This window comes from Grampus griseus (genome assembly GCF_964374135.1).
Source record: "Grampus griseus genome assembly, chromosome: 5".
Taxonomy (NCBI): Eukaryota; Metazoa; Chordata; class Mammalia; order Artiodactyla; family Delphinidae; genus Grampus; species Grampus griseus.
In genome coordinates this window covers 115973825-116262182 of record NC_138998.1, presented here as the reverse complement: position 1 = coordinate 116262182, position 288358 = coordinate 115973825, and the positions used below count along the sequence as shown (strand labels likewise).

The following is a 288358-nucleotide window of genomic DNA, read 5'->3' as shown; positions in this document are numbered from 1 at the left end:
GTCATTTGCACTCAGTCAAAAGTAAGTTGAGGTGAAAGTCTTTTTGCAATAGAAATTTCTCTTCACATTCAAAATAGTCATCATTACTTATGACATAGAATTTTATGTTTTTAATCACAACTGGGGAAGGATGAAATCAAATACCTTTAAAAATGTTTTCTCTAAGCTGAACAACACTATGCTTTCATTGGAGGATTTGATTATCTGTATTACTCAAATCAATATTTTCTAAATTTTCCAAAATGATGAATTGCTATCATATAATGGCTTTCCTTTAAATATGTCAATCATTTTACTAGTAAGAGCAGAGGACTCTGAGAATCACCTTGAGTTTCTAACCCAATCCCTGTCAGACACTCAAACATCCCATAATCCTTTATCAAGCAATTTCTACAATTATGTATCAAGTACTGTGCTAGGTACACAGGTTTTAAAGATCAAAGTCCTTGTTTCCTTCATAAAGGACTAACAGACGGAAAGCAAAATTAAAATAAAGTAAATGCTTACTAGAATGTGAAGTATTCTATGCAGGATGATTCAAGTTTTGTAGGGCCCGAAATTTGAGGGAATATTTTTTATTTTATTGAGGTATAGTTGATTTACAATGTTGTGTTGAATTTCTGCTGTACAGCAAAGTGATTGTTATACATATATATATATATATATTCTTTTTCATATTCTTTTCCATTGGTTTGTTATAGGATATTATAGTTCCCTTTGCTATACAGTAGGACCTTGTTGTTTATCCATTCTATATATAATAATTTGCATCTGCTAATCCCAAACTCCCAATTCATCCCCCTCCCATATCCCCTCACCCTTGGAAACCATAAGTGTGTTCTCTATATCTGTGAGTCCACTTCTGTTTCATAGATAAGTTCATTTTGTCATATTTTAGATTCCACATATAAGTGATAGCATATGGTATTTGTCTTTCTCTTTCTGATTTACTTCACTTAGTAAAATAATCTCTAGGTCCATCCATGTTGCTGCAAATGGCATTATTTCATTCTTTTTTATGGATGAGTAGTATTCCATTGTGTGTATATATATATATATATATATATATACTACATCTTCATCCATTCATCTGTCAATGAACATTAAGTTTGTTTCCACATCTTGGCTATTGTAAATAGTGCTGCTATGAACATAGGGGTGCAAGTATCTTTTCAAATTAGAGTTTAATCTGGATATATGCCCAGGAGTAAGATTGCTGGATCATACAGCAACTCTATTTTTAGTTTTTTGAGGAACCTGCATACTGTTTTCCATAGTGGCTGTACCAATTTACATTCTTGAGGGAACTTCTTAATGAAAAAGAATATAAACTTACAAATGTAAAATTAGGCAAGTATGTGAATATTTAGAATGAGAAAATAAATCATGAAAAAATTGCAAAATTTAAAAAGCTGAAAATACTATAAACCTCACAAGATTGGCAAATTCAGTCTTTTCTCTAGTACAATTTAATAAAGTTATTTTAGTATTGATATTTTAGAAAATTTTATCTTCACAACTTGTTATTGGTAATGTTATAAAAATGTTTAGATTGTTATCCAATTTGAGAAAACTTATCAAGTTTCTTTCATATAAATAAGATTCCAGGCATTTAGAATATTCCTGCATATTGACTATCTCACATACTCTGAGTTGACAACATTTATTAACCAGTTTGTTGCAGATATCTTCATTACTTTGATGTCATTAGGAGTTTCATGTTATCTTCATCAAAGTCAATAATCTTGTCCAAATGGCAAAAAATTTAAGTCATTTTCCACTGTGTTCATATGACTCATTTCTTCACTAATTTGATCATCTAACAATTTATAGCTATTAATTTCCTTGCCCTGGAAAAACATCTCTCTCTCTTAGCAAGGTACTATTTTAGATATGTTTTGAACATGTTTTGTTACAATTTGCTTCTCATTGTCAAAGTAATTTTGATTAATTTTCCTTCTCACCTTTCTCTTTTGCTTTTGTTTGCATATTTCATTAATTTTTATGTAAATTTTCTCCCATTTAAAAAAAATAAATGTCCCAAAGAGGAGTCTATAATTTCTTACTTGCTATATGAAAAACTTTCCGAAAGGTATTTCCTTGTTACAGCTAACATGGCTTCACCTTAGCCTTATCCTGAAAATGCTTTAGTGACTGCAATGAGTGGAACAAGACTCAAATCATAACTAACTGCGGTTGAACTATGTTTTGCTTCACAGTAAATATGCATTTATGTTACAGAAATATGGAAAGGAAAACTAACTGTGCCTGGTAAGTTGAAGGAAGGCATCACAATATACATGAATACTGGAGTTAACTCTTGCAAAGTAAGTCAGTGTTCACAAGATAGGGAAGACTGTGGGCAAGAATTTGTGCTCAAGTTCAAAGCCCCACAACACTAACCATGAACCCAAGATTCTGACCCTGAAATCACTGTCCTTCTCTTCCAGTTGGCTATCCAGTGTCCTTGTTGCCCAATTTCCACCTTTCATGTACAGTAGCAATTGTGGCTTTCGTAACTCAAGGGCAATTAAGCCATGTGACATACAAATTTCCAGATGAAAATAGAATAAAGACAACTTAAGATTTTTGGTTTGAAAAGATAAAGACCAGGAAAAGGATATATGTGAAAAATATGAAACCATGAAGGGCATGCTTCTTTTCAAGTCTAGGGTGTACCAGTAAGGGACCATGTTCATGAAACTTGAAGGAGGCATTTTTGGAAAATGAAGGCACACTTTCACTCAGTGGGCTTCATCAACCTGAAAGATGGTAAGGATTAAAATTAGGAGCTTCAAGAAAGCTTAAATGACATCATGGATAAAAGATCTTTATCAAGAGGAAATTATACTTCAGAGCCTCCAGTCTCTACTCTTTGTGATACAGATCATCCTCTCCACATAAGGGGTCTTATTAAAGTCAAATGCTCTGGAGTCAGGTGAGCTTTTAGGGTGACCCCTATGATTCTGATGTTCTTAGTTTCTCAAACATCTTTAAAGCCTTTTAGAAAATAGATAATCCAATAGATAATCCCAAAGATTAGAGACAAATGCATACTACCTATATGGTTTCCTTTTTCACTAATGTGATGGTTAATTTTGTGTCAACTTGACCAGGCCATGGGGTCCCCAGATATTTAGTCAAACATTATTCTAGGTGTGTCTGTGGCAGTGTTTTGGATGAGACTAACATTTGAGTCAGTAGACTGAGTAAAGCAGATTACTCTCCCCTATGTGAGTGGGCCTCATCCAAGGGGTTGAAGAACCCTTAATAGAATAAAAAGGCTGACCCTCCTGTGAGTAAGAGGGAACTCCTCCTGCTTGATGGCTTGAGCTGGAATATTGGTTTTTTTCTGCCTTCAGACTCAGACTGAAATATTGTCTCTTCTTGAGTCTTGAGTCTATCTTCTCAGGCCTTCAGTCTTAGACTTGAACTACACCAGAGACCCTCCCACGTCTACAGCCTTCAGACTGCAGATCTTAGGACTTCTCAGCCTCCATTATCATTCATGGGCCACTTTCATATAATAAATATCTTCATATATATATACATGAAGATAGATAGATAGATTCCATTGGTTCTGTTTTCTTGGAGCACCTTGACTAATACAACTGATATAAATAAGATGAAGAATTCCATATGATAGCTAAGAAGAGAATGTCTAAGTTAATATTTATACATATTTAATCCAGTCTGTACATTTGGTATTTGCCATTTGAGGTATGGCATAAGGGAACAAAGACATATTTCACCTACAAACATACAGCTGTGGATGTTAAAGTTGGTCCACTTTACAGATAAGGAAAATGAAACACGGTGAGATTAAATATTTTCCCAAAGATACACAGCAAAGCAGTGGCAGAACTATCAGTAGCACACCTTTTCTGAATTCTAGTCTACTGTTCTATCCGTCACTCCAGGCTTCAATTTCACATTTGATTCTTTCCACACTTCAGTGGTTTAACATGTGAAACGATCTCTGAAGCTAACTCCCACTCCGCACTTCACTTACTGTGCACTAATTCTTTCTTTAAAATGAGCATGTTCAGCTGAATAAACCAGGTCCTTGGGTTGGGCAAGGAACATACTTATGCTTTAGAAAAGGTGTGGCAGTGAAGGGCTGGGAGAGATGAGTAGAATGCCTCTGGCTCATGAGGATCAGTCAGAGAACCCTGTGTAGTCCGTCCCAAGATGGGGAGAGAGTAAATATTGAGCCAGTGCCAACATGCTCAACTACAAGGAGGGTTGGGGGGGCGGAATGCCGAGGTCTACAGGGAAGCATTATCCCGGTAGCCTCCTTAGACCACCTCATCCCCAGAGAAGGCTCTGGTAACCTGAACATGCCGTAAACAAAGATGACACTAAGAAGCACAAAAATTTGCTTCAAGGAACTTTCCCTGAATATTTTTTTTCCCTGAATATTTTTGTATGAGGCATTCACTGTCCATCAACTAAGTGTCTTTGGTAAACTTCACCACTATCCTTATTCAATTTTCACACCCTTGGAAGTCTCACTCAATATTTAATGATACACTGGCTTGGCAAAATAAAAGGAACTCTAGATTATTTTTGCAAAACACATCTGCTTGCTACAGAAAAAAAAAAGTGAGGAAAGGAAAATAAGGCATTCAGATTTCCCTGGACAGCTTTTAAAGCTAGCTGAAAAAAATCATATCAAAGAATACTTTCTAATTTCTAAGCAAGCAAATAAAAGTCACTTAGAGAATGTTTATCACAACTAGCTATGTGTTTTTAGTCAAATCTATAATGATAGTTTTTTTTATATAACTGATGTGTTCAGTATATTTTTCCCTATTATTTCAAGAAAGATTTTGATAGTTTGCATTATTGTAGATTTTTATAGTTGTTAGATGTTTTGCTCTGATTAGTTTTATGTTGGGTCCTTGATCAGAAATATGACACCTACCACCCATTACAGTTGTTCCTATGAGAAAAATCAATCTTTTTGGCAATGAAACAAGTCATGAAAATTTTCATGAACATCCTCTAGTGAAAAGCAAGAGTAGCTTGTTATATCCCTTCCCTACATTGTAAGGACCAGAGGGGGCAATATCCTAGTGTTTGCTTTGGATAAATCATTCAGATTTTATGAGACCTTGCATAGATCCATTCCCTATGTCGGAACCAGCCACGTGTCCCTAAAGTGGTTTCATAGACCTCCGGGTGCTGCTGAGCTGCAGTGCTGCCTGTCCTTAAACAGGAAGGTCAATATCCAGGGCTACTTATATGAAGTATTTGACATATTCTATGGTCAGTAAGCTGTGAACCCTAGGATATATTCAAGAGCTAGTTATTGGTGGCCCTAACTGTGTACTTCTGATGCCTCTCTCTTTGGGGATGGATGAGGGATAAATTTAGATGGGCTCACAAATGGAAATGAGTGCTTAATCTGGATGGTGGTGAGATATCTAAGGAGAGAAGCAGTTTTATTAGGAATAAAATATTCACATATAAAGAATAAACTATTTTACATACACAAAAGTTATTTTTTAGAAGGATCTGTGGTTTAAAAGGTGTCTGTGATATCTGGATCTTTCTTTTCTGACCCACCACTTTCATAAAGTCACATAGCATAATTAAATATATCATAAAATTATAACTTAAAAATTAGACTCTAGGGCTTCCCTGGTGGCGCAGTGGTTGAGAGTCCGCCTGCCGATGCAGGGGACACGGGTTCGTGCCCTGGTCTGGGAAGATCCCACATGCCGCGGAGCGGCTGGGCCCGTGAGGTACCACAAAAAAAAAAAAAAAAAAAAAATTAGACTCTAATGAAAACTTTCCTTCCTTCCCGATGCTAACTTCTATTCCTGCCCATCATACTAACCATTTAATGAAACCAGTCTATCAGTTCTTTGTCAGGAGTCATGAAATGACAGTGGACATTGATAGCTAAGCAAAATTACACATTTTGCAAAAGATGTGGGATTCCATGAAGTCCATGAAAGTGGTTTTGGAGGACTGCTTTTACTTATATGCATGGAAACAATTGAAGAAAAGACATTGACCCCAAAACAGATGACTAAGCATCAAAAGATTAAGAGAGGCTTTGGGGAAAAGTTATGATGCTACCACTTTTTTCCCAAAGATAATTCTGTTAATAACCATAAAAGTCAAACGTGGGCTTTTTTAAAGCCCACTGGTCTTCAAAAGATGTTTGAAACCTGTTATAATTTTGTAGGAGGTGTACATGTTGAAAGAATTAAATCTTTTGAGCATTTCCCCCATTCCTATGTTGATCCAGTTAGCCTACAACGACCTGATTTACCAAATCCCTCTCCTCTATGCAGACTCTCTGTTTTCAGTTTCTCATCTAAAAATGGAGAGGAGTCTTATGAAAATGAAATGAGAACAGAAATTTACTTTCTACCCTGGAAAGGGGTGTTTTACAGTATAGAACAAGGTTGAGGGAAGATACTGGAATATCAGGGTGAAGGGTGAGGGAAAGGGGGGCACATGATTTGAAAAACATATTCAGTATGATACTTATTTTAAATTTTACAAAGCAAACAAAAAGTACTTTGTCATATCGTAACAGTTATTAATACAAACCATAGAAAATAAAGCTTATAAAATCTTCATAAGTGGTAATATGCTACTGTGATTTAAAGAAGCTTTATTATAATTAGAAGGAAGGGAAATTTGAGAATTTTTTCTGCAATGCATGTGTGTAGAAAAAGGGAGAGAAACACTGGTCTTTGTAAACAGGCAAAAAATAATTTAAGGGTGAGAAAAAAAAAATTCCATTTGGTCATTTGAGGCTTGACCAAATCTATTTACTCTAATCTTTTCCTCTAATAAAATAACAAATGAGCTGATTTAAAGGTGGTGAATCTATTTTGCCATTCTCTCCTCTCTCACCTGGATACAGACCTCCTCAGCTCCAGAACTGACACCTTTATTTGATGAACAAGGATGGCCAGGGGAAGGCAAACACACACATACCCTCAATCTATGTCTAAGACACCCTAGTGTTAAAGGCAAGTCATATATTTACATTGGTCTTAACTATATTTATAAAAGCAGGGCAGAGTTCCTCCCTTGATTCTATAACTCATTCTGAGTTCTGGGAGGTTTGTATAAATGTCAGCTGTCATAATTGCTCATTTATTTGAGAGTGTATTTTAACATTTATATTGAGATCTTGGGATTCCTGATGTAGGGATATAAAATTTCCTTTTTACTAAATCTTTAGACAGGCTAGGAAATAGTACAGGATTTAAGCAACAGATTTCAAAGCTAGGACAGAACTTAGAGATCATCAATCTCTTCATTATCATAAATATGAAAACCAAGGCCCAGGAAACCAGAGTCTAAAGCTCATGTTTAGACAGTGATGCTGCAGAGTAAAAAAGGCTGCAGGATGTGGAAGCCCAGACTTCTGAATTCAAATCACTACTCTGCCTTTTATAATTATGATATATTGGGCAAATCATTTAATCCCAGAAGAAGATATTTTGATGTGACTAAAGTTAAATAATTTAACCATGAACTTCAGTTTATCCATCTATAAAATTAGGGCAATAATACCTAGCTTTCAGGGTTATTGATAGAAATACAGATAATATATAAAAATGTTTTTAAAATGTTAACTCTTATTTTTCTTTACTAGAAGAAATTCCAGAAATCCTAAATCCCAGCTCTTTGCTCTTTCTAACTAAGCGTAGGATGTCAGCATAAGCTTTAAAAATCCGATTCATTTTTTTAAAATTCCCTTAGTAAAAACCTCCTATTTCTTAAAAAAAAAAAAAAAAAAAAAAGAAAAACCCTCCTATTTCTTGTTACTCTCCTCTAACAATATCACAATTAGACATAGATTACTGTTTGACAAAGAGTGGTTCTCAACAGTAGACTCAGAACGCTCCAGGAAAAATGAGGCACATAATTCAGGTAATGCTGTATACTATTGCTCTAGACTAAAGAGAAGCAGAGTTTATTAATAAGCAAAAGGTTTCTAAAAAATCCTGCAGGAAGGAAATCTATGTATACTAACTTAACCAGGTTCTTTGGCATCCTAAACAAACATCTGTTAATACTCCCACAGACTTGTGTCACCTGGACAAACTCCATTCCCCCAAATAACTTACAAAAGTGCTGCTCAGGGCTTCCCTGGTGGCGCAGTGGTTGAGAGGGGACACGGGTTCGTGCCCCGGTCCGGGAAGATCCCACATGCCACGGAGCGGCTGGGCCGGTGAGCCATGGCCGCTGAGCCTGCGCGTCCGGAGCCTGTGCTCCGCAACGGGAGAGGCCACAGCAGTGAGAGGCTCGCGTACCGCAAAAAAAAAAAAAAAAAAAAAAGTGCTGCTCAAGGCACAAGTTAACTGAAATGATATGGATTCCAAAATAATGGCTTAAATTCCTTCTGAGTGTTAAGCAAATAAAATGTCAATTCATTTCTTTTTCGTTAAAAATTTTTATACATAAAGCTGGGGAAAGTGGGGAGAAACTGCTGAATAGGTATGGAGTTTTACCTTGGGTGATAGAAGTGTTTTGAACTAGATAGATGTGGTGGTGACACAGTACTATCAATGCACTAAATGTCATTGAATTATTTACGTCAAAATGGTTCCATTTATTAGGTGAATTTCAACCTCAATAAATTATCTTTTAAAATTTCATACGTGTATAAAAAGTTCAATTTCAAATTATCAAAACCTGACTATTTCAAGTGTTGTATGACAAACCTACAAAAAGTTTCAGAGTTAAAACATATATTACTACAAATATCGAATCATTATGTTGTACACCTGAAACTAATATAACATTATGTCAATCATACTACGATTAAAAAAAAAACCACATATATCACCAAAACAAAGAGCAAGTTTTTTTAATGGCCTGTAAAATGTCTGTATGTACTTGTAAAAATAAAAATCAATATTTCTTTTAAGCTCTGAAATTGCAGAAGCTGTGTAATAAAGTCAATACTAGAAGGAAAAAAAAGGTATTTTTCTACAGGTAGCTAATATCTTACAGGCAGATTACAAACCATCACAAAACACATATTGACAGAGATTGACTATGGCTGCTGTAACTTAATCTCTGCATTCGTGATCTCAAACCTCCTGAGTCTCACTTCATGGTTTATGATACAGTTACATCACAACCCCTCAATAGAATTACAGCTTTGTCACTAATCTCTCCCTATCAGTTATCCTGTAAGGAAGGAAGCTGGAAGGCACCACTAGAAAGACGCAACAGCATGAATGATTGCATTCAGTCCCTTTCCACAATAATATCTGTAAGTCTGGGAGTGATAAATGGCACCCAAGTTATAAACGAGCAACAAGGTCAGTAGCACCAAGCAGCCAAGAGTTCAAAGAAAAGTCACAATTCTGATGGGTTCAAGAAAAGGCCACATACTGCTGGCATGCATCAGTAGAGATAAATCCTCAAAGATGCCTTACTGCAATTACAAAACAGAATTAGAAAAGCCTGTTATCGAAGAGCTAAGAGTTCTGTCCAGGAAATGAACAAAGAACATTGATTAACATAAAAGTCATTCTTTTTCCAGAAGAATGATGAATTTTTATAACATTCCATGACCAGTCAAGAATTCTGGTAGAAAATGTCTTCAAAATGTTAAATAATTCTTTGATACTGAAAGATGTATCACTGAACAACACTGGTTTTCTGCTTGGTCTTCTCTCTTTAATCTCTTAAATACATCTATAAAGAATCCAGAAGAGACATGGAGGGAAACAGCCTAACTCTCTAGAATTATTTCAGGCTGTGTCTTCATCCCTTTATCAATTGCCTTAGGTGAATTGCATAAAATAAAAATGTGATCTTTTCTTATAAACTAAAATACACAAATCTTCTAACAATATAACGAATAAAAACCACTCAGAATGTTATCATGAAAGTGGCCTGAGAAATCCCCTTGTTTGTCCCTTTATGTAATAGAAACCTGAAAATGTTGAGGGTCTTTCCCGAAGTTATATCATTGGTAATAGGCAAATTGGGATTAAAACCACCAGGCTCCTGAAACTCACTCCTATCTCCTTTCTCCTTAAAAAAAGGTCCCCTCAAATAGATAGCTACTGAAGGCCCCGTAGCATCTAGCGCTCTCGTTGAAGGGACTATAGTCCTCAAGTTTTCAGGCTCTGTAGATTTGTAATAGATTTCAGTAATCTTTGCTATTGCTCATTTATTTGTTCATGAGGGTCAAGACGAATTGTACCATACTGGAGAATTTGCTAGCCATTCTGATGCAAAGCTAGAGAATACAAAAAGGGACAATCATTGAAATCTCCACTACTCCTCGGAGAAAGAAGCCTTAAAACAAAGGACTCCTGAAGATATTGAAAGAGCTTCTTTCCACTTTCACTCCACTTTCTCATAAGGAGCCTCACATTCCTCCTGTGACAGCCATGGGAATTTTCTTCCTTATTTTAAACAGCCATGTTGGAGTATAAAAAATATTGCACCATGTTTCCCGTGAGTAATTAACGTTAAGGTTATGATTTTCACAATGCTTTTGCCTTAAACAACAGAATATGAAATGTTAAAAAGCTGCTCATTGCATCCAATAATGGAAATGTAAGGCACATTTTGTATATGGATGTTTTTAAGATTCAAAATGATGTTACAAAATTGTAAGGTTAGGACACTAACCATTGAGAAAAAAATATGTTTTCAACAGTGGCCTAAAACTGTAAATAGTGCTCATCAAAGGACACAGGAGCTCTTATTGTCCAAATTGGTGGACAACCCAACCATGACTTACTTGTCTTTTCAGACCATTCTTATATGTAGTTACTTTGTGCATGTATAATTTTCTGGAAATACTTCAAACTAGGTATTGAAATTTTACCATAAAGCTTTATTTTCTCCATCGTGTCCCACAAATGCCTCTACAACACTTTCTAACTTATCATGAGAACACTTGACTGGCATTGTGATCAGGCCCAAAGAATTGCTGCAACCTTGCTGACTCACACGTCTTTTGAATATGTATAATAATGGTTTTGCTTCAAAAGCATCTCTCTTCTTGCTATGCTAAACTTGAAAAGCATAAGATGACTATTTCAATCAAGTACATCATTAAGAAGTCTAGACCATGAACGTGAAATTTTTTTTAATGGATAATGAAAAGAGGAGGTGATCAATAGAAAGCCACACAGCTCCAAATACATGTGAGTTATGAAGAGTTGGGCTCTGATGGGAGAGTAAGATCAATAGAAAATATAATCACTGAAGTGTTCTGTGTACTCTAGACTCTAGAAAAATTATAGTGCAGGGCAGAGCCTTCTACAGCCACTTCAAAGTGTCTAAATTCTTTCCTTGTGCTGGAATGTTCTAATTACTATGGCTAGAAAAACCAAGTTGCAGGATAATTAACCACCTCCTCCATCAGAATCGGACTGAAATAAAACAGACCTCAAATGCCCCCGGACATCTTTTGGCACCTTTTCTTTAATTTGGGTAGGTTTACTTCATGAATATGCAAAATGCAGAATTAATCATCCTCTCTTTATTCCATGAAATAAATTGCTCATGCAGATTTATCCTGTAAGCAATGCTATGTGCACTGCTTTGCTTTCCTCTTTTGCTGTGGGCTTCCAGAGAAGCTGTTTACCTCTCTTCACAGAAAGCACTTCCTTTAGTCCTTACTGAGCTAGAAAATCTGCCTTCGTTATCACGGGGGCAGATCACAAATAGAGATATAACCTGGACAATAAGCACGTTTTAACTTAATTAAGACCAGTATTGTAATTAGACCATTAAAGCACAAATATTATTGGCAATCGGCTGGAGCTGAGAGACTTTTTTTAAACCTGTGGTGGATTTTATTGTTGCTATAATGGTTTTTACCATAATGAAATTTAATGCATTACCAGGAAAAAGCCATACCCTGTGGTAGGGCGCTGCTTATATTTCGAAACACGTTAGCATGAAGCTACAGTGAGATCTAATAATAGAAATGAACTTACCTAAAGATGCATTGATTTTTATATCAGGTCATGTTGAGAATTTACAAAGAACATCCAGTCCATGAAACAAAAATCCTCTTGAGAATAGCATTGATTGCAAGAAGGGTAATATTAGAAAAATGGAAATCCTCTCCTCCCGGAATAGTGTACATTCGTATAATGGATTAAGTGCACGAGGCAGTTTAGAAAAGGTCATCTTTCAGATAAATGATAAATTTGATAAATTTCAGTAGATTTAATCACCCCTGAGATTTGATCAAAACAGCAATAAAGTAACAAATAACATCCATCTCACACATATAATTTGCTTATTTATTCTAACTTCTGAAATTATAAACATTATTTCTATTAGCACGATCTATTCAATAAAATTCCTCACAAAATAAATTCTTACCATTTTAATACATACCCCAATCGTTGGATGGCTTCAAAGAAGATAAGAAGATTGTCTGAAAGAGAAGGAACAGAGAATTAAGGCAGTATTAAATTATATCTTTCATAAAACCAGAGACCCCTCCTAAGGTATAAGGTACTAGAGAGGGAGGTTACTGTTATGCCCACATTATTAGACTTGAAATCATCATTCAACAGTTTACATATATATTCAAAAACACTTTACTAACAGTTTTCTTCAGAGTAGTGTATTTCTTTATTTTCATCATTCAAGTTTATGTTGTTTATCCATATTCTCTATTATGTTTTTAATGTATTTTGTTTTGAAATATTAGGTTACAGTTTTCATATCTCTGAGGGCACATCTCTTGAGAATTCTCCTAATCTGTATGGAGGTTCTTGTGCTCCTTACTCTCCCTTTTCCTATTTTAAATGGATATGACGTTCAACTCACCTTTTTCTATTGCTCAATTTTAAGTAAAATGAGTGTTCGGGTCTTTTTTGAAAGGAGGAATGAGCCCTGCTATCTTTTCTAACTTCATGGCTCTAGAGCTCCCTCTTTTGTTGTTTTCTCAAAGTGATTGAAATAATACAGAGTCCTGCTTTCTGAGATGGGCTTCCTTTGCTTCCCTTTCTCATTTTCACCTAGATCAAGGGAGACAAATGACCGCCTATGGACCTCTGGCTTGTTTTTGTACTGCCTTCAAGCTAAGAATGTTTTCCACATTTTTAAAACATTTAAAAGAAAAGAAAAGGAAGGAAGGAAGGAAAGAATGAAAGAAGATGATGCGCAGAGACGCAGGTGCCCCAAAATAAAGCTAGCCCTTTAAAGAAAAAGTTTGCCATCCCAAGTCCTAGGTCAATATTTTCTTTTGAACTTGTCATCGTTCCGTTCAGTTAGGATTCTACTCCCAGACTTTTCTCCTGGTTCAAGCAAGACTGACCCGAAAGAGAGCTTCTATTTCTTAGCATCAAAAGTTTTTAGGGTCCAGACCTTACAGAAGTCTCCACGCACTAACCAGTAAATTTGATCCTGAGAACCCCTCCGGCTATACCTGCTCTTTTCAGATTGCCATCCTTTCCAGCTGGCTTTCTTTCTCTGCATTTGTGGATTCACGAAGAACTGAAATTTAGGCCACTGCCTCCATCTTCCCAAAAATCGAGTTAATTTTTTTAAACTGAATAATGAAGAGAACCTGGAAAGATTAGGAACATTTCTGCTTTCTCTTTATGAACTGGAATGTGATTTTTTTAAGGACCAAGGATGTGTTCAGTAAATGCTTATTAAATTGATTTACTGCTTCTTTCTTCCTTATCTTTAATAAAATATTCAATTATTTTTTACATATGTTAATAAAATTGATCAAATAAATAATTAAATTTCAATTTATATACCATTATACAATAAAATTAAATTCCCCTCAGAGAAAGCAGACTCTTTCTCCTGGGTTAATTCTATATCTCCCCTGATAACAAAGCCACTCTCAGAGTTGAATCTATTTTACTCTCTTTGTTTCAGATTTCTCTTTCAAGGATGTAGCACAATATGAACCTTCATAATTATATTTATTCTATGAGAATGATGGAGTCACTTATATTGAACCTATAACTATTCAAAATGCCAAACAAAATATAAAAAGTAACTCTGAGGAAATCCTGGAGAGTGAGCAAAAGCAGAAAGAAACTGGAGGGCATTTGACTCTTTCAGGAAAGAAAGGAGCTGCACCAGGTGAAATCCTTGTTTCCAAGGCTTTTCACTGAGGACACCCACCAGGTAACACCTGGGGAGGGGATGAAGGGGGCTGACGCTCAAGCAAAGGCTCAGACTTGCTGGCTTCAAAAGTCATAGAAGGAAGTTTGGGATGCTAAATGGCTGAAAATTGAGAGGAGAAAATCAAATTAAAAAGACCACAGTGAGGGCAGTCCTCAAAACTGCATACAGTATGCAGGTTCGCAGAGCAAGTTAGAGGGAGCACTGTCTACCCAGAGAGGGAGGGAGAAGGCAGACCCCAGCTCAGAGAAGCTGTCTGGACACCTTGGGTTTGGGAGTGGGTGTGCCCCAGCTACTGTGAACTTGGACCCCGTTGCAGGAGCCTTTCTCAGGATGCTCTTCTTTTCTCTGCCCAGACTTGGAGTACATTAGCAGCAGGGAATATTTGATATTGTTTTTCAGAGCTACTGAATACCTTTTAAAAACTGAATTATTGGGATTCACTTCAAGATGATGGAGGAGTGAGACATGGAGATCACCTTCCTCCCCACAAATACATAAAAAATACATCTACATGTAGAACAACTCCTAAAGAACACCTACTGAACACTCGCAGAAGAGCTCAGACTTCCCAAGAGGAAGGGCAACCTACACTCAGAGGTGGGGCCAAAACCAAAGCTGAACCCCGGGAGTTATGCAAACAAAGAGAAAAGGAAATTTCTCCCAGCAGCCTCAGGAGCAGCGATTAAATCACCACAATCAACTTGATGTACACTGCATTGTGGAATACCTGAATACACAAGAAATCATCCCAAAATTGAGGCAGTGGACTTTGGGAGCAACTGTAGACTTGGGGTTTGCTGTCTGCAACTGTTTTGTTTCTGATTTTTATATTTATCTTAGTATAGTTTTTAGTGCTTGTTATCACTGGTAGATTTGTTTCTTGGCTTGGTTGCTCTCTTTTTTTTTAATTCTTATTATTTTTTTATTTTAATAATTTTTTTTCATTTGTTCCTTTATTTTTTCTTTCTTTTTTTCTCCCTTTTCTTCTTGCTGTGTGGCTGACAGGGTCTTGGTGCTCCGCCCTGGTGTCAGCTGTGAGCCTCTGAGGTGGGAGTGCTGAGTTCAGGACATTGGACCACCAGAGAGCTCCCAGCTTCATGTAATATTAATAAGTGAGAGCTCTCCCAGAGATCTTTCTCTCAACATTAAGACCCAGCTCCACCCAAAGGCTAGCAAGCTCCAGTGCTGGATGCCCCATGTCAAACAACTAGCAACACAGGAACATAACACAACCCATTAGCAGAGAGGCTGCCTAAAATCATACTAAGTTCACAGACACCCCAAAACATACCACCGGACGTGGCCATGCCCACCAGAAAGACAAGATCCAGCCCCACCCACAGGAAGACAGGCACCAGTCCCCTCCAACAGGAAGCCTACACAAGGCACTGAACCAACCTCACCCACTGGGGGGAAACACCAAAAACAATGGGCACTAGGAACCTGCAGCCTGTGAAAAGGAGACCCCAAACACAGTAAGTTAAATGAAATGAGAACGCAGAGAAATATACATTAGATGATGGAGCAAGGTAAAAACCCACCAGACCAAATAAATGAAGAGGAAATAGGCAGTCTACCTGAAAAAGAATTCAGAGTAATGATAGTGAAGATGATCCAAAATAATAGAAATAGAATGGAGAAAATAAAAGATACGTTTAACAAGGACCAAGAAGAACTACAAAGCAAACAAACAATGATGAACAACACAATAAATGAAATTAAAAATTCTCTAGAAGGAACCAATAGCAGAATAACTGAGACAGAAGAATGGATAAGTGACCTGGAAGTTAAAATACTGGAAATAACTACCATGATCAGAATAAAGAAAAAAGAATGAAAAGAATTGAGGTCAGGCTCAGAGACCTCTGGGACAACATTAAACACATCAACATTCAAATTATAGGAGTCCCAGAAGAAGAAGAGAAAAAGAAAGGGTCTGAGAAAATATTTGAAGAGATTATAGTTGAAAACTTCCCTAACAAGGGAAAGGAAATAGTCAACTCCAGGAAGCACAGAGAATCCCATACAAGATAAATAGAATGAGAAACACACCAAGACACATATTAATCAAACTATCAAAAATTAAATAAAATGAAAAAATATTAAAAGCAGCAAGGGAAAAGCAACAAATAACATACAAGGGAATCCCCACAAGGTTAACAGCTGATCTTTCATTAAAAACTCTGCAAGCCAGAAGGGAGTAGCAGGACATATTTAAAGTGATGAAAGTGGAAAAACCTACAACCAAGATTACTGAGCAAGGATCTCATTCAGATTCGACAGAGAAATTAAAACCTTTACAGACAAGCAAAAGCTAAGAGAATTCAGCACCACCAAACCAGCTTTAAAACAAATGCTAAAGGAACTTCTCTAGGCAGGAAACGCAAAAGAAGGAAAAGACCCTCAAAAACAAACACAAAACAATTTAAAAAATGATAACAGGAACGTACATACCAATAATTACATTAAAATGTAAATGGATTAAAGGCTTCAACCAAAAGACATAGATCGGCTGAATGGATACAGAAACAAGACCTGTATATATGCTGTCTACAAGACACCCACTTCAGACCTAGGGACACATACAGACTGAAAGTGAGGGGATGGAAAAAGATATTCCATGCAAATGGAAATCAAAATAAAGCTGGAGTAGCAATTCTCATATCAGACAAAATAGACTTTAAAAATAAAGACTATTACAAGAGACCAAGAAGGACACTACATAATGATCAAGGGATCAATCCAAGAAGAAGACATAGCAATTATAAAATTTTATGCACCCAACATAGGAGCACCTCAATACATAAGGCAAATGCTAACAGCCGTAAAAGGGGAAATCGACACTAACACAATAATAGTAGGGGACTTTAACACGCCACTTTCACCAATGGACAGATCATCCAAAATGAAAATAAATAAGGAAACACAAGCTTTAAATGACACATTAAACAAGATGAACTTAATTGATATTTATAGGACATTCTATACAAAAACAACAGAGTACACTTTCTTCTCAAATGCTCGTGGAACATTCTCCAGGATACATAATATTTGGGTCACAAATCAAGCCTTGGTAAATTTAAGAAAATTGAAATCATATCAACTATCTTTTCCAACCACAGCGCTATGAGACTAGATATCAATTACAGGAAAAAAAACGGTATAAAATACAAACTCATGGAGGCTAAACAATACACTACTAAATAATCAAGAGATCACTGAAGAAATCAAAGAGGAAATCAAAAAGTACCTAGAAACAAATGACAATGAAAACACAATGGCCCAAAACCTATGGGATGCAGCAAAAGAAGTTCTAAGCAGGAATTTTATAGCAATACAATCCTACCTCAAGAAACAAGAAAAATCTCAAATAAACAACCTAACCTTACACCTAAAGCAATTAGAGAAAGAAGAACAAAAATAACTGAAAGTTAGAAGAAGGAAAGAAATAAAAAAATCAGATCTGAAATCAATGAAAAAGAAAAGAAGGAAACAATGGCAAAGATCAATAAAACTAAGCTGGTTCTTTGTGAAGATAAACAAAATTGATAAACCATTAGCCAGACTCATCAAGAAAAAAAGGGAGAAGACTTAAATCAACAGGATTCGAAATGAAAAAGGAGAAGTAACAACTGACACTGCAGAAATACAAAGGATCACGAGAGATTACTACAAGCAACTATATGCCAATAAAATGGACAACCTGGAAGAAATGCACAAATTCTTAAAAAAGCACAACCTTCTGAGACTGAACCAGGAAGAAATAGGAAATATAAACAGACCAATCACAAGCATTGAAATTGAAACTGTGATTAAAATGTACCAACAAACAAAAGCCCAGGACCAGATGGCTTCACAGGTGAATTCTATCAAACATTTAGAGAAGAGCTAACACCTATCCTTCCCAAACTCTTCCAAAATATAGCAGACGCAGGAACACTCCCAAACTCATTCTACAAGGCCACCATCACCCTGACACCAAAACCAGACAAAGATGTCACAAAAAAAGAAAACTACAGGCCAATATCACTGATGAACATAGATGCAAATATCCTCAACAAAATAGTAACAAACAGCATCCAACAGCACATTAAAAGGATCATACACCAGGATCAAGTGGGGTTTATCCCAGGAATGCAAGGATTCTTCAGAATATGCAGATCAATCAATGTGATACACCATATTAACAAACTGAAGGATAAAAACCATATGATAATCTCAATAGATGCAGAAAAAGCTTTTGACAAAATTCAACACCCATTTATGATAAAAAGCTCTCCAGTAAGTAGGCATAGAGGGAACCTAGCTCAACATAATTAGGGCCATATATGACAAACCAACAGCCAACGTCATTCTCAATGGTGAAAAACTGACACCATTTCCACTAAGATCAGGAAGAAGACAAGGTTGCCCAGTCTCACCGCTATTATTCAACATAGTATTGGAAGTTTTAGCCACAGTAATCAGAGAAGAAAAAGAAATAAAAGGAATCCAAATCAGAAAAAAAGGGTAAAACTGTCACTGTTTGCAGATGACATGATACTATACATAGAGAATCCTAAGGATGGTACCAGAAAACTACTAGAGCTAGTCAACGAATTTGGTAAAGTAGCAGGATACAAAATTAATCAGAAATCTCTAGCATTCCTATACACTAATGATGAAAAATCTGAAAGTGAAATTAAGATAACACTCCCATTTACCATTGCAACAAAAAGAATAAAATACCTGGGAATAAATCTATCTAAGGAGACAAAAGACCTGTATGCAGAAAACTATAAGACACTGATGAAAGAAATTGAAGATGACACAAACAGATGGAGAGATATACCATTTTCTTGGATTGGAAGAATCAACATTGTGAAAATGACTATACTACCCAAAGCAATCTACAGATTCAATGCAATCCCGATCAATCTACCACTGGCATTTTTCACAGAACAAGAACAAAAAAATTTCACAATTTGTATGGAAACACAAAAGACTCCAAATAGCCAAAGCAATCTTGAGAAAAAAAAATGGAGCTGGAGGAATCAGGCTCCTGGACTTCAGACTATACTACAAAGCTACAGTAATCAAGACAGTATGGTACTGGCACAAAAATAGAAATGTAGATCAATAGAACAGGCTAGAAAGCCTAGAGATAAACTCACTCACCTATGGTCACCTTATTTTTGATAAAGGAGGCAAGAATATACAATGGAGAAAGGATAGGCTCTTCAATAAGTGGTGCTGGGAAAACTGGACAGCTGCATTTAAAAGAATGAAATTGGGACACTCCCTAACACCGTATACAAAAATAAACTCAAAATGGATTAAAGACCTAAATGTAAGGCCAGACACTATCAAACTCTTAGAGGAAAACATAGGCAGAACACTCTATGACATAAATCACAGCAAGATCCTTTTTGACCCACCTCCTAGAGAAATGGAAATAAAAACAAAAATAAACAAATGGGACCTAATGAAACTTCCAAGCTTTTGCACAGCAAAGGAAACCATAAAGAAGACAAAAAGACAACCCTCAGAATGGGAGAAAATATTCGCCATCGAAGAAACTGACAAAGGATTAATCTCCAAAATATACACTCAGCTTGTGCAGCTCAATATGAAAAAAACAAACAACTCAATTCAAAAATGGGAAGAAGACCTAAATAGACATTTCTCCAAAGTTGATATACAGATTGCCAACAAACACATGAAAGGATGCTCAACATCACTAATCATTAGAGAAATGCAAATCAAAACTACAATGAGGTATCACCTCACACCAGTCAGAATGGCCATCATCAAAAAATCTACAAACAATAAATGCTGGAGAGGGTGTGGAGAAAAGCGAACCCTGCTGCACTGTTGGTAGGAATATAAATTGATACAGCCACTATGGAGAATAGTATGGAAGTTCCTTAAAAAACTACAAATAGAACTACCATATGACCCAGCAATCCCACTACTGGGCATATAGCCTGAGAAAACCTTAAATCAAAAAGAGTCAAGTACCACAATGTTCACTGCAGCACTATTTACAGTAGCCAGGACATGGAAGCAACCTAAGTGTTCATCAACACATGAATGGATAAAGAAGATGTGGCACATATATGCAATGGAATATTAGCCATAAAAAGAAACAAAATTGAGTTATTTGTAGTGAGGTGGATGGACCTAGAGTCTGTCATACAGAGTGAAGTAAGTCAGAAAGAGAAAACCAATACTGTATGCTAACACATATATATGGAATCTAAAAAAAAAAAAAAAAGATTCTGACAAACCTAGGCGCAGGAGAGGAATAAAGACGTAGATGTAGAGAATGTACTTGAGGACATGGGGAGAGGGAATGGTAAGCTGGGACAAAGTGAAAGAGTATCATTGACATGTATACACTACCAAATGTAAAATAGCTAGTGGGGAAGCAGCTGCATTGCACAGGGAGATCAGCTCAGCGCTTTGTGACCACCTAGAGGGGTGGGATAGAGAGCATGGGAGGGAGACGAAAGAGGGAGGGGATATGGGGATATATGTATACAGATTCACTCTGTTATACAGCAGAAACTAACACAACATTGTAAAGCAATTATACTCCGATAAAGATGTTAAAAAAAAAACCTGAATTATTTACATCTGCCTATTTTGAAAGGCATTAGACCTATGTAGTATGTTCCTTCAAAATATCATACTTGTTTTTCCCAGTTCGAGTTCTATGGCGTAAGATTAAAATCTATGTGCTAAGAAAAATTATACACAACTTGTAAATACTGTAAAAATGAACACAACATTGTAAATCAATTATACTCCAATATAAAAAAAAATTTTTTAAAGAGGTTTTTATAGTTTGACCTTTTGACATTATTCAGGAACATTGTTTAATAGGCCCACATGATTGTTTAATTATCTAGAAGTATGAACCCATTTACTATTTGATTAGAGTTTAGACCCTGAAATTGATGATTTCTTTTTACTTCAGGTACATATGGTAACTACAAAGGTTTTATTGCCCTGTAGGAAATTGATCAGTTTTTACATAACCTAGCAATCTCATTCTAACATTCTTCTATAAATGCCTGTAAATTCCTAGTTTCTCAAAATGCTCTTTTACTGGATCAGTCATTAATGGGTTTATAAATCTTTGGCATGCATTTGTTCTATATTTGTATTATTGTGTTTTTAACTTTTTGAAAATAATGCTTTGACATAGAGATTGTGCATATCTGGTAGGTATACACATAACATTGTGTGATAATAAATGTGCTTAGTTTTGTTGTTGCTTTACAATTAAAAAAACCCCACAAAACTGTGTATAACCCTCACCAAAAATCTCAGCTGATTCCTGGATGTGCCCAGGGTGGGATATGGAGAACTTCTGGTTTGCAAGCTTGGGAGATGATCTGGTGAAATCTGAAACCAGCCCCTGGACACGGAAAGGAAGGAGAGACCCAAGAAAGAGGCTCATTGGAGCTTCATATATGGAATTTTACCTAAGGAAATCCCCCAATATCTCATCCTTTATTTACTCGGTACCTTTGGTGAAGACCTATAACATGCCCTGAGATGGGCACCACAGGAGATACAAAGTGAATGAGACACCTTTTAGCTTTACAAAGAATTTACAATCTAGGTTAGACACTAGTGGTACGTACAAATATACAAATAAGCAAAATAAATATAAGTAATTCAAGCACAGAATAATCAGGGAATTGTGGTGGTTCACATAAAGAAACATTTACTTCTAGGGTGATTGTCTAGAGAAAATAGTATTGTAGGCAGCTTTTGAAAATGAAAAGCATAGTCAGAGTTTTGACAGGTGAATGTGTTTCTATACGGCATTCTAGTGGATAAGGCCATATTAATTAATGTTCACGAATCTGATAAAAGAACAGGTTGCAGTTTCAGACACTATTTTATACTATCATTATTCTGCCAAGGCTTATGCAATTTGAATTTTATGTAAGTTAAAAACAATCTACTTTTAGATTCAATACCAAACAAATCTCACTACATTATTAATAGTGTCGTCCCTCAGTATTCATGGGGGATTGGTTCCAGAACCCTATGGATACCAACATCTAACCAATGCACATCCTCCTGTATATGTTAAATCATCTCTAGATTACTTATAATACCTAGCATAATGTAAATGCTATGTAAATAGTTACCATCACTCAGCAAATTCAAGTTTTGCTTTTTGGAACTTTCTGGAGTTTTTTTCCCCCCAAATGTTTTTGATCTGCTGTTGGTTGGTTGAATCCAAGGATGCAGAATCCACAAATACAAAGGGCTCACTGTATTATTAAAACCAAAGAATCAGGTTTTAATCCCAGCAAGTACAAGAAATTCCTCATGATTTACTCTTTTTAGAAATAAACAAAACAAAGAAATAAAATCATACAAAGACATGAAATTATGCATGCTAAAATTTATACACCACTTCTCAAGTGAAAAGAAACTGAACTATTATTGACCATCTTCCATATATCAGGCGTAATGGGAAAGCAATATATGTGTATCATTATTTTGTGTATATGTTTACTCTGTGCAAAGCACTGTGCTAGATTCTATAGAAGAAAACAGGTCTTCATTCTAAGGAGTTTGCACATTAATAAGGGAAACACACATGGGCTCGGGTACCATGAGTGAGATCTATGCATTTATCTGTCCTAAGTCATAAATATCCCTGGCTATTCAGAAAGAGGAAACATTTTTATCGTACCTCTGTCTGGCATACAACTGTTTCTTCAGAATCTTCATTATAGTACTGCTCTGTATTACAGCACTTAGACTGTATTTTAACTGTGCACTTGACTTGCTCTTTTTTTTTTTTCCTGTCATCACCTCACATTCAGTGTGTCTAAAATAGACTTCATTTTTCCCCCAAAGTGGCTGCCTCTCATGATTTTGTTTCTGTTCCTGGTAGTAACATTCTTTGTAATGGCAGAGCCTTAATATACAGCAAGTCCCTTTGATTCAAGTCCTTACTTTCAGCCCTGATCAGACCTTGGATCATATTGGTCCTTTCTTCATATTTTTGAATCACTGACTTGCTTTTTTGACACAATAAGATATTAAGGGCAAAGACTGAGTCATCACCTCTTTTTGCCTCAGAATCTGGGAAGTCCTGGAATATTCCATTATTCAATAAACACTTCATTAAAGTCCTGGAATATTCCATTATTCAATTAAACACTTCATTAAAGGGATTAAAGTCCTGGAATATTCCATTATTCAATAAAACACTTCATATTTTAAAAATGACTTTAAAATAAGTCATTTTTTTATTACAAAACCTTATTTAACCAAAGACTACCCTCATAACCATAGAAAGTATGGAGCGATAGAGTAGGATGTGACATAAAATGATCCATCAATTCTTTTATTTTCTCAGCCTGACTTCTACAGTCTTCTCCCAAAGCACTTTAAGCATCTAAATTATTTTAAATATATATGCTGCAAAGGGTAACCTGTAACGTATTTTGTTATTATGCCAAAGTTCAATTAAACATTTGGATTCATATTTAATCTAAATTCTACTCATAGAAAAGTTCTCATCTTTTCTCCACAATAGAAATAGAAATCTATCATGTGATGGAAACTATTTAATAAAGATTTCATGTCCTCCTTAGAATTTAAAATAATAACAAAGCTTATGAGTTTTTTCCTACTTTTCTCTGCTTTTGAAAAAAAAAATAGACATATTTAGAGCAATTTACAGTAACATTGAGCAGAAGGTACAGAGATTTCCTATATACCTCCCGCCTCACATACACGCAAGCCTCCCCACTATCAGAATCCTGCACCAGATGATACGTCTATTGCAGTTGATGGACCTACATTGACACATCATTACCACACAAAGTCCATAGTTTACCTTAGGGCTTACCCTTGGTGTGGTACTTTCTATAGGTTTTAACAAAAAGGTGATGACTCATATCCACAATTATAGGATCGTATAGAATAGTTTCACTGCTCAAATAATCCTTTGTGTTCTGCCTATTCATTCTCCCTCTTCCCTAACCTTTGGCAATGACTGATTTTTTTCTCTTTAATAGACTTTATTTTTTAAATCAGTTTGTTTCACAGCAAAATTGAGTGAAGGTACAAAGATATTCCCTATCTATAACCCCTGGTCCCACACGTGCATGTTTTAATCATTTCTACTGCACACAGAGAGGTGAATGCAGAACCAGAAGCCAGATATCCTATTTCTAAATCCTGTGTTCTTTCCACTTCACAGCAAATACATTTCTCTAAACACAGTCCCTGCTGTAACAGACTGGGCCTACAGGCCCACTCTATACAAAGTTCATTCAGGGGCGATTATGGCCCTAATTCCTTTATTAAAATTCCTCCTAAGAGGATCATAAAATTTACCCTTTAAATATTAACCAAATTTTAGTGACTACAAATAATTAGCATTTGATTATTTGTGAAGTCTGACCTCTCGGAAAGAGTTTTGTGTCTTCCGTCTGTGCTTTCCTTCAAAATTGCATTTCCTGTTAATAGTTTCATTAATAAATAAGGAGTCAGTCACCTAAGTCCCTCCATCTGTAATAAAGGGCTTTTGGGACTAAATGGACTTAGTTTGTTTCCAGCAATAGAATTTAGTGATGACACGATCATTCTTTTCCCTCATAAAATTAGAATCTCTCAGAAAATGTTTATTAATTTAAAAAATGTGACTATATTAATAAAATGTTTTTCTATTCCCGAAGTGACATTTTCTTATAAGATTTAACATATGGAATAAAATTATATTGAAACAATTTAGCCATGTGTTGGATAACATTAAATTATTAATAATCAAAGTTAGTATTTAGAGAACTATAGTTATATAGGTAATTATAATCATTTTTATAAAGCTGATTATTAATAATAATTATTAATATTGTTATTAAAATGAATTGATGCCAATTCAGAGAATAAATAAAAATATATCAATGAATGGCATTTATATATTTATAGAGAATGTAAAGGTGTGATTGGAATCTGCTAAGGGATAAGATGTCTGAAGGAAATGTTTATCAGTACTTCTCATCAAATAACAGTCTTCCAGAAATAGAGTGGCTTGCTCAGATCTCAGCCTCTAGAGAATTATAAATCTGGGGAGGAACTTTGAACATCTTTGAGAGTAATTTTCCCTGTAAGCTGTAGATAAGACACCTTACTAAGCATCACACCTTCCAAAACAGTACATGTGACTGAGGCACATCATCACCTACAAGAGAGACTTGTAAACTCCCTCTGTATTATGAAGAGAAGGTGCTTAAAGGCCAGAACCTCTCAGCAGCATTCTGTTGGCACCATACCCAAGGCTGACACTCCCTTTCATGTGGATTGTAGAGTCCTCTTTGTTGAACTAACCCCAAACTAAATGAGAAACCAGGAGTGGCAAGGGAAGATATCTGGAATTGGGGATGAATAAACCTCTTTAAATTGTAATTTTGTGTCCAGAGGTGCCTTTCTTAAACTTTGTCCTCTGAGATTACACACTGTGAAAAAGAAAATAATAATGTAGGTTTTTATCTTTAATTAGACATACTCCTTCATATATCATTAATGATGCTGATTTTTTTCAAGATGCTTATATTTGGTAAAATTGGATTCTATCTGTAGTTTTGCTCTGTTTCCATCTGAAAAAAAGCTAACAATGATAAAGGACTTTACAGGTTAAATTATGCAATGAAAGATCACATTCAAGTTACCACTGCAAATGTGAAAATGAAGATGGAACCCTCTTAAAATGTAGATAAATATTATCTATTATTTATATGACTTTTCCAATTTTTATTCAAACTATCAAGTGAAGAGATTAGTTTCATAGAAACTAACTTTTGACTTATGAGTAAGATGATCCAGTAGTTCACAGTTTTATCCCTGGAGAGTAAGATTTAGAAATCAGGCCCTCCTCTGAAATACCAGAATCACAGTGATCCCAGGAGACAAGGAAGAGACAAGGGCAGCCACTGACTGTACTTTCAGAGGGAAACCTGACTTCTCATTTTCTTTACAGAACAACTCCTGAAAGATTACAGTATGATGATTTATACCTCCTTTAATTTGAAGCTAGTGAGGTTGATTAAGTGATTGAAGCAATTACTTTTGCTAAAAAAAGTACTATGCTTGAATGCTGGTAAATGTCAAAGGACACTGAGTGACGATCATAATTTTCTGATTCTAAAAATGCAACCTGGGCTTCCCTCGTGGTACAGTGGTTAAGAATCCGCCTGCCAATGCAGGGGACACGTGTTCTAGCCCTGGTCCAAGAAGATCCCACATGCCGAGGAGTAACTAAGCCCGTGCACCACTAATACTGAGCCTGTGTGCCACAACTACTGAAGCCCACGCACCTAGAGCCTGTGCTCCGCAACAAGGGAAGCCACTGCAATGAAAAGCCCATGCATCACAACGAAGAGTAGCCCCCACTCACCGCAAGTAGAGAAAGCCCGCATGCAGCAACGAAGACAAAATGCAGCCAAAAATAAATAAATAAGGTTAATATAAATTATTTTTTAAAAAGACAGAACTTTAAAATAAACTAATAAATAAATAAATAAATATGCAACCTAAGTAAAGGTTGCTTCAGCCTTTGCTTCAGTTAACTATCTACACTGCTCACACATCACAGTCAGACGTTCTGTCCATTAATGATGAAAAAGAGGAAGTTCAACTAAGTTCAAATGAGGAATGTAAACAGAAAGGAAGTTCAGGGTATGCATGTATGACAGAGTAGATTCAGCTAAATGACTTATATTTTCTATATCTAAAAAAGGGCAATAACATTATAAAGATTGCATAAAACTAGTAATTAAAAGTTACATTGTTTTGTGAACATGTATATAGAGAGATTTTTAAACATTTAGGGGGAAAAGTTTATCCACCAAAGAAATCTAAATGATGCTAATATTTATAGGGTCAGCTAGGAAATAATAGAATTTTTAGAGCTGGAATGTGCCCTTACTAATCAAATCTTCTCTTGAAATTTTAATTATTCATTATATCTCATTTCTCCACTGAATGAAGTTATTTTGAGTAAAACACAAATTCTAATGTGAAGAAAAATACAAATTTGAAATTGAATAGAAATAAACTCCTTTAGCACAGTGACCTAAATTTTTTTAAAAATTAAGAACTCACGAAAGCAGAATTTTAAATCACTTGCCCCAACTTTGAACTTGTTAAAATACAGACACTATACAGACCATCCCCAAATTCTGATGGATTGACCTGTGATTTTACGACTTTACAGCGGTTCAAAAGAGATAACACATTCAGTAGCAACTGTACTTCAAATGTTGAATTTTGGTCTTTTCCCTGGGCTAGTGGTAAAAGGTACAATACTCTCATATCCATAGCTGCAACTCCCAGTCAGTCACGCAATCACAAGGGTAATGTACTTAATGTACTTAAAACCATTTAATGTACTTAAAACCATTCTGTATCCAGACAACCTCCTTTTTTTTCACTTTCAGTACAGTAGTCAATAAAGTACATGAGATATTCAACACTTTGTTATAAAATAGGCTTTGTGTTAGATGATTTTGCCCAAGTGTAGGCTAATGTAATTGTTCTGAGCATGTTTAAGGTAGGCTAGGCTACGCTATGCTGTTCAGTAGGTTAGGTGTATTAAGTGCCTTTTCGACTTAATGATATTTTCATCTTATGATAAGTTTATTGGGACATAACCCCGTCATCAGTAGAGGAAGATCTGTGCTAAAAACACCCCTTTTCTGCTGTTGCTTGTCAAATTATTGTACATGTCACCATTTACTTAACAATGTGAGAGATATCAAGCAAAATGTTTAACACTCAAATTATATTGTAGCATGCCAGGGCCACCCAAATATACTGTTTATTCCTGAGTCCTGCATCATTCAATGGAATACAACCTTCTTCAGCTATGCCTACTCCATTTTATCCTATCCTGCTGTCCCACATCCATCATGTCCTATTTCTGTCTCACCCATCATCAGAGGTGCCCTCACTTACAACTGCACTTCCTTACCCTTCACTTCTGAAATCAAGTTCTCCTACATGTTTAAGCAGTTTACATAAACTCTCTCTTCTTACCCTAATTAAAACCTGGATCTCCCCCGAGTATACGATTTTTTCTATAAAATTTCTATAATTATAAAAGCTACTGTAATCCAGGTTACCTAGGGCTGTATCCTATCCCTACATAAGGAGTCTATACACACTTGGACAGGAAACAATAAAAGGGATTGATCTTGTGATTTCTCAAACTATAGGCATATACTCATTACCACACTCACAATGTGGGTGTTTGATGATGATGATGATGATGATGATGTTAGCTGACCAGGAAGGAAAGGAGATACTTCTCCTCTGCATGTTCTTAATACCTCCTCATCCATCTTTCCTAAAGAGAATTCACATTATATCCCAAGGACAGATTAAGCTATTCTTTATGCAAAGCTATACAGAGTCCAAGAATGGGAATTTTATTAGCAAAAACAATTTGATGCAGATACCTGGGTATCGCGTACCACACATTCTCCTGGAATGCCCAATTGCATCCTGAAACAGTGACTAAATTCCTATTCCCTTTGTGTATCTTGTAAATTTCACAGCCCCCTGTCATTCATTTTCAAAGGTTTTTCTTCTCCATTAGGTGTCTGCCAGTATGCAGTGGAGATGGAGGAGTCTTGGTCTCACTGTTGGTTGGGGATATGAGGCCTTCCACTTCAGGGTGCCGCTTTCAACAAAATCTTTCGCAAATCCACCAGTGGGTTTTCCTTTTATCTCATTTGCTGAAATTTGGTCACAGGGTCTCTTTTAGGTACAATACAGCCTAAAAACCCAGTATACTGCAAAGAGGATCAGGACTCCACGTGTGGTTTAGAGCAATGATATTTTACCACATGAGAACATTTTATCACATGAAAACATTGCCATCCTCCACAAGTGGGGGGGTTCTAGTAGCAAGGAAGAAGGTAGAAATAGATACTCCATAAACCACTATGTTTCCTAGTCAGTGACTACAAATTACTCATTGTGAAAAAACTTAACGTTAAAACTCATAGAAAAGAAGAAAAAATAGAAAGTTATATATTGTTCTTTATGGATGAATACCAGTGTTCTCACATTTTATTTCTTCAGTGTATTATGTAATACTTTCATGAAATTTATGAAACGTGGTAAAATTTTTCTAACAAGATGAAACCCTAAGGAACAGTGATAGAGTAGAAAGTTCTTATTAAACAAATGTTCATCAATTTCATCAAAGAAATTGCCAAGCCTTTGGTGACTATCTACCAAGGCCATCTATTCCATATTTGGAATATGAACAGCAGTTATTTCTTATACTTAACCAAGTGAAAACATGGTAATGGATATATAGCTATGCATAAAATACAATGTATATATATTCTGTTGGAAGGTAGGAGGACCTCTTAGTAACAGTGATGAGATTGAATTATAAGCACTGTAAAAAATAACTCTCATTTTTTTACTCTGAAAGAATAAGAAGGGGAGGGCTTCCCTGGTGGCGCAGTGGTTGAGAGTCCGCCTGCCGATGCAGGGGACACGGGTTCGTGCTCTGGTCCGGGAAGATCCCACATGCCGCGGAGCAGCTGGGCCCGTGAGCCATAGCTGCTGAGCCTGCGCGTCCGGAGCCTGTGCTCCGCAACGGGAGAGGCCACAACAGTGAGAGGCCCGCGTACCGCAAAAAAAAAAAAAAAAAAAAAAAGAATAAGAAGGGGGAAAAAAATGTGCTATTGTAAGATTAAGGTGAGTCTCACAAATGGCAGAAAGGCACTGACATTGATTTTTGATAAGGAATCAAGAGACCACAGAAATACCACCTCTCCCACATTCACCAGGAAATCTCAGTATGACAGCCACCAGATGAAGCAAGTATACTAAGAAATAGGAAATAGGATGTTATGCTCTCTTCACATCTTCAAAAAGTCATTCCATAGGAAAAAAAAAATCATTATATAAAGTTACAGGAATCACATGGAAAAACAAATTAAATGAGAAACCTCATATTTTACAATCTCATGATTATGTTTATTTAGTTAAATCCCTTTAACTCTCAGTTAACTCCATGATTTGATATATTCCATTTCTTTGGGAGCTATTACAGCTAATGGAAAGATAATTTTCTAGTACTAAACAATTGTACTAGAAAACAGCAAATGAATAAGTTTTTATCACTATTTATAGAGTTTTTTAATATGCTAAAAATCTTTGAAAACAATAAAGGCTTCTCTGCCTAGTATTATTATTGCTGGGAGCAATTAGGTAAAGCATGGGAGGCCATATTCTCTTTTTAAAGTCTCTACACAGCTCTAAAGGTGAAAAGCATGTTCACAGAGAAACTACATAAAGTTTTTTAAGGTAAGATCTTTCATTCACTTAGAGCCTTAAGTATATGGGTGATAGTAATGTATCTCACCACTCTGAATTAATCTAATCTAATCAACATATAATGACTAAAGTTGGCCATATGTTAATTAATTAAACTAAGCAACAATTTACAAATGGATGACTGAGGAATTCACCGAACAACAATGTTCTAATCAAGAGATGAGTCCTACTACCAAATTTGAGTTGAAAATAGACAATATTATTAACATAATTTTAAAGTTATGAATAAAGGAATTTCTCAAAATAGAAAAGAAAATTTTTGAAGACTTGGGTAAGAGACATTGGGCCTGACCGAGAGTTACCCCACACTCCTTAGTAGAATCTGTCCTTCAGACACAACATTAGGGGCATATATCAGCAAGACCTTGTCTACAGGGGAGAGGAGTACTCAAAGTTCTCTTGTCCAGGATAAATCACTTATTCTGACTATATACTCACTCAGAAAAATTCCAATTTTATTATTTGCCTTGAGGTGCCAATCGGTAGAGAACATTATAGCCTACAAACATCATAGCTAGTCTATATGGAAATAACATTTATCTTTTAAAAACAAACAAAAATGGCATTCCTGTCTATGCCTTAGACTCCTGTGAACTTGGTGTAGTTTAGATAACTGACAGTATGTATGTATTCTGGTCCTACGAACCAGAACATGGTGACCCTATCAGAAAACTTCCAGAGGGCTGGCTGCCTTGTGCTGGCTGTACACCTCTTCCCTGCTCTTTCAAGCCCATTATCCTACACTGTCCTCTGACTATGAAAATTGTGTCACTAATCTACTCTTAATGAAAGGTATCTAGTAATAGCTCCAGAATTTGAGGTAGATTCTGCTGAATCACTGATACATAGCTTTTACCAATAGAATATAAGTGAAACTCAATTTTGGGAGTAAAGATTAAATCTACGATTCTCCTACAGGAGAACGAATCTCTAGCTTTCTTAGTACCTACGGCCAACTCATTGGGTTACCGTCCCAGACATTATCCAGTAAGGAAGCCTCACTTGGCTGCCAGGGAAGACCTAGATTTCTGCAAAATGCTAGCAACATATCAATGAGACAATACCCCTTCTTATTCCCCCATGTATTCTTAAAATTTAATTATTGGCTTCTTCCTGTTGTTTTTCTTCTACTTTGACTATCAGCTACACTAATCATAATCATTGTTACATCGATTCGTATATGTCTTAGCAGAAATTCCAATAATCTACAGCAAAACACACAGCATTTTATGTCTGTACGATTACCTAAAAGTTTAGTTAACACTAATTAAGGCATTTGTTTTCCCTGTGCCTGGTACAGATATACAGATTCGAATACACGTCATTAAGTAACTTACAGAGACCATTTAGTGAATGGATAAAGGGAAGGGTTTCTGATGTTCCTGAAACTTAACTCGCATTATGGCCTGTCCATATCACAATCAAAGCAATATTTGGGATAGTGAGCCAGCTGGAGGAGAACCAGACTTGAAATATAATAAACCCAGGAGGGGAGGCCCAGGACAGGAAGCTGGAAGCAGTATGGTGTTGGCTAATGCCACACTCAATCATCTGCTAGATTAAGTTTTGGCCAGGTTAGCTAGCTGCAGAAAAAATGTGAAGCAGAAACTTGCTCATTATAGAGGAGCAAGTTGACTAAAAACAGAGTAATACTATTTTGTAATTATCACCTTTTCCCCCAGCTGCTCCACGCCCCCAGCACACACATCTAATAATGAATGGATATGTGGTATGAAAGTCTTTGGTCACAAGACAGAGTCCAGGAAATGTGGCCCAGGAAAGAGTTCTAAAAGCAGATGCTTTGAAAATCTTCACTTTGCTTCTAAGGTGTATCGATGATGTCTTCCCCAAAGGACAAATTAAGATTCTCCTCCCAAATCCAAGAATCCTACTAGTTTACCAGAGATATTCTCTTTTTTCAGACAAAAAGAAATGTTTTAAAGTAATTACAGCTAAGAGGGGGAAAAAGTTCCAAGTTCTTCTATTCTGTCTCTGCAAATGTCTGTTTGCATTTATATTTTGTCTTCTAAAACTCTTGAAAATGCATGGTAAAATAAACAACCAGGCATAAAACATTTTAAAGTCAATACAATAAAAGCTGGTTGAGAGATGCTGCCCTCCTATACCTCTAAAACACAGTAGGATATCTACCTTGTTATATATTAAATCAAATATGTCACTGCATTTACAAGAGGAGAAAATGTATATTTCCTAGAGACAGAAGGATTTAGACTGGACATTTGTATTCATAGGGCACCATTGAAGAAGCATTGGGCTTTTTTGGGAAAATGACTTACTTAAAGTAAGAGTCAGAAATTGGTGCTGTCTAAGGTTGCACACAGCCAGCTCTCTGTCCCTAAATTGCTGGAATTACATCTCTGCTTCCTCTGTCTTCTCATTCTGTAATTGGCCCTATAATTTAGTTTTGACCTGTTCCCTGCCTAGTACTCCATGCCTACTCTAGTAGTCTTCCACCATCTAAGGAACAAAGCCCTGTCCTGAACCCTACCCAGGGGGACCTCTGCCTACAGACAGGTCAGTTGTGCAATGATGACCACTGTCTCCTTGGCTCACAATATTCCCTGTTTTCTGATTTACTCACTACTGATGTAACTAGAAAATGATCTTTTTCTGCATTGCAAATTAGACTGCAACATTCCTCAAAAATTGAGCCCCCCAATTTATCACCCATTTCCCATCAGCATCTATATTGAGTTACTTCCTCTGTGTCAGTTCTTCACCACAGAGCAGGTTTTGTGGTACCACCTAAACCTGTGCGGGCAGGTTTTTGGCTGTGTCCTGCTCTAGAAAGACAGTCAGTACTTGGCATGAATCAACCCAGAATGTGATATTGTGGTAGGCAGGATTCTAAAGATGCACCAACCCCCCAACAAGATTCTCATTTCCTGAATATTCAATCATTTATCTAGGCACTGTTAGCATATGTAAAAAAGCTTATTAATCAGTTGACCTTCAAGCAAGAAGATTATCCTGGTTTATCAGGGTGGACTCCATATAACCCTATGAAGGAAAAGGTTAAAGGGTAAGTTTGAAAAATACATTAGAAGAGGAAGAAGAAAGATACAGCAGAAAGAGGAAGTCAGAGAAATTCTAAGCAGGAGAAGGGTTCAACTGCACATTGTTCCTGGCTCAGATGTAGGGCCCATGTGCAAGGACTGAGAAGAGTCTCTAGGAGCTATAGGCAAACCCCAGCTGACAGCTGGCAAGAGAGCGGAGACCTCGGATCTATAACCACAGGAACTGGAGTCTGCCAACAACCTAAAAGATCTTAGAAGTGGATTCTTTCCCAGAAGTTCCAGATAAGATCCCAGATCACTGACATCTTGATTTCAGTTTTGTGAGACAAGACACAGAGCAAAGAAACCAATTAAGCCATCTGTAGAACTGTGAGACCATAAATTTGTATTGTTTTAATCCATTGACTTTATGGTAATTTGTTTTGACAGCAATAGGAAACTACTTACAGATGTTCAATTCACTCATATAATTTATTTTGTGAAAAAGAAAAACAATTCTTAGGAAAAAGACACCTCTGGTTAAGGTTAACATCAATATTCTTTTTCATACACACAGTTGTGAGCTTATATTTCTTATAGTTCTCCCACGACTTTACTTGTAGAAGCGTTTTGTCACCAAACACGTCTTCATTCATTAGACATTTATTGAGTGTCTCCTCTGTCCAAAGGTCTTTGGCAGATATAAAGAATCCCTGCCTACGGTCTCATCCTTGTATGGAAGATGGGCTGACCCCTACAGGACAAAGCCTAACCAGCTCAACACAGCATACAGTGTTCAATCGTCTACCTTCTACCTATAATTCTCTCCTTCCCCTTATGATCCAGCCAGACATGACACCAGCCTTTTTCTAAACCTCTGATTTCTTTTCATTCCTTTGAAACTTGGAATTTACAGTTCCATTACCTCAGGGTGGCTTTTCCCTCTGTCTGGAAGACTCCTCCCCCAGATAGCCAGATGTCTCTCTCACTCACCTTCTTCAAGTCTTTGCCGCATCTTATTATTTAAAATACCCCTATCCTGACCACTCTATTGAACATTGCAAACTACCATCACCTCCACAATCTGAATTGGCCTTATCCCTGCACAATTTCTATTCCATAACACTTAGCAACCTCCAACGTACTATATTATTCATTTGTTAGATTCATTGGGTGTTCTCTCTCTCTTTCCCTAATAAAATATAATGTCCACAAGAAAGTGACTTTTTAGCTGTCATGTTCACTGAGTTATCCCTAGCACCCAGAACACTGCCTCACTCACGATAAACAGACCCTTTATAAATAGTGATAGATCATTGAATGAATCTTTTCTTTTTTTTTCCAGTAGTTACATAGGAAATTTATTATCCCCAAGAAGTGGTAAAAACTGAACATACAAACAGATTTTTTTTCCTTTGTGTACGCATTTAGTTTTATCGTAACAAAGCAACCTGTACACTTCTAACGCTTAAAGTGAGCATCATGTTTCCTTTCCAGCGAAACAAAAAGAAAAAATTTTAAATAAACAGGAATAAAATTACAACAGAGAATGTCAATTGCAAATAAGATCCTACAGGTTCTGCTGCTTCTCCCATCGAATGGCAGGGCTCAAGTCATCATTAGGAGAGAATTTTATTTTAAAATTGTCATCTGAAACTGCAAGGATGTCCATTAAACATCACAATTAAATATGCCAAAGGAGAAGCCATGTTGTCAAGATGCCCACTTAACCCACCCAAACATCTCAGACCCAACCTTTACTGACCTTCTATAACCCCATTTTTTAAAGTTTTTTCTTTCTTTTTTTAAACAAGAGAAAGTAGACAGATACATGCTGGTAAATGCTAACTGTCCATATTCACATAGAGACACAGTGTAATCTCTGAGCCCAAAATACAGAGAAAGGAGGAAAAAGCTAGAATTCTATGCACTACTACACAGGGGCCTAGCACCCTCCAGCTTCCAGCAGACCTAAGGGAGCAGAAGGGTCTTCTGTTTTCCCACAGAGCATGGTGGTGTTGATTCCACAAAGTTTTTGTTGAGACAGGAAGGGGTAAAAGAGAATTTGGAACAGAAAAGGATAGAGATTCTTTTCCCACTGAATTCTGCTCAAGGTATTTCCCCCCAAAATAAGTTGTGAGCCATGGTATAAAAGAGAAAAGAGACCTCAAAAACAGGGTGACTGAGCACAAGAGGAGGAGAAAAAAAAAAAAAAAGACTGTAACTTGCTCCCAGGGACGGGAGAAAATTTAAAAAAGAAGGTCAGAATCCATCAGTGTTCCATGAGTCATCTTCTCCTTCATCTTCCTCTCCTCCCTCCCCCTCATCATCATCTTCATCTTCTTCACCTTCATCCATATCCCCTTCTTTATCAATATCTTCCAATCCTTCTTCCTTTTCATTGTCATCTTCTTCTTTCCCTTCCTCATCAACCACGTCTGGAACCAGTAGTACTGTAATGGATTTGGCCACATAGCATCTTTGATGACCTCTCGTAACTCATCTGCACCTGCATCAGGATGCTCAGTAAGCCAGGTGAAGAAGCTTTCTGGTTCCTCATGCTGTCTCTTCCTGCTGGCTTTATTCTGCGTTTTGTCAGATCCTTTCTGGATTTCCATTTGATTTCAGTGGACTTCGAAGATGGATCACCACTCTCATTCAGATGAAATTCTTTGGAGAGAACTTTATCTTCGAAGTGAGGGTTTTCATCAAAAGAAAAATCTATTCTGTAACCTGATTTAATATCTTCAAACTCTGTCACTTCGACTCTTGTCAAATAATGCAGCGCCTCTTCATTCTCCTCCCCAAGCAGTGCAGACACTTGTGGATGGTTAACAAATGTTGTTACCCCAAAATCTGGGCTTTGGGCGATCAATTCTGACCTCTTCTGAAAAAATGGTTGGCGGAGTTTGTTATATTTCTGTTCTACTTTCAAAATCTCACTAGCTTGTTCGTTAAGTCTGTCTGTTTCATTTTGTACTTCATCAATATGTTCAATTGCTTCTTGCTGTTCTTTTTCTTCCTTCGGCAACTTCAGAGAAGCAGACGTTTCCCCTGGCCTGGAGGCAAGAGCCAGTCTCGGTTTCTTCAGTTTCTTTGCTTGGGGTGGAAGTGAAGACTGGTTTTGGGGGCCAAAACCAGTCTGGGAGAAAAGCCAAAAATCCACCCAAGGGAAGAGGCTTGTACCAGGAGCTCTGAGAACTAAGGCTGCCCCAGGTGACAGAGGTTTAATTATCACAAACAGATTTGAGAAGTAAAGCATTTGCATCACCAGCCTTGCTTTGATATGTCTACTGTAGTCTTGAAATTTTCCTGAGAAGGCAATTCTATGATCGATCTTTCTGGTTATTTCTCATTTTAAATCCTGATAGAGAAAAGCTGATCCACCTCTGACTTCCTTGCCCTTGCACGGTTCCATCAGAACCAATGCTTTTAAAATTCGAGGTCATCTGCCAGGTTTTGAGCTGTCTCCGACTCCTTTCCCACCCTTCTAAACTCTGTGATGCTGGAGCGGAGACTCTCACCGCATCTCTGCTTTGCCACCTGGCGCCTGTACAGACTCTGCCAATAGGAGGTTCCAGAGGGGAAGGGGAATGCTGAAAACCAAGAGCACATATTTTCAATAGTTATTTGTAGGGTGCACTTTGGGAGAGCCCGGTTGATGTCCACGAAAAGTGGAGAACTGACAGGTTCACAGGTCACCTTGCTAAGATCAGGAAGTGATCAGGGACTAGGACTTCACAATAGTCAAGTGTCTGGTATGCCCAACATTCTTCTAGGACTGATCCGGAAGTAAGGGAAGCATTGTTAGATAGGTTTTGGTGAAATAAAGGTCCACCTTACATATATAGGATGCTACCAAGAATGAATATCTTTCAAATTCTTGAAAGAGAATAGGATAGTTTATGAGTCTCACTCACAGATTCCTTTTCCTGACTGTCCTTTTATGTTTCAATAAAGACATAAAAATTAATGCTTAATTAAATGCAATATTTATTACTTCTCTACTGCCACTCTTATTGGCTGTCAGTCTCCTTTTCGATAAACCTTTCAATCCATGATTGACATTTTTCCCCTTGTCTTTTTTTTAAAACTGTTTTAACCTCAGTATTCATATACCAGAAATGTAAGGATGAAAATTGTAAAGATTAGAGAAAACATTTTCTCTCTCATTACAAATACAAGTTGCTCCCTTTGAGGTTATTCTTTAACATTTTATAATTGCTGACTCATTTTTTGAAGTCCTATAAGACAAAAAGTTTGCAAACAGCTACAAGCACCTATGAAGCCACATATGTCTCCCAACACATAAACCAAAGCCACAAATTGATATTTATAAAACTTCAAAAGTTTAAGAAGGTTCTTCTGGGACATGTGACTTAAAAGTACTGACACCATGAGTGACAAGGAACCAGTGTGCTCCCTGGTAAAGAAATTCTAGCTCATGCTGGCACTGAACACGGTGCTTGAACTCACCCACCATTTAGTAGGTTACAGCATGCCAACTTTACAGAGGAAAGGTTTACGAAGGAAAAGTTTCAGTCTCTCCTTCTTTAGCCTTCTGTATCTTGCCCAAAGCAGTTTTACCAAAGCCAAAGTCTTAAGGGCTGGGCTCAATTTCTCCATTTTAAATAGGGATCACAAATAAAACTGTCAACCAGTAAGAATAAATGTAGTGAGTAAGAATAAATGTAGTGAGCTTCTTGGCCAAAGTGGTAGACTTAGTTTGGCTAGCAATGCCAGAGCAAATACATCCATGGGGCTCATTCAAACTGGACAGATACTGACTTGGTCCCAACAACAGCAAGTGGAAAAACTCAGTCCTCAATTCACCTCATTGTGGGTTTGCCTGTTTTAAGTTATGCCTCCTGCAACCTAAATAGCAGCTATTTCAAAAATGTTTTCGTCTCCCAAATCCTAAAATGGATCTAATCACATAGTTTCATACTTAAAAACACAACAAGCAAACATGACCAATTTTCCTTTAAAACTGGAGGCATAGCAGATAAACAAAGATAATTTGAAACCCAACATGTTTAGGTACGAGGGATGAAGAAAACAGCAATTTATTTTTTGAAAAACGATGAAAATCGTTTTTTTAAAGAACTTCCAATATGCCTGAGAAATTTCAACTTTAAAGGCAATCTCCACAGTCTAAAAAATCTATATTAGATATTTCAAAGAACACTCACAGTAGAACGATTGCTATGGCTACAAAGCATCTGACATTTGCATTTCCTAAGGTAATGGTTGGCAATACTCACTATTAGAATCACATGAAGAATTTTTTTAAAAAATTCAATGACCAGGTCCGACTTTTGAACAATTAAACGAGAATATCTGGGAGCAAGGTCTAGGTGATTTTAAAATCCAGCCAGGGCTGTAAACTGAGGAGGTCTACAAACACAAGGTAAGTAATAAGAATTGTGAGAAAAATGTTTTACACACTTGCCTGATGATCCGTGTCTCCTGGAATGCTTCTTAACATCTGTTGCATGCCAATCTCTGGGGAAAATCTTGGGAAACGTATTTTTAAACAGGAACACAATAATCTTTATCATCAGGAACCTGGTCTCCTGGAAGGAGAAATGCGAGTAACTATATACAGGTTTTAGCAGATATCCATGGAAGGCACTTAAGAACAAAATGTTATTTAAGCGGGCCTCCAAATCACCACTTGAGCCTTTCCCAGGTAAGGTCTAAGGTCTACATTAACTGAGGCACACTCTAGAGGAAGCTCAAGTTCCCCCTAATATTCTCATCGAACCCCCAAGGAAAAGGCCACGTGAAGAAGGTCAAGAGCAAGACGACATCCTCAGACATCTGGGCTACAGTGTTGGAGGACAGGGGGAGATTTTATAGGAAGAACTGAATTGAGGCAAATCCTCCTGTGTCATCTTCTTGTCTTCACATACAGTCACTCTCTTCACATCACACAGTGTGGTCTGTTCACAATCTTTTGTTGTGTTGAGCCAGGGCCTCGAGCACCTTGGAGCAGCAGGTGCCTCCAACTCCACAAGGCCTGATGATACATGTGATTGGTATCATGTACCATTTAATAGTACATTAAAACATAGTCGTTTTAAGTATCTGCTTGCATTTTACTCTTTTACTATTTGTTTTATTATTTTTACTATTTTATTTTTAGTAGTTTGTTTTACTATTTCCCTCTTGCACCACTGGGGTATTGCAGTATTCATTTAATATCCTCTAACAGACCATAACATAAAGAGGGCAAAGGCAGGTTTTCATGCTGCACCATTGAATTTCCCATATAATTTGCCCCGTGAGACCCCATGACATCAGTGGCGATGCCCAGTGGAACAACAGAGAAGCCTGTTGGGCACAGTAATTTCTCCAACAGGTTGGTGGGATACGACGATAGTACAAGCAGGACATGGTGATACAAGGAACCATGTGGCAAGGAATGCAGAAGATCATCTTAGGAACAAAGGGAGTCACCAATAGAATATACAGACATAACAATTTGACCTAGACTTAAGGTTCTATGAAGAAAGTGAAGGTAAAAGCCAGAAAGATTGGAGAGGTTACCATACCCACATCTCTACCCAAAGACCAAGGAGGTGCAGAGATACTTAAACTTAATCAAATTTTTTAAAAAGTAGGATGTAATAACATTTACACAACAATTCCAGTTGTGTTAGAGAAGTTTGGGTGCATATTTTAAAACTTTAATGACATAGAAGACAAAGTTAACAGTGTTTATCTCTGGGTAGTAGGATTATGAGTGATTTCAGGGATTTTTTTTTTTGCTTAATTTTTTTCTAAATATTCTACAATGAATATTTTTGTGATAAGACAAAGTATTCAAGTTATAAAATATTATGATTGTTCAAAATTTATTGTATACTATATATTTGTGGTTTAAGGAAGTCAAGTTCTCAAGCCTCATCATTTATTGGTTTAACCCATTCTCATAGCAACAAGTTGCTAAATAAATAAATATGTATATAATGGAACTCAAATTATACCTCAATCCTACGTGGTAGAGGAATAACTGTGTTCGTGATTAAAATGCAAAAATACTGCAGTATAATTTTTGTGGTCAAATACAAATATTCTTCAATAATTATTCATTGTATTGACTAATATTATACTTTTTCACTCTAACTTTATTCTGCTACTCTAGACTGTGTCATGAGGCATCAGTACTGTCAACATCATCGACTGTGAATAAATGCAAGACTCAGGCTGTTTAGTTCTAGGACGCAAATCCCAGCACTAGTTCAACTGTCCAGCATTCTCACCAACATAAGGGAGGGGGTCTCGTGAGACTAATTGTTTTAACTAAAATCAGACTTTTTAAACAGAGTAGAAAATCCATGGTTCTATTTGGTATCCCTTTAATAAAAAACAGAATTTTATAATATACTTGAGTACAATCCATCTCTGTTTATATTAAATTTAATGTATGACTTTTGATCTTAGTTAAAAACAATGTATCCTACTATTAATAAGGGTTCAAAATATCCAACTAGGAGGAGCAGAGGGCGACTGCCCCACCCACTCGAGCATGGAGAGCCTGCTGAGCTCTCAGGCCTGTCCTCTGCCCTTCAAACCCCCCTCCAGGCCAAGTGGGTCCTTGGGGGCATAGGAAGGAGGCTGGGGAGATCAGAAGAGGCAGGCAGGAGGGGCCCTCCCAGACCCCAGACCGGAGGAGCGGGAGAGGAGAGGAAGATGTTTGCACTGCTCAGTCAAGCCCAGGAAGCCTGCTGGGCTCCCAGGTGAGGTCCCCTACCCTCTGAGAACAGGGTGGGGAGCATGCCTGGGCCCCTTCTGTTCCTTGAGCCTAAATCCCACCCCCACACCCCCCAGGGCCTATTCCAGCCTTGTGGGTCCTGAGCATTGGCCCCGCCTACCACCCAAACCTTGTCCTTGCTTAGGCCTCACCCTCCACAGCCACAGCCTTCTGCCCCCTTTTCTTTTTTCTATTTTTCTTTTCTCTCCTCTTTTTCACTACTGTGGTACTGATGTACCTCCTGGTTGTTGATTCACCTATATATATTTTTTACATTCTTTCTAACATATCTGTTGGTTGCCTAGTCTAATTGTATTTTTTACTTTGTTATTGTTCTTTTCTTTTTTTTGCCACCCCATGTGGGTTGTGGGATTTTGGTTCATAAGTCCAGGGTCGGGCCAAAGCTCCTGCAATGGGAGCTCCGAGTCTGAACCACTGGACAAACAGAGAACCTCAGACCCCAGGGAATATTCATCAGAGTGGGGTCTCATGGAGGTCCTCATCTCAGCTCCAAGACCCAGCTCTACCCAATAGCCTACAAACTCCAGTGTTGGAAGCCTCAGGCCAAACAACCAGTAAGACAGAAACACAATTCCACTAAAAAAAAAATAAAAAGAGAGACAGCAAAAAAATATGTCACAGATGAAGGAGCAGGGTAAAAACCTACAAGACCAAATAAAGGAAGAGGAAATAGGCAATCTACCTCAAAAAGAATTCACAGCAATAATAGTAAAGATGATCCAGAACCTCAGAAATAGAATGGAAGAATGGATTAAGAAAACACAAGAAATGTTTAACAAAGATCTAGAAGAAGTAAAGAACAAACAAACAGAGAGGAACAACACAATAACTGAAATGAAAACTACACTAGAGGGAATCAATAACAGAATAACTGAGGCAGAAGAACGAATAAGTGAGCTGGAAGACAATATGGTGGAAATAACAGCCAAGGAGCAGAATAAAGAAAAAAGAATGAAAAGACTTGAAGACAATATCAGAGACCTCTGGGAAAACACTAAATGCACCAACATTCGAATTATAGGGGTCTCAGAAGAAGAGAACAAGAAAGGGTCTGAGAAAATATTTGAAGAGATTATAGTTGAAAACTTCCTTAACATGGGAAACGAAGTAGTCACCAAAGTCCAGGAAGCACAGAGGGTCCCATACAGGATAAACCCTAGGAAAAACACACCAAGACACATATTACTCAAACTAACAAAAATTAAATTCAAAGAAAAAATATTAAAAGCAGCAAGGGAAAAGCAAAAAATAACATACAAAGGAATCCCCATAAGGTTACCAGCAGATTTTTCAGTGGAAACTCTGTAGGCTAGAAGGGAGTGGCAGGACATACTTAAAGTGATGAAAGAGAAAAACATACAACCAAGATTACTCTACTCAGCAAGGATATCATTCAGATTCTATGGAGAAGTCAAAAGCTTTTCAGACAAACAAAAGCTAAGAGAATTCAGCACCACCAAAGCAGCTTCACAACAAAGGCTGAAGAAACTTCTCTAAGTGGAAAACACAAGAAAAGAAAAAGACCCACAAAAACAAACCCAAAACAATTAAGAAAATGGTAATAGGAACATACATATCGATAATAACCTTGAATGTAAATGGATTAAATGCCCAACCAAAGGACACAGACTGGCTGAATGGATACAAAAACAAGACCCATATATATGATGTGTGCAAGAGACCTACTTCAGACCTAGGCACACATACAGACTGAAAGTGAAGGGATGGAAAAAGATATCCCATGCAAATGGAAATCAAAAGAAAGTCAGAGTAGCAATACTCATATCAGATAAAATAGACTTTAAAATAAAGACAGTTACAAGAGAGAAGGAGGGGCACTACATAATGATCAAAGGATCAATCCAAGAAGAACATATAACAATTATAAATGTTTACGCACCCAACATATGAGCACCTCAATACATAAGGAAAATGCTAACAACCATGAAAGGAGAAATCGACAGTAACACAATAATAGTAGGAGACTTTAACACAACACTTACACCAATATCATTCTTCACAGAATTATAACAAAAAATCTTACAATTAGTATGGAAACACAAAAGACCCTGAATAGCCAAAGCAATCTTGAGAAAGAAAAGTGGAGTTGGAGGAATCAGGCTCCCCGACTTCAAACTATACCACAAAGCTACAGTAATCAAGACAGTATGGGGCTGGCATGAAAATACAAATATAGATTAATGGTACAGGATAAAATGCCCAGAGATAAACCCATGCACATATGGGCACCTCGTTTATGACAAAGGAGGTAAGAACATACAATGGAGAAAAGACAGCCTCCTCAATAAGTGGTGCAGGGGAAACTGGACAGCTACAGGTAAAAGAATGAAATTAGAACACTACCTAACACCATACACAAAAATAAACTCCAGATGGATTAAAGACCTAAATGTAAGACCAGACACTATAAAATTTTAGGGAAAACGTATGTCAAACAATTTGACATAAAACACAGCAAGACCTTTTGTGAACCACTTCCTAGAGTAATAGAAATAAAAAGAAAAATAAACAAATGGGACTTAATTAAACTTAAAAGCCTTTGCACAGCAAAGGAAACCATAAACAAGATGAAAAGACAGCCGTCAGAATGGGAGAAAATATTTGCAAATGAAACAACAGACAAAGGATTAATCTCCAAAATATACAAACAGCTCATGCAGCTCAATATCAAATAAACAAACAATCCAGTTAAAATATGGGTGGAAGACGTAAATAGACATTTCACCAAGGAAAACATCCAGATGGACAAGAGACACACGAAAAGATGCTCAACATCACTAATTATTAGAGAAATGAAAATCAAAACTACAGTGAGGTATCACCTCACTCCGGTCAGAATGGCCATTATCAAAAAAGCTAGAAAAAATAAATGCTGGAAATGGTGTGGTGAAAAGGGAAGCCTCCTCTACTGTTGGTGGGAATGTAAATTTATACAACCACTATGGAAAACAGTATGGAGGTTCCTTAAAAAGCTAAAAATAGTTACCATATGACCCAGCAATCTCACTACTGGGCATATACCCCGAGAAAACCATAATTCAAAAAGACACATGTACCACAATGTTCACTGCAGCACTATTTACAATAGCCAGGACATGGAACCAACATAAATGTCCATTGACAGATGAATGGATAAAGAAGATGTGGCCCATATATACAGTGGAATATTATCAGCCATAAAGAGAAACGAAATTGCTTTATTTTAGTGAGGTGGATGGACATAGAGTCTGTCATACAGAGTGAAGTAAGTCAGGAGAGAAATAAATACTGTATGCTAACGCATATATATGAATCTTAAAAAAAAAAATGGTACTGATGAATCTAGTTACAGGGCAGGAATAAAGAGGTAGACAGAGAAAGGACTTGATGACATGGGGTGGGAGGGCAAAGCTGGGGTGAAGTGAAAGTAGCATTGACATATATAAACTACTGAATGTAAAACAGTTGGCTGGTGGGAAACAGCAGCATAGCACAGCGAGATCGGCTCGGTGCTCTGCAATGACCTAGAGGGGTGGGATAGGGAGGGTGGGAGGGAGGCTCAAGAGGAAGGGGATATGGGGACATGTGTCTGCATATGGCTGATTTGCTTTTTTGTGCAACAGAAACCAGTACGGTATTGTGAAGCAATTATACTCCAATAAAGTTCTATTTAAAATAATAATAATAAAAAAAGAAATATCCAACTATTTGTTACATGTAAGGGTTCCATACAAAAAAATGCCATATCATAAGGATTTTCTTTTTACTTCATATTTTCTTTTTGTTGAGCAAACACTGAAGTTTTTGTAGTCACTACCAAGATACGTTCTAAGAGAGATGTAACAATACAGTGGTTGGATGACAGTACAGCCAGTAGAAAAAACCACCCATAACCCTCAGACCCCAGAATGGTGCACAGCAAAATGGGGAGATAAAGTTAGCATTTACCAGCATAGTATCATAAACTAATAATGACTAAATTTACAACTCTCCTCTCTTTCTGATGAGGTACACACTGTAATGAAATGCCCTCATATCAGACCTGGTAGGATGGAATTGTCTATTGATTTAAGAAAAGTAGCTGATGAAAATTTAATTTAGCTAACTTTAGTAAATAGAGAGGTATATAAAAGCATACCCAAAATGTTGTCATCTGAAACTTTAAACTTTTAATATACAGCATGCACTTAATTATTCTGGTGATTGGCGATGCCTATTTTATAGATGTGTTTCCAGAATATTGTTTTAACCTCTGTAATTCTGAAAAAGAGTTTCCAGGTTGGCATTCAAGAACAACATGTTCACAATCACCCCACAACAAAGTCATCATCATCATCAACATTATTGACATCATCCTAGCTGTAACAAATAAATTATAACCAGGAGCCACCATTTTTAATCTCACCTTTACCTTAAGTCATGGCTATGGTGTCCTCCTGCCATGTAAGGTTGGCCTCTTAAGAAATAATATCCAAAATTAGATATAACTGACAGTAAAATTCAGCTAAGACTTTAAAAATTATGTCATAAAAGTAACTTAAACTTTAAGAGTATAAGAATACAATGAAAGAAACAATTTATATATTTTTTATTTTATATTGCTTATTGAAAAGAAAAATGTTATATTGAAGCCTCTTCCTCTATGACTTATTCAGTATCCTTGAACACTATCATTACTAGTCTACTATTGTAAAATGTCTTCCATTAGAAAATAAGCAACTACTATGGATTTGAACATATAAAAATACCAGCAGTAGAGTAAATTTACTTGTAGTACTGAGGAAAAAATGGAATGGTGTAACTAAAGAGGAAAAATACATATAGAGATTCACTTAAACTCAGTCATAAGCAATACATAATAGGTGGAAAATCACCGTTGCCAAAAGAACTGAATGTCCTGTGGCCATAAGAAATTTTATTGAGCTGCAATTTTAAGCAAAGCCTTCAGGCAAAATACGTACCCAGGAGGCATGTTCCAATTGTGATGGATACTTGGGTGGTGACTATAATGACAGGTGTTTGGAGAAAGACTACAGTTATAATCCAAAGCATAACAGACACCTGGTCTTATTAATCCTATATGAATATACAGATCACACTTCCCACTCAAACCATGCCCATCATTACAAAAATAAGATGATAACAGAATATATTTATTATAAGGGGCTAGAATATAGCTGTGTTGAACATAGTTTAAACATTAATAAGAATTAATCTGTGTTAAGGGAACTGATGGGCAAGAAAGAGTCAACCAAGAATATATAGATGCAGGATGAACTGAAGCATAGCAATGACTAAAACACAGAATAATGAAAGAGTTAAAAAACAGGCACCACAAAGGAACCAGTATTCTGTTGACTCAGAGATATACATGGAAAAGTAGCATCTATTCGAGAAAACAGATAAAAAGTCAGTATCTATATACATAGAGAATCCTAAAGATGCTACCAGAAAACTGCTAGGGCTAATCATTAATTAGGTAAAGTAGCAGGATACAAAATTAATGCACAGAAATCTCTTGCAGTCCAATACACTAATGATGAAAAATCGGAAAGTCAAATTAAGAAAACACTCACATTTCCCATTGCAAGAAAAAGAATAAAATACCTAGGAATAAACCTACCTAAGGAGAAAAAAGACCTGTATGCAGAAAATTATAAGACACTGATGAAATAAATTTAAAATGCTACAAACAAATGAAGAGATATACCATGTTCTTTGATTGGAAGAATCAACATTGTGAAAATGACTATACTACCCAAAGCAATCTACAGATTCAATGCAATAGCTATCAAACTACCAGTGGCATTTTTCACAGAAATAGAACAAAAAAATTTCACAATTTGTATGGAAACACAAAAAACCCCGAAAAGCCAAAGCAATCTTGAGAAAGACAAATGGAGCTGGAGGAATCAGGCTCCCTGACTTCAGACTATACTACAAAGCTACAGTAATCAAGACAGTATGGTACTGGCACAAAAACAGAAATATAGATCAATGGAACAGGATAGAAAGGCCAGAGATAAACCCACACACATATGGTCACCTTATCTTTGATGAAGGAGGCAAGAATATACAGTGGAGAAAAGACAGCCTCTTCAATAAGTGGTGCTGGGAAAACTGGACAGCTACATGTAAAAGAATGAAATTAGAACACTTCTTAACACCATACACAAAAATAAACTCAAAATGGATTAAAGACCTAAATGTAAGGCCAGACACTATAAAACTCTTTGAGGAAAACATAAGCAGAACACTCTATGACGTAAATCACAGCAAGATCCTTTTTGACCCACCTCTTAGAGAAATGGAAATAAAAACAAAAATAAACAAACAGAACCTAATGAAACTTCAAAGTTTTTCCACAGCAAAGGAAACCATAAACAAGACCAAAAGACAACCCTCAGAATGGGAGAAAATATTTGCAAAGGAAGCAACTGACAAAGGATTAATCTCCAAAATTTACAAGCAGCTCATGCAGCTCAATATCCAAAACACAAAAAACCCAATCCAACAATGGGCAGAAGACCTAAATAGACATTTCTCCAAAGAAGATATACTGATTGCCAACAAACACATGAAAGAATGCTCAACGGCATTAATCATTAGAGAAATGCAAATCAAAACTACAATGAGATATCATCTCACACCAGTCAGAATGGCCATCATCAAAAAATCTACAAACAATGAATGCTGGAGAGGGTGTGGAGAAAAGGAACCCTCTTGTACTGTTGGTGGGAATGTAAATTGATACAACCACTATGGAGAACAGTACAGAGGTTCCTTTAAAACCTAAAAATATAATTACCATATGACCCAGCAATCCCACTACTGGGCATATACCCTGAGAAAACCATAATTCAAAAAGAGTCATGTACCACAATGTTCATTGCAGCTCTATTTACAATAGCCAGGAAATGGAAGCAACTTAAGTGTCCATCAACAGATGAATGGATAAAGAAGATGTGGCACATATATACAATGGAATATTACTCAGCCATAAAAAGAAACGAAATTGAGTTATTTGTAGTGAGGTGGATGGACCTAGAGTCTGTTATACAGAGTGAAGTAAGTCAGAAAGAGAAAAACAAATACCGTATGCTAACAGATATACATGGAATCTAAACAAACAAACAAACAAAAAAGTGGTCATGAAGAACCTAGGGGCAAGACGGCAATAAAGACGCAGACCTACTAGAGAGTGGACTTGAGGACACGGGGAGGGGGAAGGGTAAGCTGTGACAAAGTGAGAGAGTGGCATGGACATATATACACTACCAAATGTAAAATAGATAGCTAGTGGGAATCAGCCACATAGCACAAGGAGATCAGCTCTGTGCTTTGTGACCACCTAGAAGGGTGGGATAGGGAGGGCAGGAGGGAGGGAGATGCAAGAGGGAAGAGATAGAGATATGGGGATATATGTATATGTATAACTGATTCACCTTGTTATAAAGCAGAAACTAACACCACTGTAAAGCAATTATACTCCAATAAAGATGTTAAAAAGAAAAAAGTCCATGTAGTATTCCCTATGTGTAGGTCTTTTCAACTTCTTAATGGTGTCATTTAAAGGTCGATTAATTTTTTCAAGTCCAAGTTACAAATTATGCTTTTGATATAATATTTAGTAAATATTTGCTTAACCTAATGTAATGAAGATTTTCTCTTGTGTTTTATTCTAGAAGTGTCATTGTTTTCCCTATTGCATTTAGTTCTATGGTCCAGCACTACTTATTGAGAAGACCAGACTTTCCTAGATGGATTACCTTGGCACATTTGTCAAAAATCAATTGGTGGGCTTCCCTAGTGGTTCAGTGGTTGAGAATCCACCTGCTAATGCGGGGGACATAGGTTCGAGTCCTGGTCCAGGAAGATCCCACATGCCACGGAGCAAGTAAGCCCATGCACCACAGCTACTGAGTCTGCGCTCTAGAGCCCGTGAGCCACAACTACTGAGCCTGCATGTCACAACTACTGAAGCCCGCACGCCTAGAGCCTGCGCAACAAGACAAACCACTGCAATGAGAAGCCCGCACACCACAACAAAGAGTAGCCCCCACTCACCACAACCAGAGAAAGCCCGCATGCAGTGACAAAGACCCAATGCAGGAAAACAATTAATTAATTAATTAATTAATTTAAAAAATTCAATTGGCAAAGACTTAATATTGTTAAGAAGACAATACTCCAAAAATTGATATACATATTCAACACAATCTTTATCAACGTCCCAGTTGTTTTATTCTTTTTTTTGAAATTTGACAAGCGGATCATAAAATTACATATAACTGAAAGGAATCCAGAATATCCAAAACAATTCTGAGAACGGAGAACAAAGTTGGAGGAATCACACTTCCCAATTCTAATACTTACTACAAAACTGCTGCAATCAACAGTGTGGTACTGGCTTAAGGATAGACACTTAGATCAATGGAATAGAATTGAGAGCCCAGAAATAAACCCTTACATTTATGGTCCATTGATTTTCAAAAATGGTGCCAAGACATTCAATGGAGAAAAAAGAGTCTTTACAATAAATGGTTCTGAAAAATCTGGATAGCCACATGCAAAAAAAAAAAAAAGAGAAAAAAAAGGGAATTTGGAACCCTTTCTTATGCCATAAATAAAAATTAACTCAAAATGATTATGGACCTAAATGTTAGAGCTAAACTATAAAGCTCTTTGAAAAAAAATACAGAGTAAATTTTCATGACCTTGATAATGCAAAGACTTCAGAGATATGACACCAAAGCACAAGAGATAGAAGAAGTATTAGATAAATTGAGCTTCATCAAAAATAAAAACTATTTCTGCTGTGAACTATATCATTAAGAGCACAAAAAGATAATCCACAAATGGGAGAAAATAATTGGAAATAATATATCTGATAAAGGAAATGGATACAAAATATGTAAAGAACTGTTACAACTCAATAATAAAAGGACAAATAACCCAAGTTTTAAAAATGGGCAAAGGGTTTGTCATATATGGCTTTTATTATGTTGAGGTAGAATCCCTCTATGCCCACTTTCTGGAGAGTTGTTATCATAAATCGGTGTTGAATTTTGTCAAAAACTTTTTTTGCATCTATTGAGATGATCATATGGTTTTTCTCCTTCAGTTTATTAATATGGTGTATCACGTTGACTGATTTGCATATATTGAGAATCCTTGCATTCCTTGGATAAACCCTGAACCTTTTAATGTGCTGTTGTATTCTGTTTGCTCGTATTTTGCTGAGGATTTTTGCATCTATGTTCATCAGTGATATTGGTCTGTAGTTTTCTTTTTTTGTGACATCTTTGTCTGGTTTTGGTATCAGGGTGATGGTGGTCTCATAGAATGAGTTTGGAAGTATTCCTCCTTCTGCTATATTTTGGAAGAGTTTGAGAAGGATAGGTGTTAGCTCTTCTCTAAAAGTTTGATAGAATTCTCCTGTGAATCCATCTGGCCCTGGGTTTTGTTTGTTGGAAGTTTTTTTTTTTTTTTTTTTTTTTTTTTTTTACGGTACACGGGCCTCTCACTGTTGTGGCCTCTCCCGTTGTGGAGCACAGGCTCCGGAAGCGCAGGCTCAGCAGCCATGGCTCATGGGCCTAGCAGCTCAGCGGCACGTGGGATCTTCCCGGACCAGGGCACAAACCAGTGTCCCCTGCATCGGCAGGTGGACTCTCAACCACTGCGCCACCAGGGAAGCCCTGTTGGAAGATTTTTAATCACTGTTTCAATTTCATTGCTTGTGATTGGTTTGTTCCTATTTTCTATTTCTTCCTGGATCAGTCTTGGAAGGTTGTACTTTTCTAAAAATTTGTCCATTTCCTCCAGGTAGTCCATTTTATTGGCCTATAGTTGCTTGTAGTAATCTCTCATGATCCTTTGTATTTCCGTGGCATCAGTTGTTACTTCTCCTTTTTCATTTCTAATTCTGTTGATTTGAGTCTTCTCCCCTTTTTTTTCCTGATGAGTCTGGCTACATCATTCTCAATGGTGAAAAACTGAAAGCATTTCCTCGAAGATCAGGAAGAAGACAAGAGTGCCCAACCATAGCACTATTATTCAACATACTTTTGGAAGTTTTAGCCATGGCAATCAGAGAAGAAAAAGAAATAAAAGGTATCCAAATTGGAATAGAAGTAAAGCTGTCACTGTTTGGAGATGACATGGTACTATACATAGAAAATCCTAAAGATGCTACCAGAAAACTACTAGAGCTAATCAATGAATTTGGGAAAGTAGCAGGACACAAAATTAATGCACAGAAATCCCTTGCATTCCTATACACTAATGATGAAAAATCTGAAAGTGAAATTAAGGAAACACTCCCATTTACCACTGCAACAAAAAGAATAAAATACCTAGGAATAAACCTACCTAAAGAGACAAAAGACCGGTATGCAGAAAATTATAAGACACTGATGAAAGAAATTAAAGATGATACAAATACAGGGAGAGATATACCATGTTCTTGGATTGGAAGAATCAACATTGTGAAAATGACTCTACTACCCAAAGCAATCTACAGATTCAATGCAATCCCTATGAAATTACCAATGACATTTTTCACAGAACTGGAACAAAAAATTTTACAATTTGTATGAAAACACAAAAGACCCCGAATAACCAAAGCAAACTTGAGAAAGAAAAATGGAGCTGGAGGAATCAGGCTCCTGGACTTTAGATTATACTACAAAGCTACAGTAATCAAGACAGTATGGTGCTGGCACAAAAAGAGAAATATAGATCAATGGAACAGGATAGAAAGCCCAGAGATAAACCCACACACATATGGTCACCTTATCTTTGATGAAGGAGGCAAGAATATACAATGGAGAAAAGACAGCATCTTCAATAAGTGGTGCTGGGAAAACTGGACAGCTACATGTAAAAGAAAGAAATTAGAGCACTTCCTAACACCATACACAATAATAAACTCCAAATGGATTAAAGACCTAAATGTAAGGCCAGACACTATAAAATTCTTAGAGGAAAACATAGGGAGAACACTCTATTACACAAATCACAGCAAGATCCTTTTTGACCCACCTCCTAGAGAAATGGAAATAAAAACAAAAATAAACAAAGGGGACCTAATGAAACTTCAAAGCTTTTGCACAGCAAAGGAAACCATGAACAAGACGAAAGGACAACCCTCAGAATGGGAGAAAATATTTGCAAACGAAGCAACTGACAGAGGGTTAATCCCCAAAATATACAAGCAGATCATGCAGCTCAATATGAAAAAAGCAAACAACCTAATCGAAAATTGGGCAGAAGGCCTAAATAGACATTTCTCCAAAGAAGACATACAGATTGCCAACAAACACATGAAAAGATGCTCAACATCATTAATCATTCGAGAAAAGCATGTCAAAACCACAGTGAGGTATCACCTCACACCGGTCAGAATGGCCATCATGAAAAAGCTACAAATAATAAATGCTGGAGAGGGTGTGGAGAAAAGGGAACTCTCCTGCAGTGTTGGTAGGAATGTAAATTGATACAGCCACTATGGAGAACAGTATGGAGGTTCCTTAAAAAAATAAAAATAGAACTACCATATGACCTAGCAATCCCACTACTGAGCATATACCATAAGATAACCATAATTCAAAAAGATAAATGTACCACAATATTCATAGCAGCACTATTTACAATAGCCAGGACATGGAAGCAACCTAAATGTCCATTGACAGATGAATGGATAAAGAAGATGTGGCACATATATACAATGGAATATTACTCAGCCATAAAAAGGAATGAAATTGAGTTATTTGTAATGAGGTGGATGGACCTAGAGTCTGTCATACAGAGTGAAGTAAGTCAGAAAGTGAAAAACAAATACTGTATGCTAATACACCAATATGGAATCTAAAAAAACGATACTGATGAGCCTAGGGGCAGGCAGTAATAAAGACACAGATGTAAAGAATGGACTTGAGGACATGGGCAGGGGGAAGGGAAAGCTGGGATGAAGTGAGAGAGTAGCATTGACAGATACACTGCCAAATGTAAAATGGATGGCTAGTGGTAAGCAGCCACATAGCACAGGGAGATCAGCTCAATGCTTTGTGATGACCTAGAGGAGTGGGATAAGGAGAGTGGGAGGGAGGTTCAAGAGGGAGAGAATATGGGGATATATGTATACATATAGTTGATTCACTTTGTTATACAGCAGAAACTAAGACACCATTGTAAAGCAAAATACTCCAATAAAAATATTTTAAAAAATAATAATAAAATAAAAAATAAATTTTAAGAAATAAACCAGAACAATGAATAGAAGAAAAAGAATGGGCGAAGGATCTGAAGACATTTCTTCAAAGAAGATACACAAATGACCAGTAAGCACATGAAAAGATGCTCATTAGGAACATGCAAATAAAAACCATAATGAGATATTACTTCACATCCATTAGGATAGCTGTTATGAAAAAAGACAGATAACAAGCATTGGTAAAGATGTGGAGAAATTGGCATCCTCATACATTGCTCATCAAAATGTAAAATGGTACAGCTACTTTGGAAAACTGTTTGGCAGTTCCTCAAAATATTAAACATAGAGGTACCATGAGACCCATTAATTCCACTCCTAAGAATATATCCAAGAGAAATGAAAAGATATGTCCACACAAACAGTTGCACACCGATGTTCATAGCAGAATCATTACTGGTAACCAAAATGTAGAAACAACTCAAGTTTCCATCAAATGATGAATAGATAAATAAATACGATATATCCATACCATGGAATATTATTCTGCCAACTGATTTTTTGCAAAGATGCAAAAACAATTCAATGGAGGAGGACTTTTCAACAAATAGTTCTAGAACAATAAGACATCCAAGGTAAAATAATTCGAACCTCAAACCTGAACTTTATGTCTTGTACCAAAATTAAGTTAGAATGGCTCACAAACTTAAATGTAAAATTATAAAACTTTTGGGAAAAGAACACAGGAGAAAATCTTTAGAATCTAGGGGTAGACAAAGAATTCTAAGACATGATACCGAAAGCATGATGCATAAATATAGAAACTGATAAATTAGACCACATCAAAATTAAACATTTTTTATGTGTTCAAACACCTTTATGAAAAGGCATGCTACAGATTGAGCCCAAATATGTGCAAAACACATATCCAGCGAAGGATTAATAGGTAGGATCTATAAAGAACTCTCAAACAACAGTAATAAAACAATCCAATTAGAATATGGACAAAAGACCTGAACAGACATTTCACTGAAGAGCATATACAGACAGCAAATAAGACATAAAGATGTTCAGCATCATTAGCAATTAGGGAAATGCAAATTCAAACCAAAATGAGATATGACTACTTACCTATCAGAATGGCTAAAGTTAAAAATATTGGCAACATCAAATGCTCATAAGGATCTGGGAAACAATCACCCAGACATTGCTGGTAGGCATATAAATAATACAGCCACTCATTAAAACAATTTGGCAGTGTTCTTATGAAACTAACCATGTAACTACCATACAACTTAGAAATTGCACCTTTGGGCATTTATCTGAATGAAGTGTAGAGCACAAAGTTCAATGTGAGGAATGATGCCGAGACAGAGGCTGCTTGTTGTCAGCCCTCCCCAATCTACATTTCTTGTTTAACTTCAGTTCAGCCTGAATATTTTTATTTGAATGAGTTGGACAAAAATATAGATATGGGGGAGTGGGCAGGAAGAAAAGTGAGTTTTACTTTGGATTGTGCAGTGAATTTAATAAATGTCTGTTTTCCACAGCACTTATATTCTAATACTTTGGTAAAATATTATATAAGAAATAAGTCCGACAGAGAAAGACAAATAGTGTATTTTTCACTTACATGTGGAATCTAAAAAATAAAACAAAGGAATAAATATAAAAAAACAGAAACAGCCTCACAGATACAGAGAACAAACTAGTGGTTACCAAAGGGGAGAGGTGGGGAAGAGGAAAGACAAGGGTAGGAGATTAGGAGATACAAGTGACTAGACAAAATAAGTGAGGTATAAGGATGTAATGTACAAAACAGGGAATATGGTTAATATTTTAAAATAACTTTATATGGAGTATAATCTATAAAAATATCAATTCCCTGTGTTATATATCTAAAATTACTATAATATTGTAAGTCAACTATACTTCGATAATTAAATATTACGCATGGAAAAAATTAAATTGCAAAGTACCATGAATGTGTACAGAGATGTTGTTCTCTGTAAAAGCAATACTTTTTGCTTGAATTGTATTAAACATGCCTAAGTTCAAAGTTACAGGACTTCAATTGTAAAGGATACCTCACATGAGTGTTTAGTTATGGAGATTTTCTAGCGTGTTAGTAAAACATAATTTTATTAAATACTACAATGGTATGGTATATTATACTCTTATCAGCAGTGATTTTATTAGGCAAACATATTTGAATTGTATTTTTCTGGAAAAGAAATCACTTGGGACAAAATTGCTGCTTTCTATATTGCCACCCAAAAGTGAGAGACCCCCCCGCCCCAGTTCTAAAATCCAATAGACAAGTTTATGGGAAGTGACTCATTTTTGGTTGAGACAACATTTTTTTCCCTTTGATGATTCTTAGTTTATCCTTTGTCAAAGCTTCAGTTTCAGAATAACATACATTTCTTTCACAAGTCCTTGTAGTGTTCATTCTAAATAAGTCAATTCTGTCAACTCATTCTGATTTTTATTGGTTTTCTAAAACAATTCCCTAACAATACAGTTTTAGAGTTGAAAGGGATTGTGGAGGAATTTTAATACACTCTCACATTGTATTTATGGAGACACCATTTTTAGCAATAGTTCAGACAGTGGAAAATGGGGTAACAACTAATCACCCGCTTATCCATTAGTTAACTCCCTCACCTATGTAGCTATTTATTAATTACGTGTGATCATTTCATGGACTGTCACCACATCCTGAGTGCCCGTAAGAGACACATTAATTCACATTCTTTTCTCTCACTACCCTTTGCAAACTGCTCATATGAAGCTGATGATCCTTTTATGTTTGATAAAAATCCACAAGATTTGCCCACCTTTGAACACTTGAAATAGAAGGAGTTACTTTCAAGAAGTGTGTTTTCAAAGGCAGCAGGAAGGGAAGGGCTGAGCAGCAGCCTGGTGAGCAAACGGTAAGAGTTCCGCTGTCATCTCGACCCCGGTGACCCCTTCACTTCACTTCCCTCAGCTGCAATAACACAGAGAGCCGCATTACCCTTGCTTACTTGAGGACATGAAAAGGAAACCATGCAACTAAAATGAGTGAAGGTCAGAACTGGCAGTGAAGTCTTGTGGAAAAAGGCGAGTTGAGAATCAGAAGACCTGGACAGTTTTCCACTAATCGAGACTATGTGACCACAAACAACTCAACACTTTCATTTCTTTATCACAAAATGGCCATAATCACAACAACAAAAAAGGGAGTGTGCAAACTTTTTAAAAATGGAATATTTCCAAAAATACATTAAAATCCAAATAAAGGGTGCATTCATTTGATGTATTATTATTATTGCCAAATAAATAACAGAATTAGGTCTGACCTCATAATTAATTTTCTTAGGTTTGAATAGGAACCAAATAGTTTTTTAGTCTATGGCAAATGTCCTTTAGTCAAGAGTTTCAATGTTTTATCCAATAGGAAAACAATTGCCAAAAAATAAATAAAAGAGCTTCTTAAGGGACATTAATTCTTGGACATCAACCTCTAATAACAAGGTTGTGATAATACATTGAAGTGAATCAGAACTCAGTGGATTGCATTCCATCAAATGATTTTAGAAAAAGAGAAAGTGTTTATTCAGATGTGATTGGAATTTCAAGACAGACAAACATAGAACATATTTTATGCTGTGTTTCTGGTATTTAAAGTTTGTAGTAATACATTGAAAACTGTATTAAATAAACAAGAGAAGGCTTTTAAAACATGCCACTAAAACATGTAGCAATTACGTTTAAACCAAAACTACCTGTTAACTAATATTAGATAATTTCCTTTGTCATTTTTCAAACTCTAGATATTAAATGACTCTAGCAAATCAGCAGCTTAAAACACTTATCTTTATATGTGCTGGCAATTCCAACACTTAAAATCAGTAGGAGTTAAGAACACTATCTAAGGAAGCTTAGAAATGCAACGCAAATACTTTCAACCCATCTGCCTCTTTTCTTTATCAAAGACTACAAAATGCCATCTACCTATTGGCTATTCTTTATGAATATTTTTTTGAATATTAATAATAAATGAGCAGAAACATTATCTTGTTTTATTCTCCTAACTACTTAAGGAGTTTTATTCTCCTAACTACATTAGGCTTCAACATTTTCAATATAGATGGTGCTCACGTTATACGGGTATGTTGAAAAAAATTATTTTCAGGAAGAATTTAAGTGATTTGAAGTCAAAGCACAGCTGAAAAGAAAGTGCCTGTTGGTTTTGCCCACACCATCTGAAGGCTGATATTGCAGCTCTCTTTTCCTTCCTGAGCCGTTTGCTCTTTCATAGAAAATAAAATTATGTAAAATTGCATGAAAAAGTTTGTATTGTGACTTTAAAAGGCAGGAGGGGACTGAAAACTGCTTATGGGAAGTAGAAACGATAACAGAGAATCGAAACATAGAAATCCAGAAAAAGCAATTGCCATTCTTAACTCACACATCATAATATTTCCTTTACCACAGTAATTATATCAACTGAAATCATAAGCTAATTTTTGCCTAATTACACCTTATGATATAAGACACAATAATAATTGAATTTATGCCGTAGTTAAATGATTACTATTCTGTCTTACACTACCTCATCCAAACTATCTGAAGCACTTATTCCCAATCAATGTTAACTATATGAAAGGAAGAAAAACCCACAGCAGGCTATTCATGCAATCTACCTCCACTGAGTGAGTTAAATGGTACTTTGGAAAGTGTTTGATACAGTACCAAAGGGTTGAATACCAACAACAGAGCTTATATCTGTGAGATGTTTCTATCATGCCATTAAATTAATAAAGACTTTAAAATAATATTTTTAAATGAAACTTTAAAGTGCATCCATTTATGAATCTGTAGAGACAAAATCATGATTATTTCTAATCAAAATTAGCTAAAGCATCTTTTCTATTACTCACTGGTGTCAAGGAAGGAAGGAAACTAATATTTCTGGCATCTTCTACTTACAGAAATTTTCAAATGCTTTCTCCTTTAGTCCTTACAAAAATCTTTTGAGCCAAGTTTATTATTTTTATTTTACGAATAAGGAAACAGAGACACACAAGCAATTTTCTAAGTAAGTGATAGGGTAGTGATTCAAATTCATTGAGTTCATAGAAATTTTATGGCAAATACTGAGAAAGTGTGATAAAAAATTATAAAGTGGTATTATTTTTTCTGTATTTTTTTCAAATTTGTGAATGATTTTCATACTACATGTCAGACCATCTAATAAGGGTGAGCAGAAGATTTACAAAGCAATTAGCATATTGCAGAATCAGATCAGTGCAAGGAAGGACTAACCATTCCATATGGATAACTACCTTTTGAAATGATGTTCTATTGATACTAGTGTAATCTAAATCTGTTTTCAAGAACAGAGGCCCTTTGAGTTCTCTAGAATATTTTAAAAATTCTTTTATTTGTTGTTTTATCATATTGATAGTAACCTAAAGAAACATTAATTAATTGCTTGAGCACAAATACTGCCTTCTGGTCTTGATGCTTGTATTTCTTTATATGTAAGCTCTAGTGATATCACCTTCCTTGTACAGAATAATGAGAAAACAGAAACCAATATAATACTTAATTTATGTGATGTTTAAACTACCTGATTTTAGGACTCACTAGAAAGCCACAGTAATTAAGACAGTGTTGGTGCTGAGAGTAAAAACAGATAAAGAGATCAATGTAGTAGACTAGAAAGTGTACAAATAGACCTACATATATATGATGAATTGATTTTTCAAGAAAGATAACCAAGGTATTTCAATAAGAAAAAAATAGTCTTTTCAACAGACAATGCTGAAACAACTGAGTATCATTTTATGACAAACTATCATCAATGCTCACATCATACTGTCCAGAAAAATGGACTTAAAATGAATCATAGATATAAACATAAAAAGATCTCAACAAATTTAAAAGCATTTGCTCTGGGCTTCCCTGGTGGTGCAGTGGTTAAGAATCTGCCTGCCAATGCAGGGCACACAGGTTCAAGCCCTGGTCCAGAAAGTTCCCACATGCCATGGAGTAACAAAGCCCGTGCACCGCAACTACTGAGCCTGCGCTCTAGAGCCCATGAGCCACAACTACTGAAGCCTGCATGCTTGGAGCCCGTGTTCTGCAACAAGAGAAGCCACTGCAGTGAGAAGCCTATGCACCACAACGAATACTAGCCCCTGCTCATCGCAGCTAGAGAAAGCCTGTGCACAGCAACAAAGACCCAATGCAGCCAAAAAAAAAAAAAAAAGCATTTGCTTTTAGAAAAACACCACTATGTTTTTTTTGTTTTTTGTGGTACACGGGTTTCTCACTGTTGTGGCCTCTGCCGTTGCGGAGCACAGGCTCCGGACGCAGGCTCAGCAGCCATGGCTCACGGGCCCAGCCGCTCCACGGCATGTGGGATCTTCCCAGACCGGGGCACAAACCCATGTCCCCTGCATCAGCAGGTGAACTCTCAACCACTGTGCCACCAGGGAGGCCCAAAAAACACCACTATGAAAAGGAAAATACAAGTCACAGCCTAGGAGGAAATATCTGCAATTTACATATATAGAAAAGCACATGTATTCTGAATATATAAAGAGCTCTTACAAATCAAAAGTAAAATAAAATATTTTAAAAGGCGAGATTTTTTCATAAATACTTCATAAATAAAGATATGAGTAGCTGAATAAACACATGAAAAGATGCTAAAAATGATTAATTATCAAAGAAGTACAAATGGAAACTCCAATATCCCTACACATCCTATAAAATACAGTAAGTCCCCTACATATGAACCTTCAAGTTGTGAACTTTCAAAGATGCAAATGTGCATCTGGTTCTAGCAAGGAACCAGAACCTGTGCCATCAATGTCAGGTGTGAGTGAAGTTGCAGCTTGTCCTCTGTCTCCTATTGCTGAGGATACTTCAGCTCTACCATTTCCCACCTCCTCTCCCTCCTCTGGTCAGTAACTCTTCTTGCCTGTTCACTCGATGCCAGTCCCTGTATGCCAGCTTTTGCACTGTACTGCTGTACTTTTCAAGGTACTGTACTGTAAGACTAAAAACTTTTACTTTATTTTTTGTGTTTGTTTGTTTATATGTATTATTTGTGTGAAAAGTATTATAAACCTATTACAGTACAGTACTATATAGCCTATTGTGTTAGTTGGGTACCTAGGCTAACTTTGTTGGACTTACAAACAAATTGGACCTAAGAATGCGCTCTCAGAACAAAACTCGTTCATATGTAGGGGACTTACTGTAGGTGAAATTTAAAAGGCAGACAATATCAAGTGTTGTCAAGGAGGTAGAACAATGGAAGTCTCAAACATTGCTGGTAAAAGTGTAAAGTTGTACAGTTTTGAACTGTTTGGCAACTTCTCATAAAGTTAAAATTCACTTACCATGTTAGTCAATAATAAACACAAAAAAACAGATGTTCAAAAAAGACTTCTAAATGAAAGTTTATAAGTTTTATCGAAAATAATAGCTTGGGGGGGACCTTCAAGATGGCAGAGGAGTAAGATGAGGAGATTACCTTCCTTCCCACAAATACATCAAAAATACATCTACATGTGGAACAACTCTTACAAAACACCTACTGAATGCTGGCAGAAGACCACAGACTTCCCAAATGCAAGAAAACCCCCACGTACCTGGGTAGGGCAAAAGAAGAAAACAAAAAACAGAGACAAAAGAATAGGGATGGGACCTGTCCCTCTGGGAGGGATCTGTGAAGGAGGAAAAGTTTCCTCCTTTGGTGGGCATGGGGGGAGCTTCAGAGCCATGGAGGACAGCACAGCAACAGGGGTGCAGAGGGCAAAGCGGAGAGATTCCTCACAGAGGATCGGTGCGGACCAACACTCACCAGCCTGAGAGGCTTGTCTGCTTACCTGCCAGGGCAGGTCGGGTCTGGGAGCTGAGGCTTGGGCTTCGGAGATCAGACCCCAGGGAGAGGGCTGGGGTTGGCCGCGTGAAGACAGCCTGAAGGGGGCTAGTGCACCACAACTAGCCAGGAGGAAGTCAGGGGAAAAGTATGGACCTGCCTAAGGGGCAAGAGACCATTGTTTTGGGGTGCAGGAGAAGAGGAGATTCCTTCCCCATGTGCCCACAGAAGGCAGAGCACCGACTAAGAAAGCTCTATAGACAGGCATGAGCTGTGACTATCAGCTAGGACCCCAGAGATGGGCATGAAATGCTAATGCTGTTGCCACTGCCACCAAAAATCCTGTGTGCAAGCTCAGGTCACTACCCACACCCCTCACAGGACCCTATGCAGCACACCAGTTGTCCAGGGACAACTTCCCCAGGAGAACACATGGCATGCCTCAGGCTGTTGCAATGTCACGCCAGCCAATGCAACCGCAGGCTCAACCCACATTCCAATTATGACTACTGTACCCCTCCTTCTCCCTGGCCTGAGAAAGAAAGACAGACCTAATCAGCCGCTGCTTTAACCCACTCCTGTCTGGGCTGGGAACAGATTCCTGAGGGTGACCTACACACAGAGGCAGGGCCAAAACCAAATCTGAACCCCAGGAGCTGTGCAAACAAAGAAGAGAAAGGGAAATTTCTCTGTGCACCCTCAGGAGCAGCGGATTAAATCCCCACAATCAACTTGATGAACCCTGTGTCTGTGGAATACCTGAACAGACAATGAATGTTCCCAAAATTAAAGCCGTGGACTTTGGGAGCAACTGTAGACTTGGGATTTCTGTCTGTGACTGATTTGTTTTTGTTTCTGATTTTTATATTTATCTTAGTTTAGTTTTAAGTACTTATTATCTTTGGTGGATTTGTTTATTGATTTGGTTGCTCCTTTCTTTTTTTTTCTTCTTATTGTTTTTGTACTCTATTTTATTTTTTCTCTTCCTTTTCTTCTGAGCTGTGTGGCCGACAGGGTCTCGGTAGTCCGCCCTGGTATCAGGCCTGAGCCTCTGTGGTGGGAGAGCCAAGTCCAGAACACTGGACCACCAGAGACCTTCTGGCCCCATGTAATGTCAATTGGTGAGAGCTCCCCCAGAGATCTCCATCTCAACACTAAGACCCAGCTACACCCAACGGCAAACAAGTTCCAGTGGTGGACACCCCATGTCAAACAACTAGCAAGAGAGGAACACAACCACACCCATTAGCAGAGAGCCTGCCTAAAATCATACTAAGTTCACAGACAGCCCAAAACACACCACTGGACACAGCCCTGCCTACCAGAATGACAAGATCCAGCCCCACCCACCAGAACATAGGCACCAGTCCCCTCCAGCAGGAAACCTACAAGAGCCACTGAAGCAACCTCACACACTGTGGGCAGACACCAAAAACAACAGGCACTAAGAACCTGCAGCTTGTGAAAAGGAGACCCCAAATACAGTAAGTTAAGCAAAATAAGAAGACAGAGAAATACACAGCAGATGAAGGAGCAAAGTGAAAACCAACCAGACGAAACAAATGAAGAGGAAATAGGCAGTCTACCTGAAAAAGAATTCAGAGTAATGATAGGAAATATGATCCAAAATCTTGGAAATAGAATGGAGAAAATACAAGAAACATTTAACAAGGACCTAGAAGAACTAAAGAGCAAACAAACAATGGTGAACAACACAATAAATTAAATTAAAAATTCTCTAGGAGGATTCAATAGCAGAATAACTGAGGCAGAAGAACGGATAAGTGACCTGCAAGTTAAAAGAGTGGAAATAACTGCCACAGAGCAGAATAAAGAGAAAAGAATGAAAAGAATTAAGGACAGTCTCAGAGACATCTGAGACAACATTAAACACACAAACATTTAAATTATAGAGGGGGGGGGTGGGTCCCAGAAGAAGAAGAGAAAAAGAAAGGGTCTGAGACAATATTTGAAGAGATTATAGTTGAAAACTTCCCTAACATGGGAAAAGAAATTGTCAATCAACTCCAGAAAGCACAGAGACTCCTATACAGGATAAATCCAAGGAGAAACATGCCAAGACACATATTAATTAAATTATCAACAATTAAATATAATGAAAAATATTAAAAGCAGCAAGGGAAAAGCAAGAAATAACATGCAAGGGGATCTCCATAAGGTAAACAGTTGACCTTTCAGCAGAAACTCTGCAAGCCAGAAGGGAGTGGCAGGACATATTTAAAGTGATGAAAGTGAAAAACCTACCACCAAGATTACTCTACAAAGCAAGGATCTCATTCAGATTTGACTGAGAAATTAAAACGTTTAAGACAAGCAAAAGTAAAGAGAATTCAGCACCACCAAACCAGCTTTACAACAAATGCTAAAGGAACTTCTCTAGGCAGGAAACACAAAAGAAGGAAAAAATCTACAAAAACAAACCCAAAACACTTAAGAAAATGGTAACAGGAACATACATATTGATAATTACCTTAAATGTAAATGGATTAAATATTCCAACCAAAAGACATAGACTGGTTGAATGGAAACAGAAAGAAGACCTGTATACATGCTGTCTACAAGAGACCCACTTCAGACCTAGGGATACATACAGACTGAAAGTGAAGGGATGGAAAAAGATATTCCATGCAAATGGAAATCAAAAGAAAGCTGGAGTAGCAATTCTCATATCAGACAAAATAGACTTTAAAATAAAGACTATTACAAGAGACAAGAAGGACACTACATAATGATCAAGAGATCGATCCAAGAAGAAGATATAACAAGTGTAAATATTTATACACACAACATAGGAGCACCTCAATACATAAGGCAAATGCTAACAGCCATAAAAAGGGATATCGACACTAACACGATCATAGTAGGGGACTTTGACACCCCACTTTCACCAATGGAAAGATCATCCAAAATGAAAATAAATAAGAAAACACAAGTTTTAAATGACACATTAAACAAGATGGACTTAATTGATATTTATACAACATTCTATCCAAAACCAACAGAATACACTTTCTTCTCAAGTGGTCATGGAACATTCTCCAGGATAGATCATATCTTGGGTCACAAATCAAGCCTTGGTACATTTAAGAAAATTGAAATCATATCAAGTATCTTTTCCGACCACAATGCTATGAGACTAGATACCAATTACAAGAAAAACTCTGTAAAAAAAATACAAACACATGGAGGCTAAAGAATATGCTATTAAATAACCAAGAGATCACTGAAAAAATCAAAGAGGAAATCAAAAAATACCTAGAAACAAATGACAATGAGAACACAGTGACCAAAATCTATGGGATGCAGCAAAAGAAGTTCTAAGAGCCAAGTTAGTTCTAAGAGCCAAGCAACACAATCCTATCTTAAGAAACAAGAAAAATCTCAAATAAACAACTTAACCTTACACCAAAGCGATTACAGAAAGATGAACAAACACAACCCAAAATTAGCCGAAAGAAAGAAATCATAAAGATCAGATCAGAAATCAATGAAAAAGAAATGAAGGAAATAATAACAAAGATCAATAAAACTAAATGCTGGTTCTTTGAGAAGATAAACAAAATTGATAAACCATTAGCCAGACTCATCAAGATAAAAAGGGAGAAGACTCAAATCAACAGAATTAGAAATGAAAAAGGAGAAGTAAAAACTGACACTGTAGAATTACAAAGGATTATGAGAGATTACTACAAGCAACTATATGCCAATAAAATGGAAAATCTGGAAGAAATGGACAAATTCTTAGAAATGCACAACATTCCAAGACTGAACCAGGAAGAAATAGAAAATATGAACAAACAAATCACAAGCACTGAAATTGAAACTGTGATTAAAAATCTTCCAACAAGCAAAAGCCCAGGGCCAGATGGCTTCACAGGTGAATTCTATCAAACATTTCGAGAAGAGCTAACACCTATCCTTCTCAAACTCTTCCAAAATATAGCAGAGGCAGGAACACTCCCAAACTCATTCTATGAGGCTGCCATCACCCTCTTACCAAAACCAGAGAAACATGTCACAAAAAGGGAAAACTACAGGCCAATATCACTGATGAACATAGACGTAAAAATTCTCAACAAAATACTACCAAACAGAATCCAACAGCACATTGAAAGGGTCATACACCATTGTCAAGTGCAGTTTATCCCAGGAAAACAAGGATTCTTCAATATATGCAAAGCATTCATGTGATACACCATATTAACAAACTGAGGAATAAAAACCATATGATCATATCAATAGATGCAGAAAAAGCTTTTGACAAATTCAGCACCGATTTATGATAAACACTCTCCAGAAAGTAGGCATTGAGAGAACCTACCTCAACATAATAAAGGCCATATATGACAAACCCACAGCCAACATCATTCTCAATGGTGAAAAACTGAAACCATTTCCTCTAAGATCAGGAACAAGACAAGGTTGCCCACTCTCACCACTATTATTCAACATAGTTTTGGAAGTTTTAGTCACGGCAGTCAGAGAAGAAAAAGAAATAAAAGGAATCCAAATTGGAAAAGAAGAAGTAAAATTGTCACTGTCTGCAGATGACATGATACTATACACAGAGAATCCTAAAGATGCTACCAGAAAACTACTAGAGCTAATCAATGAATTTGCTAAAGTAGCAGGACACAAAATTAATGCACAGAAATCTCTTGCATTACTATACACTAACGACAAAAAATCTGGAAGAGAAATTAAGGAAACATTCCCATTTACCATTGCAACAAAAATAATAAAATACCTGGGAATAAACCTACCTAAGGAGGTAAAGGAACTGTATGCAGAAAACTATAAGACACTGATGAAAGAAATCCAAGACAACACAAACAGAAGGAGAGATATACCACGTTCTTGGATTGGAAGAATCAACATTATGAAAATGACTATACTACCCAAAGCAATCTACAGATTCAATGTAATCTCTATCAAACTACCAAAGGCATTTTTCACAGAACTAGAACAAAAAATTTCACAATTTTATGAAAACAGAAAAGACCCCAAATTACCAAAGCAATTTTGAGAATGCAAAACGGAGCTGGAAAAATCAAGCTCACTGACTTCAGACTATACTACAAAGCTACAGTAATCAAGACAGTATGGTGCAGGCACAAAAACAGAAATATAGATCAATGGAACAGGATACAAAGCACGGAGATAAAGCCATGCACGTATGGTCATCTTATCTTTGACAAAGGAGGGAAGAATAAACAATGGAGAAAAGACGGCCTCTTCAATAAGTGGTGCTGGGAAAACTAGACAGCTACATGTAAAAGCATGAAATTAGAGCACTTCCTAACACCATACACAATAATGAACTCAAAATAGATTAAAGACCTAAATGAAGGCCAGACACTATGAAACTCTTAGAGGAAAACGTAGGTAGAACACTCTATGACACAAATCACAGCAAGATCTTTTTTGACTCATCTCCTAGAGAAATGGAAATAAAAACAAAAATAAAGGGGCCTAATGAAACTTCAAAGCTTTTGCACAGCAAAGGAAACCATAAACAAGATGAAAAGACGACCCTCAGAATGGGAGAAAATATTTGCAAATGAAATAACTGGCCAAGGATTAATCTACCAAATATACAAGCAGCTCATGCAGCTCAATATCAAAAAAAAAAAAAAAACACAAACAACACAATCAAAAATGGGCAGAAGTCTTAAATAGACATTTCTCCAGAGAAGATATACTGATTGCCAACAAACACATGAAAGGATGCTCAACATCACTAATCATTAGAGAAATGTAAATCAAAACCACAATAAGTTGTCACCTCACACCTGTCAGAATGGCCATCATTAAAAAAACCTACAAACAATAAATGCTGGAGAGGGTGTGGAGAAAAGGGAACCCTCTTGCACTGTTGGTGGGAATGTAAATTGATACAGCCACTACGGAGAACAGTATGGAGGTTCCTTAAAAATCTAAAAGTAGAATTACCATATGACCCAGCAATCCCACTACTGGGCAAATACCCTGAGAAAACCATAATTCAAAAAGAGACATGTACCACAATGTTCATTGCAGCTCTATTTACAATAGCCAGGACATGGAAGCAACCTAAATGTCCATCGACAGATGAATGGATAAAGAAGATGTGGCACATATACACAATAGAATATTACTCAGCCATAAAAAGAAATGAAATCGAGGTATTTATAGTGAGGTGGATGGACCTAGAGTCTGTCATACAGAGTGAAGTAAGTCAGAAAGAGAAAAACAAATACTGTACACTAACACATATATATGGAATCTAAAAATATTTTTTTCTGATGAACCTAGGCAGGACAGAAATAGAGACGCAGACATAGAGAATGGACTTGAGGACACAGGGAGAGGGAAGGGTAAGCTGGGACAAAGTGAGAGAGTAAAATTGACACATATACACTACCAAATGTAAAATAGATAGCTAGTGGGAAGCAGCTGCATCACACAGGGAGATCAGCTCAGTGCTTTGTGACCACCTAGACGGGTGGGATAGGGAGGGTGGGAGGGAGACGCAAGAGGGAGGGGATATCGGGTTATATGTATACGTATAGGTGATTCATTTTGTTATAAAGCAGAAAGTAACACAACATTATAAAGCAATTATACTCCAATAAAGATGTTAAAAAATATTTAAAAACAGAAAATAATAGCTTGAAAAATTCAAATGGTCATCAATTGCTGAATGGATAAACAAATAATGGTATATGCATATAACAGAATACCACTCGGAAATGAAAAGAATCAGATTACTTATATGCACAACAAAATGGATGAATCTCAAAAATACCATGTTCTCAAAAGTATCCAGATACAAAAGTATATGTACTGTTTGATTTTATTCATATGAACAGGCAAAACTAATCTAGAGTGGCAGAGAGCAGATCTGTGATTGCCGGTGATTGGGGGTGGTCAGGAGGGAATTAACTGCAAAGGGACAGAAGGGAACTTTTTTGAATAATGAAAATGTTTTATATCTTTATTGGATTGCTGTTTGCATTGGTATATGTTTCTCAAAAGTCACAAAACCATATGCTTTATATAAGTGCATTTTATTGTATGTAGATTATTCCTCAATAAAGTCTATTTAAAAAACTGAAACAGCTTTTAAAAGAAATTCAGCTACCTGAATAAATTTCCATAGTGCCTTTCAGTCCCCTCATATAGAACGTTTCATTATAATTGTTTTATCACCAGTTTTCCAGAGCCTAAATATTTTTATACCCCACCTTCAAGGCAAATCAACAATAATGGTGAGGACCTGTTGAACTCTACATACGAGCGTTTTCTTCTGCAGCTTTGGCTTAGGAAGAACAAAAAGAGGGTTTGAGGATAAAAAGCCTGAAACTCCAAAGGAAATCCGGATTATCCCACAGTCATAGGAACATATAACTACCAGAACTGGTTTTAAATCTGTCTAAAGTATCAATGACAGATATTTGGCAATGGTAACAGCAGAAGTGATTTTAAATCTGTCTACTTGTTCAGGGACACTTGTTCAGTGTACGTACCTCTGCAACTAAGACAAAACATCACCCTACTTCTGTTTCTATTTGCAACACAAAACATGCTTCTAAGATTGACTTCAATACACTCCTTCCTCTATAACTAGCATGACCCCAAACGAAGTCTTCCTAAAGCCATAAAAACGAAATAGTGTCATTTGCAGAGATGTGGATAGACCTAGAGACTGTCATACAGAGTGAAGTAAGTCAGAAAGAGAAAAACCAATTTCTTATAATATCACTTATATGTAGAATCTAGAAAAATGGTACAGATGAACTTATTTGCAAAGCAGAAATAAAGACACAGATGTAGAGAACAAACTTATGGATACCAAGGGTGGAAGCAGGGGGTGTGGGATGAATTGGGAGATTGGGATTGACATATATAAACTACTATGTATAAAATAGATAACTAATGAGAACCTACTGTATAGCACAGGGAACTCTACTCAATGATCTGTGGTGACCTAAATGGGAAGGAAATCTAAAACAGAGGGGATATATATATATATGTATAACTGATTTACTTTTCTGTACAGCAGAAACTAACACAACATTGTAAAGCAACTATGCTCCAATAATTTTTTTAAAAAAAAAGACTGTCAATATGCTTTGCTCTACAAGATTAAGCTTAGTCATCAGAGTTCTCCCTTGCTTATGCTGTAATTTTGGCATTTACATTGCAGATACTGAGTAGTGGTCTTATTTTTTGGCAATTCCTAGATCTCATTTTACAGACGGAGAAAATGTGACATGAAAAAATTAAAGGTTTTGTTTTTAATATAACTAATGATCATATAACTAATATAATCCACTGGGAACTAAATACCAGTCTACTAATAACAGGTCTGGTACTCTTTTTCTTCCAGCATTCACATAGAAACACATACACATATGCATATACATCACTGACATAAAATTCTTCAAGATAATAAATGTCATATAAATTAGTTTCATAGTCACTCAATCTTTTTTGACTTATACTTTAGGGATTTAAAGATGACTATATTCCTCCTAATATCAAGGGGATCATGGTTTACTAAAGGAGACATTCAGGTAAGAAATAATAGTAATGCAATAAATAGAAATCAAATAAACTAGACTTGTATTTTAGATTCATTGCTTACTTGCAATATAATTCTGGATAAATTACTTACCCTCTCAGAGTTTCAGTTTTTTTGTCCATAAAATGCAAACAATAAAATATACTCTGAAAGAGTACTGGGGAGTTTGAAGATTCATGAAAACAGAGTAAAAATCACAATGATTGAAACAAAAATTATTGTCATTTTCATTTCACCAACATCATTATTCCCAATAAAATAAGTAGTTCTATGAATAGACATGAGAGAATGGTTGTCATTTTGAGAAGAAAGTGATATTGGTATGGGTTTGCAAGAAGAGGAATAAGTTCAGGGGAAAGGAACCCTGAGGTGGGAGTGGAGGTGGGAGTGGAAGCATTCCAGGCAGTAGCTAGAGCACACATAAATCTCTAGAAGTACAAGTAAGTATAAGTAATATTTACAGGATGCATACTCTCTACTAGGCACTGTCATTAATATACCACCTCATTCCATTCTCACAGCAATCCTAAGATTTAGATACTTCAATATTGCCATTTTACAGATGAGAAGATAGGAGCAGATGTTGTAACTTGCCCAAAGTCACAAAGCTATATATTCCATAGTAGGCCTAGGAATTGAACCTGAGTAGAACATGGTAGCCTACACTCTAACCCATTACACAATAAAGAGTGTACTTTAATGTACATCACTACTTTATATAATTTTCAGGGCTATTTATGTCAGTTAAGTTTTTCAGAAGCCAATGAAGACATCTGGAAGACTAGTGTATTCAGAGAAGGTTTATCAGATCCTTAATTTCTTTTGCAATATGATTTAAATAATTAATTATGTAGAGTAGGCACAAAATGCAGTATAAAAATTAGGTGTTCACAGAATACAATTTCATTTTTCTATTACTCAGTTTATTTTCTGTCACAAGCTTCCAAATAGATCATAAAAATTTAATATCCTTTAAATATCCGTTTGTCTTATCACTGGGTTCTAAATGCTGGGTGGGTGGGAGTTGATGGGCATCTGGCTCTTGTCTTACAATCTGTATATTCTGGCATCTCCTGAGATCAGCTGAGGAATTCATAATTCATTTCCGTCCATGAATTTCTGTCGAAACAGGTCACTGCTAAGTCATCCGAAAGGTTCCTGCGGGCATGTTCTGTCTAGGCTATGTCCCATGTTCTTTTAGAGTATGTAGGATTATTCTGCTGTTCTTAATCACACAAGTCCACAGAGATTTACAGGATGAGAGGCTGCCTATGATCTCTCATTACTTCCTTGCTCCTCTTAGTTTCAGGCGATATTTATACTTATCAGGTATCAACCTGGCATAGGAGAAAAATGTTACCATAAGTTGATCAGAGATGTTTGTCCACCTAAATCCATTTTGTCTTTTTCCTGAGCCAGTATTCCATCCTCCCTTGCTGGGAGGTGTGGCCACGTAACTGGGTTTTAACCAATAGGATATGAGCAGAAATAATATGAGTCACTTGCAGCCTGGCCCCCAAGCCTTTCACACATGCTCCTTTATGTTCATTCCTCCTCTGTTGTCATGACACAGACAAGTGAATCTCTAAAGGCTGAAAAGATACAAGCTGTACAAGCTGCAAAGGACCTTGCTTCCTGAATGATAGAGCAGAGAGTTGTAATCTGAAACACCCACCAGGACTGTTATTGATCAATAAATAAACTCCTGTTTTTGTCTGGCCATTACCAGATTGTGTTTCTTACCACAGGCTGGCTTATCCTAACTAATACACAGACCCATATGATTAGATATCTTAAACAGTGGTTTCTGTTCTGTAATATTGATGTGCCTCCATGGCTGTACTTTCAGAAGGGAAAAGAGGCACCACTTTCACTCCAATCTCCCCAATTTATCTGGAGTGTCTGAATGACCCCTAGCTCATCCAAGAGAAGGGTCATCTCCCTTTTATAAAGTATGTTCTCCATCTTACTCTCCTCTTTGCTTCTCCATCTTACTCTCCTCTTACCCCAGCTCTAAGAATCTATTATTTCAGTGGGAGGCAGCAAGTTTTGTGTTACTCATCAATTACCCCTTTTTTAACCATGTTGAAGAGATTAAAATATCATTAATCGAGTATTTTGCAAATAAGAAGGGAAATGAATAAGTAATGTTCTAGCTGATTAATTGAGAGACATCAAAGAGTACAAAGAAAAGCAAAGGTGGGGGAATCACTGTTAATATGCCTAAATATTATGCTACAATATTTGTAATCCTCTGTCAAATGGATCACATACCCAAGAACTGCATTCTCTCTCAGGGTCTCAGTCATTAGCTTGAGCCCTAACCAGAATCTGGGGAACTGTGACACTTGAAAATGATGAATATTTTTTGATAGTGAGGAATTTGGTCAAAGCAGAAGTGTTTATTGAGTACTTACTACATATGCTGGTTACTGTTCTGCGTACTGAAATCTCTAGAAGTACAAATCCTTGTAATGAAGGACCAAGGATTTTCTCTCAAGATACAAGTACCCAACAGAGGGACCCCCCTCCCCCACCTTTGCCTGCTTCGAGCATGACCCATACTGAGATGGTAGAGCGAGACAGAGGCCACATCAAGGTTTTGTAATAATCCACAAATGTTTTCATGTAGTTGCTCATGTGACCCTGGAAACATCTAGGAGTGCTGATATATGAGTAAATGAGTGTAGTTCCCCTTGCATTGCTTCTAGAAAGCAGTTAGTGCCATGAACCCCTTGAGTCCAGTTCTTGACTTGAGATACTTTTCCTTATCTCCCTACCCTCTGCAGAAAGTACTCACAGGATTTTGTGATGTAAAACTCAGAAATCTAAGAAAATTGCCAACTGCCTCAAATTCTTCTAGGGACAGCCTCACTCCATAATCTAGAGTAAAGGAGCACATATTCAAACTTTATCCTTGACACACGCTTGGATAAACTGCAGTTTCCTGATTAAATATGCAGAGTAAATTCCAACATGGGTCCCAGGTGATATGCTGGGTGTTAAGTTTCCTAAAATAATTTTTTTTTTTACCAGTTCTCAATTGTGATTCTATCTTATTCTATCTCAGTCATGAGTCAATCCATATTGTACAAGGTCTCACCCCAGCTGGCTAAACTGAGAGCAAGAAATGAAAATCAGATATGATTCTCACGTAATAAATATGGGAATTGTGACTTCAATGATGGAACACTGGAGAACTGAAGGACAGGGGATTTTTAGGTTTCTGGAGAAATTTCTTCTTCTAAAAACGACATGCATGGGTTGGGATATTTTGAGGTTACAAACTGTGGGTTAAAATAAAGTGTCAGGGCTCACAAGTCTGGTAAAACCACAAAATTCTGTCTTGAATGGAATTTCTGGTGCCAAGCTTTGCATTGCTTTCACCTGAAACCACAATGAGAGGAGTCAAGTTTTCATATGGGTAGAGAAAAGAGAAAGTAAACAAAGGACACTCACATCACCAAGCAAACAGGCAGTCACACTGGTGCCCGATCTGCCCAGCACTTAAGCAAGAATCCTGGAGAAAGGTTCACAGAGCCACTACTATTGCTTCATCCAGTTTCTCCCCAAAGATTTGGGTATTTACGTCCCATCATCCTGGGGGAGGGCATAGGGGTAAATCTGCATATTTGTGGATAGTATGACCATGGTTGGGAAATACCTTTGTGGGAACACGCTGGTTACAAACAGCTGAAGTGTTTTTCGCCATATTCAGTTAAATTAATCCCTGTCTCCTCTCTCCCACTTCTTTTGGCTTTTTTAGTAACTTCCTTCCATCCCACTCCCATGTAGTTCATGCCCTTTTTTTTTTTTTTTTCAGTACCTTTACTATTGATCACTCAAAAAGTCATTCTTAGTTTGGAAAGACTGACGGGAGGCACATTTGCCCATTTCTGTCACTAAGTACAGCTGGATATCCTGAACACTATATATAAAACAAAAGAAGGCTCTGAATGGTGGAGACAAGAGGACAGGCTGGCTACACAGACTGGCTAAACTGTGGACCCAAGGAATGACACCACGGTGAAATACCTGGGTTTTCTTTTTATCTCATATACCTCAGACTTAGAGCCGAAGAAACCAGCAAGCAGAAAATACTAATGGGCATAGACAATTAAGCCTCAATGAAAGTCTATTTTTCTCTACCCAGAGGACTAGGAAAGAGTCGGCCTAGACAATAACAACTCAGCTCCAAACGAATACCACAGAGAAAACTGCTGTCTCATGACCCTGCTCCTGCCTCCACTTCTGCTGGTATGGTGTCAGAGAAGGCTGAGTGAGGGCTTGGGAAGTCCATCTCCATCAAGCTGTAATGCATCCCACCCTACCCTGGTGTCAGCAGATACCACATGGGGAATCTGGATTTGTACCCCTGCACTGTGGTAATAAAGTTCCCCTCCCTCCTCTCCCCCCATGTTTCAGCAGTATCAGATGAAAACTGGCAGAGGGTCAGAACTTCTACCACTGCCACCCTATCCCTGCCCCACATATCAGTGGAGGACACCTGTGTGCAATAAGCAGCCATTCTAGCCAGGGAGGTATCCGTGAAGGTCTAGACTGAAGCCTGAATTCTCACCCCCAACCCAGAAGTAATGAGGTACCCCTCAACAACCCCCTGCCCGCACTGTGGGGTTAACAGAGGTGGGGAAACCTAGACTTCCACCATGTCCTAGCAGTAATGAAGAGATGCTCCCAATCCTTTGCCAGCTTCAGAGGAGGCCTGCTAAAATATGATTTAGATGAAATCCAGTCTCATGACATAATATTCAAAATGTCCAGGATACAATCACACATCACTCCTCATACCAAGAACCAGGAAAATCTCAACTCGAACCAGAAAAGACAATCAACAGAGCCACCACCAAGATGACACAGATGTTGACATTATCTGACAAGGAATTTAACAGAATTCTTCTTTAGCAGATTCACTGTAGTTTCTCAATGAAGTGGTCAGCCCGATTAAAATAGACGTAATGAATTATAATTCACATTTAATGAAATGTATTTGTGCAAATGGTCACTCAGCACCAACAACCATAAAGAAGTAATGACAGCTTGTTATTACTGATGTAATTAATGGTGGCTTGTTAAAAAATGAGATTGGAATATAGATTAAGAGATTAAGAATCAAGATAAAAAGTACCCACATTCTATTTAATCCATGCAGATTATAATTGAAACCATTAAAACTGAGTTACGGATTGAGGTTCATTTGTCTACAAACATTTATCTCCATGTCTCCTTCACCATCCTTCCCAATCTCTACATATACATGCCACAATCACTTAGGAGTGCCTGCATACCTGATTGCTTACAAATTAGAATTACTCAAATATAGTCAAACATAATTATAAATATTATTTGAAATAATGGAAACTAGTGAAGATGTATTAGTCAAGGTTCACCAGAGAAACAGAACCAATTATATATATATATATATATACATCTACCTACCTATCTATAGATGTATATATCTATCTGTGTAGATATCTATATATACATCTATAGTTAGGTAGGTAGATAGTATGTCTATACTTGTATCTACATCTATATCTACCTATATCTATATATTGAGAGAGAGAGATTGATTTATTATGAAGAATTAGCTCACACCATTACAGAGGTTGAGAAGTCCCACCATCTGCCGTCTGCAAGCTGGAGACCCAGGAAAGCTGATGATGTAGTTTAGTGGGAGTCTAAAGGCCAGAGGACCAGGGGAGTCTGTGCTCTAAGTCTCAGTCTAGGGGCAGGAGAAATGGGTGTCCCAGTTCTACAGTCAGGCAGAAAGGGCAAATTCCCTTCTCAGCCCACTTTGTTCTACCCAGCAGATTGGATGATGCTTATCAACATGGAGGGCGGGGGGCAATCCGCTTTACTGAGTCCACTGATTCGAATGATGATGTCATCCAGAACCATTCTCACAGACACACCCAGAAATAACATTTAGCCAAATATCTGGTCACCCCATATTCCAGTCAAGTGGATATATATCACAAAAGGCAAGTGGCACATCAAACTTTAAATTAAATAATTAATTTCCTATTTGCTCTGAACTACTTTCCTTCCTTAAAGAGTTCTCAGTGCCTAGTTCCTTGAAAAAACAAACCCAAAATTATTTTACTGAATCTGATAAGTCTTTAAGATATCATTTCATTGCAAATACTTTCTTCTCTCTCTTTATAGTCAAATTTTATTAAGTCTTTATTTATGAGATAATGTCATGATCCAGAATCAATACAAGGCTTTTTGTAGAACTTTTTTCCCTCTGAGATAAGACTCTAAAAGTTCTCATAAACCTCTTCACTCTTAAAAGCAAGAGTTGGCAGACTCCGCTAGGATTTCAAAACTATGAGACATCTTTAATTGCATGGTCATTTGTCTTTATATGATATCTTTCACCTGGTTTTAATGTCAAGAGAAAAAAATTGTGGAGGACTAACTTTTCCATTTAAACAAATACAAATGAAAATATAAAAAGATAAAAGATAAAAAAGATAAATTTATCATTTTCCACTTTTACTAGTTTTATCTGGAGGTTTGTGAATCTCAGGGATGGGTCCTGTTACGGGGAAAAAAAGAGATGGTATTCAATTTGAATATAAAATAAAAGAAGGATGGAAGGAAGGGAAGGAGGGAGAGAGTCCTTCTTTTATGCAACTTCTCTAACATGTGATCATATTTGTAGGGGATTTTTCCTTATTCTAAAAATCCATTTGACTGTGCTGTGAATGAGTCCTTGAAAATTCCCCAAGACACAGAAAATGGAACTTTTCACCGAGGACTCTGTAGTATTGCAGAGTTATCTGAAGTAGAGCACACTGGCTATAATTCTTTCCAAATTTGTAAACCACAAAAATGTAGGAAGCAGAAAATTACTTCCAAGCAAAATGAAACCAGTATTTATAATAATTAAGAGATGTGGAGTTTGGGGGGAATTAATTTAAGGAGGGGGAGAATCTACACTACTTAATTAGACAAAGATGCTGTTATAGAAACTTTACAAACACAGTATGTGGTAAGCAGCCCATGCCCCACTCTCTAGTATCCGAGACACCCACCTTTCAGCTCTACAGTTTAGATGGAAATATGAGATGCAAACACTTTAGCTTTACCCATGCTGTATTTTTTTTTTTTTTTTTTTTTTTTTTTTTTTTCGGTACGCGGGCCTCTCACTGTTGTGGCCTCTCCCGTTGCGGAGCACAGGCTCCGGACGCGCAGGCTCAGCGGCCATGGCTCACGGGCCCAGCCGCTCCGCGGCATGCGGGATCTTCCCGGACCGGGGCACGAACCTGTGTCCCCTGCATCGGCAGGCGGACTCTCAACCACTGCGCCACCAGGGAAGCCCCCCATGCTGTATTTTACTTTTTGCTTAGATTACAATTGATTGTGCATGATTGGAGAACATGTTAATGATATTTGGAAACTCTTAAACCTTTTTTGGGGGGGGTGAAGTAGAAAGGAATAGCTTTATTGCTTTGCCAGGCAAAGGGGGTCACAGCAGGCTAATGCCCTCAAAACTGTGTATCTCAGACTTCCCTCGTGGCGCAGTGGTTAAGAATCCACCTTCCAGTTCAGGGGACACAGGTTCGATCCCTGGTCCAGGAAGATCCCACATGCTGCGGAGCAACAAAGCCCGTGCGCCGCAACTACTGAGCCCACACGCTGCAACTATGGAAGCCCATGTGCTCTAGGGCCTGTGAGCCGCAACTACTGAAGCCCGCACACCTAGAGCCAGTGCTTCACAACAAGGGAAGCCACTGCAATGAGAAGCCCGCACATCACAATGAAGAGTATCCCCAGCCCGCCACAACTAGAGAAAGCCCGCGCCCAGCAACGAAGACCTAATGCAGCCAAATAAATAAATAAATACAATTATAAACAAACAACCAAACAAAAAATAACAACAACAACAAAAAAAACTGTGTGTCCCAACTTGGAGGGGTTATTGAGGAGTTTTATAGTAATGGTTCAAAGAGGGCGTCATCAGCTCGTGGACATTCTTCTGATTGGTTGATGGTGAGTCAGCATCATCGACCTTCTGGTTCCAACCAGTCTGTGGTCCACGTGCTTGTGGGCAAATCAACTTTGAGATATGGTTAATCCTTATGTTAGTAGGTAAACTCTAGAAATCTGAGCACAAATTTTAGCTCAACTCTATAAAACATTCTTCCTGATTTTCAGGATTTGGTCACATTTCTGTGTCCTATCCTGGGAAATAGCAAATTCTTGCTCCAATTTAGTTCTTCTCTGCTTGGTTCTGCAGCCATCCCAAAACAAACTCTAGACAATAAGAATTTAGAACATTACAAGGATAGTATGAAATGTCAGAATTTCTGGAGAAAAGCTTAGGGGGTGGGTAGCAGTTGTCTGAAGTTCTAATAATGTTCAGACCCACTTGGGAAGGAGTTAGTTTTTCTATAGATGATATTTAGAATCTGTTATTTTATAGTAAACTCCAATAGTCACAGAGCATTACAAAGAGTAAATTGTAAATCTGGCCCACCTGTTGAGCTCTGCCTTGTCACTTCAACAGTTTTTAAGAATTTTTTCTGGGGCTTCCCTGGTGGCGCAGTGGTTGAGAGTCCGCCTGCTGATGCAGGGAACTCGGGTTCGTGCCCCGGTCCGGGAAGATCCCACATGCCGCGGAGCAGCTGGGCCCGTGAGCCATGGCCGCTGAGCCTGTGCGTCCAGAGCCTGTCCTCCGCAACGGGAGAGGCCACAACAGTGAGAGGCCCGCGTACCGAAAAAAAAAAAAAAAAAAGAATTTTTTCTGCAAGTATTTGGAAAAATTTTATGGGAGTTAAATGACATTAGAAAGAGCAGACTCAAAACAGAAATCCTTCTGGAACAGCTTTTACATACAACTTTATAGTTTACAGTGTGTTGTACATGCAACCTCAGCCGATGGCCTATTTATTCCCATCCAATTATGTTGGATGGAATACAGTTCCATGTCTTAGATGATTCATCAGTACATAAAAATCAGCTTGGCCCTAACCATGCAAACACAATCTGAGCTCAATTTTTAAGAAACCACAGATTTTCCCCTTAGGGAATAGACTGTTTGTGGGCAGTCTGTCTCTTTATAAGAAAATTATTTTCTAACGGAGCATTTTCACAGGCTAAAACTGAGAATTCCAGTATTTTCACTGCATAAGTGTACCTAGATATTTCAAAGAAATACTCCAAAAACAAAACATGAGCTATTTTCTTGTTTTTGCAGTTTAAATACCTATATGGAACCCTATGTAAAATTCTACTCAAGGACTGATTTTCCTTATCAGATTAAACCAATGGAACACCAAGTCTTGCAAAATCCCTTGCTTTCACTTAGGAAAAAAGATCAATTTCACTTACCTTGTGTCAGTTACCAAGTGATTACCTCTCATCTCCAAATCCACTCACCATTGCCCTGCTGATGATCCTGGAGCTGGACCCTGAAAACATTTCTCTTTCCTCAGAGGACAAAATGGTAAGTATTGTCAGCAGATGGCGCTAGAGAACACTACTGGAAAACGAGGCTTTGTTTCAGTGTGTTTTTCTCCACTTGCTACTGTGGTGCACAGCATCCAGCAGTGCATAGGACAACAGTGTGTTCTGCTGAATGGCACCTCCACAATGGCATGTTCCTCTGGCACTTCAGAGGGCAGCTCCCCAGCAAATTCCATGAAGCAACACTCTCCTATGGACAGTTTTCCAAGCACCCAGAAGGCAGCTTCCTGGCAATCTCAGCTGGCAATATACCTCAGAGGACACCATCCAATGGGCCATGGTCATGGCTACACCCTCTCCATTGGTGGGGAAGAGTACCTCTTCCAGATTTGGTCTTTCTCTTGGTGCTCTGACTCAGCCCTAGAGATAGTGGCTTCTCCCTAGATGTGTTCTTCAATTCAATTATTTTTTAGAGTTTTTCTGTTGCTAAGTAATTGGTTATAGTTATTAATTCTTTGAATTAAACTTTCTTTGTTAAAATTGTAATGTGACTTCCATCTCCCGATTGGATCCTGAGTGACATGTACATTCAAACAGTTTTAAATAGTAACTGACGATACGAGTACAAATTTGTTTCCAAAAAATCATGGTATAATAACATAGGAAATCTAAAACACTATCTTAAAAACATATGATCCCACAATTTTTCTTTCAGTAGACATTATATTTAAAGTATCCACTTACTGTCAACATAAATAAACCACCTAATAGAATAAATATTATCAAACCAATCTGCTTATTATTGATGTTTGAAAGGAAATTTCCTTTAGTGGAAAAGCTGCTGAAATATTTACACAGGCATGCATCAGTAAAAATGCCAAATGAAATGAGATCAACTACGTACTTTTAAAGAGAAGTTGATTTGTATACAGATCTTGATTTCTGATGGGGTTATGTCCCAATAAACCTATCGTAAGATATTCAAAATATCTTGTCAAAAATGCATTTAATACACCTAACCTACCAAACATCCTAGCTTAGCCTAGCCTGCCTTAAATGTGCTCAGAACACTTACATTAGACTACAGGTGGGCAAACTTATTTAGCACAAAGCCGAAATTGTTGAATATCTCATGTAAGTTTTTGAAAACTGTACTAAGAGTGAAGAACAATGGTTGTATTGGGTACAGAATGGTTGTAAGCATATTAGTTGTTCACCCTCGTGATCACGTGGCTGAATGGTAGCTGCAGCTCACTGCCACTGCCCAGCATCATGAGAAAGTATCGTATCACATATCACTAGCCTTGGAAAAGATCAAAATTAAAAAATGTGAAGTTTACTTTCTATTGAATTCTTATCGCTGTGGCACCATCATAAAGTCGAAAAATAGTAAGTCGAAGCATCTAAGTTGGGGACCGTCTGTACATGTTAGATGACATAATTTATAGTACCTCTGAACTTACCTGAATGGAAGGCTACTCCCTATCACTAATGTTAGCATTTTACAGCACATGGATCAAAGAGAGAGCACAGTGATTTTCAGTCTCACCAAAATCGCACAAACTGGGAGAGTTAATTAACTCTGTGGAAGTCAGGATGATATTAGCTAAAGTAGGGTGAAAGAATACTGGAAAGTCCAAACACTTTTTTCACTACACAGACCATTGAGATCAAGTCTCTCGTTCCTTAAACACCACAGATAACAGGTAAGTGACAGATGAAATACAATCAAACAGTGATTGTAATAGTTGAAAATCTGGTAAATTTAGTCTCCTGTGGGCTGTCTGCGTATTAAAAGAGGAGCAAGATCACTCCAAAGAACACTGAAGAGGCAGGTCTACTTTGCATGCTCCCCAAAACATTTCTCCTGGTGAACTGCTATCAAACTTTATCCCATCAAACCAAAAATATCAGAGATGATAATGTAGTATCCACAGCTAAAATGTTCTTCTTTCTCCAAGAAGGAAAATAAAGTTCTGGTGACTACTTAACCTCCTTCCCTGTCCTTAGGACCCACTCAAAAAATGTTGTTCACATGATTACGAGGAGTCCTCATCCGAGTATATCAGTTTCCTGTGGTTACTGTAAAAATTACCATGAACTTGGCAGCTTCAAACAACAGAAATTCTCTCACAGTTCTGGAGGCCAGTACAATATTAGTTTCCCTGGGCCAAAATCGAGGTGTCAGCAAGGCTGTGCTCCCTCTGGAGTCTCTAGGGGAGAATTCACTCCTTGCTTCTTCCAGCTGTGGGTGCTTGCTGGTATTCCCTTGCTGTGACCACATCACTCCAATCTCTGCATCCATCTTTACATAGCCTTCTCCTTTTCTGTTTTCTTCTCTTCTATCTATCTCAAATTTCCTTTTGCCTCCCTCTTATAAAGACACTTGCTAGTGCATCTAAAGCTCATTCACACAATCCAGGATAATCTCCAATAGCAAGATCCTTAATTTAATCACATATGCAAAGACCTTGTTTCTTTACAAGATAGCATTTGTAGCTTGAAGGGATGCTTCCAGGATTTGTGGCTTTCTCTGGGTGGCCATTATTCAGCCTAGTACGTTGAGCACCAAAGTGCTTCGACTTTTGTCTGGATGTAATAGCCAAATGACTTTGGGCTATCTTTCTTGGAGAGAAGGTAAATGTGTTCTATGCTTGGAAAGAAAAAGGTGGATTGTGAAGCAGCTGCCCTACTAGCTTCTAGACGTAGCCATGTGAATAGTGACTGTCCAATGAAAAGTGAGTGGAAGAAATTGATGTTTGTCATTCCAGGCCAATGACATTAAGAAGCTAGTGTCCCTCCACAATAGTCTCTTTTCCCTTCTTCTGGCTGGATAAGACTATGAAAAGTAAATTATTGAGACACAGGAAGGAAAAATCGGAGTCCCTCAATGATTGTGTGGAAGAAAAGTATCTGCCAATATATCTGAAACAGGATAAATACAAAGAAACATCCACATAGAAACATCGTGGTGAAAATGCAAGCATCTGACAAATAAAGAAGATCTTAAAATAGCAGAGAGAAAAGGCAAACCACCTACAAAGGCATGATAGATTGATTGATGATAGAAAGACTTTTGATAGAATTTTCAACGGTAACAAGGGAAGCCAGAAGACTGTGGGAAGACCTCAAAGTGTTGAGAGGAAATACATATCAACCAAGAATAGTGTATCCAGCCAAACTTTATTACTAGAACAAGGGTGAAATAAAGGCATTTTAGAAAACTAAACCTTTGAATGTTTATCACCTTAACTAAAGGAACCTCAGATGGACCCCCATAAGAAGAAAACCGATTATAGGATGACAGCTGGAACATAAGAAATATTGAACAAACGAAATGATTAACGGGTCTGTAAATATAAAACAACTTGTCTGTATAAGTTATTAATGACAATATATAATTTTGAAAGTTAAAAAAAAAGAATAAAACTTAATTTCTGGGTAGCTAGAGCATGTGAGTCGCAAGGCTGTTGTATCTGAACCAACTGTTAAATTTGAGTGTATACTCTGACTTTAGATTCTACCTCAGGTTAAAGCAAAGACCTGGCTGAAAATGCTAAGAGAAATAACCAAGTAAACTACTTATTATTACAAAATACATTTATTTTCATTCAACAACCTAATTAAGCAATCAATCAATTAAGCAAACAAGCCATAACAGATGATAGAGCAGGAAGGGATGTACTAACTTATGCCTATTACTTAGCCAAAACTCTATTTCCTTTGGCTGTTATTTATTCCCAGCTGATCCTTTGTTCATAAGTGTTCTCCATCCAAGCAGCACTAAGTGGTCATAGTAACCTCATGTAACTGCTGCAAGATCAGAGTACTCCAGAGAGAGGGAGAGAGTACAGTGTTGTTCTTTTCTGTTGAGTGGCAGGCTAGTCACTTTATGCTAACTAGGGACCTGGGCATATTTGATATGTCTTACATTCTATTGGTTCAAATTAACATCAACCTTATCTGTCCCTTTAGACTCAGAGTAAATAGAGTGTATACAACCGATGTTACTTGTTTACAAGTTAAGTGTTTATTAGGTATTTATTAGTATCAACTTTTCAGAACTATGGAGATTAACCAATCAGAAAGTTTCCATTAATAGTGGAATAATGTCCTATCAGAGGACTCACCTCCTAGGAAACAACTGTAAACCTTGCACTAAGGCACTGAAGAGGAAACTAAGGCAGACTTAGATGTGGCATATACCCTCAAGGGAAGGCAGTGGAGCAGTAAGCACCTATTTCTATGACTTTTAGCCTAAAGTTAATTGGAATCTTTGAGGCCACCCAGTGTGTGTGTGTGGGGGGGGCACTTGTGAAAAATCACACTGTGTTTCTGGGTTGGGGAGCCAGAAAACTGATGCCAGAAAAATACCACTGAAGTGAAGAAAGACCCTGGAAGGGAAAGAGCCAGAGAAAAAACATAAAATCCACATCTTGAACCTCAGAACAGACTCAGAATGACCTTCTTTCAAGTATCCTGCTACATAAATTCCAGACATAGCCTCTGTGTACCCTAATCTCTGTCTTCTCAACTTAGCAAAACCACCATACTCTTCTTGGTCTACTTTCTGTGAGAGAGAAGTATTTCTTAGGTCCTTCCTGGCCTAGACACATCACAGCCCTTTCAGTGTGTGCGACCTTCTAGATTCAGGAATATATCAGAGCTTTAAAAAACCCTATATGGACATTTTATTCTCCAAATATTTCTTTTATGATTTTGGGCCAGCCTCTTGTTTGCCCCAACTGATATTGCTACCTCAGCTACCTGCATGTTAAAAAATTGCTGCTGATTGTATTTCACAAATGCTCTGGGTGTAGTATCTTTCCCACTGAGCAAGTTCTGAGTCAGTTTAAATACAGCAAGCCCTTTGAAGTGGACTTTTCCATGAAGCTGCCAGACAGGTGAGGTAGTAACCACTATCTGGGGATGGAGATTTTTGGAGAGTCCAAAATCCATTCTGTCCCCTTTAGTGGTTATTAAGTTGCTGGTTTGAAAGGCTATCATGGAGCTGGGGGAGGAGATGGGAAGAAGGAAAGTTAAAATGAGACAGAGCTCATTCTTCTTACCAAGATTGTCGTTTTTGGAGGAGCTTCAAGATGGCAGAAGAGTAAGACGCGGAGATCACCTTCCTCCCCACAGATACATCAGAAATACATCTACATGTGGAACAACTCCTACAGAACACCTACTGAACGCTGGCAGAAGACCTCAGACCTCCCAAAAGGCAAGAAAGTCCCCACGTACCTGGGTAGGGAAAAAGAAAAAAGAATAAACAGAGACAAAAGAATAGGGACGGGACCTGCACCAATGGGAGAGAGCTGTGAAGGAGGAAAGGTTTCCACACACTAGGAATCCCCTTCGTGGGTGGAGACTCTGGGTGGCGGAGGCAGGGAGAAGCTTCGGGGCCGCGGAGGAGAGCACAGCCACAGGGCTGCAGAGGGCAAAGCAGAGAGATTCCCGCACAGAGGATGGGTGCCGACCGGCACTCACCAGCCCGAAAGGTTTGTCTGCTCACCTGCGGGGGCGGGCGGGGCTGGGAGCTGAGGCTCGGGCTTTGGTCGGAGCGCCAGGAGAGGACTGGGGTTGGCGGCGTGAACACAGCCTGAAGGAGGCTAGTGCGCCACGGCTAGCTGGGAGGGAGTCGGGGGAAAAGTCTGGCCCTGCCGAAGAGGCAAGAGACTTTTTCTTGCCTCTGTTTCCTGGTGCACGAGGAGAGGGGGTTGAGAGCGCCGCTTAAAGGAGCTCCAGAGATCGACACGAGCCGCGGCTAAAAGCATGGACCCCAGAGACGGGCATGAGACGCTAAGGCTGCTGCTGCCGCCACCAAGAAGCCTGTGTGCGAGCACAGCTCACTATCCACACCTCCCCTCCCGGAGCCTGTGCAGCCCGCCACTGCCAGGGTCCCGTGACCCAGGGACAACTTCCCCGGGAGAACGCACGAAGCACCTCAGGCTGTTGCAACGTCACGCTGGTCTCTGCCGCCGCAGGCTCACTCCGCATCCTCACCCCTCCCTCCCCCCCCCCCCCCCGGCCTGAGTGAGCCAGAGCCACCCAATCAGCAGCTCCTTTAACCCCGTCCTGTCTGAGCGGAGAACAGACGCCCTCTGGCGAACTACACACAGAGGGGGCCAAATCCAAAGCTGAACCCTGGGAGCTGTGCCAACAAAGAAGAGAAAGGGAAATTTCTCCCAGCAGCCTCAGGAGCAGCGGATTAAATCTCCACAATCAACTTGATGTACCCTGCATCTGTGGAATACCTGAATAGACAACAAATCATCCTAAATTGAGGAGGTGGACATTGGGAGCAAAGATATATTTTTTTCCCCCTTTTCCTCTTTTTGTGAGTGTGTATGTGTATGCTTCTGTGTGTGATTTTGTCTGTATAGCTTTGTTTTTACCGTTTGCCCTAGGGTTCTGTCCGTCCGCCTTTTTTTTTACTTTTTAAAAATTTTTTCTTAATAATTATTTTTTTTATTTTAATAACTATTTTATTTTATTTTATCTTCTTTCTTTCTATTTTTTTCTCCCTTTTATTCTGAGCGCTGTGGATGAAAGGCTCTTGGAGCTCCAGCCAGGAGTCAGTGCTGTGCCTCTGAGGTGGGAGAGCCAACTTCAGGACACTGGTCCACAAGAGACCTCCCAGCTCCAAATAATATCAAACAGCGAAAATCTCCCAGAGATCTCCATCTCAACACCAGCACCCAGCTTCACTCAATGACCAGCAAGCTACAGTGCTGGACACCCTATGCCAGACAACTAGCAAGAGAGGAACACAACCCCATCCATTAGCAGAGAGGCTGCCAAAAATCATAATAAGGCCACAGACACCCCAAAACACACCACCAGACGTGAACCTGCCCACCAGAAAGACAAGATACAGCCTCATCCACCAGAACACAGGAACTAGTCCCCTCCACCAGGAAGCCTACACAACTCACTGAACCAACCTTAGCCACTGGAGACACACACCAAAACAACGGAAACTAGGAACGTGCAGCCTGCGAAAAGGATACCCAAAACACAGTAAGCTAAGCAAAATGAGAAGACAGAAAAGCACACAGCAGATAAAGGAGCAAGGTAAAAACCTACCAGATGTAACAAATGAAGACGAAATAGGCAGTCTACCTGAAAAAGAATTCAGAATAATGATAGTAAAGGTGATCCAAAATCTTGGAAATAGAATAGAGAAAATACAATAAAAGTTTCACAAGGACGTAGAAGAACTAAAGAGCAAACAAACAATGATGAACAACACAATAAATGAAATTAAAAATTCTCTAGAAGGGATCAATAGCAGAATAACTGAGGCAGAAGAACGGATAAGTGACCTGGAAGATAAAATAGTGGAAATAACTACTGCAGAGCAGAATAAAGAAAAAAGAATGAAAAGAACTGAGGACAGTCTCAGAACCTCTGGGACAACATTAAATGCACCAACATTTGAATTATAGGGATCCCAGAAGAAGAAGAGAAAAAGAAAGGGACTGAGAAAATATTTGAAGAGATTATAGTTGAAAACTTCCCTAATATGGGAAAGGAAATAGTTAATGAAGTCCAGGAAGCACAGAGAGTCCCATACAGGATAAATCCAAGGAGAAACACGCCAAGACATACTAATGAAACTATAAAAATTAAATACAAAGAAAGCATATTAAAAGCAGCAAGGGAAAAACAACAAATAACACACAAGGGAATCCCCATAATGTTAACAGCTGATCTTTCAGCAGAAACTCTGCAAGCCAGAAGGGAATGGCAGGACATATTTAAAGTGATGAAGGAGAAAAACCTACAACCAGATACTCTACCCAGCAAGGATCTCATTCAGATTTGACTGAGAAATTAAAACCTTTACAGACAAGCAAAAGCTAAGAGAATTCAGCACCACCAAACCAGCTTTACCATAACGCTAAAGGAACTTCTCTAGGCAGGAAACACAAGAGAAGGAAAAGACCTACAATAACACACCCAAAACAATTAAGAAAATGGGAATAGGAACATACATATCGATAACTACCTTAAATGTAAATGGATTAAATATTCCAACCAAAAGACATAGACTGGCTGAATGGATACAAAAAAAGGACCCGTATACATGCTGTCTACAAGAGACTCACTTCAGACCTAGGGACATATACAGACTGAAAGTGAGGGGATGGAAAAAGATACTCCATGCAAATGGAAATCAAAAGAAAGCTAGAGTAGCAATTCTCATATCAGACAAAATAGACCTTAAAATAAAGACTCGTGCAAGAGACAAAGAAGACACTAAATAATGATTAAGGGATCAATCCAAGAAGAAGATATAACAATTATAAATACTTATGCACCCAACATAGGAGCACCTCAATACATAAGGCAAATGCTAACAGCCATAAAAGGGGAAATTGACAGTAACACAATCATAGTAGGGGACTTTAACACCCCACTTTCATCAATGGAAAGATCATCCAAAATGAAAATAAATAAGGAAACACAAGCTTTAAATGATACATTAAACAAGATGGACTTAACTGATATTTATACGACATTCCATCCAAAAATAACAGAATACACATTCTTCTCAAGTGCTCATGGAACATCCTCCAAGATAGATCCTATCTTGGGTAACAAATCAAGCCTTGGTAAATTTAAGAAAACTGAAATCATATCAAGTATCTTTTCCGACCACAATGCTGTGAGACTAGATATCAATTACAGGAAAAAAAATCTGTAAAATATACAAGCACATGGAGGCTAAACAATACACTACTTAATAACTAAGAGATCACTGAAGAAATCAAAGAGGAAATCAAAAATACCTAGGAACAAATGACAATGAAAACACAGTGACCCAAAACCTATGGGATGCAGCAAAAGTAGTTCTAAGAGGGAAGTTTATAGCAATACAATCCTACCTTAAGAAACAAGAAACATCTCAAATAAACAACCTAACCTTACAACTAAAGCAATTAGAGAAAGAAGAACAAAAAACCCCAAAGTTAGCAGAAGGAAAGAAATCATAAAGATCAGATCAGAAATAAATGAAAAAGAAATGAAGGAAACGATAGCAAAGATCAATAAAAGTAAAAGCTTGTTCTTTGAGAAGATAAAAAAAATTGATAAACCATTAGCCTGACTCATCAAGAAAAAAAGGGAGAAGACTCAAATCAATAGGATTAGAAATGAAAAAGGAGAAGTAACAGCTGACACTGCAGAAATACAAAGGATCATGAGAGATTACTACAAGCAACATTATGCCAATAAAATGGAAAACCTGGAAGAAATGGACAAATTCTTAGAAATGCACAACTTCTGAGAGTGAACCAGGAAGAAATAGAAAATATGAACAGACCAATCACAAGCACTGAAATTGAAACTGTGATTAAAAATCTTCCAACAAACAAAAGCCCAGGACCAGATGGCTTCACAGGCAAATTCTATCAAACATTTAGAGAAGAGCTAACACCTATCCTTCTCAAACTCTTCCAAAATATAGCAGAGGGAGGTACACTCCCAAACTCATTCTACGAAGCCACCATCACCTTGATACCAAAACCAGACAAAGATGTCACAAAGAAAACTACAGGCCAATATCACTGATGAACATAGATGCAAAAATCCTCAACAAAATACTAGCAAACAGAATCCAACAGCACATTAAAAGGATCATACACCATGATAAGTGGGGTTTATCCCAGGAATGCAAGGATTCTTCAATATACACAAATCAATCAACGTGATATACCATATTAACAAATTGAAGGAGAAAATCCATATGATCATCTCAATCGATGCAGAGAAAGATTCTGACAAAATTCAACACCGATTTATGATAAAAACCCTGCAGAAAGTAGGCATAGAGGGAACTTTCCTCAACATAATAAAAGCCATATATGACAAACCCACAGCCAACATTGCCCACAATGGTGAAAAACTGAAACCATTTCCACTAAGATCAGGAAAAAGACAAGGTTACCCACTCTCATCACTATTATTCAACATAGTTTTGGACGTTTTAGCCACAGCAATCAGAGAAGAAAAAGAAATAAAAGGAATCCAAATCGGAAAAGAAAAAGTAAAGCTGTCACTGTTTGCAGATGACATGATACTATACATAGAGAATCCTAAAGATGCTACCAGAAAACTACTAGAACTAATCAATGAATTTGGTAAAGTAGCAAGATACAAAGTTAATGCACAGAAATCTCTTGCATACCTATACATTAATGATGAAAGATCTGAAAGTCAAATTAAGAAAACACTCCCATTTACCACTGCAACAAAAAGAATGAAATATCTAGGAATAAACCTACCTAAGGAGACAAAAGACCTGTATGCAGGAAATTATAAGACACTGATGAAAGAAATTAAAGATGATACAAATAGATGGAGAGATATACCATGTTCTTGGATTGGAAGAATCAACATTGTGAAACATTGTGAAAATGACTCTACTACTCATAGCATTCTACAGATTCAATGCAATCCCTATCAAACTACCACTGGCATTTTTCACAGAACTAGTACAAAAAATTTCACAGTTTGTATTGAAACGCAAAAGACCCCGAGTAGCCAAAGTAATCTTGAGAAAGAAAATCGCAGCCAGAGGAATCAGGCTCCCTGACTTCAGACTATACTACAAAGCTGCAATAATCAAGACAGTATGGTACTGGCACAAAAACAGAAAGATAGATCAATGGAACAGGATAGAAAGCCCAGAGATAAACCCACGCACATATGGTCACCTTATCTTTGATAAAGGAGGCAAGAATATAGAGTGGAGAAAAGACAGCCTCTTCAATAAGTGGTGCTGGGAAAACTGGACAGCTACATGGAAAAGAAAGAAATTAGAACACTTCTTAACACCATACACAAAAATAAACTCAAAATGGATTAAAGACCTAAATGTAAGGCCAGACACTATCAATCTCTTAGAGGAAAACATCTGCAGAACACTATGACATAAATCACAGCAAGATCCTTTCTGACCCACCTCCTAGAGAAATGAAAATAAAAACAAAAATAAACAAACGGGACCTAATGAAACTTCAAAGCTTTTGTGCAGCAAAGGAAACCATAAACAAGACGAAAAGACAACCCTCAGAATGGGAGAAAATATTTGCAAAGGAAGCAACTGACAAAGGATTAATCTCCAAAATTTACAAGCAGCTCATGCAACTCAATATCAAAAAACAAACAACCCAATCCAAAAATGGGCAGAAGGCCTAAATAGACATTTCTCCAAAGAAGATATACAGATTGCCAACAAACACATGAAAGAATGCTCAACATCATTAATCATTAGAGAAATGCAAATCAAAACTACAATGAGATATCATCTCACACCAGTCAGAATGGCCATCATCAAAAAGTCTACAAACAATAAATGCTGGAGAGGGTGTGGAGAAAAGGGACCCCTCTTGCACTGTTGGTAGGAATGTAAATTGATACAGCCACTATGGAGAACAGTATGGAGGTTCCTTAAAAATCTAAAAAGAGAACTACCATATGACCCAGCAATCCCACTACTGGGCGTATCCCCTGAGAAAACCATAATTCAAAAAGAGACATGTACCACAATGATCATTGCAGCTCTATTTACAATAGCCAGGACATGGAAACAACCTAAATGTCCATCAACAGATGAATGGATAAAGAAGATGTGGCACATATATACAATGGAATATTACTCAGCCATAAAAAGAAACTAAATTGAGTTATTTGCACTTAGGTGATTGGACCTAGAGTCTGTCATATAGAGTGAAGTAAGTCAGAAAGAGAAAAACAAATACTGTATGCTAACACATATTTATAGAATCTAAGAAAGAAAGAAAATAAAAGGTCATGAAGAACCTAGGGGCAAGATGGGAATAAAGTCACAGGCCTACTAGAGAATGGACTTGAGGATATAAGGAGTGGGAAGGGTAAGCTGTGACAAGGTGAGAGAGTGGAATGGACATATATACACTACCAAACGTAAAATAGATAGCTAGTGGGAAGCAGCCACATAGCACAGGGAGATCAGCCCGGTGCTTTGTGACCACCTAGAGGGGTGGGATGGGAGGGTGGGAGGGAGGGAGATGCAAGAGGGAAGAGATATGAGAACATATGTATATGTATAACTGATTCAATTTGTTATAAAGCAGAAACTAACACACCATTGTAAAGCAATTATACTCCAATAAAGATGTTAAAAAAAAAGGTTTTTGTTTTTCATGAATAACACTCTTCAGATTGTCACAATCCTTTGAAAATTTTCCAGAGTTCTGAAATAAAGTGGCTTTGATAATTTTTCTAATGTTCTCATAGTTTTTATAGAGGAATATATTTTCAGAGGTCCTTACTCCATCATTATATATTTTCCTTCTTCCATATATATACTTTTTCTTTTGCTATTCATTCTTACCTCTCTTACAGCCATTTGAAATTTTCTATTTTAAATTCCTTGAGCTCCTTTAAATTCCTTGAATAAATTCTATTTATGACACTTAATTTAAAGTCCTTGTATGATCATTCTGTGATCTGAATCTTCCATATATTTTTTCCTAATGACTTTTTGCTTGTCATTTAAATTCAGATTCATGTCTTCTCTAGTTTTTGTTGTATATGTTTGCTTCATCTTATTTGATTTGCTTGAGTACAGATTATATATAAAGTTCAAAGGGATCATATCAGGTTCTGGATGATATATATATTTACCTACAGAGGATTTACTTTTATTTCTGTCAGGCAGCTCAGTTAAGGGTGCTAGCAGCTCCAATTGACATTAATTTTATCAGTCACTGAAATGAGTCAAATCTGGGCTTTAGTCCCTCTGAGGGCCTTTTTCTGTTTGCTTTTGTTAGTGTCTTTAGTGTGTAACCATTCTAGGCGCTGGGTTTTTCTTATATATGGGTCCTGAACTCCAATCCCTGCTGCCCCGTGAGTCAGCCTAAGTGCTTCTCAGCCTCCCCACCTCTGAGCTGCCTCGTTAGGAACCGGTAAATATATTGAAGAGAAAAGAAGCATCTGATGCTGGGCTTGTCTATATCTGCTCTCATTCTTTTCTGGATTCAAGTGTGCACAAATCCTCAATCTTCATTACTTAGTTAGTTCTCCAGTGCCTTCACATAGATATATGTACTTTATTTTGTGCAGCTTTTTTTTTTTTTTTTAAACAGGGAAGATTTCTCTGAAGCCATTGATTGTACCATTCTCAGAAATAAAAGCTCTGCTCAAAAGTTTAGTTCTTGACCGTAGGTTTCTGAATCTATTTGTTTTTTTTTTTTTCCCCAAGAAAGAGTCACTTACCAGGATGAATGGAATTCAAAGAGAATGTTGGCCTCCTCATGCTGCTAGAGACCACCTTAATTAGAATCAGACCTACTGACCTCTGTGTGTAGTGCTCAGATTTGCATTCTATGAAGTTTCTCTTTCATTTTTAAGCAAAGGAGAGATTTGAGAGGATTTGTACCAAAGGAAGAAACCAAAAGGATCATACCAACATTGGCTGGTATATTAGTTTGCTAAGGCTGCCATAACAAAATATCACAGATTGAGTGGCTTAAAAAATAGAAATTTATTTTCTCACAATTCTGGAGGCTGTAAGTTCAAGATCAGGGTGCTGACAGGATTGGCTTCTTCTGAGGCCCTTCTCCTTGGCTTGTAGATGGCTATCTTCTCCCTGTGTCTTCACATGGTCTTCTACCTTTACATGTCCATGTACAGACTTCTTATGAAGTCACCCCATCATATTGAATGAGGGTCCACCTCATTTTAACTTAATTACTTTTCTAAAGACACTATCTACAAATACAGTAACATTTTAAGGTACTAGGTTTTAAGATTTCAACATACAAAATTTAAGGGAACACAATTCAGCCCATAACACCTGGGGTGATGGATCTTGGCTCTCAAGGAGAAATTTCATTATTTCTATACTTTAGAGGCCATTACAATTTAGATTCAGACCGAGAGAACTCTTACAGAGCCTTCAGGAAATGGCTCTTCATACCAATACACTCAGTGATAAAGTAAAGACACAACTTGCCCCGGGAACGTCAATGGATTCTTATTAAGTCCCTGAAATGGTCATACTTTCTGCTCTTTCGAAGGCCTGGGTGTTCAACATTTCCTTGAATGTAACGAGATTCTCAGTATTTTTCAAAAACTATTTTTTTAACTTAAAATTATCTTATTTTAATATCTTAATTTTCAGAAAATAGAAAGTTAAAAATGCTTTAACTTCTTTAGCAGACTTTAAAAAGTAAGTGAAATAATTATAACTTTTTCAAAAGAATTTACATTATTCCATCAAACACTAACCCCATGGACAGCATACATCTTCAGATTCCTGACTACTGAAGCGTCACAAGTATGAAATTATCAAAGTAATAGAGCTCACAGTGTAGACACCATATCTCTAGGATGTAGGAAAATTTCAAGGAGAATTGTTTATGTGTAGATAGTAGCACATTTATTTAATAAACACAAACATCTACTATACAGTTTTGCATAGTTCAAAAAGGGCATTGTGGTGGTTATGAAAATCAAAACCAAAAACAAAACCACCCATTAATCCATTGGCCTGATCCTCCAAGGGTATATAATCTGAGGAGACCCTAAAAACATGGATTGTTACATAGCTGTTGAGAGTCATCCTCACACAGAGGCCATACTACCCTCCAAGTTATAATTATCTCACTGCATATATTGCATGGCCAAAGCAAATGTAAGGATTACTGAAATGTAAGGTAGGAAGATTAAGAGTACATTGAATTCAACTAGAAATAGCTAGATTTCCACAAAGTCAATCATTTATGATATTGATAATTCAAAAGAGTATCTAAAAGTAGACAACATTTTGAGGGCAAAATAACGCTTATAATGGTTATAATGACAGGTCCTGCATTCCTGTTTGACTTCCAGGACGAAAACAGTTTCTTTCTTCATATGTCTAAGACAAAAGAGTAAAAAAAGATCCTGGGAAACTTGGGGTAGGACATTTTAACCATCTCATTCTTTTGACTGATTATGTAATATTGTATAGCTATAGAGAATAAAAGAATAAAAAGCCATTACTTAGTACATCCTTTCTTGTAAAAATGAGAATTAAAGAATCATCATAAAGAATTAAGGTGCTTATCATAGTGTCATCTTAGAGGAAAAAGTAAAGAAGCTTTTAAAATGAAAGTACATATGTTTAAGCAAGTATACTAGCATTTTCTTCTTTTTCTACTTTATTAAAAAGAAAAAAACTATTCTCTAAATACAGTATTATGACACCACCTACTGGGAATTTAGAAGACAACAATCAAGTTATTTCAGTGTAACCATCCTGTCATCAAGCATTTTTTAAATTATCAATTCAGCCGTGTTGTTAAATTCTTGAAGCCAATCCAACATGCTTTCTGTCTCCACCACTCCACTGAAAAGACCCTTGTCAAAATCACCTACTCTTCTGTCCTCATTTTACCCAGAAACACTTATCATAGGTGACCATTTCCTACTTTTAGAAAAATTCTTCTGTCTTGGAGTAAGAGACACCAGATCTTCCTACTTCATTGGAGAGTCTCTATTTCCTTAGCTGGTTTTCCCTCCAACATAACACCTTTTAATGCTCCTCAGAACTCAGTCCTGGGCCCTCCTCTCTTCTCTCTACATCATCTTATCACATAACATGAATTCCCTTGACTAACTGCATCTCAGACGTGATTATTCTCAACTTTATGTCTCTAGAGGATAATCCTCTACCAGGCTCCAGACTTAGAACTCCAATGGCAAACTTGCATAGAAACAGAAAATTAAAACTTACTAAATGCTATGAAATTGGAAGCAAGTCCAGAGGCCTCCCACGTGTCTCTTTCCAATCACACATTTATCCTCCCTCCTGGAGTAACTATTATCTGGACTTACATGGTAATCCTTTCTTGTCTTTTAATTTTTTTTTCAGTTTTGCCATTCATAAATGCATTCCTATATATTTTTATTTTACCTAGGTTTTTTAATGTTAAATAAATGGAATTTTACTGTATATGCTTTTGTCTTCTTTTAGTCAGCCATATCTTTATAAGATTCGCCCATGTTGATATATGCAGCTGTCACCTTCTCCTTTTTATTGCTGTACAGTATTCCATTATATGAACATACTACAATTTGTCAGTTTATCGTTGATGGATATTTGGGTTGTTTCTAGTTTTTGCTAGTATAAACAATGCTTCCAAGAACATTTTTGTATGTGTAAACTGATATACATGTACCTAACTATCTTTAGGAAAAATACTTAGGAATTACTGAACAATGTACTCATAACTTCAGATGTTTTAAAATAATGCTAAACACTTTTCCAAAGAGGTTGCATTAATTTACACACCAACCAGTATAATTTAGGTGTTCCTATTGCTACATACACATCCGCACCAATATTTGTTTGTTTTTTGCCAATCTTGTGGGTGTTTGGTGGTATCTCATTGTGATTTTAATTCCTATTTTCCTGATTATTTATGAGGTTGAACACTTTTCTGGTTATCAGTCATTTGGATTTTTTTTTTTTTGGTAAAGCCTCTATTCAAGTTCAGGTTTTTATTGGATCCTCAGGCATTTTTGTATTATATATACATATAATTCTTTTTCTTTGTGGCTATGTTTTTCTTCTATGTCTTCATCATAGCCTGAACTATGGTAGCCTGAACTGTGTCAACAATGAAAGTTGTAAGTCCCTGTCTAGAATCTCCTTCCTGTATGGTTGCTAGTTAGCATTGGCCAAAAGAATTGCAAGACTGGGAAAGTAGAAGTGAATGAGCCTTGTTTTCTGAAGGTCATTAGTTAGATGTGGTGACTGACAAATGCAGAGGTGCCAGTAGGTTCTAGCTTGAACCTGCTCTCCTCCACTCCACACCCAGCTTTCTTTGGCTGCTAACTCTGTTGACCAACAGTTGCCCCAGGCCCATCATCATTGCAGAGTTGGTAGCTATACAGAGCATACCTTCTCATAGATCTAGGAGCCTTCTCTTCAGAGTCCCACTTTAGCAGCTGGGCATGCTTGGCTCCCCAGGTTTACTGATCAGTGATACCTCCTCTGATTTGCCAACTTCTCTCCTAGAATGTCACTTCCCAGATGCTGCCATAATTGTGTAAGTTTTAATTATTATAAGTATCTTATCTCACAACTCATAGTAGCTCTGCTTCCCTCATTTAACCTCATGAATGTAGATATTGGTATCAGAAGTGGTTCCAGGGTAACTGAATCTTGAGTACATTAATCTATCATGTTTATCTCCAATCCAATTAGATTAAAATGAATTAACGTTGCCTATCATAAAGGCGATGCTGGTAGGCCGTGAATTGCAGTGGCAAAACCGTGACTTAAATTATCACATGAAATCACTTGTAGAAGGAAAGACTTGGAGTGACTAAGTAGCTGCTGCCATTTTTTGTGAAAATTTGTTGTATTAACAGATTGATTGGTTACATCAAAGTGCACTGAAGAATTTGAAGAAAGAAAATGATGAGCTCAGGGGGTTAAATAATTCTCATCTCAAAGTCTGAGTAAAGGACAAGAAAACTGCAACTATCTTAAATGAAACCCTTGTCTCCTATAGCCACAAGGTCTTTTCTAAAACCATACCCAAAGTTGAATTCTGTGCAAGGCTGAATTAAAAAGCAAATTGAGTTCACAGCATTATAGAGGATCTCTTATGTTAAAGTCAGGTCATTGATTGGGAAAGAGTGGGACCCTGAAAATTGGAACAGGGACACAAGGGAAGTCTCCAGTGAAGCTGAGGACCTTAAACCCCAAAGTTCTGTTGAACCTTGTCAATAAGAGCAGCCTTCTTCCCCTGTATTGAGTTTGGATTTCCCTTGCCTGAAAAACTTGTAATGGCCTCACCTGAGGTGGCTGTCTAGCAGGGACCTGCTGATTCTCTTCAATATTCACACCACCTCTCATTGTTTGTAGGCCTATATTCAGATTCAAATTCTAGCAGGCCCCAGGGTTAAACTTAAAGTGTGATCCAAGAGGAGACACTATGTACATTAAAAAAATGCAAAATTCTGCCAATTTATTTTGAGAGGAACCTGAGGACAATGTGTGAGAATGGATGTTTGATAAGAGTGAGGGAATTCGAATATAATGCTAACTTGATTGATATGAAAGCACTAAGCAGAGACCTTGGATTCAATTTTTGGCTTCAATGGCTAGCAGCAGCTCTAAGAGTTTTCTTGGTTGGGTGACTGAAATTGGACTCGAATATGGCAAAAACTGAACAAAGTTGAGATGCCAGAACTTCCTTGGTACACTGCATATGGAATTGCCCAAAAGTTTACAGAAACTGCAATGCTGAAGTAGATTATGTATCCCTGCTGTGTCCACTGGAGAGGCCAGAAGATACTCCCTTCATCAAATCCTTGGGAAATATACTGGTGACGTGATCACCAGCATCCTTTAAAAGAGCTCTTGTAGCTATTCTCTGTGCACTAGAAATGACAATGGGAAGTGCTGCCCTCAAACTTGCGAGAATTCAATGGGAATAATACGATCTCAGAGAGGTAGGGGTCATGTAGCATCACTGAACTAGTAGAGACAAGGTAGATATGGTTACTTTAATGGCAGCACAGCCAAAAATAACTGAGAGTCTTGATTTTTGGCAACGTCTAATTGTCATGGTGTCCTAGGACTAAAATAGATAGGTAGACTATTAAAGAAGAAAAGCTTATAAATCTGTTGAAGAGAAATTTCACTTGAATCAGCAAATGAAGAGTCGTGGCCCCTCAACCAATTCCAAGACAAGCCAGTGTGCAGCCGCAGAGCCACTTGAATGAAGAGGAGACTCAGTCTCCTCGAGAAAGTCCCCAGTTATTAAGGTGACTGTGCACTGGGGAAAAGGATATAATCAAGCATTTCAGGTATGATGGACATAATTCCTGGGGCTGCAGGAATGTCATTATGGTACACCAGCAAGAGCAGGAGTTCATGCAGGTCAGATATTAAGAGTTTTGGGTTAGGTCTACCTCAACTAGGTTCTATTCCCAGCATTTTCTCCAGGATGATGTCTACCCTTCTGAAGCAATTTTGATTTTGAGCATTTTTTATTTCCTTGAGGATTAGACTGCCTCAGACCCCTCCGATATTTTTGTCCACATCCTTTTGTACTCAACCACAAACTGAAGCCAGTGGAGTCTTCTCCCTGTTTTGCTTATCGTTCTCAGAATTATTTGCAGAAGATTCCGATTGAGGTCTCCTCACTTTATGGTATTTATTGGCAATTTCTGTTTTCTGAGGGTCTTAGGACATACAGAATTTCCTTGTTTTTTTTTTTTTGTTGTTGTTGTTTGCTTGCTTTTTACTGATAACTCCTCACATCTGCTAAACCTGTCAAACTCTTGCCAAAATATTGTAGTTGCGTGTAGTTTGGCTCCATCCACTTGTATTTTGTAGCTTATAAGAATTCCCGTCACTTCATTTTGTTGAAAAATCCTATGTTTTTCTTTAACTATCCTTTTCTTAATGAAAAAAGGATCTGGGAACATTTTAGAAAGTATGTTATCATGATTATCTCACCCAAGCCGTAAGTCCATTCTTTATTTTTCTTACTGCACTGCCATCTTGCAAATTGCTAATATCCTCTCACTATATTGCCTTGTCTTTTCACTCTCTTCAGGGAATCTTTTGATGGACAGAATTCTTAATTTCATGTGGTTAAATTTATCAAAAATTTCCTTCATGTTTAATTCTTTTTCTGTGTTAAGAAATCCTTTGCTATTCCAAGATCTTAAAGACACTTCCCATACACTATCTTCTAAAAGATTTATAGACTTCTGTGATTTAGCCATCATGGAACAGTTTAAAAAATATGAAGCAACTCTTTTCAGTGTTTGGAAAATGGACACGCAAGGTTGCAATACTCGAGGGCAGTGTAGAACACCAGATAAGCTTTCTTCCTGGAGACATTTTCAAAATATGGGGTATGGAAAATGCAAACCAAGCAAAGAGCAGGTGTCTTATTCGGTGAAATTTCCAGGACTATGGAAGGCACACTGAAGTTTGAAACTGTTAGATGATTTTTATTTTTCTAAGAAATTACATGACTACTTTGAAAAATGATTCCTATCTATCTTTAAAATAATTGTCCTTGCTAGTCCAAATTTTAAGCTAATTCTATGTGTCATGTGGAAGTGTGAGAACAGCGTAATTTTCATAATTAATATAAGGGATGCAGCAGTTATAATCAGCACTTAATTTCCTTTCAAGCCTCAGGTTTGTGATTTAAGCACAACAAACTCCAAAAGAAAAAGAAGGCAGAAAATTTAACTATTTTTCACTTAAAATATATTATTTTGGTTAACATGTTATGCTGGTATTTTTATCATTTTAAATATTATATTGTTTTACTCAATTTCTAAAGTGGTAAAATATCAATAGATATAACCTGCTCAAACAAAAGCTCTTTTAGGTCCTCAAAAATTTTTGTGTGAAGAGGTTCTGAGACCAAAAAGTTGGAGACCTGCTGTTCTCTACCACTAATATTCAATTAGAATTCAATTCATAAACACCACAAAAACATTAAAACACATTAAGATACTTAAAGAAAAATTAAAAAAAATTAAACTCTTCTGAAAGACATGAATCTAATGAAAGGATAGACAATATTGTTTTTGGATAGGAAGACTCATCATTGTAAAGGCTCAATGATTTCTCTATATGCCAATCTATGTAAGCCAATGTAAGTACAGTCAAAATGCCAGTAGGATTTTTATTTGAAAGAAGATTGAATAATTCTAAGTTTATCTGTAAAAGAGTACAGAAAATTATGGAAAAAAATGAGTATTAAGCGCATCTCTGTTGGGTAGTAACACAACATATTAGCTACTAGGAAAATGTGTATTAGTTATAAAACAAATATTTTAAATCAATGTTAAAAAAAGTCATTAAATTAGTAATGGTAGCTGAATAGACAAAAACATTAAGTGGAACTGAAGAGAGTGTTCATAAATTTCAAATATAAAAATTTATTACCTAGTGCAGATTACATTTTAGATCAGTAAGGAAAAATAATATTTTATAGACAACTAGATAATCTTGGCAAAATTTTGTGAATTTTTACCTCACCCTTTAATATAATTTCCAACTGCACTAAAGACTGACATAAAAAACAAAATCATAAAAATATCAGAAGAAAATATGGGTATTTTTATAATCTTGAACAGGGAAAATCCTTTCTAAACATGGTATCAAAGGTGAAAATTATAAAGCAGGTCAACAGATTTGATTACATAAAAATAAAGTCATAAGACACTAATATTATAAGCAAGCTTAAAGTAAATGACAGAAGGTAAAAATCTGCAGTGTGTGTAGTAGTAAAGAACTAATGATTCCTAATGTGAGCTATTGCAAATTTATAGACGTGAACACCCAACAGAAAAAGTGCAAAGGTCATAAGCAAGTACAAGCGGCCATTAACATATTGAAACATATTCACTCTCATTAAAAATTTTAAAAATACAATAAATTTTCGGCTGTCCCTGAAAAATATTTACGACTGTTAATATTCTATGTTGTTGAACCTGTGAAGAAACACTCTCTCATGCACTAGTGGTGGCAGTATAAACAGGAAGTTTGGTAAAGTTTGACAATTTAGCTCAAAATTTTTTATCTGTATACTCCGTAACTCAGACAAAAGTTATACATCTACAAATTTAGCAGAAAGACAAAAGAGATAAAAAGTAGTACACAGAGAGACATAAGTAGCAGCCTACATTGTATATCCATGAATAAATATTGTACATCTTCCTTATAATAAAGTGCTGTAGAGCAGTGGGATATATATACACACTTCCTTGGAAATATGTCTACATCTATTATATTTCATTTAGATATAGTTGTATGTGTGCATGTATATGTGCACATGCACAGAAAGATGTCCAGGGGGATCAATGCAAAAATGTTAAGTGTCTAACTCTGGGTAGATAGATGAATTTGGGGGGATTATTACTTTTGTCTAATCATTGTTTGTTTTATAAACATACTACCTGGCAGATACTGTGGCATATGGCACACAAGCAAAACGTGTCAATGGGCATGAATTCATATTATATATACATCCTTCCACTGCTGACTTTAAAAATAAAGCATTAAATAGCATCATTAAAAAGTTTCATTTGATAAAAAAAGAGCAACAGGATTTCAATCAGAACTAGTGCATTTACTCTTGAGGTCCCAGAGATACTCCATAGATACATTTCTGAATATTTAGTGTTTTAGTGATTAACATATTTGGATAAAAATGAAATCTTGGAGCGGAAACTATTGTGTAGGTTCTATACATATTGTCTCTCAGCTCCAGTTCCATCCACCCTTTTATCCCCAGCTCTGTGATGCTGCGGCTGGGACTCTGCAAAGTGCATTTTCCTGACCTCTTCTCTGCACTCCATTTAGGTTCTGTCAATATGAAGTATTAGAGAAAAGTTGGAAAGTAGAAAGAGGAAAACAAGACTTACTTCTTTGTCTTTGCTTGCCAATCCTACCGGTGACCTAATAATTTCAATTGATTCTTCAACTGGAACTTAGAGCTTCAACTTTAGAACTTCTAGAGCTATCTTCATTGCATCCCTCAGAAGTAGCAAGAGCACTTAGGTGGTGAACCTTCTCAGAGGTTTGAGCACCAACTCCATGGGGACCCTTATTTTGGAGCTCCAAGGTTCTGGTAACCCCAACTTTTCCTTTTGTTTCCCTACCCCTAGGAATAGTAGCTGCATCCTGCAGTTAGGCTCTCTGGGTTACTCTCTAATGCCTCTACCACATCTCCTCTGTTGAAATACCTTGTGTGGGCGCTCCTGACTGGATATATGATGGTAGAGATGCTCTCTGAAGAGCAGATGTAGTAAAGTGGTTAATGGCAGGATCAAGATAAGGAGATGTAAATGCTGATGGCCAATTTGCTCAGGTTAGCACTTTGGAGGGTGTTTGAATGTTCCAGGGGTGTTAATAGAGGAAGATGTCCATATCAGCAAGGGTCTGAGGTAGCTCTGTCCAATGAAACTTTCTGCAATAATAGAAATGTTCTAAAATGTATTGTCCGATACGGCAGCCAACAGTCACATGTGGCTATTGAGAATCTGAAATATGGCTAGGATGACTAATATTTGGTTTAAGTTTAAATAGCCACAGGTGACTAGTGGCCATCATACTAGACCACGCAGGTCTAAGGTGATTGGAGGACCAGACAACCTGCAAGACTGCACCTTTATTAAATTGCCAGATATTTTAACAGGTACTAGGGTTACAAAACCAGGAGATACTATTTCCCTCTAAAGGAGTTCAGTCCAGCAATGGAAGACAGATATGCAAAACCTCTTCGAAAGATTATTCTGCCAACAGTATATAAGATGGATTAAAGGGGCAAGGGCAAAGATAGGCCACTCAAGGCCAAATCCAATTGTCCAAATTAAAAGATGAGAAACCTCATCAACAGTAGTAAAGGGATGCATGAGCAAGGTATTAAAACTCTGACCTGTCAACACCTAGTAATCAATGGGAAATAAATGCGAAATTGAGAATAATTCCTTATTTCTGAATCATTATATCATTCACCAAAAGAATGTAAGAGAATCAGGTTTGGGAAGAAGTAGTGAATTCAGTTTTGGATATACAGAGTTTAAAGTGCCTGTGAAGCATCCAAGTCTCTATGTTGAACAGATAATTGGACATACGTACAGATCTAAAATGCACAAGGGAGGTTTGGTTAGGAACACAAACTTGTGAATCATAAGTATGTAGGCAGCAGAGGAAGACAAACTAGCAGACACGACCATCCAGGAAGGGTGAAGAGCTAGAAGAGGGTCAAGTACAGACCTTGCCAACACTGATATTTAAGGAGTAGAAAGAAAAGAAAACAAAGAATGCAGACAGGAATGAGAGTAGTCCAAAGCAGCTCGTCTCAGGAAGGCAGAGATTCTGAAAATCATGAGCAGAAGCCAATAGTGACAAACTATAAAATGGCTGATGATTACTGAACACTTACATTGTTGCAGACATTTTCTAAGAGTTTTTTTAAATACAGAAACACATTTAATCTTTTAAAAAAATGATATAAGGCAGTTTTTACTGTAATCCTATTTTATAGATGAAGAAATGTAGGCACAGAAGAGTTAAAGAGTGCACTCAAGATCAACACGACAGTGAGGAGCTGAGCCAAGATCTGGACACAGGCAGTGTGGTTCTAGAGCCTGCACTCTTACCGCTCAGAAGAGAGAAAGAAGTCCAGCAAGTTAAGGACTGAAGAACATTTGAGTGCAGCTTCAGCTGGAGCGCAGACTAAAATGCGCATGCAGTATGGCTGAGGGGGGCATCAGCAAATTTATACCCCTTGCCTTTTCACGTGACATACAATAATGCAAAAAGCACATTTCTCCACCCTACTAGTCAGGCTCAATTAGTCTCTGAGGGGAGGGCCAGAGGTAATCCTTAGAAAAATTAAAGTTGGACAAGCACCTACCAAATGTTCTCAAAATAGTTCTCACTTTAAAAGGCTTTTAAGAATCCACATGATAGATAGGACCTAGACACCTTTTACAAAGAAAGCTCACCCTTTTGATGCACACCTAAGGTTAAGGATACTAATCTAGTTCCAGATTATTGAAAAAGAACCATTTGCTAAAGGACAAACTGATATTGTACAGGCTTTGGGCTAATACAAAGCAAAACAGTGAGCTACTTTTGTAGTAGAGCAAATATGTCTTCCAAATAATGAACGTATTTTTTAACTAAGTTTATAAATTCATTTTATACTGAATTTGATTTTATTTGTATCATCCTCATAACACTGGGTTATCAAAAATGTCTATCCCTTGTCACATCCTGGTTAATAATTAACTGTAAATTTACAAGTGTGGAGGTGAAAAGTTGAAGGGGTTCATATCCAAGCTCCCCAACTTTCTTGGTAAAGGTGAGATCATCCTATTTTACTGGAGCTGCACTGAATAGGAGGTTGAGAATGGTAGTGAAGGTGTGAAAGAACTTTGCATGGAGTAAGTAAGGATATTTGAAATTCTGGTGTGTATGTCTGTGTGCATTCAATTGCGTATGTAGTTCTCTCAATCATGACTCATTTACTTTTATTAGTAGTATTATAGTACTTATTATTTGATTACTGTAAGTCACCTCTATCAAATGGCTAATTAGAAAAAGAAGGAATTGGAGGCTAGAAAGTACAGGAGGGGGTAGGGGAAAGCATATGTAAAATAGATTGTTTTTTCATTTTTTAAAAGCAACGACCCTCTCCCTTTCCACCCTCCAACCCCCTGCAAAAAAACCCCACCAATGCTTATATGTACGCACCGCATAACATTATCCAAACATGGAAAAATATGTGTCCACAATGGTTAACACCAGTGCCTCCAGTACTAGCTGGGGAATAGGGATATAAAGTAGGTAAGAATAAAAACACCAGCAAAACAGAAACAGACCTATGGTATAATGTTAAGTGAAACTAATAAAATAAACATGAACAAGGGCAAGTCAACATGAATTATTTCATTCATTCAGCAAAAATTTGTTCAATGAAAACATACTGAAATGATTAGGTGGATGCACTGTGAGCAATTTCTAACTTGGTTTGCTATAACTTTGACATGGTTTTTAGAATAAAGTGAGAGTAAAAGAAAAGCAGATGAAAGAATAGAACTACAGATATTTGCACAGTGATCTTGTAACAACAATACTTTTGTGTCTGCAAAGGAGGTATATAAACTGGGCCATCACATACTGTGGACTGAATTGTTGTCTCCCACCCCCAAATTCATTTGTTGAAGCCCTTACCCCCAAATGTGACTGTATTTGGAGACAGGACCTTTAAAGAGATAATTAAGATTAAATGAGGTCATAAGGGTGGGGCCCTAATCCAGTATGACTGGTGTCCTTATAAGAAGAGGAGAGGAAGAGACAGATGCACACATGCACAGAGAAAAGGTCATGTGAGGACAAAGTGAGAAGGCTACTTTCTGCAAGCCAAAGAGAGAGGCCTCAGGAGAAACTAAACCTGCCAACATCTTGATCTTGGACTTCCAGCCTCTAGAACTGTGAGAAAATAAACTTATGTTTTTAAAGCCGTCCAGTCTGTGGTATTTATTATGGCAGTCCTAGCAGCAAAATACACATGCTTTGGATGAGGTTATCATTGGCACAACAAATAATATTTAATCTGCTTAACAATGTAAAGTAAATTTAAAAAAAATGATTACACAACTGTATCCCTACTTACTCTTCCCAAGTATGCTGTGTGATTGTACTTCAGAGGGAGGACAATAGGACTCAGAAGCCAAAGTCAACAATTCTGAATCATAAAACAAAGACACTGAACTTCTGGAGAATTAGATATAGGAGGAGAGAATCCACCTTAGTCTCAATAAATCTAAAACTAAGAAAAATAATTTTTAGTCACTTCTTTGAAATTGCCAGTGAGGGAAATAATGAAAAGTTTCCAAGAAATGGGGGTTCAAAAGTAAACAGAATTTAAACATCAATTTAAGGTGCATAAAATGCTACTGACAGTTTTATTTAGTGCTGTAGTTCTCAACCTTCAGCAGATATCAGAATCTTCTGAAGGACTTGATGAAACTTGTTAACTCTTCAAGTTTTAACATGTGTTAGTCAGTAGTTCTGATATGGGGCTCAAGAATTTTCAGTTCTAACATGTCCCCAGATGATGCTGAAAAGCTGCTTGTCTGGAGACCACACTTTGAGAACTACTTATTTAATGTATTTAGTGTATTGTATTTTAACGAATCTGCAAAGTATTATGGGATCTCACAGGTTCACTCATGGCTACAGTCTCCTTATACAAGGTGTTTGTAACAAGTTCCTAAAAATCTTCTCTATCTATTTGAATTCTACCCTAAATTATTTCAAAATGTAATTGTGGGGGAGTGGGAAGGGAGTACTATAGTAATCAAAATGAGAGTCATTAAATCAAAGTGAAATCTGCCATGGACAACAGTTCTATGAGGTTTCAATTTTTAAATTACTAGCCATAAGTTATATTTAATCCAGTAAATAATGTTAAGAAAATTTCACTAACCTAAATCTTAAGAGTAGATTAAAAGCTGATATAAAAACAAGTTGTTTCCCTAGGTCTTGAAAAAGGTCCCTTTTTTAAATAAGAACTTCAGATTCATAACTAGGAATGAATAAACTGGCTTTTAAGTACAGAGTAAATATGATAATAATACTTACCTGGATGTGCCTTGTAAAAGGAGTAATTTCCATATGGTGTTTAGCAGTTTGTGTCTCAGTGGTCAATTATACACATAAACACAAACAACTTTACCATTATGGTAGAATATCATAAAATACTGAAGATACTTTATAAATGCCTTGATGATACATATGAAGTTTCTAAACTTGCAATAGGACTTGAAAACCGATGCAGAGCACTAGTTCTGCTCAGTAGAGAACTTGAAATCTAAACCAAAACACATTCTGATGGCTATAATATGCAAAATCTAACTTTACAACAGAAATAGTACCAATTCTTTGTCATTAATACCTTAGCAGTATATTGATACCTTTATAAGGAGTATTATATAACAGTTTAATATTTTCTTGTTCCTCTTCCACCCAGCATCTTTTATGAGAGGCACTTATGAAGAGCACTAGCTTTGGCGACGCTATAAGAAACATACACATAGTATAATGATATATTTTACTACACTAGCAAAGTATCACTTATAAAGAATTTTTATAAATTCAAAAATAGGTTGTTGGTAACAATGATTACCTTTAAAGCATTGAATTTCATTCACAATATTACTTCATTAATCTTAAACAGCAGTTCCATCTACAAAATGTTCTACAGCTTTTTCCTTTTTGAAAAGGAGGTAAATAAATGCAGGTAAGATACTCATAACTTCTAGTTCAACAATATCAACTTCATTTCACAGCACTGATTAGTAGAGAACATTTTCAAATAAAGTAGTATACAATTTACAAAAATAGAATGATTATATAATGCAAACACTGTCCTCCATTATGAAGAATATGTGTGTGTATACATGTGTGTATGTATGTATATATACATATACATACTTTTTATAAGTTTCACTATTAAATAGCCCTTATTCAAGTACTTTTTTTCTGGTATCTCTTGAAATAATCACCTTGCTATATTATATGTAAATACATAAAAAAATAAAAGGTTAATCTAAGAAAAGGTTAAAAGTTTCAGTGTGGTTGACTTAAATATCAGCCGCTCACTTCAGTGAAAACCTGATTTGAATTCAAAACAGGTTTAGGTGCCATACTAAGTTTAACAACTTAGTCAAAAATACAGATATATTTAAGTGTCAAGTACTCAGTAAATTTCTAATGTGCTAACATTAGAGCAAAATTAAAAGTGTGTATTAATCTATTTATCACCCAATCTTAAACAATCCCCAGACAAAATTCATTTATATAACTAAAAAAATACACTAATATATAATATACCTGCTTACAAACACATAGGTAGCCATAAATAAAACTTTATTCTTTAATTTCATTTACAAGCTACCAAATATTATGTATTGTACACAGTGCTGAACACTTAAATGGCTGCAGTCATGGAGGATCCAGACTGAATGGAAAGCTGTAGATAAAGAAAAGATAAAAGCAAAGTAATACTGTAAAGACAAGTGGCAAAAGCATGGTTTTGCCATAATAAAATCAACTGGATTTGTAATTATACATCAGTTCTGGTTAAAACAAAGTCTGAGCGCCATGCGATTCTCAGCTTTGTTTGCAGTCTGGCTAAAGTCTGTAGAGTCCTTTCGTCTTCTGCGGTGATTAAAATAAAAAGTTAAAAACTATAGCAGCAACAAGCAAACCCTGTAACAGGAAGGCAAGGGTTAAGAACTAAAATAAAGTTTATACAGTGTGTTTAGGGAAAGTATGTGCAGTTTATCTTCCATCAGCAGGAGTCCGACTGAGGGACAACATGATTCGGGCAAATCGCTCACAGAGTTCATGCGTGGAGTACGGAGGTAACTTCGGCGGCTCATGGAAACCTTTAATCTCCGTAGAACAATCAAGCAGTTTTGGCAGAAAATCTGTCAGCTTCTCTTGGAGGTTTGCTGCAAATATAAACAATTAGACGTAACTAAAGATCGACAGGGAGAGAAATTATCTTCAACAAGATTTATTAATTTGGAGTGGTCAGTTGATGTTTCATTTCAAAACATGTAAAATCATTACCATTTGGGGGGAAGAAGTAAAACATAAATGGCAACAGTAGTGTGCACAGCTTAGTTTGTAAATAAGAAAAAAAACTGATGCGAATATAAACATGTTACAGAATATAAAAAATGATAATAACTAACATCTAATTCTAACTGCTTTTAATCCCAACACCCCAGGTGTCCACCTGCATTGTTTAAACTTACATTCCATTTCTTGTCCAAGATAGGAACACCATCGATTTCTCATATCTTCCACAGCAAGTATATCTTTCTCTTCCATTTCATCCACCAATAACAAGGGCAAAAATGGGACAATAAACTCATTCATGATAATCAGACCATTGTTTACTTCTCGATCCTCTCCAGATTCAAACAGTTCTGCAGCCTGCTCATTTAATTTCTTAACGCAATGAAAAAAAGAACAACAAGTTTGTTTCCTTTTTTAATTAAATAAAAATGTAAGTGTTAATACTGAAGGCAACATAACAAGCATGTTCGCAGACAGTATTAGAACAAATGGAAGTCACAAAACGCAACCTCAACCTATTGAGCAAGAAAAGTCTCTTAGAAAAGGCTATGCATATAACAACAGAAACAAAAGCAAAAAAGAAGTGGGAGAAATAATGTTGCCATGTTTTTAAAGCTTAAGTTCAGTTTATTTTACTTTGATCATCACTATAGGGACCATTTTAAAATTTGTTCTCCAGAGGTGAATTTCCCCCAATTCTAAAATTTGACAAGCACTCAAAGTAATTTTAAAAAGGAAGAAATTTTTGAAAAACTCATCATCTTTTCCATAAATGTCAACTCAACAGGGACTGTTATACTTCTTGATACAAAAATATAAAGGTAATCCATTAGTTCATTTACTCCTTCAAAAAATTCTTACTCAGTACATGCCATGTGCCAGAAACTGTTCTAGATGCAGGGGTACCCAAGTGATTAATACAGAAAACTCTCATGGAGCTTACAATCCCTTACAATACAGGGATCAGTAAACTTTTTCTGTAAAGGACAAGATAGGAAATATCTTAGGCTTCGAGGGCTATATCGTTTTCGTTGCAATGACTGATCTCTGCCGTTGCTGTACAAAGGCAGCCATATGTAAATGAATGAGCACGCCTATGTTTCAATAAAACTTTATTTATAAAAACAAGTGGTAGGCTGTAGCACAGGCCAAGTGTGCTGACATCTAATTGAGTAGAAGAGAGAAATCCATGTGATAAGAAACAGAGACATAGGAGACAGATAAAAAGGTACAGGTATAATAAGACGTTTATGTCTGAAGTCTTACGTTTACAGAATGATAAATATGATTTTTAAATAGTTTTAAGCTGAACTTCAAATACAAAAATTTTATTATTTCTTACGGTTATGTTATGTCATTCTTGTGCAATTTATCTTGATTTTGTAGAGAGGCTTATGCTGAAAGTCCAATTCAGCCACTAAGCAAATTATTTAACCTTCAGCAAACAAGTACCTTCCTAGCTTCAGCGTCTTTATATGAAAAATGAGATACTATTACCTTCCTTACACAGTGGTTAAGACGATTAAATGAGGTAAGCCTTTAAGTATCTAGTGTAATTTTTATAATTTGCTTTCAAAGACATGTAATTATTCTGAAATTCGATGTTAAGTTCACTAAATCAAAACATATCCTAGAAACAAACATAGTATGTCCAAAGCCAACCTTATTCATTCTCTTAAGAGTCCCGAAAGCCAAAGACAGAACTAGTAAGTCAGGCAGCCTTAATGCTTCTATTTCCTTCTTCCCACTCATCTAATAGTTACCAAGTCCTTGATTTCATTTCCTTTACCATCTTATATACCCTCTCTTTCATATTCATCGTACTTCTGCCTTAGTTGAGGCTCTCGCCCTCTCTTCCCTGTCTATCTCCTCTAGCGTTCTTCATTTCAATCTTTACTCCTTTCCAGTTCATCTTCTAGTATACGACTGCCAGAATGATTTTCCAAAACCTGATCAAGCCAAACTTACACCAACTTTACAATGGTACCAATGCATTAGAATGGTGCATAAGCTTCTTCACAGTCTAACAACAAATCCTGTTGGCTTCATCACTTCCACCTAACCCTGTTCCTCATAACTTAGCCACAATGGATTTATCTTCATTTTCTGTTGTATACTTCCCATGCCTTTTCATATGATATTCCTTTGTCTGGAATGTTTTTCTCTCTTCTCTACAAGGCTTTAAACTCTTATTTATCCATCAAGATCCAGATCAGTGTTTATCTTATCTCTTAAGCTTCTCCCCAACAATTCCAGGTATATTATTTTGCATATTTCTCATAATAATACTTATTCTGAAATATAAAAATTATCTGTGTACATCACTCACCAGATTGAATTCTCTTAGGATAAATAATAGGTCTTATTTATCTTTGCATCCCTCAGAATCTGACACTCAGTAAATACTCAATGTAAAAAAAAAGAAAAACCTTAAAGGAACACTAAAATAATCCTCCTGAGGTTTTATTTAAATCCCTATGTGAAACAACAAAGTGTGGCTGGTTTACTAACCTAAAATGATAAAAGAAACACATTCTACCATTTTATAAATGTCTTAGAATAACCATCAAGTTTTTTTGGTTGTATTTATGTTTAAAACAGTTTTACCAAAATATTTCAATATCCCAACACTGTAACGTTTTTACATTAAAAATTGCTTTAACTCATTCAATGCAAAATTTTATATAATTATATAAAACTGTACTTTTTTAAACTGAAATATATATAATTCAGGTCTTCCTTCTCAGGGGTTGATTAAAAACCTTTTGAAACTGACCAAATTAAGAATACCATCCTTAATGGATACAAACCATCAACAATTCAAGTCTTAAAATACACTCAAATGCAGCAAAATCAGCTAAGAGAAAAATAACAAGATCACAAGCCTCTAATATTCACATTCAAAAATTCCGAAAACATATCGCAGACTACAATTAACATATACTATGTAGTTCTACTGAAAGAAAACATTTCACCAGTACACCTACTTAAAGTTTTTTAAAGTACACATAAACCAAGTAACCTATATAGATTCAAAAATCATACTCTTGAATACCTTTATATATTTTATAGAAAAAAACTGCAACTTAGAAGTTCACAATCTATAGTCATGTTAATAGCTAAATAAAATCTAATCAGAAAAAAGTATAAAGATGGAATTTGTAATTTTATACATAACGGTTAGCTGACTCAAGAAACATTAACAAAGTACTCCAGATATCTAGAGAGTAAACTGGTGGGGGAAAAAAAAAACTTGCTAAAAAGATTTCTTAAAGTTTATAACAACAATAATATTTCAGCACATAGATAGTAAAAATATTTGAGGAAAAAAATTCCATTGACTAGGTGAAAAAAAATGATATTATACTACAATGAATCCTTTAACATTATGTACACCAAATATACTATTTATAAAAACTCAGAAAAATCTATTCTTTTTCTGGAATAATAATGATGATAATTCATCATTTAGGCCCTCTTCTGTCATCAAAAGAGGGAATGGCAGAATGAGAAGAAATCTAAATATAAAAATGTAATTATTCTGACCTCATTTTAAGAACATTTCTGGTTCATCATCTGTAAAACTTAAGATCCTTAAAGAAGAAGGGATAAAGAATTGAGTGTATTTTCCCACCTCAAGGGAATAGACCCAGATTATAGACATCATCATGACACCCCATCAGAATTAATAGTCAATCACTTATATATGAGTCTAGATAACTGCCCCAATGTAAGACAAAATGATAAAGTAAACACATACTATGTACATTCAACTTACTAGTAAACATTCTCTTCTATAATGCGATATCAATTCTTCATCATGTCCTCTGTATGGGCCTTTGGACAAGAGTTCTTTGTTATTCTGATAAGCACAGATAAGGAACAGCAAGGAATCTATATAACTTTAAAAAAAAAAAGTACAGCATTACTATTTTATCTTTGTAAAAAAAGGTCAATTACAATTTTAAAGCATTTTAAGTATACATTTAAATTTTGATTATCCAGAACAACATTAAAATAAAAAGTATCATCTGATGATACACTGTATGCCTGAAGGCATCTTTTGAGTAACAGCCACATCTGAAACCAGCAGATAGTTGTCTTAAAAGTAAAACAAACAAAAAACAGAACTAGGAATTAAGAAAAAACTGAGAAAAAGGCCATAATTGATGAATTCAGAGTTCCTTCTGTCTTCCTTGGTATTTATTTCCATTTAGACTCAAAATTAACACTGATGTGAAAGTCAACGATCTGCTTTTTTTTTTTTTTTTTTTTTTTCGCTACACGGGTCTCTCACTGTTGTTGTGGCCTCTCCCATTGCGGAGCACAGGCTCCAGACGCGCAGGCCCAGCGGCCATGGCTCACGGGCCCAGCCGCTCCGCAGCATGTGGGATCTTCCCGGACTGGGGCACGAACCCGCGTCCCCTGCATCAGCAGGCGGACTCTCAGCCACTGTGCCACCAGGGAAGTCCAACGATCTACTTTTTAAACAACATAATGTCATTTTTGTTTGAGGGAAGGATCAGATTACTTTGTTCCTTTATAACGAACAGCACTCGATTCATTCAGTGACTCTTTTTTAGTCAGGTTTTTTTCTATGTGAGGGCACAGTTCTACTCATTGAGAAAAATGTAAGAGGGGAGAATATCCAAAGGAGATGGGTGAAGTAGAAGGGAAAAAATGCTTCTAAATCTGGGAAATCTAGTGGGATACAGACAAAAGAAAACACTAACATAAAAGGCAGGCAGGGTTAGGCCTTTGTTTTATAGTTAATATTAATATGTTATTTATATAAGTCTAGACCTTAAGAAGTTCAAACTAGGGGCTTCCCTGGTGGCGCAGTGGTTGAGAGTCTGCCTGCTGATGCAGGGGACACGGGTTCGTGCCCCGGTCTGGGAAGATCCCACATGCCGCAGAGCCTGCGCGTCCGGAGCCTGTGCTCCGCAACGGGAGAGGCCACAACAGTGAGAGGCCCACGTACAGCAAAAAAAAAAACAAAAAGAAGTTCAAACTAGGTTTTAAAAAGGGAATATGGGAAAAATGTTTGAGTACTATATTTGTCTCTAAAACGATTATTCTTCTCCTAACATGCTGTAGGAAAAAATATATACAGCTATATATTTGTATAACTGAAATATGAAAGATATTTTAAGATATTTCCTATGTGTCAGATTTTCCAATCATAACGTATCTTCTCACAAATTCAGAAAAATGCAACATCCTAAAAAGTGAAATACTGTACAGAAACAATGTTTACTGCCAATCAGTGTTACTGTTTATTAATTTCAGGTGCTCAGAAACAAGTCTATAGTCCAAATGTTAAATGTAGAATTATGTGGAAATTAATGTACACATTCATAACAAATCAAATTACACACCTGAAACTACTTCATAAAAAATAAGTTCTTTTAAGTTATGTTTTGGAAACAGCTTTTCCCAGGAATTTGTTTTTGAGAAAACTTAGGGTATGAAATCTTATTTTGAAATAATATGGGTATAGTCTCAGCTAAAGCTTTTTTTGTTTAAAGAGTGATAATAATATTAAATGTTGTTTTACGTCACTAAGTTGAATTAGTTTGCTGGCACATCTACCTTCCCTTTTATAGCTATTAAGTTTCCTGTTGAAAGGTCTCCCCTGAATGACATCCATATCTGGCTTTCTAGACCTGAGTCATCGCTCTGAGAATAGCTCTGAAACTATGAACATGTTCCAATTTTCTAGTGAAGTACACAAAACGTTCTACATTTTATCAACGTTTAAAGTGCTTACACTTCAAGTAATCAGAATAAAATTCAGCAGTCCAGTTACCAAATTCTTATTTAAGATAAAATAAGACTATGTAGCCTGATAGATTCTCTTTATCTTCCAGTTTTATTGCTGTAAAATTATGGTTCCTAAAAACATGATTTCATTTCATTACTCAGAGAAGTAATAATGACCCATCAATAAATAATTCAATTTATGGTTTTCAAGTGCTAAGTTTTCATTAAAAACAAGTTTGACAAAACCTTTTGGCAATGTTTTATACACTGCTAGTAACGGTAACCGCTATATTTAAAGTGGTAAAATTAACATTTCTTTTTACAATATTCCATAAATATTATTTGTCACCACTACTAATTTTCTAGCTGACCTTTCACATTTGCTATGCTAAGAATATTCACTTTACCAACAAGAACATATTTAAGAATAAGCAAATTATGAAATTTAAACATAATTCCAAGTTATACTTAAAGTCCTTTAACAAATGTTAACTCAGAAAAGCTAATGTAGAAGCTATGCAGAGAGCAAGAAAATGACAGGTTCATCTTGTTAATTCTTATTGCGATAATGAATACATTTTGTCCTTTTCTGATTTCATTAAATTATACAAGAATACAGAGGTCTCTATTTCAATTTTTCTCTCCCTAGTTAGTCGTGTGACCTTGACAAAGTTATTGCAGCACTGTGGAGCCCAGTTTCTTTACCTATAAAATGGAAATACCTTTTAGATACTCTGTTCAATTGTAAGACCATATTAATATTTTTCTCAGAAAACTTAATCTCCAAAATCCTAAAGCTAATTAGAATATCCCTATTAAATAAAACTTTGACCAAAATATTAATAAAATAGAGCTACTGATCAAAACAGTTTTCTATTTCAGTAACCAAAGTAAATTATCTTAAAAGTACACAATCACTAGGACTTTAATAATTTGTATCCAAGTATTAACATTACTTTTTACTTTTGTGTGATAACTTTTAAGATTTTGATAAGTGTAAGAATGATGGCATTGTGTACTGTCCAACGAACAGAACCGCACTGTCCAACAGAACTTCCTGCAATAATGGAAGTGGTGTATCTGTGCTGGCCAAAACAGTAGCCACTAGTCACGCGTAACTACTGAACATTCAAAATGTGGCTAGTATGATTGAGAAACCGAATTCTTAGCTTTAAAAATTTTAATTAATTTATATTTAAATTTTTGCATGTGGCTGGTGGCCACCATGTTGGACAGCATAGCTCTAGAAGTAATGTTGCATGTTGGCATTTAAAAAAAACAACATTATTACCTCAAGTGGAGGTTTCTTATACTTTACACAATAAAAAAGAAAAGGAAAAAAAAGAAAGAAATCAATATCCCTTTTACTTGGCGGCAGTATTACAGTGTATTTTAAATATAGCACATAAAAAAATCCTTAGTCAAGTAAATTAATGTTAAAGGATACGAATTGAGAAATACATGTATAATAAGTAAATACACATTAATGAATAATCTATAATGGTCAATAAATCAATATGTATCCTTTTCTTCTCGGTAACAATGATTGCAATTTAAAAAGCAGAAATTCCTTTAAAACCATCTGTAATTTGTATGAGAAGTAATCTAAAATATTTACAGTCGCAGTATTTAGAAGACAAGTGATTAGTTTTCTACAGCTATATTTTTTATAGTACCTCGAAGTTCAGAGAAAGAGACAGATTAGAAACACTATCTCTAATTTGAAGTCAAGATTAAACTCAGAAAGAACAGGAAAAAGGCTAGTGACTGGAAGGTAGATGTTGAAGAATACAAAGAATTCCATTTGCTGGGCTACCAGCTTCTTCGGTCCCCAGCAAACTTCTAGGCTTCAGTCTAATCCTATTCCATTCTAAGTTTCAATTGCAGTGTTTGAGCTGATAAAAACAATGACAATAATGCCAGCTTTACAGATTTAGCTTAAAATGGAAAATATATTGTATGTGGGGTATATGGGAACTCTTTGTACTAATTTTGCAATTTCTCTGTAAATCTAAGACTGTTCTAAAATAAAACATTTATTGAAAATATACACTGTGAAAGAAACCTTTTCTATAGATGAGGTCACATCTGAATAGAATACAAAAATTAAGCTCTCCTTTTCATGTGTGTACATCTTGCCTTACCTTTCTCTTTGAAAATTTTCTAGCCCAATTATGAGATACATGGTTGTTTCCCTGAATTTTCTATAATCCTGATGCCATTCCTGTAGGTGAAAGAAAATAGTAAAAGTATATAGATATTAAAACTACAATGAAAACTGCTTATAAATACATTGTTTTGATAACTGTTTGAATTAACAGAAGCAAAGAGTTCATAATTAAAGATAAACTAGACCTAAATCAAGACTTTACTGTCTTACATACAAAACTATTTATCGGTATAATAATAAATGTAAAAATTATTAGACATTGATGAGAAATTAAACAACAATGACTCACTAGAAGAAAACAGAAATACAAAGGCAAGATAATCAGTCAGGTAGGTCATCTCTCTCTCTCAAAAATTCTTCATTGTAAAATTTTATTATTAAGATATCATTATAGAATATTTGGGGTGCATGTATCTTTTCAAATTAGTGTTTTCATTTTTTCCAGACATATACAGAGGAGTGAATTGCTGGATTATATTGATGGTTCTATTTTCATTTTTTTGAGGAACCTCCATACTGTTACCCATGGGGAGAGGGAAAGGAGGAGTGCGATAGGGGTACAGGATTACAAAATACAAACTACTATGTATAAAATAGATAAGCAGCAAGGATATATTGTATAGCACAGGGAATTATAGCTATTATCTTGTAATAACTTTTAATGGAGTATAATCTGTAAACATACTGAACCTATGCTGTACACCTGAAACTAATATAACGTAAAGCAAATACACTTAAATTTAAAAAGTATTATTATAGATCTACATCACATTGAAGGTAGAAGGTAAATGAAGCTAACTCCTCTAACAGGAAGCAAAGCTTGAAGACTGTTATTTGAAGCACAGTTTTAAGGAACTGAAAGAAAAAAAAAAATGTTACATCATAATAAAATTATTTAACCTTTTAATTTTCCCAAATTTGTGTTAAATTTTAAATGTGGTTGCTGAATACTCTTTTCAGCTGAGCTATGGTGAAAAAGATAGATGCATTTCACATTTCAACAGCCTCTCCCTCCAAAACAACTCACAATTATTGGGCATGTAATGTGACTAAATGATTCAGAACTTACAACTTATAACTCTAGAAAATGACTTAAAAAAATAAAATCAAGATTTTTTTCTTAACTTACTTAATAAAAATTGATTCAAGGAAAATCATAACTAAAATTCAATATAGGACTAACCTAAAGGAGATAGTGATGATAGAAGTGTGAAAGCTTTTATATACATATTATTATAAGTAAATGAAAATAAGAAACATACAGGCCAGTTATTGACCAGCTACATTCTACTTGAATATGAATCATTTTAATTTTTAATTTTAAAAGGCATAATTTCCACACTATAAGTAGACCTTAATAACAAATAAAGGTAAAATTGTCTTGCAAGCATAAAGTTAACTTTTCTGGGGGAAGTATTCAAATTGCCACTCTATTGTCATTAGAATCACCTTAGAAGTTGTTAAGTAGGTAAACTTTTTCTTTAAAGGGTTAGACAATAAATGTTTCAGGCTCTGCAGGCCATGCAGTCTCTGTTGCAGTTACTCATCTCTGCGGTTGTAGTGTGAAAGTGCTGATACGCAATACCTAAACAAATGGCTTGTGTTCCAATAAAACTTTACTTAAAAAAGCAGGTGGTGAGCTGGATTTGGTCTGTGGGCAAGGTCTGCTGATGCGTGACTTAGAGCAAGACAAAGATATGTGGGATATACAGAATCCAAAATCATGTCATGTAAATACCTATAAGACTTAGTGGCTCTGCAGTTAGAAAAAATATGAGAAGTTTTCATAATAAAAATATGCTGAAGCCAATCTGATGAAGCATGCTTGTAGAGAGACTGTAGAATCAAATCACAAATAAAAAATCAAGTCCCGGGGCTCCCCTGGTGGCACAGTGGTTGAGGGTCCGCCTGCCGATGCAGGGGACGCGGGTTCGTGCCCCGGTCCGGGAGGATACCGCATGCCGCGGAGCGGCTGGGCCCCTGGGCCGTGGCCAACGGGCCTGCGCGTCCGGAGCCTGTGCTCCGCGGCGGGAGGGGCGCAGCGGTGAGAGGTCCGCATACCGCAAAGAAAAAAAAAAAATCAAGTCCCATGTTACTTGAATCTTGGAGACAAGGGTAGAGTTAGCAACCAATTTGCCTGCCATCTCTGGCATGTATTGTGTGTCCATTTATTTGTGGCTGTGTTCCTAGATTTTCTATTCTGCTTTATTGCTCGAATTTACCTATTCTTATGCTAATATTATTATAAAGCATAAAGGTTAAGATAATTTGTATCGATTTCAAGTAAAAAAGCCTTCCTACCTCGTTCTTCTTCAAGAATGTCAGGACTAGAGTGAGATCTTTGCATTTCCATAAAAGTTTTGAATCAGCTTATTAAAGCTCCATAAAACAACTTGCTAGAAGTCTGACAGAAACTGCACAGTATCAATAAACCATTTTGGGGAAAACTGACATCTTTATAATACAAAGTTTCCCAAACACGATACGATACATATATCCATTTGTTTAGGTCTTCTTTATAACGTCTCCTAAAGTCATGCACAATTTTTGCTAAATTTGCCTCTAGGTACTCCACAGTTTGGGTACTACTAAAAATGCTGTTATTCTTTAGAATTTCTATCTGATTATTTGTTACTGGTATAAAGGAATAAAACTGATATTTGACATAAGACTTGTATGTTACAGAGCTCTCTTATTATCTTTATTTATCTCCAATAAATTTATCTGTAGATTTTGTATTTTCTAGGTATAAAATCTGCAAATAATGAAAACTTTGTTTCTTCTTTTGCAATCTCTTACTTTTTGCTTTATTTTTTGTTGCCTTACTGTCCTTGAATTACCAGTACAATGCTGAATAGAAGTGGTAATGGCATACATGCCTGTCTTTTTCTTGATCACAAAAGGAAAGCTTTCAATGTTCAGATTTCTTTATATTTGTTTTTGTTTTTCAAGACACTCTTTAGTAGATTAAAGTAGCTACCTTGTTTCTCCAAAGAAGATATACAGATTGCCAAGAAACACATGAAAGGATGTTTAACATCACTAACCCTTAGAGAAATGCAAATCAAAACTACAATGAGATATCACCTCACACCAGTCAGAACGGCCATCATCAAAAAATCTACAAACAATAAATGCTGGAGAGGGTGTGGAGAAAAGGGAACAGTCTTGCACTGCTGGTGGGAATGTAAATTGATACAGTCACTATGGAGAACAGTATGGAGGTTCCTTAAAAAACTAAAAATAGTACTATCATATGACCCAGCAATCCCACTACTGGGCATATACCCTGAGAAAACCGTAATTCAAAAAGAGTCATGTACCACAATGGTCATTGCAGCTCTATTTACAATAGCCAAGACATGGAAGCAACTTAAGTATCCATCGACAGATGAATGGATAAAGAAGATGTGGCACATATATACCATGGAATATTACTCAGCCATAAAAGAAACGAAACTGTTATTCGTAGTGAGGTGGATGGACCTAGAATCTGTCATACAGAGTGAAATAAGTCAGAAAGAGAAAAACAAATACTGTATGCTAATACATCTATACGGAATCTAAAAAAAAAAAAAGGTTCTGAAGAACCTAGGGGCAGGACAGGAATAAAGATGCAGACATAGAGAATGGACTTGAGGACATGGGGAGGGGGAAGGGTAAGCTGGGACGAAGTGAGAGAGTGGCATGGACATATATACACTACCAAATGTAAAACAGATAGCTAGTAGGAAGCAGCTGCATAGCACAGGGAGATCAGCTCGGTGCTTTGTGTCCACCTAGTGGGGTGGGATAGGGAGGGTGGGAGGGAGACACAAGAGGAAGGAGATATGGGGATATATGTATACATATAGCTGATTCACTTTGTGAATAGCAGAAACTAACACAACATTGTAAAGCAATTATACTCCAATAAAAATATTAAAAAAATACAACACAAAACAAAAAATAAGTGGAGAAAAATAAACGACGATTATATTATAAAAAAAATAACTGTTTTCTGTATCCTTCCTTGTATCTGTTAATGTAGTGAATTACACTAATTGTTTAAGGGAATATAAAGTAATTAAGTTTGTAAATGAGAGCAGTCATTAATCAAAGGCACTCATGAAAGCAAGTTAAAATTTACCAAGTTTACAAGTTTTTGAAAAGACAATGTATAAAGTTAAATTTAAAAGCTTGAACAAATACTAGGTGTTTGAATTGGTAACTTAAAAAAATATTAGTTTTAAAGCCAAACTTAACACAAAGAGAATATTTTGCACAAAAATTACCACAGGCATGATACGACTACTCATGTGTGTGCTCGAGATCTCTCACACAACACTGTCCAATAATGACAAATATATATGGCATACAATGATTAAAACGAATTTCTAACTTCCCCCCAAAATATCTGATGAAGCAAAGAAAAAATATAGCATGGCTTCACTGTAGTACAGTATTTAAGAACATAGGTTCTGTTAACAAAGTTGTGACGTGAAGCTATGAGAACTTTAGGCAAGTTACTTCAACACTCTATGTCAAATTTTCTCACGTGCTTAGCTGTACTGAAATGAAAGATTACTGAATTAAACAATTCCTCAATCTACAGTTCAACCTCTCAAAAGGCACATTACCTCATACTCCTCCAAGTTTACTTCTTCAGGTTTTATCATTTCAATTTTGGCTTGAGCAACTTTCATTATGTTGTGACACCTTCAAATAAAAGAAATGTATTTCTAAATCAAAAGCAAACTCCATAAAGACTGAAAAACATGTGTTATATAAAACTAGACTACCCAACACATATGAAAATGAAATCCATTATCATGAGTAATATTTTTTTGAGGAAACAACTTTCAAATACTTAAGTGAAAAATGTGTTTTTTGGACAATACCAGATAGTTACAAAATATATAAAGAAGACAGAAGCAATAATTCTAATTCAAATTTACCATGTTATATTTATTGATACATATGGCTTTTAAATTATATTCTATTAATAAAGATGGAATATGTAAAAAAAATTTAAAAATTTATAATGTTTATATTATTAATGTATATATTATTAAGTAAGCTCCAGAGACATGAAATCTTATTTTCCTCCAAATGGTATTATTCATAAATAGTAAAAAGGAATCCAAAATGTGCCTATCATTTCAGGTAGGAATGGAAACATTTCAATAGATTTTATGATCAGAACCATTGCTAAAGAAATCCGCCCAAAATATATTTCGTTATCACACACATTTTACTCTGGATTTCAAGCACAAGAGAAATCAGATTTCTTAAAACAAACTATTTTTAGTTGCCAGGGCAAATAACTGCAAAAGACTGAAAAATCAACGTGAGTACTCCATAAGTATCTTCCCCAAATTCAATAGCATATACTCATTGGAACATAGTATACTGACAGTCCAGATAATGAGGGTTATAGCTTCTGAGCTCTTCACAGTTATATGTAACAAAATAAGTGATGCCAACCTTACTACTAATAAAAATATTAATAGCCAATACTCACTGAGCATTTACTGTCTACCAGATAATGCTCAAAACCATTCACCTGTATTATTTCACTTAATCCTAAATTTCACAGCAGACACATGGTGAGGCAGAAATTAAACCTGGATGCTTTGTTTTCCCTCATACTCTTCTCTACTCACATATTTTTAATTCACTATTTTTGAGACATTCATGAAAGGATAATCATTTACTTCAGAATTTAAATGTGTTTACAATGAACTCCAAGATAGTGTAAATGTTTCTGTATTCTAAAATAACTTTTCAGTACTTTGGATCTTTACCTAAGGCCTAAATTGTTTTAAATAGTATTCATTCTAATTAGATTAAATTTAAATTTTTAACATTAGTAAATAGTTTTATAGAAGTTTCTAAGAGAAAACAGTTTTTGGTAAACCAAAATTAATTTAACCATTCTAAGCCTTCTCTTTATGTCAGGAGATGTTTAATTACTTTATTTGTACATATAATTACTTTTCTCTAGTGGTTCTCACACAAGGGTGATTTTGCTCCCTCAGGGGATATCTGGCAGTATTTGAAGACCGTATGGGTTGTCACCAGTTGGAGAGTACTACTGGCATTTAGTGGGTAGAGGCCAGGAATATTACTAAATATCCTACAAATTACAGGACAGCCCCCTCAAAAACAAAAAATTATTTGGCCCCAAATATCCATAGTGGAGAGGTTGAGAAATTCAAATATTAAGTCCCCAAAGGGCAGTGATAATTATATTATACTCTTCTGTGTATCTTTACATTGCCTAGCTCAGTACCTTAGTTCACAATTAAAATGTACTAAAGCGATCTAAATTATTTTTACTTCAAACTTTTAAAGGTCATGATTATAAATCTCAAATAAATTACAAAGCAATTGTTCACATTAAGTGAAGTCAAACTTTGTACTGCATTTATTGAAATATGTCTGTGTATGTGTAAAATAAACATTCAAAAATTGCACTGGGAACTATAAAAAAGACAAGGACAATTTGAGCATACGAATAAGATATTAAACATTTTCAAATTACCTTTCATCAAAACTCAAATTTCTATCTCCAAATTGTTCTAGCAATGTTTTCTCAATGATTTTCTTTGGAGCCTGATTCTGGATAAAGTAGACTACTACATGATGTAATCGATAGTCTGTTTCTGGTGGGGTATCTTCTTGGGCCAATTTAACCAACCTTGAATATTCCAACTTAATTGCCTAGAAAATACAAGACAATGTCAATCTTGGTTAATTATAATAATTAAAATCTTTCAATATTATAACTTAATTATCCTTACAGTGAAATATGCTTTTTTCCTTTTAAAATATTACAAATAAGGAGGTAGTACATCTAAGAATATTGTCCCATGTTCCATAGTTTAAATACATCTAAGCTTACCAGGTGAGTAACTTCGTAAAACTTATCAGAGCCTGGTCAAAGTCTATTCAGAGGCATAAGACAGAGATACTAGGTATATCACCTAACCTACGCTCAGTTTGATGTACCCCTCTAATGTTTCAAATTCTAGGGCTGAACTGCAGTTCCCTAGAATACCCATATCTGAAAGAAAATGGCTGGCTCTTAAATGCATAACATCACCACAATTAACTTCAATTGCAGAGCTGACAAATAAGGGATGAAAAGCAAGTTTTTTATTTACCATAAAATAAATTTTTCATTGTTTCACAAATATTTGAATTTTATCAGTGTAATGATAATTAATGCATAATATCACTATTACTACCTTGATACGTGAGCTTACTTTTTCTTTACAAACACCTTAGAATTCATATTATAATGGGAAACAATAAATACTAATGCATGTTCCCACACATAAGCAAATGATTTGAAAAATATTTGCTCATAAAGAAATATGTGTACAGTTATATATAAAATACTACTATAAATAAGAAGCCCATATAGTTAAACATAACACTTTAAAAATATTCATTTATATTAGACACATCTAAATTCTAACTCTGCTAACCATAAAACATTTGGGGCTATATGCAAAATATATTTTACAAAAAGTCCATTCTACTGGAAAGGGTTTTTCTCTTTTCTTTTAAATGCATGCCTTTCTTAAGCAATTCTTGGCCATCCAGAAACTACCACCTATTGGGCTGTATTTTATAGAATTGAGAAAACGTAACTGAAAAACAGTAAATGAAATATTCTAGTTATATATTCTTAGGGGAGCTAATAAGTCCTTTCTATTGATATATAGCTTAGCATTATAAATAGAGTAAGATAATTACTCTATGGCTAAAATAAATTATTCCAATTTTATTTTCAATATACATGTCATTCTAAAGTGTTACTGCTGTGGTTAAAAACAGCCATGAAAATTAACTATATTTAGTCATGTAAGACTATCATGGCTCACTTTACTGCATGTTTTGCTTATAAACTCTTTAATCTTCCCAATTTGAGATTAAAAATTTTTCCAATTTGAAACAAAGGCACATGATCATTTAATAACTGAACTATACGGAATTTGAGAATAAGTATAAAAGAAAAACAATAAATAACTGTTCTTCCTTATTATGGCCCTTAGACAATGATTGCCATAGGCTATTAGAAGGTTTTTGGATATTTAAATATTTCAGATGTCATCCTTTTGGCCGAAATTAGTATGACCAGAATAAAATAAATTTGTCTCTTAAATAATATTATAGGTTTAGACATAAGGAATTACAACACTAAATGATTATCCATTCCCCCCCGCCACCTTCAAAACACAGGTTGTGATGTTTTTTATAAATAGTAAATAGATTTCTATTAGAGCTAGAATATACATCGCCTTTAACTCTACGATTATGTTTATCTCTTGATTTTTCTCTATTTAAGATTCTCCCAATTTTAATGAGTAAATGCCAAAGTTATAATCTATAGGTGTTTTATTAAACCAGTAGAGGTAGAAAGGTACTTCTAAATATCTAGGAGCAATTTTTCAACCACAAAATACCACATTTTATCAGCATAAATTAATTTATCAACTATTTTTTTTTTTTATGAACTTCCTTCACAAGAAGTTTTCTGACTTCTACAGTATACTGCAACCATACATATTCCTTCAGATTTTCAACAAGGTGTTCCACACTGGTATATTTAGGAGAGCTGTACACAATCTACCGTTAACATTTAACATGGTCCTACTAATCAGGCTCAGTGTTAACCTATTTAGCTTTATTTCCTGTTACTCTTCTACCCAGATCAGGTTCGACTCCCCACAAATGCACACGTCTTTGCTCCTTAAGTTCTCTACATGCATGATGTCCTTGATCATTCCCCATCTAGCCACACATGACTCATTCAATGAGACTAGTTAAAGTCTCTCTCTTTTGAAATCTTCTTCCAAACGATTTCTACTTAGACTTTTTTCTACTTTTCTAAATCATACAATAAAACATATTCTAAATTTATAACTTCTTACAGACTATTTTGATGTAAGTATATGTATACACTAGAAAATGTCAAAAATACAAACATACAGTATACTCTGGAGGCAGTAAGATCTAAGGGAAAATCAGCTGGAGTAAAATTCAGAAAGCTAGGTATATCATTTTATTTTTAAAATTGTTTATTTTAAAAACTGGTAGTGTACTACGAGATGAAGAAAAACTACTTCAAATTCCAGAGGGTCAGAATCATATAGGTTATATTCTTTGAGCACAATGTAATATAAATAGGAATTAAAAATAAAGATAATTCCCAAACTAAACACTTAGGAATTTTAAAATACTGTTCTAAATTATTCTTGGACCAAAGGAATCAAAATTATATTAATACTGGGAATATGAGATCTCAAAACCTAAAGGACACAGCCAGATTGGTAAAGGAAAATTCCAGCTTAAGCAATACAGAATAGCATTTACTTCAAGAAGCTAGAAAAAGAAAATAAACCAAAATAAAGTAGAAGAAATAAAATAATGTGGCAATTAGATAAAGACCACCAAAGGCTTTTTCTTTCCAAAAAGCTGAATGGAAGACCAAAAAATGGAGAAATCAACACCAGAAATAAGGAAGGTGATAATACCAAAAATACAGGAAAAAGTTTTAAAATCTATAAAATAATAATACATAACTTTATACCAATAAACTATAACATCTTCATTAAACAGATGATCATCTAGGAAACTCTAAGTTATCAGAATTACTTTAAGAGGCAGAAAAACTGAAGAGATGCAGAAAAAATATAGATAACTGAAAAGGCTGCCTAAGATCTATGCCCAATAAAGAAATTAGGCCCATTCTGTTTCAGAGCTGTGCTGTCATGTCAGATCTTCAAAGACAAGATGATTCCTGTATCTAAACTGCTCTGAACCTGAAAAAGGGGAAAGCCTCCTTAATGATTATATAAAACTAGTATAATCTGATATCAAAAATTGACAAATATTTTTTAAAAAAGGAAGTATAGATCAATTTTGTCAGTAAACATAGATGCCAAGACCCACATCTTAGGGGAGCTTGTGTACATAAAGAATATATAGGAACAGATAGTGTTTACAATGATTAAAAAAAAAGAGACGAATGCTAAGATCCTTACTTTGCAAGGATTAAGGAGAAATCTGTTCAGCATCTCAAATACATGCATTAAAAAATTATCTAAATTCCAATACCAGCCAGTTTAAAAGACAACTCTTAACTGTAAATTTAAGAAAGTGCTTTTAAATTTATGAGAGGATCTGTAAAAAACCAATACTACACATTCTATTTAATAATAAAACACTAGAAACATTCACATTACACTCAGGAACTAAACAAAGGAGTTTACTACCATTATTTTGTTATTTATATTCTGAAAAGGCTGGTCAACATAATAAAACCAGAAATAAGAAATAAGTATAATGGAAATTATCCCAATAATGAGATAGTTATTGGGAGGCAGTTTACTGAAATAATCAAAAGAATCAACCAAAAAATTATTAGAAAATACAAAGGGTTCAATAAAATAATGGATACAATATAAATACATAAAAGTAATTAGTTTTTCCACTACCTACCCTACCAATAATTTGGTATTAAAAGTGAGGATAAACAACTCAATTCACAGAAATAATTTTTATATATCTAAGATTAGATTAAAAAGGAAGGTATAAGACCATTATGAAGTAAAATTATAAAACCTTACTTAAGGACATAAGAGAGGACCAAAAAACTGAAGATTCATATCATGTTCCTTTCTGAGAAGACTAAAAATACTGAAAAATGTAATTATCCACCTCACTGTAACTTAATATAATGCAAGGACAATCAAATTCTGAAAGGATTTAAGGAGACAAGTTGCAGTTGGTTAAAAATTATCAAAAAAGAAAAAATGAAACTTGCCAAACTTTCCATTTATAAAAGAAAAAAAATTAAGAGGTGTTTCTACTACAAAATATATTACAAATAAATGGTCCATAATGTAAATAAGTGTAATGTTCAAAAACAGAAAAATGATCAATGGAACAGAGAGACCCAAAGAGATCCATTTATAAATGGGATTTAATATACAATACAGTATTTTAAGTCAGTGTGCAAAGAATGCATTAGTCAAAGTGTTATTAGTCATGATACGTTTGGACTTTTTGGATATTTCTCTATTTGGAGAAAACTGAAATCTCATATCTGGGAATCAAACAATAAAAATCATTAAAGTAACAATTAAATATTTGCATAATTTTAGAAGTGATCATATAGTCTCAAATCCATTAAGGAAATATTGCTATATTTTATAAGATTAAAAACATCATGTACAGTTAAGACACCAAAAACAAATTTAAAGATAAATGACAAACCACAAAATACAATTTTCAAATTATAGATGAATCAAAATTCTTAGCAGATCAGATGCTCTTTTAAGTTAAAGAAAAGAAAAAAACAAAAAAAGTGTGCAAAAAATGGACAGGCAGTTAACATAAGAAATACCAACTGCCAAAAAATTTACAGAAAGATACTTAGCCTAACTAAAGATCAAAGATACATAAAATAATGGGATTACCCTTTTTATATCATTTTGTCAGCTAAGCATCAATGACAGTACATTGGAAATTCTACTACGCTACGTTCACAAGAGTTTTCAAATGATATATGTACAAGAATGTTCACAAAAATACTGGAAATGACCTAAACCAGCAACAAAAATGGTAATGATGAATTTAATAAAAGTTACAATTTGTGAGTGTTCTTTATGTGACACTGACACTTTATGTGACAGACACTGTCCAATGATGTCTACATGGATTATCTCATTTAATTCTCAAGATAACTTCTCATTTATAAATAAAAAACAATGGCCATGATAATGTCAGTAAATTGCCTAAGATCACACAATTATTAAGTGATAAAGCTAGAATTTAAACCCAGGCATCTGAACATAGAGCCTTTGCTAGTAACAGCTCGCCTGGGACAGAACTTTCTAACCTAGGCCACGAATAAGCTGTAAGAATTCTGAGATACTAATCCCATCAGCCTTTATGGTGGCCAGATCCATCACTAGATCCATCCATGTTTGTCATAACAAGGAAAAAACTGGAATGCCCTGCTCTAAAAAAATGTTTAAATAAATTTTGGTAAGCTCAACAAGAAATAAAATGTACTTATGAAAAACAATAAATCTACAAATCATGACATGAATAATCATCCACCACATTACATGAAAAAAAAAAACTAGAAAAAGAAAAGATAGAGCATACTTCTATTTTTATTTAAATTATAATGTATAGATGAGTACTGAATATCAGTCTCATTTATCTACCTAAGAGCATATACAAGAAATAATCAATAGAAGCTAACTGTGGAGTGAAAATTAAAAAGTGAGAGAGAAATGTTTTCATTCTATGTTTTGGTATATGTATATTTTATTAGTTTAAACATCGCTTTCTCTAAGAAGCCCTCTAGATAACAGCTCTGTTTTTCCATTATAAGGTCTCTTTCCACAAACTGCTCCTTTAACATACTAATTATGACTCTAATTAGTGTTTGCTTCCCCCTAGAAAATAAGTTTCATTAAGGCAGGAACTCAGTCCATCATTTCCCCAGCTATATTCATTGGATTTAGTACAGTACCTTGATATAAGCAGGTAATACCTTTTGAATATGCCCATCAGCAGAATGGAAAAAAAATAGTGTAGTCATACAACAGAATACCATAAGAGAATGAACAAATTCTAACTATATCCAATAATATATATGAAGCTCCAAACATGTTCCTCAGTAAAAGCAGCCAGACACAAAAGTACCTATAGTAAAAGATTCTAGGTATATAAAGTTCAACAAGAAAACTTACATTGTTAGAAGTTCAGATAACATCTACTTTTGGATAGGGGGAAAGTGTAGTTCATAGAAAGAAGAAACAAAGGTAATTTCTGGAATACTATAATGTTCTATTTCTTGGCCTGGTTGATAGTTACATGAATATGTGCACTCTGTGATAATTCACAGAGCTGTAAACTCAAGAACTGTGTTCTTTTCAGCATGTTTTACATCTTAATAAAAATATTTTTATAACTACTGAATAAACAGAGGGGTAATGATAATAGGCATTTTTAAAGTAAAAAACAAACTAATAAAGTTATGTCAACTGGGAACAATTGTTATGAAGCAATGAAATAACCAGTAAGGAAAAAAAGTTTCATAATATAGAAGTGTTACTGCTTCATTAAAATCCTAAGGGCACTTTAATAGGTACAGACAAAAAAAAAAAAGAAAAGTACAAAAAAGAAATTTTAATGTCTTTGAAAGTAAATGAAAAAAGTTATACTAATCTCATGATTATAATTATGATGTGACCCTCCCACTCCCACCCCTGTACATATACATACAGGCAACTAGTACTTTGAGAATATTATTCCTTTGTTTCCTTCTGGCTTTTATTTTTTGCTCATCACAGTAGCCTTGTACTGACTTTCCCTGGATTTTGTTTTTACATGACAGAAACTTCTGCCTTTAAGCCACTATGATTTGGGGACTTTCTGTTAACAGTGAAAACTAATCTTAATAAATAGAGTCACAACTTGGGAAAAGGACTTAGGTAAATGTCTTTTCTCATTTGTTTTTCCAGATCTGCCTGCCTATTAACTCTTTAATATTCTGTGTACAGGGGCAGACTCCCATGTGGGAGGGCCTGTGGTTGAAATAGGAACTGTGACTGACTGGGTTGGTAACCCTTCCTAATTTAAAAGTTAATTCTTAGCAAATCCACTTACCCAGCTAGATGTAAGTTTCATTTCCCAACTTATCTTTTTATCAGTAACAAAGAGAACCTTTTCATCACATGGTTTTACTACTAGCAAACATACATAACATTTTAAAAATTGTTCTGATAATAATGCATAAGGAAATCCATATACAGAAGTACTTAAACATGCAGAGTTGAAAAACTTCTCACAGCCAAAAAGCTAATATAAAATAAACCCAACAAAGTTTTTTTGGGTAATGTGACAGGATAGAAGAAAAAAAAAACAAAACTCTTTCCCTCAACTTTTAATAAACTAAGCATTAAAAAGGAAGAAAATTAAAACTATATTATATCTGATTTAGGGAACATAGGAAGACAAAAGGAATCATATGTTAGATTCTGTGCTATGTATATATTTTGTGATTTAAATACTGAACGTCGATAATGATTAGAGTCAATTGCCAAGAACATATGGAACAATCAAAAGGTCAACTGCTGTAAAAGGAACCAAAAGTCTGTCAAAAGACCTATAACCAAAAAAGGGGCTAAGCTCATATGGTTTTACGAGTGAGTTCTAGTTTACTCTTATGGAACAGTTAACTCCTATGTAAACTACACTAGAGTTAAAGAAAAACAGGAGAGCTCAAATCCATTTACTAAATGAATTTAGTAAATGAACTTAATAAGCATGACATCAAACCTGAGGAAGACAGCCCCCAAATAAAAACTTACAGCAATTTTTTTATTAATATAGAAGGCAGAAAGCCCAAATAAAATGCTACTGAGTTAAATGTAAATAGGGTATTTTTAAATTCATGAAATAAAAATTTATTAAGAAAAGTGTTTTAAGAAAATATTCCAGAATATTTATAATAACTTAGGTTGAAGAAGACTTTTTGTATAGCAGTGAAACTCCAGAATCCAGAAAGGAGAAGAAAGACAGTATAGATATCACAGTATTTTTAAAACTTCTTTATGGAAAAAGGTACCATAAACTAAATTCAAACAGAAATGGCAGACTGGGAAAAAATATAGGACGTACATCCACAGAGAGAGTAATATGTACATCTATACCACAGAATACTAAATGCAGGTGGTGTAGATAATGTGGTAGATATATTGTCTTAACTTTAAGAATACCCACAATATATTTCTGAGTGATATAAGTTACAAAATAATATGAAGAGTAAAAGTTAAAAAATTTCTCTATATATGCATGTTTTTAAAAACAAAAGGAAAAAACCAGAAAGGTTATACAAATGTTAGAAGTGGTTACAACAGGGCAGAAGCAGACTGTTGTTATTAGTTTTACTTAAGACACCTCTATATTACTGAATGATTGCATTTGTATACGTTATTTTTGTTATTTATATGACAAATTTTCTCAAATTTTATATTATCAGCTAGAACTTTCCAAATGCTAATCATTTACCTATACCAAAAGTATACATTAATTATAAACTGATAATGTTCACCTACGTATTCCTCAATTACAGATAGATGAAAATATACACAAATATAAACTTCAGAGATTTTGTGCTGCTTCAAAATCAGAGGGTATATTTAAAAAGACAAATATATGAGATATAGAAAATACACAAAGGATAAGATGCAAAGGGCATCCCCAAAGTGATGATGAAAGGAGATCTCAAGACATCAGTTATATACCAGGAATAAAGGAAAACCAATGCAAACTCCAGCAGGTCATAAAGCTCCAGAATAGAATTCCACAAGAAAATAAAGCTGACAAAGAACAGAGCAAAAAACTAAGCAAATAAAAAACAAAACAACCAATTCCAAGGAAAACGAAAGATGAGGGAAAAGAAGTAAAAGTAATAATATGTATGACTTAGTTCAACCCTGAGTAGCACACAAGAAATAATAATACAAGCTGAGAATTCTGAATTAATCAAATGACAAGATTCTTATACACATATTGCGTGTGTGTGTGTATGTTGATGGAGGGATGAAAACTGTATGTGCTGGTGCGTGTATATGGGGCAGGAGAATAAAGAGGGCTCATCATTCACGTCCCATGGTAGGGAATTCAACAGGAAATGTGTAAACTAAGAATCACAAAATCACAAGCACTCTACATAAAGATATAGAATTAATGCCAAAAGGATTTGATGAAATAACTGAAAGCTGTTACCAGAGCTGGGGGTGGGAGGGATATGATGTGACTACTGTTGTTTGTAGTATGTACAATTAGTTGGCTCTTTAAAATATATGCAGGTATTAATTTAATAAAAGTTAAGTTTCCAGTTCAACTGGAAAATAGATAAAGATACCCAACTTGACAAAGATGACAATGGTACTATCAATGACAGATAACTCTTCCATAAGAAACAGAAGAAAACTTTTGAACACACATATTTAGTGTTTTCTAAGAAAGAAATGTAGACTGCCTGGGAATAAGGATTAATTTTTAAACATAAAAGTTGTTTTTCTTTTCTTTCTTTCTTTTTTTTTGATAAGAGTAGTTTTCAACCTCTCTCATGGGATCTTAACAGAGTGAACAACTCATCTTGGGACCAGCCTGCCAGAACTTCAACAGTTTAGCACCTAAGTCCTATATCCCAGGAAACCCTTCAGTCCCAGGCATACCAGGATGATTGGTCACTCTAATTCTAACCAGTTCAAAAGTGTTTATTGATATAAGGCTACTAATCACAAGGCCTTTGTTTATACTATATACCAAAAGAAACACTGAAAATAAGCAGTTTCTTAAAGACTGCAGTGAATGGTGGTATAGAACATTAAGGGAAAATTTTAGATTTTAAATGTCAAGAAAGGGAACATGTAGCTTTGTTGAAGTGAACTATACCTCAATAAAGCTGTTTTTTTTTTTTTTTAAATAACAAACACTAAAAGGGGCCTGAATTGGCTTTGGTTAACCTAAAGAAAGTGACAAACGAAACACAGTGTTTTCATCTTTCAAATATATAAGAACAAATAATAATGTAATCAAAACATTAGATCTGGTATTAGAGGGAATAAAGATTTAGTCATGGAATAATGCATCAGCTTGATGGCCTCAAGTCTTGAAATGACAAGGATATTAAAATTAATTATGGAGAAAACAAGAAATATAAGATAATAAATGAATGAATCATTTTAGAAACAACTAAATGAAGAAATCAATTTAGTATGAAATGATAATAAAAGTAAAGAAAAATATTATAATTTTGACTAACAATATTACCAGAGGAGAAAATAAACTATTACCAGAAGTATTTACTCAGTTCCTATTTTTGCCCATCAATACCCTTTATTTGCTTCAAATACAATAAATTTCTGCTAACAAATCAGAGGTGTACTATTAGGATAGCTCAGGTAAATTGCTTTGTTTTTGTTTAATTATCTGACTTTAAAAAGAATAATCAGTCTTAGATTCATGCATAAAAAAAACCCCTAGAACATTATGTGGCCATGATTAGCCATGGATAGGAAGAGAGAAGGTATACAGGAAAACAAATTTAATTCAAGGAAATAAAACGTTTTAAGAAGTTTATTTAAAAAATAAATAAATAAAATGAAAACGTTCATTGTACCTTAAAGAACCCTGCTTCAGGGCCACACCTGTCATATACATTCCGGGATTTACCTATCGCCATGATAATACCTTGCATGTTCGGTGTCATCATGATCTGCCACAAGGGATTTAAAGTAAGAACTTTTGAATGGTTATCATAAAAAAAAAAAATCAAAAAACCAAAATAATTCCTTTACATGCAAGTTAAAAGTCCTTTGTTTTTACATGCATGTTAAAAGTCCTTTGTTTTTCACTATTTATAAATCAAACGTTGCACTTTTTTGTAGCAAATGTGATCTGATATGCATATAAGTATCTCGAAATCTTCCATACAGGGCCACAGTTAGCTGACATCGTGCCTTTGTGCGAAGTGCAAAAAGGCATACTGTCTGAACTGAAGAATTTTTTTAAAAGGCACCCCCTTCTTGACAGACAATTTAGAAAAATGTGCTGCTCTCTAAGAGAACCATTTAGAAAAAGCAACACTTTTTTTATTAAAAAAGATGCCTCTTCTTTAAGGCTCGGGGAACTGAGCATTAGCTCAATTCCAACTCCACTTCTGCCGGTTGGCCTGGCACCCCTGCCTGCACAACCATACAGTCTAAATATCTAAGCAGCAGCCCTGTACCCATATGACTTCTTTTTAAAAGTTACAAGGCACATGCACTGTTAAACTATCACTCCAACGAATTAAAAAAAAACATATACACAAAACACAAAAAAAACTCTGCCAAGAGCATAAGCACTTGCACAAAAGGTAGTGTTAAATGATTAATCACAATTCTACTTTTTTAAATGCCAGAAGGCTCACCCTAAAACAAGCACTAAGATGCTTGATCAACAAATTAACATTTTTACTAAAAACATGCCAGTTTCCATAATCTGCAAGCACCAACATGGTAACAGTTAAACAGAAAAACGTACTGCTATTAAGTACTAAATATTTCAATATTTCTTTGTCTTCATAATAGTTTATTATGTACTATGCCATTTTGTATAATGGACTTGGGCAACTGTGGACTTTCTTATCTGCTGGGGACAGGGAGGGTACTGGAACCAATCCACCGCGGATACCAAGGGATGACTGTATTCTTAAATGTTTGTATTTTAAAATATCTGCAAAGTGAAACAACTCAAGACACTAAGAAGCTATCATATTAGAGCAATAAAGAGACTGCATCCATTACCTCTGATTCACTGAACCTATTACCCATAGTATTTATTTTGGAGTACACACTGACAGTTGCAATATACCTAACATTAACTGCTTCAGAAAATCCTTCTGGCCAGTTCCTGACTCACAAACCTGCTTCTTATTCTCTTTACGGCCCATGCTTTCTTACAGTAGCACAGTAATAGTAATGTCTTTATGACACGTCTGATTTTGCTGATTAACTCATATAAGAGTTTAATCATAACCTTGAAGTAAGTCTGAAAAAAACATTACTTGGAAAAAACTATTCAATATACATTCAATTCTCATCCATGCCAGTAAAAACTAACAAATGATAGAATCCAGGGTCTGTCTTTTCTGTTGTTACTATTCAGAAACAGCTTTACTGGCCCCCTCTCAAATACAGAAAAGATCAAAACTGAACAGTGTAAAGAAAAACGTGGTAAAGGGGAAAAAATATCTGATGGGATCAGGACAACAGCAATTTTCATCTGGATTCCCAAGAACCATATCATGGGAAACAAAAATGCCTCCATACTGTTAGAAAACTAAGTAGATGAGAATTAACAGTGGGGCAGTAAGAAGAGATAAGATGGAGGTGCCCAGTGTATACAACACTGGTAGGCATTCGACTATGTTGATGAATCATTCAATTCAGTCACACAGAGGGTGCAGAAGAAAAAAGAACAAAACAGTTATCTATACACTAATCTGTATCTAATCTATATCTAATCAGATTGTAGGATCTTCTGGTAGGAAATAGTGGCAAAGTATTATAATCCATAATTCAAGGAAAGTAGGAAAGGAAAATATTTTTAAGTGCTCAAAATTTCTGCTATTTAAACAAACCTTATCAAAACCTATCAACCCTAGAGTAAACAAATCCTATGTCTGCACAAAAGAATTAACTCTAGCAACATAAAATTATTCTTTTGACAAATCCATAAGCTTTCTACTTAAATCTTCATTTGAAATTCGAAGTACTGTCAGCAATTGGTAAGGTAATTTCAGACTGTGGGTGGCAAAGCTGTATGTTATGCAGCAACAGACAATGTAAGGGTGCAGGCATGCCCAAAGTGCTTGCATTAAATAGCAAAAAACAAGTGGAAACAGTGCAGAGGGCTATAATAAAGGTACCTCGTCATCATAACCCCCCTCCTTTGACTCAATCATAAATTTCCCTACATGAGGAATCGCCACCTCTACAACTTGCTGGTTAGAAGGTGGTTGGCTTGTGGTATTTTCAGGTTTCTGCAGAAGAAAATCATTAGTGTGAACATTAGAAAAGAGCACAATGGAAGCACTCAGTTTAAGTGCATAGACTCTTGATCCTTTTAAAAATACCTGCATTTTTTTAGCATGAAATGAAAACATCTAAAACTGAACACTAAAGCAAATGCATTAATCAGGTAATAATACAAGATTTCCAGCTTTCACTTTGCATCTCAAACACTAAATTAAATTTTAATTTTTTTTCCCACAAAGCATCTTCAAATTCTTAAAAATAGTTAATACTGAAGTTGTATTTCCTACTGCTGTCTCTACAGGTGAAAGTTTTATTTACTTTTTTATTTTTTAATATTATTTTTTTTCCTGTACGCGGGCCTCTCACTTTTGTGGCCTCTCCCGTTGTGGAGCACAGGCTCCGGACGTGCAGCTCAGCGGCCATGGCTCACGGGCCCAGCCGCTCCGCGGCATGTGGGATCTTCCCGGACCGGGACATGAACCCGTGTCCCCTGCATTGGCAGGTGGACTCTCAACCACTGCGCCACCAGGGAAGCCCTTATTTACTTTTTTAAATTCTAATAACTCCACAAGGCCTTTCTAGAGATCTCCATCAAAATAAGATATGACCTCCTCTGAATCCAGGAGAGTCTGTAAGTTTTCTTTCTTATGATTTTACCTTTCTATCCTTTCTAATAATCGATTGTATAGCTACTTAATATCCACACTCTACTGTGTTTAAACCCACTCGGTCGCAGCCTATGAGACCTAGTACAATATATTTACATCATGAGTGTCCAGTGAATTCTTGTTTTGGGGAAAGCTGCTAGAAAGTGATATCCATTTTTAAAAACTCAGATTCTTCTTCTTTTCTTTGTTAACAAATTCTAAGAATTTCACTAACCCAAACTAATGGAGTGGAAGCCAGTGTGAAATCCAGAAAGTCCACTCAAAGACACTAATATGGGGCTTCCCTGGTGGCGCAGTGGTTGAGAGTCCGCCCGCCGATGCAGGGCACACGGGTTCATGCCCTGGTCTGGGAAGATCCCACATGCCACGGAGCGGCTGGGCCTGTGAGCCATGGCCTCTGAGCCTGCGTGTCTGGAGCCTGTGCTCCTCAACGGGAGGGGCCACAACAGTGAGAGGCCTGCGTACCGCAAAAAAAAGACACTAATATGGTTCATTCAAAACACTGTTCAGATTTCACAAGGATCTTACTTTATTGAATGGATTTATAACTAGCATATTCACTATTCACCTACAAATTTCAGAAGTACTTAAGGTGCCTGAAAGCAGCTTGCTTAAGTAATTTCAAATTGCACCATAGGGCTTCCCTGGTGGCGCAGTGGTTGAGAGTCCGCCTGCCGATGCAGGGGACGCGGGTTCGTGCCCCGGTCTGGGAGGATCCCACGTGCCGCGGAGCGGCTGGGCCCGTGAGCCACGGCCGCTGAGCCTGCGCGTCCGGAGCCTGTGCTCCGCAACGGAAGAGGCCACAACAGTGAGAGGCCCGCGTACCGCAAAAAAAAAAAAAAAAAAAAAAAAAAAAAAATTGCACCATAAAAATTTCCCTAAGCAAAGATGAACTTTACTTTTGACATCAAATAAACAGAAAATTTTAATAAAAACAGAGTGGTTTTACTGCAGTTTAAAATACAGGTAAATTTTAGTGATGTGAAGATTTTCTGAATATTCCGAAGTACATATGCAGAAGAAGTTTAACTGAACAATAAAACAAGAATAATGGCCAAGACCGGCATTGCTTCCTTTAAAAGAAATGTTATTTTTAACCATAACATTTTCAGAAAAGCTTTCCTCGTTCTGCTTGAGTCCTCAATTTTTCAATAGGAACCAACCAACCTGCATGGTTGTCATGATCTTGAGAGCTAATATTCAGCTAACCCAAAACCTGACACATTAATTGTTGTTCTATAAATGATAGGTATTACAAATATTATACTATTATGCTTCTTGAAATTGCTTATACCGGAATAATCCTAACCCAATATTACTACTTACAGAGATAAGCTTGGTCTATGACATTTAATTAAGGATTTTTAATCCTTCCAGCATTTGAGAGAGGAAGAATTGTCCTACGTCTCCATTCACAAGAGTGAACTATAAGCAGGTAAACTAAGAAATTTGTCTTAACTTTTGGTGAAAAATTTCTCATAAGCAAACCAACCCGAAACAATACTATATTAAGAAGAAAAAATACAAATTTAAGGCAAGTAGCAACCAGAAAATGTATTCCTTAGAATACTTATCCTTAAAAAATGACATGTTTCCTTTGAAAAATAACTGCACTTAGGAAAAATAAATGTTCTATAATCCTTTCCAGTTGCCACAGAAGAGTTTCAACAGCAATAACACTAATTAATTATTTGGGTGAAAGTTGAAAAAGGGAAGAAATTTTGGGCGTATGTAGTTATTTTGTGTCCATCAAGTTTAGATATCCTAAAGTACCATAAAAAATTTTCATATAAAGAATTTTAGGGTTCACTGAAGTACATTTATCTTTTCCTTTTACTGTCAGGTCCCATATGAACACCTTAACAAAGGCTGAACTTGAAAGAGATTAAAGATAAGTTCCTCAGTTAATAAGTTGTAAAAATAATTAGAACACAAAGATTTTTATTAATTGCCTGAATCTATTAAATACATGATTTTTTAAAAAAGTGGTCCCATAAAAGGGTGATTAGAAAGCTATATATCTTCAACCCCTTTGGCTCCCTTAATATGCTCATACCATTTTAACCTACTAACTTATGGGGAATCTAGTCTAAAGAAATAACCAGAAATATGGAAAAAGTTTCATTTTTAACAGCCTATTTATAATAATGTAAAAGTAGAAATCAATATATAAGGGGGAATGAGTAAGTAAGTAAGAATTTAATCACTTAATGGAATACTATTCAACCATTAAATGTTTTTTAGTTTGTAACATGGGGAAACGGTTATGTTCAGTGATTAAAAGAAGAAAAGTTAAGATATAAAATTTTATATACAGTAGTAACTCAATTACAAAAATAAATCCCAAATCTGTATATAAGAATGAAAGAAAACATACCAACTTATTAAGTGATTAACTTTGGGTAGTGGAAATATGCATGATTCTTTCTTAGAGTCTACTTTTTTGAATTTTTAAATTTTCTAAAATATTTCACTTAAAATGAAAGACATTCTTCTAAAAAGCAAGCTGTCTAAACATCTGGAGAGTATCTCTCTATGGTTTCTGTGATTCTAAGCTTTCCAGGAAATTCTTCTTCTACTAAGGTTGGAACTTTATTGTGTATTTGTGAAATGTTTAGGATTTAAGTAACAGAAGGAAATAAAGAGAGACTTAGGGCCTACACTACATGCTAGGCACTTAAAAAAATGATCTTAATTCATCCGACAATCACCTCCATTCTATATAAAAGAAAACTAAGGTTTAGAAAAATTAAGCAACTTATTCAAGTTTGCATAGCTAGCAAGAAGTAAAATTAATATTCAAAAACCCAGGACTATTTAATCCCCAAATCTAAAGACTCTGAAATTTAGTTTCTAATGTATACCTTTAAATGAGAAAACCCAGTAGGTGGTTACCATGATCCTAAGCAACTGACCATGAGACCAGGAACCACTGGTCAGACAGTCATGATTAATATATTCTCAGATATGCTGCAGAATTTATACAGACAATGTGGCCAACTATTGGTGCTACTCCAGAAGATATGCCAGATAGAAAAATATTTATGCTAGCTATCATATTCCCTCAATGCCATCTTTTTTCAAGTAAAGGTGAAGCAGCAGATTGCTAGCGTATAAGATGATATCCATATGAATAAACTAATCAATCAAAATTTAAGTGCTGATTTCTACAAATTTAAATTACACGATTAGCCGAACTAAAAAAAAAAAAAAAATCATGATTCTACATTAAGCTAATTAATGCTTCCAGCTTTCTGATACCAGTTAAAAGAATGATACTTATTAACCATAATGTAGGCTCTAACAAATAAAAATCTTAATTAGCAAAAGCCCTGGCAAATTATTTTTTTTATATCAGGCAAAAATGTTTCTCCCTTGTTACCTACTCCTGTGTTTTTTCTCCCTCCCTAGGGTTTCTTCTACCATCCCCCAAGAAGTAGAAATCCCAGATCTATTAAAAGAAGCATTTTTCAGGAAGTGCTTTAGAGTTAGCAGTTCCTCATCTCAAGTTTTTTAGTCTCCAGGGACATTTGCAAAATTCGAAATGATCAAAAAAAAATCTATATTAATACGTTTTTTAATGGTAAGATGATATATAATCAAACTTTTTCAAAAAGGAAATTAAATTAAAAAATAATTTCTGATTACTTTGTTCATCAAAACATAATTAACAGAATATTAATTGAACATTTTGGTTAATCAAGATCTTATCATATTAAAGACATCACTGTAATTAGCAGGCTATTGTTGAGATTAAGTTCACTCAGTGGAAAATTATGTGTTGAAAAATTACATGCCCTGTTCGCTTTAGCACTCTAGGAGTGGAATCTTCAAATCCTAAAATTAGCTATCACGAAACTTGTATTAGAGTTGCTTGTGCTCACTAATAAAATAAAAAATAAATGACTATAGCAACTGAATAGTTTTGTAGTATGAAACTCTTGAAACAACATCTCTCAGAATATCATATTCATTGAAACGTAATGCAATACCAATGTGCTCAACTTACTGTTATAAAAAGACACACTTGAATACTTGAAAATTAACAATAAAGGAGGCTTATAATGACAATTTTATACAGGACACGAAATATGCATAAAGTGTTTTATAATATCATATTTATTCTACTAATAATACTCTAACCTAGACTATCTAGTATTTTGTTAAACACAGTCCATGAAACAATGAAATTTATACCTTATATTACCAACTATTCCAATGTAGTAAGACTAAAGATGGGAGGAGGGGTTGAAAGAAAAGAAAAATAATGCTAAATTTTGTACTTCTCTTTTTTAAGTTCCAAATCAAATGACTAGTTTAGTCTATGATTATAATTTTTCATAATTCTCTAACAGGAAGATAGAAACTTTTTTTTTAAAAAGAAGCATTTTAAAAATTACAGCTGAGGAAATTACAGCCTGGCAGTTAGGTGACACCTACAATCATTCATCATGTTCAAGCGAAGCCGTCCTTTGGCCTGGTCTCTCCTGACTCCCAGACAGGTCATTCTCCTTATACTGCTAGGAAACCTCGTGAACATTGATGGGTATGTTCAGAGAGCTAAAAGAAAAATTCTTACCGACTGTAAAACTGTTTCAGGACTTTTATCTTCATGCTCATGTGATGCCTTGGTAATTATTCGAATAGTTTCTTCTTTCAAGTGCTTTGAGAAATCACTTCTTGATGGCTGCTCTAGATATTCTGGTTCTCCTGCTTGTGCTTCATGAGAAAAGAATCAATTGTATATCTAATATAAATCAGTGAGTCTATACTAAGATATACCTGTAATTTATTTCTCATTTGAAGTTATACAATAATTAATTTTACTTTACTTACTCAATTTAAAGTAATACATGCTTCAGTATACAGCACTTCCCCCAGAATTTACCAAAAGAAAGAATCAGATCTCAGAGTAGTCAAATAATTACTAAAGAAAGCACTCATTATAGTTTATGCTAAGAAATTCATAGTAAATTTCTTTGTCATGATAAGTATCAAAGTCTAACTTTGGAAAATCATGAGCATTCTACCAAAAAAAAAAAAAGAAAAAAAAAAGAGGTGGGGGGGTGGTTTGTACAACAATCCTGGTCTGAGTTTCTGTAGACAGCACAGTAGCTGTTTTTCTGGACACAGTATCCTTTTTCATACTTACCTAACAAAATCCTAACCCTGAACGAACCCAACCTTCTATCTTTTCTGAACCTGTTCCTGGTAGCTGAGTGTTGTCAGAGAAAAACAATTAAAACTTGCCAAACTGGTACCAATATAAATTCAAGACTTCAAATACTACTTCTGTGAAGAACTCCTAAAGTTATATCTACTGCCTATGTTCTGAGTTCGAAACCCACAGATGCAACAATGTACTCTGAATGTCCACTGGGTATTTAACAGACTACCCCAAAATCCTTATACGACCTACAAGGCGTTATATAAATGGGTCTCTGCCTATCTCTCCAACATCGCCAGGTGTCCTTTGCCCTTTACTCAAAAAGGAACACATACCAGACTTTTTTCAGCTTATCTAATACATCAGAGAAGAGGTTTACCTTCCAACTTTTGTATCTTTCCTCATTTTCTTCCCTTTGCCTGTGTGTTCACCAATTCTCATCCCCCCCCCACCATCTAATAACTTCTATATATCCTTTTGTTTGAATATCACTTCCTTATGGAAGTATTCCTGATAACCCCATTTCTAAAGCCGGGTTGCTCCTCCTCAACACTACTGACATTTTGGTTCAGATGATTCTTTGGTGTGGAGGATTGTCCTGTGTACCCAGGCATCTACCCACTAGATGCCAGTTGTACTGTCTCCGCAGGTGTGACAACCAGAAATGTCTCCAGTATTGTCAAACGCCGTCTGAGGGACAAAATCACTCTCAGGTGAGAATAACTGCTCTAGAGTAAACGTATACTTTCTTTTTAATAGCACTTACCACACAATTATAACTTCATTATTTTTGTTAAGTATTTGTTTCAAGCCCATATCCCCTGCTAGACTGTAAGAATCCAAAGAGCAGTGATGCTATCTCCCTTTTGTATTGCTATTTCTTCAATACCTAGCATATAATAAGCACACAATAACTTAATGGAACAAATGAATTAATAAGCTAATGAATGGATAAAAAGAAATAAGAAAGTACACTAAAATATTCTACAGCGTTACTGGGATAGGATGAGTCCTTGCTCAATCAATTGGTGGGACACGACAGGATTACTGTCAACCTTTCCAATATTTTACTAATTTAAAACTTTTCTCAAAGTGAAATATTATTCAAAAAGAAATAATGTAATTTCAACATAGATGCACGAGCATTCATTTATCCAATGAATTCTAATTAAGTGTCTAACTATGTGCCTGGCTCTAGGCTAGGCACTGGGACTCTGAGTGTGAACAAAGCAGCCAGTCCCTACCCCCATGGAATTTATAGTCAACTATGGAGAAAGTTACTAACCAAAGAATCACACATGTGAATTGTGACAATATCATAATAATACATTATAGGAATAAAATGGGGCAACGGTAATTTAGGTTATGGGATATGAGATAAACTGACTTTTTAGCTGAAGTTAAATGGATTAGGTTTGAAAATGGAAGAATGAACAGCCCATGAAATGAGCATAAGCTCAGTCCAAAAGGCATCTAGTGTGGCTGGACTACAGTATAACAAGAGGGGAGAGGTGGCAAGAGATGATGCAGATAGGGACAAAACGGAGGCCTTTGAGTCACAGAAGTTTTGAAGGGCAAAGCAAGTGAATAAACATTTTAAATACAATGGCAACATGTCAAGTTTAAAGAACATTATTCTGACCACACTGCAAAGAACAGATTAGAGAGGAAAGTAAAACTAGAAGTCAATGAAAGTACTAAAAGGTACTACAGCAATACGAGCAAGAAACGACTATTCTTTTGGATAACAGAGACAGCAAGAAAGAGAGAATTGGTTAGATTCAAGATGCATTTTAGACATAAAGGTTTGGAGACTGATGTGAAGATGACTTAAATTTTGGGTATGAGTGATTAGGATAATGGGAGTGAAATACACTATGACAAGGAAAACTAAAGGAAGAAATGCTTACAATGTGTGTGATAGGTAAAGAAGTTTAAAAAAGTTAAATGTCTTCATTTCTGTATTTCCTGACTTTGGACTGCAATGTTCTTTTCAGTGTCCCTGTATGATAGACAAGGTTAAGAAAATCTTAACCACTACAACTCCAGCTTAGCAAGTCTTCTGCTTCTGGAAGCTTTCGTAAGTGAATTAAGTCAGCTGCTCTAGGGATTAACAGAGAGAGACTTCTTGTTGATAAAGCTTTCATTACTTGTGTTTTCCCTCTTTGTCTCTTCTCACTGTAATAGATAAAACATCAGTAGTTGATAATAGGATGTGAGCGTAATGCAATGAGGGCCAAGAAATCCATCTGGCGTGACACTGGTCTAAGCCAGGGAAACCTGGACAATGTATGTAAATTAAGTCCTTAAGAGAAAAAGTAATTTTATCTGATCGACACAGTCAAATACACCTTAGGTCCCCAGCGTCAAGGTTTCCTTCCACATAGGGATTTGAGTCCAAAAACCTTATGTGATGCTGAATGATTCTGCCTAAATGTCATATAAAACTATTTCCTCTAGAATTTTCCCTGTGTAAATATCTTCCAGGGAACTTATTTGAGTGGTACTGTAATCACAGTAGGTAAACCTATAAGGATTCGGTTCTGGGAGTTTGGAAACAAAAACCCAAACTTCATTCCCAACATGTTTGTTGAGCATATGCCATTTTTAGTACCGAGCTAGGTATTAACAATGGTTTAAAAAAAAAAAAAAAAAAAGACAGAAAATTTACTCACTTTAAGGAACTCTCAACAAAATCAGATAAATGTATACTCCATTACAACATGAAGTACTGAATGCAATAACAGACTTATGCACAACGTCCTACAGAAGCACTGTGGACCTAATACACACACTTGGAATGATGCTGCATGCTAAGAAAGGAGGAATGTCAACTGAGCTGAGTCTTGAAGGATTTGTAGAGAAAATTATCTTGATGAGAAACAAGATGATTCCAGGCAGAAGGAATAGCATATGCAAAGGCACTGCAAGGACAGATAAAAGATTAATAAAATCCTTGCTATTAATGAGCCTTTACACTGGTAATCAAGATGAAATATAACATAAATTTGGTAGTGAGAATAGATTGGGACTAGAATAGAGGAAAAAAGGTAATAATTGCTACAGGGGTAATTAGGGGGATTCATAAAGATTTGGGGATATGAGGAAAGTCTTAAAATGGATAAAATTTCAGGAATAGTGAGGATAAGAGGACATTTTCCAAATGAAGGATACTTCATGAGCAAAGCCTTAATGACAGGAAAATAACCTACAGCAAGAATAATGGGGAATACCCTGGCTTAGATGAAACATAGAATAGTAGTCTTGAAAGAATTACAAGTGAGTCAGATTATAATAGAGGGTCTTCATAAAAAAGGAAAGAGGTTTTAGCTTCATTTTGTCAAACCAGAAGAGTAAAAAACATGTTCACTAGAACAAATAACCAAAGGAGGAAAATAAAAGGCTCTTTCCACTACCTAGACATAAGCACTATTAATATTTTTAGTATTATATATTCCAGATTTTACCTACCCAAATTTTTTTAAACAAAAAGTTATTCTGAATATACTGTTTTTAACTTAATATAACAAACATTCTTCCTGTCGATACAATTTTTACTGGTTATACCGTGTTCTTCTGTATAAAGGGCTCATACAACTAATATTTTACCATACATTTAGGCAATTTCCATTTCTTTGTTAAAAACAACATTAGGACAAAACATCTGGCTCTTTTATGCTTTTTGCACGCACAATAGTTTTTGTTCATCCTGTAACCCTATAGAAGTCTCACGCAACAGTTTTTGTTCATCCTGTATCCCTATAGAAGTCTCATCCCTGCTAGCCTATATAAATGGTAAGAGCTCAATAAACAGAGACCACGCTGTTTCCTTTATGCACTAACTGGCATTTTATGTACTAACTGGTCCCACAGTTATTAAAGTGTTATTGTTCAGGCTTCAGCTTGAAATACAGCTGGTGATTACTTATGTGACATTTGTTACTCTTAATTCCTGGGAAGTTTTCTTTAGTTACCTACCTGCAGCTACAAACTCCTAAACACACTCATTTCACCGTGAATGACCAGTTCTCTGTAGAGGTATAAAATGTCCCTGTACCCGGAGTATCTTTCTAATCATTTATTTAGTTTATGGATGCTTCACTGAGATTTTTGGATGGCTATCCTCCACATAAGATATTTTCCAGCCATGTTCTATGTTGATAATAGAACTTATTCATTCACCTATTTGGCTGTTATATAAAATCCAACATTCTGAGAGTACTCAGAACTTGCTCCTTTAGTCCACCTTCATGTTGAAGTAAGGGGTTGGGAGGACCTTGGGGGTGTTCTATGCCTGTTTCCTGGTTGTGGCCTTTAGCATTTTAAGAGTCAACTTGACAAGCAATTGACTTTCTGTTAAAGCATAAGGATCTGCTCTCTAATCAACTATTTAAAAAAAGAACACAACTCATATCTTTCAGAAGTATTTTATACCTTAACTTACTAATGAGTCATACTTATTACATGCACATTTAGAACAATATTTAAAGAGTACTGCATCAAAGAATAGCAGTCCATTTTTCTTACAGAAATGTATCTAAAATCAATGATTCCCCAAAAGCAGCCTATAAAGAGCCATGCTAAGCTGGCTGCATAGAATCATCACAGAAACAATTTTAAGACTTCAGATTCCTAGGTGGCACCACAAACAGAATTCTCAGCAATGTGGGGAGTAGAGGCTTAGGAACCAAAGTTAAACCTAAAAATTATCCAGGATAGAGCTGTATCTGCACAACATACTTTTAGCCTTCTTCCCTAATGTATAGTTATTTTGGCTATCCTTTTTTTTTTTTACATATACATCTTTACTGGAGTATAACTGCTTTACAATGTTGTGTTAGTTTCTGCTGTACAACAAAGTGAATCAGCTATACGCATACATATATCCCCATATCCCCTCCCTCTTAAGCCTCCCTCCCAATCCCACGCCTCTAGGTGGTCACAAAGCACCAAGCTGATCTCCCAGTGCTATGCAGCAGCTTCCCACTAGCTATCTATTTTACACTCCTTTTTAAGTGTAATTTTACATTCCTTTTTAAACGGTTGCATTCCCATACACTGAGGATCACCCCTAGGAGACTCATTATTGCAATTTCCATAGGGAATGAAATCAAATCAGAAAATATTCAAGGGGCATCAACCATTTGTCATTTATTATGCTAGATTCTGGAGATTTAAATAAGAACATCACCTGGTCCCTGTTTTAAAGGAACTTGAAAATATTGAGGATATTGTTCATTCTACCAGGTCTGACTCTCAGGAACCAGCTGTACTTTCCTGGAATATCAGCTTATTTTTGTCAAAAATGAGGTCATTTTTTGGTTTCAGCTCCTTTCTTTCTGTTTTTAAAATCTGAGTATGTTATATATATTGTAAGGACTTCAAATAGTTTTTGAGTAAGATATGGGTAACACAAGCAAAACAGGCAAAGCTCTCTCTCCTTCAGAATAATTTGTTTTATACATACAGCCTAGAGCCATGCTGCTTAACCACAGGTACACCTCAGAATTATCTGAACATCTTTTTAAAAATATATATTCTGGACCCTTCCTCCACTGATTCTGAGCCCAGTAAATCTTAGGTGGTATGTCCTGTTTATACTCAGAAAAAGTCCCCCAGGTAATTCTGATGTATCGATATATACCGTGGTAAAGAACCGTTGGCTAAATCTCTAAACATAAGTGTTAAGGTAAGTTTTCTTTTGCACTAGGCAGGTTAGGGAGGTAGTGTGAGATGGACTAAAGAATACTTTTCTATCATTTATTATTTAGTTTCAGTAAGACAATGAATTGTGTGGGAGAAGTGATGCCTATGGATTTCTTCGTCACCTGTTAAAGAAGAGGAACAAATACTCATTTAATTAATACTATATAAATTAATATTCTTATTTGGAATATCACCCTTAAGAAATTGGATTTTAATGGTTCTTAGGTTACAGCTTTACTGAAAAGATTTGCAGGGAGAGAAAAAAAATCACTCTGATGGATTTTATAAACAGGATTTCCTTGTATTACTTCCACTAGTCACTCATAATCCTAGTGCACACCTGAGAGATTTAAACACAGGTTCTCTTTGACAGTCTGAAAGTATTACACCAAATTAAACAAATTACTTTGAAAACTGTGAGGAGAAACAGGAAAAAGATGGCATAGGCATTAAAGTAAAATTTCTCTACTTATGATAGGATGTTAAGTGATTCCAATGAACACTATAATAGATTCCCTTATTCAACTGTGGTATGTTAAATTCCCCTGTAACAGAAGATGGATTTCTTAATATGATATGTAAGATAATACAGTAATAGAAACCAATCTTTTAAACAATAATCTCACCCCCAAATTTATAGATTTAGAACATTCTATTTCTACTAACTCAAAATGCGTATTTCTAGCAATCCTATACAGGACACAATGTTTTCTACTGAGGCAGTATTGTCACTGCTTTCTAAAAACCCAGTCTGGAAGATAACTATCATAGTAATTACATATGAATTGACCTTTCCATCTCTTTATTTTTTAGTTATTCTGGCTCCTTTCAGAAATACATCTGTACTTCTCTTCAATTTTTTTTTTTTAAAATACTAAAGAGGGACATGAACATGTATGCCCAATACCTATTGCTGAATTTTTTAAAACTTACGAAACACCATATAAAGTGTACAATAGGAAGTATTGACCAGGATAAAAAGGGTGTGGAGCATACACACATGTGGCCTTTTCATAGCGAGGGAATATAAGATGACAAATGTAAATAATGGGGAAAAGTTGGCTAGTCCTGTCAGACAGGAATATTAGTGGGGAATATGTATTAGTCTGATTTAGTAAAAATAAAATGTGTCAAGTCTGTAAATTTAGATAGTCTTGTGAGAAACAGAAAAGATGGAAAAGAGACTGTATAGAATTTAATATTTTGATGTTACAAAATATAACTGAGCCAAGAATAATAGGGTTGGAGCTTAACCAATGACTGGAGCACTCACCTTCATCTGAGTGCTTAGGTGCCACTATCACGCCCATTGTGCAGCCCTGTCCTCCCACTAATAAGATAAGAAGAGCCATGTGCAACTGGAGCACTTAAAAGTCAAGCAAAGAATAACAGAGTAGCTCCATCTTGGGGCAAGTTCTAGGGAGTAATTTGGAAAGGATATGTACAGAAGACAAGGGATGAAATCACAAAGAGATGGAACTGACTCAAAAATGAAAGGAACTGTAACAGTTACTACACTGTGATTTGAACTCAGAAACCTCTTGATATCTACTGAGCTATTTTACTTCCTACTAATATGGACAAAGTTACTATAATGAAACTGCATTGTTGTGAAACTATAGAGTTTCACCTCTTCTACACAGTGGCCCTTGATGTACAGGAAGAAAGTACAGTCCTCGTCTGGTAGAGCTCACCAGAGACTACAATGGTGGTATTCAGATATACTGTACTGCATTTCTGTATCAATATGTTGGTATCTTTGTTGGTATAATACCATTATCTTGGTCTTTTAAAAATTCTGAATCGATGTCACCTAAAATCAAGATCAAGGACTCAACTATTCAATTCATATGAGAACAAGTTCCAAGTCTGGAAAGATCTGTGCATGCCTACCTCAGTCACCATACCATATTGTGGTATTACAAATCTCTCACTGAAAGAATAATTCCTTGTAAAGTTCAGATGATAATGCTGAAAACTACCCAGGTAAAGCTGCATGGGAATCTGTCTATAAAAGATGAAATTAAACAAACACCTAAAATGCTTTCTTCAAAAATAAAAACAAAACACACAGATCTTACAAAAAAAGGGTGATTCAAAATGATCCACTCAGAGTTATTTAAAAAAAAAAAAGAGAGAAAGAGACAAATGGGGTTAAGGAAAATATCTGTTTAATTTATCTCTTCTCATTTCTCCAACCACTAAACAGAAAGAGGACCTTTCCTACAGTACAAAATGTCATCCTAAAATATTGTGACAACTTAGTGATGAAATTAATCTTAAAAAAAATCATTAGACATTGTATTTTCAGCTTTGCTAGAAGATACTTTTGTACAGTGTTATTCTTAATATTTTATTGATTTTATCATCTAATAATTGTAGAATGTTTAATATTTATATTTTTATATACTTATCTTCTCATTTGTTTTACAGATCTATACAGATTTTTGCTTGGAATATATTAAATATTTAGTTCCTGCTAATTCTGTTTTTAACTTCAAGAATTCTGAAAAAAAATCAAATAAATACTCTATATGAATTAATACTATCTACCAGTAGTGTTATTTTGCTCAAATATGAAATTATTAGAGTTCATTCCTTTGATAGCTTTAGTGAATTGGCTTGGGTTACCTGCGGTTTCACAGTTTTTCTAAGCATCTTGCCAAAAAAAGTCAATCAAAGTAGGCAGAATAGGTAGAGGAAGAGTTAACAGAATCATCTCATTTAACTTGAAAATGATATATATGTACATACAGTGTTATCTGGCAAAGGAGTAAACTAAATTGTTGCCTTTTATTATCTCTGAGTGACGGAATTTCAGATGATTTTTACTGGAGTCTTCATATTTTAGGATAACTAAAGTTTTATGTTGTTTTTGCTTTTTCAATGAGCATATCTTATTTTTATAATAAAATATCAATAATAAACATGATATTGATAATAAAATGCAATAAAAGCGGACTAACCTGTTGTCACAGAAGACTCTGACTCTCTCAATTTCTGAGATGCTAAAAGTTTTTCCTGCAAAGCTTTCTGGGCAAGCTGTGCATCCCATTCTTCTAGTTCTTTCTCAAATCGCTGGTTGTCTTCCTCAACAAAATCTCTTAAGTCTGGTGGTAGTGTTTCTATTCCAACAAGGGCCTGCCCAGTTTCTTTATTAAACTCCTCTGCAAATCATATTTCAAAAACTATTATAAAATTAAGGATTAAAGGAAAAATGCAAAGCTCAAAATAGAAGGTGTTTCAAATGTATTTAAAGTACAAATTATTACCACTTGGCGAATCAATATTACCTATATATTAAAAGAAAACCCAAATAAATGCTCAGAAAAACAATGATGCAAATATTTGATAATCCATTATAGGTAATGTTCTCAGCTTTTACTTTTAGGCTGAAGAGTAAAAAAATGGAACAAGACATAAGGCCAAAATTGTTTGCTACTTTTCAAACACTGACATAGTGCTACTTTTTCTATTATAAAATACCAGACGTTTGATTATTCACGAAGTAAAACCACAAAATGAGAAGAAATAACTCATAACCTCGAAAGCTCAAAATAGAACTAAAATTCTTTTTCATCTGAAGCAGTTAAGTATAGCAATATACTTATATGCAATTTGAAAACTAATCAATCAATATAGCAAGATTTCTTTCAACATCACATAAGTAGTACTTAAAAGCGTTACTCAACCTCTACCACACACACACAAAATAAATTTTAGCTTTCAGTCATAAATGAACTGCCTAACTAGTTTTGCTAAATGGTTAAATACAAAAGGAAAGTTTATTTTTATCAGTCTCAACAAACCTTTATTAAGTGCTTTTTATATGCAAAGCCTATATTAGAATATGAGAAATAAAAAGGTTAAGACACAGTATGAAATGCTCCCTGGCTTTGAGCAGACCAGAGTGAAGTGCGAAAGACAAGTCAACATACAATTCCAACACACAGTAAGTGCCCAATAGAGGTATGCTATGAGAACACAAGGAGGGATACTTTGTGGCAGGTCAAGGAAAACCTGGCAGAGCAGATGACATCTGAATTGAATCCTGAGAGATGAGAAAGAATTAGGCGAAAGAAGAAAGAAATAAGATCATTACTGGCAAAAAATAAAAACAGAAAACATAAGAACATATAGATATAAATGTGTGAAATGATTTGGTGTGAGCCAAAGAAGTTCAAATATTAGTGAAGTACATAAAGTTTGAAATGGACAATGGTTATAAATGAAGCTGGAGAGACAATTAGAGGCCAGAAAATGGAGGCTTTTTATGTCAGGTTAAGGAGCTTGAATATGAGTCAATGTGTGACATAGTCATTAAAGGGATTTTAACAAGGAGAAAAAAGTCCGATTTACATTTTATAATAGTTACTAAATAGTTAACTTTGAATACAAAGTATATTCCAGTTTTCAGCCCTGGTCACATTACTTTTCAATTCCAGTTTTCTCACCTACAATAACCCAGCAGCATTTCCTAATCATATTCATCACACTCTTTAGTAAACTACACTTAACTAATCACACCAGAGACCAGAGTCACATAAAAGGGTTACTTATTTAAAAATATATACCACCCTATATATTTCATATTCTTACCTTGTATTAAGAATTGTGGCTTATCATTTATGTACATTAAACAGTATGCACTGGCATTTCTATAACCACCAAAAGAGTCCCTCACTAGCTCTTCCCATGATGATTTTGTTACAGCAATATCATTGTACTTCATCCACCTGTTTTCACGATGATCAAAAATGTATGCCCAGTAGTGCCCGGCATTAGCTTGGCCTTCATGAACTAAAACAGCATGTAAGCGATAAGGAACCTAAATATGAAAAAGAAGAGTTAAACTGTAGTTATGTAGTCTATTACACCACATCCCATGAAACCCACAAACCATCTGACTGGAGAATCCCATAGGAGCATATGTTTTTTAACAAGAGTAAATTGGCTGGAATTAAAGTTTTGAAAAAATTAAACTATGAAATAAAAAAAGGCAGGGGGCGGAGAGGATAAGCAAACTAAAGACATGTAAAACAGACAGGTATAAGATGATTTTCAAAACTTTGGAAGTATATTTGTTGATCTATTTATTTCTTTCGAATAAAGAACTTATGATGAACATTTTTATATACAGCACATGATTTGTTTAAATCTTCACAGTTATAAATTGATGGATGAGTTCAGCAAAATGGCTTATATAATAAGCCATTATATGAGCCTCAGAAGTTAAAATGTAACTGAGCCCTTTACCTTCTCCCATAATCTTTTATTTAGTTAGTTGTTTGTTTATTTATTTATTTTTGGCTGCACGGGGTCTTTGTTGCTGCACGCGGGCTTTCTCTAGTTGTGGTGAGTGGGGGACTACTCTTCATGGTGCGCGGGCTTCTCATTGCGGTGGCTTCTCTTGTTGCAGAGCACGGGTTCTAGGTGCGCGGGCTTCAGTAGTTGTGGCTCACGGACTCTAGAGCGCAGGCTCAGCAGTTGTGGCGCACGGGCTTAGTTGCTCCACAGCATGTAGGATCTTCCCAGCCCAGGGCTTGAACCCGTGTCCCCTGCATTGGCAGGTGGATTCATAACCACTGCGCCACCAGGGAAGCCCCACTCCCATAATCTTAATATCGTTAAACAACCATGTAATTTTCCCATAGAATTTTTTTTTTAATGCTAAGCCCTTTTAGAAATTTTTGATAAATTTTATTATAAAAGAATAAAAAGGTAGGCTAATAAATACAGTATGAGAATACAACTGAATGAGGAAAATATTAATATAAAAATCTTAAAGTTCAACAATTTTATAACAAAAAGTATGAGAATTATGATAAATAACATAAAGATAAATTAAAATATGTAAATAATTTTGATAATGCTTACTAGCTCAAAATTCAACTTACTTGTATCATAGATTTGTCAGAGTACATTAGTTCAATTGTGCGATGGATTCTAGATATGCTTTCCTGCAAATCTAAGGATAGAAGATGCCATTTAATGATTAACATCAAGTATGTTTCTACTGAGACTTATAAGGTAGGGAATAAGGGTTTTCCTACCAATATGTTAGAGGAATAAGAAAAAGTTTCTAAAACTGTTCTAAAACTTACTATTCAGAATTTGTATAAAATGAAATTTAGTTCTTTATAAAAGATATAGCACAAAGGAAAAATGAAAACAAATATGGTTTATTTTAAAAATGTGCAGAGCCAATAAAACTGAACCTTGTTCAAATTTATAAAGGAAGTTTCCAATGAAAATTAAAACTAACCCCCCCTACATATTTGTATAAAACAGGAAAAACTTTATTTTTTTCCTGTAGTTTATTCTTTTATTGCCCTAAATCAAGAATAAAGTTCTTTATCTTGATGAAGTTCCCCCTGTGTCAAAATATGTAACTTTGGAGCCAGAGGAAATTAGGGCACATAAGTTGAAAAGGGGAGCTATAACCTATACGAAAACCTTTAGAGTGAAATAAAATAACTTCACCACACATCACACACACACACATACATATATGTATATGTACAGAAGTAACTGAATAAAAATCCACTTTAATCACCAACTGAAATAAAGTTATGAGACTCCCATTACTCATTATTTCTACTTCCAGTAGAAATCTATCCTACAAAATTATTTAGAGGTAGGGATGTTTCACAGTTATATTGCCTATAATTGTTTTTTAAAAAGTGGAGACAACCTAAATATTTGTCAATAGGGAAATGGTTAAATTATAGTATAACCACACTATACTATGAAGCTGTTAAACAGAATCAGGAAAAAAACACCAAAGACTACAAAAGAAAATTAGGAACTTTAGACTAGGGAAAGGCCTTTTACAGCTTGCGAGAAAATCCAGTAACCATAAATGAAAAGACTCCCTCCCCCAATTTAAGAAAATCTATTATTATAGAAAGAAAACAAAAGCCAACGTAAAGAAAATCAAATGACAAACTGGAAAAATATTATCTGCAGCATACACTACAGGCAACAGGTTAATACCCATAACATTAAAGTTTCTATTAAGCAGTAAGAGAAAGACAAATAGTTCAATATAAAAAATGGGCAAAGGTCACCAATTTAGAGAAAAATAGAATTTCACTCATAATTAATGAAATGCAAATCAAGACACTGAAATACCATTTTCATTTCAACTATCAGACTACCACAAATTAAAAAGTGTCCAGAGCTAGGGAGAGTACTGGGAAACAGGTTCTCTCACACAAAATTATTGGGAATGTAAACTGCCTCATTGTTTTGGGAGGGAAACTTTTAAATAGTCAAAATGTTAAGTATATACACTTTGGATCAGAAATGGCATTTTTAATATACTCAACTCACAAAGTATGCTAATATGTATGCGGAAGGCCAGCTTTATTGGTAGTTAGTAACAACATAGAAACTGAATAAATTATATCATATTCATATGCTGGAATACTACGTAATAGTTTAAAAAATAATGCTAACAGCAAATATCATCAGGGATAAAAGAGAGAAAACAAATATTCCAAGGAAAATCTTTAATACCTGATGCATAGTATTATAGGTCCAAAACCTTATGACATGTCTCTCAAGTTCCTCTAACTTAAAATGGCCAGAAGTGGACTCATCATATTCCTACTTCCTCCCCCAAGGTGAGGGCCTGCTCCCCACCAGTTTGCTCATTTCCAAAGTGCATTCCATCTATGTAGTTATACATATCACTATGAACAACTAAGGGAATCATCCCTGATCCTCCCCCTCCTTCCCTCTTGTCAATGACCCACATCAAAGAATATACCAAATTCATTTCTTTCCTCCCTCAATGCTATGACCTTGGTGTCAAAAGTTCTTAGCTTTCAGCCTTCTGAATGTAATCTTATGAAAACAAACACAATCTGCCAAGTCCACTAGAAAATTATCCAACACCTAGCACAGTATTCAGGAAAAACTATGTGCTTAATTAATGTTTACTAATGATTTCAAATACAAAAAATTTCCTTATATATGAAAAATACTAAGGAAAATCTTTAGTTACTAATGCTAACTGTTAGTTACCACCACACCCTATTTACTCCCTATTAAATACAGACTGCTCTTTATTTCCATATTGTCTATAAAGCATCTAGTTGGGCATTTAAAATCTAACAAGTGATATTGTTTAGTACAAGTCCAACCTTTTGGTATAAAAAGAGTAACTCCTAGATGTTTTTTTCATAGATCAATAAAATTAGGATAAAATTAGGGAGCAATAATAGGTTATTATATTTTGACATGCAAGAAAAATTATGATAAAACTACCATAAAATATTAATATCACTTCATTTTAAGAAAAAGGAGATTTTAACAACAGTAAAGTAGGATAAAAGTAAAGGAGATAATTTCAGAATAAAGGAGAGTTCCTTCCAAGCATGGACAGATGGCAACTTAACACTAACACACACACACACCACAGAGCACTGTCCTTATTTTTTTGATTTTACTACATGCCAGTTAAAACTCGTTATAGACTGGCACTGAGCTAATAGATCATATTTGGAAACCTACTAGAGAAGACTGAATATTAAAATTCACATTTCTAATTCTTCAACCTAAAGAAAATATTGTATCATTTGAACTCATTGCACAAACATCACGGGAGGTACATAACTGATTAAGTACAAAATCTGATGCTGTATGATGTTTCACCAATGGAGTACCTGTGAATACCTGTTTGATATAAATTTAGAGCACTAAACCAGAAAATCAGACCATCTGTTAGGTCATTAATTAGCTAAGTAATACAGGGAAAATCTTTTGGTCTCTCTAAACCTGATATTAAGATCATAAAAAAGGAAGCCAAACTAGTTTATCTTATAGAAAACACTTTGTAGGGGAAAAAAACCTTTATTAATATTTACACATGAAACCCATAATCCATAGGTGACTTCCCTTCTCAATTCTAACATTAATCATGTCCATCTGAGGTAGAGTAGCTATGAGAAACTTCTTACCTCTGGTGTCATTTTCTATTTCTGTCCTCCAGCGATGTAAACAGCTTTCTAGCACAGAGAGTTCCTCTTCTGTTATGTGCCTTGGTGCTGGATGCATGGGCAAATCTGGAGGTATCCGAGACTGAGTGAATGGTTTGTGTATTACTGATCTCGACGAAATGGCAACTATTGATGCGGGTGATGTGCTTGGCAGTTCTGAAGAAGGAGCTCCCTGCTGGTCTGTTGTGCTGTATTTTTAAAGTACAGAATATTCATTATTAAACTTTTCAAGTTGAAGCTCTGGACAATGATTATGTGCCAAACAAACAGCATTAAATTGGCTTATAATTTCAAAAAGAAAAAGTTTTCTTAAAAAAAAACCCAGAAATATGTGGATTAATCTAATAACCTAATGAGATTCTTAATATATGGAACTACATTACTATAAAATTGGGGCTTTATAGTAGAAATGGCTTAATCATATTTATTTATACAAATCTTACATATACCAGAATTATAAAACCTTCCCTTGCTAATACTTAGCAGCTCACATTACAGAAAATTTTCTAATTTAACAGTAGTATTTTCATGGATGAAAGGTTGATACATATAACATACAACCTGAAGTATAATTCTGAATGGAAAAAAGTATGATGAAAATTTCAATCCACAACCACAAAATCCATTGAAACAATGAAATAAGAAAGCCCCCAGAAGCATACAACCTTCTAAGTGAATGTCATCTTTTTAGAGTTCACTAAAATAAATCACAACATGCATTTTATAAAACCGTCTTTAAAGGCATCAATTATGTTATTACGTAATACAGTAACACAGCTGTCTCTTCTATCAAGAAAACTTTTTACCTTGGTAATGTCTGTGATGGTACAGAACCACTAGATGGGGAACTAGCATCAATATCATCAACAGGAGAAGTGCAAACAGGTTTACTTGAGGCAAATTCCAACGCATACTGCAGAACGTCCACCAAGGGGAATCGTTTGGGACCCGAACCATAGCTTAAATACCTGTTAACCATAAAATGTATGAATGCTTTCATTTGTGTATAAAGCACATTTGTTTTTTTTTCCCAATAATTGTTATAAAACATAATAAAAACACTTCAATAAATAATCCTCAACAATGAAATTAATTTTGCTTTCAAATGAAGATGGTAAAACTAAATATACACTCAAGAAATAAATTAAATGTTCTCCAAAGGAACACAAAACCAAAGCTGATTAAGACTGAATGTGTATATACACTGTTATAAATTTTAGATGCTGCTCTAAGTTGTAACCCAACAGTAAAATGAAAACTGACATTTCCATCTCCTGAGACTTTTATTTTTAGATCTGTTATCTGGTCTCAAGATGGTGACTAACATTATCCTCCCACCGTTTATGTCTGACTATTTTTCAATATGATTACTGATACCTTTTAAGAATTAAAACTATTGAAAAATAACATATTATTTTGTATTAAAAGTTTTAGGCTATTAACTTTCAAATTAATACTAAAACAAGGGAATACAGATTAGATCAGAGGTTGCAAACTGGGATCTTTCAGACCACATTTCAGCCTGTAGACTTTTGTCTCAACTACAGAATATTTCATACTCTAGATTCTGGCTTCTTCTGGAAACAATGCGAAGCTACAGACAATAGGAAGATGATGTTCACGCGTGGCACCGCCTACTAGTGCGGATAGCAGCCACCCTCTCTCTCCACAGGGATGTGCTCTCTGACTCCCTTTGCCCACCAGCTCACGCTTGACTTGCTTCCCTTCTTTATAAAGCCTCCATGAGCCTCTCGTAGGCATCTGAGTTTGTATCTTCTGTGTTAAGGAAAAACACTCAGTTACCGTTAGTTTTAAGGGAAATCTCAAGAGTAATATTTAGTCTCAGACAAGAAGAAATCTCAATCATAGATTAGTTTAACTTTACATCTATTTTTAGTACCATGTGTATTACCTCTTTATGGTAGGAATATTTAATTTTAAACAATAAAATCATCTTCTAATGCCAACTATGAATTATTTTAGTCTCTAACGAAACTCAAGCCTAAACTATTCAAGAAAAATATCAATCCAGAATGATTATTTACTCCTAGAATCACAAATCATTCAAAGCAAATTTTAAATTAAAGCTCTAGACAGTCACTAAAAATATGACTTCCTATAGTTAGCTCATAATTTCACTGAAGTTTCAATACCTTTCAAGTCTCTGTTGTAATACTGTGAGGTAATCTTTTAGTCTCTTGATCTCTTCCCTCTTAATTCTTGTTATTTCTCTGTTTCTATGCATGTATCTTATCAGGAAAAAGAAATACAGCAATTATCAGTATTTGCAAATACAGAATTAGACACAATATTAAGTCTAGCCATCACCACAGAAGATCAACTCATCCAAAATTTTATAATAAAACATCATACAGACAATACAAATTAGTATTTTTCCTTATAACATTATTCCCAGTAACTATCCTTTTCTAAATAAAAAGGGAACTCCATTTTCCTTGACAAATAGTATTAGATACGTTACACAAAAAGTAAAAATTATTTTAAGGAAATTAAGTAAAATTTTCTCTAAGCACAATAAGTCTTCACTGGATACTGAACTGTTTCAAAACTAAGTCATGCTGTATACCAAACCATACCTGTCCAGATATAAAACTTGAGGAAATTCCAATTTGTTGTGAATTTTTTCTGGTCTTCCCAATGCCTGATTAAATTCAAATCTTGACAATTCAAACGTTAACACAGGTGGTAGTTCAGTAAACCAATGCTGAAAGAAAACAGTAACAAAACCCCTTAATATCACCTTTCTGTTTTCTCCATTGCAATTTTAGGCACAGGATGTTAGTTAGCAGTGGCATTTTTATATGCATCATAATAATGCTAACATGACAAATAATTGATTGGGTATGCAATTTAGTTAAAACTCAACTTCCTCCTAAAAGTTTTTCACACCTTTTGAAAATTCCAATGGGGTAACACACAACCAGGAAAGAGAAAAACCTTCTAATGACTCTCCTTCTTCAATGATTAATTCTTTACATTAGAGTTTCTAACCCAAAGAGAAAGACACTGAATAAAAGTATGGCTTAGTATCTCAAGTTTTCTGGCTTCTTCAATATTATGTCACAATTACTACCAGGAATGGCACATATACTTAATACAATCAACCACACGGTCAAAAACCTGTGACAAAGTAACATGTAAGAGGTAGTACACTAAAGAAAAAAAAATTTTATAGCATAAATGATCACAATTCTCATGCTAAAACTAGAAACTGATACTTTCCTGTTTTAAATTTAATGTTCCCACTGGAATTTTGACAAATTTGAGAAAAAGATTTATCACTAGGAAACAGAGTTTATACTGATGATAACTACATTTAATATTTTAAAAAATGACTAGTGCTTAAAGAATTGAATGCCTCACTGCTATGAGGCACTTCCTCCACACACTTTGGCAACTGTTCAGTTAAGCGTGAAATGCAACAAAACTTCAATAAACAGATTCAAGCTTTACATAAACCTTATTTATTTAAAGAGAAAGAAAAAGGAAAAAACTTGTGAATTAACAAATACAGAAGTATAAATTAATGTAACAAGTATTTCTGAAGTGCTTATTTTAAGCCATGCAATGTACTTCTGTAAAAAGAAACTTGCATACTATATTGTGTATGGTATTTTCAAGTGCCACAAAATGTCACCACATAAATGTCAATAAGCTAAGAGTATGCTAATTTAAATTCAAACATTCAAGAAAAAGAAAAGCAGAAACTGCACATGTGGCAAACTGAATATGATCTTGAAAGTTGCTACTTTTCTGTAAATAAAATCAATAAAAATAAATGGTTATTAAAAACTATTTCTCCCTCCCAAAATGCTAATGATTACCTGAATTGAGATTTCCTGAGTTGGATTTGGTTTACCTTTTACTAAAAGTTGAAGTTTAAGGAATTTGCTTTATGGATATTACCTGAAACTGACTAGGGAAAGTTATGGAAGATCTAATATTAGAAACATCTCTTAAGTTTTAAAATTTCTTGAGCAAAGTTTGCTTATTTGCTTTGTTCTTCCATGGCACTGGAAAGAATTTTTTTTAGTTAAGCTTTAATCCACACCTAAAATTACTATTAAGAATTAAAATATACCCCACACATATCACAAGGAAAACGTCTGATGCCTTAGGATGATATTCTCTATTCCATTCTATAATACTCAAACAAGTAGATTTCAAGTACTATTACCTTCATTTTTTTGCAATGCTTTAAATGTTACTATTTAAAATTAAATCTAAGTATTAACTTTAAATAGTTAACAAACTTTAATTCACGGGAACCTACAATGGCCAGCAGAAATGAAATGACCCAAATTGGTGGTATGCTTCTCTGTAAACCATAAATAGTCCAGGAAATAGGTTCCATATCTTATGAAAGAATGTTCATAATATATTATGTAATATGTCTCTGTATGGATCTGTTTCCTCCAACAGCAGTGACAGTTCTTTCCTACTACAGGAGTGGAAGGATTTCACTTTTTCATTATCATGCTGATCAGGACGAGAGATAGCCACACCATTCCCTAAATTCATTTACAAAAATACTATGGGTATGTCTAGCTCTGTGATTTTTAGATCATAAGTACAGCAGTACATAAGTAGAATTTCAAATAATATAAACCAATGAGACTTTTTTCTTTCAAAATATTTTTCCATTCAGTAAAACTCTATACTTTATCCCTAATCTAACCAGTAGGCCATGCTGTGAGACACAGGTCATTAAAGGTAAAAATGATGCTTATATTCTCCATATCTCAAAACACATATCATTTGATTACTATTATTATTACTACATTATAAAATGAACTGACAGGGGTAATAGATTTCTGCAGTTAATGAAAAAAGAACTTAGACAATCAGCAATGGCAACAGCAGTACTCCTGAATTTACTGTAAATATAAATCTGACCTGTTAAAATATTTTCTAGAGAGAATGTGGCCATTTTTATGAGTAAATAGCTGATTTTTCTATTAATATGTTTTAACTACCTTGCTTTTGGAAGATTACATGAATATGGGGGGTGGGGGGGGAGGAACAAGAAAAAACAGACCTATCATTGCAAATTCCCCACAGAACACCAAACAAAGCTAGGATATAAACTAAGCACGAGAAGAGAAAACTTGCAATTCCAATTCAAAAATTAGTTTCAGTCATTTAATTGCCTTCACTCCTTTGCCCTATATATTTCCTATATAATATCTCCATATATCTAATATAGTACACATAGGTATTATTTCTATAACTTAGTTTTTTAATTAAAGCTCTGTAAAATTTCTCTCAGCACTTTGATTATAACTTGGTACAACTTTGTGAAGGGAAATTTGGCAGTACTTACATTTTTAAATGAGTATGCCCTGTGACCTAAAGATTCCACTTCTAACTATCCTTCATTCCTAAGTGCTCAAGGGTATTTACAGGAAGACATTCTTTGAAATAATTCTTTGTCCAACTACTGTCTCACAGAAGAATTACAACAATTTAATTTTATAAATACGGGCTACAGTGATACTATGCAGGTTCTAAATAGAATGATGTAAAGCTATATACTGACATGGAAGGATGCTCACAATATACTGCTAAGTAAAAAAATGCAAGTCTCAGGACAGTATGAACAGACAAATACAATATTTATATGTGCATAGCAATCGTCTAAAAGGATGTACATCATACTATTAGTAGTGAACACCCACACCAGAAGTGAGGTGTTTACTCTTTGAAATTCTTTCTCTCCAACAGGCAATCAAAAAATAGCTCCAGGTTTCTTGGAGAGTATAACTCATTTACAATTGGCACACCATTTAATTAAAATTTATGATTTAGAAAAATATCTTACATATAATCATTTTTAATTTATTCAGTTGCCTCTTGGTAGTCATTACAGAAATGTAAACTCTTACAGCCCACTGGATGTTTTAACATAAGCAATTCTAGAGACTAGAGATCTTCCTATATTAGTTGGCCCCAGCTATTTCAGAAAAAAAAAAAAAAAAACAGATGTTTTCTGTATCAAAGTAAAATCAATAATTTTTATTAAATAATAGTGTAAGAGATAAAAGGTATTAACATCGGGGATTATGCCAATTTTGTTTAGAAACAAGCCTAAAATGCTACTCATTGGTCTTTATAGAGAAACAAAATAGCTTTTCTGAAGCACATAATAAGACTATAATTTAAGGGTGCTACTAAACACTTTTAAGATATTCTGCTCTAGTCGGTGAGAGTCACTTAAACCAGGCTGAATTATTATTGAAACTACTGTGTTCAGCAAATCTAGGCAACTGGTACTAGGAATCACAGGTAATCAAATTTGCTGTTATTGAGACTGCTTAGAAACTGAATTCAGAGATGACAACAAACCACTGTCTATCTTAGGTTAGATGGGAAAACCTAGGCAGAAATTATATATTGTGGTATAGGGCATTCAGAGTATGAAGCCAAAGACAGAGGACAAACTAGATTTTTTAAAAAATAAATAATGACAATCAGAGTCAATGTAAGAAAAACATTTTTAAAAGCTAGGAATATGTGAGAAAGATTATTTACCAATTATTAAATTATTTACCAATAAACCATAGTGTGTTTCATTTATAAGCTACTTTGACAATGTGAGGAAAATGCCATCCCTTTTTTCCCTGCCCAAACCCATCATTCTTTTGTTTAATAGGAAACAGATGCACTTCATGGGGCTCTGCAAACCTGTTCCATTTTGGGATCCTTGGAAAGTTCCAATCTTTACAGATTTGTTTCCCAATCAATAAAATAGATATGCTTAATTTAAGTATTCTTAATTAAAGGTCTATATCAGAGTCATCTGTGGAGCTCTGGTGGCCATATACCATACCCCTACCCTAGATTCTGATTTTGATAGCTTTGAAGTGAGGTGTAGATATCTGTTGAGAATCACTGAAATAGATGCTCTATGATGTAGAGAGAAAAACTATTTCAAATATTTTCTCTCTCTCAAAAAAACAGCCAAAACATAGTAAATATTATTTATTTCCTTTTTTGTTTGAGTGAGGGAAGAAAAGGAAATGAGGATGGCGATAGAATTATATCTGTTTAAAAAAGCATACAACTCAAATAAAAGCAATTTATTCTGAAAAATACAAGAACCTAGTCCCTTTTTAGATAAACAGAGATGCCATCACTTAATATTTATTAAGTACCTATTCAGAATAAAGACCTTGGCAACTTTTTTAATATGACTGAGACATTTCATTCAGTCAGTCAATATGTATTATGTAATTTTATCTGCAGTCACCACACTGCCCTACGGATACAGTAGTGAATGGCACAGATGAAGACCCCCACCCTCATGCACGGAGTTTACATCTAGACAGCTATCAGCAATTGCTTAATGATGACTGATTTTGGCGCACATAATCTGTCCTTTATCGTTTACTCTATTATTCTAGAAGAATATATGGATGGAAGGATATACAGATGGAGCTAGAGAGATGAATTGAGAGATGGAGATAGGTTATTAGACAGAGACCAGTGGAGACAGATAAATAGGTTTGTAATATATTTTTTTAATTCTTTCTTTCTTGAGAAAGCAAGTTTTTTCATCTGCTCTTCAGGCAATCACACAGTAATTTTACAAGAAAAGGAGTGTGGTGTTGCCTACTTGGGTGTGGACATATTCCAACAATATTTGAGGTAAGTAACATATGTCTATATAAAATTCCACTCTAACATCAGTGTTTTTCTTCCTTACTTCCAGGACTAGCATGCTGTAATGGCCAGCACCATGACTGAAAAGTCTTAAAAGACTGAACAGTGTCCTAAAGGAGGATTTTAACATCAAATTTTGAGAAAAATTTTAAATGAAAATTTAACTTAGATTATAGAGTATATTGACTCTGCAGGTTTCCCAAATATGCATAAATTATCATAATTAAATCCAAATACATTTTCTGAGTATTCTCTCAATTATTAGTAGCTATATCCTTAGAGCTTTAAATTGCACTTCACAACATTTTAAGAAAGACCTGAAGGAAAGGGGAATAAAGATGCTAAACTCACCTCTTGGCCGGACTTTCCTGAATTTTCCGAATGTAAAGACTCAATTTCTCCTTCAATCATGGCAGCTTCTAGGCACTCATGTAGATCTTTGAATCCATTGACCTGAAGTGGGTACTGACCAAACATTTCAGTATTTTCAAATTTTTTACCTATAAGAGGGGGGAAATTAATATTCCTCAATATGGCCTTTTAGCTACTAAAAGTAAATAGATGTATACAGTAATTATCTCCTGAACCTGAAAACTATAACTGTTTATGCTCCAGATAGTAGTAGTTGGTATAATTTTCCTATTGGTTTGTACCTGTACATATGTATATTCACATCCAGCTATGCTATAGATATTACACACCCCTATGTGTGTATGTAATTATATACACGCATATGTAAGTACATATTATGTATATATGTATATAAACATACATATATATATATATATATGTATATATATATGTTTATTCTTTAAAAAAGTACCTTCTAAGGGTAAGAGAGTGTGCTAACATTGAGAATATATATAGCAGTGCACAAAAGAGATATGGTCTCTGAGCCGAGGAAACTCCTATCCTCTTCTGGAAAAAGACATTATACACATTAATTGTATATATAATTATGAACAAACAATTGTTTATAATTACAGATATTATAAAAGGGGTGGTGAGACAGAGTGCTGTGAGAAGGTATAAAAACGGGGAACAAACCTAGTCTTTAGGGCTGGAGGGTGAAGCAGGGAAAACTTCCATAGCAAAATGACATTTATGCTGAGACTGTAAAGGTGAATGGGAGTTGGCCAGGCCAGAACGTCGGGGAGCCAGAGTATTCTTGGCCAAGCAACAGCACACGCAAAGACTTTCAGGCTGCAAAGAACTTGGCATGTTTTAACGAATTAAGGGAAGGAAAGTATAGCTTAAGGGAGCAAGACGGAGATGACAATGAAGAGTTAGGTGAGGGATCAAAATCAAATTCTTAACGAAGTCTAGTAGCCCTTGTTGAGAATTTTTTTCCAGTATATTCTGAATATAATGGAAAGTTACTGAATAATTAAATCTAGGAATAAGAGGCTCAGATTTATATCTCTGAAACATCCTTATGGTTTCTGTGTTAAGTGAGTGATAGACTGTCAGGAGACTATTATAGAATCTATCTAAAAATAAAGGTAGCATTGAATAGGGTGTTAGTAAAAGTGTATAAAAACAGATGAAATGACATACACACATTTATAAATATACACAAAAGGGAGCACCGATAGGACTTGACTGAATGGCTCATAGGCAGGATGGGGAACAGAAGAGAAAGCAAGGTATCAAGAATGATACTCAGATTTTTAGCATGAACAACTGAATTGATTTTTATGTACTGAAAGGGGCACCAGTGAAGGAAGAGTAGAGGATTTTTTTTTTTTTTACTTTTGTTTTAAGGCAGCAGGGAAAATCATTGGTTTCGAATGGCCCATAAGATTTCAAGTTGAAAAGAGGTGGACATACATAAGTCTGTAACTAAGACTGGTGTGAAGCTATAAATTGGAGAACTGCTAGCTTATTGATAGCAGGAAATCAAGGAAGTGAATGAGACTGCCCAAGGAATTATCTGACAGGAAGAGGAAGAGGACCTAAGCTGATTCCCAAGGATCTCCTACCTTTAGATACAGGAAGAACTATAAATATAACTCATAAGAAGTACCCACAGAGGCATGAGAAAGCCAAGATAATATGGTGTGATAGAAGCCAGAGAAGTGTTTTTAAGGAAAGAGTGGGGAAAAGGGGGAGAAGGAGAGAGTGGAGTCAACAGCATTAATAGTTGATAAGAATTCAATAAGAACTGAGAGGGATTCGATGGACTAACACACATGTAAGAAATCAATAACCTTAAAAAGCCCCTTTGAGAAGAGGTCTGGGGACAGAAAATGAAAGTGGGACAGGTAGAATAATTGGAGAGATAGCAGGTGAAAACAAACTCCTCACTTTAAAGGAGCTTATTTCTGAATAAGACTGACTGAAAAAGAGCATGTGAAGGGAGATTTTTTTTTAATTTTAAAGATGTGAAACACCAGAGCATGTCTAAATATTGACGAGAAAGACACAGTGAAAGGAAGAAGCTAAAGATACAGAAAAAAAGCAAGATAATGGACAGAATAAGGACTGAGTGAAAACATGAAAGGATGAGATTCTGAGCACATGTAATGAATAGCCATTGATATTAGACTAAATAATTCCTCTATTACCTGGAGGGACAAATAAAAGAATGTGGTAGAGGTTGGAATGGATCCAAGTTGGGAAGCCTGAAGCTCATATATATGAGGAACTCACTTTTAAGAACTATGATAAAAAAGTTATAAGTAAAAAATTAGATTCAGAGCCTTAGCGAGGACCCATAGTTAGGCTTCATTAACTTCATGGTAAATCCATGAAATTTGAGTTAAGATCTTTCTCAGAAAATGAAGACACAAAGAAATTAGATTAGAGGTAGAAAAACTGGAAATAGTTATTGCAGAAAATGGGAAAGAAGACAGTGATTAAACAAAACAAAGATGACTGCCAGGTAGGATTACAGGCTTGGGACGAGTAAAGCTTAGAGTCACTACAACTTTATGATCCATTACAGTTATCTCATTTGCGTGACTTTCTCCTAGCAATGGTCAGCTTCTCAGTACATGCAGAGAGAAGAAGAATAATAGTTCCATGAGGGTCAGAGACTAGCCAGAGAGGTGGTGCCAGAAGGGAATGAGGGGAAAGAGTTTTAGAAATGTATAAGGATGATCATAATGGACAAGGAAGGAAGTAAAGCAAAGACTGAGAAGAACAGAATGGAGGGGTCAATGGCCTAGAAATTCTAGAAGAGTTGAAGAAGTTTTGCAATAGAGTACTTTAGTAAACAAACTGAAAATCACCCCTAATTGAGAGTCACTAGTCTAAAAAAAGGCATTAAGAAGATATATGTAAAAATAATAAAGTGTTCTAAAATAAATTGTTAACAAAGCAAACACATAGTTCACTTGGAAATGTATTAAAAGCACATTTATGCAGCACAGTAGCCTTTAAACAACTCACCAAAACCAAGTACAAAGACTTCACTGACTGAGAAATTTTAATAATCACTTTTAAGAATCCAGATAATATAGGTAGAAGTGCTCATGAGAAGTATTACAAATAGTGCCCAGTCACAACCTGATTAGAGCTCCTCTTCTGCTATATACAGTGTTCTACTTCAGATAAAAACTGGTATGATAGTGTGGACATCCCAAATTGGAATACAATGCACTATATAAAATATTCCACTATTTATATAATGAATATTTAGCATTTGAGGCAAACAAAATGTACTAACACCTCAATATAACCTTTAGGATGTCTGATTAAATCCTGAGTTAGTGTCTCCCTTTTTCCAAATCTCAAATATAAAACTACATTCAAACAAAACTTCATGGGACTCCATCACTTAAGATCCTGAAGAAAAATTAATTTCCCAAATTTTATACTCTGGGTGATTTGGGTGAACTTTCAAAAGTTGATGTATAGGGTCATTTGGGAATAACAATTTTTCAAAAATGTATGCTTTGGGACTTAGTAATATTATTACTTGAAGTATATATTATGAGTCAGTTCCCTGCCCTTGTTAGGAAAACCAAAGAGTAACTGGTGAGGCCTGGATTTTACATAACAGGAATAGTATCACTCAACTGATTTTTCAGTAGACAGAGTACAACTCTTTCTTGAAAACTATATTCTGAAGAATTTTATAATCACCCCCAAACTGGAAACCCTGCAATACCCTGACTATGCTAAATTGCTAAGTACAGCTTTCAACATGCATAGACTTGAAACCCTCAAAAACAGTGACCATCATACATCATACCAAGCCCAGTATTAAACTCCAATATTATTTTTAAAAGATCCACCAATTGCCCCATTAATCCCTGTATCCTAACAATTCACAGTATCACAGAACCTGTCCCAGGCAAAGAACATCAGGACAACATTAACTAAGTACCAAGTAGCATATGACAATATACTCTGTACTTTCCTTTACAGGCACTCAGTTCTTTGCTTTTTATATAAATGATTAGCAGTAGCAATGCAGCAGAAACTACTAGACAGAGAAAGTCAAATTAAAATTAAAAACCATTCCACAAATAAAGTCACTATCATGACAAAGGAGCTAAAAGCTAATAATATCTCAATTGTAATAAAAAAGTAAACATGTGTAACTATACCTTCAAGCACTCCCACGGCTAGGAATCTTCCATAGAACAACTCTACCATGGGGTTCTTTGGCTTCTCTTCATCCCTAAAAATCACATTAAAAATATAAATGTGGTTATAATTCTTAATTTTTAGAACTGTAAATAATAGAGAAAACATTAAAAGAACAATAATATATGCCAAGACAATAACATTTATGTGGTTATCATGTGTTTGGCGCTGCGACTTAGTGTTGGGCCAAGGTACTTAAATTTATTTTCCGTTTCTTCACCTGTCAGCTGAGGATAGTAATAGTAATGGAACTCACAAGGTTGTTGTAAGGGTTAAAATGAATTACTATGTGGGACCTCTTATAAGAAGACCTAAGTAGAGTCTGTATTCAGGAAGTGCCTGATCCTTCCATTATCATTTCGACCTTGAACTTTCAGTCTGTACAATACATGCTTATCTGGACTTGCTGGGAAGGAGGGAAAGCCACTTTTAATCAAAATAAATTTCTATAAAATTTCAATAAGTCATTTCCCACATTTACCCAGAAGAATGAACAATAGCCATCAGCAGTGAAGGAGAAAAACACCAGCTTCAACCCAGGTAGCTAAAGAGAAACTCCATAAAGTTTCATGTTGCTGGTAAAATTAGTCATCTGTGAATTTTCCAAATTCTTTAACATATAAATTTGTTGTTTTTCTTTTTTGCTTGAAGCAAATAGAAACTGACAATTTTAAACTTTTTTTTAATGCTTTGTACCGTGTGGTCTAAAAACACAAAGTTTATTTTGGCCTTGCTATATAAAAGTATGTTGTGTCCACAACTGCAGAGAGACTTTTTCTTCATAAATTTTGCGTTTAAATTAGTAAAACTGATTTATTTTAAAAAAGAGAGAAGGACACTATCTGTCTCTTGATATATGTGTTACATTCACCCTCATTTAAACCATAAAATAATTGGTGGGAAGTACTTCACTTAATCTCTGGAACAATCCTATGAGGTAGTGTGGTGGTCATCAGTGCTATTCAAAGAGATTTCTGTCCCTCTACTTTTAGGTACATAGTAAGAAGCACTTTCCCATTTACTTTTTATTGAAATTTGAAAAAAATCTGAACTGTGATAAAATACACACAATATAAAATTTACCATCTTAACCATTTTTAAGTTTACAGTTTGGCAGTGTTAAGTATATTCACACTGTTGTACAACCAACTTCCAGAACTATTTTTCATCTTGAGAAACTGATTAAACAACTCCACATTCCTCCCTCCCACCAGGCCCTGGAAACCACCATCCTAACTTTCTGTTTCTTTGAGTTTGACAACTATTGACACACCATATAAGTGACATACAGTGTTTGTCTTTTTGTGACTGGCTAATTTCACTTAGCATCATGTCTTCAAGGTTCATCCATGTTGTAGGATGTATCAGAGTTTCCTTACTTGTTAAGGATATTCCACTGTATGTGTATAACACATTTGTATTTCCATTCATCCATGGACACATCAGTTGCTTTCACCCTGCTATCAATTCTTTTGGATATAAATTCAGCAGTAGAATTGCTGGATCATGTGGTTAATTCTTGTTTTTTTCATCTTTATAGATACAATTGACCAACAAAACTGTAAGGTATTTAAAGTACAATGTGAAGATCTGACATATGTATACACTGTGAAAGGATTCCCTCCATCAAATAATTATATTAGTATTAATTTTTTGAGGAACCACCATGTTTTCCACAGCAGCTGCACCGTTTTACATTCCCATCAACAGTGCACAAAAGTTTCAATTTTTTCACATCTTCATCAACACATGTTATTTTCTGTTTTGTTTTGGTTTTGGTTTGGTGAGGGTTTTTTTGGTTTTTGTTTTTTGATAGCAGCCATCCTAATGGGTATGAGGTGTTCCCATTAACTTTGAAGTTAAGTAAACCACATGACTTGCTCTGCACAACAAAATGTGAGTGGAAGTAATGTGTGCCATTTCTGGGCTGTAACTTTGAGAGCCAATATACTTTCCACTGATGTGGTGATCCCAGAATCCTGTGATGAGATGAAGCCTCTGTCAGTGTAAGGCCCTGTCAATGGATGTGCAGAGCCCGTTGCTCACACTCATTGGGCATAGCTAAGGCTATGACATAAACCTCTGAAGTTTGGGGGATGTTGCCACAGGATTATCTAGCCCACCCTAAATGGCAGCAGGTGGCACTCTTACCTCTATTGCACTGGTAATAAAACTGTAGACTACGCTAAGTCACTTGCCCAAATTCACACAACTAGTAAGTGCTCAAACTGAAAAGCAAACTCAAGTCTGCCTCTAAAACCTATGAATCCTCCCACTATGCATACTTAATCTCTGGGCATTTTAACTCTATGAAAACAGTTTATTTCACACCTTATTTTTTACACTGTGACTTGAGACTGATATGGGGGAGAGGAAGAATCCAAAGATTGTCTCTCTTAATGTAAATGTCTATGAATCTTTAGACATAAATATTAGTATATCCATTTCCACAGGTCATATTTCCATGTAGAAAAGCAACATTCCTGGTTTCTCTCCTTACTGTCACATACATACTGCATAGAAAGAGCAGTGACATACCAGGTTGGTGACTTTGGCCGAAGAAACTGGGTAAGAGCTGCGACTAATTCTGAATTCTCTTTCCAAATCTTCGTATCTGAATTTTGGTCTGCTCTCCACTGACTTGTGGTATGCACACTGACCTTCCCTAAGGAGTCAGACAGACCAATCTTCTAGAAATTGTTTACCCTGTCCTTCTTTGCAACCTCTCAGAGGTCCTACTCTTTACTGTGCATTTAAGCTTTGAACATCAGGGACTAACACTGTGGTTATCAACAGAAATGTAAGGAACCCAAGTGAAGAGCAATTTAAAAGACGTGAGACTTCTATTGATATAACAAAAATGACATACCCACCACCTGCATGAAGAAAAGCTAGATTGACACAAATAGCAAAGGGCAAAAGAAATCACTAAAGAAAACCTGTATCAGGGACACTTTAGCCTTGGGAATTAGGTCAACACAGAAAGAGTTCAGAGATCTAGGGCAACTGATAGAGTAACCTACTCAGGGCTTCCCAATCTTTTTAATGTCACTGGCACACAGATAATATATGCAGAGAACTCTGGAATAAAACCACATGTTTTCTCATGATCACAGAAACAGGATCAATACCTCCACATACCTATAATCTGGCTTACCATGGCACAACAACTGGAAAGCTCTGTTCTAGATAGGCAGAGCATAGTGGTTCAAAAAGTTTTAGCTTGGGGCTTCCCTGGTGGCGCAGTGGTTGAGAGTCCGCCTGCTGATGCAGGGGACATGGGTTCGTGCCCCGGTCCGGGAGGATCCCACATGCCGCGGAGCGGCTGGGCCCGTGAGCCATGGCCGCTGAGCATGTGCGTCCGGGGCCTGTGCTCCGCGGCGGGAGAGTCCACAACGGTGAGAGGCCCACGTACCGCAAAAAAAAAAAAAAAAAAAAAAAAAAAATTTTAGCTCCATAAACAGTAAAGAAAAAACAAAACTACTGAGAAATGAATGAGGAGAAGGACATATTTCAAATAAGACAATTTTAGATGAAATGGGAAAGTTCTAGCTTCTTTTAAAACAGTTTTAGGAAACGGGGAGAGAACTTGTTAGTTACTAGATCAGAAAAGTTGACACTGGGACCCAAAGAAATTTTTCAAAAGTAAATGAGTAATAAGGAAAGATCTCCAAAATCAGAAAAGAATGATCCTTTCAGAAATAACCAGGATTCAGGCAACAGTCAAGTGGCAGTCTTCTAAGGCTAGAGATAAAAAGTAATCAGGGAGTTGTGTTGCAGATAGGTTACTATATGAGCTGCTTATAGAAAATCTGGATAGATTTGAGGAGGAACTAGGGATTTCAGGGTAAAACATTCAAAGAATTACTGAGAGAACTTCAAAGAGACTCAGTAATCATTGATGAGGATATAGATATTGTTCACATTCTGAGGAAACAAGCTCAATAAATTTTGGGGGTTGGAACTCTAAGGAAAAGTACAAGGAACGTGAGTTTTACTAAAGAGGAGCCAGGGTGGACAATCATAGATCAAGTCCACACATGGGCTGTCTGCTGGTCTGACAGGACAGAACCCTGGTGGAATTCTGCAACACAAAAGAGGTGAAGGTGGACAATGCATGTTTGAACAATAAATTACTTGGGCATACTCCTAACTCATATTTCACTAGCTCTCATTATGAGGGCCCTATCAAGAAAATACAGAGGAACATGTTAGACAAAAACAAATTTATAGGTCAGAATACAAAGTCAAAAGAAGAAAAAGAGAAGATACTCGTCCACCAAACACAGCTGGTCCTGAATGAGGTAGAAGCTAAGAAGCAGGTTAAACTATTAAAAATTCAGCCAAGTCTTCCTTAAAGAAGAATGAAAAAAACGTCTATGTAACTGAACCTTAAAGGGCTATCCCGCCCAGAAAAAAAAAAGTAGCAGAAAGAAATAGAGTCAAGTCCTAGAACTTTCAAAAGCTGAGGAAAGAGCATATCATAGAGATGATGATCTTCACTGGATGCTGGAACTCAGGTTTCAGAAGCATCAACAGCAGAGTCAGTTCAGCAATCTGATAGGGAGATTTACAAATGAAGCTAACATGAAGAGACGAAAGAAACTACCTAGAACATGTTTTACAGGCCTAAACAATCCCATACCAATGCAATGGCAACAACCACTGGGCACAGAAATATGTTATTAGAAAGAGCTTACATTCAATGCAGCACTGAGGGCCAGAAAACTGAAGCTCGTTAAGAAAAATGTAACTTAAGAGTTTTGGTGGACAGAAAAGAAGGGCACCTGACCAGAGCTGTTAGCATCATAAACTTCTAAACATGTCAAGAAGGAAGCGGCTTTGTTCAATGCCACATTCTCAAGACAGTTTCCAACAGTAGAATTTTTTCCCTCAGATACTGTAGATTTAGCACCATAATCTCGAGAGATTTCTTCCAACGTATGTTTATAAGTAGTTGTCTAAGACCAACTGGCCCTTAATGACAGGCATCTTGGCAGAACTAAAACCATGATGACTGCCTCCATTTATGACATTATCCAGATTTTCTGCTACAGTCTTTAGCAACAATAACTTGAGTCTGGATTGTACTAAGATCTAGGAATATTATAGCTGGACTGAAAGTTAAAGGGCTGAAGTTGTGTTTTGTTTCAAAATTTCAAAAGTAAGAGATCAATGTTAATCATGTGTCCTAATAATCCTTCAAAATCTAAAATTAGAGTATATGAAATTCAACATTTGAAGGACTGAAAGAACTACACACATACAAGTGAAAGAGAATACAGGCTTCACCTGAAGAACCTCAACTCAATTCAGGCACAGAATTCAACTCAATTCAGGCCTGTAGTGTAAAGGCTGAACAAACTCAGAAAGTCAAAAATGATTTCTTTTTTGTTAGACTGCAACGAAAGGGCAAAAGAATCTGACTTTCAAGTATAATTTGTTTGGATTTTTCCTTAAAAGATCAAGTAGATATAATTTGGAAACTTATTTTTCCCCTGAGAATTTGAGAACAAATGAGGAGGGCTATATAAAATTTTAGAAGCATCTCCTAGTTGCTAACAATATATAATTAGAATATTTTTACTTTAATTCAATCTCATTGCAGACTACGTTATTATGCCTTTTTTGGACAATAAGCCTGGCCATAATTTTAAAATAGAAAAAGAAAAGATACATCTAACTAAGAAACTAAAAGACCTGTACTCAGAAAACTAGGAAACTGATGAAAGAAACTGCAGACATAAACAAATGGAAATATATATGGTGCTCATGGATTGAAAGAATTAGTAATGTTAAAATGATCATACTACCCAAAGCAATCTACAGATTCAATGTATCTCTATAAAAATACCAAAGGCAGTTTTCACAACACTAGAACAAATAATTCTAAAATTTGTATGGAAACACAAAAGACCCTGAATACACAAAACAATCTTGAGAAAAAAGAGCAAAACCAAAAGTATCAAGCTGCCCCTAGTAACCCAGCTGGAACCGGTCTGAGGTGGCGCAGGGCCTGTGAGTTTGGTTTTAAGTGCCTGGTGGGAAAGCACATGTAAGTGCAACTCCTTTCTCGGAATGAGAAAATTATTGCTCAGAAAGGCACAACTTGTCTAAGTTTACACAGCTAGTTGGCAGATTGGCTAGGACTTGGTTTTCGTCATCAAAGTCAGTGCTCTTTAAGCTATCTAGGAGCAGACAAGATGGCCGAGTAGAAGGACCTGAGCTAGCCGTCTCTCACACAAACACCAAAATCACAACTACCTGCTGAACAACCACTGACAAAAAATGACTGAAACCAACCAAAAAAGGATACTCTAGTTCCAAAGACAAGGAAGAAGCCACAATGAGAAGGTAGGAGGGGCGTATTCGTGATCAAATCCCATACATGCTGGGTGGGGAACCCACAAACTAGAAAATAATTATACTGCAGAGGTTCTCCCACAGGAAAGAGAGTTCTGAGCCCCACATCAGGCTACCCAGTCTGGGCATCTGGCATTAGGAGGAGGAGCCCCCAGAGCATTTGCTTTGAAGGCCAGCAGGGCTTGATCACAGGAACTCCACAGGACTAGGGGAAACAGAAATGCCACTCTTGGAGGGTGAACACAAGGTCTTGTGCACACCGGGACCCCGGGGAAAAAGCAGTGACTTCACAGGAGCCTGGGACGGACCTACCTGCTGGTCTTGGAAGGTCTCCGGGAGAGGCAGGGGGCGGCTCTGGCTCACTGCAGGAACAAGGACACTGGTGGCAGAGGTACTGGTGAGTACTACTCATTGGCGTGAGCTGTCCTGGAGGCCACCATTTTGATGCAAAGACCTGGTCCCACCCAAGAGCCCTTAGGCTCCAGTGCTGGGATGCCGCAGGCCAAACCACCAACAGGGTAGGAACACAGTCCCACCCATCAGCAGACAGGCTGCTTTAAGTTTTCCTGAGCCCACAGCTGCTTCTGAACACACTGCTTGACAGAGCCCTGCTCACCATAGAGACAAGACCCAGCTCCACCCACCAGTGGGCAGGTATCAGTCCCTCCCACCTGGAAGCCTGCACAAGCCTCTTAGACCAGCCTCACCTACCAGGGGTCAGACACCAGAAGCAAGAGGAACTACAATCCTGCAGCCTGTGACACTGCAAATACAAAGTTAGATAAAATGAGACAGCAGAGGAACATGTTCCAGATGAGGTAACAAGATAAAACCCCAGAAGAACAACTAAGTGAAGTGCAGACAGGCAATCTAACTGAAAAAGAATTCAGAGTAATAGTAAAGATGATCCAAGATCTTGGAAAAAGAATGGAGGCACAGACCAAGAAGATATAGGGAATGTTTAACAAGGAGCTAGAAGATTTAAAGAACAAACAGAGTTCAACAATACAGTATCTGCAATGAAAAACACACTAGAATAAATCAATAGCAGAATAAATGAGGCAGAAGGATGGATAAGTGAACTGGAAGACAGAATGGTGAAAATCACTGCTGTGGAACAGAATAATGAAAAAAGAATAAAAGAAATGAGGACAGTTTAAGAGATCTCTGGGACAACATTAAATGCACGAACATTCATATTATAGAGGTCCCATAAGGAGAGGAAAGGGCCTGAGAAAACATTTGAAAAGATAATAGCTGAAAACTTACCTAACATGGGAAAGGAAACAGTCACCCAAGTCCAGGAAGCACAGATAATGCCTACAGGATAAACCCAAGGAGGAACACACCAAGACACATTAATCAAATTGACAAAAGTTAAAGACAAAGAGAAAATATTAAAAGTATCAAGGGAAAAGCAACAAATAACATACAAGGGAATCCCTATAAGGTTATCAGTTGATTTTTTAGCAGAAACTCTGCAGGCCAGAATGGACTAACACATATATCTAAAGTGATGAAGGGAAAAAAACCTACAAGTATATTCTTATACTCTACCCAGCAAAGCTCTCGTTCAGATTCAAAAGAGAAATCAAAAGCTTTACAGACCAGCAAAAGCTAAGAGAATTCAGCAACACCAAACCTACTTTACAACAAATGCTAAAGGGATTTCTCTAGGCAGAAAAGAAAAGGCCACAACTAGAAACAAGAAAATTACAAATGGGAAAGCTCACCAGTAAAGGCAGGAAAATATACATACATAAATATGGTATCAAAACCAGCAACTGTGAGAAGAGGTGAGTACAAATATAGAATACTGGAAATGCATTTGAAATTAAGAGACCAGAAACTTAAAACAATCTTGTATATACATATGGACTGCTATATCAAAACTTCACGGTAACCACAAACCAAAAATCTATAATAGATACACACACAAAAAAGAAAAAGCAATATAAACACAACACTAAAGACAGTCATCAAATCACAAGAGAAGAGAAAAATATAGGAAGGGAAGAAAAAAGACCTGCAAAAACAAACCCCAAACAATTAACAAAATGGCAGTAAGTATGTATCAGTAATGATCTTAAACATAAATGGATTAAATGCTCCAACCAAAAGCAAAAACAAGAACCTTATGTATGCTGTCTACAAGAGACCCACTTCAGATCTAGGGACACATACAGACTGAAAGTGAGGGGATGGACAAAGGTATTTCATACAAATGGAAATCAAAAGAAAGCTGGAGTCGCAAAATTCATATCAGACAAAATAGACTTTAAAATAAAGACTGTTACAAGAGACAAAGAAGGACATTACATAATAATCAAGGGAAAAATACAAGAAGAGAAAACAATTGTAAATACATATGCATCCAACATAGGAGCACCTCAACATAGAAGGCAAATGTTAACAGCCATAAAAGGAGAAATCAACAGTAAAACAATAAGAGTGGAGAACATTAACAGCCCACTTACATCAATAGACAGATCATCCAGACAGAAAGTCAATAAGGAAGCACAGGGCTTAAATGACACACTAAATCACATAGACTTAATTGATATTTATAGAGCATTCCATCTGAAAGTAGCAGAACACACAATCTTTTCAAGTGAACATGGAACACACTCCAGCACAGATCACATCATGAGCCATAAAGCAAGCCTCTATAAATTTGAGACTGAAATCGTATCAAGCATCTTTTCCGACCACGACACTATGAGATCGGACAACAGATACGAGAAAAAACTAAAAAAACACCAACACGTGGAGGCTAAACCATATGCTACTAAATAACCAATGGATCACTGAAGAAGTCAAAGAGGAAATCAAAAAATACCTAGAGGTGAATGAAAATGAAAACATGATGATCTGAAACCTACAGTACACAGCAAAAGCAGTTCTAAGAGTGAAGTTTATAGCAATACAATCTTACCTCAGTAAAAAAGAAACATCCCAATTAAACAACCTAACCTTACACCTAAAGCAACTAGAGAAAGAACAACAAACAAAACTCAAAGCTAGCAGAAGGAAAGAAATCATAAAGATTAGAACAGAAATAAATTAAATAGAGATGAAAAAACAATAAAAAAAGATCAATGAAACTAAAACCTAGCTCTTGGAAAAGACAAACAAAATTGATAACCTTTAGCCAGACTCATGAAGAAAAAGAGGGTCATCAATAAGAGGCTCTAATCAATAAAATTAGAAAAAAAAAAAAAAAAGGAGAAGTTACAACTGACACCACAGAAATAAAAAGGAGCATAGAAGACTACTATAAGCAATTATATACCAATAAAATGGACAACTTAGAAGAAATGGACAAATTCTTAGAAAGGTACAATCTCACAAAACTGAACCAGGAAGAAATAGGAAATAGGAACAGACCAATCACAAGCACTAAAATTGAAACTGTGACATAAAAGCTTCCAACAAACAAAAGCCCAGGACCAGATGGCTTCACAGGTGAATTCTATCAACCATTTAGTGACTAGTTAACAAGTATCCTTCTGAAACTATTTCAAAAATTGCAGAGGAGGAACACTCCAAACTCATTCTATGAGGCCACCATGACCCTGATAGTAATACCAAAGATACCACAAAAAAAGAAAATTAAAGGCCGATATCACTAATGAACATGATGTAAAAATGAATGATGTAAAAATCCTCAATAAACTACTAGCAAACTGAATCCAAAAACGCATTAAAAGGATTATACACCTTGATCAAGTGGGATTTATCCCAGAGATGCAAGAACTTTTCGATCTCTGTAAATCAATCAGTGTGATACACCACATTAACAAACTGAAGATTAAAAACCATACAATCATCTCAATAGATGCAGAAAAAACTTTTATCAAAATTCAACACCCATTTATGATAAACACTCTCCAGAAAGTGGGCATAGAGGGAACCTACCTCAACATAATAAAGGCCATGTATGACAAAACCCACAGCTAACATCATACTCAATGGTGAAAAACTGAAAGCATTTCCTTTAAGATCAGGAATAAGACTAGGATGTCCACTCTAGCCACTTTTATTCTGCATAGTTTTGGAAGCCCTAGCCATGGTAATCAGAGAAGAAAAAGAAATAAAAGGAATCCAAATTGGAATAGAAGTAAAACTGTCACTGTTTGCAGATGACATGATACTATACACAGAAGATCCTAAAGATGGTACCAGAAAACTACTAGAGCTCATCAATGAATCTGGTAAAGTTGCAGGATTCAAAATTAATACACAAAAATCTGCTGCATTTCTATAAACTAATAACAAAAGATCTGAAAGAGAAATTAAGGAAACAATACCATTTGCCATCGCATCAAAAAGAATAAATTACCTAGGAATAAACCTACCTAAGGAGGCAAAAGACCTGAACTCTGAAAACTATAAGCTGCTGATGAAAGAAATCGAAGATGAATGATACAAATAGATGGAAAGATATATCATGTTCTTGGATTGGAAGAATCAACAATGTCAAAATGACTATACTACCCAAGGTAATCTACAGATTCAATGTAATCCCTACCAAATTACAAATGGCATTTTTTGCCGATCTAGAACAAAAAAATCTTAAAACTTGTATGGAAACAAAAGACCCCAAATACCGAAAGCAATTTTGAGAAAGAAAAACTGAGCTGGAGGAATCAGCCTCCCTGACTTTAGCTACAGTAATGAAAACAGTATGGTAATGGCACAAAGAGTGACTTGCAGATACACGGAACAGGATAGAAAGCCCAGAAATAAAACCATGCACCTACAGTCAATTAATCTATGACAAAGGAGGCAAGAATATACAATGGAGAAAAAACAGTCTCCTCAATAAGTGGTGCTGGGAAAACTGCACAGCTATATATAAAAGAATGAAATTAGAGCATCTGCTAACACCATACAGAAAAATAAACTCAAAATGGATTAAAGACCTAAATGTAAGACCAGATACTATAAAACTCTTAGAGGGAAACATAAGCAGAACACCCTTTGACATAAATCACAGCAATATTTTTTGGATCCATTTCCTAGAGTAATGAAAGTTAAAAACAAAAATAAACAAATGGAACCTAATTAAATTTAAAAGCCTTTGCATAGCAAAGGAAACCATAAACAAAATGACAAGACAACCAACAGAATGGAAAAAAATATTTGTAAAAGATGCAACCAACCAGAGATTAATCTCCAAAATACAGAGACAGCTCATGCAGCTCACTATCAAAATTAATAATAATAACCCCATCAAAAAAATGGGCAGATCTAAATAGACATTTCTCCAAAGACAACATACAGATGACCAACACACACAAGAAAAGATGCTCAACATTGCTAATTATTAGAGAAATGTAAGTCAAAACTACAATGAGGTATCACCTCACACTGGTCAGAATGGCCATCATCAAACAGTCTACAAACAACAAATGCTGGAGAGGGCATGAAGAAGAGGGAACCCTCCTATGTTGTTGGTGGGAATATAAAGTGGTACAGACACTATGGAGAACAGTATGAAGGTTCCTTAAAAAACTAAAAATAGAGCTATCATATATCCAGCAACCCTACTCCTGGGCATATATCCGGAGAAAACCATACTTCAAAAAGATACATGCGCCCCAGTGTTCAATGCAGCACTATTTACAATAGCCAAGACATGGAAGCAACCTAAATATCCACTGACAGATGAATGGATAAAGAACATGTGGTACATATATACAATGGAGTACTACTACTCAGCCATAAAAAATACTGAAATAATGCCATCTGCAACAACATGGATGGAGTAGAGATTATCATACTAAGTGAAGTAAGTCAGACAAAGACAAGTATCATACAATATCACTTATATGTAGAATCTAAAAAAATGATACAAATGAACTTTAAAAAACAGAAACAGGCTCACAGAAATAGGTAACAAACTTATGGCTATCAAAGGGGAAAGGTGGAGGGGAAGGGATAAATTAGGAGGTTGTGATTAACATATACACACTACTATACATATAATAGATAATCAACAAGGACCTACTGTATAGCCCAGGGAACTCTAACCAATACTCTGTAATAACCTATATGGGAAAAGAATCTGAAAAAGAATAGATATATGTAAAAAAATTGTTAGCTAAAACCAAGGGTATGATGCTTCCTCATTTCAAACTATACAACTACAAAGCTATGGAAATCAAGAGTATAGTACCAGCACAAAAACAGACAGGTAGATAAATGGAACAGAACAGAGAGCCCAGAAATAAGCCCACACTTATATGCTCAATTAATGTATAACAAAGGAGGCAAGAATATACAATAGGGAAAAGAAAGCCTCTTCAGTAAATGGTGTTGGGAAAACTGGACAGCTACATGCAAAAGAATTAAATCAAACCACTTTCCTACATCATATACGAAAATAAACTTAAAATGTATTAATGACTACCTGAAACCATGAAACTCTTAGAAGAAAACATAGGCAGTAGGCTTTTTGGCTTCAATCTTAGCAACAATTTTTTGGATATGTCTCCTCAGACAAAGGAAACAAAAGCAAAAATAAACAAAAGGGACTACATCAAACTAAAAAGCTTCTGCAGAGTAAAGGAAACTATTATCAAAATGAAAAGGCAACCTATTAAATGGGAGAAGATATCTGCAAATGATATGTCTGATAAGGGGTTAATATACAAAATATACAAAGCACTCATATAATTCAATATATATAAATTAAAAAAATCCTAATTAAGAAAATGGGCATAGGAGCTGAATAGAGACTTTTCTCAGAAGACATACAGATGGCCAACAGGCACATGAAAAGATGCTCAACATCACTAATCATCAGGGAAATGCAAATCAAAACCACAATGATATATCACCTCACACCTGTCAGAATGGCTATTATCAAAAAGACAACAAAGCAACACCCAGCTCTACCCACCACCAGTCCCTCCCAGCAGGAAGCTTGCAACAGCCTCTTAGATAGCCTCAGCCACCAGAGGGCAGACAGCAGAAGCAAGAAGAATTACAATCTTCCAGCCTGTGGAACGAAAACCACATTCACAGAAAGACAGACAAAATGAAAAGGCAGAGGACTATGTACCAGATGAAGGAACAAGATAAAACCTCAGAAAAACAACTAAATGAAGTGGAGATAGGCAACCTTCCAGAAAAAGAATAGAGAATAATGATAGTGAAGATGATCCAGGACCTCAGAAAAAGAATGGAGGCAAAGATTGAGAAGATGCAAGAAATGTTTAACAAAGACCTAGAAGAATTAAAGAACAAACAAACAGAGATGAAGAACACAATGACTGAAATGAAAAATACACTAGAAGGAATCAATAGCAGAACAACTGAGGCAGAAGAACGGATAAGTGACGTGGAAACAGAATGGTGGAATTCACTGCCGCGGAACAGAATAAAGAAGAAGGAATGAAAAGAAATGAAGACAGCCTAAGAGACCTCTGGGACAACATTAAATGCAACAACATTCGCATTATAGGGGTCCCAGAAGGAGAAGAGACCTAGAAAGGACCCGAGAAAATATCTGAAGAGATTATAGTTGAAAACTTCCCTAACGTGGGAAAGGAAATAGCCACCCAAGTCCAGGAAGCACAGAGAGTCCCAGGCAGGATAAACACAAGGAGAAACACACTGAGACACATAGTAATCAAATTGACAAAAATTAAAGACGAAGTAAAGTTATTAAAAGCAACTAGGAAAAAACGACAAATAACATAAAAGGGAACTCCCATAAGGTTAACAGCTCATTTCTCAGCAGAAGCTCTACAAGCCAGAAGGGAGTGGCAGGACATATTTAAAGTGATGAAAGGGAAGAACCTACAACCAAGATTAGTCTACCCAGCAACGATCTCATTCAGATTCAGTGGAGAAATCAAAAGCTTTACCGACAAGCAAAAGCTAAGAGAATTCAGCACCACCAAACCACCTCTACAACAAATGCTAAAGGAACTTCTCTAAGTGGGAAACACAAGAAAAGAACCTACAAAAACAAACCCAAAACAATTAAGAAAATGGTAATAGGAACATACATATCGATAATTACCTTAAATGGAAATGGATTAAATGCTCCAACCAAAAGACTCAGGCTTGCTGAATGGATACAAAAACAAGACCCATCTATATGCTGTCTACAAAAGACCCACTTTAGACCTAGGGACACATACAGACTGAAAGTGAGGGGATGGAAAAAGATATTCCATGCAAATGGAAATCAAAAGAAAGCTGGAGTAGCAATACTCGTATCAGATAAAATAGACTTTAAAATAAAGAACGTTACAAGAGACAAGGAAGGACATTACATAATGATCAAGGGATCGATCCAAGAAGAACGTATAACAATTAATAAATATATATGCACCCAACATAGGAGCACCTCAATACATAAGGCAAATGCTAAGAACTATAAAAGAAGAAATCGACAGTAACACAATAATAGTGGGGGACTTTAACACGTCACTTACACCAATGGACAGATCATCCAGACAGAAAATTAATAAGGAAACACAAGCTTAAATGACACAATAGACCAGATAGATTTAACTGATATTATAGGACATTCCATCTGAAAACAGCAGATTAGATTTTCTTCTCAAGTGCACACGGAACATTCTCCAGGATAGATCACATGTTGGGTCACAAATCAAGCCTCAGTACATTTAAGAAAATTGAAATCATATCAAGCATCTTTTCTGACCACAACACTATGAGATTAGAAATAAACTACAGGGAAAAAAATGTAAAAAACACAAACATATGGAGGCTAAACAAACAAGAAAGACAGCAAACAACAAGCGTTGGTGAAAATGTGGAGAAAAGGGAACCCTCATGCATTCTTGGTGGTAATGTAAATTGGTGCAGTCACTATGCCAAACAGTATGGAGGCTGTCAAAAAGTTAAAAACAGAACTACCATATATGATCCAGCAATTCCACTTCTGGATACTTATCCAAAGAAAACAAAAACACTAATTCAAAAAGATATATGCACCGTTAAGTTCACTGCAGCATTATTCACAATAGCTAAGATACAGATGCAACCTAAGTGCCCACTGATAGATAAATGCATAAAGATGTGTGTGTCTGTGTGTGTGTATGTGAGTGTGTATATACTCATTCCATGTAATATTATTCAGCCATAAAAAAAGAATGAAACCTTGCCATTTGTGACAACATGGATAGACCTAGAGGGTATTATGCTAAGTGAAATAAGTCAGACAGAGGAAGACAAATATTGTATCATTTCACTCACATATGGAATCTAAAAAACAAATGAACAAACATAAAACAGAACAGAGTCATAGATACAGAGAACAAACAGATGGTTGCCAGTAGGAAAGTGGATGGTGGCGGGGGATGAGTGAAGTAGGTGAGGGAAATTAAGAGGTAGAAACTTCTAGTTACAAAATAAGTGAGTCACAGGGATGTACAGCATGGGGAATATAGTCAATAATAATCAAATATCTTTGTATGATAAAGGTGGTCAAAAGGTACAAACTTCCAGTCATAAGATAAATAAGTACTGAAATGATTAACACAATTAACACTGCTGTATGTTATATGTGAAATTTGTAAGAATAAATTCTAAGAGTTCTCATCATAAGGAATAAATATTTTTTTCTTATATTTTGTATCTATATGAGATGATGGATGTTCACTAAACTTATTGTGGTAATCATTTTATGATGTATGTAAGTCAAATAATTATGCTGTATACTTCAAACTTACACAGTGCTGTTATGTCAATTATATCTCAATAAAACTGGAAGAAGAACAAATAAGAACAAAAATAGATAAAAAGAGAAGGAAAGAATTTTCAGCCTTGGATTTTTGCCTGTATTCTAGGTGTTAATTTACATAATGCATCTTGTAGAATCATATCAGAACCTGCGGTGGCAAATCCTAAATGGTCCACCAATGTTTCAGGAAGATGCACAAAGGAACCAATGTTTGGTGTTAGGAGAGTGGCCTCAGAAGAGTGGGAGTAGGACCACCCTGAAAGTGTGTGAACTTCTTCCCTTAAGGAGGTCTGCCCATATATTTTAAATGACCAGAGTCTTAGTGGTTCAACCAAATGGGCACAAAATAAAAAGCCCCAGGGAATGTTAAGAAGAAACTTTACATGGAAGGAATCATGAATGTCCTCACGATTCCATGTAAAAAGATTTCATCACAATTATTACTCCTGGCATGTTTCCCTACCACTGACCCATCTTCTTCATGGAATATGACTTCATGGAATAAGAACTGATGTGGGGTTAGCTTTTTCAGAGATCACTTCTTAGATATCTCTCACTAGATTGACCTTATATTGGACATCTAAAGCTACCCAACATTTGCGGCCATAAATTCCAAAGAGTTTGTCAAAAATACAGATAACATTTGGGTTTCCACACACTTATCTCAGATTCTTATTTCTCTGTTGACACTGAATACATAAGAAAAAAAAATGAGTGTTATTTATCGATCTCCTAATTTATCTCCATCACTAAATTTCACAATAACTTACGTCTCCTCTTCAGCTTTCATTTGGAAGGCATCTTCTAACCAATCTAATAATTTGTGTGTAAACTCACTCACGTCTTGCTGTGGGGGGAAAAAAAAAGTCTTGTTGATATTCGAGCCTACCAATGAAAACACTAAATACTGCAACATAAAACTTACAGCCAGTCTTTTCAAATGTATAATTAACTGACTCCTAGCAACGGTATCATCTGAAATGTTTCACATCAAATGCAAGAAATATTTATAACTTAACCAGAGCATAAAATCATTATTTGAGAAAAACAAGCATTATATTCATAATCATGTAACTGGGTTTCACCTTAGGAGGGAAAAAAATATGTGTGTGTGTGTGTGTGTGTGTGTATATAAATTCAAACTTATCAATGAGATTTTTAAAAAGAGTTATTACCTCCCCACAAAGAGCTCTCTAATGAATCTTTATAAAATTAAGGACCCACATTACCAAAGAGTTCTTCATTATATAAAGATTTATTACTGGTTTCTGTCTTAGAAGGAATATGTGTTTTTAAACAATTCATTTTTTCAATTCAACTGTTAATGCACAGCTTTTTAAGCCATATCCGATTTTACTAAGGTATCTGTTAATTTGGATAGGTTGAGCCTAATTAATCACTGACTCCTCAACTATCAAGTCTACCACCTCATGAACTTCGAACTGATTCTCCAATCAGAACCAGCACAACCTTCACCTTTTGCCATCCCTTCGGTCCTAGATCACCTGACATAGATAAACAGGAATAAGCAGTGGCAGTTGTACTTGTCAACTACCATAAAATTCTTTCAACACTCCAACCTGGAGCATAGCAAACAGGTTTGTATAGAACCTGCATGGGGAGTAGAGTGGGCTGGGGTGGGCTGGGGGGATAAAGCAACCCTACTATGACTTCCCAAAGACAGATAAATAAGTGTAAGCAATTTGCCTTTATCAAAATAGTCCCAAATATAAAACAAACTTACTATTATACATTTTCACAGCTAGAAGTTTTTTGAAAAGCATCTGGGCCAACCTATTTACCTTTAAAATGTTGAAACTAAGGTCTAGGAAGCTTAAATAAATTGCTCCAAAGCCATATAAAGACAACTAAACTTATTAACATATAAAGACAACTTCCTTAACAGGAAGGATTCTCCTTGAGAGCCACCGGAGGGAGCACGGCCCTGCCAATACCTTTATTTTGAACTTCTGGCTTCTAGAACTATAAGAGAATCATTTTCTATTGTCTTGAAATCACTTGGATTGTGGTAATTTGTTACAGCTGTCCTAGCACACTAATATAAGACTTTAAAATGACTTTCCATACTTTTCTATAACATTACTTACCCTGCAAGGTTATATCTGACAAGAAACAAAAAAGTTTTCTACTTATCCAATACTCTTTAGAAGAAATTGTTAGGGGGGAGAAAAACAACAAATATAAGCAAATTCTGATGTGACCACCCTTTTTGTTCATTTATCTTTGCCATAAAAAGTGAATTTTTAAAAAAAAGCACAGGGAAGGCAGTGGCAAAATCAGACATCTTTCAGCTCTCCACACATCCACGTAACAGATATATATCCAAGTACTACAACACCTACACTGCAAACGTAGCATATTTTTAAAATCTCAAGTATCGTCTTTATTTTTTGCCCATTATGTCACTGTCATCTTTTCCAACACTGTTGCTATTATTCTCTGTTACTTTCTTTCCTTCTCTTCCACTTTCCTTCTTTAATTTCTCTGACTTCTCACATTATATGTGAAAATGTTGGTTTGTTTACAGACATTTTCTATTTTTATAGGAAAATTCCCAATATTCTTTCTAAAAAATTGATAAAAAGCAACCAAACAGCACTACATAAAGATTGGGAAATAAAAGAGCAATAAAAGAAAAATAAAATAACAAAGTTAATGTCATTCAGAAACCTTTTCTGAGTAATTACGGAAAACTACTTTCTGCCAGCAAAAAGAGGCATATCAAAAGCGTGTATACTATACTGACACTGGGTTATCACACCTTGGTGAAGATTTTTAATTAAAAATTTGTGAACATTCTGAATTTTACCTACTGCTTTCATTTAGTAATTTTAATTATAATATAAATTACAGCTTCATTTATCATATACTTTCAAGATTATCACTACTTCTTAATTTAAAAGTAAATCTTCCAAATAAACAATGTTTTAAGTGGCTCCAGCTTATTTGTATAAAGATAAATGACAACATCTTTGTCATTTATCTTTGAAAAAAATGCTTAAGAAAAGATCAGATTAAATAAAAAAGTTAATAAACTAGTAAGCACAACAAAGCTACCTGCTGGGAGTCATTTGATTTGAAAGCATCCTTAAGAATTTCAACTGCTCTTGATGGATCAACATATTTCCGTTTAGTACCAACAAGAAGTGCAAATAGATACCGAAGCTCACGCATAAAAGGCAAATTCCGATGCTCCTATTGAAAAAAAAGAAAAAATCCTTAAGTGAAGATTAAAATCTTTACTGGTAAAGAGATACTCATTTTAAAATTAACCAAAAATTTGACTAATATAGATTAGGGATGAATCTAGCACTCCTATTATCATAAAAAAAGAAGAGTGATCTTGTCATCTAGGAGACTGAAAGAAGGAGTCAAACATGGAAAGAGCAGAGGACCTAGACTAAGCTCACAATTTTAGAATAAATGCCACATATTCACAGTAAATCATGTCATTACCCAGCCAAGAATATCCTCATTTAAGTTTGTTTATTACAATCCTTTCCATTCAGCAAAGCCCAGCTGCTGCTGAGGACAGCAATAACAAGAGCCAATATTCAATGAGTGCTAACCACGTGCCAGGCACTACTTAAGTACTTTATGCTCAATAAACCCATTTAAGCAAAAATCCCCCTCCTCCATGAAGCCTTCCCAGGCCCCTCCAAGTCAATGATCTCTTCAAACTCCACATCTACTGAAATTAATGTTTTTCATTCAGTAATGAATCACTACTGCCACTGTTATGTGAAAATCCTAATTATCAGACACATTAGTCTAATAAGTAATTAGACTAGATCCTAATATTAGACTAATGTATCATCATTCTAGTGTTCCTTTGAAAACTCACTATTGTTTTTCTTCTTCCATAAGGAACAAAAACAACCCAATATTATCAATCACAAACAATTTATTTTAAAATAAGAAGAAAACTTTTTATAAGAATGTAATTCACATGTCTTAGTGAAATACATTATGGTAACAAATCAGACAGGCAGTTCTTACTATGGTTAGCTCCTGAAATAACAATTTTAACAGATAAAGCTTACATATACTATTTAAATATTAGAAAAATTTTCCAAGTTTGCATAGTTTTGTAGCAGTGTGTCTGTGTGTGTACAGTTGTTACCCAGAATAATATAATCAATTAATAAAGAAACAGTTGCTCCCACAATACATTAAAGAGCAGTCCTAAGAAATAGGTGTAAAGGAATAAAATTGATTCCAAATATTTATTTGATCTAAAAACTACATACCCATTACAGCAATCAGAAAGTACATAAAGTCTAACATAAAAACGCTAAGTTATAGAAAACATGGATTTTATTTAAGCATAACAAATTCCATCATTGATGATAAAGATGAAATGCAAAAGTTTTAAATGAGATAAAAAATTAATCCATGATTTTTCTGTGGTACTTACTATTCCCCAACAAGTGCCCTATATAAATAGGTTTCAAGAGTGTAAATGTTAAAAATTTTAATCCATAAAATAATTTTCAGAAATCTCCTTGATTTCTTGTGATTAATTTCTTCATTTATCACTGTACCTAAGGCAAGGCAGTTTTTTGAGACATTCCTTGCCAAGTGACAAGAATGAAATAAATGACTTTTGAAATCAAGTGAAATTCTGCTGAGATGCACATGTGAAAAGTTAAATACTTTAATAAAACATTTTTTGCTCTCAGCCAATTCCTGTGGCTAGAACATCTTGAATTTCAAAAGGCAAAATGAGTGGTTGCTGTTAAGACTAGCCACTGCATAAATTATGAAAATACCACCACATCTAGAAATTATTCAAACACAATTCTTTATCTTTTTTAAAACAGATTTATCAAGATATAACTGATGTACAATATACTGTACATTAGAAAGTGTACAATTTTACAAGCTTCACATATGTATACATCCATGAATGTATCACCACAATCAATAACATACCTGTCCATCACCCCAAAACTTTCTTCATCCCTCACTCCCCTCCCTAATCATTCCCAGGTGACCATGGTTACTTTACACTTTCTAGAAATTTATATAAATCATATCATATTCTATGTACTCATTTTAGTCAATGGTTTCCTGCAATCGGCATAATTATTTTGAACTTCATCCATATGTTTATGTACATTAATAATTAATTCCACTTTATTGCTGAGTGGGATTCCATTGTGCGGACAGACCACAACTTATTTATCCATTAACCTGTTCCAGCTGCAGTGGATATTATTGGATGTGGCTCTGTGTGGACATATGGTTTCATTCCTCTTGAGTAAAGAACTGAAGGGAAATGGCAAGGCTGTATGGTAGATGTTTTTAAGAAACAAACAAACTGTTTTCCAAAGGCATTAAACTACTTTGTATTCTCACTGGCAGTGTAATGAGAGTTCTAGGTCCACATTCTAAAACACCTGGATATGGGCTATATTTTTTAACTTTAGTTCTTCTAGTGGCACCCCTCATTTTAATTTGCATTTGGCCTAATGACTAGTAACATTAAGCATCATTTCATGTAGTTATTTACAATCTGTGTATCTTCTTTGGTGTTGTAATCTGTTAAGATATTTTTCCCAATATAGTAATAGGTTACTTGTCTTACTATTGAGATGTAAAAGTTCTGTACATATTTTAGATACAATTCCTTTGTGTGATATATGTTTTGCTAATATTTTCTCCCAATCTGTGGCTTGTCTTTTCATTTTGTATGAATTTTTCAAAGACAAGCTTTTCATTTTGATGAAAATATCAATTTTTTTCTTGTATGATTTGTGCCTGTTTATTGTCCTTCTTAAGAAATCTTCTCTTAATCCAGAACCCTAAAATTTTCTATGTTTTCCTCAAGAATTTTTATAGTTTTATTTCTTTGTTTTAGGTCTATAGTTAGTTCATTGTGATTTTTTTTGTCATAAATAGTGTCCTGTAAAGGTTGGAAAGTATTTTTCTGTCTAAGACATCATTGGTTTAAGATTTTCCTTTGACCATTTAATTGTTTTGGCAACTCTGATTAAAACCAATTACCCCTATATGTGTTGTTCTATTTCTGGACTCTCTATTCTGTTCTACTGATCTATATGACTATCTTTTCACCAATAACACAGTGTCTTGATCATTAGCCAAAAAATTAATTCCTCCAACACTGCCTTTCTCTTTAAACTGCTATGGCTATTCCACATCCCTTGATTTGGCATATAGATTTTACAATCAATTTGTCAATTCCTATGAAAATGCCTGCTGGGATTATAACTGGATTGCACTGATTCTATAGATTAAAGTGGGAACAACTGATATCTTAAAAAAATTGAATCCCCTGATCCATGAACATAGTATATCTCTTTATTTCTTTAATTTCTCTCAGCAATGTTTTGTAGTTTTCCATATCTTTGGCTACTTGATCTCTAATATTCCATATTTTATGCTGTCTTACATAAGTACTTTTTAATTTAAATTCCCAATTGTGTGTTGCTAGTATTAAGAAATACAGCTGATTTTTGTATGTTTGCCTTGTATCATGTAATGCTGCTGAATGAACTCACTTCTTGATTCTAGCATCTTTTTTTTTTTAGTCGAGTACTTAGGATTTTCTAAATAGACAGTCATATAAATGAAAAGACAGCTTTGTTTCTTCCTTTCCAATCTGCATGCTTATTTCTTTTTCTTACCTTACAGCACTGGTTAAGAACTCCAGTCTAATGTTTAATAGAAAAGTGGTGAGGGACATCTTGTTTGTTCCTCATCTTTGAGGAAAAGGGTTCAGTCTTACACCAGAAAGTATTATAATTAGTTGTAAGTTTCTCATAAATGAGTTTTATCAGGATAAAAAAGTTTTTTACTCTTCCTAGTTTCTGTGAGATTTTGCCATAAATATATATTAGCTTTCTTCAAATCCTTTTTCTTCATCTACTGAGATAGTCATACGGCTCTTCTTGTCTAATATGTTAATATGATGAATTATACTGAGTTTTGAACACTAAACCAATCTTTCAGTCCTGGATAAACTCCACCTGCCAATGAGGTATTATTATCCTTTATATGTACTACAGCATTCAACTTGCCAAAAATCTGACAATTTTTTCTTCTATTATTCATGAGGAATATTGGTCTGTAGTTTTCTTTTCTTGAAATATATTTTTCTACTTTTGGTTTCAGCATAATGCTGGTCTCATAGAGTAAATTTGGAAGTTTTATCTCTTTTTCAATTTTCTGGGAAAACATGTAGAGAATTGCTATTATTTCTTCATTCAATGTTTGGTATAACTCACCAATAAATCTTGCTGCTATTGATTTTTTTTTTTTTTTTTGGTGGGTAGGTTCTTAACTAAAAATTCTAATATAATATAGAGATACTCAGGTTATCTATCTTTTCATCGGTTTCAATAGCTGTTAGCTTTTTAAATATTTGCCTGTTGTGTATAATATTCCACTATTCTCTTACTGTCTACAGAATATGCAGTGATGTGCCCCTCTTTCATTCTTTATTTTGGTAATTTGTTTCTTCTCTCTTTTTTCTTACTCAGTCTACTTAGAAGGTTATCAATTTTACCAACTTTCTTAAGAAGCAGCTTGTGGTTCCATTAATTTTTCTCTACTGTTTTCCTGATGTCTAATTCATTGATTTATGTACTTGTCTTAATTATTTCCTTTCTTCTGCTTTCAAATTAACAAGCTTTTCCCCCCTAATTTCTTGATGCAATCTGATGCCATTAATTTGAAACAATTCTTATTTTCTAATAAGGCATTTAGTTCATGTATTTTCCACTAACCACTGTTTTAGCTAAATCCCTCTAATTTTGATACATCATGTTTTACTTTTTATTCAGTTCAGAATACCCTGAAATTTCTTCTTTGACTTGTTCTTTGTTCCTGGGATTATTTAGAGGTGTAAATAATTTCCAAGTACTAGGGGGATTATCTAGATATCTTTCAAATTGCAAGTAATAATTCTAAATAATCATGTGAATTATAAATATACTTCAACCAAGACATCAGAACAACAAACTAACCAAATTGTGACAGAGGGAGGCAACAGTCCAAAAAGTTTCATGTAAAAACTGTAATGACTTAAAGGTGTCTGCTTAATTTCTCTGGAAGTATGAGTAGTTGGTCAGGTGATCTTGCTTCCCTTTTGAAAATGGCTTATCAGTCTGACACTCTATGGCCAAAGATTACGGCCTGAAAAGCTGGTTATAAATCAAATTATATTCCCACTAGCTAGCATTATAAATGTTTCACGTGTTTGCAGGAAAAGCAGTTTTCAAAATTAGATACTAAAAGGAAAACATAATTTAATAATGCATTATTACTATTAACAATAGGTCACACAAAGTTCAACACTTTACTGAAACCTATAACTTCTTTGTCTTTGCAACCAGTCCCCTTTAGGGCTACAGTTTCTTTATGACAAGATCACTGAAGTCTTACACTCAAGGATATCAACTCCATAATTAATTTTTTTCATTAAGTATGAATTTCTGCGTGCAAATCAGTCCTATCTTTTGAAAAGCTAATATGAACAGTACAATAACTAGCAATAGCTGACACCTAGTACTTACTATGTACCCGGTACTTCTAAGTCCTTTATGTGTTTTATCTCATTTAATTCTCACAGCAACTCTATAAAATAACTGCTGTTATTATTTATGCTTTTCAGATAAGGAAAATGAGCAGTAACTAGACCAAGCAGGTCCACAGCCAGAACCCAGGAAATATGGTCCTAATGCCTGTGCTCTCTGTCACATTATATTGCCTAACAATATTAGAAGTTATAGATTCGCACTGCAAAGACAACAAGTGCAAAACTAACCTTTTAAAGAGCTCAGCTACAGAAATAACTGATAAATTTTTGATTTCCACACAATTTTTCAGGAGGCAACTGAGTAAAGGCCTTGAATTGTAAATGGTAACCTATAAAATTTACTGAAATTTGACATCCAAAAAAAAGAAGAAAAAAGAAATTACTAAAGTGAAACAAAAAAATTGGCCTATTACTGACACACAGGTGAAGAAAAATTCATAATTACAATATACTAACCAAGAATAGGAAGTTACTGTTGTAGCTGAGATTAATAGGTTCACATTCAAATTTGACACTATTTCAGATTTGATTTGGCAAATTTCCCAAAAGCAAGCACAGATAAAAGAATATGAAGACCATATATACTCTGCTTAAAAATTTTTCATAGGGCTTCCCTGGTGGTGCAGTGGTTGAGAGTCTGCCTGCCAATGCAGGGGACACGGGTTCGTGCCCTGGTCTGGGAAGATCCCACATGCCGCAGAGCGACTAGGCCCGTGAGCCATGGCCGCTGAGCCTGAGCGTCCGGAGCCTGTGTTCTACAACGGGAGAGGCCACAACAGTGAGAGGCCCGCGTACCACAAAAAAAAAAAAAATTATGAAAATTTTCATAATTTTACCTTTTGGTTTCGGGGTAAATCTTGAACATGTGATGGAGGCTTGTAATTCAGAACTAGTCTTCTAAATTCCAATAGATTGAATAATGACTGAAAAAGAACAACAATTTAAGATAACCGAAGGGAAAATTCTATTAACAGAACTATAAAAATATGACTGGCCTGAAAGATTTATTTTATATACAGAATATTTCCCACTAGCACAAGAAGGCCTATTTTCTCCCTGAGAAAAAGTCACATTTCTTTTATTTTGACATATTATTCTTGATCATTAACAATATTTATGGTACTGCAAAGGAGAAAATTATACGTGGACAACTCAAAAAAACATAATATATATTATTAAAAGTTTCCTTTCTTTATGTTACTATGTGCCTAAGCAGTTTCCTCAAAATAAAATCTACACAAATGCAAAGTTGAGAACTTTTTAGACATGTTATGTTCAGTATGAGTTTTCTAGAGGTATCAATTCTACAAAAATACAGTACAAATAAATTTATGGGCCAGATGCTATGTGATAGAGACACAAAGAAATTACGTATTATCGCTAATGGTCAAGGAGACACACAACCTAGAAAGGAGACAGATATTTAATTATAACAATAGCAGTGTTACTCAAAAATACAGTAATATTGATCATGTAGAGCATAATGAAAGCATGTGAAAGATGCTCATGAAAAAGCTTCCTGCAGCTATGTTTTTAAGCTATAGCTTGTAACCCATTAATGTCATCATGATAAACATTAATTTTAAAAACTGAAATAAAATATAATGGAAAATATCAGAACATGTCATAAACAGTCAATTCACCAGAGTATCATTTGTAAAATTTTCATTGGTGATATTTTTACATACGTATGTATGTGTAAAGTGTTTTACAATGTAAAACGTATTCCTTTCTGTGAGTCACAGTTTATAAAGTTTGAAAATCATTGCACTGGAGGTTATAATGTATTAAATCTTAGTAAAAGATGGGTTAGCCAACTTGCTAGAAAATAAAAATAGCACCACATATCCATAAGAAAACAAGATTTTGTTTAGTACTGGGTGTTGGGAAAACTGGTCCACTATATATAAATAGTCATATATAGATATAGATGTGGATTAAAGATGTAAATATGAAAGGTAAAACCATAAAACTGATAATTGTGATCTGAAGTATTTTTTAATTAAACAATATGAACATATTCGTTTATTTATTCATTCATTTAACAAATATTTATGGAGCACCTACTACATGCCAGACACAAGGAAGACAGGCAGCAGAGAATAAAATATATCAAGTCTCTGCCCTTGTATTATCTTGTTATTGCAAGTTAAAACAATGAGAGCAGATGTTATAAGTCAGAAATAATAAGTACAATAACAGACCAAAATCAGAAACTTAAGGAAGCAGCATTTAAAAGCCAGAGGAAAAAGAGCTATAAGAAAGACAAAATAAAAATAGTAAAGGAAATGTGGAGTATGAGATCACAGAAGAAAAAGGAGTAGAAAAGTTTTCAAACATAGTTGTGTATCAGAATAACTGCAGAGCTTTAAAAATTCCTATGTCAGGAACCTCTCAACAAAGATATAAAGTACCATAGAAGATTCTGGAGTACATCCAAGAATCACTGGCAAATTTCATGAAGGACAAAATTAGCAAAGGTTGAAGGTTGCCACATTCTAGTAAGGTAAGGGCAAGAAAATAATCTTTAGACTTGTCAATTGGGAAGTCACCTTTCCAGTAGAATGGTAGAATGGCAGAATAGCAGCAATGGGTCCTGAAGAAATGGGATAAAAGTAAGGGGGACAAAGTACAGACTGTTCTTAAAAGGAATTTAAATAGGAAAGAGTATATTGACAAATCTGGAGAATCTCAATCCCACTTCTATGCTCTGAGCTCCCACTGGAAAACTTTTTTCTTCTTCCTGAACACCCTTTAGAATTTCCTTTGGTGTGGGTCTCCTGGTAACAAAGTATTTCAGCTTCTGCTAAGCTGAAAATTGTGGGGGCTTTTTTCATTTTTTAAAGATTTTTGCTAGTTATAGAATTCTAGACAGCCAGTTAATTTTTCCCAGAACTTTAAAGATAGCACTTCTGTTGAAAAGTCAACCATAGTCTTATTTTTGCTCCTTCATAGAGGCGATACACCTTTTCTATCTGGCTACTTTTACTATTTTCTCTGTCTAGAGTGTTTCTCTCTTTTACTATGATGTGCCTTGGTGTAGTATTCTTTACGTTCATACTACCTGGTTCCTATTGCTTCCCTAATCTGTGGCTTCATCTCTTTCATCAAGCTTGGAATATTCTTTGTCATCTCTTCAAATATTGTTTTTATCCTATTTCCCTTTTAGTTTCCCTCTGGAACCAAAAATAAATTGTGTTAATACAATTTACACCATGTCCAAAATATCTCTTATATGCTCTCATCTGTATCTCATGGCTTTAGTGTGAAAATGTTCCACAAACTGTCCAGTTGACTAATTCTCTCTTCAGTGTGTCTGTAGCCTGCTAAACTCTTCCACTGATATCTTAACTTCATTTATCATATTTTTCAGTTCTAAATTTTCTATTTTAGAAATATTTTGTTTTGAACAAAATATTCTATTTTGTTCTTTTTATAGTTTTTAGTTTTCTATCAAAATTCTCAATCATGCTTCTAATTCCTTGAGCATAGTAATAGTTACATAACAAATAATTCGATTTTTAGTTTTCCCTGTAGGTATATTTCTAATTATCCATTATTTTCTCTTAATTTTTGGACATGTCTTATTTTCTGATATAACTAATTATGACTGATTTGAGTGCTAGACACTGTATGTAAAAAACTGGAGAAAAGGGGCTTCCCTGGTGGCGCAGTAGTTGAGAGTGCACCTGCCGATGCAGGGGACGCGAGTTCATGTCCCGGTCCGGGAAGACCCCACATGCAGCGGAGTGGCTGCGCCTGTGAGCCGTGGCCGCTGAGCCTGCGCATCCGGAGCATGTGCTCCGCAGCGGGAGAGGCCACAACAGTGAGAGGCCCGCATACCGCAAAAGGAGAAAATTCTAAGTTCGAGATGATAGTATCTTCTAACAGAATTTACATTTCCTTCTGGCAGGCAGCAAAACTGGGACTACTTGCAAGCCTAGATCATCTTAATCCAATCAATTCTGAGAAAATCTCAAGCTGGGATTCACAAATTATAAAGCCTGGCCTATTTTTCAGTTCTCAGTTAATTCTAGGGTGTAGCCCTTTAGAATTTAACTGAAAATCTGAGGTGTTTCCTAGGGCTCCAAGCCTGTGTGAAACTTTGCTTAGCTCCCCAGCCAATCAGTAGTCACTACTGAAATTGCCTCAAAGATAAAATCAGCCCAAAATGTGAAGCTTACTCTCTGAAATTCTTGTTCTCTCAAAGTGTAGCCTCAAAATTCCTCACTGCTTTAGGGTTTATGATGCCTTCAAAAAGCTGATTTCATTTTTCTTTTGTTTTGTTTTGGACTCCAGCAAAATATGAGCGGGTAGATGTCCGAAAACAATATGTTACTACCCGAAGTAGAATTTGTGACCGTGGATTATCACAACAAATCACAGAAATTTATTTTAAGTACCAATCTATACCATAAACCAGGCATAGTACTATTAGTCAACACATGCCTTCAAAGGGGTGGGAAAGAGTAATTGTCACTACTGCCTAAATTGTGTTTGTGAGTCATACACATTGAAAACAAGTATCCTTTCATTCAGTCCAAAGCTAATGTGTCAATTTTGAAATTTGTTAAAGTAGAGTTTGGTTAAACTCTTGCTAATTTCAGAGAGCTAATGGAAGATGAGAGTTTAAATACATAATTTGTGGAAAACAAAAAGAGTGATGACAAGAGAGCAAAGGGAGACATAAACTGTCTATAATGAAAAATACTAAGGAAGAGCAACATAAATTCTCCTTGGTGGATTTTTAAAAAAATGAAACGGTATCAGATAAGTTTCAATGTGAGATAGAAACAGACTGGCAGGATTAAAAACTGAAAGTCTGTATACAGAGCAATTAAAGCCCTATGTCCTTCCCAGACTGAGAAGCATCAGACAAGTACTCTCTCTCTCTTCCTGTGGAATACAGGAAAATTTAAACTTTGAATATAATTTAACTGACTCAGGTTCATAAAAATCAGTCATGGTGTATTTCAGGGTAGGATGAGATTCAGGGCTACAAATAGGGTTAAGTAAAAGCCTGCCAATTGACCCCCAACTGTCCCTTCCCCAATTCCCTTTCTCTAGACCTGCTTTTGGAAAGTTAGCAACCATGCTTAAACCACAAAAAAATCAGGATCCAGTCTGGATTTGAGGCACAGAAATCTCATGTTGTAAAGGATTCCCCTCACCAAAAAAAAAAAAGAAAAGAAAAGAGTTAACATGTTTGAGATGTTTGAGTATATGAAACACACTATGGATAATACCTCAAAAGAGAGGTTGAAGCAGCTGGAAATTTTTAAGGATAAATAAGTATACAGAAAACAGAAAGAAGAAAAGGTGGCAACTGACAACTCCATGAAAACAAAGAATTACAGAGGGGTAGTCTTAGTAAACCACTATAATGTCTACAAAGTCAAAGAAAATGTACACACTGACTACTGACTATTTTTAACTGGTGATATAACTATGTTGGGAGATGAAAGGAAAGGCAATTCTAGGTAGGTGAAATGAAAAGAGCTAAATCCTCATCTATCTCTGCAGAAAGGCATGTCATTTAGAAAAACAAAGATAGCTAGAGAAACAGAATTGGTTGTAGATGCCTTTAAGAAGCAGGACTATGCTTCTCAGGCAGGGTGGTTTGGAGCAGAGGGCTGTTATTTTTCACAAGGCTTTTATTGCTATGGGATTTTTGGTTTTCTCTTTGAACTATGTACTCATGTTCTTTGATGAAAATTAGAGACAAAAGCAAGTGCTATGAAAAACACGTTAAATGATATCCTGAAATGTTTTGAAAACTTGCAGCACCTTTTCAATACCATACTTTTAATACATTAGAGTGGTAGAAGCATCTTAAGTCTTCAATTCCACCATAAGTAATATATGCTCCTTTACCGTTCATTCATTTACTAACTCAGTAATTACTTAAAGGGTTCCTCCAACGTGTCAGACACTCTACTATACACTGGTACAGAACAGTAACCTAGATGATGTGCTCTCTGCCCTCAGGATGCGTGTATTTTAGTCAACTTAGAGTTTCATAATTTATGCATAAGGTGACCATATACTTTACCATCCAACCCATAACCCTTCTGAGTATGAAAAAGGGCTTCAAGACTAATTAATAGGTGCTGATAGATCTACAATGTGAGTAAACTGGGACTGTACCAGGCAAACTGAGAAGTATGAGCACCTTACTTCTGAGCATCTCAGAGGCATCCAAATGGGAATGGTGCTAAGGTTTATCGTGAGAATCCATGGATTACTTGAACTTAACACCCCAAACCAGAGAAAGAGGAGAACATATTCCTATAAGTAACTGCCTAATTCACTGACACCCTAGTGGAAAAAGCAGCCCCAATTAGTACTTTCTACATAATAGTTCCTTTTGAACAGGATGAAAATAGTCCTGACTAGATAACTGGTTGATACCCAATCTAAAGACAGTCAGGCTAATATTATTAGCATCCAAAAGATTATGTAAGCCATTCTCTGTACAACCTTCTCCTTGCTTACAGTCTCTTTCTGATATTCTGTTCCCCTTTTCTTCCAAAATACTTAGGTCTCAGTACCTAAAGGAACAAATATAACAAAGCTGTGCCTTCTGTAGCCTATGCTCATTACCTACTCTGAAGTTAGAGATTTATAATCCCAGTAAACTACTATAATTGGTAGAAATACTTACAAAGAGAAGAATTCCCTGTTGTTTCATACTAGTCTTGCCAACTAAGTATAATAAATTCCATCCCTGAGAAAAGTTTGTAATTGAAACTTCACAGTACATTTATGTCACAGCCTGAACAAGTTCCACCTTGCTTTGGAAAATACAATTTAAAAACTTCCAGCACTAATACAGATTTCCTACCCAAATTTTCTTTCATAAGTGAAAAGTTCCATTTATGATGATAAACTGTTATATTTCAGATGTCTGTGAAATTAAGCAAATGTCAAGAAATGAAAAAATAAAATATTTCAATTACTAGAAATGAAAAGTAAAAGGTACTTAAAATGGGTTAAGAGACTTTAAAATTACATTCAAAAACAAAATGAAGTTATCTCCAGATAAATTTTTCTTCCCACCCACAATTTTCTGAACTCTGAAGCTTAATGTTTTTCCACATCCCCAAGTCAGTATCTTATTACTTTATTATAATCCAAATTTTTCAAGGTTAGCGGTTACTTCTCCTAGGTGTTTATTCTAACTAAACTATTGATTCTTTAGAAGCACTTTCTTACTTCTTATAGTTTTCTAAGAGAAACAGCTAATCAATGAGCCTCATTTACTGGCTGTAATAGTGTAAAGGTAGCATCTACTTGTCCAAATACAGGCTGCAAAGCATACTCATAAACACTCAGATCAGAGCCTTAAAACTGTGCTTCATATTTTAAAATGATGACTAAATTATGAAATTTAGATTGAACAATGAAATGCAAAAAAGCCCTTACTAACAGTGCAAGTAAAGCAAGATAGCCTATTAAGAAGATCTAAGAGATTAAGATAGCAAATAAAGTTTGAGATATTGTTGGCATGTAAGTGAACAATTAATGCATACTCAAGGCCAAGAACAAAAGTATCATCACAAATTTATGCTAATCCAGGTATTCCTTAACATTTTAATAGGCTGGAAAACAAATAACGTACCATATTATTAACTAGCGTATACCACAGTTTATTAAAAAGTGAGGCATAAATCCAGAAAACCAAAGGAAATCAAATTATATAATATTATTTGCCAGAAAGGCAGAAAAGAGTTGGAAATTATAACACGGAAGTAGAAAAAAAGTTAAAACTACTAGTTAATCGCCTCGAGAACACAATTAACAACCTTGTAGAAATGAACTTAATAACCTGTGAGTTGCATTAATATCATATGAAAGTTTACACAGTATACAGTTTTGGAAAAGTATAAAATGAAGAGATATTTTGAATGTAAAAGAATGTAAATTAGAATACATCTAATGATTTAAAAAGTACTCATCAGAAATAATAAATAAGCTACAATTCAGCTGTATTAGGAAAATAAGCACAAATATTAATTTTCCTAAATGGCAATTAAAATTAAGAGCATGTTATTCATAGATTGTTTTATTTAAGGAGACTTTAATTTAACGTTTTACAATTTGACAGATAACATTATCAATGTCTGAGAATGGTAAAGATTTATGTCAAAAGTCATATCACATAAAAGTTTAAAAAAAAAAAAGAAAATTAGTCCAAACTGAGAAGATGATGGATATCTATGCATACAAACATTTTTCATTTTAGAATAAGGAGCTCAAGAAACATTTCATTAAGGCCTTTCCAAGTTAGAAAGAAAATATGTTATTCTTTATCTATCAACATTTATTCTTTACGTCATTCTCACATATGTATTGAGAATTATTTGTCAATCTGTTCCCTCCTCAAATAAAATGCTCTCTTACATAAAAATAGTATTTAAATGACTATAATTCTTGAATGATATTTTCCATTATATATAAATAATTCTGATTTGACTCACAAAAAAAAAACAGTTTTGGTTTCATACCTTGATTACATCCTTCCCTAAATTTTCAGGGATTTATATACAAAAATATTTTCTTTCCACTCTGACAATTCCCAACAAATGGGAAGGAGGAAAAATTAATTCTGAATAAGGCATTAGGTAGTGTTCTATCATTAAAACTCCATACTGGGAGTGAGGAACAAAGTGGGGTGCGGAATACTGCAATCCCCAAACTAGGTTAGTAGACAGAAAGGCATACTAAAACCTGATCTGCAGTTATATATAAAGTATACAGCTTAAAAGAAACACAACCCCAACCCACTTTCCATTGCTGTCAGGCCCACCAAATAAGATCTGCATAAAGACTCTTACCTGAATAACAGCACTAAACCAGCAAGTATTGCCAACATTCTTTAGTCCAACAGGAGCTTTGTCCTGCCTTTTTCTATCATAAGGGTTTCGAGAATCTCTCCAAACTTCAGTAGGTGTCCTCTTCAAACATGCTTTATTTTCTGCTATGCTGGCTTCAAGAACTCTAAAACAATGGGAAGAAGATGATGGGGGAAAAAAGTACAGTATTAATTTAGTGCTGTACCCTAGAAAATAGCATACTATAAACTAAGGATTTTAATAGATTAAGCTCTAGACAATCCATCTGGGGAAGTAATATTTAAAACTAAATTTACTCAAGCGGAGGCTAGTTTTAAGAACATAGCCGTGGCAATGCCAACACATCAAGAGGCATGCAGCCTATTTTTCTCAGAAAAAGGAAATTTCAAACACAAAAAGACAGCATTATGTAATAGGAAATATATTAAATTATATTTCAACAAATTAGAGGCTTAGTACCAGGGATACAGTACCTAGGTAAGTTTTCTGAAAAGTCACTGTATTGAAATACATATTTACAATATAACATAATGACTATTTTTATAAGAATTACTTTGAATCAAGAAAACTAAAAATTGAAAAAAACTGTACTTTTATTCCTCTGACCATTAATTTCCTTTTCTATTATAAAAAGGGTAAAGTAAATTCTAGGGTTCCTTTCAGTTCTAGAGATCCATGATTCTACAAGAGCTAAATAAAGGGAGAGAATATTTATGTGTTCACTTCTTTACCCAAAAGTTTGCCTAGGGAGAAATCTACTGAAATAAATATCTACATATCAGAATAATAAAAGATTAAACTCTTCAAAATAAATGCACTTACACAATATCTAAAAATATATCTAAAATATCTAAACATGGCTAAGAGTAATGCTACTTTGCTTAATGGTGTTCTTCTTGCTCTTAAACATGTAACAACATGCTGGAAAACCCTAATCCTCACATATAAACTAACCATGCATTTTTGCCTGCTCAAGACATGTGTTACTTACTATTCTAAATAAGCATAAATAATAGCTAAATATCTTAACGCATTCTGTATTCATTACAAAACCTCAGCAAGAATAAGTTTTTTCAACGTTTTTGGCTTCTTGAGAAGATCTCATTCATGCTACACTATTTTTCTCCTAAAGATTTTGCTCTATCAGATTAATGTCAAAATAATATAGCTATCTTCCTTAATTATGCAGAAAAAGTAAATTATTCTTTTGTCTCTAACCTTACAACATGACCTTAGATACAATGTATTAGATTCCAAACTAGTATTACTTAAAATAACTTATATGAATGTAGGATAGAGTCTTCTTTGGGAATCAGTAAAACCACATACTGAAAAAAAGAAAGCAGAAAACAACATGATAGGGACTTCCCTGGTGGCACAGTGGTTAAGAATCCGCCTGCCAATGCAGGGGACACAGGTTCAAGCCCTGGTCTGGGAAGATCCCACATGCCACGGAGCAACTAAGCCCGCGAGCCACAACTACTGAGCCCGTGTGCCACAACTACTGAAGCCCACACGCCTAGAGCCCGTGCTCCACAACAAGAGAAACCAACCACAACGAGAAGCCCGCACACCGCAACGAAGGTCCCTGCTCGCCACAACTAGAGAAAGCCTGTGTGTAGCAACAAACACCCGACGCAGCCATAAATTAATTAATTAATTAAAAAATAAAACAACATGATACATTACAATGTAAAGATCAAAGTAAACTCACATATTTAAAAATAAACAGTATACACTTTTAAGAGTGGTCCAACATTAGCAGCAGTACTCTGCCTAAATATCAACTCTCCATGCAACCTCAGCCCATACAAGCTTTTTCTCTTAAACTATTGACCACTAAAAAATAGTAGAACTCCTTGGAAGGTATTTATTAGATGAATTGGGGCATAAGAAAGTCAGCATTTATCTAGAACATCCCACTCTTATCAGAAATAAGTTTTAAAGAACATAAGGGGGAGGTAAGTCAAAGAGCCAACCTGAGAGAATTCCTACTGTTCAAGTTGTACAATTCAACATAATGTAATACAAGAATAAGAATAATCAACTGGAAAAATTAAATTTGTACAAGGCGACTACTTCAAAAGAGAAAAGTTAACACATGGTATACAAAAGGTAAATACAACACCAAAGTCTATTTTATATAACAAGGTATATTTAATTATTTATTGACTTCTTTAAATGGGAATGTTTTCATTTGAAAAGTTTGCTCCTTTTGTAACATGTGTATATCCAGAAGTATAAATAAAGGAACCTTATTCCTCATTGGTAATTAGAAATGAATGAACTAAAAAACAAGCAATGGGTTCTGGGTGAAGTAGCAACAATAACACAAACAGGAAAGAAGAATTAGCACCAGCGGTCATATATAAGGGACAGAAGAGGCATAAAGCAGTTGATTAGCACCAGTGGGCATGTACAATAACCATTAAAAAAGAGGATTCTACAGTGTATTCCAAAAGCATAAACTGATCAAAAGTGAAGGAGAACAAGGAGAACTACACTCATTCCTAAATCTTCTAGGTGGATGACCCTCTACCATTACATATTTTTAAACTTCTAATTATAATAAAATACTAATTAGAAATAACCCTTTTCAATGCCAACACACCAGATCATTTGTATCATAATGACCAGGAAACAGGTCACACAGACAACAGTCATGGAAAACTTGAGAAGACCTGATTTCTATAAAATGTACTGTCTACAAAAATTAAAGTCTAAAAATAAGTCACATGTACACCAATAAAGAGGTTAAAAAAATAAATATTAAAAATTGAAAAAATAAGTCACATGAAATTAATAACAAAATGAAACTCAGCCTCAAGACCATATTGAGTAAAACTAGGTCTCCTGTTCCCCACAAGTGTCAACAACCCATCCCAAATCTACAATCTAGACTCCCCTGAGATAATGACATTCTTCTAATTCCAGATCTAGTTAAGATTATTAAAAACTAAAAACCAGAAAGTATTTTTTTAATGGTTCGATACAGTCAGTTCAGGCACCCTCCTCTTCAGCCCCCTCCCACCAAGAAAATACATCTGATTTTCACGTTGTATGAAAACATTAATGTGATAAGATAATATAAGCTTTTTAGTTCCCTTGCCTACTTTTGGGAGAATGTATGGCCGCAAATGTAGTTTCTAGGACCAAGCAGCTTACCTGCACTTTTTGTTACAAGAGGAGGGAAAGAAAGTCAAGGATATAAACTGAAGATACCATCTCTCCAGCATTCCCATAAAACTTTTTACAGAGGTAAAATTACATACAAACTGTAATAACTGAGTAGAGCTTAAGACATACATGTTCACTGTTTCTCAAAGTGACCTAAAGATATAAAAATTTTTGAAGTATCCATTTCTAAACCACATTTATTTTTGGTGGGTGGGTATACATACTTAAATGTATATAATTAAATATTCATATAACTCAATTCAGTCATATGGTAGAGATCATCATTCATTATAATAAAAGCATGAGTTTTAAAGAAGTAGATTTATTATAATATTCCTTAAACATATGGTAATATGGTAGAATTATGGTACTAAAAATAGTAGATTAAAGAATGCCATGACTTTGTGATCTTCACTTAGAGCTTATATCACATTTAGTTTTTTAATCACCAAGGACTTACAACATGCTCCAGTTAGGTTTCCTCCTACTACTTCCTCCTGGATCCTAAAAGACTTTATAAATACATTTATTACACTGCACAAAATTATTAATCAACCAGTCTCTCCCACCAGCAACCAGAGGATAGAAACATGGATTTGTTTCATCCCTAGAGCATACATGATTTTAAAAAAACAAAAACAAAAAACAGGGGCTAGGGCTTCCCTGGTGGCGCAGTGGTTGAGAGTCCGCCTGCTGATGCAGGGGACACGGGTTCGTGCCCCGGTCCGGGAAGATCCCACATGCCACAGAGCGGCTGGGCCCATGAGCCATGGCCGCTGAGCCTGTGCGTCCGGAGCCTGTGCTCCGCAATGGGAGAGGCCACAACAGTGAGAGGCCCGCATACCACAAAAAAAAACAAAAAGCCCAACCTCTAGCCCAAATATTAGCCCTCCATTCCCAAGCCCTTGTCCTTTGCTATAGTCCAGTCCTGGCATATTAATATAAGCGTCATATAAAGGCAAGTCCTCATAAGAGTTCCTTCCCTGGCCTCACAAAACAAAGTAAAGCCAATGACTCTACCCAGGCTTTAAAGTGTAAAGTATGCCAATAGCTACGTTTCAGATATTAAGGCTGCAAGTAGAGAGAGAGAATAAAAAAATAACACTGCAAATCTCAGAGCTCAGAAATAGCTTAGAACAAAATGTAGCATACTGAAAAAGGCAAGCCCAAAAGCCACAAATACCAACCCCAACTACAATCACCTTATCTTCTCAACACTAGTCATGACCATGGCATTCAACAATATAAAAAGATGACAAAATGTTTTGTTGTCTCTTTTCCTTCTACACACTATATTGAATGAATCTTCAAAGCACTTACTTACAGTAAGTGTTCATGTTCCTAGTAGAATTTTATCGTACTGATTTTGAGGGCTTTTTTTTTTTGCTTGTTTTCTTTTGTATTGTTATTTAAACTGCATTATAGAAAATATTCCACTTTGGATCATCTAAGTCTATTCCAAGCAAGCAACATACTCACTGGAAAACATGCATATCATTTAAGCTATACAGATCAACCAAAAAGAAAAGAAAAAAGAAGGTGGAAGGAAGGAAGGAAGAAGAGGAAGGAAGGGAGGGAGGGAGGGAGGAAAGGAGGGAGCGAGGAAGGGAGGGAGGGACGAAGGGAGGGACGAAAGGAGTATTCATCTTCTACAGTTCCTTTAAAAAAAATCTATTGGTATTTTGATTGTGATCACACTAAACCCGTAAGTTAATTTAAGGAGAACTAACCAGTTTTACAATATTCAGTCTTCCAATTTGTGAAACAGAATACATTTCCAATTATTTCCATATTTATTAATATGTCTCAGTGTTATTTAATAATTTTCTTCTTAGAAGTTCTTGCACACTTATTAGATTTATTCCTGGTCTTTAATAGTTTTATGTGTTATAAATGGTAGCTTTTAAAATTTTCTCCTTATCATTCTTTCTTATACATAAAAACATAACCTTTTTTATATTGATTATCAACCAACAGGGCTAAATACATCTTTTCTTGGTAAGAGTATTTTATTGAGGTGATTTACATATAATAAGAAACACAAACCTTAAATGTATAGTTCAGTGAAATTTTTACCAATGAATACCACCCTGCATGTAACCACCACCCAGACAAAGATATAGAAAATTTCTGTTATTCCCCAAAATTCTGTCATGCCCTTTCCCAATCAATAGTGTCTCTCTAATTCTCAGATAATCACCAATCTGACTTCTACCACAATAAACTAGTTCTGCTTGTCCTTAAACATCACATAAATGGAATCACACAGCAGTTACTCTTTTGTGTCAAGTTTCTTTCACTCAACATGTTACTTTGTGGATTCCTCCACATTTTTTAAATTACCAGGAAAATGTTTTCCATTACATTGCTTAGTATTCCACTGTGTGAATATACAACCACTGTGAACTATTCTGCTCTTACAGATATTTGGTTGTTTACAGTTTTTAGTTATTATCAATAAAGGCACTATGTGCTTCTTTCTCAAGGGTCTATACCTAGAAGTGGAAACGTGGACTATGCTAAGTCCTAGCATAATATATGTTGAAATACACTAGAAACTCCCAGTTTTCCCAAGTGGCTGTACCATTATACATTCTTACGAACAATATATGACACTTCCAATTGCTCTACATGCTTGCCAACATTTGATATTGTCAGTCTTTTTCATTTTAGCCATTGTGTTGGATATATAGTGGTGGCTGTTCTCCAATGAGGTGACTCAACAAACTTGTACCACAAAGATTACCACCACTGCTATAATCTATCATCATACCCAACATGGCAACTTGTCCACTTTTAACTGGTCGAACTTATTATTTTCATGTGTCTAACTGCTATGTAAATTTGTGTCATTTGTCACTTTCACTGGTACTATTTTTAGGATAATTCTACCTTTTTCCTCTGAGTAATTTTAAGATTTTCCCAGTCTTATGTATTCTGGAGTGTCACTATAATGAATTTATGTGTGGGTTTCTTTTCATTTTTCTGATTGGGATTTGTTGGCTCATGAAATTACAAGTTACCTCTTCGCTTCTAAAAAATTCTGTGATTATCACTTTAAATTTTGCCTCTGACTCCCTCCCTCCTCTTCTTCAGTAACACCAATTAATGTATGTTAGACCTACTCATTTTATTCTCCGTGTCATTCAACCTTTCTTCATATTATTTAACTTTTTAGCTATCTGTTACACACTGGATAATTTCTTCTCATATAGCTTACAGTCTACTAATACATTCTTCAGCTATTTCTAATCTGCTATTAAACCTGTGTTCTGTTTTTTCTTTTCCTTTTTTTTAATTTAGTAATTCTTATTTTCATTTCTAGAAGATATTTTCACAGTACTTTTTCAAGTAGAGATTTATTGAATCATTAAAGTGACACAAATTTCAGCTGTACAACCATGGTATAACTTCTCAGGAGCAAATCTCATCCCCTCCAACAACACTGCTCATAGCTAAGGCAACTGTCTTTGTAGTATTATAGGGGTTTCAGAGGGGGGGATAGTTCTGATTTACCCTTATTTGTGAATATGTCATCCATTGACATAACTTTACAAGGGGAATGATTTCTTATTAAAACTTCCCACCTAATATAGACAATGGCCTTTAACTTCTTTTTCCCACATTCAACAAGGATATCAAAACTGAAATTCAAATTTATACACACAAGCAAATGTCATCATGTCAAAAAGTGACTTTCAGCATTCCGAACTTACTTCTTTGGGTTCCACCTTTCACTTTGATTTAGTCTGATTATAGCCCTTACTATCTTAACAATTCTATAATACTTTCAAGAGATCTTAAAATATTTTACATCCAACAGAAACAACACATTCTGGTTGTTTCCACTAGAATATCTGTTTTAGTCTACCATGTTTCCTGAAACTGTTGAAGGTGTGGTCTTTGTAACAATTTTAACTAGAACCTAGCCCTACCTTCTACCCAACTTATTCAAAGTCATCTCATGAGGCAAGCCATTTTCACAACAAATATGCTAGACACAAACTAGCCACAATGCAGTTTATTAACAAATTTCTACTATCCATACTCGTTCCCTGTCTGTGCAGTGATAACTAAGATAATTATAATAAATGCATCCAATCCTGACATTAAGAAGTAATTATATTAAGAAGTACACTTGTAAAATGTTCAACTTAAGAAATTTTACCATGAAATTTATGGGTGCCTGAACACAAGATTGTAAGATGTAAAAAGGTTTTATCTCATCTAGGTGTACACAATAGCGCAGTATTCCAAATGTGTGAATTCATATTGAAGTATGTATACTGAAATATAACCATAGTCAAATGATTCTAGGATTTTACTTGGCAAGATTTTGTCATCTGAACTTACTAGGTAATGAACAAATAAATTTACTTTTAAGCATAATATATAAATGTTTTCCTTAAAAAATTCACCATTTTCCCTTTTGAATTTATAGTCTAAGCCTTAATAAAACTCACTGCAATGTTATATTTGTCAAATGCTTAACTAGAATTCTCATATTCCCTTATTTCTAATACAATATGATTTATAAATGTGCTTATTTACTGAATGTTGCAGTTAACTTTTTTGTTAACTATATATTATAAAATCTATGCATATCAGGGAAAAAATTACATTTTGCAACAGTAAATTATTTTTTTTTACTTCTGAGTATAATTTTACATAAAATTTTGTTATACTACACTATAGCAATTCTCTGCAATGCTATCTACAATAAAAATACTTGCAAAGTATTTACTATTTTAAGAGTATACTAAAATTAAAAGATCAAGGGGAAAAAAAAAGTGCATTAACTTAAAGAGTTTTTTTTTTCCATTTGGACAAAAATCAGTATCTTAAAGAATATATAACATATATTGTACGTAATAGAGATTAGGAATAATCTAAATTTCTTAACTTTTATTTATTTATTTATTTATACTGATTATCTAATTATGTTATTTTAATTAGAAAACACAGGATACAAAACTACTGACACTACTTGGTATATAACCCTCCAGACTTTTTTCTATTTATGTACTAATATAAATTAATATATATAACAATATATATACATTTAAAAATATTTGTATCATAGTATATATTCTATTTTATAATCTCTTTTTCACATACTAGATTATCATTCCCCTTAAATATGAATTCCAACTGATGTATTTCATGTTTAAAATATTTCTCATAAAGCTTAAGTATTTTCAAATTTTATAATTATTCAAGACAAATATTTCATTCCAATTCATTTTTATAAGACAAAATCTAACTTTATAATTTCTCCAAATCCTTCAAAAAATAAGCCTAAATAAAATGTCTAAAAATAGCACATGTACTTTTGGTTTTCATTTAAAATTACTGGTATTAAATGATATTAGCCACAACTAAAGAGGATAATGAATTTTAATTAAGGCTTGCCATCTTGATATCTTATTATACAAAGCAGTTTCCAAAGTAACAAAGACATTAAAAAGTATTACTACAAAAAATTATGTGCCTTTGCTAAACATAGCATTTTGAGGCATCTCCTACGGTAATCTCAGATTACTCAGAAAGAAATGTACTATTAATATTGTGCCAAGGGAAATTATCTAAGAAAGCTGGTACATTCTGCTACCAAACAACTCTGTTAACAGGGGAAAAGAACATTGGAGTCATAAGACCCATCTTAGCTGTGTATCTTTGGAAAATCATTTAACCTCTTAAAAGACAAATTTCTTCTTCAGTAAGATAAACTTACCATTGGCTCCAAAGAGTTGTTTAGAAGATTATGTTTAGTTATAATTTAAAGTTTTATTTTTTAAATCAAACTTATTTAATCCTTTGGTGGATCAAATTTTTTCAAACTAAAAAGTTTTGGTAATTAAATCAAAAGATGCATTCCAGGGCTTCCCTGGTGGCGCAGTGGTTGAGAGTCCACCTGCCGATGCAGGGGATGCAGATTCGTGCCCCGGTCTGCGAAGATCCCACATGCCGCGGAGCGGCTGGGCCCGTGAGCCATGGCCGCTGAGCCTGCGCGTCCGGAGCCTGTGCTCCGCAACGGGAGAGGCCACAACAGTGAGAGGCCCGCGTACCGCAAAAAAAAAAAAAAAAAAGATGCATTCCATCACACATCTTGAAATCTTGCTTATTTCTTAAAAAAAAAACAAAAAACCTATAAATATACTATCATATTATAGATCAGAAGTTGGCAAAGTATGGCCCATGGGCCAAATCCAGCTGGCCCTCTGTTTTTGTAAATCGAGATTTACTGGAACACAGCCACCCTCATTAAATTATGCATTATCGATGGCTGCTTTTACACTACAACACTTGAGTTGAGCAACTGCAACAGAAACCAGATGGCTGACAAAGCCTAAAATATTTACCACTGGCACGTTACAGAAAAAAGTTTGTTGACCCTGGCCATAAATGACTATAAATTGAATTGGACAATGTATCCAAAAGGAATTAGGGGAAGAAAGAAAAAAATCAAAGAAATATTAAAATATATACCTAAATTTAATGCCCCACAATGCCGCTCCAAAATCCTAAAAACAATCTAAGTTTCAAATGCAGTTGAATCTAGAATAAGAAAATCTGAGTTACATAAAATATAAAAACAATACTAAGTTTATTAATAGTTTATTTAGAATTGCAAAGTATATCTTTGTGCCTCTTCAAATTAAAGTCAATTATTATTTCTATTATAAATAGTATTTATATCTACTTTATACAAATTATATTTTTACCTGCTAATGGCTTGCTCCTCATCAGTTATTCCAGTCTCCCTGAATGCCCTGTTTGATTCCGCCAAACTCAAGGCAATTGCTCTCTGAAGATCATCTTTATCATCTCCAGTGAGATCAATCACATCTGAAAAGCAAAACTATCTTTCTCAAAATTAAAAGTCAAACAAAATGAAAGGTAATTCTTATAATGGAGATTTTATACCCAATATACCCTTTCCAATCAAAGTCAGCACCAACTTAATTCTGTATAAGAGCCTCTCTGAAGAGAATGCAAACTTTTTAAATTGGTTATACTTTGAAATTGAATGTTCTTCTCTATAAAATATACCTAAAGCAATTAAGAGTATAAATATTTTTCATTACAGAGGAATCTCAATATTTACTATGAAGTCTCTGATTAAAAGCTAATAAGCAGAAAGACTGCTAAAAACAGGTTCTTTAACAACAAAAACTGAAGCCAACATAATTAAACATTTATATTTATGCTTTCTGAAGTCAACCCAAATACACACACATTCCAGTCGGCTATACTACCTAGACATTTATTAAAGTATAATAATTAAATGAGCTCTCAAAAACTATGTTTCAGAAACTAATTGACCATATATATCTATGTTTATATACACTTTTAAAGTCTGGATGAATGTATGAAGCTGTTAACAGTGGTTAATTTCAATGAGGAGGGTTATGGGGAGAAGGAAGTATAAGGATCTTTCACTTTCTATTTAATGTTCTATGCATTCCTTTTAATTAAAAAAAGGTTTTCATTTCACAAAAAAGAAAAATATGCAAGTAAGTGACAGGTTTTCTTTTGTTAGAATAAAATAAAGTAGTCTAGATGCTGTAAGTGTTCTTCTTCCAAAGAATAAAGTCTACAACTATTACCACATTCAAAAAAACTGATTTTTAATCCAATTTCCCAATATACATCGATTTATTTCCTTACCTCAAAAGATGTCAATTATACTCCTATTATCATTTAAACAATGATAGATCATAACATGTTACTAAGTAGGATATTACAAAATAATGGGATGAGAAAGAGAAAGAAGTATAGCTGTTACTACCTTATCTTTGCATAGTTGGGATTATGCTGGTTGGTATCCTGGACAAGTTTTATAATCACTTTGTTTATTTGTATTCGAGACATGTTAAAATTAATTTTTTTCTTTGTAATCTTAGAATGAGAGAGAAACAAACAAAAGGGTTGGGGATGGGAGATAAAGTGTCTTCATTTTACCATCTGGCTACAGGGTTATATATAACTACTAGAAAAAAAATATTTTGCACTTAATAAAAAATAAAGTATATTGATAGTTTCAAAAGTCTACTTCTATTGTTATATACACTTTTTTCTCCAAACAGCAGCTTATGAGAATATTAAAAATAACAGTTGGCCACGGAAGATTTTTTTAATGTTCTTAGAGAGTATAACAAAACCTCACAAAAATGTAGTAAGTAAGGTCCAAAAAACTCAGTCAAGTAAAATGTGGAACAGAGTTATAGAGCAAGTGAAATGATGGAGCATGCATACGTACGTCAGCAGGCCAAAGGTTTCCTAATTCTGGTTTACAAATTCCGAGTCCACCAAACCACAGCTGTAGATGGATATCACCGGGTGTAGTCATTCAGTCCAGCTGAAATATTGATAAAGAAGCTAGGACTGGAGAGGCATGAAGTGGCCTCATAAAAATGAGAACTATCATGATCATTAAATAATGACTAGAACTTGGGTGAGTAAAGAGAGAATAATGGAAGTAAAGAAAATAACCTGAAAATCACAAAGAAGCAGAAAAACAGGTTTTGGGGACACGATCAATTAGCCCTCAGACTCCAATCTCTCATCCTCCTTGTGTGCCTTCTACAACTACAGAAGCTGAAAAGATTAAAACAAACAAGCTTATTTTCCTGATTCACCTGCAGTTATGGTTCTGGATAAAATTTAGGTTCCACCAATCGGATGCATCAGCATAAGATTTGGAAGGCAGACTTGAGGGGGGAAGCCACTATCCTGCTGCTTTTGGCTGTTTTTCTCCAGCATGACTGAAGAAATGTGGGCTGTTCCACAGTAGCAATCCAGTATCCAATTTACAGCTTCAGGTATGTCAAGAGATAGAGTAGAAGTGGTAACCAGACTCTGCACTCCAATGCCCAGGCACAGCTCAGTGGCAGTTACCTAATCCTGGCTGCTTGTTCCCTGGGCAGCAGCTATAGAGCTATGTACGCTCTTGAACCCTGTAGTCCCAAAGGCAGTCTCCTGATTCACTATCTTCCTGACTGTGGCAGGCGGAATGGCTTCCCTGGCTGGCCAGTCCTGCAAGAATCCAGGAGTCATTTCAGAAAGCTGAGCTAGAGATCCTTCCTCCATTGCTTCCACTGATTTTTTTAAGAACCTAGTTCCCTGTATTAAATTTCTTCTTTGGAACTATCTAGAGTGTTTACTGTTTCATGACTGACAAGTAAACCAAACTGGCTAGAGCAGAACTCACCTAGAAATGGCAACAAGTTATACTTAGAACTTTTCATAATTTAGCAATCGTAACTCAAGCAACACAAAAGCAAAAAACTAGGCAAGATGCTTTTAACCCTATTTCATAAATGAGATAATGAAGTTGCAAGAAATGAAGTCTAATAGTATAAGAATAAAGAATGGTACACAGGCTTCAACTTTAAGTCTTCAAATGATTAAGTCCAGTGGTCTTTCCTCTACACTAGCAGTATCCAAGTGTAATCCATGGATCCTTGGGATCCCCAATGACCCTATGAAGGAAGGCGTTCCTTAAATAAAAAATACTCTCATAATAATAATAAGATGTTATTTGCCTTTCCTACTGGGGTCACATTTGCAGTGATTATGCAAAACAACAATGCATAAAACCACAGCATCTTAGCACAAATCAAGGCAGTAGCATCAAGTTAATTATATTACAACTATGCACACCCATTATTCAAAATAAAAAAAGCCAGTCTCTTAAATTCTTGATAAAATGAGGAAACTAATTTTATTAAATCTCAAACATTGTTTTACATGTTCTTTTAATTCTATGTGACAAAACAGAAAGTATGCATAGTACTTCTGCTGTATATCCAAAGTATGCTGTTGGTAAAGAAAAACACTAGAACACTGCTTGAGTTGCAAGCTGAACTGACTTTTTTTTCATGGAGCACTATTTTTACTTGAAAGAACAACTGACAAACTACAAACTATGATTATTCAGACATCAGTATTTGGCAGACATTTTCTGAAAAATAAAGTGAGCCTGTCACTTGAAGAACAAATGAAGAGTATTTGTTGCCAATGATTACCATGGAATTTTCAAGCAAAAACGGAAACTTCAGAAAACTTGTTTCTACCACTATGAGCTTGACATCTTCCCAATACTTAAAAGGCTTTTCTGGTGAAATCGAGTGATATTAACAATTTCTATTTGTTTTATAATGTAGACTTTCTTCCAACATTTGGAAGGAAACCTTTTCCAAATTACCAATGCACTGTGTTATTAAATCATGCATGGATAAACAATTCATTCAAAGAGCAAGATAAGACACTAGGAGAACCTTTTGTTCTAATATTTGGTCTCTGACACAGTTCCTGACATAAAGTTCCTATGTCACTTGGCATTTCCTAGCTTGACAGGAACATATTTTGCTCTAAGGAGCTGACTCTGGGGGGTTCCTAAATAGCTTCAGGATGGGCCACTGGTCATCAGAAAGACTAAGCCATGATGAGAAGCTTGGAACTTTGAGCCCTACCTCCCATCCTCCAGGGAGACATAAGGACTGGAGGTTAAGTTAATAATCGATCAGGCCTACCTGATGAAACCTCCATAAAAATCCCTAAAATACAAGGTTTGGGGAGCTTCCAGGTTGGTGAACATATCCACATGTTAGGAGGGTGGTGCACCCCAACTCCACATAACAGAAACTCCTGGCTTGGGACCCTTCCAGACCTTGTTCTATATACCTCTCCATCTGGCTGTACATACTTTATCATAGCCTTTATTATATAATAAACCAGTAAAAGTAAGTGTTTCCCTGAGTTATGAGCCATTATAGCAAATGATCAAACTTGAGGGGGTCTTGAGAACCCCAATTTGTTGTAGCCAAGTCAGACAGAATGTGGGTAACCTGGGGCCCCACTACTTGTGACTGGTGTCTAAGGTAGGGGCAATCTTATGGGACTGAGCATTTAGCCTGTGGGGTCTGATGCTAACTCCAGGTAGAGGGTATCAGAATTGTAGAACACCCAGCTGGTGTTGGAGAATTGGTCGCGTGAGGGGGAAAAAAACTCACATATCTGGTGTCAGAGGTATTATAAGTATGAGCAGAGGAAGAAACAAGCAATTATAGTCTTTAGTGCTAGAAAGGTTAGCTGACCACAGACTATCAGTTCTTAACTGAAAAGCTGGGACTTGTTCCTTTAAGTGATGGAGAAGGTTTATTTATTATTTGTAGTTTCACTATAATTACAATAATTTTCTCCATGATGTTCCCATTACCTCATAAAGCTTCTTTCTGTAGGTCATTTTAGAACAATACAGAAATCTTGAATTACTATAATCTACTCACATACCAAATACATACGATTTTAAGAACAGATGTTAAGAAAATAAAACTTTATTTTAATAGAGTGGTTAATCCTAAATTTATTTTTCTGGAGTTTACTAGAATGATTTCTGTAAAATATGTAATAAACTATCAATTTCACAATGAAAAATAGCCCTCTATGATTTTCTTATGTGTTTATTCAAAAAGGAACAGAGAATAAGCTTAGCAGTAAACAATTTCTAATTGGCAAAAGTCAACTATAAAAACTTAGCCTTTGTAAAAATTCCATCCAAATACCAAAGTACTATGAATATTTTTCTGTCAATGCCAAGGGAGGACCTTGGTAAAACACCAAACTTTGTTTGAACCAATCCTCCCTCCAGTATTAGTATTAGCATTAGTGTGAACAGAATTCAAGGGCACAAGTGTGTTAGTGTCAGCTGAATAACACTGTAGAAAATCACGTTACAAAAGCCTATGAACAGTAATCTACAACATTTCAAGATTGACCAAAATAAAACATTTTTTCCTGTAAAGTCAGAAATATATATACCAAAACATAACATCCACCCCAATAAATCTTCCACTCTCCAAAAACTTACACACCAACTACCAAACATTTCTCTGCTAACTCCAAAACAGAAAGTCATCAACTTAACAATAAATTAAGACTTCAAATGTATGAATTGTTTATCACTCATTTTTTCTCATGAAAATGGTATATAAAATGACATGAGGCTTCCAAGTTAGTTCACAAGAGCCAATTTAGCCCATAATCAATTGAATATATGCAAAGATTTTTATTTTAGAAAAAAATAGTTCTTTCATTATTTTCCTTACCTACATAAAGCTAAACCTAGGGGAAACACTTTTTTATTTTTAATAAGCCAAGCTTATATTTACCACCAGCAAAGATTTCTAGGCAGGGGAGTGATATGAGTAGAAATAACTGTTTTGGGAGTTTGAGGAGTTAAAAGTGCTGAACAAGAGTTTAAGAAGAGTTGTAATAAGAGTAGGTACCAGAGCAGAAAAAATCTTCTGGCCCACCAAAAGGACAGGGATACCCTTAAGAGAAAAAAGCAAATATGAAGAAAGCGATGGTCAGCCGACTGGAAATGAGAAAAATACCATTCTCACTCTCACTCTGCTTCAACCACGGTTGTTGTCCTCACCATTCACCTCCTGAGCCAAAAACATACTCCTACCTCAAGACCCCAGCCTGGGACACACCTCCGTAAGACATCCTTGAGGTTCACCCCTTCACTTCCTCAGGTCTCTGTATAAATGAGACATTTCCCAACCAACCTTCCATCTAAAATAGCATACCCCATGTCTGAACTACAACCTCATCCCTGCCGGCCTCTGTCCCTCTACCCTGCTCTATTGTTCTTCATTAACTTATTATTATCTGACAATATTTATTTATTGTTTACTGTCTGTCTTCCCCCTATGTAAATGGAGACACTTTTTGATTTTTTAAGGGCCTAAAAGCCTGACACATATTAGGCAATCAATAAATATTTGTTAAGCAAATAAAGGTTAATATCTAGACTATGGAATAGAAATAAAAATTAATGAGTCATCTCCACAGTGGCACTAGTTAGAATACTTGAGAATATATACCTTATCCAAAATTTTTTCTAGTAAAAGGACAAGTAGCATAATAAAGTATCATGTTAAAAGAATATTTAAAATCAAGAAGACAAAAGCAATGTAAATTTTGTTGCTCATCCCACTCTCCCATTCTCCCCTGCCGTCACTCAGTTCTCTTAAGATGTTCCTACTTTTCCAATCCTCTCATTGCTAAACTCACATTCTCCAAAACAGTGACGTCCAATAGAACTTCCTGTGATGATGGAAATGTACTATTATCCATACTGTCCAATAAGGTAGCCACTAGTCACATGTGACTACTATTGACCATTTTAAATGTATCTATGGCAATGGAAAAAACTGAGTTTCAGTATTACTTAATTTTGTGTTTAAAGTTAAGTCTCCACATGTAACTACTGGCAACTGTATTGAACAGCTCAGCTCTAAATGGTCTTGCTCTGTTTTTAATAATAGCTGCTAAATTTATAATGGCAGCATTACTAAGTAAGGAAAGTAATAATAAAGGAGCCATTCTTGATTTTTGTCATCTGTTTTACTGTGTTTTCCAACTTGGAAAAAATTAAAAGTTAACATTCTATATTAGTCAACAAAAAGTGCAAAGGCCCATGGCTATCATTCTGTCCTAAAGTTAAAGAAAATTCATAAAGTTATACAAGTAACTCTACAGTGTATGTCTAATATAGAATGTAAGTCTAATTGCATCCAATCAGTTACAAGTAATTTTCATACCATTGTAGCATCTCATTTTTAAGCTTAACATTGACTTTTGGTGAATCATCAGAATAGTTTTATGCATTAGAAATCTCTACAGAAAGAGATTTAACTTCCATTTCACTAATTTTTTTTTTCTATCTGTAGATGCTTGTTTAACAAATTTGGTGAATGGGAAAAATATCAGTATTCAATGAATAAAATCCTAAACTGCTTAACATAAGTGATTTGCCCTCAGCAGGGGTGAGAGCACTAGACTGGGATCTATTTATCATTTGTGCTTTAAATCACTTTTAGGCTAGCCAAGCAATATAACCAAGATTAGAGTTCTAGGACAGAACTTCAACATTTTTCTCACTTTCTATGCAATCCTTACCAAATAATTCAAGTTCTTTTGGAGGATAAAAAAAAAAAAATACAGTGTGTCTTGAAAAAAATACAGTGATTCTAAATTTGTGAAGAGTCTACCACTTAACACTCACTCCAATGTGTTATACTAGTTTCTCTAAAACTTAAGCCAATATGCGGCATTATTTTCTGTGTTAAAATTACCTACCCAAATCCCTCTTATCTTTTGATCCATACTTTGATTGCTCAATTGTAGCACATCTCGTTCTGGCGGGTATATACCATTTTTTTCCCATTTTAAAAAAGTTAAAAAGAATTTAATGATCATGAAAGAAAGAATATTACTATTTGATTTCAAATTGGGCAAAAGCCTTATATGGTCATGTCTATGACAGAGTTTGCCATGACACAAAGACTTCACACAATCTCTTCTCTGATTATTAAATACACCTATGATATCTCTATATCTTGCATTGTTTCCTAGTTCCCTTTGCATTTTTAACTTCAAAACTCCTAACACAGTAATTTTATTTCTCATTTAAGCGAGAGGTAGGAGGCACTCATTTGACAATTCACAATATCCAATCTAGACAGGAGATGTAAGTAATTTAAAAAGGTGCCTCAAATTTTTGCTAACAGTACTACAAAATGGTTTGGGTCTTTTCCCAGAACTCAACAGAGTGTTATATTACAGTATCGAATGTTACCAAAGCAATACTTCTTAATTCCTGACTATGCAGAGTACAAGCTTTCCTTGAAATGTTTCCTTTTTCTCTCAAAAATGAAAGGTAAAAATACACTGAGAAGGCCAACAATTGAAAATGTAATTACCCCTTCAATATTAAAGTTCACAAATATGTGTTCTCCTAATCAAGTGACATAATTTGCTTTCTCTTCTGATATACTTGGGTATATGAAAATTTCCCAGCAACCCCAAAAGTAGCTTCTATGGGATATTAGTTTGAAAGCTAAATTTTTCTAGTCATCAAAAAAACATTTTTAGATATTCTAAAAGAGACCTTCAGTTATAAGCTATATTCTAGCTTATAACAATAAAGAACCATTATATATTTAGCATTAGAGACTTTTATCTCAAAATATAGATGTTTTGTCAGCACTACAACCAACAGATGACACACTTAAAGTTAGCAAAGCTTTGTTTATGCTTTAGCCTGGTTGTAACAGACTTTATACTTAAAAAAAAAAAAAAGAAGAAATTGAAAAAATAAAAACCCTTACCATATTTGCAAGAATTAAGTTCGACTATGGTCAACTTTCAAGTAACAATGCATTTCACATAAAATTGAGAAAATGCTCAAAAAGGGTTTTTATATCTAGAACAATCCCTTGAAAACTTCCTCACACTCTGATCACTCTAATACTCCACACTCCTTCAGCACTTACAGAGTTTTCCCCAAGAGGCCTGCGTTTGAATATATATATTCATTTATAATTATTTCCTATCCTTCCCACGTTTTACCACCCCATCCAAGAATTAAAAATACACAGAGATTTCATTTCTACTCAGCAATTACAGCATAGTAATTTAAAGAATCTGCTGAATGCATGACATCTACTTACTTTCTCAGTTTTAAACCTTGTAACACTTGGTATTATACAAGTGTCATAACACTTGTAGTATTATTATGACACTACTAAATTTAAATGCTGAACAAAGACTATCTCCTAAAGGCAGCTGTACTTCTTAGAACTTTATGAAAGATGGTACAAATCTGTTAAATAGAAAATAACTATTGTCACCTCATCAGCTATATTTTTCTGTTTAATGCTAATACTATTATAATACAATCACCCCACTATATTTCTACAAGTTTTTTTCTCAATAATCTCAAACCAACTTTATGAACGCACTATCCAAATTATTCAATTATTAAATATGAATTAGCATCCTGGTTAGAAGGACAGCTCATTTTATCAATAAAGAAACCACAACAACGGGCAATTTGCTCAATAAGATAATCAGTAAGATGAAACCAGAAACTCCATCTCTCTACCATTTCTTTCAAGCGGAATATGAAAGTACTTAGTGCATATTTTCCGAGAGCTACACACATACACACAAAAAATTTTTTTCAATTATCAACAAATGGGACACATGCTTTCTGAAATCAGGCTGCTTCCTCCCTAAGAGCACCTATTCAAATCTCTCTTTTTGTCCATAACATTTTCACTGTTCCTTGTCAAAGTCTTGAACAGGTGTTAACATGTGACTTAAACAGTATTTTCTAATTTTCACACATCATCTTTAATGACAGTCTTATAATCCTAATTCTCCCCTGCATATCTATATATGCTGTCCCACGTCTCAAAGTCTACCATCTATATTGAGTTCACAGCTATCATTCTAAAATCTTTCCATCCTTTCAACTAGAACGCTGAACCATGTTTACTCAGTTTTGTCTCCTTCATTTTAACCAGCTGTCTTCAATCAAAATCTTTCTTTTTTTCCTTTTTCTACCTAATTTCATTTTCCTCCCAAGTCTCAGAACCTTGAAAGATATGTTATTCTCACATACTAATTCCTCCTCTATTTATACCACTTCTCTTTTTTCCAACTTCTTATAACAAGCTTCTCAACCCTGTTCAAGAGAACTTTCATTGGTTTCAAAACAGCTTTTTTACACATATTATCAAAAACAACTCAACAAACACTTTTTGAGAAACAATAACATCCTATTATAATGGTGGGACTACCAATGGTCTCTTTTAAGTTTAGTTTAGTTTGGTAAGCAAGAAAGGCACAGCAAATAATTTCAAAATAGCACAGTACTCGTTAAGACAGAAGTATGCTCTGGGTGTCAGAAAAGCCCTTGGTTCACTCTAGGGGCTAGAGGAAACATTCTGGAGCCAGCAGCTCTTAAGCTTAGTCTTATAACATCAGAAGAAATTAGGCTAGGGATAAAGGCTGGAGGAGATTCCAGACAGAAGGAACAACAAGTGTAAAGACAGAAGAAATTAAATAGCACTGGGTGAATGAGAACTTCCAATCTATTCTGCATTATCACAGTGTAAAGTGAGAGGAGGAAAACAGTAGAAAATGAAGGTAGAGATGTAGATAGGGGCCAAACCACACTTTGTCTTGAACTTGGACACAGCAACTGAGTCTGTCTTACATACATAAAACTTCTCCCATCACCTATTACATGTGTGAGATAGGAGTATCCTAGCTTTGGCTGACATAAGACCATTTTTGGAGCAAAAACACTAAGATTACCTTGAAATTTTGAAATTAAAATATTTTATCAATGAACATTAAACAGCATTTAATGTCAATCAATAGCTATAAACATCTATGTGAATGGGATCTTCCTGGTTGTTTCCTAACTTTGAGAAAGTCTATAAAACAAAATCAAAAATTCTCTTTAAGTACAAGTTAGTAATCAAACTTCTCAAATCCAGAATGCACAGAAATACCTACATTTTATATAATGCAGTTATTACATAATGAGATAGAGATAAATGAACATATTTTTCAAAACTCAACTATATAAGCATAAATTATTCACATTATAAAGAAAAATTAGAGTCCCGTGTAAAATTTTCCATATGTATGTATGTGTATATGTGTATTTATTTATTTTGTTATGTTGTAGTAAGCCTTTTTCCAAGATCTTTATTCTGGAGAGAGGTTGGAGTTAAGGGAAGGAAAATTCTGTTAAACAGTAAATCTATCAGTAATTAGAAACAATACTTTATCTTCAAAAATAATACTAAGATCTCTACCAACACTTAACATCAATAAAACAAATGACTGTGCCCCATTTAAAATTCCAGAAACTTTTGTTTCTTTAATGAGTAAGACCTTTAGATGTTCCATATTTCAAAACAATGAATACAATATGAAATGTTTTATAAAAGGATATACAACTTAAATATAATCTTTTACTCCTAAACTGAAAACAAAGATAGCAGCTAAAAAAAACATATGCGCCTTTCCACTACACCAAAAAGAATCAAAGCTGAAGTTGTTCCTTTTTTGTTCTTCACCTCTGTTTAAACAAAACACAGCTCCAAGAAAAATTTTTCATTACATTCTAATTAAAATATTAAGAAAGAAGTATACTTACTCGTATCTGCTTGGCTTCCCACACTGATGTATCTATCATTGCCAGGTAGTGCTGTTTGGTAGTAAGTTGTCTCCTCCTGCTGAGGGGTCTTGGCATTCTTCGCAGTAAGGAAAGCCACTGCTAGTTCCAAGTTTCCGTTACTATCCTTCAAATATCAAGAACGGAACATCAAATATTTTGGAATAACTCTATACATTCTCATATGATTATGTAATCTTCTCCATAACAACTAATACTAATAGTAAAAATCATTTTCAGATTTAAAATTATTCTATGTGATTCTTAATTTTACAGTATAAATTCACTGTAAACAAAGTAGACTATATAAATAGTAATTCCTTTTTCTATTAATTAAAACTACTAATGTAATGTAAAAATTAATTCTATAACTAATTATCCAATCATAACTTACACTCCTAAACAAATGAACAAACTAAAAAATGTTTTCTGGAACTGACCACACAAAAGGGTGAAAAATAAATATTTAAAATAGTACTTCAGCAAACAAGGACAATAAAAGATATTCCCTTTAGTATGTATGCTGAATGCCTACCTAGAGGCAAACTAACAAGCAAATATCAAAGACTCATAAGAAGAAAACAGCAAAATGGTCTGAAGCTTGATAGAGAGACACACAGAACTCCTAGAAATACTCAATACTATCAAGATGAAAATCCTACCCAAATTAAATATATAAATTGTATGTAGTTCTCATCAAAAGTATACCTGGACACTTTGTTATAAAGCAGAAACTAACACATCATTGTAAAGCAATTATACTCCAATAAAGATGTTAAAAAAAAAAAAAGAATACCTGGACAAAATTATTCTAAAGTTAATTTAGAAGAAAACAGATGCTAAAAAACTAAGAATTTTTGAAATAGCAAAATGAGAAGAGACTTGCCCACTTATCTCTATATGCTCTCCACAGTTAATGATAAATATAACACTAGCTCTATGACAGCTAAGTGAAACCACATTATGAAATCCAGATATTAGTAATGAAGTTATCTTTGTAACAGAAGGCCATAACCCATAATACTACGTAGGGCTTTAGAAGTTTAGCATACACACGAAGCATAATAGGAAGCCAGTGGAGGGTTTTGGACAGAAATGACATGGTATGACTTACAATTTAAAAGGATTACTCTGGCTGTATGCTGGGAATAGACTATAGGAGAGAATGGGTACAAGCAGAGAGTCCAACATTATTTGCTATCATATTAAATGTGGGGAAGGATAAAAGGAGAAAGAACAGGATGATTCCAAGATTTGAGGCCTGAGCAACTGGAAGAATGAAGTCTCCAACCCATCCTAACTCCAATTCTAGCAGCCTTTGAGGAGAGAAAAAAGTAGGAGTGCAGTCTGAAAAGCACCACTGTTTTAAACCTTGTTATCTGTCACAACCATTATAAGATACTTAAATGAATCATACAAAATATGGGTTTAGCATAGTCTATAGTTAGATAAGTAAACTAGTCGTAAAATAACTGTAATAACAATGGCTAACATTTATTGAACACTGACTATGTGCCAAGAAATGTGCTAAGGGCTTTCTATATACTCTCTCATACGATAATAATAAACTGAATGCAGCAGGGATCTACACTCACTTTGGAGGTAAATAAATTCTCAAAATAAAAAACAGTAAAAGTGCTAAAATCGATAAATGACATTGTGGCTCCCAAAAGTAGACTCCTTGTCAGTATATTGCTGAGAGAGTCAACTCATTATTAAACATCTTACAAATTTATATTGAGCAACAATTAAGGTTTAAGTACACTGTTTTCCTCCCCAGATACTGATAACTGAAACAAAAGTTTAAAAAAAAAAAAACAAAAACCATGGTCACACAACCTACCTCAAAGGAAATGTGGACAATAATTTAATTCTTTACATTTACTTAATTTAGCATATACTACGTGTTTCCCAAGTTAAAATAAATAAATAAATAAGTGAATTCCCCAAATTTGCCCTGACAAAGTAATGGGTGTAGCCCCACACTCAGTGATAACAGAACGGGAAAGGCAATTTCTGAAAAAAGACATGGAATGATTTAATCATATTTAGCAGAATAAAGAAAGGACTGGCAATCATCTAAATGTCATAATCATAAAAATTGAGACACAACACTTTTGCTTCCTCTCCAAATACTTACAGTGGCTTCATAACCATCCATTAAAATGCTCCTAACCGTACTGTTTCATTGTTTTCCTGATTGGGGAAAACAGTTGAAGCAAAGCTTCCAGTAAGGGCTTCCCTGGTGGCACAGTGGTTGAGAGTCCGCCTGCCGATGCAGGGGACACAGGTTCGTGCCCCGGTCCGGGAAGATCCCACATGCCGCAGAGCGGCTGGGCCTGTGAGCCATGGCCGTTGAGCCTGCGTGTCCACCGCAACAGGAAAGGCCACAACAGTGAGAGGCCTGCGTACCGCAGAAGAAAAAGCTTCCAGTGAAAGGAGAAATTATGTGTGGCACTGGGATCAGGCTGCTTGGTTTCTATTCCAAGCTCCTCCACATACTATGTGATCTTCAGCAAGTCACTTTAACTTCTCTGTTTCCTTATCTTTTAAAAAGGGGATAAAAATAATGCCTACGTCATAGTTATTAGGAGGATGAGTTAGCCACATAAAGTACTTAGAATAGCACTGTAAGTGCTTAATAAGTGCTAGTTATTATCACTACAGTTATGATTACAATCATCCAAAAGATAAATTATTTCTAGAAACAAATGAAGAACTTTTGGCACAAAATCAAAAATGATATAATTAATGTTGTCTCTCAGAGCAACTTGCAAAGGACTGAAGCTATGTGTATGCCTATAGTAGCAAAAATGTTGTACTGCTGTTAGCCTTTGGCAGCAATCTATAAATAAACTTAAAATGCAGTTCTAGTTCTTGAACATCTTTCATTCACTCGCTCTCTTTCAATGTGCATATCCATGTGATTTGACTCATCTGGGTGCCACTGTGTGGAAATGAGCATAACTTTGTAAAATATAACAAAACTCAGGCCCTTCATTTGGTGCATAATAGAACAGTTTGATGTTGAATGTTCTTAAGGTGCAATTAATTGAATGTTAGCCAATTTATATTTCTCCTTCTTGGAAGAAAAAAATGTTAACTTCTGATACTCTATTAATTTTCTCCCACCTCCTCTTCCTCCTCCGCCTCTACCCCACCCTACCCCACACCCCCAATTAAACTCTAAAATCATGTCTCTTGAGTAAAACCAGCCATTAGCACTTGGATTCACTTCCCACCTTTTTGCATGAAAAGTGTTTCACATGGAGAGGTCTTCTTTCACTCCAAGGTATCTTGGAACATTAGGCTGCTAAAAGCTAACATGCTTGAAGTTGCACTATGTTATGTTAAGTAAGGTTCTTAACTTTATAAAAGTTCTTTCCTATATCTCTACTACCACCCATGGTATAATTTAAAAACTCAAGTTTCAAATATGGTAGGCAGTGGAGATGAGGGTGTACTAGAAACTGTATGTCGCGAAACAGAGGCCATACCTTCAAGGCTTGCTGTAGTATCTGGGCATCGTTAATCCCAGTAATTTCTCTCAGCTGGTTCAAAAACGTCTGCTGGTGCTAGAGGAAGGGAAAAATCAAAAGTGTTATCTATGAAATCTGAAAATATACAAGGACAAGAAAATAAATGACCTTTGGGAAAAAAACAGAAAACACAAAATAAACTAGAGTGAAAAACAAAAAAACAATAGAACTTGACAAAGACTGAATAAATTTCATTCTTTTAGGAAGAATGAACCATACTGTGGTAGCCCTCATTCCATTCTCATGTTTCTAAAAGCCCATTCTTCACTGCCTAATTTATGCCTCCCAGCAAGAAAAGAAGTGATCTGCCTGATGGCTAAACTTAACTAAGGAAAACAGGTATTCATTGGGATACTTTAACTAGGGGATGAGACAACAGAATGAAATCCAGGCAGCCCTACTAATCGCTCCCTCTACCTTAAGTCAACCGGCATTGAGGCACCTAGGACGTTTGGAAAAAACATGCCTTTGGTAGGCCAAGCACTAGGTGGATATATTACACCACGGGGATTCTACCCTATTCAAGGAAAAAAAGGATCATCTCATTTTCCAATCTGTCATAAAAGATCCGAAGTAAAACTGATCACTTGCCCCCATTTGCTTTAAATCTGTTTATACTCTATTGATCTATATAATCGACTATACTCTACTGGAGAGAAAAAGAGGTAGGATAAGATTCTACTACCAAAACCGTTCCCTAAACTTCCCTAATTAAGAACCATGCTCCTCCCTACATCTCTGCATTTCTTTTTCTTTTTTTTTTTTTTTTGCAGTATGCGGGCCGCTCACTGTTGTGGACTCTCCCGTTGCGGAGCACGGGCTCCGGACGCGCCGGCTCAGCGGCCATGGCTCACGGACCTAGCCGCTCCGCGGTATTTGGGGTCTCCGGACCGGGGCACGAACCCGTGTCCCCTGCATCGGCAGGCGGACTCTCAACCACTGCGCCAGCAGGGAAGCCCCATCTCTGCATTTCTTAAAACAAGTTCCCCAAAACTGTAAGATGGCACCATGAAATAAGGAAAGCTCAATGGATATGACATGGAAAACAAGTCACCACTAGAATAAAATGATCTGCTGAAATCTTCTGTCTTCGCACTAAACATTCGTAGGTGACACTCACTAAATGTCACTCAGTGTTTCCTCCTCTAGCATCCTGTCCAAGTTCTAGGTAGGATAAAGGGCAAAGGACAAAGGGTGTCTGCTAAATGACTCTGTGTTCTTTAATAGGCCTTATCTAGTGACTTCCACTTAAAGGCCTCACTGAGCAGAACGAAGTCACGTCATGTGGCCACTCATACTTGCAAAGGAGGTTGGGAAATGTATTTTTCAGCTAGGCAAAAAGCTTTTCTGCAAATCTGTTGCTAAGGAAAAAGAAAAGAATGTACTGAACAGGCATTGGCAGTATCTGCCATGCCATCAATGAATTTTAATTTCCATAAACATCTTATTAAAAGCTGAGATAACTGAGACTAAAAATAAATTACATAATAAAGTATATAAACAAAGGTCATATAAAATGCCAAAAAGAATCAAAATAGTTGAATAAAAGAACTGAACTGCCAAATTCACAGTGCTGAAACATGAGAAAAATAAAATTCTCTTTAGACCTGTCAACTTTTCTACTTTCATTTTAAAAATTACTATTAGCTAGCAACGGAACCACGACTAACTTACACAATACGCAACATTACAAATTAAAGATATATACAAATTTTATAGAAATTCTCCTTATCTAATTGCAATGTCTTATTTTAGTGAACATAAAATATTTCAAAGATTTTACAAGCTTGTTTGTAATCACCCCTACCAGCACTCCAATCTCCATTCTTTACACAGAATATAATTTTCCTCAACTGCAATTATTCAATCGTGTATCAGGAAAAGACTGTTGAATACCCCAAAGAAATCAGTCATGTGTACAAATGATGCTCGCTATTATTTATAATGCTGGAAAAATGGAAACAATGCAAATGTCCTTCCACTAAGGAAGAGGTTCTAAACTGTAATGTGCAAAAGAATGCCTTGATAAATTTGTCAATAAAGAAGATTCCCAGGCGCCACACCCAGAAATTGTGATTCCAGGGCCATCTGGATCTGCTAGGGGATCTGTTAGGGGATCTGCAATTTTAGGAAGCATCTCAAATGATTTTGATATAAATGAACCTAGAAGCACAGTTTGATTTAAGCAAACAACTGTATATTTTTAAATAGCAAATATATAATCTATATAGCAGTTAATCTTTACAAAATCATATTAAGCTAAAGTGGTAAAATACAAAATTTTGTGTGTATATGTTAATAAGTACAAGGTAAGATGTAAAAAAGAATGTAAAACCCAGAAAAGTTTACAGAGCCTGCATTGCATTAGACTCCCAATTCTTCTCCCATCTCTGTACCCACACCCTTTGCCACTTCTCACCTCCTCTCACTAGAAACACGATATATTTCCTTGTTGTACTGATGATAGGCTTGGCCATGTGACAAGCTTTCATCAATGGCATATTAGCAAACAGTATGCAAGCAGACATGAAATGTGCTTGCATGGTTGGGCTTCCCCTATTGAACTTCTGCAACTTCCTCAAGAAGAACATAAGCTGGGTAGCCCACTTGTTGCCCCAGAAGAATGGGGCATGTGAGAAGAGCCACCCCAACCAACCAATCTGAACACGATGACAATATTTTGGTATGCCACTAACTTTTGCTGTGGTCTGTTACACTGATAGTTGACTGCTAGAGAGTATTATAAGAATACTGAGTATTTTATGAAGAGAAGCAATGTCTAAAACTTTTTTTTAATTAATTAATCTATCTATCTATCTATCTCTCTATCTATCTATCTATCTTTGGCTGTGTTGGGTCCTCTTTGCTGCGTGCAGGCTTTCTCTAGTTGCAGCGAGCGGGGGCTACTCTTCATTGTGTTGTGTGGGCTCCTCATTGTGGTGGCTTCTCTTGTTGTGGAGCATGGGCTGTAGGCACATGGGCTTCAGTAGTCGTAGCACAAGGGCTCAGCAGTTGAGGCTCATGGGCTCTAGAGCTCAGGCTCAGTAGTTGTGGTGCACGGGCTTAGTTGCTCTGTGGCATGTGGGATCTTCCCGGACCAGGGCTCAAACCCGTGTCCCCTGCATTGGCAGGCAGATTCTTAACCACTGCGCCGCCAGGGAAGTCCTAAGACTTTGTTTTCACTTAGTATTTTGTTCATCTTTCACAATAATGTCAGCTAAATATCCTAATAAAATAATTCAGGTGCATGGTTCTTCATCTCATGAATTTTGACTGAAAAATGAAACAATAAAGAGAAAAGGATGAGGGTGGGGAAGAAGGCAGAGTGGGAAGGAGAAAAAGTAAATGTATTTTCTTAACTAAGTTAGCAAGAAACAGGACTGAGATCGAAAGAGGCGAGCTATGAGAAAAATTCTAAGTTTATGGTAGAGAAGCCACCTCATTTGTCAAGTTTTCCCCTTTGTTATTGGCATCTTCCAGCTGTGCTTTTCCTATCTTTGAAAATGTGCACCTTCATTTCCTACAATTATATGTTTTTGTTGCTATTATTTCTGTTGTGATTAAGACCCTGGTCTTCTTTCAAGGTCTGCACCTTCTTATTCACCAAACTTCTGGTCTGATATACCCTGATCCTCAACTAAAAACGTCCTGCATATGGTTCTCTCCTCCTTGACTAGCGATTTTGGATCCAAGGTGGATCTAACCCACTATCATTTCTAGAATTCCTTTTCTGAGCTCTGAGGTCTTCCTTGTGTGGATTTCTTATCTACTAAAGTATAAGGAGGTGGGTGCAACATGTTCACACTGCTGGACCAAGAAGACCAAGACACAATGTTCAAAGAGATTCAATGGCTTGCAAACACTACAAAAATCAATAAGCAAACAAACCAAGACTATCTACAGGCCTTCAGATTCCTTCCTCGATGTAATCTTTACTGAGTGATGACATCCTTAAGTACCTACTACGTGCAAAATCCAGTACTATGCACTTCAGGGAGAAGAAGGCATCAGTAATTTCAATATAAAGTAAGGATCAGAGTGTTTCACAGAAATTCCGTCTCCCCACCCCACTCCCTGCCGTTCATCCTACGTAATGCTGGGTCTGTTTTAAATCTGTTTAAGTAAGACTACAGCATATTTAACATTGGTGTAACTTCTTGAGAATGCAAAAAATGATCACTGGCTTAAGCCAAAACAGAAGACAAGCATTTATTATGCTCCTGCTGTATGCCAGACTGTTTTAAGTGCTTCCGGTGTATAATATCATTTAATACACGTGCACGTGCACACACATAAACCCTCTAGAAAGTTACTCTCATTTTATAACTAATAGAATATTTAAGAGACTAATGAGTACAGAGACAGAAATGACTGACTTATTTTTCAACTTCCACAGCCCATGTCTCTTCCACATTTTCTCTATGGTATCTGATTTTGCAGATTAAAGATTCAGTGAAAATTGAAAACTCAGCCCAAAAATCCATTACTATGCTGACATAAAATACTTAGATAATGGTACAAGAAAACTGGAGTAATGATGACCACAAGGCAGGAAAGCTTTCTGTGTTAGGGGGTGAGTGACTCTTAAGTCAGTCCTTGGTTCCTTTGACTGAATTTCTAAATATAAACAAAACTTGGTTTAGTGCAAAAGAAAGAAAGACAAAGGTTTTCATCTTCAGGGGAAAATACAGTAACTCTTAGAATAACCTCTAAAAAAACCTCAAAATCTCTAAGAAAAGAAGAAAAAAACCCAATTTGATAGAAAATCCCAAAGTATTCATAAGTTTCAGAATCACATGCCCTAAACTTCAGAATCAGCATTGCTAGGCACCAAATGGTAAACATTTCAAAGTTGCCTATCAATGAAAGGATTAACTATACTACTGCCTTTAAGGTAAATAACCATACATATATCTATTTTTACAAATACCTTCTGCATATACCTAATTAACACTGAACTGCCTTACTTCATGTTATCTCTTACCATAACAAAAAGTTCCCAAACTTCATTGACAGATAATTTCAAGTACATAATATATCCTTCAAGTACATCTTTGTAAGACCCAAACCTGCCTCTAACCAGATATATAAGAAAAAAAAAAACTTCATTTCATTAGTCTTTTTTATTTTTATTCGTAATTTTAAGGAGGACAACATGATGACCTTTCATTTCCCTTCATATGTAATAATCTATGACCTCTCTGAGGAATTTTCCTACAGTACAACCCTTCTCATGACTTAAAGGGCCCTTTGCATGCCCCAGCTATCTCTAGCTTCACCCTGCACTACTTTCCCCTTCTTCCTCTTCCCTCTTTCATTAGGGTCTACAAAATACTATTCAACTTCCTAATTCAAAGGTCTAACCTTTCTGTTAAGGTTAGAGGTTCCCCTGACACTTACCACAGATTGTAATAACATACTATGTTAATCACCAGACTCTAAATCGAAGAGAGCACAAGACTTTCTATTTCGCTCATCACTGTGTTCCCGATAACTAACTAGTACAGTGTCTGGCACACAGTAGGAACTCAATAAATATTGACTGAATAAATGAATATAGCAGAGTTTGCAGAGGTGAACTGGAGTAAGTCAGATCACAGGGCTTGAACTCATCCACAGGAAGGAGGTACAAACTAATTACTGGAGATGGGAACAAGAAGCATGCGTAAATCACACCGCTTAGCAAATTTTCTACACTTTCCTACATTGCACCTAGAAGTTCACAGAACACTTTATAACCTAGTTCTGGTCCTGTCAATCCTGCCTGAAGGGGAGTGTACAGTACAATATTGTTCAAATTCCCAACTGCAAATAATTTACATATTAATCTCAAGAATAGTTGGGGTATCCTGTATTTTCTACTGCCAGAGAGCTAAGGTTTATCTCAATCTTGCTGGGTTAACAGCACTTTATTTTTTATTTATTCAAATAAATTAATCACATACCTCTATGGATGTATAAATCTAAAAGTATGCTTTTTTATTCTTCACTATTTACATTTAGCCTTAGAAATGCTAGAAATTCTGAATTTAAAGTCTTTTCCCACCTTTTTATTGAATCCAGAGCTACAATCTTAAGCATTATGTAATCCCCCCAAAAAAATAAGAAGTGAAGAAATGAGATACTTTGTTCGCCCTCAATAAATGTTTGTTTCCATCCTTCCTCACCTAAGAGTTCATACCCTTACCTTCCACTCCAGCCCTTCAACCAATCTAACATCTGCATGATGTCCATGCCCCTAATAGAATCTCCCATCCCTATTAACTGGCAGATATAAGACATGCATCAGAAGTAGAAACTCTAAACACAATTTTCCCCAAATATACTGTTACACAGCGCTATAAGCTAAGTTCACACAAAATTAAATACATATCTTGGCCAAATAAGAACCTAATATCATGAAACATGGTTTCTATGGCAATATGCATTTAGAGTTCCAAAAACCCAACTTGCAAAATCTTTTGGAACTGTGTTTTTAAATTAGAATGCCTACATTATGGAATATGTGGGTAAACAAAACTTCTGTGAATCAAATCATATCCTTGAACTGCAACGTTTTCAGTTTAAATAAAGTATATATTTAACTTGTTTTTGATGCTAATGATCTGGCTGATTCCTAATATACCTCTCTAAGATATATAAAATCTTTGTGTCCAATTAAATCTTTATGTGTCTCTTGGTTTCTGTAAATTTTCATAATTAACTTTCAGTCCAAAAATAAAATCCCTTATACTAATAAGTATGCTTTACGTAGAACTTTCAGACTAGAATACTACATAATTCCTAGCAGCTATACGTGTCACAAACAATTCCTTAAAGCAAATACAGTATTTGGTCACACTAATTACATTCATAATACATCCTACTGACTGTTACGAACTCCATTCTTCTAGATATAATGTTAGGTTTAATAAAGCTTTCTTGCCCGGACCCATAAAAGAGCCATTTGCAGAAGCCTTCAGCCTCCAGCACCTCAGCAAACTTGTCTTCCATCCAGTGGGCTTCAATCACAACCTCTCCAGTAAGAACTGAATCTCATACTTGGGGCTTAGTAAGACCTCTCCCAAATGTATTCCTTCCTTTATTCTTTAGAGTTCTCTCTGCACTTTAGTAGCCAATCATCTATTACTAGTTCAAATTACTGTGTAGTTTCTGTGTCCTAACTGGACTCTTACTCATACAACTTCCTTAAAAGCAATTTTTGTATTCTAATACTACGTTAATGATGCAATTCTGTACTTTTAAGAGAGTAAGTCTCAAAAACAATAGGAAGAGGAAAATTAACCATATATGGCAAGTGCTATCCAAGAACCACCGCTTACTGAGCACTTATTAAAGGTGTGTAAGGCACCAGAGATTTCATTATGTGGGCATGATCAATTAAATCACTGGTCATTGGTGACTGAGCTCAATCTCTAGTCCCTCTCCCCTCCTTGAACTGGAGAGTGGGCTGAAAGTTCTAACTCGCTAATCATAGTGGTTGGTTTTTCTGAGGCACAGCTCCCATTCTGAAACTATCTAGTCCCCCAACCAGGAGTTATCTCATTAGCATACAAAGACAGTAAATTTCTGTGGCAGAAACCGGGAGAAAAGACTAAACATTTACTTTTTATTTTACCACGCGTAGCCTCGTACAGCTACTTGCAGATAACAGAAGGCACCAAATTGTTTGGTTTCTTTATCCTTGCTCATGGACTTGTCTTCGTTTAGAATGTTACCTTCAATCTCCCCATACATCTTCAACATTACCTCCTATATGAGGCCTTTCCTGTTCTTAGAGCCTCTCCTTGGTCCTACCAATATATCCTGTATATACTTCACTTAACTTCTAATATAATGTATGCATTTCTGGCTCCCACCCACCAAACTATAAGTTTTTTTATAGTGTATTATTTATTTCTCTATCTGCTTAAGACAAAGAATAAATGAATGGATGGACATGATAATGAGAGTCGACTGGGTATCTAAGCAGCAATGTACAACAGGAATTGAAAACCTGAAACAAGAGTTTATGTGAGGGTGAAAATTTTATTTTGAAAATACAAACTTGGTAGTAATGAACATATATGACTGAGAAACTACATAATCTCTCAAAGCTTGCAAAGAAGAAAGCAGAAAATCAAAGACTAAACCTTCAAAAACTCCTACAGTTAAGTAGACACATAGTATATGGTATTAACAGCCAAATTTTACCATGCTGTATTGCCCAAATGTAAATAGTTTAAATATATGTACTGAAAGTACACAGCAAAAGCTGACAAGCTTACAAAAATCTTGCCCATAGCTAGGCCTACTTGCTACTGTCTTCTTACCCATCAATTCTCAACTTCTCTGTGTTTGTAGTACTTGTTCAAATATTAAATATTTTTGGCAGCATACTTGAAAAGGTTTAAAACTTTCACCACAACAAAATTCAACAACTCCTAAAGGAAGTGGTAATAATTACAACACAATTATTATTCCAGTACAACAATACTGTTGCATGGTATCTGCAAAAGGAGTTATCACACTGCACAGTAGTATCTCACCCTCTTGATTATCCAGGCACTAAGACATGCTCACAGGCAAAATATTGACAAGTTCCAATACATAATATTTATATGGCACTAACTTAAAAGTAAGCTATAATTGTTACCTCTTATTCACAGCAAGTGTATTCCACTCTACACTAAATCACAAAACCTGTTCAGTTCAACATTCTGCTTAAGAGATACTAGAATAATTACAATACATTTACTAAGCTATAGCAAAAAAAAAAGTTTTAAACTATGATCATTCTTGGTGGCACATCTCTGAAGATTTGACAACAAAAAGGCTGAGAACACTACTCTTAAGACAAAGGCTATCAAATAAGTACCAGGGTCACAGATGGAATGTGGATGACAGCAGCAATAAAATCTATTCCGAATGTTTAATAAAGATATTTTACAAGAATATCCTGATATACATACATTACTTTCCTTGGCTGAAGCTGCAACTGCCAAGTTAGCTTCTGTAAAACACTACCATCTGTCAAATTAAGCTAACCTTGTTATTCTGTTTTTTTTAATTTTGGTTACAACTGAGTTAACAGTTGGTTTTTGGTTTCAGTGCATAAAAGCTACACAATAGAACATAATAAATGTATATCTATTTTATATTTATGCAAGCTTCAGTAAAAATATAATAAAAATACTTTAGTTCAAGAAAGAGTTCCAGAAACCTCCTTTCCTGTCTTCCTTTAAAACAGTCCTAACTCAAGGATAAAAAAATACTGCCATCAAGTGGAGTATTAATGGGAAGGAGAAACTTTTCAATAAAGCTGCTGGTTCTCCAGATGAGAAAAATCAACTCGGACACCTACTTAGACATGCAAAATTCAAATCCAATTGGAATAAGACTTAAATACCAAAAGCAAAACAAGAAAAAGATTACAAAGCAATAAAAGAGAGAATCTTTATGAAACAGGTATGAAAGATCAAAATAAAGGAAACTAATTACATATAAGACTAAATCAAAATGGACTCCTATTCATGAAAGAACAACATAAAGGGAGTAAAAAGACATACTGATAAACGGAAAAAGATATTTGCAGAATATGTAAGTTGGGGAAAAAAAAGTAGTATATAAACTATAAAGAACTCCTTCAAATCAAAAAAGGTAAAACAATCACCCCCCCAAGAAAAAAAAACAGAAACAAATGTGAATTTCGCAGGGAAAAAAAGCCTCAATGGTCCATAAACATATAAAAAGATAACCAATTAGGTTATCAACACCAGAATGGTTAAGTTTGTGTAACCATAAGTATAAATAACCACCACATATGCTCATATGCTTCCTTCTCTATCCCACCAAAGCATCACATGCTCAGATACCCTGGGTGCCCTCCCTCTGATGCCACAAGCAAAAATGGAAATATCATCAGTTCTATTAGTTCTGCAGCTTATTACCAACTTGAAGTCCCGGCGCCACTGTGGAAGCCCGGAAGTCAGTTCTGAGAATATGTATGGTACAACTAGAACAGGCACAAAGAGTGCCCATGACCCCAGGAGGCCTGTGCAGAGAGCTCCTTCTTCCCTCCAAACGCTGGAAATTTTAGACCTGAGGCAGTGGACTGCTGCTAATTTCCTTTCAACCCACTTCCTTGGCCCTGTCCTGACCCAAAGCCTTTCTCTAAGGTCTCATGGGAAGACATTAGGGGCCCTCTTTCTGACACACCAAGACCAGCTCAGAGGCCTCAGTGGAGGATACAGCAAGCCCCACACCTCCAGCCCAAGCTTGCATGTATTCTGGCTCAAATTATGATGCATAAACTTTTGTATATGCAGGTGTATGGTTGGTTCTCACATTAGTGCAAGCACAGCATCAGATCCCGGCCACTAATGGTTCTTCATTCCTGGTCCCTCTCTCTATACTCCTCCCCCACATCTTTCCTCTTCACTAAGGACCTAGCTCTCAGCTCTGCAGCCAAACCTGTCCTCAAAGTTAGTGCCACTCACCCCAACAGAGCCACTTCCAGGCTGAACACCACCAACAAAAACCCAACAAATAATAAGTTTCTAGTTCAAAACAAGCTATTCTTCTGTCTCATTCTCACATGGACCAAAAACCGTAAGAAAAGTCTTTCTCTGCTCAATTGTTTACCTGTCCACAGTTCACCCCACCCCATCATTGGTCCCCCAAGTTCTTTCCAAACTTCCAAGCTAACTACAATGTGAAAGTACTTTTGTACCCTGTGGGGAAAAATACACATCATAAAGATTATTCTTGTGTGTGCTATTAATTATTAAAGTGATTAATGTTAGTCTGAGGCATGAAGAAGAAAAGGCTTTTCATTCCTCAGTAGTGAGCATTCTTTATGAGGTATTACTTTAAAAAATATAAAATGAAGGAAAAATTGTGCAATTTCATTTTGTTTTGTAAGCATATCAGTACATGCTCCTAAGTGTTTTACCTCTAGGAACATCGTTAACTTTTTTGCCATTTTCAGACTTGGAAAAATAAGTAGCTTTTGTTATTGCTGATCCTGTGAGAATGTAAAACTGAATAATAAATGAGAAACAATACTTAAAAGTCATCCAAAAATAGCCAATAAGCACATGAAAAGATGTCCAAAACCATTAGTCATTAGGGAAATACACATTGACACCACTACATACTCATTAAAATGGCTAAAATATAAAAATTGACAATACCAAGTGTTAACAAAGATATAGACCAACTGGAACTCTCATACATTGCTGATGGGAATGTACAATGGTATAACCATTTTGAATAAACATTTAGCCATATCTTACAACAATTCCACTCCTATGTATTTGTCCAAGAGAAATACTTTAGAAGTATATCAGGTAACAAAGTAACGAACTGTCCTTTAAAAACAGCAATAAAGAAGGATGTGAGGCAGTTAACAGAGATACCATAAAACATTACTAAAACTGGATGGAGAAATCATGGGGAAAATAAGGGAGGAGGATTAAAATGAAGTCATCGATAAGTTTTTCCACAGACAAAAGGCAGGCTGGGACTTCCTTGGTGGTGCAGTGGTTAAGAATCTGCCTGCCAATGCATGGGACACGGGTTCAAGCCCTGATCCAGGAAGGTCCCACATGCCACACAGCAACTAAGCCCGTGCACCACAACTACTGAGCCTGTGCTCTAGAGCCCACGAGCCACAACTATTGAGCTCACATGCTGCAACTACTGAAGCCCACACACATAGAGCCTGTGCTCCGCAACAGGAGAAGCCACTCCAATGAGAAGCCTGCGCACCACAACGAAGAGTAGCCCCACTCACCACAACTAGAGAAAGCCCGCGCAGCAACAAAGAGCCAATGCAGCCAATAAATTAATTAATTAATTGATTTTTTTACAAAGGCAGGCTAAGGACATGGCGGGGGGGTGGGGGGCAAGGACCATAGGGTCCTGCTCTGTTTCACTATGACAAGATCAGGGTGTAGCAAGAAAACTCTGGATAGCTGTTTATAAAGGTCTCCTAGGGTGACATTAGCTTAGAAATTATTACATTTAAGGGTGTGATCTTATACTATCAGTGTCCCAGAATAGACTGGCATGTTTTAGTTCACAAGAGTAAAAAACAAGAAAGAAAATAAACCAAACCATTTGTTCATTTGTTGGGGGGTGAAGCCGAAAAAATAAATAAATTTAAAAAAAAATAAATAAAAGCAGCAATAAAACAAAAACATCCACTATCATCACTTCTAAACAACATTTATCATATGTCTTACCTAGTATAAGAAAAAATGAAATTATAGGCATAGAAATTGCAAATAAATAAAACTGTCATGATTTATTTATGATATCTTTTATGTAGACATTCCAAAATTATCTATGGAAGTATTAGAATAAAGTTTAGCAAGGTGGCTAAATATAAGATCACTATCCAAAAGCTAGCTGCATTCATACACACCAGTAACAAATAACAAACATTTTAAAGCACCACATATTATTGTTATCAGAAAGTATCAACTACATAGGACAAACAATGTGTAAGAATTCTACTGTTAAAATTATAAACTAAAAAAAAAAAAAAAAAATTAAAGAAGACCTAAATAAAAAGAAGTATACCCTGTTCATGGATAGAAAGACTCAATCATAAAGATGTTAATGATCCCAAATTGGTATATAGATTCAATAAAATTACTAAAAAACTCAAACAGGGTTTTTCAGAGAACTTGGTAAAATTATTCTAAACTTTCTAAGGAAGATAAAGTACCATAATACTTCGGAAGAAGAGGGGCAAACTTATTTTTTCAGTACTAGAGATTACTATGAAGCCAAAGCAACAAAGACAGGACGGTATTCACAAAACAAATGACGGAACAAAACAGCAGAGGGTGAAAAAAAGCATTTTCCATAAAGCTTTTATATATGACAGAGATGGTCTGTCAGTTCAGTGGGGGAGAGCATTAACTTTTCAATAAGGTAAGATTAACAACAACAAAAAATCATATACAAAATAAAAATTAAATTGGATCCCGACCTCACACCAGGTACAAAATATTAAGTACAGACTGAATAAGATCTAGATGTTACAAACATAACTTTAAAATTCTTACTACTATATAGATGAATTTCATTTATATATCAAGGTGAAAAAAGTTTCCAAAGTTAAAACAACTAAAATTAAAAACATATACCTTCAGGAATTCAGAGCAGCAATAAAAAGGAACTCAAGGGGAAAATGAAAACAGGATTCAAGCTGATTACAATCTCAAATGAAAATGGAGGGATGCGATGAGGGGACTATACGGTTAGATATAGGTTCCTTTCAAAGTTCTCACTTGTGTTTTAAGTAGTGCATTCAGTGTGCTTATCATTAAAGATTAATATGCTATTTCATAAGTAAATAAAAACATTTGCATAGAGAGCTGATCATGATCCAACGTTTATGATTAATTCAATTCTGTGTACTTCAGAACCAACTAGTGTATACATTATTAAAACAAATCCACAAAAAAATATCTCACCACCTGTGGAGGGAGTAAATGCAGAATTGGCATTACAAAAATAATGTAGACAAAGTTAAAAGTTATCCTAGCACATAGAGCAAAAAGGGAAAGAAATTATAAAATGAAATTTGAAGCAAGGTAGAGAGATAAATGGTATCTAATATTCAAATAATGTAGTTTCAGAAGGAGAAAGAAAAAAGGAATAGAGTAGAAGTAATAATTCTTAAATATATACCTTTTTCCTGATAAGAACACTAAAGTTTTCAGATCAAAAATCCTCGCCAGGATGGTTAAAAATACACACACACACACACACACACACACACGTGTGTGAAATTTCTGCACTCTAAAACCAAAGAAGAAATCTTATAAGCTTATACAGAGGGTTAACAACTTATCTACCAAAAAAAAATCAAACGGTATTAAACTACACAGAAAAACATAGTTAAAATTAAACACCTAAACACCTATTTTTAAAAACTTATTAGCTACTAACATGTAACACAATTAAGTAATATTTTTGATGAAAGGTATATTGTAAAAAATTTTAAATATCATCATTTAAATTAGAATTCCATATTATCCCAACAAAATCAAGAATGCTATAAGTAAAAATATGCTAAACATTCTTATCTTATTGAGGGCACAGGGAAGGGGAGAAAACTATTAATTATTTATAGAAAAAACATGCTTAAATATATTCGTTTAGAATTAAAAGAGCAGAAAAGGCTCTTTAAATAAATCAAAGTCAGAGGGCAATAAAAGGATTAAATTTGTTATCACTATATATGGAAATGATGAAATCTTACTAAAAGACCAGCAAAAACACAAGTTTGGATTAGATCCATTAGAAATACAAAGATAATTTGATGAAATTACATTAAAAGTAGAGATGTCAGTATCTCTCAGAATTTAAGACATAAAGAAAAAAACATGAAATATTCAAATGACACTATAAGTGTTCATTTAATATATAAATATAGAACTCTATAACTCTCAAAAAAATACATATCCTTTTCATATGATCATTAAAACCTCATGTACAGGGCTTCCCTGGTGGTGCAGTGGTTGAGAGTCCGCCTGCCGGTGCAGGGAACACGGGTTTGTGCCCCGGTCCGGGAAGATCCCACATGCCGCGGAGCGGCTGGGCCCGTGAGCCATGGCCGCTGAGCCTGCGCCCCACAACGGGAGAGGCCACAACAGTGAGAGGCCCGCGTACCGCAAAAAAAAACAAAACAAAAGACATGTGATAAAGAGTCAACATCTAAATCTGATTTCAAAGCATTTTAAAAACGTGTAACTGTAAGGACATTTCATATTACAATGAAACAATACATAACAGAAACTAGTATTAACCCTAGTAGTATTCTGTAATCTTAGCTAAAACAATGAAACAGTTTAGGAGTAAAGAGGTGTAAAGATTGGCAAAGAGGAGGTCAAATGATAATTATTTGCAAATGATATGGCCTGCATACAAAGAATATTGAAGAATATCAACAGAATAGTAGAACTAATGAAAATTCATTAAGGCAGCTGGATACAATGTTAGAATAACAAATCAAAATTAGGTGAGAAAAGAAAGGAGTAAGAAGGGAATAAGCAGCTGGATCCCTTTCTCTCTGCAAACCAAGTCTTATGCTAATACCAAGATAACCAACTATTTCATACTAAAGAATATCCATTTTATATAATGTTTAGAGTGATTTATATAATGTTAACTGTCCCTTGAAATGTTGTATTATATTTTTATAACTTTAGATAATACCTAAATTAGAAAATACCACATTATTTTAACTAAGAAATTTACCCTGAATTCAGCTTGTATTGTTTTGCAAATTTTGTTTTAACTCTTAATTTGGTTAATCTGTGACATCCTTCCCACCTAACCCCCAGTATAACTAAGTGAAAGTTGACTGTTGATCCATAAGATTCCTTCTGCCTCCATCCTCTACTATTTCTTTTTTATCCTCCCTGTCTGGAATAAATGTATGCTTTGCTACACTAAACACTCAGATCTTAAAAAGTTGCTCATGTCTAATCATACTAACTTTAAGGCTTTAAAAGAAGATTCAGAGGCATTTAATGACTTGCCCAAGGTCATAGAAAGGTGATTTAGATCAACCCACATCCTAGTCTTTTCACTACACCACCTTTATTCTAACAGTTGTCCACAGTTTCGAGCTTTCATCGTTTCTCAATAATGTTAAATCGTGAGATTCAGTTAGGGAACTAAAATAACCCCTGCGCTTGCATTCCTTTTAGAAAACACTCACTCATTCATCAAATATTTACTGAAACCTACTAAGTGCACGGAGCTGTTCTAAGCCCTAGGGTGAAATGAAATAGGCAAAATACCTTCCCTTATGAACCTTATGTTTTATTTAACTCAGGAGGATACATTTAATGAAAATAGTATCCAGCTCACTTAACTCTACAAATTAATTTGGTCCCTGAGAGGAAGGCTACTATATTGCTGCCCTAAAGAATCCTTATTTGGTAGTGTATATATGTCAATGCTACTCAGCAGCATAGCACAGGAAGATCAGCTTGGTGCTTTGCGACCACCTAGAGGGGTGGGATAGGGAGGGTGGGAGGGAGGCTCAAGAGAGGATATGGGGATATATGTATGCATATGGCTGATTCACTTTGTTCTACAACAGAAACTAACACAGCATTGTGAAGCAATTATACTCCAATAAAGATATATTTTTTTAAAAAATCCTTATTTGGGACCTGAATCTATGAATCAAATTTCTGAGATGCAAGGATCCTACACTTCGGTAAATATCAAGCACAAAGGCCGAATACACATGTTCAAGAACAAAATTATGACAGATTTTAACTGTAGCTAATCTGCTGCCAACTCCACTTCACCTGTATCATCTTAAACCTCAAAAAAACAGCTCTCTGCAGTTACAATTAATCTCATAACTCCCTGCCATGGCTAAACTTGAGCAATCAAGCAAAGAACACATCAGAGGAAAAGACAGCCCTTGCCTTATGTTACCCTGTGACAAGCTACTCTGTAGGTGACAAAAGACATATGAGTGTTGTGCTTTTTTTTTTTAATCATACATCCTTCTGGAAGAAAAAAAAATCTTGAAAAATAGAAAACTGTTCCAACTACCAAAATATGGCTCTTTATATAAAGCTAATATTATACATGAGCATACAACACACAATTTTTTAAAGGACAGCAGAAAACAGGCTAAGATTTTGGTTATGCAATATGCACTAGGCAATTCTCGTTTTACTAATAATTCATAAAGTTTCTAATTTAAAAGCAAAGAGTTTCACTTTTGTTTCTTCTAAAGTAGTTCATTTCCTAGTTACTAGCTTGAAGTCTACTTCCTAGTTACTAGCACGGTGGATATAAATTGTCAATTCATTTTAAGTGGATGGTTTAAGGTATTTGAACCTATACGAATATTTTTAAATAGTTCTGAGTAACAAAGTAATAGTATATTGATATAGAAAGCAAACACATTACATGTTTCTTTTAAAAATAATACATAAACACCATGATGGAAGTATAAAAATAAATGCAATTGTATTGCTCTAAAAAAATGTCCACAGTATCAATGAGATGATCTGACAGACATACACTAAAAACAGCATCATAATGGTAATATTTTAGACTAACAACTACTCCCTTTGTTTAAAGAGGGGACTCAGTAAACTAGGAAACTGGACTTGGTGGCCAGGACCACTTTCAGTAATTTGATTCTTGATTCACAATTTTATGCATAAACCTCTGAATTGGGCAGATCTGCATTACCTAATTTTATGCTAAAGAAGTACTTTAGTCCAAAATCAATTTAAAAAACTCACAAATTTCTTGCCAATGTTCAAATTTAAGAGATGTGAAAAATAGTTATATTTCCCACTTTGTAACACATAGCCTTTAATATTCAACTTTGGACAGAACTATAAACAAGCGACACCAAACCTATTAAATATTGCTTAGTATACATATGACCACAAGATTCTCCTCTAAGTGTTAAGACTTTGTCATACTCAACATCAAAAACTAAAGTTTAAGGTATTCCAAACAGAATGGAGGGGATTAGGAGATAAACTGTTCTAAACTCCCATTATTAAATCTAGAATTATTTCACTGTAAATAAACTGCAGTCTGCAATAGTCTTCTAAATTAACCAGTACGGCACACAAGAGTTCCAAAGACAAGTTTCCCAAAGCGCCTAAACTAACAATGCACTATCCTTGCTTTCCAAAATTCTTGAGCATCTTCAATTACCTCAAGTACTATAATAAAATTCTAAAAATAATCTCAAAGCAAAAACTTAGCAAGCTGCGTGTATACACATAGTCAGCAGGACAGCAGCCCTTATTCTAAAATCAAGCACAGGTAGGATATAACAATGCCAAAACTACAACAGGGTGGGGCATTCACTACTCTCCCAGAAAAATCAAATATACTTTTGGTAGCTGCTCTCTGTAAACGCTGGTTACCCCCATAATTCCAAGACGAGTAAAGCAATGTTTTCCTTTTGCCCAAAATGCTTTTCACACCAATGATCACCCCCCCCCCAAAAAAATTAAGTCATAGCCAACTACTTTTCAGGATATGGTGCAAGCCGTGATAGTGCACTTGAGATTCTGAAAGCAAAATCTAGGAAAAAAGTAGCATCTCTCATTACTTAACGTAAAAGATCTGAAACTTCACGCAGATTTTTTTCTTAAGTGAGTGACCATTCGAATGTGTGACTAAGGCAAGAGTAAAGGGTGAACGATGGAACAAGGTCAAACTTAGGGGACAAAGGATTCCTGGAATAAACACGGCCAGAAAGGTTTCCTTAAGGGACAGTTTCTATATTCAAAAAAGAAAAAAAAGAAAAGAAAAAGAAACGGAAGGAAGGAAGGAAGGGAGGAAGGAAAGGAAGGGAGGGAAGGGAGGGAGGGAGGAAGAAAGGAAAAGGAACCAGTCAAATCCTCTACTTTTACACCGAGTCTACCTGGTTAATGTACCTGTCCCGCCAGGCCGACTATTCAATTCTGGTGGAGACCCTTTTGCAAAATAGCAGGCCTGGAATGTTTCTACCTTGGAAATAAAAACTGGGTTCAGAAGGGATGACAACTGGCTATTCCTTTTTTATAAAAGAGGAGGAAGATAAAGTTTAATTAAGAAGCCATATAGAGGAGTGTAGGAATGTGAGGTCGCGCTCAACCAAATACCCAGCACCGTCTGTTACAGGAAAACAATCGGCAAGAAGGAAATGGACTGAAACACGCTTACTACACCCCGCTTTCCACACGCAGCCCGGAACTGGGCGCGACGCCCCCAAAGCGGGTAGGGGCGGGGGCAGCAAGGGGGAAGCCCAGGGCAGCGGAGGCCCGGGCGGCAGCGGGGGAGGCCAGGCCGGGGCGGGTGAAGGCGGCATGTCAGAAGGAGGAGCGGGGCCGGGCCGCACCGGCTCGCGGCTTCGCCTCACCTTCTGCGCCGCGCTCTGCTGCAGCACGTTCTGCTCCACGGTCATGGCCCCCGCAGCGCCGGCGGCGACACCGGCGGCGGCGTCCGGCTCCTCGAGCCTCCGCCGGCCCTGACTGCCACGCTCCGCCGAGCTCCAGGGAGCGGCGCGGACGGCCGGGGAGGACAGCGCGGACGGCCGGGGAGGACAGCGCCCCCGCCAGCCAGGCGCGAAGGCGATGGCGGCCGGCGTGCGCGGGCACCGCGGGCTGGCGGCGAGGCGCAGACAGCAAGGGCCACGGCGGCGGCCCCACGACTCCGCGCGGCCCGCCTCAGCACGGCTCGTCGGCCGCGGCCCGGGCCATGAGCGGGGCGGCGGACACTCGGCGCGGGAGGGCGCGAGCAAGTCCGGACGCGTCACTCACGCGCTCCTTCGCTGGCGGCTCGCGGGCCACTGCGGGGAAGGGAGAAGGGACAGAGGGAGCGGCCGGAATGGCGCTGTCCTCCTCCTCCCGCCGCGACTCCTCCTCCTCTCCCCTCCCCTCCCCCAACAGTCGTCACCGCCCCCGCCCGGCGGCTCCTCCCGCGCCGAGCCCCGCCCTCCGGCCGCCCTAACCCTACATTATGACCCGCGGGGCGGTGGGGCGGGGCGGAGCCGCCCCGGAGCCCCACCCCCCGTACCCGCGCTCCCGGGGGTGGAGCGAGGGAGCGCCACGTGGGCCGGGCCTCGGAGCCGCCCCTGCGGCAGGTTGCGCGACGCCTGCCCTTGGCTCCGCGATGCTCCAAGCCGAGGCGGGAGGGCAGCGTTTCTCTCTGTGCCCAGAATTTGTTAGATCGCTGGCTTTCCGAACTCCTCCAAGACAAAACATTTCTCTCCAGGCCGCATAACGTCCCAAAACCGCTTTGGGTCCCGAATCCCAGCTCCTTTCTATGTCTCTGGCCTTTCTAGGAATTTCACAAGCAGTATACTCGCCCGAAGGGAAAAGTCAAGTGTGGTTTAAGCAAAAGGCTGTCAGAAGCCCTTATGCTGGAATGTACTTTATTCCTTAACTAATCATTACGTAAATGAATATTGATATTCTCTGTCTACTTCTTTCATTCAAACGTGTGCCAGTCACTGCTAGGCTCTGGAGAAATAAGGTATATTTTCCAAAGGTTTGATATAAATGAAATACGGTCTATACAACAGACAATATTACAAAAGTATCACTGCTTAGATGGTATACATCACCTAATATCCCAGTTGCCAAACAATTATCTGTTAACCACCCTGCTTGGAATACTTGACTATATGTGGCATTGTAAGGAAAACCTAATATTGAGAAAGCAATCTGTAGCCTCAAAAATATCTTAAGTTTCAGGAGCTAATCTGGGGATAGGAAGCAGATAGGGACGTGAGGGTGATGGTGTGGCGGGAGAGGGGGAATAATCAGTGCGTATTGTCACAAATACAATGCACACATATGCAAATCTGGATACAGTTTTTAATCTGATGGCAAGAAAAGCAAGTTTGGTACGTGATCATTGAAATATCAGGTTTTATTTAATAATCATGGATTACAGTAACTCCTAAGGTTTTGTAATCAATCTGTGCACTTTACAAACTGTCTTTGCTCTGCACCCTTAGATGTCTTCAATCGCTTTTGAGGTCTTTCTCTTGAGTCTTCATGTTTATTTGCTCATTTGATTTTGACAGATTACAAATTTTATTTTACATCTTTAACAGAAGAATTTGAAAGGTTATGAAGTGGTTGGAAACCCAGAATTTTAAGGAATAATGCAACAGTTCTGATAGAATGCACACATTTTTTATAACACTGAGACCCAAAGAGGGTGACTTGTCAACAAAAGCTTACTACAGCCCATTTTTCCTCATTTATAGATGAAAATTCTTTCCACATATCAACTCCAAGTTTGTCTGTGTTACAGATTTTTTTTTAAAATCTATCCAGTTCATGACATTTGAATTTAAGAAAGTTAAATTTAACATAAAAATCTGGTACTGTGGTTTTATAAGGATATTGCCAGATACTAGTTTAGTTTCTAGAATTTGGCAATAAATGTTCCTCTGAGTTAGATTTTATTTTTTAATTTTTAGTTTTTTAAACATCTTTATTGGAGTATAATTGCTTTACAATGGTGTGTTAGTTTCTGCTTTATAACAAAGTGAATCAGCTATACATATAACCCCATATTTCTTCCCTCTCGCATCTCCCTCCCTCCCACCCTCCCTATCCCACCCCTGAGTTAGATTTTAGTTCCACAAAAAATTATCTTACCAGTGCTTACTATACTATTACCAAATAAAACTCTTTATAGGGTAGTTTGTACCCTAATCACTTTTGATGGTTTCCTATTTAATTTTCTTTAAATCTTAATTGTGGTTTTGTAGAACTTTAAGAAGTAAATTTCATGTTTCCTTATAGGTATTTTTTTTTTCCAGAAAGCATACAATCGGAATGAATAGAGGATAAAAATGTGAGAATTTGAGATAAATTTGCACATAAGACGCATTGCCAGATATCCTAAATCATTGTTAAAATGTGCCCCAGTATCAGTTTTGCTGTTCATGCGTCAGCCTTAATATGGATGGTTGCTGGAATTATATATCCCCATTATATTATTTAATAATTCCTAAATTATTGCATTGCTCTGGATTGTTGACACTTAGGTAAGCAAGTAAGGTGATAAATTTCATATAAAATTTAATGTTTAGTTTTTTAAATTTATTTTTATTGAAGTATAGTTGATTTACAATGTTGTGTTACTTTCTGCTGTACAGCAAAGTGACTCAGTTATGCACATATATACATTCTTTTTTAAACTCTTTTCTGTTATGGCTTATCCCAGGATATTGAATATAGTTCCCTGTGCTATACAGTAGGACCTTGTTGCTTAGTCATTCTATATGTAATCGTTTGCATCTACTAACCCCAAACTCCCAATCCATCCCTCCCCCAACCCTGCTCCCCCTTGGCAACCACAAGTCTGTTCTCTATGTCTGTCTGTTTCTGTTTCGTAGATAGGTTCATTTGTGCCATATTTTAGATTCCACATATAAGTGATATCATATGGTGTTTGTCTTTCTCTTTCTGACTTACTTCACTTAGTATGATAATCTCTAGTTGCATCCATGTTGCTGCAAATGGCATTATTTCATTCTTTCTTATGCCTGAGTAGTACTCCATTGTATATACGTACCACATTTTCTTTATCCATTCATCTGTCGATGGATATTTAGGTTGTTTAAATGTTTAGATTTTAACACAAAGTCTGTTTTTCTATTGTGGATCAAAATTATGTTTCTAACAATATTTAATATTATATCTTATATGTGAACCAAGGACATTGGTATTATTCTATCCTGACTCTTTATTTCTTTTCATTTAGAAAGGGTGGTATTATTCTATCCTGACTCTTTATTTCTTTTCATTTAGAAAGGGTTTGAAAATCTGTTTCTGGACACCCAAAGTCTAATATGTTGCCAAAGCACATCTGTAAGATATGAACAAGTGAGAAACATTCAGTTCACAGGGTAGATTTGAACAATCGCCACAAGAGAAGAGTGTTTTTTAAATCTACTTTGAAGAGGATTGGAATTATTTTTCTTCTTAAGGTGTATTGACATTCTGGGACAATTTTGTTTCCACCAATAAGGGAACCATAAGCAATCATTCAAAGAGGAGGTTTCTATGATGTCACAATAGCACCACTCAGCAATAGAGTGTTCAGATTGGAACCTGTAAGAGTACTTCCTGACTAATACATGCACAATAAAATGCATATTGAATTAAATGGACAGCCATGAAGGAGAGAAAAACAAGTGTATTTACACTTTTACAGTGTGTGTCTAACTCTAACTTCTCATTCCAATCTGACAGCTTTGTGGTCCTGGCAGCCATATTGTTTTATAAATATATCACTATTAGGATCTCCAGCCATCAATAATGCCTCCCACACTGAGAGTCTCCAGATGTTGCTTCTTTGGTCAGCATATTAGTTTGCTAGGGCAGCCATGACAAAATACCATGGACTGAGTGGCTTAAACAACAGAAATTTATTTTCTCACAGTTCTGGAGGCTAGAAGTCAAAGATCAAGGTACCAGCAGGGTTGGTTTCTCCTGCTGCTTCTTTCCTGGGCTTGCAGATGCTGCCTCTGCATATTTGGTTGACGCTCTGTATACACACTCCCCTGGTGTCTCTTTCTCTTTTTATAAGGACCAATCATATTGGATTAGGGCCCCACTCTAACAGCCTCATTTTAACTTAATCCCTCCTTAAAGATCTTATCTCCAAATATGGTTATATTCTGAGGTACTAGGGGTTGGGACAAACTATGAACTTTAAGGGAACAAAATTCAGCTCATAGCAGTTATATTTAGCCTACTTTACTTATAATCCTATACTTCATGCCTATGTGACGTCAAATATCCTGTTTTCCTGCCCCATCCCATAACCTCTTAGATTGTCAAGGGATGCATTAACACATTAAAAGATAGTATCTCCACATTTTCTGCCAATATTGACACTCCCAATTAGAATAGTTTTGAAAAACTGAAAACAGATTCTAGTTGAATGTGAACTATATCTTTGCAAGGTCTACTTTGAAAGCAAGATCTACGTGGAGAAAAAGCTATACTTCATCAACTGAGAGACAGTACAATAAAGTGGAGATTTCTTGCATGAATCACTTGTTCTTCTTACCTTGAACATGCTCAAAGGCATACTCTGACACTGAAAATGGTTTAGAATCCCAGACCCTTTCTCATTTCTTACCTCTCTTCCCCTGCTATAGTGGTAGGCAAACATTCCCTGAAATTATCCTATGACATATATGGGCAGAAAAAAACACATCAGAAAGTGACTAATGTCACTTTTCGAAACCTCTATCTCCCCTATTCAGGGCATATGATTACTACGTATGTCCAAATCCCAAAGAGCCACTGAAAGACTGATAGCTGGTTTATCTTGGCCAATTTCCTAAAGCCTTCTGCATATTCCTTGCCTAGTTGCTATCAGGAACATTCCTTGCACTTCTATTGCTCTGCTCTGAATCACGGAAGAACTACCCATGCATATCCCATGCTCTCAGCTCAGCTGGCTTCAGAATGGATTGGCCAATGAAAGGGATAGGTGGGGTATTAGAATGTGAGAGAAAGGGAGAAGCCAGGCCATTCTGCTTTCTCCTTCTCCCTCTCCCCTTGGGGGCATCTCTTTGAGCTATGTCTCTTCGGTGGTTCCACTTTTCACCAGATTGACCTACCCTGGTTCAAGGTTCTCCTGGTGAAGCAAGTCCCTGAGCTCTGGAAACCTTGCCTCCTCCCATCATCTCTCCAAATTAAGAGTCATAATAATTTCTTGCTGTTGCTAAACTCTGATTTAACTCACTGTCCCTCTTTGGTGTACTCCTCCCTTACCTGTGTAACCAATCCTTTGAATTATCCCTTGATTTAAATATTCAGAGAGTACTGTGTTTTTCTGACACGACCTTTACTGTCATATGTTCTCTGGGTCTCAGTAATCTATAAAATGAGAATAATAATATAGGGTTATTTTGATGATTACATGATTAAGTACATGTAAAGTATTTAGAACACCATGAGGCACAAAGTAAATACATAATAAATGTGAGCAGGTTCTTGCTATGATTATTATTAGGGATTCCACATGATCTATAAATTGAGAAGTTAAAACCATTAGATGAACACCAAGAAGAATTATTCAGCTGGGTTTGAATATTCTGAGTCTAGGAAAACAATACAAGTAGCAGAGTTAAGTGAGATCAGTTTACAAAATCTGACAGTCTAAGAAGGGACTGTTCTACTGACATTTCTGTAATAGTTTCATATATCATATAATGTACAAAAGAATTAGTTTAGTTATTCCTGGGCAACTAGTTTACCACTAATTTCAGACCCTTGATGATCATTTGTGTTCTCTCTTGGATAGTAAAAAGGACACAAAGTTCAGATATAAATGTCTTTAATTTTTAAAAATACATACTAGAGATATGGCAAGTCAGAAATTTATTTTGGCACAAACAAAGCTATTAGCAAGTAGAAACAGAACAAAAGGAAAAAAAACCTTAAAGATTAGGCAGAAGTGCTACTCATTTTTGGATTCTGCACAATGTTTATGCTAAATAGGTGCTCAATAAGTGTAATTAAAATGAATTTATAAACAAAAATAAAACCAAATTTAGTGCTTCCCTCATGGCGTAGTGGTTAAGAATCCACCTGCCAGTGCAGGGGACATGGGTTTGAGCCCTGGTCTGGGAAGATCCCACATGCTGTGGAGCAACTAAGCCCGTGCACCACAACTACTGAGCCTGCACTCTAGAGCCCATGAGCCACAACTACTGAGCCTGTGTGCCACAACTACCGAAGCCCATGCGCCTAGAGTGGTGCTCCACAACAAGAGAAGCCACTGCAATGTGAAGCCCATGCACCGCAACGAAGAGTAGCTCCCGCTCACTGCAACTAGAGAAAACCCGTGTGCAACGACGAAGACCCAAAGTAGCCAAAAATAAAATAAATAAATTTTAAAAATAAGTAAATGAATAAAACCAAATTTTAAAAATCCCCTTTCCTACTTTCTAGGCTCTCAGAAACTGTTTTTAGTATATTTAGAATACCTATTACCATCTTATAAAATGAGATGTATATACAATAATCTACTATTTTCTCAGTCTAGCAGTTTGGTCTGTTTTGCATTAACAACAATGCATGGAATTTTTTTATGTGAAGGTTAGTTAAATGGTTCTGTTCAAATCTACCATAGCTTTAGTTTGGGCTATCATAAACACCTGCAATTGTGTGGCAATATTAACTGAGAATTAATCTTGTATAAGTGAAAATAGGATAGCATATTTTAAAATTAGATCCTATTGGTTTCAATTTCAGAACTTCCATCTAAGACTGTCCTTACTGTCAGCTGAGTTAGGTTGACTATTCTAGGCCTTCTATTTTGTGCAGGGTACGAGAAACAGCCTATGATACATTAGAGCCAGCTACTGTTTTCCATACACTTACTGTGGGCCAGGACCTATGCTAAGCACTTCACAATCCGAGCAATTTAATCTTTACCACAACCTCATGAAGTTGGAATTATTACACTCTTTTCACAGAGGAAGAAGTTGTGTCTTATCATTTAAGTAAATTATCCAAGGACACACAACCAAAACATATTAAACTGGATTGAATTCAGGTAGAAGGTCTGTCTGACTTCAAAGCTTTGGCATTTAAACCCTCTACACTGTAGACCAGCCATTTTTCAAGTGTGGTTAATGGATCCTGGAGGTCCTCAAAACCCTTTCAGGGGGTCTGCAAGATGCTCCTTTTTCCAACTATATATCTGTGTGAGACCAGATTTTCCTCTTATTCTTCAACACAAGCAATATGTGGTAACAGATAGAATGTAGAAGCAAATTAGAGATTTCTGTTGTCTTCTGTTAAACCAGATATCAGAGATTTCCAAAAATGTAAAACAATATCATCCTTCTCGCTCATCTTTTATGTTTTGGAAAAGGTGGTCACTTTTCATAAAAGTAATATTTATATCAAAATGTAATGCATTTCTTGTTTTTAAATGAAATAATGAATAAATATTTTTGAAATTTCTCAGCTGTAACTTCCAATATGAAGGGTATACAGCCTACAGACTTAAAAATCTCATTGGGGTCCTCACTAATTTTTCAGTGTGTAAAGCAGTCCTAGAAAAAATGCAGTCCATTTAAAAAATGTTGAAACCCACTACTGTAGACTTCCATTGTCATCAGGCATTTTGCAAGAACTAGAAATAAAACTGATCTGACAATTCTTTATGTCTCTCAGGTATCATGTATCACTATGGTGATCCTTTGAGAAACTGAGGTAGAAATAAATTGAACCAAAATTTCTTGCTTACTTAAGTACCATTCAAAAGTCAGTTTAGCTCTAGATTTAGAAATTATCATGTAGAAAAGTAGATCCCTAGAAATATGTGAATGAAAAAATAAAGCAGAGTAGGTGACTTTACTTTCTCTGTTGTTGAAACGATCAAAGAAGACTTACTTCAAAGTACTCTGAAAATGGTAGAGGACAATTCAAAGGTATGATACTGTTATAAGTTATTATAATATTGTGGTAGTATGAAATTATGGAAATTAGGAATTGGTTTTGAGAGCTAGCTATAGTGCTATTTAATAAATATAGTTTTATTGCACTAGCTAATATAATTTGTAGCTATATTATACATGTTATAAATAACAGAACATAATAAGTATTATAACTTTATATTTAAGTGCTTTACCATATATTAATCACTTGAATATATGGTGTCTCATTTGACCCTCATTAACTATGCTATGAGACAAGGCAGGACATACTCTATATCCATTCTACAAATATGGAAGCCTAGTCTCAAGGCGGCTGAGTGACTTGCCAACAGTATACAGCAAGTGTATGGTCATGTCAAACCTTGTACCTAGCATAATACCTCAGCAAATATTTATTAAATAAAAAAATAAAGAAATCAGATCCGACTCTTAGTCCAGTGTATTAGCTCTGACGTATGCTGATTTAAGAAGATAATATATTTTGCAACACTGCCTCATTTGCCAACATTATTCAAAATGAATTCAAAAAGGTACATTGTGGTATTGACTTACCACTCACTTATGCAGATCTTTGTCAGGAGAGCAATAACAGATGAAGAAGATATGCTTTCTTATATTAAGGGCTTATACTCAATCCTCAATTTTATTTTTTTCTATCTTCAAAGAGTAAGTGATGTAATGCTAACTCTTTTTCACATGGCATGTTAGGATTAACTTCCAAAAAAACAGAAACACACACACACACACACACATGAGTTTCACTGGAATTCCAAAAATATGATAATTTTGCCAAATAAATGGAAGTTTATTATATCTTGTTTATGACCAGTCCACTTAAGACAAACCAATGATCCCACCCTATTGACTCTTGAATTTCAGTACCATGGACAAAGACGGAAGGAAAACAAATAACCTCAACCCCCAAAAGCCTACAGTCTGCTGGGGAGTCAGCTACAGAAACAATGTCATAGTGTACCAGGTAATGAGGAAACCAGGAATAAGGAGCACCTAACTCTTCCGAAAGAAGATGGTATTTACTCTGACACAGTTCACAATCTGGTAGGAGAATCAAGAATATAAACAACAAAATAAGAGATGTTAATAAGCAAATTTATTTACAAATTACTGGAAGTCAAAGGAAGGAAAAATGGACTTAGTCTAAGAAAATAAAGCAAGGTTTCACAGAGAGCATGGCATTTGATATAGGCCTTGGTGGAGAAAGAGTGAAGTAGAAGTAATTGACAGCACAGGTCTCGTGTCCCAGCCTACTGAATAAAGGTACTAAAAACTTGAACTTTACTTTTGGTTCACAGAAACTTGAAGTAAATGATCATGAACCTATTGTATTTGTTTTGAACCAATTACCTGGAGGAGATGGGCAGGAAACCCTGTAGCCAGAATCTCTATAACAGTTAGCTGGTGAGTAGGAGACACTGGGTGAAAAAAAACACTCTTCAGTATGGCTATCACATTTTTTGAACGTTGCAGAATCCTCATTCACTTAAATGGAATTATCCACAGTTGTGCATATGAATGGCAATTTCTGGGAAGACAAGAATTCTCCAGAACCATTTGGGGTTATCTCCTTCTTTATGTAACTATTGCCAAAAGTGGTTGTACACTTGGCCATTAAATAATCTTACTCTAATGTTCCAGATTTTTCTGTCCTTGTTTCAAGTCTTTCTGCAAACTCTTACCTGTTTTCTTTCAACAATTCCATCCAACTAAGCCTATTTTAAGAAAAACACCAACACTTTGTACTGGATGTATCAGGGGTTGTGTTTTTGGGTGGAGGCAGCCCACTATCTAAACCCCATGTTTGGACAGATGGCCATTGTGTCTTGGTGAGAGGTAGGGTTCCACCTACTGCCACAGAAACCAAAATGCCAGATACTTGCTCTCCCAGAGCCATAGAAAGCTCTGCCAATCAGATGCTTCCCCAGTCCACTGAATCTTTAGCTAGTGAGGCAAAAAAAGAGACAATTGAGAATTATTGCTGGTGGTGAGAGTGGGGGTCAAGTGGGAAGATGGTGGTGATGAGGGCTTCGTGAGTGATGTCCAGCGTCAAGCCAAGAGTGTAGCACCACGCTGCACTGACAGCATGAAGGTCATCACTTTAGCTTGGGTTCTAACTTTCCATCTTCCCCTGGTTCCAACCTATTTTTCCAATCCAAAGTCTCTATCCTTCTTTTTATCCTGTCAACTGCCAGGTAGGTTTCCAACACTATTTTCTTAAAGGCAGAATTGATTTCTGTCACAATGAACCCTGACTGACACAGTTTTTCCTAAGTAACAGAATGTATAGAGTAATTGTATCTTGTAGTATTTCTAATTGGACAACTTTTATGGGAAATCCATTTTAAGAATGTCCTAATAATTGTTAAGTGACAGCTGATGATATGCCAATGGAAAAATGTCTTTATGATTGAATATGAAGAAAGATATCAATACATTAATTTGAATAGCTCACATGGACACCCAAACCCAAGGGGATAAACTTTCACTATACTTGGCAATGGTAATGCTTGCTAATTATAACCAGAAATGGCTAGTTATTGGATATAACCATTTCTCCAGTTGAGAACAGTCAGAGGAAGGAATAAAACGAGGAGATGGGAAGGGCAGTTTCTTAGCAGAAAGATTGAACTGAAAAAGAACCAGAGTACAACAAAAAGGAATTCATCCATTAATTTATTCATTCAAAGAACATTCAAGGAATGTTTAAGCACTAAGTGAAGAGAGACACAAAGAGAACCAAAGAGGAGTCCAGCTCTCACGAAGTGTATGAGAATATAGACATGTAAAAACGTATTATAATGGTAAAAGGCTACCAGAGTTACCTGTAATATTCCATAGGCTTGCATATTAGTTTTCTATGCTGCATATTAAATTACCACAAACTCAGAGGCTTAAAATAACTCACTTTTATTATCTCATATTTTCCACGGACAAAGACGGAAGGAAAACAAATAACCTCAACCCCCAAAAGGATGGGGCAGGGGAAATGAGAAGGTATTAGTCAAATGGTACAAAGTTTTGGTTATGCAAGAAAAATACATCTTAGAAACTACTGTACAACATAGTGCCTATAGTTAATAATATTGTACACATTAAAAATTGCTAAGAGGGTAAATCTCTTGTTAAATAATTATTATTGGATAATAATAATAGTAAATAGATAAGAGGAAAAAAAAGAAAAGAATTTTGGTTTCCTCTTAAAACTTTCATTTTGTTCAAAAGCATATACTAAAAAGTTTAAGAAGAGTCATTTTAATCTTCCAACTAGCTTTATTGCTTATTCAACTTGGCCCAAAATTAATCTGGAAATTACTTTACATTGAATAGACTGAAAGTGATTACACATACATACACACATACTCACACACATACACAATCACACATCAAAAAGCCTCATATCTGAGAATTACCAACTTAAGGTAATTGGGAACAGTAAAGTAGTTTCCATTCTACTGTGGTTAGAATTTACCCAGCACAAGTACTTGCTGTTTAAATATTTATTAACGTGTTTAAATATTAAATAGAAAACCTCTCAGATACTAGACGTGCACTAAAACAAATTGGAATTGGCTTCTGAGTTTCAACATTGATATTCTCTTTGGGAACAACTGACAAAAAGAAAACTTAATGACAAAAAATTGTACTCAGGGATGTCCTCAAAGCCAAAAATTATATTTATATTGTGTTTATTAATAACTAAAAATCTAGGGAAATTTATATATTCTTATTCCTCAATTCAGCTAAATGAAAACCTAAGATACTTTCTTATTCTTGGACTAAGCTGTTGAGGGAATGCAAGTAATATGTACACAGTTGGGAATTATTGTCTTCTCTTTTTGGAGATAAAAGATTCTTCAGATTTTGGTGGAGTTTTTTTTTTGGTATTTGTTTTTTCTGAACATAAAGTTGGCCTTTGAAAAGAGTATATTCTGCCTAATATAACAGGATTTATTGAATTTAGAAGGTTAAGTAGTTGCCTTTCATATTTTGGATAAAATATCATACTAATAGTTGCTCATTTTTCACACCTTAATAAGTTTTTTTACTAAATCTATCCTTAAGGTGATAAACAGCTTTTTTCTTTCCTTTATATCTAGATGAATATCCAGGCAGTGTCCATATTTAATCATAAATGTGAGTCATGGAATGAATACGAATAAATTACAGGGCTAGAAATAGATTTTTTCTATTACAGTGCAATTAGAAAAGAACTCTTAACAATCTCAGTTTTAATTCAAGTCTATGCTAATTCCAAGGTATAAGTGGTCTGGTGGCATTAATTTCTTGCCCTAACTCTGACTTCTCATTTTTAAAACATAGTGATAGTTTTTCACAATATTCTTGTGCTGTCAGGCAGCCCATCTTATTGATACACATTCAAACACAAATGTATGCCTTACTTTTTAGAATGAAAATTAATTTGTAAATCTTTCTATTGCTTTTCAATTTTTCCAGGTATCTAATAACAATTCTAGAAGACAATCACTACCTGCTAAGTATCATGTCATATATGTATATATATATATATATAACACATATATACTTATATATATACATATACACATATATATACACACACACACACACATATATGCAAATATATATATTGCAAACTTTCTGAAAATGTTTATTTTTATAAGTTTATTTTCTTAATAAGCAGACACAGCAGTTGGGGATATATGAAATTATGGAATTATTTTTAGGAAAAAATCTGTTTGTCAACAGAATTTGACAAAATTTTAGAAATTTTTTAAAAATTAAGATTCATTCACAGTTGGGTTTTTTGGGTTTTTTGTGTTGTTGTTGAGACTTTAGAGAGCCCTTTCAGACTTTATGAAGTAGTTGAAAATTACACCTTTATCTTGTAATGCACTATTGATACTGGTTCTGACTAAACTATTAATGTTGTATATTTACCTGAAACACTTTGAAAACAAATACAAGAGTGGAAAAAAAGATCCATGGCATATTACCTCTTCTCAAGAAGAATTATGCCTTAATGCAGACTGTACACCTATGCAACTTTTTCCTGCATCAAATGTCTGTTGTTGTTTATGATTGGAAATAACCATTCAAATGAATTCCCATTCAAAGATTCAAAGGATATTTACATTAGTCAGACACTGGTTGATGTTCAAGGACAAATAAGAAAAAGAGTCCTTGCTGTCAAAAAGCTTATTGTCTAAAATGAAACAACACATGTTAATACAAGTGATATAGGTACAGTGATATGAGTATGTTCAGGGTAACAAGAACAGATGTGATCACTTCTAATGGGGAAGATCAGTGCAATGGACTGAATGTTTGTGTCCCCCAGTGAAATCCATATGTGGAAATCCTAATCCCTTACGTAGTGATTTTAGGAGGTTGGCCTTTGGAAAGTAACTAGGTCTTGAGGGCAGAGCCCTCAAGAATTAACTAACCCTCACGAATGGATTAGTGTCCTTATAAAAGGGACCCCAGAGAGCTCTCTCGCCCTCTTTCCCCCATACGAGGACACAGTGAGAAGTCAGCAGCCTGTACCCTGGAGGAGTGCCCTCACCAGAACACAACCATGCTGCCACCCTGATCTTGGACTTCCAGCCTCCGGGACTGTGAGCAAAGAAACCACTAGGTGATTTATGCCACCCAGTCTATGGTGCTTTGTTACAGCAGCCAGGACATCTTCATTGCCACAGTAACACAAATTGTGTCTCAAAATGGATATAAGTGCTCCCCAGGTAAATGGATAGAGCCGCACAAGCGAAGGCACAGAAGCCTGAAGCATCGTGTGCTTTCTGGGAACCCCAAGAGTTTTGGTTGGCAGCATCAGGGCTTGGTGGGGTAAGAAGAGAACAGCAGGAGTTAAGGCTGGGAAGGCTGGCAGAGGCCAGATAATGTAGAGTCCTGCACCACGCAAATAAATTTGCACTTGTAAGACTTTATGTTGTCTGTCACTTGTTTTTGATATTTTAAAAACTGCTTCTTGAATTGGAGCTCCTTTTCCTAAGAAATATCATGTGGAAATCCAATGTATAAAAATATATATAAGTCGGGCCTCTCTGATTAGGTGTGTGTGAGGTACCCAGGGTCACTGAAGTATACAAAGACCTGTTTAAAATGCTTTTCACATAAATACGTCCATCCAACAAGCAAGCACCTAAGCACCTTGTCTTGTGTATGTTGAATATGGCATGTCCACTCAGACCTTTGCCAATAGGGTAAAGGATTTTAGTCTTAGTTCTATATATATATATATATATATATATATATATATATATATATATATATATATATATATATATATATATAAAATAACCATGAAGAAGTACTACAACAGAGGAGAATATAGCAGTATGGAGAAACTATTGTTATCTTCTTAACAATAGATATCCCTACCCCCAGCTAGGAAGAAACCTGCTTTTGTTTGGCAGGATCCTGAGAATAAGGACCCTGAATGGATGCTGTAGATAGTAAAACCAGCTAGAAAATGAATTACTCTTTTTTGAACTCTCCACTCTATGTTTTGCTTAAGTCATTTAACTTAGAATTAGAGTTCATGCTTGTAACGATCAGCAGTTAGCTAGATACTGTGTGAAAAAAGAAAGGAGGAAAGAAAGAAAAGGCGAAAAAAGCTAGATTGGGAAGAAAGCACTTAGGAAAGAAAGATATGAAGAATCCTCATGTCTAATGAGGATTTTGCTTAAGTTTCTGCCACATGGTGTGTGATGTGGCACATTCTCCATCTCTCCGAACCATCTCTGTAAACCATCCATTTATCATTACTGTTTGGCTGGGTTTTGAGCACTCTGTGAGACACGCAGCAAAGTGCTGGTGACAATCTCCAGGTGACTTAGGAGCCAAGGCTGGGGCTGGCCTGAAAAGCCCCTATGAGTGAGTTTCATAAACATAAATGGTTTACAGTATATCCTGAAACCCACCTGTTCCTTCCGTATTAACTTAGAAGATACGTGTCACCTAAATTCGCTGTTAAGATTGTGATGTGTGATTATGATGTCAATTAGGGTTGTAATGGCATCTGATCTCCAACTTTCCCTGCTACTTGGTCTCTAAGCCATAGCAGCTTTCACCCCTTCCTCCTGCCTGCTTAGCCAGTGGTACTAACTTAATATCAAGTGTTTGGACAGCCAGGGTTCATTCTGAACATCAGTCCCTTACTTCCTCTTCAGGAGCTGTAAAATTCACCTACACCAAGAACTGGTTAGAATAATAACTATTAGCATAACTGGTTTATACTTCCCTTGACCAGAAAAGTTCTAGCTTCTTAATTTCCTGTCTTCACTATGCTGAGATTATCAGATGCCAGTTTCAAGACAAATGATGAAAGAGCCATAAAAGGAGGAGTGTTCAGGAAGGCTCAGCTCACTACTGGGAGCTCACGTTCATATATTACAAATGAGGTTCCTCTTGCTATCATCCCTTCGGTGAAATGTAAAGAAGAAAGATTCTGGGTTTGTATTTTGCTTCTGACAGGCCCATAAAAAAGAAGAGCCAGCCCATGTGTCTAAAGAAGAAAGAGGAAGTGAATTACTGACATATGGGGGCAATATAATAGTTAAGAACCCAGTGCTTTTCAAAAATGAATGGACATACACATCACCTGGGAATCCTGTAGAAAGTCATATTCTGATTGAGTAAGTTTGGGATGGAGGCAGAAGGTCTGAATTTTTAATAATATGACCAGTGATACAATTCTGCTGGTCATGTATCCTATTTTGAATAGCAAAATTCTAGAGTCAAATTACCTGGATTAAAGTCCTGGTTCTTGACTCCACCAAGCTGAGTGACGTTGGGTAATTTAACATCTATATGACTCATTTCCTTATCTGTAAGGCGGGAATAAAAATATTACCTACATCCATGAGTTGTTGTGAAAGTTAAAAGAGTTCATGTATAACAGCACTGAGAAGAATATCTGGCACATGGTAGGTGCTCAATAAATACTAGGGAAATGATTTACTTAACAGAAGGATAGAAGCTGAGGAAAGGACCTGTGGCTTTTGAACCCAACTCTTTTTTTTTTTGGCTGTGCTGCACAGCTTGTGGGATTTTTAGTTCCCCAACCAGGGATGCAACTCAGGCCCTTGGCAGTGACAGCATGGAGTCCTAACCACTGGACCACCGGGGAATTCCCCCAACTCTTCTTTTTTTGGAAAAAATAATGATAGTGAAAATATCACATTTAAAAGAAGTTTTATTGAAGTATAATTGATTTACAATATTATATTAGTTTTAGGTATACAGCATAATGATTCAGTATTTTTACAGATTATACTCCATTAAAAGTTATTACAAGATAGTGGCTATAATTCCCTGTGCTGTATAATATGTCCTTGTTGCTTATCTATTTTATACATAGTTTGTACTTCTTAATCCCATACCCCAAATTTGCCCCTATCCCCTTTGATAACCTCCAGCTTTTTATCTATATCTGAGTCTGTTTCTGTTTTGCATATACATTCATTTATATTATTTTTTATATTCCATATATAAGTAACATTTCATTGTGTGTGTATATATATGTATCACATCTCTTTATCCATTGATGGGTATTTGGGTTGCTTCCGTATCTTGGCTATTGTAAATAGTGCTGCTATGAACATTGGGTTCATGTATCTTTTCAAATTAGTGTTTTCATTTTTTCTGGAGGTATACCCAGGGGTGGAATTGCTGGATCATATAGCAGTTCTATTTTCAGTTTTTTGAGAAAGCTTCATATTGTTTTTATAGTGGCTGCACCAATTTACATTCCCAGCAACAGTGTACGTGTCCCCTTTTCTCCACATTCTCTCCAGCATTTGTTATTTGTGTTCTTTTTGATGATACCCATTCTGACAGGTGTGAGGTGATATCTCGTTGTTGTTTTGATTTACATTTCTGTTTTAATTAGTGATGTTGAGCATCCTTTCATGTGCCTGTTAGCCACCTGTATGTCGTCGTCTTTGGAAAAATATCTATTCAGGTCTTCTCCCATTTTTTGATTGGGTTGTTTATTTTTTTGATATTGAGTTGTAAGAGCTGTTTATATATTTTGGATATTAACCCCTTATCTGTCATATCATTTGCAAATATTTTCTTCCATTCCATAGGTTGTCTTTTCATTTTGTCAATGGATTCCTTTGCTGTGCAAAAGCTTTTAAGTTTAATTTAAGTTTATTTTTGCGTTTATTTCTTTGGCCTTAGGACACAGATCTAAAACTCTTTTATGTCTCCCCCAAAAGAGTCATCTGCCCTTTCAGCCTCTAACTTTGTACCATTGGTTGCCTTTGAGTCAACTCTGTAGAATCCTAATTAGGGCTCAGAAGAGCAAAATGGGAAGCCTCTGCAGAAGGTAATGGATTCTTTTTTTTTTTTTACTACGTAAGGGCAGAAAATGATCATATTTATATTTAAGAAAATCGCTCTGAGAGCAGGGCTTCCCTGGTGGCGCAGTGGTTGAGAGTCCGCCTGCCGATGCAGGGGACACGGGTTCGTGCCCCGGTCTGGGAAGATCCCACATGCCGCGGAGCGGCTGGGCCCATGAGCCATGGCCGCTGAGCCTGCGCGTCCGGAGCCTGTGCTCCGCAACGGGAGAGGCCACAACAGTGAGAGGCCCACGTACAGCAAAAAAAAAAAAAAAAAGAAAAAGAAAATCGCTCTGAGAGCAGATGGGAGACAGCAGGAGCTGGACAAAACTGAGACTGGGGAGATAAGGTTACAGACTGTCATAATTGACCAGGGAAGAGACAAAATGAACCTGAGATTCGGGTAGTGGAGAGAGTTGGGGAGGGGTCAATACAAGCACAATTAAGGAAGTTGACTTGACATAGCATGAATTAGCGGGCACAGCTGATGTTTAGGGAAAAGCGTGGGAAAGTTTTCTAGCTTGGGTAAGAAGATAGATCTTGGGAGTGATTTGCAAAGATAGAGAGTAGAGGGAGAGGGAATATGTCATTAAAAAGATGAATAAGACAGAAGGAGAATAAGATGGTAATAGGACTAATTTTGGACACACTGAAAGTGACTGTGGAGCTAGATAACCACAAGCAATTAGATATCCAGGTCTAGAACTGAGGAAACATACATGTTGACCAGACAGATTTGGAAGTCATCAGCATTTGTGTGTTAAGGCCCTGGAAGGAAATGAGTCTATCCAGGGAAGTGTGAGCTGTAACACAAAATGGAAGCCATGAGGGAGACTGAGAAAGAACAATGGGAGAGGGAGAAACAAAGTCGAAAGAGAGTTATGGCAGAAAGCCATGAGGCGAGTGCTTTATCAAGGAGGGAATGGTCAATAGAGCCAAATTCCACAAAACAGCGTCTACACTGCCAGGAACCAGTTCTCCCTCCATGATTCATTGAACCTGTCAACACCACATCATGATTCTAATCTCTCAGGTCAAAGCCCAGTACCTTTGTCTGACTCATTGTTTCCTCATTCTCTATATTTAAGGTGCTAAATTTCCTTCCCATTCCTTGACATCCATTCCTTTGTCTGTAAACTCAATGCCATATTTATTCCCTTCAATTCTTTACAATAAATTTTTAACTTGAAAAATTGGTTTTGTTTGGGAAAATAAGTCCCTATGTATCTAAGTATTAAGAAATGTATGAGAATAATAAACACCAAATTTAGGATGAGGATTACCTCTGCAGAGGGTGGGACAGTTATGATTAGGGAAGGGAGAGATATCAACTGTATTAATAAAGTTTAATACTTAAGCTGGGTAACAGGATCATGGATTTAAGTGTCCTGATAGTTAAATAATGCAAAAAACAAAAACTATTTAAGAAATGCTTTATAATGACATCACCCTGAAATTCAAGTTTTTAAGGTCTTCTCAGTGTGGGACCCTGCTCTCTGTCTTACCTTACTTCCCACAGTTCCTTGCAGTATTCTCTTCTGGGTCTGGCTCCTCTCTATATCATTCAAAAAGGTCATTGTCAAGTGCATTTATTTGTTTTCTTTCATTATTAGTGTTCCCCTGCCAGGAATGCGACTCCACTCAGTCAGGTATTCCTCTCCAAAATCTTTACAGCCCTTTAAGCTCAGAAACATTTGTTGCCCTCTCTCCATTGAACATGACCTCCCCACCCTCTGAAATCTCACAAGTGCATGCATGTGTGTGTGTGTATGTGTGTGTAACATCCTTATCTATCACTTTCAATCTATTTGCATATTTTTTATCAATATAGTTCAGTAATTCTAATCCTGGTGGCACATTAAAATTATCTGAGACATTCTTAAGGAATATTATATGTCTGGACTTTGACTTAAACAAGGCTGAATGACAGAATTTTAAAAATCTTCCAAGTTGATTCTAATACTACAGTTCTAGCTTGATCATGCCTTGAAGGCAGGGGCCACCTCTTCTTAGCCACCTCTACACTAGCACAGAATTTCACATATGAGTACATGAAATATGTGAATACGCGCTTAAACACCAATTTCATTCAATGAAACCCGGAAAAACTAATAATCTTAAGAAACTACTGCACTATTCTTCTGACATCACAATATATAAAAAAGTCCACTTAGCAGTAACTTGACTTTCAGTAGTTCACTGTCATGAATATTTGGAAGCAAGTTACCTAAATGTGCAAACATGAACAGCTGGACTGAAGTTGAACACTGACTGAGTGATGTTGAATACTGGAATCCAAGGAGGCAAGGCCATAGATAAAAGCCTTTAGTTTCAATGTTTGACAACTGATCCTTAATGCCAGATAGGATCAAAGTAGCAGTAGACAAGTATAAAAATAAAGCATGAAAAATGTAGGGCATTTAGTAAAGAATGACAGTACAAAGATGTTAAAAAGAATCGTTCATGATAATATGCAATAGTGGGATAAATCCTGTTCTAATTTTCCAAATTAAATCATAAATGTTTATAACTTGTGTGTTGCATTGTTCTTTATAGGCAAATGGTATTTAAATGCCTAAAGCTGTTACATCTGTGTTAGTTGTGTCAAAATGATATGCTTCTATTTGCAATAGTCTTGATGGCAAGAGTTAGATAATTATTTACATCATTAGCATATCATCAGAAAAGAGAATGTATTTTTAATCCAAATTTTCAGAAGGAAAATGAGAAGATATGTTAGATAACTTTTAATGTCTCTTCCAACCTTTAGATTCTTTAACTAAACTATTTCTACTGATCTATCTTCAAGTTCACTGATTCTTTCCTCGGCCATGTCACATCTACTGATGAGCCCATAGAAAGCAGTCTTCATTTCTGTTACAGTGTTTTTTGACTTCTTACATTTCTTTTAGATTCTTTCTGTTCTTGCATGTTGTCCTTTTATTTTTTTCATTAGGGCCCTTACCATATTGATCATAGTTATTTTGTTTTATTAAAAAAATTTTCACAAACTGTTTATTTTCCAACAACCTTATTTCCATTTTCTGTTTAAGAATCTGTAGATGAACAGCTTAAGAACACTCAGTGGTTGCTCCTATATGTCCAATGGCCTGAGCAGTGGGAGTTGCAGACTATTCTTCAGCAGTAAACCGCTGAAAAGGCACAGGAGGAACCTTCATGCCTTCAGCCCAGCCTGAGACCTCGGGTTGAGTAACAGTAAACTCAGGAGCTGGAGCAGTGCATTCACTCTGAAATTTCTCCTTGGTCACAGCCTTTTCAGCAGCACCCTCCTCCTCCTTTTCTATCTCTTTAGGATTTCTGTAGAAGTAGAGATCAAGCATGACCTTCCATGAGTGTTCCTGGGAGACGGTGCCATGCACATGTAGAACTTCTGGGGCAGCATCCATCACATCAGACCTGCTGAGCGAGCTCCCTTGTATGGGTGGCAATGTCCACATAGCACAGAGGAGAGTCTGTGTCACACAGAGCAATAGTAGGCAGGAGATGTCCCTGTGAGAGGCTGGTTGTCAGCCCTGGGATCAGTAACCACCAAAAGTCTCGGCTCCAGTAAGGCTTCCTGGATCTAGTTCCAAGTTCTAGGAGTAAGGCAGCTAGCAATAGAGCAGAAAACTTCAGCTCAGCTCACTGGCCAATATTCCTGGATGATATGACACTGACATCAGCTGGGTTTTCAAAGGCAACAATGGCACCAGCTGCCGGCAGAAGCTTCTTTCAGATTTTCTTCAGATTTATGATGTAGATGCTATCACTTTACCTTTGGTGATGGACTATTCCATTTAGAAGTCAAGGTTGGTACCACCTAAGTGTGTTCCTGCTGCGAGGAATTTAAGGAACTCTTCCTCTTTATTTGCAGGACATTGAGGGCTCTGGACATTGTTAAAGTTTCCCTCTAACTTACAACAGAACCCAGAACAATGCTGTATGGACCCCTCTCTGGGTAGCACATAAAGGCTAATCACAGCCATTTTCAATTCTCTGTCTGATAATCCCCAAATCTGTGTCACATCTAAGTCTGGTTCTAATGCTTGCTCTGTCACTTCAGTCTGTTTTTTCTTGGCTTTGGCAGGCCTTGTAATTTTTGGTTGAAAGGTGAATATGGGGCTTCCCTGGTGGCGCAGTGGTTGAGAGTCCGCCTGCCGATGCAGGGAACACGGGTCCGTGCCCCGGTCTGGGACGATCCCACATGCCGCGGAGCGGCTCGGCCCGTGAGCCACGGCCGCTGAGCCTGCGCATCCGGAGCCTGTGCTCCGCAACGGGAGAGGCCACAACAGTGAGAGGCCCGTGTACCGCAAAAAAAAAAAAAAAAAAAAAAAAAAAAGAAAGGCGAATATGATATGTACGAATAATTAGAATGAGGTAAATAGGGTTTTAGTATGAAGATTTATGTTAACTTTTGCTGTAGCAATAGGTTCTAGAAGATTCGAATTCCTCTAGTGTCCTTGCTTTGTTTTTCCTCTTGACATTGGGCTTTCCTGAGAATGCTGCCTCAAAGAGAGTCTGCTTCTTGTAGGACTTAGAGGTGTAATCTACTGTTTTACTGGAGCCCTGTTGGTGTGGTAGTATGGTGTGGGCAAGGGGGAGCGTTCTATAATCTTTCAATTAAATTTCAGTGTTTTAATCAGCCTTGATCTTGGACTGTGACCTTCACAGGTGTTTCTCCATGGTACAGCTTCCCCTACCCACCGCCCTGCACTCCCTTCCCTGGCTGCAGCCTTCCCAATCTATTTCCTTGAACCTCTGATCCCTGTTGACTATGCTTTTGTTTTCTGTTTTTGTTTTCCCTCTTCAGGTGAAACAGGAAGCCTGGAGGGGGGTGGAACGGGAGGGGTTCCCTTCCACCAGCTGGGATAAGGCTCTGAAAAAGGCCTTTTGCCAGGAGAGTATCCTTCATTATGGTTCAACTGTTGGTTTATTTCACAATGATTACTCTTCCCTTCTCCCCGAACGCCACAGGGATCTTTCTTGGATCTTCATGGTGAGAACCTAGTGGAGGTACCAGACACAAAGCCCATGAAAATGTAGGGACCCTCTTAAGACTGCAGCCCGAGAAGTCTCTCGCTCTTATCTTAATCCACGTTCTGCTTCCAGCCAGGTATTCACCAAAATTACTGTTTGTGTTCCTACCAGTTTATGGCTCCAGCAGCTTCTGCTTCAGGTCAGCAAGTCTCACCTGTGTGTCTCTGCATGAACTTGTCTCTTCAGATTTCTGCCTGGTAATTTGCCCTGCAACCTCAGTTCTCTGACGTGTTCAAGGATAGTCATGGATTTTCAGTTGATCCAGCCTTTTCTTATTGTAAGGACAGCAGTAACAACTTCCAAATTTTTTGTCTGTCAGAGCTGAACCCAGAAGTCTAATCAAATTATTTCTAATTGTATGTTTCTAAACTTGTAGGCACAAATAATAGTTAAATGCAAGATTCAAAAATATTCTATCGGAACTAAATATCTTGTCATTTAAGTATATTGTAAAACTTAATTAAAAAAAACTGTCAGTGTTTAGTATTTGTTGACATTTAATATTTTAATTTTTGTCAGTTTTCACTGTTGACATAGTGAACATTGCTTTTAGTTATTTAATTTATGAAACTGTTGCTTCTCAATTAATAAACATAGTAATAGCAGTCACTGCCATTTCACGAAATCTTCCTCAGAGGTTACCTTATTTATATTCCCATTAATCAAGAGTAATGTTTGGTCTTATTTTATTCTGTCTATTTTGGGTATTAATATATTTATTTAAATAACTTACAGTATCTGGAAACTTTGATCAAGTTCAGCATTTCACTGTATTTATGAAACTACTTGCTCTGGTTTCTTAACCTAAAATACTTTTAAAAATCACATTTTGTGTCACAATCTCAGGAATTTTTTTTTTTTTTTTTTTTTTTTTTTTTTGTAAATAGGTAAAGCACCTCCTACAGAGTTTTTTTTCTTTTAATGAATTAATTTATTTTTGGCTGTGTTGGGTCTTTGCAACCAAGCCATTTGCTGGGCACAGGCTTTCTCTAGTTGCAGCGAGCCGGGGCTACTCTTGGTTGTGGTGTGTGGGCTTCTCATTACGGTGGTCTTCTCTTGTTGTGGAGCACGGGCTATAGGCATATTGGCTTCAGTAGCTGTGGCACTTGTGCTCAGTAGTTGTGGCTCACGGGCTCTACAGTGCAGGCTCAGTAGTTGTGGCACAAGGGCTTAGTTGATGTAAGACATGTGCGATCTTCCTGGACCAGGGCTCAAACCCATGTCCCCTGCATTGGCAGGCAGATTCTTAACCACTGTGCCACAAGGGAAGTCCCAGGATTATTTTGATTATTGAAGCTCTTCTGGAATAAAGGGAAAGTGTTATTACTGATGGGGTTTAGAACGTGCTAACTCCAAATATGGCACTGTTGTATATTGAATATTTTAAATTGAAGGAATTTGAGAAATGGAAAGTGCTGGAAGGACTCTCCACCCCCTTCTCCCCTGAAACAAGGCATAAGGCCCTCAAGTGAGAGGTGCCCTTTCTATAGCAGGAGGAAAGGAGCAGCCTTATCTCTGAACGTGAATGTACAGGTCCTGCTAAGTTTCCCCCATTTGACTACAGTTACCTCGTACCCTTTGTCCTGTCATATCTTTTCTCATCTTTCCACTCTTCATCAAACCCAGCATAAAAAACACTTAGGTTTAACTGCTTCTTTGGTCTTTACTTCCTTTTGAAGGTTCCTATGTCACACAAAACTGACATTAAATAAATTTATATGCTTTTCTCTAATTAATCTGTCTTTTGTTACAGAGATCCAGCCAACAACATGAAAGGTAAAGGAAAGTGATATTTTTTCTTCCAAACATTATAAATAGAGAAAGTTTTATTTTTGTCTCTTGTTTTTTGTTAGTATGAGGTGGTCACTGACAGATGTTGTAACAAACCATTAACATTACCGAAGTTTAAATGATCATTATTTTGGTATATCATAATGAAGGATTTCCTCATTCGAGGGGCTCTGTGATAATCTGATATCTTGTCTTACATGTCAGGCCAACTGTGGGTCAGGGATGTGACCCTTTGTCTAAGGCTGTGGTTTTAATCAGCCAATCCTCGGAAGTAGGGTACCTCTGTATAACTCAAACACCTTGGTGGTTTCTTGAATTGCTCTATAATTATAGGCTTAAATAGAAATAAATTTAAATGGGGCTGTATTCTTAGTTGAAGTAAACTGAAACCCTGAAATTCTGTGGGACAATTAAGAAGGTAATTTTTTTTTTTTTTTTTTTTTTTTTTTTGCAGTACGCGGGCCTCTCACTGCTGTGGCCTCTCCTGTTGCGGAGCACAGGCTCCGGACGCGCAGGCTCAGCGGCCATGGCTTACGGGCCCAGCCGCTCCACGGCATGTGGGATCTTCCCAGACCGGGGCATGAACCTGTGTCCCCTGCATTGGCAGGTGGACTCTCAACCACTGTGCCACCAGGGAAGCCCAAGAAGGTACATTTTGAAGCCTAGTACTTCTGTATGCAGTTCATGAAGAATGGAAACTAGTTGGGTTTTCTCAGTTTTTCAATGAAATGAAATTTACAAAAAGGCCCCAAACTATTTTATCAGTCTGAATTCCCTGTATAGGTATCTGACTTGCCTAAGAGGAGAGTTTGTGAGATCTCCTCAAGTCAGTTCAATCTCCCACTCTCTCATAACTATTTCACACATTCTCCTCTCTACAAAAACCTCCAGCACCTCCTCCCATCATTTTAAACTGATGGCCTTGTTTTTTATTTCATAGAAAAAATACCAACCTTCCAACCTGCATCTGTGCTCATGTATCCTATATTCGCTTTTGTAGTTAAACATGATGGACCGTCCCTGGTCCTAAGGTCAACTCCTCCTCTTGTGTACTGCCTCTCATCTCCTCTCACCTGCTCAGACTTCACTCCGGCAATTTTCCCCTCTCTTTTCCATAAAAAAAGAAGGAAAAAAAAAAAAAAAGGACAGCAAATTCACCTTGATTCCAACATTTTCCATTTCTCTGCTCCCACTTAGAGCCAAAGCTCTTAAAAACAATTGTCTCTACCCATTGTCTACAATTCCAGTTTTCCCACGCTCCCTTGAACCTATTCCAATCTGCCTCCTGTCTCCTTTTCTCCACAAGAACTGTTTATTCAAGGTCACCGGTTACCTCCATGCAGCCAAACCCAATAGTCACTTCTCAGTCCGGATATAGCCTTACCTATAAACAGCTTTTGGCCCACGAACAGCTTTTTTTTTTTAGCAAATGATCATCCTTTCCTCCCTGAAACACTTTTCTTCACTTCATGTCAAGACCTTTCTTGCTCTTGATTTTTCTTCTATCTCTCTGACCACTCCCTCCCAGCCTCCTTTGAGGAACTTGGTTCTGTCTTACCTTGACAGTGTCTACATCGCTCTGCCCCAGAGAATTTTTTTCTACGTATATTCACTTTTCAGATAATGTTATTTAGTCCCATAACTTTCTAAAATTAATATCTGCCTACTCAACAAACAATTCCACATGGATATTGACAAGTTCCTCACACATAGACTGTTCAAAATTGAACTCTTGATTAAATCTGTTCCTCCACAAGCCTCTTCACTGTATACATTTGGGTGTTATTATTTGCCAGGTACCAAATGCCAAAAACAGAAAGGTGGTTTTAAAATCATTTTTAATATTTAAAATTTGTTTTTTAAAAATAGTGTGATATAATCTCTCCAGTGTGAACTATGCCTCTTTATCTTACTTTAAGGTAAAGAGAACTAACCAGTATAGGACTGTTTTCTCCCTTTTTATTTTGAAACCAAGAAACTCTGATTCTATTTCGTCATTTAAAGATAATTTGGGCTACATGTGTCAGTGGGTCTGAGGAAAAGAGAGCTTTCCAGAGACCTGGACAGTGCACTGTGACATGGGGCGCTGGGGAAGGGGGCAGGAGTCTGGCCCTGGGAATGTGATCTAGGCTGCAGGCTCCAGGCTCAGTGAGGGCCTGGGTTCCAGAATTCAGCTTAGTGCAGCTGACTGGACCCTTTGGAGTCGGCTGCAGCCTTGCAGTAAAAGCACTGAAGAGGAGCAATGCATTGTGGGTAGTAGGACAAAAATTCATTTCTGCAGACAAAATCTTTAACAACGATACTATCTACAAAGAATATAATCATAATGAGGAAAATTTCCTGATGGCTATGGTGACGAAACCCAAAGCAGTGAAATAGCAGGCCCCGATACATGCAGCCCAGAGATCAAATCCAGCCACCACTGCTGCAGTGGTTCGGCCACAGCAGAAGCTTTGGCTCAAGCGCCAACCTCTGTCCCTGCTTTGGCTCCCACCTCTGCGCCTGTACCCATCGCTCCAGCATCAAGGATTCCATCTTCTGAACATGCACCTACTACTGAAACTAAACAAGAGAAACCTGCACAAAAGCCAGTGGGGACACCTGTGACTACTAGCCCAATACCCACTGACAGCACATTGGAAGAGTCTTAGTAAAAGCCTTTTTGAAGATGCAGAGAGCACTTGCGACAGGTTGGTCTTATGCGAATATGGTAATGAGATCATGTCAATGATCTGGTTTCAACACCCCTGACAGAGCAGTGAAGTATTTTTTAATTTACCAAATATTAAAAAAAGATGACTGATAAGCTTTATTTTTAAGAGCAGTTTTAGATTTACAGAAAAATTATGTTTGTTCATTTCTCTTGTTTGTTGGGGATTCCATGCTCAGGTGAAATCATACAGTATTTGTATTTAAAGAGAAGGGAAACACTCTCTTTAAATGAAAATAATTACCAATTAAAAAAAATTTCTTGACCATTGAATGTAAGACAATTCTTAGATTGTTTGAGAAGCTGTACAGTTACAGTGTATACTTACTATACAAAAACATAGTTTCGTGTTCACATATTTTGCTTGTTTTGGGTAAAAATTGGTAGTTGTCTGGGTTTCAAAATAATCACTGTGGATTTAATTTCGATGTGTCCTTTGGGGTAATGTAACTTTTGAAGCTAATGAACACATGCAAAGGTCACTTTCACTCTCTTACCTTTCCCTAAGCAGAAATGTGTTTACCAGCAAGCTATGAGTTCAAACAGCTGCCTTTCTTTTTTAAACCCACAAAATGCTTATTCAATTAAAAAACTAATGGAAATGTTTCAAAACCGTGTTTCTGACATTTTTTTTAAATTGCATTTCTTTTTTAAAAATATTTATTTATTTATTTATTTTTGGCTGCATCGGGTCTTAGTTGCAGTACACGGGCTTCTCTCTAGTTGTAGTTCATGAGCTCCAGAGCGTGTGGGCCCAGTAGTTGTGGCACCAGGGCTTAGTTGCCCCGCGGCATGTGGGATCTTATTTCCCCCACCAGGGATTGAACCCATGCTCCCTGCACTGGAAGGTGGATTCTTAACCGCTGGACCACCAGGGAAGTCCCAGGTTTCTAACATTTATAAATTTTTTCCTTTGTTAGATAAAGATGTGTGACAAATAAAGTCATTGACATTATAATAACTTTGAAAAAGAGGAGGATAGAGCTATATCCAGCATATTTTTTAAATTAGCATTCTGGCATATTTATTTCCAAATATTTATTTCTATACAACATTTATTTTACTTAGTTGTGATCATACTTTATATAAAATATATCTTGCTTTTCACTTAAATTATATCACATGTATTTCCCATATCGTTATAAGTTACTTAGAACGACAACTTTAAGTAACTGCACAGTAATCTGTGATATATCCAGCATCTTTTTATTGCATTAAGAAGATGGGAACAATCTTTGGAGGCCTGAGAGATGCACCTGGGAACATATTTTGAAAAATATAAAGTTAAGACTTTCATGGCATATTAAAGGTAAAATCTTAATAAGCAAAAAAAACTTTTGAATGCCCTTTTAGTTATGTAAATATGATATATAATTATATACATAACATATGTTGTACAGGCAGCTCAAATCGAGAACTCTCTGAAAAAAATTCTTAGTTTTCCTCCCAAACCTAATTATATCCAAGATTTCTTCACATCAATAAATGGTAGCGCTAGTAATACGTACTCTTACTGACTTATAAAAGCACTTTATTAACCCTTTGTCACATGTATTTTATAAATAATTCCCCAGAACGAAGCCTTCCCCTAAAATGTGATTCCACAATAAATCACAGAAAAAGGACAGTCTGAGCCAGACATAAAAATAATTCATACTTACAAAATGAGTTAGTATATAATTATTCGACTTCAAAAGAGCCAATATTTTCAGAAAATATTGAACTTATCCAGAACTTTAAAAAATGATGACTTTTTACAAAATAATTGTAAGGTACCAACACATTTTTGGGAATACTTAGATTAGGTAAAATACCATTTATCTTTAGTGTGACTGCTACATTTCTGTAGAATTTAAGTCAAAATGTAAACACCATTATACCATTTGACTATTGTGTCTCCATCTACAAAGATGTGTCTACATAATCAAGTTTCTATAGGATATGTGGAATAACTCTCTAACCATCACAGAGTATTGCTGCATTTCCCAAGCCTAGGTTCTCCATTCCTTCCCACTTTATTCCCTGTGCAAGGCACTCTGGGGTTCGAATAGCTCCGACCTTTTAATCTATTCAACCTGTAGAGACTTGCTTTGGCCAGCTCTGTATAAACACTTTGTTTTTCTTAAGAAAATAAACTCTTATTTCAAAACCACTTTTTTGTGGGCAGAGGGCTGTGGTTGAGCCTTGTAAGTAGTAAAACATTTCTCAACACCAGAAAAATACTCTTGACTTTTTTAAAGGATGTTTTCAATTAAAAAAATTTAACCGCAGTCATTGAAGAGGGAATGAGATGGCAGTTTATTTGATGCTGATAATTTAATTTATTCTTCTGAAAAATTGCCCCAATTAAAAAAAATCATGAAATAGAAGTTGTATGTACATACTGTTAGCTTATTACTATTGATTATTCTTATGCCACTCATTAATTATTTCAAAGTGAAGTTCAAAACCACAATTACTTTCTACCCTCTTCTCTCAACTGCACTGTCCTGTTCCTACACTCTTGAACAGAATTTTTCAAGTCAAGTTGGCATATTTGCTTTCCTTCAATAGCAGTAACAGAAATGTCTGGGAGAAAATGTGTCTGCGGACAAGCACAAGTCATCATATTTCCCACACTCTATTCCTTATAACAAAGCTATTTGTAATCTTTGCTGACTTCACTTATTTTTCTAATTACAATGTTAACTCTCTGAAGCAATACTTGTCTATTTGAAGCATACTTTTAAAGTTGAGTCCTACTAAACTGAATTCTAAGACACATTTTTTCAACAAGGAATCTATTTGATTGAATAAACTTTAAAATAAAAAAGTATATAAATGTACATTATAGAACACCAATTCTTAGTGGAGAAGTGGAAGAAAAGGAAGCTGACAAGGGGATGTGATCTTGGCCAGCGAAGTGGGGGATCAGAATCTTGTCATCCCTGAAGAGAAAGGAAGAGAGTGTTCCCAGAAGGAAGTCTGTCACAGTGTCAAATGTGTCAGAGTTCAGAAAATTAGTGACTAAAAAACACTGTTTGATTTCAACAAAAAAGTTGGTATCTTCGATGGAAGCAGTTTTAGGCAGGTTTGCAGGGAGCATTTGGAACTCAGCTAGCTAAGAGTTGGAGGTAAACAAGATGTTAGAAAGTAGAAAAATCTACTGCAGAGTCCTTTCATGAAGTTTGACAGGGAAGGAAAGAGAGAGGAGGAAGCAGCAGAATAAAGATGTGGGGCTGGGATAGAGATTGCAAAATTATTAAACATGGGAGACATTAGAGAACTAGTTTAAGAACAGAAAAAAAGGGTCCAGAGAAAGAATGAAGACTCAAGTAGGAAAGAGGATAACCCATGTATCCCAGAGACCCTTAGATGGTAGGAGTGGATAGGATCAGATGGGATTCTTTTTTACAGGAAGAGAAACTCTACACCATTGCAATAGAAGTGAGAAAGAATTAATGGGTGACAAAGATAAGATTGGAGTCTATCCTTAGTATCTATATTTGGAGTGCACATTTGTACACATTGCTATTTGCTGTTTCTGAAAGGCCCAACATCCTCCCTCCATGTACACACATCTCCTAGCCATATTGCCATACATAGCTCAAACATCGTTTCTGGAAAGCCTCCCCTGGCAAGTGCAATCTGCTCTGGAAGTTTCTCTTCGTGCTCTCAGATGCTCCCCGCGCATTGCTCTATGCATACTTTGCCTTATAATAGACATTTACTTGTCAGTCTTCTCCTTTGGACTGCAAACACTTTGAAGGTAGAGGCATATTTTATGTGTCTTTGTATCTCAGAGCCTAACGCATTTGAGGAACTTCGTCTGAATTTGTTAAATCAATGATCCCTTTTACTTAGATGAAATGAATTTTCATGAACACACCTCCTCTGAACACTGTGAGTGGCAGGGCGTGGGAATGGAGGTGAGCTTCCTGTACTCTCTTGCTGTGAATTTCTGCTTTTGGCTTGACTCACTATTCCTTCTTATCATCTTCTCCCTGTAGCTCTTCTTCCCTCTGAGCTTAGCCTCACCCCAGGCTCCACTGACCATGGCTTCCCGACCCTCTTTCTCCATTCCAAAAAGTCACCCTAAGCAACAGATTTTTCATTCCACATAAGGGTTTAATGGAGAAATGCAGAAATATGCGGCAAAACAATCAATGCAACATGAGGTATTAAAGACCATCATAAAAAACAGTTGAAAGTCTCATTGACAATCAATTCCTACTATAGGGAAACTCTGACTGGATATCTTTCTCATGAGAACATGACCTACCACTCTTTCCAGGAGATGCCCAATCCTTACCTCTCTCTGGAATTCCTTCTCTACTTTTCTCCCCAGGTTGTGCCACTCACTCCTCCCTACAAGGATCATGGTAGGCAGAATAATGGTCTCTCCAATGTGTCCATGTCTTAATCCTCAAAACCTGTGAATATGTTATGTGGCAAAGGGGAATTAAGGTTGCAACTCAGCTGACCTTAAAGCAGGGAGAGTAGCCTGGATTATCCGGGTGGATCCAAATGTAACCACAAGGCTCTTTAAAAGTGAAGAGGGATGGACATATACACACTAACAAATGTAAGGTAGATAGCTAGTGGGAAGCAGCCGCATGGCACAGGGATATTGGCTCGGTGCTTTGTGACAGCCTGGAGGGGTGGGATAGGGAGGATGGGAGGGAGGGAGACGCAAGAAGGAAGACATATGGGAACATATGTATATGTATAACTGATTCACTTTGTTATAAAGCAGAAACTAACACACCATTGTAAAGCAATTATACCCCAATAAAGATGTTAAAAAAAAATAAAAATAAAAGTGAAGAGGGAGACAGCAATGTCAGTAAGACTCCAATGATCATTACTGGCTTTGAAGATGAAAGGGGCCACAACCAAGGAATGCTGGAGGCCCCTAGATGCTGGAAAGGGCAAGAAGATGTATTCTTCCATGGAGCCTCCAGAAAGGGACTGAGCCCTCATGCTGACCCGTGTTGGCTTTCTAAGTTACAGAACTATAAGATAATAGAGTTGTGTTATTGCCAACCATTAAGTTTGTAATAATTTTCACAGCAACAAATAGAGCACAAATACAAGCACCAAGATAACAAATCCAACTTCATTTTGATGTGAAATATCTTAATTCTTTTGACTCAACATCTGCTCTAGTCCAAGCTCTGGGACTTTGCTTTGCCAAATCAAAAGGAACATTAACAAACTTTGCTTTACAAAATAGTTATCTAACTCTAAAATGAATGGAAAAGAACCCTCTCATGCTCAAGCCCTCTTATCATATTTATGACATTTTTTATTTCTATCACAAATACATTGTTCAAAGTATGACTCCAGAAATAACATTATTCCTCTACCAGGAAGGCATTAAAATATGTTTGTGTATCTCACACTATTCATTTTAAATAGGGATATATAAATAACATGCTTATCGAAGGGAAAGGAGGAGAAAAGCTTGAGGAATAGGAATTTTAAAAGTTTGATTTGCCAAACTCTTCCAGTTTGACTCTGACAACTCAGTGTTAAATAGCTCCTTATTGAAAGAGCAGAATATTAATGTTTAATGAACTTGAACAAAAAGTCGTACAACTTAACCCTTTCAATTATTCAAATAGAGTTTCCTACACTGGACATGAATGAAGTTCTAAAGCAATCCTTCTCAAACTTTAATGTGTAAACAAATCACATGGAGATTTTTGTAAAATGCAGACTCTAATTCAGTAGGTCTGGGTAGGGGCTGAGATTCCGAGGTTCTGACTTTCTAAACGCTCCTAGATGATGATGATGATGCAGTTGGTCCCTGGACCGCATTTCAAGTAGTAAAGTCATGGAGGACATTGAGGGTCACAGTAAAATCAAATGCTTGAATTCTATGCTTCTATAAATTAAACATATCAAAACTATATACTCACTAAGTCTGTTTATGTAGCAAAGAGAAAATTCTATAAAATTATTATTTGGAGTTGAAAATCATTTTATGACAAGACCTTAACATTATGAATTTCATTTACAATTGTTTATAGCATCATTGAACAATTCTTTTTCAGTGATGGTGTAATTATGGCAAACTCTGTGTTTCACCTCCCCCCACTAACCCCAGACCCAATGGTTTATATTAAGCATAGGTTTCTGCTAGCTTACTGTAAGAGCCTGTTCATCTGTGTGCCAGGAAATGGTAGGATTAAGAGGTTAGATGCCATTAGCTAGTTCCCTTTGCCACCACTGCCATTGCCTGAGAGATGTTCCAAGTCTCCAGTAGAAGCCTTGCATTTGGTCCCACTTCCAACACGTTGCAGGAATAACAGTACCACAAATCTGATCCTGTTATCTAGATATAAAACTTACCAATGTCTGTTAACAATGCCTCCTAATCCCACCTCCCCCATGATCTATCTCCTGGCTTGCTCTCCAGTCCCATTTTACGCCAGTCTCTCTCCTTCCTTGTGTCATCTCCAGCCACACAGCTATTATCTCATTTCTTTCAATATTCCATTTTCCCTTCCACCTCAGGCCTGTGTTCATGATCTTCTCTCCCTATAAATACTACTCTCCCCAAACTCCTCACTTTTGATGCTTAACCATTTTTCAAATCTCAACTCAAAAGTCACTTTCTTGTCAAAGCCTTCTTTGACGCCTCAGACTAAGTCATGTGTCCTTGCCACACACTCTCATAAGCATCTTTAAATGCACTTATCACAGCTCATAATTATATACTTGGGTGATTGTTGATCACAGTTTTTCTTCCTAAATCATCATATGTCCCATGAGGGCAGGTCTGTCTGTCCCCCCGCTTCCTCCATTATACCTATACTGCCTAGCATAATAGAAATCCCTTAATAAATATTGATGAAGGGATACGTGCAAAATTTCTTTTTTAATGAGCCAACTTAGCTAACATTAGAATGAGGGATATATTTGCAAATAGAAAAATGGCTGACTTGGAAATGAAAATTTAGAACAACTAAATTCATGGATGACAGATAATATGTTAGGCTGATCCGTTCTTACCTATATGATCTGTTTATTTGTTCATTTCTTATCCATCACCAGGGCTATGCAAGGTATTGGGAATATAGATATGAATCTAGCTGGGCCCCTGTCCTTGGGCAGCTGAGTCTAGCACATACTCCCTGTTGATTGTGCAATGCTCAAATGACCTGAAAGAGGCTTGTGCACAGTTTTCAGTTTTGTCTAAACCTATGATTACAATGGAGACTGTGCAATCAGGGCATGGTTAGAATCTGACTCATGTCATTTTCCAGATGAAGACCTGTATGATCTGCCTGCTCTATGTTTTAAACAACACAGTGGCTAAATATTATTCCACTGCAATGAAGCAAGACATAGCTTTTTGCCATCTCCTCCACTCCACTAAGTGTTGTTTGCAAATTCAACAATGATCAGAATCTCTGTTACGTAAATGCTTAAAGAAAAATAACACTACACACTTCATAACACTAGAGCAATCGCATTTCCATTGCAGCTATATTTGAACAGAAAGCAGACATTTTGATGTTTTCCCTAAACTCACAAAACAGAATTGTACCTCTATATTTTTTAATTTTAAAAGGAATAAAAATATAAACATTAAAAAAATCTGATGATTCCCATCTTAGTTTTAGTTTTTGTTTATGTAGAGCCAAGAGGCAGTTTACGAAACTTCAGGGCTTCACCAAAAGGAATAGTTCCTAGCCAGAAGAAAAAAAAAATGATGCTGATTTTGAAGATTTATTCATAAAACAAGTATTTATTGAGTTCTGCTTTTACTCCAAGTATCTTCTTAGAGACAAATGTCCTTATACTAAGGGAACTAATGTTTTCATTAGGGGAAACTAGCAAGATAATGATAGATAGTGATAAATATTTTGAAGACGATGCAGGGTGAATCAAGATAGAGTTATGGGGATTGATTTGGAAAGGAAATGTTTGAGCTGAAACTTGAATCCTGAGCAGAAGAATGCCTTGCAAAGAGCTGGAGGAAGGACAGAGAGACAAGGATGCAGAAGACTTACAGCAGAAACCATGGTGGCATCTCAGAGGAACAGAGTCAGATGGCCAAAAGCCAAAGAGGGAGAGAGTGCCCAGATCATGCAGGTTTGATTTCTAATTACAATTGGAAATCACAGGAGACTTTCAAGCAGGAATGATGTAAAGTTTAAAAAGTTACTCTGGCGGTAATAGGAAATAAAGTATAGTTGAACAAGAGAAGAAGGAGGGAGAGATCAGTTTGGTTATTGCATTAGACCAAGGAAGAGCTGGTGATAGCTTGAATCAGAGCAGTAGCCATAAAACTGGACTCAAAACGTAACTCTATACACAAACACTGCAAATAAATTCTAGTTGAGCAGGTATCTTACATAGGAAATTTCTCCATAAGACAACTGCCATTCTCCACAGGCCATTTTAAGAAAGCATGTTATAGCTGTGGCTAAAGTAATGGGTTTATTTCATATACAGGTTCAGTTAACAAACAGTACTTTGAGTTCAGCCGGTATGTTGGATTCAGTCAGCCATCTTTCCAATATTTGCCTTTAGTTATAAATATGTCATGGTATTGAAAAGGGATGAATATTATCAACTTTTTGAAAACAGATACCCTACAATTAATGAAATATGACAATAATGCCTCATCAAGGCACTCATTTTAGTAAAAGAAGTGGTAACTTCATACATTGACAAGATTAATCTTCTAATCAGAGAATGGAAAGGCAACTAAAACTTATTTAGGACCTGGAGTATTTTTAAATTTGGAATGTACTCTGTAAATACAAGTACTACCAAATAAATAATACTTAAAAAACAGAATAGCTTTCTAGTTATTTCACCCCATTGTCCAAAATACTTGTAGACAAATGTACCTGCTTTTTTTTTTTTTTGCGGTATGCGGGCCTCTCACCGCTGTGGCCTCTCCCGTTGTGGAGCACAGGCTCCGGACGCGCAGACCCAGCGGCCATGGCCCACGGGCCCAGCCGCTCCGTGGCATGCGGGATCCTCTCAGATCGGGGCATGAACCCGTGTCCCCTGCATCGGCAGGCGGACTCTCAACCACTGCGCCACCAGGGAAGCCCTGTACCTGCTTTTTTTACATTGGAAAACCCGATGCTTCAATGTACAACAATCACCTGTGTAACATGGTTAATCCTTTCATGTTAGGCTTTGATTAGAGCCCATTTTACTTCCATGGCCAAAGACATTAAGGTTGTTAATCACCAGAGTATAACACATCAATACTTTGTTGATTTCTTAAATTAGAATTTATGAAATAAATAAAATTTTACATCACCATTGTGCTAGATGGGACTGAATTTATAAGACTATTAAAGAAAATCGGAAGTTCCTTTAGTAGCAGTAAATGATATTTAAAGAATAATAATTTCCAAATCATGTTTTCTACTAAAGTGTAGTTCTTCATGAAACAACTATTTTTTAAAGCATATTTTTATTTTCATTGTTTTCACTTTATAACTACTTTGTTAATATTTTGGAACTGATTTTTTCATTTAATATATTGCTAACATTCATCCATATTGATGCATGTCACTACAGTTTATTCATATTGACTAAAATATTCCATTCTGCAAATATTACTGTATATTCATACAATCTCTTGTTAATGGACATTTGGGTTATTTTCAGATTTTTGCTGTTTGGAGAATAAACTATGTGTCCTTGTACATGTGCGAAAGTTGTTCTTGGATAAATACCTAGGAGAGGAATTGTTGGATCCTAAGGAATGTAAATATTCAACTTTAAGAAAAAAAATACCAAACTGTTTTCTAAAGTAGTTGAATCAATTCACATTCCCACCAGTGAAAAATAACAGACCCTGTGGATTTACATCCTCTCCAACACTTGGTATTGTCAGATTTTTCTATTGTGTCAATAAAAGTGATATAAAGAGTTATCTAATTAATATCTGGGTATTTTCATTTCCCTGATGATGAAAGATATTGAACATCTCTTCATACATTTAATGGACATAAGTGTTTTTTCATCTGTAAAATGACTGCTCCTGTCTTTTTCCCATTTTACTATCAAATTCTTTGCAGTTTGTTATTGATTTTAGGCTTAATTTCATATTCTTAATATTAAATCCTTATTTGTTGTGTTTATTGCAAATATCTTCATCCAGTCTGTAATTGCTTACTGCTCATGATCTCTAAGATTTATTTAATAAACCAAAGTTTTTAATTCTGTGTGTAAATTTATTAATATTTCCTTTTATAATCAGTTTTTCTGTACTGTTGAATAAATCTTGTCTTAGCTTAAGGTGTAAAAGATATTCAATTAAATTTTTTCTTCTAAGGCTTCAAATGTTTAAATTTAAGTTCTTAATTCATTTGGAACCATTTTTGTATTAAGTGTCTTTTTGGCAAGAAGTAACTATTTTTTCAATTCCATTTATTGGATAGCCCTGTCTTTCTCCACTTATCTCATTTGCCATGTCTATCAAATTCCAAAGTTTTATACATTCTTAGGTGTATCCACGCATCTATTCTATTCTATTCGTTGACTTGGGTACACCATTGCTACCAACAGTGTCTTAATTACTATAACTTTATACTAAGTCCTGATATCTGATAGGACATATCTCCTCTCCCTCCTTCTGCAGAAGTTGCCTGGCTACTTTTGACTTTTTATTCTTTCACATAAATTTTAGGAAGATTTTATTATTTTTCATGAAAATCCATTTTAGGACTTTATTGAACTTGCATTGAATTTATAGGATCAATGTGGAGAATATATCATCTTTACAATTATAGCTCTTCCTACTGATAAACATGATATATCTCTTCATTTATGTTTGTTTGCTTTAATATCTCTTAATGAGGATTTATAATTTCCTGTAGAAGTCTTGCTCATCTATTGTTAGATTCATTTCTAGTTACATGATATTCTCTGACCGTATTACAAATGGCATCTTGTCTTTAATTAACTTTCCAGTTGTTTGCTGTGTGTTTATAGAAATGCAACTGACTTTATTATCTTGCTAAATTCTCCAATTATGTCTAATAATTTATAAATTGTTTTGTGTTTTCTGTTAGCAATCATATTACTGCAAATAATTAAATTTTACTTCTCTTTTTACAATTCTTAAGCATCTCATTTTGTTGTTGTTGTTTTATTTCACTGGCTAGGACCTCCAGTAAAATGTTGAACAGACATAGTGATAGTGGGCATCCTTGTCTCATTTCAAATATTGAACCTGCCTTACATCCTTGGAATAAACACTTGATCGTGATGTATAATTATTCTATTTATTGCTGAATTCTATTTGCTAATATCTTGTTGAGGATTTTTGTATGTATATTCATGAGAGATATTGGCCTGTAATTTTCTTTGTTTGAACTGGGTTTTTATTTTCTTGTTTGATATCAGAGTAATACTAGCATCTTAAAAGAAGTTGGGAAGTGTCCCCTCCTTTTTTAGTTTTTGGAAGAGATTGTGTAAATTTTGAGTTACTTCTTCCTTTAATGTTTGGTAGGATTCTGTAAAACCATCTGGTACTGGAGATTTCTTTTTGTGGAGTCTTTTAATTACAAATTCAATTTACTTAATATTTATAGGGAAACAACTATTTTTATATGTAAGAAATTGCATTCATATTCAGAACCATATAATTTCAAATAGTATGATCTATCCATTTTCAAAAATATGTCAAAATTTCTGCTCTTGTTTTTAAATAACAAACTCTACATTCCTGAAAATATACTCTCTTTATCCATTGTTATTTTTGGTCTCTGAAACTGTAACTCATAGAAAGTGTAACTCACGGACACAGAATGTTTTAATTAACAGTATTGAACAAATAATATTTCTGGTTTAAATTTTCTACATTTGAACCAGGAATGAAAAGTGAAACTAATATTTGAAAAAAGATGTGTTATTTCTCCCCAATTATTTTCTGAGTTTTACTAGACATAAAAGCAAAGGGTTTTCAATGAAGGCTAGTCAGTGTGTAGACTAGTAAGGGCTATTCTCTTTCTGTTTTACTTATAATTAAAAATATTCCTAAGTGAATCTATACCTCCTAGAGGAGTGTATAATTACCTCCTGGATTAGAGTCTCATTCTCTTTTCTGTATTAAAACTCAACATATGCAATGACAATTTTAATTAAAAATAGTTGAGTATATAAAATAGTTCATGAACATTAAGAGCCACAGTATTCATGAGTAAAGGAGGGCTAATTTCCAAATAAAACTCATGCCTCTAGACTATTAGCCTAGTCTCCTGATTCTGCACACTTTTCAATTGATTTTGTGTTGCTTTGTGATTTGCAGCAATTTGAAACCTATAACTCATAGGTTTCATAGTAATTATAGTACCAAATGAAAATTTAACTGTGGGAAAGAGCTCCCAAATTCCTTAGAGAATTAAAAATGGAGTTTGTGTTGAACTCAGTAACTAAGAGAGAGAACTATAGCCAAATGCTCTGAGAAAAAATTTCCACTTTTAGAGAACATCGATTATCAATAGTATGGGAAACAAATCTTAAACATTGCTTTTCTGGGCAAATTATATTTTGATATAATTTCAAACAGTGTAAAGTTATAAGACTCTTATGAATAACTCCCGTATATTCTTGACCCAGATTGAACAATTGTTTATAACTAGCACCATTTACTTTATCATTCTCTCTCTCTATCTCTCTATCAACGTTTTCTGACCTTTTGAGAATAAGTGTAGACATCTTGCTGCTTGACCCCTAAATAACAGCATATATTTTCTAAGAACAAGGACATGCTCTTAAAAGACCACAGTATAATTATTAAAATCAGGAAAATCCATATGGATTTGACATTATTAGCTACACATATTCCTTTTAAAATTTCATCAAGTTGTTCCACTAATGACTAATACCCTTTAAAGCCCTGTTTGCCCTCCTCCTGTGATCCGCCCTCTGTCTAGAATCCAACCCAGGATCGCATATTGCATTTCGTGGGCACATCTCTTTACTCTCTTTAAATCTTGAACTGTTTCTCCGTCTTGTTTCATGACCTTAACTTTTTCTAAGAGTACAGGTCAATTATTTCGTAAAACATTCCTCAATCTGAGTGTCTCTGATGTTTTCCCATAGTTACATAATATTAGACATTTTGGATAGGAATACGAGGATTCCTATCCAATGAGGATTTTTCCCATTATTGATGACGTTAAGTTTGACCAAATGAATAGGTTGGTGTTTATGAAGTTACTACCTTTCCCTTTAAAATCAATAAGTTTGTGGTGAGTTATTTAGAGATTATATAAATATCTCTGTGATAGCTAATTTTATGTGTCAACTTGGCTAGGTTCTTGTGCCCAGTTGTTTGGATAAACACTAATCTAGATGTTGCTGTGAAGATATTTTGTAGATGTTTACATTTATGATTTGTTGACTTTGAATAAAGATTACTGTCAAATGGAGCTGGAGGAATCAGGCTCCTGGACTTCAGACTATATTACACAGCTACAGTAATCAAGACAGTATGGTACTGGCACAAAAACAGAAATATAGATCAATGGAACAGGATAGAAAGCCCAGAGATAAACCCACACACATATGGTCACCTTATTTTTGATAAAGGAGGCAAGAATATACAATGGAGAAAAGACATCCTCTTCAATAAGTGGTACTGGGAAAACTGGACAGCTACATGTAAAAGAATGAAATTAGAACTCTACCTAATGCCATACACAAAAATAAACTCCAAATGGATTAAAGACCTAAATGTAAGGCCAGACACTAAAAAACTCTTAGAGGAAAACATAGGTGGAACACTCTATGACATAAATCACAGCAAGATCCTTTTTGACCCACCTCCTAGAGAAATGGAAATAAAAACAAAAATAAACAACTGGGACCTAATGAAACTTAAAAGCTTTTGCACAGCAAAGGAAACCATAAACAAGAGGAAAAGACAACCCTCAGAATGGGAGAAAATATTTGCAAATGAAACAACTAACAAAGGATTCATCTCCAAAATTTACAAGCAGCTCATGCAGCTCAATATCAAAAAAAACAAACAACCCAATCCAACAATGGGCAGAAGACCTAAATAGACATTTCTCCAAAGAAGATATACAGATTGCCAACAAACACATGAAAGGATGCTCAACATCACTAATCGTTAGAGAAATGCAAATCAAAACTACAGTGAGGTATCACCTCACACCAGTCAGAATGGCCATCATCAAAAAATCTACAAACAATAAATGCTGGAGAGGGTGTGGAGAATAGGGAACCCTCTTGCACTGTTGGTGGGAATGTAAATTGATACAGCCACTACGGAGAACAGTATGGAGGTTCCTTAAAAATCTAAAAGTAGAATTACCATATGACCCAGCAATCCCACTACTGGGCATATACCCTGAGAAAACCATAATTCAAAAAGAGTCATGTACCACAATGTTCATTGCAGCTCTATTTGCAATAGCCAGGACATGGAAGCAACCTAAGTGTCCACTGACAGATGAATGGATAAAGAAGATGTGGCACATACATATAACGGACTATTACTCAGCCATAAAAAGAAACAAAATTGAGTTATTTGTAGTGAGGTGGATGGACCTAGAATCTGTCATACAGAATTAAGTAAGTCAGAAAGAGAAAAACAAATACCGTATGCTAACACATATTTATGGAATCTAAAAAAAAAAAAAGAAAAAGTAGGTTCTGAAGAACCTAGGGCCAGGCCAGGAATAAAGATGCAGATGTAGAGAATGGACTTGAGGACAAGGCGAGGGGGAAGGGTAAGCTGGGACGAAGTGAGAGAGTGGCATGGACATATATACACTCCCAAATGTAAAATAGATAGCTAGTGGGAAGCAGCCACACAGCACAGGGAGATCAACTCGGTGCTTTGTGACCACCTAGAGGGGTGGGATAGGGAGTGTGGGAGGGAGACACAAGAGGGAGGGGATATGGAGATATATGTATATGGATAGCTGATTCACTTTGTTATAAAGCAGAAACTAACACATCATTGGAAAGCAATTATACTCCAATAAAGGTGTTAAAAAAAAAGAGATTACTGTCAATAACGTGGGTGAGCCTCATCCAGTCAGTTGAAGACCGTAGGAGGAAAACCTGAGTTTAAAAATTTTTATTACTTTTTGTAATAATAATTTTTATTATTAAATTTTTATTGAAGTATAATTGACTTACAATATCATATTAGTTTCACGTGTTTTACATAGTGATTTGATATCTTTATACATTATGTAATGATCACCACA

At 35.9% G+C, this 288358-nt stretch overlaps 1 protein-coding gene and 2 pseudogenes across 5 annotated transcripts; all 3 read right to left on the bottom strand.

Moving 5' to 3' along the window:
* Positions 1-35780: 35780 nt before the first annotated feature.
* Positions 35781-36786, bottom strand: LOC309823193 (protein SET-like; annotated as a pseudogene). The gene has a single exon. The product of its transcript is annotated as a protein SET-like (transcript).
* Positions 36787-107873: 71087 nt separating this feature from the next.
* Positions 107874-246302, bottom strand: USP25 (ubiquitin specific peptidase 25). Of its 3 annotated transcripts, XM_082654330.1 has the most exons (26): positions 246177-246302; positions 227231-227308; positions 223716-223860; positions 212407-212530; positions 202487-202649; positions 194486-194572; positions 188144-188281; positions 185836-185912; positions 168936-169009; positions 164731-164879; positions 159294-159421; positions 158850-158945; positions 157503-157664; positions 156658-156884; positions 153589-153659; positions 152291-152519; positions 150658-150858; positions 141398-141537; positions 136042-136155; positions 133750-133845; positions 123070-123248; positions 121163-121241; positions 116518-116597; positions 112389-112512; positions 108787-108982; positions 107874-108477 (listed from the first exon to the last, which is right to left on the bottom strand). In XM_082654330.1, exons 1-26 carry the CDS (start codon positions 246219-246221, stop codon positions 108305-108307), a joined length of 3375 nt encoding a protein of 1124 aa, XP_082510456.1. In that variant the 5' UTR covers positions 246222-246302; the 3' UTR covers positions 107874-108304. The 3 variants fall into 3 exon arrangements, with proteins under 3 accessions (XP_082510456.1, XP_082510457.1, XP_082510458.1); XM_082654331.1 differs by lacking the exon at positions 150658-150858; XM_082654332.1 differs by lacking the exons at positions 133750-133845; positions 136042-136155.
* A 20437-nt stretch (positions 246303-266739) lies between these two features.
* LOC309823192 (small ribosomal subunit protein uS2-like) lies at positions 266740-267503 on the bottom strand (annotated as a pseudogene). The gene has a single exon. The product of its transcript is annotated as a small ribosomal subunit protein uS2-like (transcript).
* Positions 267504-288358: the final 20855 nt, after the last annotated feature.

Excerpts from the sequence above, each read along its gene's own strand:
- USP25 (XM_082654330.1), bottom strand. The coding sequence starts at position 246,221 with ATGACCGTGGAGCAGAACGTGCTGCAGCAGAGCGCGGCGCAGAAG. Across the intron at positions 223,861-227,230 it reads TACTACAGCAAGCCTTGAAG|GATAGTAACGGAAACTTGGA; the intron begins GTATGGCCTCTG and ends TGATATTTGAAG. Across the intron at positions 164,880-168,935 it reads AGCCGTGGGAGTGCTTGAAG|GTAAAAAATTTGAAAATACT; the intron begins GTATAGTTACAC and ends CCCCTCTTATAG.